The sequence below is a fragment of the Sarcophilus harrisii genome, chromosome 2, assembly GCF_902635505.1.
Source record: "Sarcophilus harrisii chromosome 2, mSarHar1.11, whole genome shotgun sequence".
Taxonomy (NCBI): Eukaryota; Metazoa; Chordata; class Mammalia; order Dasyuromorphia; family Dasyuridae; genus Sarcophilus; species Sarcophilus harrisii.
Window position 1 is genome coordinate 218,903,212 of NC_045427.1, and position 288,358 is coordinate 219,191,569.

General features: G+C 38.5%; 7 protein-coding genes across 16 annotated transcripts; 2 read left to right on the forward strand and 5 right to left on the reverse strand.

The window, feature by feature from the left end:
* Nucleotides 1-2,082: 2,082 nt before the first annotated feature.
* Nucleotides 2,083-27,594, forward strand: CNNM3 (cyclin and CBS domain divalent metal cation transport mediator 3). 2 transcript variants are annotated; one of them, XR_004231886.1, is made up of 9 exons: nt 2,083-3,444; nt 17,340-17,483; nt 18,616-18,768; nt 19,330-19,499; nt 19,982-20,078; nt 21,116-21,252; nt 21,669-21,807; nt 23,899-23,998; nt 24,604-27,594. XR_004231886.1 is itself a non-coding variant. In XM_003757776.4 (8 exons), the coding sequence occupies exons 1-8, from the start codon at nt 2,097-2,099 to the stop codon at nt 24,666-24,668; spliced, it is 2,253 nt and encodes a 750-aa protein (XP_003757824.3). In that variant the 5' UTR covers nt 2,083-2,096; the 3' UTR covers nt 24,669-27,594. The 2 variants fall into 2 exon arrangements, 1 of the variants encoding a protein (XP_003757824.3); XM_003757776.4 differs by lacking the exon at nt 23,899-23,998.
* ANKRD23 (ankyrin repeat domain 23) lies at nt 26,390-32,086 on the reverse strand. Its single transcript, XM_031951488.1, has 9 exons — nt 31,923-32,086; nt 30,209-30,355; nt 29,795-29,923; nt 29,535-29,660; nt 29,312-29,410; nt 29,081-29,179; nt 28,782-28,880; nt 28,478-28,576; nt 26,390-28,372 (listed from the first exon to the last, which is right to left on the reverse strand). The coding sequence occupies exons 1-9, from the start codon at nt 31,947-31,949 to the stop codon at nt 28,277-28,279; spliced, it is 921 nt and encodes a 306-aa protein (XP_031807348.1). The 5' UTR covers nt 31,950-32,086; the 3' UTR covers nt 26,390-28,276.
* On the reverse strand, nt 30,287-39,981 carry ANKRD39 (ankyrin repeat domain 39). Of its 2 annotated transcripts, XR_001120311.3 has the most exons (5): nt 39,481-39,981; nt 37,788-37,891; nt 34,614-34,817; nt 33,804-34,137; nt 30,287-30,355 (listed from the first exon to the last, which is right to left on the reverse strand). XR_001120311.3 is itself a non-coding variant. In XM_003757744.4 (4 exons), the coding sequence occupies exons 1-4, from the start codon at nt 39,578-39,580 to the stop codon at nt 33,994-33,996; spliced, it is 552 nt and encodes a 183-aa protein (XP_003757792.1). In that variant the 5' UTR covers nt 39,581-39,981; the 3' UTR covers nt 32,190-33,993. The 2 variants fall into 2 exon arrangements, 1 of the variants encoding a protein (XP_003757792.1); XM_003757744.4 differs by lacking the exon at nt 30,287-30,355 and having other exon boundaries at nt 32,190-34,137.
* Nucleotides 37,837-53,521, reverse strand: SEMA4C (semaphorin 4C). Of its 4 annotated transcripts, none has more exons than XR_004231885.1 (16): nt 52,643-53,359; nt 51,043-51,193; nt 48,897-49,045; nt 48,709-48,771; nt 48,386-48,484; nt 48,204-48,300; nt 47,978-48,094; nt 47,701-47,852; nt 47,327-47,502; nt 46,113-46,257; nt 45,734-45,956; nt 44,643-44,755; nt 44,194-44,351; nt 44,034-44,101; nt 42,690-43,855; nt 37,837-37,891 (listed from the first exon to the last, which is right to left on the reverse strand). XR_004231885.1 is itself a non-coding variant. In XM_031951487.1 (15 exons), the coding sequence occupies exons 2-15, from the start codon at nt 51,149-51,151 to the stop codon at nt 43,026-43,028; spliced, it is 2,499 nt and encodes an 832-aa protein (XP_031807347.1). In that variant the 5' UTR covers nt 51,152-51,193; nt 53,394-53,521; the 3' UTR covers nt 42,643-43,025. The 4 variants fall into 4 exon arrangements, 2 of the variants coding, with proteins under 2 accessions (XP_031807347.1, XP_031807345.1); XR_004231884.1 differs by lacking the exon at nt 37,837-37,891 and adding an exon at nt 41,805-42,567; XM_031951487.1 differs by lacking the exons at nt 37,837-37,891; nt 52,643-53,359 and adding an exon at nt 53,394-53,521 and having other exon boundaries at nt 42,643-43,855.
* Nucleotides 53,522-61,650: 8,129 nt separating this feature from the next.
* Nucleotides 61,651-232,676, reverse strand: FAM178B (family with sequence similarity 178 member B). 3 transcript variants are annotated; one of them, XM_031951489.1, is made up of 18 exons: nt 232,510-232,676; nt 203,143-203,286; nt 194,993-195,062; nt 193,708-194,408; nt 192,873-192,946; nt 192,178-192,300; nt 191,360-191,512; nt 182,088-182,193; nt 169,136-169,220; nt 129,543-129,675; nt 113,590-113,683; nt 113,119-113,295; nt 112,592-112,689; nt 101,424-101,511; nt 94,042-94,167; nt 64,126-64,203; nt 63,193-63,345; nt 61,651-62,133 (listed from the first exon to the last, which is right to left on the reverse strand). In XM_031951489.1, the coding sequence occupies exons 2-18, from the start codon at nt 203,143-203,145 to the stop codon at nt 62,113-62,115; spliced, it is 2,283 nt and encodes a 760-aa protein (XP_031807349.1). In that variant the 5' UTR covers nt 203,146-203,286; nt 232,510-232,676; the 3' UTR covers nt 61,651-62,112. The 3 variants fall into 3 exon arrangements, with proteins under 3 accessions (XP_031807349.1, XP_031807350.1, XP_031807351.1); XM_031951490.1 differs by lacking the exon at nt 232,510-232,676 and adding an exon at nt 215,671-215,988; XM_031951491.1 differs by having other exon boundaries at nt 61,652-62,133; nt 192,187-192,300; nt 232,510-232,675.
* A 32,861-nt stretch (nt 232,677-265,537) lies between these two features.
* On the forward strand, nt 265,538-267,411 carry LOC100919989 (cytochrome c oxidase subunit 5B, mitochondrial). The gene is made up of 4 exons (XM_003757773.4): nt 265,538-265,748; nt 266,291-266,361; nt 266,691-266,790; nt 267,207-267,411. The coding sequence occupies exons 1-4, from the start codon at nt 265,646-265,648 to the stop codon at nt 267,317-267,319; spliced, it is 387 nt and encodes a 128-aa protein (XP_003757821.2). The 5' UTR covers nt 265,538-265,645; the 3' UTR covers nt 267,320-267,411.
* Nucleotides 267,412-271,218: 3,807 nt separating this feature from the next.
* Nucleotides 271,219-280,560, reverse strand: ACTR1B (actin related protein 1B). Of its 3 annotated transcripts, XM_031951493.1 has the most exons (12): nt 280,393-280,560; nt 277,510-277,574; nt 276,439-276,514; nt 275,783-275,908; nt 275,327-275,451; nt 273,858-274,074; nt 273,585-273,677; nt 273,207-273,381; nt 272,779-272,840; nt 272,531-272,571; nt 272,226-272,343; nt 271,219-271,877 (listed from the first exon to the last, which is right to left on the reverse strand). In XM_031951493.1, the coding sequence occupies exons 1-11, from the start codon at nt 280,438-280,440 to the stop codon at nt 272,241-272,243; spliced, it is 1,131 nt and encodes a 376-aa protein (XP_031807353.1). In that variant the 5' UTR covers nt 280,441-280,560; the 3' UTR covers nt 271,219-271,877; nt 272,226-272,240. The 3 variants fall into 3 exon arrangements, with proteins under 3 accessions (XP_031807353.1, XP_031807352.1, XP_031807354.1); XM_031951492.1 differs by having other exon boundaries at nt 271,219-272,343; XM_031951494.1 differs by lacking the exon at nt 280,393-280,560 and adding an exon at nt 279,871-279,889 and having other exon boundaries at nt 271,219-272,343.
* Between the last annotated feature and the right edge of the window lie 7,798 nt (nt 280,561-288,358).

Sequence of the window (288,358 nt, forward strand, 5' to 3'; positions counted from 1 at the left end):
GAGGAAAGCACATATCCCTTCTCCACACAATATCTCATGGAGAGTTGAGAATAAGCTCACTAGTTGCCCTACAGCAGAGTCAAGGCAAGGAAAGCTGGCGGTTTCTTTGTGCTGATTCAGCATCCTTTCTCCTTGCTGTCATGACAAGAAGGACCAAAGGTCCATTCAGGATTTTCTAGGAGTCTCTTTGCTGGTCCTAGAGAATTAATTTGTTTGACCAGGATCCGAGAATATCCTGTGATATATACCTTGTTACATACATAGATGGCAGTGAGTAAAAACCAAGAGTGTCCAATCATAATGGTCATTCAGTTGTAGCAGATGAAATTTGTGGTTTGCAGGATTTTGCTGTCTTCTCCAGCTTGGTCATATCTTTTTTTTAAATGGATGTTTTAACAATTATTTTATTTATATTATTTTAACAATGAACAAACATTTCCCAACAAGACAGTTTTCTTCCCAAAGTACATTCCTGTAAAATAGTTATCCAGCTTATATTTCCTACTACACTCTTTTTGGAACCACAAAGACCCTTAAGATCCTTTCCAGCTCTTAACTTATAGCCTTATAATGACAGGGTTTATCAGTGGTAGAGTTGAATAGGAGCCAGAAGTACTTTTCTTCTTAATCTGTGCTTACTAACATTTTACACCGCATTGCCTTTAAAGGTTCAAGTGCTTTGACATGAAGACTGAGGGAAGTGTTAGGCTTCAGCTGATCAACTTGCTCCATATACTTCTAGGTTCTTAAAACTGTGGTTTAAGGGGTCTCCAATGGGATATGGACAGTGAGATGGGGGTGCTGGAATACCGCTCCTGACTTGGAGTTAGACCGACCTAAGTTCAAATCCATAAAACAACTTGGAGAAATGGCAAACCACTCCAGTATCTTTGCCATGCACACTCTAAATGGGGGTCCCAGAGTCAGACCAGACTAATAATTGGGGGAGTCAGGAAAAGTCTCCAATAGGAAGTGGTACTTGAATTAAGCCTTGAAAGGACCTTTACACAGAGATGAGAGAATTTCAGGCATAAGAGATGGATAGCCTATACAAAGGCATGGGGACAAAAGGTATAATGCTATGCTCCTGATGTTTTTTTAATTGCATTTTTCCAAATATATGTAAAGATGGTTTTCAACATTCCTTTTTTGTAAGCCTTTTGTGTTCCAAATTTTTCTCCCCCCCTCCCCAAGACGGCAAGCACTCTAACATAGGTTATACATATACAATATTTAAAAATATATTTCCATATTTGTCATATTGTGCAGGAAAAAATAGAACAAAAGGGGAAAAAAACACAAGGAAGGAAAAGCAAACAACAGAAAACAGTGAAAATACTTTGATTACACCCACATTCAGTCTCCACAATTCCTCCTCTGGATGTGGACGGCATTTTCCACCCCGAGTCTATTGGAGTGCTTTGCGCTGGGGCATGGCTGAGAAGAGTCTATCATAGTTAATCATTGCATAGTCTCGCTGTTGCTGTGTACAATCGCCTCCGGTTCTGCTCCCTTCATTCAGCATTGGTTCAGGCAAATCTCTCCAGGCCTCTCTGGAATCACCCTGCTGGTTGTTTCTTGGAGAGCAGGAATATCCCATAATATACTGAGCCATTCTCCCGCTGATGGGCACCCACTCACTTCCCAGCTCCTCCTCACCACAAGGAGGGCCGCCACATTTTTGCACACGTGGATCCTTTTCCCTTTTTTGCGAGTACTCTGGGGTACAGACCCAGGAGAGACCCTGCTGGACCAAAGGGCGTTGTGCTCGCTCGTGAAAAAGAACAACAAAACGGAAATAAAATAAGCAGAATGAACTAGCCCCCCTACCCTTCCTCACTACCCACCTCGCTTCCTAGAGGTCAGGGCCAGTCTGTCACCTCTTTAAAACCAAACTCCACCACGCGCCCCGCCCCCTCCGTGTCCCCCGCTCCCATCTTGTTTACAACGCGGCGCAGCCTAGTTCTACTCCTGATACTCCGCCTTCCTCCGTTTCCTATTGGCCGGAGGGGCGCGGATGGGCGCGTTGACTGGCCCCGGGGAGGCGGGGGCCCTGGAGTAGGTTGCGCGGGCGACCTAGAGGGGGGTGGCTGGTGATGGCGGCGGCGGCGGCGGCGGCTGGCGGCCTACGCTGGGTGCTCGCCGCGCTCTGTTTGGGCTGCGCTGCTGGGGGGGACACGTCAGGCCCGCGGGTACTGGGTTTCTGCTTGGAAGAGGACGGAGACGGGACAGAGGGTCCCGTGTGGGCCCGGGGCCGGGTGGTCCGGGCCGCGCCCGGAGCCGCCTTCCGCTTGCGGCTCTTCGGCTCCGGTTTCGCCAACCGCTCGTGGCCCTGGGTGGCCTTCGCTCCGGCGGGCGCGGACTGCCCGGAGGGGGGAGGGGACTCGGAATCGGGGGACGCTCGGGGGGGAGCGGGCGCGCCCCTGAGCGTGAACCCCGAGGCCGTGCGGCCTCACTCGGCGCTGCTCGCGGTGCGCGTGGAGCCCGGCGGGCCCGCGGGGGGCGCGCGCTATCGCTTGTGCAGCCGCGAGGGGCCCGAGGGGCGGTGGGCGCCCACGGCCGAGGGGGACTCGCTCGCCGTTGAGGAGGCGCCCCTGTTGCCCTGGGCGCTGGGTCTGCTGGTGGCCGCGCTGTTGGGGCTGGCGGCGCTGGCTCGCGGGCTGCAGCTGAGCGCCCTGGCCCTGGAGCCCGCCGAGGTGCAGGTGCTGCGCGAGAGCGGCTCGGAGGCGGAGCGGGCAGCCGCGCGGCGCTTGGAGCCCCTGCGGCGCTGGGGCAGCTTCGCCCTGTGCGCGCTACTGCTCCTGGCCAGTCTCGCCCAGGCCGCACTCGCCGTGCTTCTCTATCGCGCCGTGGGCCAAAGAGCCGTGCCCGCCGTGCTGGGCAGCGCGGGCCTCGTTTACCTGGTGGGCGAGGTGGCGCCTGCTGCCGTCAGCGGCCGCTGGGCCCTGACCCTCGCGCCGCGCGCGCTGGGGCTCACCCGCCTGGCGGTGCTGCTCACTTTCCCCGTGGCCTTGCCCGTGGGCAAGCTCTTGGAGCTGGCCCTGCGCCAGGAAGGCGGCCGGCTGCGGGAGCGGGTGGTGGATCTGGCCCGGGGCACCGACCCTTACAACGAGTTCGTGAGGGAGGAGTTCAGCAAGGGGGCTCTGCGGTGCAAAACGGTGGAGGACGTGCTCACCCCGCTGAAGGACTGCTTCATGCTGGACGCTTCGGCCGTCCTGGACTTCGGCGTCATGTCCACCATCATGCAGAGCGGCTACACGCGCATCCCCGTGTACGAGGAAGAGCGCTCCAATATAGTGGACATGCTCTACCTCAAGGACTTGGCCTTCGTGGACCCGGAGGACTGCACCCCGCTCAGCACCATTATCCGGTTCTACAACCACCCGCTCCACTTCGTCTTCAACGACACCAAGCTGGATGCCGTCCTGGAAGAATTCAAACGAGGTAATTGCCGCTGCTGTTCCTGGGACAGCTAATACCCCCACAGGGAATTAGCCCGGGGAGGTGGGAAAGCCGCTGCCGGGCCGGCGGCACTCGGCACCTTCTGGAGCTTTCCGGGTTCCGGAAGCAGAAAGGGCCGCGAAGCCTTCTAGTTGGGTCCCTCTCATTTGTGGGGGAGAAACTGCATCACCCGGCCTTTGGGCCCAAACCCTGCCTGCGGCGCTCGCGCCCTTCCCGCTGTCCGTGCTGCAGAAATGCAGCGCGCTCGCTCGGCTCGAAGCGCGGACCCGGGATGTGACTCGGGAGGGGTGTGGCGAGATCTGGGCCGAAACTCGGGGCGCTCTGCAGCACAGGACCTAGGCTTTAGAACCCGGCTTTAGTGACAAAAGAACCCTCTGAAGACAGAAGCAGGAGCTAATGATTTTAGAGCCCTGCTTGGCCATAGATTGGGGACTTTAGAGATCCAACGCTTCCAGTGTCAGTGTTTTAGCGAGAAGGAATCGGTCTCAGAAGAGGTGAAGAGTGACATGCATAGTGACAGTTATTGCGTGGCAGGGCTGGGATTTGAATTTGAGCCTTCCGACCTTAAATGCAGCATTTTCCTAGCCTCCCATCTTAATGCAGTTCACTTGGTGACATTCTTGGTTGTTGGATTCCATGTATTCTGTGCATGATTCCCCTTCCTCCCCGTTAATCAGTTTAGGGGATCTTGTTCTTTCCAGGATCCTTTGCAGAATTTCTGAGGATTTTTAAACTGTTACTGAGAGTGGGACAAATTTCCTACTTTGAATTTAAAGTTCTGTGGTTCTTTAAATTGGCTCTTTCAGATCCTAGAGGAATTTTGGTTACAGTTGAAGGCAATGTAGTAATAACAATAGTAAAGATTTATGTAACTTTTACAAAGTACTTAGATATGTTTTTTCTTCTGTTGGTTTCTACCACCTTGGAAGATTGGTGCTGTTATTATAATCCCCTCTTTACTAGGGAGAAAACTGTGCCCCAGAGAAGTGCTGCTAGCTCAGGTCCTAAAGTCCTCAGTCAGGTCTTCTTACTGTATAGTCCGGCCCTCTGTGCTCGCTTGGATGCCTCTGCTGCCTGGGCTGTCCTCTTTAAGGAGGATAGAGCAACAGCACTTAAGGTCTTCTAAAGAATAGCCCTTTTTTGTTTTTCTTTATCTAAAGTAGCTTTACTGATAGCATCATAGCTTTTGTCTTTAGAAGAAAGACAAAAGAATCTTAGGAGAATCTTTATCAGCCTTTAGTGCATCTTCCCTAATTTTCATATTACTGCTCTGAATTGCCTGTGTTTTTCTCTAAAATGGGATTTAATATTTTGTTTCCTCTTATGTTGATCTAAGTAGTTTATATGTTTGTAAATATTCATTCATATCAGTTAAATTGTCAAATTGATTGGCATACATATGGAAAAAATAGCTCCTAATTTTTGCTTCATTTTCCTCACATTGGTGATAAGTTTACCTTTTTTTTATTGCCTATGCTTTTCTTTGACGGTTAAGAATAAACTTGTCAGAATCCGTGGGAAATACAGGATCCATGATGCTCTATTTCCTCAGGTTGCCTAACTACATTGCAGGTTTTTAACAATTAATCACTTGGGGTTAAAAGAGTGACTCTGGATCTGAGGACCTGGGTTCAAAACCCACCTGAAACTATTTGAGTTTGTTGAGCAAGTAATTTTAACCTCTTTGGGCCCCGGTTTCTTCATCTTAGAAATGAGGGGGTGGATTATTTGGCCTCTATGACTCCTTTCGACTCTAGATCTAAAATCCTGACATCTGTTGATACATCATTAGGGTTTCTGCCTCATTTGGAGGTGTTTTTCTTACTTAAGAAAGATAACTGGTATTCAAGATCTAGAATGGGAATTAAGTCTCAGGCCACTGAATGGGTTTGTACCTTTAGGACTGATGTTAAGATCGAACCATAAACTGAGAGTGAGCAAAGACTTCAGGCTATGAGAATAAGAAAGGTGTTCTTATCCTGACACCTACAATAAAATTTTGATTTTCTTTATTGAGACAAAAGTCCAAAAATCACATTGCACTTACTCATCAAATATCTTGATATGTCACTTTGTGACAGAAAAATGTATAATTCTTTGGCCAATAGTAATTCTAATGTTCTCCAGTTTCTAAGGGATCTTTTGTTGGATAATTCTGATCAAATTGGTGAGAACCATAGGTTTGTCTAGAAAAATTCTTGATGCTTTCCTCCCTAAGCATACTATAGTTCTGCTGCAAAACAACAGGCTCTGAGGAACCTTTGAGGTAAGTAGATAGTCTAGTGTAAGCTTTCCTTCCAGCTTCATGCAAAATATTGTAGTTGGTGTGGAGCATAAATTGTCTGCCATCCTGGTAAGTGAAATTCCAACCAGTATAATGGCAGAAGTATTCTCTTGCTCATAAGCAAGATATAAGAATTCTTCATCCTCTGGCTCTCTTGAATGTTTTGTCTCTAGGATACATTCCTTCCCTTCAGATTACTGGTCACCCTACTACTTTTCAAAAAACCTGATTTAGCAGTAATAGTGTGAAGGATTTTTCTTTTCTTATGTTTGCAGTCTCATTCAAAAGTTAGACTGGCTTGGGGGTGTGGAGGAAGAAAATCTTATTTTAATAGATGATCCTAGGTTATTTCTATTATCACGTTAGTTAAACTTCTCTACCTGCTGTAACCAATGAACTTGGTTCTTAAAATCAAGCAGTGACTAGTTGTCTGCTGTGGTACATTGGAGTTTAGAATGTACAGAATAATAATAGGACAGCTCCAGGGAAGCCAACCCCATACTCAGAGTTGCAGTATCTTGGAAGTGAACTGAACTGAAGAACATGATTATTTCCAAAAGGGAGTCATAGCAGAATCAAAGAAGATGCAAATAGGAAAGTGAATAGGAAGATGGGGGGTTGTTATGCCCACCTGGCATTTCCTGCAGTTTTAGAGCTGGGATCATTTTTTTAAGTCAAGTTTTTATTAAAACTTTAATCCTTTGTTGTGGTGCACCTTCTTAAATCTTTGCAACAATTTTTTTTTTTTTTTTTTGGTCTCAACTGAAATCCTAATCTTATGCCTAATTGTAATGAGGAGGTGACCATGAATTCTCAGAGACTATTCCAATGAAATGTAAGTCATGGAAGGATCCCACCAAGTTGCTAAGGCTTTTGAGTATTTGTCCATTGCTGGATTCTTATTTTATCTGAGACAGTTACCAGAATGGCTGTAATGTGGTATTTTTTTGGCTATAGGATAGTAATCTCTGGCAGAAGAAATACTTGCACTCCTGAATTCAGTGATAGCTCTTTAAAGCTTTGAAAGATGTGGGGTTTTTTGGTTTTTTTCTTTGAGTTTTGGTTTTTGTTTCTGGTTGTTTTTGTTTTTGTTGTTTTTTAGTGATTAAGATAGCACAGAAGATGTAGCATGATGCTGTAGACTCCAGAATTGAGAAGATCTGATTTCAGATCCCACCTCTGACACAAATTTTTTATGATTAATAGAGGGAGTAGTAAGTACTCACATTGATGAATTACAGATTCTTAAAATTTTGAAAGAATTTTTTTAAAGACTAAATATAGCCCTACATAGGTATTTAATCTCTCAGTGCTCCAACCTATAAATTGCCTATAACTAAGCCTATAATTTGCAAAGCAGTTGCCACTCTGTACTGATAAAGGGAATTCTTCCCTAGGAAGTCCCTCTACTGGAGAAATTACAGGTCAGGTTAAAAAAAGCTATCATAATAGTTATTCAGTTATCAGTATTTATTTATTATCTACAAAGTATGGTTTTGATGGGATCCCTTCAGCCTCTTTCCAAGGGTAAACCAATAGCCTAGGAGGTATTTTGCCAGGTAGCAGATATTTTTCAAACTAAAAAAATTTCTCAAAGTCTAGTCTTGAAGAATGTAAGGAATCAGGAATTCAATGGGGCAGCTCTCCCCAAGGTACCAGTCAAGCTGACCTCTTAAGCTTCTGGAACAGCAGCTTATTAGAAACCTGAGAGATGAGATTCTTTAGTGATAACTGCAAAATGGTAAAATAAAAATGCAAAATTCAAGAGACTTAAAAGATTGTTTCTTTTCCATATAGAGGCAGGGGTGTGTGTGTGTGTTTTGTTTGTATACACATACATACACGTGTGTATACAGTACACAGACACTTGTTCCTTACTGAAGAGCTTCTCTCTTTATTTTTTTTTAATTGATGTACATGTGGTGGGTTGATTGCTCTCTTGCTGCCAGCACAGCATCCTGATGCTGGAATGCTCCCTTAGGAAAGCTGGTTTGTGTCTCCCACTTGGTATCCTGGAGCCTACACATCTCTACTGTCCCTTCCATCTTCTTTTTAGCCAGTATAATCCTCTGAATAGATGTCATTCTTAATTTTCATTCCCATCCCTCCTCTCCTCTCCCTTCTTCTTTTGATTTACTTAATCTTTTTTTTTTAATTTAATAGTATTTTATTTTTTCCAATTACATATAAAAATAATCTTGACCATTCAACTATGTAAGATTTTGAACTCCAGAATTATCTCCATCTCTTCCTTTCGTCCCCTCTCCCCAAGACAGCAGATAATCTGATATAGATTATATATGTATAATTGTGTTGAACATATTTCCACATTAATCATCTTGTGGGGGAAAAAAGTCATCTTTTGTCAGAACAAAAGATAATAGGCACAAGAAAGAAAGAAAAGTGAAAATAATATGCTTTTATCATTATTTAGACTATAATTCTTTCTCTGGATATGACCAGCATTTTCCATCATGAGTCCCTTGGAATTGTCTTAGACCATTGCTTTGCTATAGAAGAGCTTACTCTATCATAATTGATCATCATACAATAATGCTATTTCTTTGTACAATGTTTTCCTAATTCTGCTCACTTCTCCCTACATCAGTTTGTGTAAGTCTTTCCAGGTTTTTCTGAAATCTGCCACCTCATTATTTCTTATAGAACAACAGAATTCCGTTACGTTCATTTTTCACAACTTGTTCAGCCATTCCCCTCAATTTCCAATTCTTTGCCACCACAAAAAGTTGTGGTATAAATATTTTTGTACATGTAGGTCCTTTCCCCTTTTTGGTGATCTCTTTGGGATACAATCCTAGTTGTTGTATTGCTAGATCAAAGGGTATGCACAGTTTGATTGCCCTTTGGTTATAGTTCCAGATTGCTCTCTAGAATGGTTGGATCAGTTCACAAGTCCACCAGCATTGCATTAGTGCTCCAGTTTTTTCCACGTCATTTCCAGAATTTATCTTTTTTTTCTATCATATTAGCTAATCTGATAGGTGTGTGATGGTACTTTAGAGTTGTTTTAATTTGCATTTCTTTAATCAGTAGTGATTTATTTATTTATTTATTTTTTATTTTTTATTTAATAGCCTTTTATTTACAGGATATATACATGGGTAACTTTACAGCATTAACAATTGCCAAACCTCTTGTTCCAATTTTTCACCTTTTACCCCCCCACACCCCCTCCCCTAGATGGCAGGATGACCAGTAGATGTTAAATATATTAAAATATAAATTAGATACACAATAAGTATACCTGACCAAAACGTTATTTTGCTGTAGAAAAAGAATCAGACTCTGAAATATTGTACAATTAGCTTGTGAAGGAAATCAAAAATGCAGGTGGGCATAAATATAGGGATTGGGAATTCAATGTAATGGTTTTTAGTCAACTCCCAGAGTTCTTTTTCTGGGCATAGCTGGTTCAGTTCATTACTGCTCCATTAGAAATGATTTGGTTGATCTCGTTGCTGAGGATGGCCTGGTCCATCAGAACTGGTCATCATCTAGTATTGTTGTTGAAGTATATAATGATCTCCTGGTCCTGCTCATTTCACTCAGCATCAGTTCATGTAAGTCTCTCCAGGCCTTTCTGAAATTATCCTGTTGGTCATTTCTTTTTTTTCTTTTTTTTTTTTTAATTTAATAGCCTTTTATTTACAGGATATATACATGGGTAACTTTACAGGATTAACAATTGCCAAACCTCTTGTTCCAATTTTTCACCTCTTACCTCCCCCACACCCCCTCCCCTAGATGGCAGGATGACCAGTAGATGTTAAATATATTAAAATATAACTTAGATACACAATAAGTATACATGACCAAAACATTATTTTGCTGTACAAAAAGAATCAGACTCTGAATTATTGTACAATTAGCTTGTGAAGGAAATCAAAAATGCATGTGTGCATAAATATAGGGATTAGAATTCAATGTAATGGTTTTAGTCATCTCCCAGAGTTCTTTTTCTGGGCATAGCTAATTCAGTTCATTACTGCTCCATTAGAAATGATTTGGTTGATCTCGTTGCTGAGGATGGCCTGATCCATCAGAACTGGTCATCATATAGTATTGTTGTTGAAGTATATAATGATCTCCTGGTCCTGCTCATTTCACTCAGCATCAGTTCGTGTAAGTCTCTCCAGGCCTTTCTGAAATCATCCTGTTGGTCATTTCTTACAGAACAGTAATATTCCATAATTTTCATATACCACAATTTATTCAGCCATTCTCCAACTGATGGACATCCATTCAGTTTCCAGTTTCTAGCCACTACAAAAAGGGCTGCCACAAACATTCGTGCACATACAGGTCCCTTTCCCTTCTTTATAATCTCTTTGGGATATAATCCCAGTAGTAATACTGCTGGATCAAAGGGTATGCATAGTTTGATAACTTTTTGAGCATAGTTCCAAACAACTCTCCAAAATGGTTGGATTCGTTCACAACTCCACCAACAATGCATCAATGTCCCAGTTTTCCTGCATCCCCTCCAACAATCATCATTATTTTTTCCTGTCATCTTAGCCAATCTGACAGGTGTGTAGTGGTATCTTAGAGTTGTCTTAATTTGCATTTCTCTGTAATCAGTAGTGATTTAGAGCATTTTTTTCTCTTATAGCTTTAGTTTCTTTATCTGAAAACTGCCTGTTTATAACCTTTGACTACTTATCAATTGGGGAATGACTTGTCTTACAAAGTTAACTCAGTTCTCTACATTTTAGAAATGATGCTTTAATCAAAACATTGGCTGTAAAAATTGTTTCACAGTTTTCTGCTTTCCTTTTAATTTTGGTTGCATTGGTTTTGTTTGTATAAAACCTTATTAATTTATAATAATCAAAATTATCCATTTTGCATTTCATGTAATGTTCTCTATCTTTTATTTGGTTATAAATTCTTCCCTTCTCCATAGATCTTACAGGGAAACTATTCCTTGCTCTACTAACATGCTTATGGTATCACTCTTAATGACTAAAATCATGTACCTGGTTTGACTTTATCTTGATCTAGGGTGTGGCATGTAGAGCTGTGCCTAATTTCTGCCATACTGTTTTCTCATTTCCCTAGCAGTTTTTGTCAAATATTAAGTTCTTATCCTAGAAGCTGAAGTCTTTGGATTTATCAAAGAGTAGATTACTATAGTCACTTATTACTGTCTTGTGTACTTATATCTATTCTACTGATTCACCATTCTTTTGTTTCTCAGCCAGTAGCAAATAGTTTTGGTAATTGCTATTTTATAATGTAGTTTTGGATGTGGTACACTAAGCTATCTTCCTTTGCTTTTTTTCCCCCATAAATTCCTTTGATATTCTTGACCTTTTGTTTTTCCAGATGAATTTTTTATTTTTTCTAGCACTATAAAAGAATTTTTATTAGTTTGGTATGGTACTGAATAATTAGGTAGAATTGCCATTTTTATTATATTAGCTCAGCCTACCCATGAGCAGTTGATATTTTCCCAGTTGTTTTGATCTGATTTTATTTTTGTGAAAAGTGTTTTGTAATTGTGTTTGTATATGTACTGGGTTTGTCTTGGAAGGTAAACTTCCAAATAGTTTATATTGTCTACAGTTATTTTAAATGAAATTTCTTTTTCTATCTTGCTGGCCTTTGTTGGCAATATAAAGAAATGCTGATTATTTATGTGAGTTTATTTTGTATCCTAAAACTTTGCTAAAATTGTTAATTATTTCAAGTATTTTTTTAGTTGATTCTGTTGCTAATGTAATTTTAAATTTTAAACCTGTTTTTAAAATGTTTTTGATCAATGGGCATATTGTATTGCTCTTGCACAATTACATGAGGTTCTAAAAAATAACCTGTTCTATATTTGTCAATCATTTTGTAATTTGGGAGCATCTCTAAAAGTAATTTGCCCAAAAATACCAACCCAGACTTAATAGTTTCTTCTGAGCCTAGGGATCATGTGCTGTGCTAAATTCCTTCATAGAACATTACCTGTTTCTTTCAAACAGTTTCTAATCATCCTCACAATCTTTAGATTTTGGACTTACCACAGTTTTACTTTGTGTAAAGATCACCTGAAAGAATGAACATATTGTGGGGCTCTTTTACCAAGGACTCTTGCTTTCTTCAAAACAGTAGCCCTTGGCTTGTTGCCGTCAAGATGAAATTCATCAAGGGCAGCCAGATCTAGGAAACATTAGAGATGAGTGATCTGCCCTAAATTTCTATTTGAGAAACTGGATTTTGGCCTGATTTTTTGGGTGTTCTACCACTTAAATGGTTTTAAATGGTTAGTTGCTTGCAATGTAAAGTCAAAAAGTTTTGCTTATTGAAACTAGTCAGTTCTGCTTCAATAGCTATTAAGAATGTTAATAAGATCTTCCCTCCTTTACCCGCCAGGAAACACAGATGCTTGGTTCTTAGAGCATCTTAGAAATTATATATTACTTGAGGAACTTCTAGTCTCTTGAACATTAGGTTTCTTAAGTAGAATATTTTAATAATTTTGTCATTTTTTTTTTATTAATACAGGTTTTTTGTTTGTTTTAAAAAGCTCTTTATGCCTCATAGTTTACTCATAGTCATGTGAAATAGAAGGCTGACTGGAACTTTTGTTAAAGAAGTAACTTTGCACAAAGGACCTTATGTAGAAGTTGTCTTAACTTCTTATAGATGCTTGACCTGGAGTGGTTCTTTTTTCCTTTGGTAACGTTCTGGACAACCATCTTGTCATCCTTGAGCTTTGGCCTATTGAATTATTCTCAAAATCATGTGCTAGAGTTCTCTGTCATCCCAAATAGGTTTTGCTTTATGTGATAGGGCCACTTTAAAGCGCTGACTTGGGAATGGCATTACTACAAACATTTGGACCTTTCCCAGCACAAATATCATAGGGGCAGGAAAAATGTAAAAGCTACAAGTTTCATTCTGTGTCTCTGCCACTAGTAGAGACTTAATTAAACTTGGATTTAAAAGGGTTAAATTTCAAAGTGAATGCTCCTTTGTATCTCTGATCCCACTTGTCCATAAGAATATCAGAACATGTCACTTTTAATTCTTAAATAATAGCAAAGTGGCTGGAGAAGTACAAAATGACCAGGAATGATTCTCCAAGGCAAGTATTCAAGCATTGTGAACCACCTTTTTTCCTCTCCTCCCCACCTTCCCTTCCTCCCTGCCTCTTTCCCCCTCCCCCCCCCCATAATACTCCTTCCAGTTGCATGTAAAAATAGTTTCTATCGTTCTTTTTTTTTTTTTTTTTGAGTTCTAAATTTTTTCCTTCCTTCCCTGCTCCCTGAGATGACAAGCAATTTAACATAGGTTAAACATGTACAATGGTGCAAAATATATTTCCATATTAGTCATTGTTGTGAAAGAAAACACAAACCAAAAAATCCCCAAAAACTATGAAAAAAAGAAAGTGAAAAATATTATGCTTTGATCTGTAGTCATAGTTCCATCAGTTCCTTCTCAGGATAACATTTTTGATTCTTTCAGATTTGTCTTGTATCAGTTGTATTGCTGAGAATAGCTAAGTCATTCACAGTTGGTCCTTGTACAATATTATTGTTACTATGTGCCATATTTTCCTGGTTCTGCTTATTTCACTTTGCATTGATTTATGTAAGTCTTTCCAGGGTTTTTGAAAGTTTCCTGCTCATCATTTCTTAATAGTATGGTAATATTCCATTACAATCATATATCAAATAGTGTCCATTCGCTCCCTCAATGTCCTTTTTTTTTTTTTTTTTTTTGGCCACCACAAAAAGAGCTGCTAAAATATTTTTCAACAAATAGGTCCTTTTTCTTTTTAAAAATCTCTTTGGATTACTGACCTAGTCTTGATATCCCCGAGTCAAAAGTTAGGTGCATTTTTATAGCCCTTGGAGCATAGTTCCAAATTGCTCTAGGGAATGGTTGGATTTCAGAAGGGGAGGGGAAAAGATTAAAAATGTAAGAATAGGGAGAAAATCCCACTGTCTATTTTCAAGTTTTACCTTCTACCTTTCTGCTTTCTTCTATCAGGTAATAATTCAATGCAAATACACCTCATGTTAAGGAAAGTACAGCAATCTATATGTACACCAAAAATAAGTTAGAGAATAGTGATTTGCTTTTCAAAGAAAATGCAAATAACAATCCCATTACTCATTTACAGTGTTACTAATTGGAAAATTTGGCAGAGATGATGAAGATAAAAATTTTCTAAGGTAACTATTCTGTCAAATGTAATACATGTAAAATACAATTTAATATTTGTCCTCGACAAACCCATCCCTTTCTCCAACTTTCCCATTTCTATTCAGGGCACTGCCATCCTTCCAGTTACTTCGGTTCTCATTAGACTCACTGGACTGGATACCTTTTCTTCTCGAAGCCAATCTGTTGTCAAGTCTTATTTGTTGGCTCTATCTCTACTCATAAATGGAGTTCTTTCCATTCTTTTTGAATCAGGTCCTAAAAATCATAGATGTAAATCTGAAAAGGGGCTCAGAACCATCTAGTAACATCCTGTTACAAAAGAGGAAATTGAGTCCTAGGCTAATTAATTTGCCCAATTTAGTAAATGATTGAATCTAGATTCAAATTCAGGTCTTGTGACTGCAAGGTTAGTAGCATCTTTTCTACTGCCTCCCACAGGTACCCTCATTGTCTCTTGTCTAAACTGTTGCAGTAAACTCCTAATTGGTCTGTGTGCCTTGTTTCTCCACTTTCTCATCTGTCCTCAACACAGTTGCCAAGTGATATTCCTAAATTACCAGTCTGATCGTATCATTTAACTGCTTTAAAAGTTTCTGTGGCTCTGCTTCTTCTTTCTTTAAGATGAAACACAAATTCCTTGTTTTTTTACTTAAAACCATTTGAAATTTGGCTCTGGGCCAAGCTTCTTTAATTCACTCTGAGTTCTAGCCAAAGTAACCTATTTGCTGTTCCTCACAAGGAATATTCCATCTCCCAACTTTGTATGCCTTTGCTTCTAGTCTGCAGCAAGTTCTTTGCTCTGAAGGCTGAGAAATACCACAAAGGTGTTATTGCTTAAAAAAAAAAAATAAGTGCTTAGGACTAGGAGGGATTACAAAATGTATGACCAGTTACCACCCTCAGAGATCCTAGGATCATAGATTCGAATTGGCTTGGATCTTAGAGGTTATCTAATCATTATCTTTTTCCTTTTGGAATGTGCTGTCTCCTAGAAGTCTTGAATTCCTTCCAGGCTTAGCTCAAACTTGAGTTCTTTCCTGCTTTTTTCCACCAGCATGTTGCAAGCTTCTGGTGCCCCGGCTCCAAAATTACTTTTATTTTTACTATGTATATATATGTATACTATGTATACATTTATGTAGGTAAGTACATAGTGTACTTACACTATATATACTATTTCTTCAGAGAGAATGTTAACTTCTTTGATTTTTATTTTTTGTGTTCCCAGTACTCAGAAGAGTTCCTGGTACATAGCTGGTACTTATTGATAAATGTTGATTAATTGACACTTATTCAATACTTGTGATTATTTAAGTTCAACAGAAAATACTAATTTGAGGGAAAATTTCAAGAATTATTCCAACCCTCATTGGCATATCAGTTTGTACTACAAAATGAATTTGTGTTTGCTTGTGAAGCTTTGTTTTTGCTGCATTTTTTTTCAGCCTTCAATATTCTTTGCAAATCATACTTCAGGTTTCTGTTGGCTATATAGCATTTTGTCTAGTCCCAGCTTTTCAGTTTTCAGCCTACAAAAAGACAATAATATTGGATTCTTATACAATCTCAGATTGGGAGCAAATCAGTTACATCTGTCAATTTAATTCATATGATTTCCCTTGTCATTTTGTTAATTTAATATATTTTTTAAATTGATACAAATCACAGCTCTAGGTACTAAAGGGCTTACAAAATGTATGACAAAGTTCTTTCAAGTGAAAGATTTATAATTGGAGAGGATTCCAGAGGTCTGAATGTATCTTTGTTCAAGCCTTTCTTTCACTGGATATTAAAGTAGATTGATTAACTGAAAAGACTTACATGAATTGATACAGAGTGAAATGAGCAGAACCAAGAGAACATTTTACACAGTAATAGCATTTATTATAAAATGACCAATTGTAAGTGAGTTAGCTACTCTCAGCAATACAGTGATCCAAGACAATTCCAAAGGACTCATGATGAAAGAATCTGCATGAGAAAGAATTGATGTCTCAGTACAGATTGAACCATACTTTTTTCCATTTTATTTTTTTGGGGGAGGCTATTTTCTCTTTCAAAATATGATTAATATGGAACTATTTTGCATGATTTCATACATCAAGTTACCTATCTCAAATTGCTTGTCATCTTAGGGAAGAGGGAAGGTAAAGCATTTGAAAGAGCATTTTATTTTATTTTTTTTAATAATAGAGTTTTATTTTCAAAACATATGCAAAGATAGTTTTCAGCATTCACTCTTGCAAAAACTTTGTATTCCAAATGTTTCCCCTTCCTTCCCCCACTCTCACCCTCAGACAGCAAGTGATCCAATATATGTTAAACATGTGTAATTCTTCTATACATATTTTCACATTTATCATGCTGCACAAGAAAAATCCACTCAAAAAGGAAAAAAATGAGAAAGGAAAAAGAAGCAAGCAAACAACAAAAAAGGTGAAAATGCTGTTATAATCCACATTCAGTCCCCATAATCCTCTCTCTGGGTACAGATGGCTTTTTCCACAGGTCTATTAGAATTGGCCTGAATCACTTCATTGTTGAAAAGAGCCAAGTACATCACAGTTGATCATCACATAGTCTTGTTGTTACTACCAGGTATAATGTTCTCTTGATTCTACTCACTCACTTCATTCAGCATCAGTTCATGTGAGTCTCTCCAGACTTCTCTGAAATCATCCTGTTGGTCATTTCTTACCGAACAATAATATTGTATAACATTCATATACCATAACTTATTCAGCCATTCTCCAACTGATGGGCATTCAGTTTCCAGTTTCTTGACACTACAAAAAGGGCTGCCACAAATATTTTTGCACATGTAGGTGCTTTTCCCTTCTTTATGATCTCTGAGATATAGTCCCAGTAGATATACTACTGGATCAAAGGGATATGCACAGTTTGATAGCCCTTTGGACATAGTAACTCGGCATTTTAAAAAAAAAAAAAAGTTAAAAATTGAGGAAGGGGAATTTTTTTTTTTACTGAGGCAATTGGGGTTAAGTGACTTGCCCAGGGTCACACAAGGGGATTTTTTTTTTTTAAGCTTGCTAGATATCTATCTAAAGATATGTTCCTTTAATAAGTGATAGTTTAGAAAATAGAGCCTCAGAAAGTTCATATATTTATTTAGAGCTGGTAAGGTCCTAAATAATCTCTAGGTCATGAAGTTGAACCCCTTCATTTAGATAAGACATAACTAAGGCTACAAAAGTACAATGTCTTGCCATGGGTTACAGAGCTAGTGAGTGTCATGACTCAGGATTGTATGCTTTTGTGCTGTGTCCTTTTTATGAAAGACTTTTATGGCTATTAGATCCCATACTTGTAGCCCAGAACTTTGTGTGATCAGCATGTCTAGACTTCTTCCTGTTTGCCATCATGACAACAGTGTATTGTTCCACAGGGAAGTCACATCTGGCCATTGTACAGAAGGTGAACAATGAAGGTGAGGGAGACCCTTTCTATGAAGTTATGGGTCTTGTGACCCTGGAGGATGTCATTGAGGAGATAATTAAGTCCGAGATCCTAGATGAATCTGATGACTATGGTAAGTTAATGCCTTTCTGAATTTGTTTTGTTTTTTTCATACAATTTTCCCCAAGTTATTGGGGTATTCAAGCATCCCTATAAGCAAATGACCCTAAATAACTCTTGTTCTTGGCTGAGTTATTTTCCGATATCCTGGTAAACAGGTTCTTCAACTATATTTCTCTGTGATTATGACCAATATTTTCAAGTTCCCAAAATGGCACCATACCTGCTATCTTCATTTTGGGACCATTATTTTTCCCATTATTGACTGCAAAATCATTTTCTGTTCTGGATCCCATAGTAATTTTGGAGTGGTTTTTTTCCTAGTAATACATCAAGATATAGTAGGTAGAGATATCTTTTCTGAGTTTTGTTTGTTTGTTTTTCCCCATTTTGAGTTCTTACATTGTCGTCATACATTAGTTCTTTTGCAGCCCAACTCTAGATTTGTCTCTGCAAAGAACCAGTTTTCTTTGCTCATGTGAATTTTGGCCTGATTTCAGAAGATGGAATGTGCTACTGTATCACTAACCTGCCTGAGCAGTTTGATCTTAGAGCCCTTTATTATGTCCTGTAAAACTGTTTATTAGGGGTTAGGGCTGGTATTTATCTGACAGAGTTAAGAACTTGAAATCTCACCTTGGAACATTGGACCAATCACTGATGGTGATTATCTTGAAATAATATTTTGCTTCATGTCCCTTCTCATGCTTGCAGTGTCAGCCCAACATGGTCTCTGAACTACCAAAGCAAATGAAGTCATTGTTTTAAGTGTTAATGTTTACACTTTTGATAATTAAGTATTTCCCTCACTACAAGTACAGTTATAATTCCAGTGGTGATGCTCCAGGTTGCTTTGTTATATGTTATTGTCCTAGATCAGTTTCAAATAGGGGATTTCTAGCTTTTGGCCCCCTTTGTGAGTTTCTTCTCCTTACTTAATACTAGAATTATCAGATGATTAGAACAGTAGTTGACTCTAGCCCAAAGAGCAGCTATTTTGCAATGGTGAGTAAAACAGCTGTTTTCTTAATATCTGATACTGCCAGACCTCTGCACCATGTGCTTTGTGTGGGAAGGGAAACACAGTTAATGGAGTAATTTGATTATATTGGCAGAATTAATAGTGTCTAACTATCTTTTTTCAGGAGAAAATAAGGTGAAAAAGAAACCTACTTCTCTCAGCACTCCCATAGAGCGAAAGAAGGAGGAATTCTCCTTGTTCAAAGGGTCTGACAATGAGTATAAAGTGAAGATATCCCCCCAACTGCTCCTGGCCACTCAACGTTTCCTCTCCCGAGGTGAGGGGAAGAGGACCCTCGCCTCTTACTCACCATCCCTGGGCTCTCCCCCTGATCAAGGGCATGAAGAGGCACTGCCTTTTGGGGTAACTGACCAGATATGGAACCTCTTAACCTGTTTTCTGAGGCATAAAGACTTTAAAGCAGAGGTACTGGGACTCTCCCACTACAACCCCTTTCACAATTCACAGGGAAATCCTTGTGTTCTGAGCAAATAAACCATCAAGGCCTAGAAAGCCTCGAGGTAAAGACTTGTTTTCTTTTTCCTGTTATCTGCAATGGAACTTTGCTTTGTATCAGTTCAGAGCAGGGGCAGGCCAGCTGATGGGGAGGCCTGAGGCTGGTGACCAGCAAGGCAAGTGGAGTAAAAAGCAGATGACCCACTAAAAGCATTGCAGATTCTTTGGGCTTTGAGCCACTTTTCTCAAATTCTAAAGCACTTTCAGCTTGTTAGTCTAGTATGGGGGTGCCTCAGTTAGACCTGGGGGCATTTGGGAATAGAAACTTGAGTGGCTATGGCCCCTCATTGGACACTTGTCACTTTTTCCCACCATGGGGCAGAGGTGGACTTATTTAGCCCACTACGAATCTCAGAGAAGATCCTGCTACACCTGCTGAAGCATCCCAGTGTCAACCAGGAAGTGAAGTTTGATGAATGCAACCGACTGGCTGCAGACCATTACCTGTACCAGCGCAATCAGCCAGTTAACTATTTCATTCTCATCCTGCAGGTAAGTCAGTAGGTTCTACCTCATCGTATCAGGGCCTGGACCTGGATCCCTTTGCACAATAAAATAAGAGAAGGGTCAGGAGTTGGGAAATAAGGATACTTAAGAGGCTGGGCCTGGAGTCAGGAAGATGCAAGTTGAAATCTGACCTCTTATTTCCTAGTGGTTTGACTGTTAAGTAGCATGTATTTCACTTCATTTCTGTTGCCTCTGGTTCTTAAGTTTTAATGGAGGTAATAATGCACCTACCTCACAGGGTTGTTATGAGAATCAAATGAGGTAATTGGGAAGCATTTAGCACCATGCCCGGCACATGGTAGGTGTTTAACAAGTGTTTGTTCTCTTTACCTCCTATCCCCAAAGATATTTGTTTCGATTTTAATCTGGTTTCTTCGTATCTAGCTGAAATTAATAATTGCTTTTGGTGGCCCTTTTCTATAAAAAGGGTACTCTAAGACATTGCTGGTTTTTTCTTTTCCCTTCAGGGCAGGGTTGAGGTGGAGATTGGGAAGGAGGGCCTCAAGTTTGAAAATGGAGCCTTCACTTACTATGGTGTGTCTGCCCTGTCTGTACCATCCTCAGGTAAAAGCACTAGAACATGGCAATCTACAAGCTGGGACTCCTACTAGGTTCCAGTTAACAGTATAGAGGCCTTGCGTGTGTTACATTCATTGTCAGATATATCAGAAGCATTCTGGCCTAGTGAAATGTCTGCATGTTACCCAGTTATTTGGCCCTTTGAATTAAAATGCTGCCTTTAATAGGAATTCTTTCACTCTTCCCCAGCTGATAATCACTTTCTCTCCTCTGTATGTGGTATTTATTTACTTCACTCTTAGATTTGTAAACTTTTTGAAAGCAGGAGGAAACTTTTTTTTCCTTTTTTTCTTCATTCCCAGCACGTAGTAGGTGTGTAATAAATGGTTGTTGGTTGATATGTGCTGTGATTCCTGGGAAGTATGGTAAGAGGAAGAATATTTCTTTTCATGGGGTCATGTGATTTATGGCTCCTCAGGGACCTGAACACACTGTTGTGCTGGTATACTCCTTTTTCTCTCCCACTTTCTCTACAAACTGAATAGTCTAATTGTACAGAGAAAAAATGAAATTGGGGGGGGGGGGGGGGAGTAAGTAGCTCCTATCATTGTGATAATTCTAACAGAAGAAATTTTGGTGTGTAGATAGTAAATCAAAAGTGCTTGTAAGAATTGTGGTAGGCAGCATGTCACTTCTGGTCTTTATTGGCCGTGTGACCACAGGTAAGTCTCTTAAGCTCTTAGAACCTGAGTTATTTCCTCTATAAAATAAGGATCATAACATTGATAGTATCTATCTACCTCCCAAAAGAATTGTGAAGTTCATATGAAAAAAACATGATAAAACACAAGTGAGCTCAGAGCATTGAGAATACTGGTTTTCTTTCCTGTCTGTCCATTTCATCTTAACAGATTTCATCCCTAACATACCTCCCTGGGAAAACTTTATTCCTAATCAATCTTTTCAAAATTCTTGTCAGTCTTTTCTTTAGTATGGAGTAGTTTCTAAAAATTTCAGGGTAACCCCTTCCAATGTGGATGCAGTTTGCTGATTGTACACTACTGATTGTTGCCTTTCTGCAGTTCATCAGTCCCCAGTTTCTTCAATTCGGCCCAGCCGACGTGACCTGCAGTCCGAGCCAGCAGAGAGTACCCACTATTCCTCTACATATTGTCCAGACTACACCGTGAGGGCCCTTTCTGACCTGCAGTTCATTAAGGTGAAGGTCCTTATAACTCATCAGTGCTGGTTATGTGTTCCTAATGAGGCGCTAGGCTAAGCTGGTCATGTTTCTGCATAGGACCTCGTTAAAATTTTATCTATCTTTTGGACAATGACCTTTAGATCCAAATTGATTGTTCTTGCCCAAAGCATTCTAACTTTATCTTCTCTCCCTCACCCTGTCTTCCTCATCCAAGCCTGTAACCTGAATACCTAACATTTCTTTGAATAGTTCCTTTCTGTTTTTTAAGATCCCTCCAATCAGAGAGCTTCTTTAGGGTTTGTTTGTTTTTCTTTCCCTATCTAGGTTCTTTTCTTATTCCTCTCCAGTAGTTATGTTTTGTTTAAATAGGACAAAGGATGAATTAAGTAAGGAAGAGCTCTGAAGCTAAGTGTCCTTTTCTTTTTCCCTAGGTAACTCGACTGCAGTACCTCAATGCACTCATGGCATCACGTGCCCAGAATTCCCCACAGTCTCCTGAGAACCTGGACCTTCAAATTGTTCCCAACAGCCAGACCAAGCTACTCAATAACAAGATTGCTGCAGCAGCAGGTAACCATCCTGCAGCAGGCACTAGCAGTCACTAAGTGTCTGGCCTTTGACCAAACTCAGTTACTTCCTTCCTGTTGGTATTCTTTGTCCCAGTTTCTTCCCTTCCTTTCTCCTTCCCCCTTTCTTATCAGCTGGCCTTTAATTAGCTCTGCCCTTTATTGTTAAATGGATTTCTATTTGCTTCAACTAGTAGGATGTATGTAAAGTCTATGGCAGCTTTTTAGTTTGTGTTGATTCACTTGGTTAGGATTTAGCTGCTTAACTTCTGGATTCTATGTTTAATCACTCTCTAGTATATTTTAACTCTAATCCATCTCAAAAATACCTAGTCTCAAGTGAGACTAGATTGGGATGTGAATGGGTTACTACAACACCAATCACCATTATTAGGAAAGCAACTAAAGACAACAATTTTGTAGGATCTCATTTTTTGGTAAATTGTTAGAGGCTCTACTGTATGCAGACTAGTTGTGTAAAGGGGACACAAGCTTTTTATAAAAGGAAGAAATAGAGATATGATATAAATGTGTATGGCAAAAGTCATGAAAAATTATGCATTATCAGATCTAAGTTTCTTGGAAGAATAATCAAGGAAACTGAAAAATCATGTTGCTTTTTGTGAGCTTTGAAGTAGGAATTAAAAACATAACTTGGGGACTCACATAGATTCTCCTGGGGATGGTGTAGAGGGAAAGTAGGTGCTGCTTCAAATGCTGTCAGGTACTGTCTTTACTCATATACTCCCACACAATTATGAGAACTGTAACTTCTTTTGTATCTTTGCATCTTCACTCTGACTGGTGAAAGTATAAGTACATATAAACATCAGCGATGTCTTGACCAGTTATTGTGATATTCAGTCTTTTGATATTTCTCAAGAAGGGACATTCTGTGAGAGATGTCAATCCCACAGATTAGGCATGTAATCAAAATATACTAGCTGCTTTTTAATTCATTATGTATTATCTATGAACTGAACCAAAGATTAGTTATGTCTATTTTATACTTTGTATCTCTGGCATCCCTTGGGAGCTTTGTTGTATGAGTATTTTTTTTTCCCCTTAAAACTTTATGCTTTGAGTTTCAAGAGTATCGCTAATTGTACTACATTGGAATTACAATATATCTGAAATCACACTGAATGTACCCTTCAAGAACTTAAATTTATTTTCTCAATGTTTTGTTTGTTAGTTTCTGGACTGAAGAGTCCCCTAGGAAAAATTTCTCTTCATCTCCCTTAATTAAGTTCTCCTTTGATTCTGATCCATCTTCTTGGAGGGGTGACAACCAGAACCATTTATAAAATATTTTTCCAAGAACAGGCAAAAGTCTGGAAAATATTTTCATTTTTGTTTTAAACGTTATCCAGAATTTTGTGGGCTTTCTGTTTATAAGTGTATCTTTAGGACAGTTCTGATTTGAAAATAATATGGTCACTCTAAATTCCTTTCCCTCACCTTAAAGATTTTTCTTTTAAATAGTTCTTCCTGATCATCAAGAAATGACACACAGGGAAGCTCAGCTTTTGAGGCCTTTCTTTAGTGTTTCCTCATTAGCTTGCTATTTCACTATGCAGAATTTAGCTAATCACCTGCAAACTTGAAAATTACTATGTATGACTAGGTAATTTATAAGAAGTAAAAAACGCTAGTCTTAGAATCATTTCCAGTGAGAATTTGATGTTACTGCTTACTCAGATGAACATACTTTTTAACTACCTACTTCCTATCAAAGTGTCAATGTCAGTGACCATTTTAAAACTAAAAAGATTATCTGATATCTTATTTTTAAAGCTATCAATACAGAATCCTGTCATATTTTTTGAAAGTAAAAACAGTTAATCCACAGTTTACTACCAAGTGAATTCAGAGGTTTGTTTAAGAAATTTTATACTCCAGATTTCTAGAAGAAAATTTGCCTGTAAAATCTATCTCATTTGCCATAAATTGTGTGGGAATTGTGTGAGTAAATACAGTTATCTCCTGGTCTAGTCCTCAACAATATGTGCTGACTGACCTGCCGTTTTAGCTAAATATTTTGTATCTTCCTCTCTCCTTTCTCTCCTCTTCCCCATCTCCCCTTTCTCTCCAGCCTTCCCAGTAAACATTTCCCTCTTTGGCACAGTTGGAAACTGCAGTTGATAGATGACTGTGGACTAGTGAGAATTTTTGTTTTTTAGAAAACACCCAAGGTAAATATCTTCCATTTCCCCCCCTTCTTTGGCTTTAACAGGCTTTTGATGTTTGGAGGAGCACTGCCAGCATTTCTGTCCAGTGACAAAGTTCTGGTAGGAAGGCAGCCTGTTTCTATTGCCAAGAACTCCCCTCCTGCAAAGGCTGGTGGTGTGCAGAATTGTTTCCCTTTTGGGAAGGAGTGGTGTTTGAACTTTTCTGTCCTTAGTACCTACCACTTTTCATTCTTTTGAGAAGCAGAGTTCCTGCCAAATCTCCACTGAGTTGTGGAAAACCAAACCTTCTTAGTCAAAACTGATTCTTTGTCAAGGGCTAGGTTCTTTTTTCTCCAGATATACCTTCCTAGCCTACTCCAGATTCAACTTACTTCCACAGAAAGAACCACTCACTATTTCCACAGACCTAGATAAGTAATTCCTGACCCTGTGGATTGCTTTCTATGAAGAGAAAACTGTTTCCTAATCCCAGCCCTTCACTAGTTGAAATCTCCAAGGTACCTTGAGGCGACCCTCTGTTACCAAACAGTTTACTGTATTTGTTGCTGCCTCAGCTTGTTCATCTTCAGGAGATAGATGATGACCTTTGTTCTTCACATCTTTTTCAGGGACAACCAACAGCAGACCGAACTCCCCAACAGAAGAGAGTCTTGGGAAAAACACGAGAGTTTAATTTCTTGCCATGCAGCCCCAGAACTGGGGATGGACAAGCAAGTGGGGAACTTGAGTGAGCCCAGGAGTAGCTTCATGCCAACTTGTCCCTTTCCTTTCTGGCCACGTTTTAGGTGGCTTTTAGAGACATGGGCTCTGGGCCTAATGCCAGTGTTAGGAGCCTGGTGCAGATAAGAAACCTGCCTCTTTGGGGGGATGGGAATCAGCTGTAGCATCATTCTCCAGACCCTGCTCCTGGGACAGGAGTCAACAGGGGAATTAAAGACCATCATCTCGGAATCCCAAGGTGCCCTTTCCCCCATTTACCTCCCCCCTCCCCCCCCAATGGAGTACTTCACAGCCTAAGGCTGTGATAGTGGAGTATTATTACTTTTCGAATGCAGAAATTATACTCTTTTAACATGTGGCTGTGACCTGCATTCACCTCGTTTTTAATTTGCCAAGTACCTGCTGTTGGCAGCACTTTGAGAGTGAGCCAAGAACACTGCAGCCTCTGCCCAAAGCTTTGATCAGAGGCTTTGTCTGTGGCAGTATGCTCTGGCCTTTGAGGCTGTTCCCTTCTTCAGTGTCACATTTTTATCTTCCCCTTTTATGTCTTTCATGTGCCAAACCCAAGTACTATATAGTGGCAGGTGCACAGCCTGTCTATTCCCCAAAACTCCTCCTGTGGAGGCTGCTGTTTGCCCAAATAAAAAGAGCAAGCTTTTCCCACTCCCAGCTCTCTCTCTGAACTAAGGGTTCAGCCCAAATTGTACTTCCCTTCCTGACTTGGTCTTGCTGCTTTAAATTATTAGAGGTAGTCCCTCATGCTACACAGGTGAAGGACCCAGATTTCTCCCTTTTCCCAGGGCTAGTTGCTATTTACTAATAGTATTTTTTTTTTTTTTTGAGGTCACGTATGGAAGGAAGGTGTGCTATTTGAATCTATCCTTACTATGATCCCACGTCATGGTTTTCTAACAACCTCTTGGTTCTGTTGTACCCCAGTCTTACACCTTTTGCTCCTGATGGTCTTATATTCAGTATATAACCAACAATGTGATTGCCATCCTTGGGAAGCTGGCGTATAGAAGAGCATTTTGAATTTCTCTAGAGATTCAATCTTAATTCCTGATCTTAGGAATAGAATTTAAAAGAGGATTACTTCTCTTCTTCACACTGGAGCTTCCTTTAAACCAACTGCTTGCCATTATATGAGTAATGGAAGTCCCAAGACCAGAGATCACTGCCTAAAAGGCAAAGTTAGAGACCTAGTTTAGAAGAGATTGATCCCTTTCTGGGGTCAAGGTAATCTGAGGTTCTTTAACTGAGTTGCTTTTTTCCTTGGTAGTCTTTCCATCTGGAATGGGGAACCAGAATGGTAGGGCTGCCTGGGCAATTAGCTGAAGCAAGTAAAAGGGGGAACAGATTTAGCTCAATCTTTCTTAAGAGGGATTATTAACAAGTCACCTATGCACAATAAGTCCAAAATCCCAAACGTGGAGCAGGGGCACCCTGCACTATGAGTAACATCATCCTCTCCTTCCCCCCGCACTAAGTGCTACTGGTAAATGATAAATTTCTAAGCTTTAGTTGGCAGTTTTAGTGAAGCACTACATGGCTTTGCAATTCAGGACAAGGTAGTTATGATTGGAACATGTCACACTTAATAATAGTTATTTTTCAAAGCTTAGGTACCAAAAGTGGAAAATGGATTATTGCTGTGAACACTTTTTCTCCATCTTTTTTCTCTCCCTTTTCTTTTTCACACCAATATAGAGTATAACCAGGCTACAAAAAGAATCAGTTTTAATGAATAACAACAAAATGGATCCATATAAAAATGTTTCATTTGCTCTTATTGCACTTTTTCCATTTTCTCATTTTAATCACTGCCATAATCATGTGACAGAACTTATGTCCTCTGGCCCTAGCCTTGTAGACTACAAAGCCTAGAAGGCAAAGCCAGGCTGCTGGTGTGTGGAAGGTTTATGACTTCAACCCACACGAGTGGGTTTAGTCTATTGCTCTCATCCAACGTGGAGATCACTCAGCCCTTTAAGCTGAAGGGGAGTAGAAGCCTATGAACATTAGCAGCCACAGTGGCACTTGTCATGTTAAGAATATGTAATCCAGGCCTTTAGCCTAGGCCTGGCCCAGAGAACTTGCATAGCATGTAACAGGCTAAGGGAGAGGTCCTGTCCTTTTTTGGGTTTCCTCCTCCTCCTCTGTCAGTCAGCTAAAGCAAGGTTTTTGAAGAAGAGGTCTCTGGTGGATTTGAAGATCTCAGCCTGACCAGCAGTACTGGATCAGCAATACAATAGAAAGCAGAAAACTTAGTGGTAAGGACAATAGAAACTTGCCTTAGGATTCCATCTATCAGTATCCACTAAGAAAGGTAATATAAAAAGAGGATCTCAGTTAATCATTCAGTGTACAAAAATAAATGGAGAAAGTATCCAGAATGTATTCATACTCAGTTCCATTATCTTCTCTGCAGCCAAACTTTCCTGTGCTTTTAGCACAAGGGAGCCTGAAAATCCAAACCTTGCTGGATGTAGGACAGCAGGCATAGTTCCTTCTCTGACAAGCAGGAAAGAGAGGTGGCACCTCAACACCATGGCAATCTACCCCAGCACTGACTGCCATGTCAGGGAAGCCTCAATCCTTGCGAATTTGGGCCACCCCTCCATGTATTTCAGGAGGAGGGGGGGGGCTACAAATAACTGCAGAGCAAGAGACTGTCACACTGATACCTAGGCCTTGGTGAAAACAGAAAGTCATAGAAATTCTGACCAAAACCCTGGGGCAGAGAGAAATGACTGGGGACCAGAGTGGTCTAACCCCTAAACTGTCAGTCTTACAGGACCCTTTAGCAACCAGGTTGGTTGTGGATCTAGGGTTTGGTTTACTGCAAGTCACAACAACCAACTCAAGAGTCCTTAAGGCTGAAGCTTTCCAAAACTACATCATATCCCATCAGGGTTGCTGCTGATGGAAATGGGTCCTTAGATAAGTTGTAACAAAGTTTAGGTCAACCACAGGCTAAAAGAGCACAACTCTGGTTCTGATGCTTCTGAATAGCTTTTGTGGGCACCATGGTTGACACGCTGCCAGAGTTCTCATCTCAATCTTCAGTAGCCCTAACTTCATCTTTGTGAGTATCTTAAAACCTTACTTTCATTTCACTCCTACATTCTTTACAAATTTGTAATTTCTTTACTGACCTGAACAGTTTTCTCTGACCAACTCAAACCAAATAGGACACCCCTTAAGAGTTATAAGTGTACTTAATATAATTTCCATCCTGAATTCTGACCTTCTCATCACTGAGGTAGCTACCAGGATAGGTGAAAAGTTGAAGGACAAGGAAATCCTGGACCAATATGCTCTACTATATAGAATACTAGGAATTGAAGGGGGAAATGGACAAAAGGTCAGGGAGTCAACCACCTTGCCAAACATGGTAGAACACATAAATAGAAGGGGTTCAGGGAATAATAGACTTGGGGGGAAAAACCCAACTTGTGGCCTGACCACCTGTCTATACACTAGTCGTCTACTACACAAGAAGGGACAGAAGGGAAGGGGATGGAATGGTAGTAGCCTCTACAAGGTCTGTCATCTTCATCAGCAACGTGTTCGGGGATGCCCAACATAGGCCCGCAGTGTTTCCTGGATGCTTCTCTGCCAATCTCGGGCCAGCTGTACTGGTGTCATTGCCCCCTGAGAGCAAAGAATAGTCACAAATACATTTCATTTCCTCTCACCCACCCCCAAAGCAGCCCCCTACATCAAAATGAAAACTTTGGCCAACCCTGTTATACTCACAGCATTACGAACACCCAACTTGGCCCCATATAGTAGCAACATCTTCATGGCCTTGTAACGGCCATGCCGTACTGCCTCATGTAAAGCTGTATCTCCCTCCTATAGGAATGACACATTAAAAGAGTAGGGTCCTCCCTTTGTTCCATTCCCTTTTTACTTTGTCTTCCATGTGTTGCATAAGAAGAAATAGCTCCTGATTATTTAACTCCATGAAACCAGGTGCTGCCAATGAGCTCCTCGGGTAAATTTTCATCCATTTAAGATGCCCTCAGATCACTTTCCATTACTGAGACCACTTTCTTACCTTATCCTGTATATCAATTTGGGCCCCACAAGCAATAAGGTGTTCAAGACAGTCACAGTGTCCTGTTCGCACAGCCACATGCAAGGGTGAACTCCAAATCTAGACGGAGGCGAGTCCCAGGTTAGGAATTTGTTAATTCCAAACAATTTACCTCAATTTATCACCTTGGTATATTCAACCCAATGAGAGAAATTTCCCTTCCTACACACAATGAAATCTCACTGAAGGACTTGCAGCATTAGGTCTCCAGCACTGATGATGCACCTGAGTAATCCATACTCCCCGCCAGAACCTTTTACCTTGTCCTGGGCATTGACATTAGCTCCCTGGTTGAGCAGCTGTTTAAGGACGTCTAAATGCCCTCCACGACAGGCCCAGAACAAAGCTGTCCGATCCAACTGTAAAAGAAAGTCCTGTGTTTGGAGAAGGGCTTCAGAAGGTACATCTTGAGGGCAAATTTCCCCATTCAGCCCCACTGGGAAAAAAGGGATCCCAATCTCCAGCTCTCTTAGTTCTTCCTCCTAACTTACCATGTCTCGAGCATCCACTGTGGCACCTGCCTCCAACAGCTTGTCTACAATTTGGCTATGACCTTTCAGACTAGCCCAGTGCAAGGCTGTTCGGTGAAACTAAGTATGGAGAAAAGAAAGATGTGGATGGCTACCCTTCCAAGAGAATTAGAATTTAAGGAATTAATGATTCCTGTAACTAGGTTTGAAATGTCAGAAACTCTTTAATTTCTCTCTGTCCTACCATGTCATGGGCGTCTGGGTCACCACCATCTGCCAGGTACTTATCAATCAAGAGCTCTTGGTTTTCAACAGCTGCCTTCAGAAATGTCTCCAGGTCCACAGGTTGCAGCTGGGATGGGGGCTGCAACTGGGATAGGAAGAAGATAAAATCATGGACTATTCCAAACAGACCAACACCTTTTAATATTGTAGCCCAGGCTGAAATGCTCTTGGGCCTCCATTGGATGTTTTCCCCACCACTGTTTGGTCTTCTCCATTCACCTGAAGTGGGGGATCAGGTGCCCTGGGGGGGACCCTCCGTTTCAGGCGTTTTTCTTTCCTCTGCCGCACCAATTTCTCCAAGTCGGCTAGGCTCTCAAGCCTGAGCCTGGAATTGTTAAAAGTCTGGAGCTGAAATAGGAAAAGAAACAGGTCATACATATAGGATGAGGATGGTAGAAAACTACTGGCAATGGAGAATAGGCAACTATCAAAACTAATCCAGATCATTTGGCATAACTTTTTTCATTATCCTTTCACTAGAAAAGCCCAAGGTTACTCACAGGTATGGATTTCCTAAAGTTCCACGATATATATATATATCCCAACATTACCTTAGCAGCTCTCCAGACATATCTATCTATCTATCTATCTCTCTCACACACACACACACACAAACATACGAGATATACTCACTTTCTTCCTTTTTTCTTCAGCTAACTTTTGCTTCTCCAGGGCCACAGTCTCTTGGGGACCCAGTCCAGGGTCACCTCTCCAGCCTCCAGATTCAAGGATTCCATGTCCGATTCCCAGATTTTTGCCCTCAGTTCTCTCATCACTTATCTGTGAGGAAGAGGTTGTTGGGAAATTTCTAAAAACCCTCTGAAAACAATTGCTCAGTAACTGCTTGAACCTGGTGGACAAGGGAGCCCCTGGATTTGTAGCTAAGCTCAGCTGAGGGACATGTTTTTACCAACTGCAGTGCTTCCTAAGGATTTGGGGAGCGGCTGAATGCCATATGCATTTGCACCTGTCCTTGCAGGGGGTCATAATCCTAGCTATTTATACCACATTTGTCCCTGCAGTTGGATAGGGTCACATAAGGGAAGGAAAAAAACTTTTAATATGCTGAACAGATGACAGCCCATCACCAACCAATCTCCAGTTGCTATTAGGGGCAGACTGCCCCAGAGGCAGAAGTCCAGATTCCTAGACTATTCCAGAAGACAAAAGTCATTCCTGTTTACTCCTTGCTGAGGGGTTGGAAATGATGAGAAAGAAGGGATACAAAGATGAGACTTGGAGAAAGGGCAAAATAGAGCACTTTTAGACCAGAGGTTTTTAACCTTGCACTAGCAGTCTGATAAAACTTATAATAAAACCAGAATGCTTTAAAAAATATAAGGTAAAATGCAGAGGATTGCAAAGGAAACTGCAAAACAAGTTCATAGACTTCATAAACATGCAGGTCTAATTTCTGTAGAAATTACATTGACCTTCCAGTCACATTTCCTATACATCATCTCGGTTGTCTCAGCCAAGGAGTAACTTCACCCTGCTCCCAGGAAAGTCCACTGTGGCCCAGAAATGAGTACATGATCTTCGCTCTGTTCCCAGTGCACAATAGGCCTAAGAGCGGGATGGGCACTGCACTGACAGGAGAGCAGACAAATAACTACAATTATACATACAGTAACGGATAACTCATTTCATTTCCCAGGAGCTTAATTTGCCCATCTACAAAATAAAGTTAATTAGATGACCACTAAGGTCCCTTCCTATTCCAGAACACCTTTTCCTACAATATAGAGTAGAGCCTTTACCATTCCTATGGCAATAATTAGGAATCTAGCTCTACATAAGACATCACTTTGACTTTCCATATGTTTGTCAGAAGACCCAAGTCATCCCCAGTTCTCCCAATCCTAAGGTCCAAGACAGAACTCCCCAAAATTTCAAAGGGATCTGTACACGATACCCACCAACAAATCTCCACAAATGCCACATTCTATTTTCCAGACATTAGACCTAGTTTGGGAAAGGGAACAGACAATTCATGGCTCCTAAAATCCTCACTCCCCTAACCAACAAGGGAATAGGTTTCTCTAGAATTAAATACAGCTATTTTCAGGCTGTCAAGAGGGCTAACTGTAGGGCAATACACAGGGATATCTTTGAGGGCTTTGGAACATAAGATCAGGAAAATTGAGAAAGAACAAAGTAGGCACCAGCTTACTTGGCATTAGTATCTTGAAATACTTCATCTACTTACTGTCCTCATTTTATTGCTATATAAACTAGTTCAACAAAACTATTCTGAGACAAAAGTATTAACAGTAAATTCTGTGATTCCCTACCTGAAACTACCACTAAGATATAAAAAAAATTGAGAGCTTCCCCCTCAGCTTACCAATCGCTGAATGCTGATGAAATCCATGGTCCCCCCCTGCTCTTGATTCCCTCATTATGGCTAGCTGACTAGCACTTTGCTTTTTTATATCAGTACTACTGCCACAAAGATAGAGGGCACAGGAAGGACCCAGGGATGAAGCCAAGGCCTACAGGGTCAGATAGTTCAGAGCTTCTGCAACTAACCAAAATACCAGCCTTGAAATAGGACCCAGCTGAGGGCAAAATATGGTGGTGTTATCAGCTGAGTCAGTTATATCTCCACCTACCTCCCCCCCTTCTATTTGACCTCTTTATATACTGGCACATCAATCGTAGCAGAGATGACCCAGGGGAGTTTAACCCAAGTGTATGACTAAGTATAATTTGAACATTATCTCAAAATGATCATCCAGCAAGCCTGTATTTAAACAGGTCAGGAGGTCTAAGCTAATGATTCCAATGTTATTCTATAACCTAAATATCTAAAAGGGAGGAAAGTAACGTTGTATTTGCCAAGAAAAGGGCAGGCTTCCAAAGATATAAAAGGGTGTTTAGCAAAGGTAAACCCGGAAGTGTCACCTTAAGAGGAAAGACTAATTCCAACTGATGATTGAACAAGCTTCTCTATTCCCCACTGCTTGATACCTCCCCATATTTTTTTCCTCCCATAAATCATGCGTTTTTAATTTCTAAGCTAAGCGCATACAAGCCAAGCTTAACCTGTCACCAACAGTAATCATTCTAAAAAAGGTAATTCCACACATGAACTCTAGACACACGGTACCTTGTCAATCTTTAAATCAGTAGGTTATGAGCACGTTTTTTTCTTTATTAAAAATGTTAAAGCCTATATTCTTAGGAAAAGGTAAAAAGAATCAGAGCTCCACAACCAATGCAAAGTAAGTCTTTATATTGCCTCTGTTCAAAACCAGCAAACTTCTCCTAATCGAAGTGAAGCTGTAGCTTGTAGAGTCCTTTTCCAAGTCGAGCAAAGCCAAGTAAATAAACAGTCCTGTTTCCTCTTCCCAAACATAAAATCCAATTCCATGCTTTTTTTCCCTGATCTCCCGACAGGCTGTACCTATTTCCCATAAGGGTAGTCTGATTCTTTATCTAGCTGGTTAAAATCTTGACCTTCAATAAAAAAAAACAGATGCTAATGAAAAATGATTCCATAATCAGACCAAGAGGACAGCAAAGCAGTAGGGGAAAGAACCAGAATTTCTAAAGATTCAATAGTGGCACAAATTATTCTCCTGGCCTTGGATCAAGTTTGAAAGGGCTACATTCAATGAACAAGGATTTAAAAGCTGAAGTTAGAGTTGGAAGAGACTTTTGACATTATCTTGTCCAGCTCATTTACAATGACAAAAGTAGTAAGTAATGAGGCTGGGATTTAAATCCAGATTCTAACTCCAAATCCAGCACTCTCTCTACTACACCAATTGCTTCTTGAATTCTCAACTGAGGTAGTCCAAAATGAGTGACACTATCAGAGCTATTTTCCTTGTAAGTGCTTTAATACTTTGTGGGAATATCCAAGCAGCCCATGCCTTGGGATTTTCTTTAATCTAGTTAACACTTTGCTTCTGATATAGTTTTGACATATTCTAGATGATTTCTTGCCTCCAAGTTTTAAGGTCACTGAAGAGTTATGACTGTCAGCAAAATACTAAAATAAAAATAAGTCTGACTAGTTGCACTCTAACAATGAGGTTATCTGGGTATTGATTATTTTACTCCCAAGAAAAAGGATCGTTCTGGGATTTGGGAAAAGCTGTTTCCCCATAAGAATTATCTGGTCATTGGTACTGACTGAACTAGGGAAATAGCATAGATAGGCATCTCCACTAATTTAGAATACTAAATATACTAATGTGCTAATTTAGAATATGATCACCTGTCAGGCTGGATCGCCTGCACCAAGTTCCCTTCCTGGCCTGGGCATTGACCTCCCTCAAGACGGTCCTATCTCTTTTACTCAGTCTCACAAGCCCTGAGTTTCAGTTTTCCATTCTGTAGAATGCAGTAGAGGAAGGTGCTTGGGGATCCAGATTCCAGAACCCTTGCTGAGACAGAAATCTGGTTATTCAGCTAGCAAGCAAGTCTCGAAGGTCACTGTTGCAGGGCAGTAAATCACACGCTAGCCGAGCCTTTCGGTCCCGAACAGCTTTCAAAGCTGGGCTATGCTGCAGCAGAAGGCAACACAGATCCAAGTGACCTCTCTCAGCAGCCTATGAAGGAAAACAAAAATCAGGGGGGGAAAAGGAGGGAATCAAAGTTCTCTTAAGGCATACTATATCAACTCTGATATTTCTTTCCTGAAGTTTCTTCATTATGCCCTGAAACCCCAATAGAACTATCTTCTCTCCTAAAAAAAAGAGTCACTAGTCTAATGTGCTGGAAATAAAGTGACTTCCAGTTTGATTCTCATTATGGTTTAATTCTCCCATCAAAGAGCCAGAGATAAAAGGCAAATTCTAATAATATATAGATTTTTACTTATTTTGGATTCTAAAGCCATTTTTCCCCTATTACCTTGTCATTATTCCAAAGGGAAAACTGTTAAAAAAAAAAAAAAAAAAAAAAAAAAAAAGATAATTCTTACCTACTGGTTATCATTTCTACCTGATTTAACGAAGTCAAGACACAGATCCTTCCTTTCCTCATTCTAATTAATTAGCAAGGATGTTTGAAAATTGATATATACCTTGTGTAGGCTGGTCATTCCATCATCATCTGCCACACCTGGATTAGCTCCATGGGATAACAGTAGTCTAACCACTTCAGTATGACCACAATAGCTGGCTCGGTGCAAAGCTGTTGCACCCCCATGTGTTTGAGCATCACACTTGGCTCCACTTTCCAGGAGAAACTGGCACACAGCATAGTGCCCATTTCGACTGGCATAGTGCTGTAAGGAATCAAGTAAATGGAAATCAGAATTGGGAATTACCCTTATACCTAAGAGTCAGCTCTGAAAGAAGGCCAAATATTTGAATTTTCTTTTTTGGTTTTTATTTTATTTTCAGTTTCAAATTCTCCCCTCCTTCCCCACCAAATGAAAATAAAAACAAAATTCATTACAAATGTATATAATTATGCAAAACAAATTCTTGAATTACACATGTCCAGAAATGAAATAATGAAATGAAAGAAAAAAATATCCTTCATCACAAATCCTCTGAAACAGTAGTTGATCATTGTGTTGATCAGTTACAAAGTCTTTCAGAAATGACCATCTTTATGATGTTGTAATTGCACATGTTTCCCTGATTCTGCTCACTTTTCTTTGCATCAGTTCACACAAATCTTTCCGGCTTTTTCTGAAATTATGTCCACCATTATTTCCTACAGCACGAGTGTTCCATCACATTTTCATAGTTGTTTAGCCTGATGGCTAATCAATTAACTGATGGATATCAATTAACAATTCTTTGCTATCAAAAACAGGGCTGCTATAACATTTCTGTACACGAATCCTTTTCCTCTAATCTTTTTGGGGTATGCTTCTCTTGATTCCTGTTTGTAAGTTAGATTTTTTACTTGGCACTAATTTTTTCCTCAAAAATGCTTTAAAGTCCTCTATATTGTTAAAGGCTCATTTCCCCTTTCCTCCCATAAGATAATCAGTGTTGCTGACTAAGTTATTCTTGGTTGTGCCTAGATCTTTTTACCTTTTAGAATTTCATATTCCAAACTCTCTGTTCCTTTAATGTGTTGGCTGCTATATTTTGTGTGATCCTGACTGGCTCCTTAGGACTTGACTTCTTTCTAACTACTTGCAATATTTTCTTAACTTAGGAGCTCTGGATTTTTACTATAATTTTTATTTGGGAGTTTCTTTCAGGAGGTGATTAATGGATACTTTTCAATTTCTATTTTGCCCTCTGGTTCTAAGATATTTGAGTATTTTGATTTCGTGATTTCTTAAAGTATGAAGTTTAGATTCTTGTTTTATTCGTGGCTTTCAAAGAGTCTAATGATCTCGTCTCCTCTTCCTTCCTACCCCCCCCCCAACTTAATAGCATTTTATTTTTCATAATTACATGTAAATACAGTTTTCAACATTTCTAGATTTTGATTTCCGTTGTTTCTTCCTCCCTCTCTCCAAGATGAAAAGCAACTTGATATAGGTTATACATTATAATCATATTAAATAGATTCCACATTATATCATGTTGTGAAAGAAGACTCAGAACAAAAGGGAAAACCACAAGGAAGAAAAAACAAAAAAGTGAAAATAACATGCTTCCATCTGTATCCAGATTCCATAGTTCTTTCTCTGGATATGGATAGTATTTTCCATCATGAGTCTTTTGGAATTGTTTAGATCATTGTGTTGCTGAGAAGTGAAAAGTCTATCAAAGTTGAGCATCACATAATGTTCTCTTCATTCTGCTCATTTCATTCAGGATCAGTTCATGTAAGTTTTTTCAGGTTGTTCTGAAATCTGCCTGCTCATCATTTCTTGTAATCACATTTTCTTCTAATTTTTTAGACTTTTGACTGTTTTTTATCTTAATGTTACATGGTGTCATTAGCTTCCAATAAGCCAATTTTAATTTTCAAGGAGTTAATTTCTAGTTAATTTCTTTGGTAAGGTTTTTTTTTTTAACTTTCCCCCCCAAGCTGTTGAGTCTCTTTTGATATTTTTCTTCCATAGTTCTCATTTAACTTTTAAAAATCATTTTTAGCTCTTTAATTAAAAAAAAAAAAAAACTTTAATTCTAGGAATTGTGTGTGCAAGCTGCATTTTTCTTTGAAGTTTTGCTGAAAGTTTTCAAGTGATTCTCTTGTGTGTTTGTATCTTGAAATTCTGTTACAATTGCCATTCTTTATGATGGGGAGTTCTTTTTTTATTTATTCATTTTTCCAATCTACTTCTTGATTTCAGGTTTTATTTTAGTGCTAGGCTTCACACTACTGGGGATGTCTGGCTTATATTTCTATCCTTTTAAATGCTTTTGTTGCTTTCACAGCTCTGTCTGGGGATCTACAAGTTTTCAGTGCTCTCAAAGTAATGTAATTTGGGGAGAAATCTGTTCACTGGTCTGAGCTCTTCAATTTCCTGACCCACATTTAAGTCTGTTGACTTGTGTAGGGTTAAGAGTTTCAGCATACTGCCAGATTCAGTCGATATTAGCCCACTAGGACATTCTGCAGGTATGGAACAATTAATTTTCCAGTTCCCTTTACTTCTGGGAGTTCTGTCCTAGTTATTCCAGTACAGGCTTAGATGTTAGACTAGAGGCTAAATTGAGTTTCTTCTATGTTCTTGGGATCAGAGGTACACGATTAGGTTTCTAGAATTTGTTCCTTAGTATGCAAGTAGATTCCATGCTCTTAATAGATCTCCCCTATCCTGAATTTATGACCAGAACTCAGATAATGGTGATATAGCTGCCAAATAATACCCATTTCTGCACCTAGTAATAGTTCTGAGATCTCCTAGGATCTTTTTTTGTTCTGGTACTCTGTCTTATTCCACTGTGTTCTGGATCCCAGAATGCTCTCTGCCCCACCAAGCAAGCTTGTGGCCAGCTGCCAACCCCAGTGTACGAAGACTTCTCCAAAACTGTCCTGGGATGGAAAAATAATTGACCGTGACATTTTCTTGGCTTTCTCAATCAGAACATGAATTGGTGTTTATAGAGGAGGTTGTTATTGCTTCTTCTTACTCTACTATTCTGACTTTGCCTCCTTGAATTACTTTTTAACAATTCTCTTCTATCCAGTAAATCCTTTTATTCTGATTTAAAGTCCCTTCTCTAGGTTTGCTTTTTTTCCCTCAATTCAAGCTTTTTCTCTGGCTTTGTCCAGATCAAAGATCTAAAATCCAAAGGGATTATTTCTTCTCAAACTCTTAAGATCTCAAACTTACCAAGGCAGTATATCCAGAAGGATCAGGTTGACTAGGGTCTGTTTCCTTCTGAATAAAATGTTTCACCCGTCCTAGGTCTCCATCCAGTGCTGCTGACCAGATCCCTGTGAAGAGTTTTCAGAGCATGAGGCAAATGGATTTTATTCTTGCTATTCTGCAAGGATAGCATTCTTCTACCTTTCAACTTTCAAGTTACAGATTAAAATTATAAGTATAAGGACTTGATTTTGTTTATTATATCTTGGGGTGGGGAGGAGCCTGGAAGCAAGGAGGCAAGACCTGAGAGAAGTAGCTCCAATATTTTGCTTAGTGATTTAATTCCATTTTTTAATATCCAGATAGTCAAATTTAATATAAATCAATGAAATATAAGTTTTATTAGGTATAAGAGTTTAGATATGACAAGGCCCTTTTGAAATTTACAGTTTAGTATGGGAAAAACTCCAGGTGTACTTCTACCACCCAGCTTGCATAGCTCAATGAAACTGTGAGCTGTACAGTGCAGTTATCCAAAACAAAAGGTCATAGTGGAAGAGTTCTGACAAAAAGTGACCTACTGACAAAGAAAATGGCGAACTACTTCAGCATCTTTGCCAAGAATACCCCATGGGCAGTCTACAGGCCAAGGGATCTCGAAGGGTCAACCAGAACTGAATGACAATACTTTGAAACTGAAAGGCAAGTTCAGGGCATGGTCCACACAGCCTTCAGAGGTATCATGGCCGGTTAAAACTAGAAATGACCTAAACTTGTGTTGCCTTTCCTCTCCTACCCCCCAACTAGCCATCTCATTTTACAAAAGAGAAAACTTTAGTCCAGAAAATGACTTCACTCTCCTTGGCTGTCATGTCAAGTCTTCTCTCCGCCACACTAAGCTGCCTTTCCTCTTAGGCCCCACATAGGGAGTTAGTAAACAGACTACATGTACCCACATACACGTATATATGCAAACATGTAAGTGCCCTATATGTGTGTGCATGTGTATCTATGTATTTCTACACACACACAGAGATTTGGCGAGCCTATCTCTACATACACATGTAGAGAGAACGAATAAGCGGGCGACCCTTTCGCTGCTGATGGCCTGACTTAAGTCATTTTATCAAAGAGACAAAGCTGGAAGAAACCCTAAGTTGGTCTTATAGGCCAACTCCTCACCCGACAGACTCAAAACTGAAGGCCTTGCCTTTGCATCTCACCCTGCGCAACTTTTGGCTCTTCCCCGCTCCTCCGGTCCCTTCCCCCTCTCTCAGTTGCCAGAAAGCGGGAAAACGTGTTTTTGTATTTGCACGCCCAGAGCGGGGCACAGCACTTCCCACGGTTCCTGGCACCTCAGGCTGGTGCTCATTAAGTGTTTGATGAACTGAATGGCCTGGATTTAGGCCAACATAGGGCTGTCTAGGGGCAAACGCTGCTCAGAGCTCCGACTCCCACCCCTGCACGACCGTGGGGGGAAGGGAACCGGGGACAAGGCCCGAGGTCCCTCCGCCTCTCATTTCTATGCTTCCTCCTCCGCCGGGACAGAAGATAGTTTAAGGATCCCAGAGCTGGGGCCGGCCCCGCGGGCCGAACGGCAGAGAGGCGGAGGGACGGCGGGCTGGAGCTGTCCCTCCTTTCCAAACATCCGGGGCCTGCCTCAGAGCCCCGCGGCCTACCCGAGCGGGGCCGAGGCCCTCGCTCGTGCCCCGCCCACCTCTCTCGAAGTCCATCTCTTCCAGAGTCTGCTGCACGCTGGGCACAGCGCTCTGGTGAGAGCAACAGGCGGCGTCCCCGCACGTCCGGGGCGCCGCCATGTCCTCGGAGGCACTACGCGCCGAGGGAGCTCCCAAGCAGCGCTCGGGGACGAAAGAGAGGGGAAGACGGGAACGTCTCGCTTCACGCTGCGCCGCAACGCCTACGTCGCGACTGCGTCATCGCGCCCTACCGCCCCTGGCCCCCCGGGCCCGTGCTGCTGAGCGGCAGTCCCTGAGGTAGCTTCCCGGCAGTAGCCAGGCAAGGACAAGCGCGGGCGGCCGAAGCACCGGCCAGCTGGGGATTAAGGCAACGAGGCTCTTCTCTCCCAGACGGACCCCGTGCTTTCTGCAAGCTGTGCTGGGCGGTCTGCTGCCGGGTTACCGTCCAACGCCGGGCCCGGACGGCCAATCGGGAGACGAAGGTTTGGCCCCACGAGCCAATCAAGGTCACAGGGAGAGAAAGGGGCGGGACTTGGAGTCGCGAGGCGCGGCGTCCAGCGGAGGGCGCGCTAAGCCAGGCAGTAAGCGGGAGATGCGCGACCCGGCCGGGAGAGAAGGGGACCGGTCAAGGAGGGCAGGGGAGTGCCGGTCGGAACTGCGCCTGCGCACCTGCTTCAGTCAGCCCGCCGAGCTTGGAACGGCTTCTCCCTGGCTGTTTGAGGCCGGGTGGCCCGCTCACACTAATCCCTGCGGGCTCCTTACAGCTCCGCGAACGAGGCCACCCCAAGGACTGCGGCAGCCTTCGGTCCGGTCAGCGAGCATTTATTAAGCTCTGGCTGTGTGCAAGCGGGGGGCGGGGGGGGGAGCCTGCAGACCGACGGCTACGGATGCGCAGAACACAGAAACTCCTGCCTGTGTGTGTGCAGGGCAACTGGGAGGAAACCTGGGGGGCAGCGTTAGCACCAGAGAGGCCCAAGTCTATGGCGAAAGCAATGTTCCTGTTTTACATTAGATTGCATCCTTTCAGGGCTGCACACTCTGCATGCCTTGTCTCATTTTACAGGGTCGGGAGGCTGAGGATCATTCCCCCTGATCATTTTATGGAGGCACCTTACTTCTGAGGTCTGCCCCTGTGGGGCTTTGTCTTGGGGCCATTTCTACCTCTAAAACTATGATCTACAGTTTTGTAGATGGCTTTACATGGCTTACCTGTAAAATGAAAATCACTTTACTCTGGGTCGTGTTCATTCCCACCATATCTACTATATATATTATAGAATATATATTATATTCTATAGATATATATCTCTACATATACCACTATATATATATATATAAAATATATAAAATACACCCCTGTTCTATTAGGCCTGACTTGCTGCATCCAGCTTTTACTCATCACTTCTCAGATCTACTTTTAATTGACTACTGTTGGGTGTGTACGCATGATCTCCACAACTTCATTAAAAGGTTGGGAAGTCTCATTTCAACAATCTATATACCTTATGCATAATAGGAACTCAATAAATTAAGTTCCTATTGTTTGTTAAATTTAAGTTCTTATTGTTTATTAAATGAACATAGTGACTTGACTTTTTTTTACATCCACCCCCTTTAATAGGCCTCCCTCCCCCCCCCCCCCCCCCCCCCCCCCCCCCCCCCCCCCCCCCCCCCCCCCCCCCCCCCCCCCCCCCCCCCCCCCCCCCCCCCCCCCCCCCCCCCCCCCCCCCCCCCCCCCCCCCCCCCCCCCCCCCCCCCCCCCCCCCCCCCCCCCCCCCCCCCCCCCCCCCCCCCCCCCCCCCCCCCCCCCCCCCCCCCCCCCCCCCCCCCCCCCCCCCCCCCCCCCCCCCCCCCCCCCCCCCCCCCCCCTCCGAAGCAATTGGTATTAAAAGGTCTTAGGGTTTTTGGTCAGGAAGAAGTAGGCCAGAAGATAGGACTATACTCACACAGAGGTTATCATTCAAACCAAAGTTTATGGAGTTAAGCTAGGCAGGGGACTAGATATCACTCATTTTGGTGTCAAAAGGGTTAAAAGATAGCCCCATGTTCCCTCTGTCTCCTAAACTGCATTGAGCCCCAACCTTTCACACACCAATATATACAAACATGTGCTCAGCCTTACTCTGTTTCTAGGAAGTTACCCTCCTTTGGCTCTTTCTCCTTAATCCTCAACAATTTCTGGGAAATCTCGATCTCTCTCTCCATCCCCTCCCCCCCTTCTATTACCCTGACCTCTCCCACTGGCCCAGAGCCAAAGCTGGCTCCCAAGAGGCTGTGGCTGCCTGGTTCCCAGCTTCCTGGCCACCACTGTGGGAAACAACTGGAGCCAGAGCTGCCCCCCCCTCCCCACAAAGAGCACAGCAGAGCACAGGGCCGACAGTCCGATTCGCCACCCTATAATTCTGGAACAAGGAAGGGCTCCCCCCCCCTCCATCATCCACCCCTTGCTTAGCTTCTTAAAACTCCCAGCTCCTTTTCCCACCAAGCCTTCCCTTTCCAGTGCTTAGCCATCATCATCTTTGTCCTCCTTCAAACTCTAGGAGAGTCTGAATAGATCTCTGACCGGCATCCCAGGAACTGGCCTTAGGCTTATTTTCTCTTTTATTTTGCAATATAAAAATATTCAAATATTTACAACAAATAAATATGCAGGGACACAATAAATTACACTGTTAGGACCCCTACTCCTCCTGCTGGGAGAGGTTGTGTTGGATAAGCCACAACCCCCCTCCTTCCCCACCCCCCTCCCCACAAGTATAAAATACCACTGAGCCCCCTGAAGGCCAAGTAGGAACCCCTCCCCACTATCCCCCACAAAAGGGCCCCACCTCCCTCCCCTGACTCTTAAAACATTCACAGCCCTAAGAACAGGCCCAGGCCCTCCCCTGAGCAGTCACTTTCCAAAGGGGGTACAACCCTACCTCCCTCTCCCACCCCCATATGTACATCTCTGCCCCACTATTCCTCCTTCCCTTGAGAAGTGGTTATATACCATCACAGGCCTCTGGGCAGGCGGGGGCAAAGAAGGCAGAGTGGTACAACCCCGGGCCTCTTCCCCTTCATAGGTCCAGGAAGAAGCCCCTAGGAAGGCCCCAGGCCAGGGAAGACTAGACAGAAACAGGAGAGTCACATTACACACAAATGTACATGTGTACACATACACACACACACACACACGTGCACGTATGCACATGTATACATACATACATACACACATACACACACACACCTGGAATTTCTGTCTTGAAAAGATTTTGGCTGCTGGGGCCAAAGGTCTGTCTGCAGGATCCTTGGCCTCCTCTCTATGTAAAGAAGAGGCCATTTGTGGGGTTGATGCCCAGAAGGCAAAAGCCCAGAACAGAGCAAACCCACATGGCAGAGCCCATGGTGAGCAGGGCAGGTCTCCATGGCAGAGCAGGTTGCTGGATAGGAGCCAACCTAGACAGGGCAATTCCCTAGCTAGGGTCTATCCCGGGCAAAGCAGGTGCCTGCAGCCATGTCCCTGAGGTAGCTGGTGCCTGTGCAAAAGTCGGAGCTGCACCCCCCCATTGTGGGGGGGCTCCTCTCATACAGATGACTCTTCAGGGTTTGAGTCAGGCAACGGCTGGCGCTGCTGCAGTTTTCGCCTCAGTTCATCTGCCAACTCGGGCAAAGGATGCACAGGTCCCGCCCGGTCGTCTCCACCCAGCTGCAGCCGCACATAACCATTGGCATTGGAGCTGCGTCCACCCCCCAAGTGAAGTCGGGTCGGAGAAGGCAGGGGCTGGCCTGGGATTCCAGGAGGTGGAGAAGGGGGTCCTCCACCGGGCTGGCAGCGGGCATGACCAGGTACAATCTTTAGTGAACCATCTGAGTAGTAATAACCAACTGGGTCCCAAAGCTTCTCATCAGGGTCAGTCCCAGGCCGGAAGGGAGGGCTTGTGGGCTCCTTGGGCAACTCCAGCGGATATACCAGGGTTCTCTCAGCTGCTTTGGCCCCTTTCTCTAACTCTTCACGTAGTCTGCGTCGAAGTGATAACACCAGAAGCAACAGTACCAAGCACAAGGCCCCCAGGGCTACTACTGCAAGCCACACCAACCCCAGGTTCTCCAAGGGGGCCCGAGCTTCCAGCGTCACTGATGGACCGGCTACCACTGCCACCAGGTAGCCCTCAGCAGCCAGCCGTGCTCCCTGCTCCTCAGAGAAACAATGATAAGCACCAGCGTGGCGGGGCTGGGCCGCCAACACCACCAGCGCCTGCAGTCGGACATCGTAGAGCAGCGAGCCGGGCTGCTCAGCTGGGAGTTCCCGGCCCCCAAAAGTCCAACGAGCATGTGCTAGGTTAGAGGAAAGGCGACATGGCAGCACTAAATCTGTACCCGACACCACAGTGATGTTCTTGGGAGTGATTTTAACTGTAGGAAAAAGAAGAATGGGAGGATTTAGTGTAAAAATTCGGGGGGACAGTGGAGACATAGCTCTTCTTATCAACCCAATTCAGCAATTCTTCTATAGGATGAGAACAATCTCTGGCACCTCATATGGCCATTGTAAATGCCATCCCACCTACCTCTGAACAAAAAGGCAACTCACCTTTCTTGTTGGGTCGAAGGTTGCAAAGGCCTGTATTTGAGTTCACCACATCCTGGATAAATGGAGATCTAGTGGAGGAAGGGGGAGCCAGAGTTAGGAAGAGCACCTACCACCCCAAATCTCTACATCCTAGTCTCTTGGGACATGGAGTGCAACTCACTTAAGGTGACCACGAAGAGGTACGCATCGACTGGTGTTGGTGCTCCAAACACAATAGGGATCACGGGAGAGGATGCAGTCGGCACAGGATCTGTACTTGCTGCAGTCAGCTAAGGGAAGTTGAACCAGCTGTGACCGTGAACCAGCAAAGAGCAGCTTCTGTGGGGAAGGCAGGGAAAGAGGAAGGTCATCAGGAGCCCAGTGCCTGCAGAAATGCTGCCAGGACTAAATACAATGAAATATAGGAAGAGGAGACAAATCAGAACCTTGGGATACAGCGAGAGTAAGAGGAGAAAGGAAGTTCTTAAGACATTGGGGGTGACCTAGAGAATTTCAAAAGATAAGGTTTGGGAGAGGAGGAAAAGCAGATCAAAAATAGGAGATGAAAATATGGGAAGATAGAATTGGTCTAGGTATCAACAAACAGGCCATGGAGGGTGATTGTGCTACCTTATCATAGGACAGGACAAGGCTCTCTACTGGTTCCTTATCAAACACCTGTAGTTCCTCAATCACATGGACCCAAGCACCCAAGTTCACAGCCTTGTAGAGCCAGCCATCCCCTGATGGGAACAAAGTAGGGGAAAAGGGGGATAATAATCCCCAATAAATAAGTGGTCAAATAATAAGCATGTCAAAAGAATAAATACACACTATCAACAACCATATAAAAGAATGCTCCAAATCACTAATAATAAAATGCCAATAAAACAACTCTGAGGTTTCATCTTATACTCATCATACAGCAAAAATAAAATGATCATTGTTAAAAAGGTTCCTATACTTTAACATATTTAACATGTATTGGTCAACCTGCCACTGGGGGAGGGGATGGGGGAAGGAGGGAAAAGCTGGAACAAAAGGTTTTGCAATTGTCAATGTTGAAAAATTACCCATGCATATAACTTGTAAATAAAAAGCTATAATTAAAAAAATAATAAAATAAAATGAAAAAATAAAATAAAAAGAAAGGTTCCAAATAAAGAAATACTTTTAGGAAAACTTTTTGTATTAGCAAAGGAGGGAAGTGGTTACTCATTAAGTCAGGGAATAACTGAACTAAATGTGATATGTTAGTGTAATGATATTATTGTATTATAAGGAATGATAAATGTGAGGAATTCCAAGAAACTTGGGATAACCTAAATTAACTGATGCAAAGTGAACAGAATCAAACTTACACAATTCCCACAATAATGTAAAATAAAAAAGCATTAAAGGACTCAAGATCTCTGCTCATGATTTCAGAAGGCTGATGGTGATGCATGCTTCCCACCTCTCAAGAGAATAGTGGTGGAGATACAGAATAAGGATTATTTTTCAGAAACAGCCAATGTTTTAATTTGTTTTACTATGCTTTGACTTATTTGTTAGAAAGAGGAGATTGAGAATGGGATGGGAGATGGCACAGTGGTTTAGGAAAGAAATAATGATGTAAAAAGAGTAGCAATAAAAATTTTAAAAGAGAACAATAGGGATTCATATATCATCCGTAGAGAACACCTCAGATACCTTTAGTCCAACACCTCTTAAAGCCATACCTGTTCCAATGAACAGCACATCATAGGTCACATCATCAAGTCCCTTCACTTGATCAGCCACTAGGTGAGTGAAATTAGTATCCTTCTTCACCAGCAGGGGTCGACCCCACCGAGGTACCACCTGTCCCTCCATCAGTGGATGTTTCTTAGCAAAGTTAAGGGTGTTATCAGGCAACTCCAGAGAACTGGTATAACCATGTCGTCGGTGCCAATTGTTGATGCACTGGGGAAAGGGAGGGGGAAGATGGTCATCCCGTGGCCAAGACTAGTAGCCACTAGCAGGTTCCCCAGCCCAAGGAACAAACGTGGGCAACAAGTACTAGGGTCCCCTGCCATCAGCTTTTCTCCCACCATGAACTCAAGAACATCTAAGACTCACTGAGCCAGGCCGAGGACTAGGGACTGGATCAGTGTAAGGCCCCCATTTCTGTGCTTGTTGCTGATATTCTTTGTACGGCCCCTCAAACACTCGCTGAATGTCTTCTAATTGGTACTGGCATATGGCTGACAGATCCACATCTCCCCTAAGGAACAAGGAAAGAGATGAAGATTTTAAATTTGGCTCTTGAGAGTAATTTAGTGGAAAAAATAGTGGCATTACAGGTAGAAGCCCAATGACCTGGGTATGTACCTATGTGGTACAACCTCCTGAGCATACAAAATAGAGATGTTAGTAAGTATGCTATGCACCTCCCAGGACTGCTACAAGCAAAATATTTGTAAACATTTCCTGCTGCCCCAACTGCTTGGATCTTTCTTCTCCAAAGTACCTTGAATACGTTTTCTACTTATTCTGCATGTACTTTCATACAATGTAGAGAACAGGGATTGTCTCATTTCTGTATCTGCAGTGCTTAGCACCATAATATATTTTTGTAAATGATGGACAAAGCCTTAGATTGCTGTATAAATGTGAAATCTGGCTAAGCATTCTGTCGTAGTGAATAGAGAGCTGGCTTAGGAAATTAGGAAGCCCTGAATTCATGGACAACCTCTGCCACAAAACCAGTTCGTCACTCTGGGCAGACAGTTATCCAAACTCATGAGCCAGCAACTCCCCTACACCAATGAAATCACAGGTCTGGACCAAAAAAGCTGCTATTACTATAGCTACAAGAAGTTTAGAACTAACAACAATAACAAGACAATACCAGAGGTCAGAACTTAGAACACATTCTAGAATCAGAAGCCCAACATAATCCTTGGGACTACAGGAATTTAAAACAAGAAAGAGTCTTTAAAGATCATCTTCATTTTACAGTTGAGGAAACCGAGGCCCAAAGAGGTTAAATGGTCATAAGGGTGGTAGCAGCAGAGCTAGGGCCTAAACCCATGTCTTCTGATTCCAAAGCCAATGATCTTTTGCTGCTACCAAGTACTCAACTTGTCCTGAAATAATTCCAGGGCCAAGATCCTTATGCTTATATAGCAACAATATCTGATACTCAGCCCTTTATTGATTTTTAAATCACTGCAGCAATGTGAATTATTACTGCCCTGGCACCTGGGCGGAGAGCAGTTGACTACCTGGATGTTTCACTATTCCCCAACCTGCTGCTCTTTTCCAGCTTTCCATCCCTTTCTCTGACTCACCATCGGGCCCGAAAGACCCCAAAGAAGGTTGTGTTGAGCCAATTGTCTCCTTTCAGGGTGTGCAGGGCCTGAAGCTGATTGAAGTAGAGCTGCCGATCTGGAGCGGCACATACCAGCCGGGCCTTTAGGAACGTCGTCCACTTCTTCTGCAGGGTCCGTGCACCTCCCATATCTCCCTATGTCAGACAAAGAGCGATCCGTGAGGCAGCCCCATCCGCCACTTGCCCCTGGAAGCCCCAGGCTCCTACCATTCTGGGAGGGCCTGAGCATCCAGATGAAACCTGGTCTTTTTTTTGGCTTTCTCTCCTCACTTCGTCCTCCCCAGTGCTCTGTCCTGGCCCCAACCACCAGGGTTCCATCTCACTGCCTTATACCTTGCAAACTCGAGCCACTCGAGCCACCACCTGCTCAGCATAGCAATTGTACTCCACGGCTCGCTCACTAAAGAAGAAGTAGATCTTGTCGTCATCCCCTGTGGGGCTCCCCACACTTTCTGGAACATAGGCAGAGCCTACAAAATGGGGTTCTGTTGACAAAGGGAGAAAAGAGTTAGTGCAAGAAAACATCTGAACATTAGAACTCAGAGCTGAGGTCATCCTCGATCCTCCCGACACATCCCTCCACTGGCCAGGCCACCATCCCAGGGCTCACCATTGAGCCAAGAGTAAAGGTACTCATTCTTCATGGAGTAGTGAGGCCCCAGGTTGCGCAGAATTACTGGTTCTGTACCCAGAAAGTTGTTGAGTGTTGCTGAATACAATTCACCATCTATGGGAGACAAAGGATAGTCCAGTTATGGACTCCAGATGAGGCTTCACTCACAAGCAAGAGCTAGTTTCTTAAGGTCCCAACATCCCTCGAGGGAAAGGCCACTCACCCACAATGAGGCCAGTGTGGCCTTTGGCTGGGTCATAGGGACATTTGCCCTTCCCATCTTCAAGCTCCCCATGCTCCAGAGAGAAGGTGAGTATGTTCTAGGATGGAAAAGACCAAGAGTGAAAGGCAGCAGTCCCAGGGGCCCAGAGAAGGAAGGCAGCTTCTCAGGAGAGCAAGACTCACAATGTAGGTGCACTTTGGTTGGAAGGCGTAGGTTCCACAGGTATACAAATGTGAAGAGTTGTACGGCTGCAGGAAGCGGATGAAGTTGAAACACTCCGTCTAAGAAGAGAGAGACATTCTGTAAAGGGCAAATGACATGGGACAAAGTATAGCTAAAGAAAAGAAGGCATGGGGAAGCATGGTGGGAGAAAGAAAGAAACACAAGTTCTTCAAAATAATTTTTTACTCTTGGAAACGAGATCTAAGGCTTTCAACTTCCCCCTCCATATTTTTCCCATTTTTCACACCCACCAATGCCATAAGAATCCCCTAGAATCCCCTACCTGGTTGCTCTTCCCTTTCTGGATACATTCAGCCTTCTTCTCCACTGTAGCCTCCCATGAAATCTAGGAACAAGGAGAAGTGGGGGAGAGGGAGAGAGGGAAGAGCACTATTTAGCACTAGCTCAATATGCCTCATACCCATCCTGACCCCAGTCCCCTCCACTTGGAGTCACTATCACTTCTCTCACCACTGACTGCAGCTCCAGGGTCTCCAAGCTGAGGGCAAAAAGGGCTTCTCGGGCCCCCACATAGAGGACCTCATTGCTTTCAGCCAGCGTCAGCGTTAGAAAGTCTTGGATGCCCACTTGAGAGAACCGCCTTACCACAGCTGCCAACTCTGTGTGACAATGAAGGTGGTCAATGAAGAGGAAGGGAGTGGGGAGAAGACAGAGGCTTGGCTCTCCCCTGTACTCATCACCTACTAGCTTCCCCTGCAAAAAACAAAATTAATAATCTGCCCACCTTTCCCACTATTATTAGCTCCCACCTTACAATCAAAGCAGGCCATGGTGCTTTACCGGTCTGAAGCAGGAGGAGGCAGTGGTGGGAGCAGCCCTCAGCCCCCAGGAGCTCCATTTAGCTTTCTCACCCTTTCCCAGGCTTGGGAGGGAGTAAATCATAACGGGTAAGTAGGAAGGAAGGATATCCCGGCCACAGCCTCTAGCCAAAGGAAGCCATCAGACAGACGGCGCTCAGGGTCAGCAGCACCTCCGGTGGGGGGAGACCTTCCCCCTCCCAACTTCCTTTCTTCCACTCCCGTTTCCTCCTTTGTACACCCATCTGATGCTAGAATCCAGCCAAGCTCTGGCTTTGGGACATGACATCCTTCTGCCTTTCTCACCCAAGAGTGGGAACAAAACTGGCAGAATCAAGTCACAGTGTCAGAAGAAACCCAATCCAATCACTGAGCAATTCTCTTCCATGTTACATTGAATATATAGATAGAAAAGGGCGACTAAGCACCCACCATAGCCGAAATCATAGGGCTAACCAGCTAGCCTTGCAGCCAGTAAGATACAGGTCACGTAGGTCAAGCTTGGCAAGGATCTCTGACAGACTCCAGGTGATCCTAAGTAAGCCGGTCACTTAACATCTCAATGACAGCTTGCCTTCTTAAGGTTATAAGTTGCAGAAAAGGTGAGCATCTACATTGGTAATGGAGTTTTCTCACCTAGGAGTTTCCAAAACTAATGAAATCACAGATCCCCATCCCTATCCCTATAAGGGAGTAAACATAGAAGAAGAAAATCAAAGTGGCAAGAGACAGAGGGGAGAGGAAGCATTAGCAAAAGGAAGAGCAGGGCACCATAAATTTGGGAAGCATGAGACCCAAAAGTAGAACAGGAGTCTAGGCCAAGGGTTAAATGCTGAAGCCTGTTTAGCCCCCAGCCACTCATAAAGCGCAACAAGTAAAGCTGCTGTACAACGTTCACACATTTATATGACATCGGCCCTCAAAATAGCCACTAGCCTGTCCTCAGGGTCCTCCTCTCCCCATCCCCTTGGCCTCTGGAGCCAATGACGTAGCCGGACACCGGCTGACATGGGAGGGCTTCATTAGCATCCAGCATGGGGCCTGTGGGAGATGAGCTCATCCTGGGATCCCCAGGGCCTGCAGGTGACACAAACACCTGACATCACCTGGCTGCCACAGCCAGGTCGGGGGAAATAGGGAAGGAAGTCACCACAAGGGCCCCCTGCCAGTCTTATACTGTGTCTGGTGTACAGCTATAGAAAGGAAGTAAGGACTCTGATCAATAAGAAGTTGAAAAGGTAAGCAGGCTCCCCAGAGTAATGGGGGGGAGGGGAGACAGCGGAATGGCAACTCGGTACAGGATGGCTGCGTATTCCACCTCACTCCTTCCAACTGGCTCTTGGTTCTTTCCTTATTCCTATTACTAGCACCTGGTGCGATAGATCGTCGCCTTCAGAATTAGAATATACAAGTTCAAGGCCAACCGTGAGTGGCTTTGAAAGTCACCACCCCTCTTTTGAGGCCTTGGTTTCCTCATCTGTAAAATGGAGCTGGACTGGTCTGCAAGCCCTAAAGTGTTAGTACAAAAGGCAGGGAAGTGGTCTTGCTCTATAAACCCCACACTATAACAGTAACAGCTAAGACTGGGAGAGGAGCGCCGCTTCCAAGGGCCCAGGAAATGTCAGGAAGAGACCCCAAGAGCTCTGTTTTGCTCCGATCTCTATATCCCTTGGGCTATGCACAAAAATTTCTTAGAAAGCATCCAACACCAAGAGTCGGGGGAATCGGAGAACCAGCAAAGAAGCAGTCCCGGCTTATTCCTCCCACTCCCCATTTATCCCCAAGTTTGGGGCACTCACCCTCATAGGACACGGTCTTCCTAGGCACAGGGTTCCACCAGGCATCGTCCCCATAGCCCAGGCCCAGCAGTGCCGACGCCACCAGCCAGACGCCCAAGCATGGGTCCATGGTGCCTGCCCCCGGCCCTCGGCTCTGCGCCCGATGCCCTGCCTAAGGAAAGAGAAAGGGTCAGCGGCAGGGCCAGTGACCACAAATCAGAGCGGGAGAGTGGTCAAGTCAAAAGACCACACAAAGCACACTGCCAACCACCTGATGGGGACGTCTACCTAAAGCCCCACAGTGCGAGAGGGTGGTCCCGGGCTTCTCTCTTGCTTTTACTTCCCCTCCCCCCAAAGGTCTTCCTGCTCTTTATCTAGGAGGGGGGTGGGCAGCTGAGTCAGCCGGTGGGGGAGAACACTTCCTACCCTCCTAGACTCCAAGGAGTAGTCCCCTGGCTTTAACCTTCTCCTTCAGCCCCTCCTCCCTTCCCTCTACAGGAAGTTGTTTAAAAAATAAAAAGGGGGAAAAGCGGCCCCTCCTCCCACCCTCTCTCCACTACTGAATGGCTTGATTTTTAATACACTCTGGAAGTGGGACCTGCCTCTCCCACGATGCCCCGCTTTCTCAGAACTCGGGCAACTCCTGTCCACCCAGAACAGCCCGGGGCTGCTGCCGCCGCCGCCACTGAAGAGGAGGGGGCACCCAGGTTTCCCGGGGGTCTCACTCCAGCAGCTGTCTGTCCCCCTGGCCCGTCCCCCACAGGGCAGAAACAATAGCTCCAGCCCCCCGACCCGGCCGGCCGCACAGACGCGGAGCAGCAGTGCGGCCCGGAGGTGACAGGGCCCAGCCAACTAAGTCCCCCTTTGTTCCCCCCGAAGGAAGGCAGGAAGTGGGTGGGATGGGCGTGGAAATGACCAGGGCCTCATCCTGTCGGTCCCTCGGGCAGCCTCCCAGGAGACGCCAGCCACGGGGGTAGGGGGGAAATGGGGAGGTCGCAGCTCCCATCAGACAGCCCCCCGTCCGTACAAAGAGGCAGAGAGGGGCTTCCACCGGGGGCCGAGCTCGGAGGGGTGGGGCAGACGCGCGCTGGCAAGCGCAGAGCCGAGCCCAGGACCCCCAAGCTGCGGACTGTTCGCCCCGGGGACCCTCGCCTCTGGGCGCACCGGCAGGGTCGCGGTCCCAGGGCAGCCCCCCACGCCCGCGGCAAGGGGCGGGATGGGGAGGGGGAGGCGGGGGTAACGTTCCGGAGGAGCAGGGTGACGGCGGAGATGGGGCCCTCCCCCCCAAAGAAGGGTCCTTAGAGCGCGCACACCCTAACCCCCTCCCTCCCCTCAGCTCCGGGGATTTGAATCCAAACAAAGCCGCGGAGCCCGGAGCGTGGCGGAGGCATGGCCGGCGCACGCCCCCTGCCGGCGCAGACCCTCGCACACGGGGGGGGGGGGCACTTACTCCTCCCCATCCCAGGACCCCCATTACTCCTTCTGTGCCCCCCAGTGCCCCAGGGAGGGGCCGAGCCCAAGCAGCCAGCCCGCAGGGTCCGGCCGGACAGCGGCGCCCCCGCCCCCAGCTCCTCCTCTCCACTCAGACAGCGCCAGGACCCTCTGCCCCCCTCCCACCCACCGCAGGTCCCGGGGGAGGGGGGCGGTGGGTGCTCCGGGGACCCCCGGCCCCCGCCCGGCCGCTCCTGCCGGGGCGCTCACGGCTCCCCTGCCGCGGGCGACCTGCGCTCCCTCCGGAGCCGTGCGCAGCGAGCGAGAGCTCTTCTCTAGGAGCTGGGCTCGGGAGTCTGGGGGAGAGCCTGTCTCCTACCCGCCCCACTCGCTCGCGGGCTCGGCCCCCCGGGAAGCGCTGGGGGCGGGGGGAGGGGGGCGCCGCGGGGAAACCCGATCTCCCGGCACCGGCGCGGCCGGAGCCCGCCCCAAACTTTCCATCGCCGGTGGGGCGGGGGGAGCGAGGCGGGGGGCCCCAGGCCGAGGGGCCCAGGGGTCGGAGCCGGATGCTGCCTGCTTGGGTTCGCGGACGACCCCCGCCAGACCCCCCCAGGTGTCGGACCCTAGCGAGAAAGCAGGGTTCGGGAGCCCTCCCGCCCCTCAGCCCCCGGACCGGGAGGTCTCTCCGGAGCGCGGAGCTCCGGGCGCGCCGTGCCAGGGGGACGGGATCGGGGGAGAGCCCCCCGGGACCACTTGTGCCGGAGCTACGGGGGCGCCGCAGCATCCCCGGCCCCCCAAACGCAGCCCCTCCCCCGCGAGGGAGGTTCCAGAGCCGGGGCACAAAGCAGCCCCCGGCGACCAGCGCCTGCCCCGGCGCAGGGCGCGAGCAACAGCCCCCCAACAGCCCCCGCTCCGCCCCGCGCAGCTCCGCTCCCACTTACCTCTCAAGCTCGCTCGGCTGCTCTCGGCTCAAATCCCCGGGCGCCGCCCTCGCGTCCCTCCGGCTCTGGCGGCTCTCTCTCCTCCTCCTCCTCCCCGCCCGCCTTCCTCCCACTCTCCGTCCCTCCTTCCCTCCCTCCCTCCCTCCCTGGCCCGGGGCTCCTCTCCTTCTCCCGGCTCGGCTCCGGGTCGCGGGGTTCCCCGTGCCGCTGCTTCTCCCGCTCCCTCTCGGCAGCTCCTGTTCCCTCCGCCTCCCCCTCCTGACGTCAGGCCCCGACCCGAGCGGGGGGAGGAACGGAGGGAGGGACGGGAGAGCTAGCCCGCGACGGGGCCGCGCCGGCTGCCAGCCCGGCTGGGGGCCAGTGGCCCGCCGGGCCACCTCGCCCTAGAGTTCCCCAGGTGTCCTGCGGCCCGCAGCTCCGGGGCACCCCCCCCATCCCCCGCCCCCTTCCCAGCAGATGCTGCCCTCTCCCGGGGTTGCGGTCCCTTTACTTCGACTTCTTCCCCGCCGTCTTTTTTCCCGATCACCCCCTCCGGCTATAAGGCCTGCTGGGGGAGTGAACCAGCGTTAGCTGCAGGGGACTTGACTCGCCCAGTTCTCTCCAAACTACCCCCCTCCCAAATAAAGATGCTTTGCTGCTCTTGGCAGGCCGGAGGATTTAGGGCCGAGCTGGAGGCTCCCAGAAAGCTGTCAGGGGACTCGGAGACCCAGGTTGGGTGGGTCTGAGAATTTCAAAACGGGTCATAGGCCCCATGGCAAGAAGGATCTGGCAGAAGATGGAAATCGAGAGAGATTTATCTTCATTCTGAGAAGAACGGGGAGAGGTGATCCTTGCAAGCTGCAAAGGTTCCCACCAAAATCAGAATCCATTCCCTGAACCTTTCCCCCTAATCCAATTCTGTCTTCACTGAAAAAGAAAAATAAGTTGGGGCTTCGAGGGAGGGGGAAGAAAGCACGTTGGGAGGCTCCAGGATCCACAGCCGGAGAGGAACAAAGACTTTGTCCGCCCTAATCAACAAGTTCAGCCCAGCAATAAAAATACAGAACTCTCTCGAGCCGGAGCTCCTGACCACCAGGGCATAGCCCAAGGCATAAATTGAGCCCACTCTTTTTTAAATGTATTCTTTACCATCGGATACACCTGGAAGATTGGTTAAAAATCGGATACGCCAAGACTTTCAGATAAAAGAAATTGAACAGGAGTTTCTTGGAGGAAGGGGGAGGGGAATTCAAAGCCAGAAACCCACCCTAAAATAAATTTCTGGCCCAGCCTTACTGGGGAGGTGTCCTAGTGTTTCCTCCTTCCCACCAGTCAATTCCCCAAGGTCCAAGAACAGCTCTTCAAAGTCCTAGCACACAGTGGGAAGGTGGAAAAAAGGAAGAGCCTTCAATTTAGTAGTCCCTCCCATTCCCCACCCACACCTTCCTTCCCCTCCCCCTCAGGTTCCTCGGAGCTGGGTTCATCTGAGCCCCTAAGGAAGGACAAGAAGTAGCTCGGAGGTGTGGATTCTGGCCCTGGCTTCATCCTGCCCACTGCCACAGCCTGGGTGCATGCATGGTGCACCCAGGAGGGGCAGCCTAGTTTCAAGCCCGTCAGCAGATTTGGGTTATAAATCCCTATATTCATGAGATTATAAATCAGCTCCGACAGCAACTTTTGTTCTGGGTTAAAACTTGGCGTCTAAAGGCTGGAGACCAGAAGAGCAGTGGATATAATTGGAAAAAGCAGAGTTTAGTTTCTGTAACAATAATGTCTTTGCTGGTAAATAAAAAAAAGAGGGCTCCCTCCCCATACCAAAATGCCAGCCAAAGGCACATTTCCCAACTCCCAAGGAGGAAAAAAATATATACAGAACTACTAGGATTTAAATTGCTAGGGATTTAGATCCTGTTAACAATTTGCTAATTGTAAAAAGGGGGGTGGGGTAGATTTCTAAATTTTCAATTCTGGAGAGGAAGGAGAATGATCTCTTGATTGAAAAAGGAAATAGCCATTGACAACTGCTAAACTAGAGTGGGCACCCAGGTGTCCCAACCCTCAACAATGAGTCCACTAATTCCTTGGACTATTCAGTCACCCACTCTTCACCTTCATATGTTAACTGTATAGACAAACGATAGAATAGTCACTGAGACCCTTGGCTTCAAGTATACAAGAGCAGCACCCCACTGGAAATTGAGAGGATGATTTGGTTTCACAATGTCTGGGCCAGTTTCTACTGGACCTTGCTGGGGTTTCAGTTCCCTGAGGCTGGAGGTGAAGTCAGACATGAAAAACCTCTAGGAACCAGACTGTTTCCTCCACAACCCCTCCTCTAAGGGGGGGGAAGGAGGTTTCAGGCCCATAAGGCTCCTTGTTTTCCCAGGTTAGGGAAAGATTTCTTTTTCTACCTTAAAGCATTCACTTGGATTTCCTTCCTTCTCAGCAATGACGTCCCTTTTTGAGTGGGTGAGTGAAGAAAATTCCCAGTGACCCACTTGCTCAAGATCCAGCCCTTTTAAAGATCATGTAGCAGGAAGCTTAGATTCCAAAGATTGCTTCGGTTTAAAGCAACAACAACCACCAAAAAAAAAAAAAAAAAAAAAAAACTTATATTGTATAAAGAATAAGGCTTCTACATCTGCCTGGTCCCTTAGGATCAAAGCATTATTAGATTTAGAACTGGAGATCTCAGTGGTCACCTATCAAAACCCCTCATCTCACAGACAAGGGAATAGACCCAGAGAGCTACTTGCCTGAAATCACAGCAGTAGTAAAGCTGGGATCTGAAACCAGATTTTCTAATTCTAAATCCATCATAATTTACCATACTGGATATCATTTGTCCAGCCAATTGATGATTATTCAGTTTGTTTTCCAGTTTTTTTTTCTTGGATATTGGGTGGGGGGAGGTTGTTTTATTTTTCTCAAAGGAAAAATAAGTGCAGATAAGTCAATTTCTCAAATGCATGTTGACTTGTGTAGGGTCTTTTTTGAATGAAAATAGAAATCTTAAATATTCTAAATCACTCTTGGTTTCATAAATCCTTCTCCCACCAAAAATTTTAAAACCACCCTCTCTTCAGATTGTAATGGAAGGATACACAGGACCTATAGGAATATAATTACTCTCTGAAATCCTTCAAAGGATTTGGAGGATACATTGCCGATGAGCTTCATTTATTCCCTAGCCTATTCTAGCCTGCTGCCATTTATTATTAAATTCAAGCACTCACTGAATTTTTAGAATTAAAAGTACTCTCAATAGCCATTTAATCCAATCCATGTGTGGCAGAAAGTCCACTGACATAGCTGATAAGTGGTCATCAAACCTTTTTTTGGTTGAAGCTTCCAATCTGTTGAGTTTTTCCTGATTTGTGCCCTTTTTGGTAGCTTCTATTTATTGCTCCTGAATCTGATTCTGGCCAACATATTCTACACAACCAACTTTCAAATACTTGAAGGCAGACATATTAGAAGAAAATACTCAAGCTAGAAATTACCTCAGAAGACATCTAGTCCAACTCCCTAATTTTATAATTGAGGAACTAGAGGCTCCAGGATAATGTGACTTGCCCAGAGTCAAAGTGTCAAAGATAGGAATGGTCTCAGATTCTCCAAGGTCAGTGCTCCTTCCCCTTTCACCTCCATTGGGCAACACTGCCCGGTTCTGTCAACAAATCTTCACATGATATGGATTCTAGACCTTTCATCTTGGTTGCTCTCCTCTGGATACTCTTAATTCTTAAAATATCCTTCCAAAACTGTGGTTCCTGCACTTGGATACAATCAATATTCCAAACATGGTCTTACTGACCAGAGTACAAAGGGACCATCACTTCTTTATTCCTAAAAGCTGTACCTCTCTGATGCTCAGGATCAAATTAGCTTTTTTGGTTGTCATGTCAAACTGCTGACTCATACTAAGTTGTTTTGTTGTTGAATTGTTAATTATGTCCGACTCCTGTGACCCCTTTTGGAGTTTTCTTAGCAAAGATACTAGAGTGGTTTTGATATTTCTGCAGATGAGGAAACTGAGGCAAACAGGGTTAAATGACTTGGCAAGGATCACACAGCTAGTGTCTGAGGTGGGATTTGAACTCAGGCTTTCCTGACTCCAGACCAGGAGCTCTATTCACTGTGCCTTTCACCTAGTTGTCCTACTAAGTTTCCAGTTCATTCAAATCCCAGATCTTTTTCAGACAAACTGCTATTTAGCCACGTCTCCCCAATTTTGTACTTTTGAAGTTGGTTTTTTAATCCTAGTGATATTTTATGGTGTCTGACTCATATAAGCACTTAAATGTTGTATCAGTGACATTTATACCCAATGAATTTCATCTTACACCTAGTTTGGTAGTCCCCTAAAAATGGACTCATACACAGGTCAGTTCTCCCTAGTGGCTTGGGGGCTGAATTCTCTAACCAGTGAGGCTTCTGCTAGTCTCAGCCTTATTTGTAATGCTCTGCTTGGGTGATCCTCACACTCACCTCACTCCGGATATTAGTCCAGGGAGAGGGCACAGAGCTCATTCATGGGCTTCTAAAAAACACTACCTTGTAGAAAACCAAAACTAGAGAGTGCAAGGGCTAAATAATATAACTACATTGACAACCCCAAGGGATTGAGACCTAGGTTATAATGTCAGTTCTGTCACCTATTAGATTTCATACATCTAATCAAGTTGTTTCCCTTTACTGTATTTCCTAATCTAGGAATAACCTAGATCAATGATTAATTTTTTTTGCATGTTATGGATCTTTTTGGCAATCTGGTAAAGCCTATGGATCTCTAATTATTGTGGCTTACATTCATAATGAAAGGAAATGCTAGAAATCATTTAGAGGTGAGTGAAAATAAAAATGTAATTTTTTCCCCATCCAAGTTCATTGACTCCCCCTTGAAATTCATAGATCTCTGCATTAAAACTCCTGTAATAGAAAGGCCTGGAGAGACTTACACGAACTGATGCTGAGTGAAATGAGCAGGACCAGGAGATCATTATATACTTCAACAACAATACTAGATGATGACCAGTTCTGATGGATCAGGCCATCCTCAGCAACGAGATCAACCAAATCATTTCTAATGGAGCAGTAATGAACTGAACTAGCTATGCCCAGAAAAAGAACTCTGGGAGATGACTAAAAACCATTACATTAAATTCCCAATCCCTATATTTATGCACACATGCATTTTGATTTCCTTCACAAGCTAATTGTACAATAATTCAGAGTCTGATTCTTTTTGTACAGCAAAATAATGTTTTGGTCATGTATACTTATTGTGTATCTAAGTTATATTTTAATATATTTAACATCTACTGGTCATCCTGCCATCTAGGGGAGGGGGGGGGGGGGGTAAGAGGTGAAAAATTGGAACAAGAGGTTTGGCAATTGTTAATGCTGTAAAGTTACCCATGTATATATCCTGTAAATAAAAGGCTATTAAATTAAAAAAAAAAAAACTCCTGTAATATTTTGGGCTAGATAAATTCTAAGGTGCCTCCTTACTCTATTCCAAAGAAGGAAAAGAATTAAGAAAAACACTCCAGAGTCTGGGTTTCCCATGCCTTACATCAGCTAGGAGAGCTCCAACTTGACATCCTTGTTGAGTTGTTTCAATCATATCCTAATCTTTGTGACCCCATTTGGGGTTTTCTTGGCAAACATATTCCAGTGGTTTGACATTTCCTTCTCTAGCTCATTTGATAGATGAAAAATGGAGGTTAATAAGGTTAAGTGACTTGTCCAGGACTACACAGCTAGTAAAGATCTGAGACGAGGTTTGAACTCTTGGAGTCTTCCTGATTCTAAACCTAGTGCCAGATGCCATCGACTGCCTCCACTTTCCCTTTTTTTTTTTCCTTTCAGGACCTGGAGATAAGAGGTCAATACCTCTTATTAAAGCACCAAGGGCTTTCTTCCTTTCACTTCCTCCGGAAAAGGAACTTGTTTTAACTTTCCTTAAATCCTATTCCTACCCCCAAGAGTCCTGCCTAAGGGAAGAAGGAATAAATTATTCATTGACCTTCCCAGAGATACTCCCTTAACAAGTCTTTCCAGCAAAATGTCCCTAGATTTCATCTAGGGGCTCAGAAACTCGGATTTGTCAAAGATCTTCATGGAAATGTACTAAGGCTTGCCAAGCCAACCCTGGAATCTGATGTCCAAGATAATTCACCTGTTTTCTCAACATATCAAATCCATAAGATCTGGTTGTCTCCTTGGTCAACTTTGGAGAGAACCAGAAACATATTCCTTGGTATTTGGGTATTTGTTTCTTGTGTGTGTGTGTGTGACTGGGAGATAAGTGATCATGTCCACTGCCTGGGAAACAGAGGACTGAAAATGCCTACACCTGAGTCTTTCATCCCTTTTGAAAGTCTAACAGCAGTTCCAAGAACTGGAAATTCCCCAGCTCAGCTCAGTCTCCAGGGACTACCTGCTCCCAGTCTGCCCCTGGCTGCAGGAACAAAGACGGGGAAATTTCTAAGGTGATTTCCAGGTTTCCAGAGAAAACTGAACTGTTGAAGATTAACTGTCATTGAGTTCACCTGTCAGAAGACAAGAGGCAACCCTGAGGGAGGGTAAAGGCTGGCTCCAGTGAAGAGTCTTCTCAATTCGTTTATCTGAAATCGTAAGGAAAACTGATGCGCTGGACATTGAGGGGACTTGGCCAGAATGGTCTGTGACGGAGCCAGGAACAGAAACCAGACCTCTCAGACCAAAGAACCTGGGCACCCGAGTATCCTAACCATAGTATCCTCCCACCTATCACATGGCAAAGAATGAGGGATGGTGTGTCATTGTGTACAGCACCCAGCACAGTGCCACGGGCATCAGGGCACTTAATAATTAATGCCACTTGGATGCTGAGCATGCTGGGGTGCTTGAGGGGAGGAGGTTGTGTACAAATAAGGTGAGGAGGCTCCGGACGCCCCTGCAGGTCTACAGTCCAGGGCACGTACACTGAAGCAAGGTCCTTATTCTCTCTGCAGTGGCTCTGCAAGCCCAATCCTATGTATCCTACCTATGGAGGCAAAGGAGGGCCAAAGCATATGGGATTGAGGAGTTCCCCAGATATTATAAGTCCTTCCACAAACTTGTTATAGTAAATGACAAAGGAGGCAGCTGTGTCACCAGGGAAAATGAGGGAGAGGGCAATCACCAGTGGTTAAGTGATGAAGGGGCTTGGCAATACAGGCTGATTGGTGGGAATGAGATATTGTTGCCCTCCTGCCTGAAGCCAAGTACACAAGACACCCCCTGGAACCAGCATCCAACAGCAGTACCTGAACTTAGCAGGGATGTGTGGGAAGGGCAGAATGAATACCACTCAACCCCTCTGCCACTGAACTGCTGCTTATGAAGGAATAGAGCTCACCCCCTCCCAGCTTCACAGCGCTAATGGTGGAAGGAGGGCATCCTGTACAGAATTCAACATCTCCAGGCTCTCCATTAGGATCCAGAGTCCATGAAATGGAAAAGTCAAGCAGGGAAAGGGCAAAAGCCAGCTTCTGAAGGGAAGGAAGAGCCATACCCACAAGGAGACCCCCAAACCAGGTGCACTTAATAAAGTACCCCACTTAAAATGTAGTTAACCTAAGTGTTAAGCTTGGCTGGGCTGGCTCACTGGGTACACATATGCCCCTAACCCTTGAAGGGCAGTTACAAGATTGGCCCCAGGTGAGATAGGGAGTCAGGGGTAGGATTCCTATCTGGGCTTCTCCTGACCTCTCTGGGCTGCAGTTTTTCCTTCTACAAAATGGATTAAATGTTTTCTAACATCTTTTTCCAGTTCTAACTATCCACTAAATCTCATGATTTCTAGCATCTTGTCATAATATTGTCATTGACAATGGGCAATCTTTCTCAGTCTTGGATTGTTTCTCAGAAAGGTAGAACAACATGCCCTACACCTCCCTAGATCCACCAGATCATGCAGGAGGTGGCTAAAGATGCTTTGGGGTGGGGGTGGGGTGGGGAGGGTACGTTTGGATTCTGATCAGAGGAAGGAGGGATACAGCAAGGGGAGCGGGGCAATAGTAACTTAGAAAGGGATTGACCAAGTTCCAGGTTCCTCTCTATAGCCTACCAACCTCTACCAGGGGTCCTCAAACTACGGCCGGTGGGCCAGATGCAGCAGCTGAGGACGTTTATCCCCCTCACCCAGGGCTATGAAGTTTATTTAAAGACCCACAAAACAAAGTTTTTGTTTTTACTATAGTCTGGCCCTCCAACAGTCTGAGGGACAGTGAACTGGCCCCTATTTAAAAAGTTTGAGGACCCCTGCTCTACCCTCATCCCTTCCACTGAAATTCTAAGGAAGGACTGTAGAATAAAGAGCTTTTCTGACTCACTTGATGCTGAAATAAGACTTTAAAGTGCAAACAGGAACCTAATCTCAAACAGAACAGATTAAAAATTGGGATGGATATGAACAGGGTCCTGGGAGGGACTGAAAAGGGTAAACATGGACAAACAGGAGAAGACTGAGTTATAAGAGAAGCTGGGCCAGAGGAGTGAGAGGCAGAGTTCCTTGATGCATGTCAGAGACATGGTTATTAACTGAAGCTGCAGATGCTCACTCCATAGGGCTGGGATCCCCTTCCTCTTCTGGGTTCCCAATTTTCCCCTTGCCTCCTTTATTTTCCTTGAGTCAGTTCCTCTGTTAGTCTTCCTGCCTGTGCCAAAAAGCTCCAGTCAGCTCCATCCCAGCTCCCCTGTAGGTCTCTTTTCAAGGATTGTAGTATTGGTCCTGTGAGGGGAGGGTTTAAAAAAAATTAAAAAGCACATTATGTGATCTCACCTAGAGAATCAAGTAGGAGCTGACAATGAGTCTTCCTAGACTATTTTGTCCTGACATATGCAGTCTTCCCGCCTGGGTGGGGGAAGATACTTAGATGTGACTTTGATAAGGAAATGGCTCCAGATTTTTCCAAATCTGATTTCCCACCGGACTCAGGTCAATACAGGAGCACAAGGTGTAAACCACCTTTTCTTTACTGTCCCAGCAAATACCCTAATCTCTTTCATGGGAGATAAGCTTTGCATAGTTTCTCCCACATAGTTAGGAGGTGAGGAAGGACTCTTTCCATTTTATTCATGGGTCAAGTGGACTACATCCAGTGATATACTCCCTGTGTGCCCTACTTGGTGGTGCCCTATTATCACCAGAAAAAGATTTCTTTATTAAAAGGGTAAGAGAAGAAGGTCAGAAATGGTAAATAAAGAGGAATAGGACAAAGAGAAAAAAAAATGAATGAAAAAAAATGGTCTGTTCCTCAGTTCTCAAGCAAGGATTGAAGGCTCTGGTTGGGATTTCCTTGTCCTTCATAGGAAGAATTCAGAGACAAAGATTGGTGAGGGGAGCAGTCTTCAGCAGGACATAGTAAAGGGAGGAAAAGGATTCAGGAATCCCTTGTGAGAACTGGGAGTGGGTCCCAAAGGAGTTGTCCTCTCCCAGGCACCATGAGGATGCCAGGTCCAGCTTAGAAAAAAAGATGGTCGTTAAGGAAAAGGATGGATGTTAAGTTCCATTTTGGAAAGCCATTTTTCAGGTTCAGACTTTCCCCCTCCCCAAGACTTGGTCTCCCTTTAAATCAGAAAAGGCATATTCAATCACTCCCACAAAAACTGGGTGACCAACACATTTTAAAAATAATGATGGTGAGAGTGCCAGTCATTTTTTCCTCTCCACTGCCCTCCCAACTCTAGCAGCTGCAGTTAGGGTGGAGCAGGCTGTAGGCTCTGGTCAGTTGGGCCCCTCCCCTGCTTCCCACCCAGGCTCTGGGATGAGAGTTACAAAGGGTGTTACCTGGGGCCTGCACTGGGTCAGGAGCTCCTGCCAGCGGATGTACGTCTGGGCTGCCAGGTCCTTGAGTTTGGTCCGATACATGGCCTGCGGGCTCTCGTGGATGTGCGTGGTGACCTGTCTCTCCAACTGCACACACAGCTGTTGCAGCTCACCCTTTGAAGACAAGAAAATGAGGGGGGGTGGGGGTGGAGAGAAGGGATGTGGGAGACCCAGAACACCAGAGTGGATGCAAGAAGTCAGAATGTGGTCAGATAGAATGAGAGAAAATATCTCTAAAGAATCCTTTCTAATCAATCTTGGGAAGCCTTCAGGAATGGGGCACGGCTAGCAAGGACAGCTGTACCACAATCATTTGTCCAGAACAGAGAGGGGAAACAGGGAGGGGAAAATGGAATAAGGAGGTAAGTTAAGTCCCAGGTCAGAGGAGCAAGATTTAGAGGGAACTTAGAGCTCACTATGTCCAACTCTCTCATTTTACTTGTGAGGAAACTGAGGAACAAAGAAGGGAAATGATAATAGCTAAAATCTATAAAGCACTTTATAACATACTTTACATGTATTATCTTATTTGATCTTCACAAAAACCTGGGAAGTAAGTGCTATTATTATTTTTCCTCTACAAATAAGGAGCTTAAGTGGACTTGCCCAGGGTCATAGTTAGTAACTGTCTGAGGCTAGATTTGAATTCATCTTCTTGACTCCAAATCCAGTATTCCTTCACCTTCATGGCCACAGACTTTGTCATCTTCTTGTTAGGAAAACTTCATATAATGAATTGTAAAGGGTAAAAGGGCATAGCTATGACTGACTCAGTCACACAATTTTTATAGTTCCCTTACATTGAGCTTCCATCTAAGATCAGAGTCGCCCCAGGTCTACTAAACAGATGAAGAGAAGAGGAGCTCCCCTCCATCCTCATGGCTCCCCACTCACCCATTTATCTGTAGTGATGCTCTGACTGCCAACCACCATGCCAGCCATCGTCAGGAGGCTATGGCACAGATAGCAGACCTGTTAAGGAAGCACTGAATTAGAAGGGTAGATGAGTAGGGACTTTACAGGAAGGGATTTCCCCCTAACTTTTCCCCTCTTACAGCTTTTTCTTCCCTTTTTAGGATTCTCTTTTTTTTTTTTTTCTTAACTTTCTTTTTTTGAAATTCAATTTTATTTTATTTTCAGTTCTGAATTCTCTACCTCCCACCTAATCCTCTATCCATTGAGATAGGAATAAACAAAACAAAACCCATTACAAATATAGTCAAGCAAAACAAATTCCCAGATTAGTCACGTCCAAATTCACACACATACACGTGTTTTTATTGTTCATTGATTTAATTGTATTTGACCATTCATGATCCTATGAATTTTGACCATGGAGTTTTCTTGGCAAAGATAATAAGAGTGGTTTGTCATTTCCTTCTCCAATGTGTTACCATATTACAGATGAGGAACTGAGGAAAATAGGGATTAAGTGACTAACCTTGAATCACTAACCTAGCAAGTAAGTGTCTGAAGTCAAATTTTAACTCAGGTCTTAGTAACTCCAGACCTGGTACTCTACCCACTGCATTACCTAGTTACTAGATATAGATAGATAGGCAGGAGATATATATATATATATATATATATATATATATATATATAATATAAACAGACAAATATATAGATATATATAGACACATGTAAATATAGACACAGACATATAAAGATGTATGTATATACACATGTGTATATCTATAAATGTGTGTACACACACACACACACACAGAGCAGCACGCTTTAATTTATACCTTCAAGATCTAGGAGTCTTGTTTTAAGGCCCAAGCTCTATCACACACTGAGCTCCAAACAGCAGCTCCCAAGGTAGGAAAACTCCAATAAGACTCAGATAAGTAAGACTGGAAGCCTGCTTCTACCCAAGTTTGCAAGGAACCTGAAGGATTGACCCAGACATCCCCAAACCCAAATTCTACCAGCTTTTTTTCCATTGAGTAATTTTTTTCCTTCCCATCTTCCAAAGATTCAAATCTTTTCTTTTATGAGTAGAGATATAATGGCTCTATAGTCTTCTAAATATACGCCATAAACCATCTCTATACTCTTAACTCCAAGAAAATAAAACCGAATTTAAAAATCTATTACAAAAGAAAATAGAGGAACTCATCTGCCTTGTCTCCCCTGACTATAAATTTTTGGAGGGCAGATATGGACTGCTTTCCAATAAGTTCTGTAGACCCCTTTTTAAGGAATAGATAGTGAAGCCAATTTAAAAGCCTGCTGGGTGCTAGATATTGAACAAAGACAAAATAGCCCCTTCCTCAAGGCATTATATAGTCTACTGGGCAAGAGGAGATGGACACTGATACATAAGGTAAGAGCAGCAGAGGAAGGACATGAGTCAATGAGCAGTACCAATATTTAGATATATTTATACTTCAGTTTCCATATTTATTGAAGAGTACTTTGCAGGATGGCTTTTAAGGTCCCTTCCAGCTGGTACAAGGCAGCTAGGTGGCACAGTGGACAGGGCACCAGGCCTAAATCTGACCTCAGGCACATACTAGCTGTGGGACTGTTGGCGAGTCATTTAACTTCAATTGCCTCAGTTTCTTCATCTGTAAAATGGAGAGTTAGACTAAGAAGTATCTAAGATCCCTTCCAGTTCTAAATCTGTAATCTTCTAAAGTAGGGGTGGGGAACAGACAGGGAAATAATTTGTTAAGGCAATGTCAGGCAAGTTTGGAGCTGAAAACTAGTTGTAACAATCTCCCTCAGCTTGTGTTCTATACATTTGACAATTTTGTACGAACTCTTGAATGATTTTATAAATATTCAAATGACTCTTGGCAGGAAAAAGGTTCCCTACCCCTGCTCTAAAGGATTCAGCTATGAGCTCTCAGCTTTGCTGATAGAAGTCAATTCTTTTTACTATCCTGTCCTGATATATTATCCTGAGACTATGTACTGTATACTGATATATGTGATACACTATACTATATACATATATACTACATATATAAATGTGTGCTATAATACTATAATTAATGAAAGTAAACTATCTTAGACTGCTGACTCTCACATGATTTTATAAATATTCAAATGGCCCTTGGCAGAAAAAAAGTTCCCTACCCCTGCTCCAAAGGATTCAGCTATGGGCTCTTAACTTTGCTAATAGAAGTCAATTCTCTATACTATACTATCCTGATATACTATACTGATACTATATACTGTATACTGAGATATACTATACTATATACATATATACTACACGTATGTATATATATATATATACATATACATATATACTATAACTGAATCAAGGAAACGATCTTAGACTTCAGCCTTCCACTGATGTCTCAACTCCAATCCAAAGCACTAACCCTTCTGGACTCTTCTGTTCTCTGGGTTTGGAGATCTACTACATCCAGTTCCTAATTTACTTTCCTCCTTCTCTTGTCACAGATGCCCTAATGCCTCATTCTGGTATCCACTTCCTTTCTCCCCTTTCCCTCATTATTTTTCATGTAATTATGAAGACAATCTTTTTTTGAATTTACAAAGAAAATGAGATTCTCCAAATTCAGAAATAATATGACTGGGTAAGCTCAATAGAGGGAGAATTTTAAAAACAATACAAAACTCTGCCCAGTCCTGGACTAGGTGGGTCTTAAATCTAGCTAAGCTATTCAATCCAGTCACAGTTTCTTCCAGGCTTAACTTGACCCATGGTCCTCTCTAGATCAGAAGGCCAGGACTATTGTGGATTTTGTACACCTGGGCAATGTGGCTTAAACTCATTCACTAATTTTATAATCCCAGGCTTAGTCTCAGGCAATCATGATTATGCAGCAACTGTTGGGGTATTCTGCTCATATTCCTACCTAATCAGTCAACTAACTTTGCTTCTCTTTGATCAAAGAAAAAAATTTAAAACCCCAAATAGATATAATTCTATCACCTCAAAAATCAAAATAACTCAACTTATCAGATAAACTGCCTCCAAAGCTTGGAAAAATCCATGCTCTTATGTATTTAAAGTATAGGGAGTGAGACAGATAGAAGACCATGAAAGATAAAAATAAGTCAGAAAAAAAAACCCTGAAATAATTTTGCCCCTACTCCTTCACCCACCAGTGGGCTCTTCCCTAGATCTATTCCCTTCACTTCTCTTCACTCCAGCACTTCCAGCTGCCCAAGGATATCCGAAATTAAAGAAGAAAATAATCCTGAATTTGACGGGTGGGAGAGAAACTGACTCTGCCCAACAGGAGAGCTAAGATGGTTACTATAGTTTGCTGATGATCACACTAGAACAAAATTGTCAATCTAGTAGGCCCCCAAAGTCTCCCTTCTACCTATCACCAACATGGTCACCTTGTACAAAGAGCACAAGGAGACCTCAAAGGCCATCCACTTCAACAGACGCGTGTATCCAGCTCATAACGCCTTCAACAAATGAGGTTCCAGTGATGAGGACCCCAATACCCTCAGAAACAGCCCATTTCATTTTTGGACAGCTCTGTTTTGCTTGGAAACAATCAGGATTAAATGACTTGCCTAGGGTCACACAATGAGTAAGTATCTGAGGCTGGATTTGAACTCAGGTGGTCCTGACTCCCGGACCAGTGCCTATCCACTGTTCCCCTAGCTCAATAAACAATTTTTTTCCCCCATATTGACCAGAAGCCTACCTCTCCATAGTTCCCACCAAGCAAAACAAGCCCAATCTCTTTTTTCCCCAGCATAGTCCTTTAGCTAGTTAAAAACTACTCTCTTGTCCCCCCACACCCACCAAGTTCCATCAACATATGGAATTCCAATTCATATACAGCCTGGTTTCGAGCTTCTCCTCTTCCTGGTTGCCCTCCTGTGTATATACTCCAAGCTGTAGATGTACTTTCTAAAAAGTAGTGCCCAGAATTGAACAATTCTCCAGATGTGGTCTGACTAGGAGAGAGAACAAGGGGACCAGCACCTTCCTCACCCTGGGTACTGAATTTACTTCCATTAATGCAGCTGAAGATCACATTGGTTTTTTTGGCTGCCACATCACAACTTCTTCACATGGATTTCTAGACACTCTCATCTCCCCCATTCTATATATGTGCAGTTTATTTTTGCAAGTGCAAGACTTTACATTTGTCCCTATTAAATTTTATCATCATCACATTACTTTTTCTAAAGAAGTGGGTGAATCCAGTCTCTGAAAGAGATAAAGCCCTCTGATGGGTTAAAAGCCCAAACTTATTGTTACAGTGTCAAGTATAGTTTTAAATCTTCCTTACCTTAAGCTCCAAAGACAGACTCATTATTTTCCCTGGAGGCAGAATCTAAATTTTTTAAACTTGGGGTCTTGTATATTTGGTTTTAAATAATTATGTGTATATATATACACATAATTATTTAAAACCAAATATATATATATATATATATATATATATATATACATATACACACATATATTTACATATGTAAATGTGTATAATGTATATTTAAACTTGGGGACTTGTATATTTGGTTTTAAATAATTATATGTATATATATATATACACATAATTATTTAAAACCAAATATATATATATATACATACACACATATATTTACATATGTAAATGTGTATAATGTATATTACTTTATATATTCTATACATATATATTTTAAATATATAGATAACTGAATTTCAATATTAGTTTCCTTTAGAATACTGATATTATGCATTTTAGAGTGTACATTTAATGCCATTCTGAGAAGAGTTTCACAGGCTTCACTAGGTCTATTATACAGAAAAAGTTAAGAAACCTTGTGTGACAGGAACACTATATTAATACACCACTGTCCCATCCTTCCCCATGTCCATCCCTCATTAAAGACATCAGAGGTAAGTTAGGCTACTTTTTTTTAAGGTATTAAGACTTTCTTCAAGATGTCTTTGGCTTAGGGAGTTAAAGGCTCAGGCTCTTGATATTACTTCATCATGAGAGACCAAGGCAGCCATGAGGAGTTCCAGGGGCCATCTGATACCTGGCTGGAGAATCATGACTGTAACCCTGGCAAGGGAGCCTCATTCCACCAAACCAACTCAAGGCATTCTCCGTGCCTATCCTTGTCCAATATCCTTCTGCTATAGCTAAATAAAGCTCTTTTTGTTAACTACCACATGATCTTACAAACACCACATTTTGGCTGGCCTAACTCAGATCTAAACCTCCTGAAGATCACCTGTTGCTTCTTTTTGGAGACTTCTCATGATCACTACAGCATGACAGCTTGAGGAAAAAAGACAAGACTAGTTGATTCCATGGTATGGTTTTATCCTATTCTGAAGCAGTCTCTTACTAAATAAAACCTCTCTTCTATTTGTATCCCACAAACACCCAGAAAGTGCCTGAATTCACTGTGCTGGCTGGTCTGGTTAAAGCAGAGAGAAAATGAAGTAGGACTCCAGACTGCTGCAGGTTCAGGTGAGCTGTCTTTCCTGCAGAAGAGCCTGCTCCCAGGAGTTTTTAATTCCTGGAAAGGGGCAATCTTTTGTTTTTATAAAAGGATTTCTCTCTCTCCCAGCTATAACAGGTTTGCTGCTGGCAAACTGTATGACACAGCAAAATGACTTGCACCCAGTAGGTGCTTGGCAAATGTTTGTTGAATTGAATTCAGTTGTCTGTGTCTAACTCCAAGGCCCTGGCACAATTTCATCAGAGCCAGGCCTGATTATTCCAAAAAAGTATCTGGCTTTCCAAATGTTCCTTGTTCTGATGTATTTCTTATTTTTTTTTTTCCTGAGGCTGAAGGCTATAAGAGAAAAAAGAGAGGGGTCTGCTCTGTTCTTGTTCTTGTTCCTGCCTCTAATTTATTAGCAAACATCCTGCCCCTCCTCCTCTTCAGAAAACAACCTCTGAGCCTGTTTTGGGTTTGTCCCCCACTGGGATGTGAGGGGGCCAGGGCTGGGGCAGGAGGGGAGATCTTTGGTATTTCCAACTCCACAGCTGTCTTTCTGAGGTGAGATTTCTGATGCTCTCTTTTCCTTGCAAAAGTCGATGCTACTCAGTTCGTCATGGGTGAGATCTAGTCATTTCACCAAACATGAATGAACATTTAACATTTTGGGAAGAACAGCAATCCTCTTATATCCAAGGGCCTCTCAGTTCCCATACCTCCAAACATTAAAGTAAGTAAGGAGGGCACTCTAATATCAAGTCAAATATTATTCAATAAGATTTAACTAATGTTAATTAAAAATCCATTATATTCAAAGCAGAGAGTTAGGTATTGGGGAAAAAAACAATCTAAGACACAGTGTACTACCCCAGGAATTAAGAGGCCCTGCCATTAACAAACTGTCTGACTATAGGCCCAATTTAGTTCCAATTGTCTCCACCACTCCAAAAAAATATACAGCCTCTGTCCTAAAATGAGACACAAATAACTATTACACAAAATAGAATAAAAATACAGAAAACAGAATATAGACCCATGAGTCTATCTCCCCATTACTTCCTGAGCCCAATCCCAAAATGGAAACATAATTTAATTTGTATACTTCTTGGTAAGTCAATTCTTTGTCAGTATTTTATCATAAGCAAGGTTTTATGTCTGTTAAGTGTTCAGACCTGACTTTAGACACTTACTAGCTTTGTGACTCTGGACTTAACCCTGTTTTCCTCAGTTTCTGCATCTGTAAAATGAGCTGGAGAAGGAAATGGCAAAACCACTCTAGTATCTTTGCCAAGAAACCCCAATTGGAGCCACAGAGTTGGAAATGAGTAATCAACAAAGCAACATTACCTCATCTGATGCTCAAAACAGCCCTATGAGGTAGATACTCTAGATATTCTTATCTCCCTTTTACAGATCAGGAAACTGAGGCTCAGAAAGATGAACTTGCTCATAACCACAAACAGACGTGCTCTTGGAAGGGTTTACCATCTTATTCCTATGTCCTATTCACATATTCATATCTGGAAAGAAAAGCCCGGCACGATTTTTAGTTCTGCTTGGGGAAGGAGTGGGAGGAAATCATTAGCAAATGCCCTATTCATGCTTTCCTGTGTGCGGCTATTCTCTGGAAAAAAAATCTATGTGCTGACCAGGAGGGCGTTCGTGGAGGCTTGGAGCAACTCTGCAAGATTCCAAGGTTTTTCTGAGGGGGAAAGGCGCCTTCGCCACCCTGCTCCCAAGCAATGTGGCAAAACACAATTAATTAGAACTTAAAACTAAACTCAAAAATCAGGACTGGGGCCTCTTCCCTGAGGCTTCGGTGATAGGTTAAGACTTCAGGGGAGTAAACATAGACAGACAAAAATTAGCCTTATCATTTATAGAGAGCCCTGGCAAAGAACTTCTGGGCCCCTGTGAGATTCGGAGCATGATTTCTCCCTCTTGTAACATCCAGGGCTGTTGGGGTATAGCAGGCAGGCTTCCAAGAGCCAGGAAAAACATCTCAGAGGGGTGTGTATGTGCATGTGTTTGGGGGGGAGTAGGAAGGGGGAGAGGGAGGGTCCCTTAAGACAAGTAAACAACCAGGTGCAAGTCCCATTTCCTGCTGCAGGCTTGTGGTGACCGTCTGGTGAACTCCAGCAAGCCTGTTCCTGTCCCACCTTCTCCAGGAAGCCTTCCTCAATCCCTCTAAATTCTACTCTTCCCTCTGTTGATTATTTCCCAGTTATCTTGCTGTGCATGCATTTGTTTGCATGCTGTCTCCCCTATTAGATTGTAAGCTACCTGAGGACAGACTGTCATTTGGGATCCCAGTGCTTAGCACAGTACCTGGCACACAGTAGGCACTTAATACATGTGGCTGCAGACTGCTTGCACATCCCACTATTCTGCGCCCCTTTATAACTGCATGTGAGAGAGGTACCCCAGAGGAGAAATAAGAGTGGAGGCCCCCGGTTTTGTTTTTTGTTTTGTTTTTTACTCCAGAGAGACTTAGAAAAGGAATCTCTTACTTTTGTTCCTTCTCTTGCTGCAAAATAATGAGATTACGAGCAGAGACGGCTCAGCTTACTCTCAAGAAATATAAGTATTCCAACAACTAAGATTAAAAGATAGGACTAGAGCCTGCAAGTTCCAAGGAATAGACAAAGTAAATGAAGAACCTCACTGAGCACCTGGGGGAGTCCCAGAATCTGGATGAAAGGAAAAGGACATGTCTAAACCCAATACGGACAAGACTGTAACATTCCCAAAGTCAGGAATCTTATCTTACTTTGTGGGGTTCCTACCCTCCCTGCTGCCCTAATATCTCATAAAAAAAAAAAAAATCCCTAGCACAGTGGTCTATTCACAGTGGGAGTTCAAAAGACCCACTGAAATCTAGTCAAATCTATCTGAGGGAGTGAGATTGGGGAAGGAGTCCGAGAGTGATTCATGTGCCAGATGGGAAAAGTGGATGGACAGACATTTCCCAAGATGCTTTTCCATCTGCAAAATTTCCCTCCAGATGATGCCAAGGGGAAAAGCCAGCTTGCCATGGGTGCTCAAGGCAGGAATAAAAAGAAAAGAGAAAGTAATTTTTATGTGAAAATCACTTTAAATGAATCTAACCAAAACGATGCTAGTTTCCATAGTAGAAGCATTTTTTTCCCCTGGCCCTGTGAGAGACAAGTATTTAATCTTCACACAATCCTATGAAAAACAAACAAACCCCCAAACCTCCGTTTTACTACCAGATCCCCCCTGCTAACTAGCTCAAGGCTGTTCCATCTTGTTCTGGCCAGAAGGGTACAAGGATTGCTGCTCTCTCCATGTTGGGGGTGGGTGGATCGATTCCAGAAAAGCTCTAGGACAGCTGCTAAGCTAGTGGGAGAGAGGGACTTGGCTACAAGGAAAACCCCAGCTCACAGACTGTCATGGAAGATGCTACTCAACAGTGCTGTATTTTTTCCAGCAGAGCTGCCTTTGCCACTGGCTGAGTCAGCCCCTGGTCCAAGAACAGCTCACAGGGCTCCCACCAGCTGGCCCCTGCCACCCTGGTAAAAGAGAAGGAATACAGACACTGATTAAGGATTCTTCCCAGTAGGAAAGAAGAACTAGATTTAGACGCAGAGGACTGAGATCTGATTCCCAGTTCTGTACCATCTTTGTGGCAGATGGACAAAGCTTAGGGGGCCCAAACACGGGAGCCAAGAATGCCCTGGGGGAAAGGGGATGTACTGGGGTGCTGACTGCTGAAGATAACTTTGTTTTTGTTTTGTTTTGTGGAGGCAATGGGGTTAGGTGACTTGCCCAGGGTCATACGCTAGTAACTATCTGAGGTTAGATTTGAACTCAGGTCCTCTTGATTCTAAGACTCTATCCACCAGACCACCAGTTCCCCTCCCAAGATGACTTTGTACTAGAGAACAAACCAGAAGTGTGCTGGAGTTTATTCTGGCCCTTGAGAGCCAATTTTTAAATTTACACCTTGGAAATTAACAAACACTACGAACAAGCGTTTGATTTATCGTTTTGTTGACTATCTAGACTGAAGAAAATGACAGAGAAAATATTAATAATTCAGATTAAACTTAAAAAGCATGTCATCCAGCACACCCTTGATACAGTGTGTCCCAACCCTATTACCTGAGGCAAACAGGACTCAACATGATCTTCATTATTTTTGATTATCCTAATGCAAGGGAACTTTAGGTAGATAATTGCATAATGGGATGAATGCTAGGCAACATAAAGTCTCGATTATTGGCTTTTTGCTTAGAACTGAAGACCTGGAGGTCAAGCTTGGCCCAAGCCCTCCTCAGATATATCTCAAATATATCAAAAGCCAGCTGAGGGATTGTCTACTTATGAGGGATTTTCACTAGATGCTTAAGAGTGGACCCAAAACTTCACATTAGCTCTAAAACTAATCCATGCTTTCCACACCGGCTGTGACCTATTAGAGTATACTTCCTTGGGCCATTTTGGTCCAGAATCTGGATCTGGACTGAAACCAGACGGGCTTGTTTGGATAATGATCACTCCTCCTCCTCCTGTATTCTAGGCCCGGCAGAGGAAGGGTTCACATGCCATCTTGAGGAAGAAGAGGGAGAGATCTGAGCATCTTCTTCCCAGGGGCCATGGAGAAATGTCATTTTCTACCTTCAGGCCCTAAGGGCAAGACCTAAGCACAGCATCACACACTAGGCAAATAACAACAGCAGCAATTAATAATGAGTAATCTAAGAGGCCGGACAGCTTAAAGGCCACAAGCCAAGGCTCAGCCTGGAGAAGGAAGCTGGCCTGGCAGGTCCTTCCAGGAAGGAAGAAAAAGGGGTGGTGCTTGCTTAGGGTAAATCCCCATCTTTATTCTTCCACTTACTATCGCTGGGATTTCTCCCTCTATTTTTTTCCCTCCTTACTGTCTCTGATTGCTTCTTGTCATCATTCTAATGAACAAATTATACTGTGCATCCCCAACTCATCCAGCTCATTTTAGCTCTGGCCAGAAAAATTATTTCCATAAATGAGATTCTTCTTCTCCATCTTTCAGTATCAGTAGGAGATAAAGAAGTAGATGGAAGACACTCAGGCAGTATTTCCAGTGAAAAGGAGAAACTTGAGAACATTTTTTTTAGTATATGTTTTTATAACTGTATTCCTATATAAGTGTTTTCTTTTATAATCATATATATTTTATTTTATGCATTTAAAAAATACTATTCTGGGAAGAGGTCTGTGGGTTTTACCAGACTGCCCAAGGGGAAGGTCTGTGATTTAAAAAAGAAAAAAAAAAGAATAAAAAGTCCTTTCATAGAGGATTTGACTTTGGAAATGACTAATTGAAAACTGTTATCAGATACAAATCCCAGAGTGAGGTGGGGGAGGGAGATAAAGTGAGAGTAACCCAGGGCCACCAGGAAATGAGGCAGGATGACACACTGTTCCTTCCTATTCAAATGATTGAAGACCCAGCAGCGAGGGGGGTAGGGGTTAGGGGAGTAGGAAGGGGGGAAACTGTGAATGGGAAAACCCCGGGGGAAGGTCTGACAAGGCAATGGGACAAGCTGAGGGAGCCAGCCCCCCACCGCAGCTCAATCCCAGAAGGCTTAATCCGTGGCCCATTCAAGGGATAGGAGAGGGTCGATTTTTTTGATACAGAGTAGGATGAGGCGGCCCTAGGGTGATGGGAAACAGCCTGGCAGCATCTGGCCTGGAACACAGCTTCCGGAACATCTGCTGGGAATGTCCGCTTAATGGCAGCAACACCCTGTGGCCTTCCTCGTGCTGGCAAGGCTCACCAATGATGCATGAGTCTCCTCTGACACTGGTGGGAGCCCTCCTAGAGATACCCACGCCTGTCACCAGGTCTGACACAGCACATCAGCTGGGAACGCAGAGGGCCTTCCAGGGGAACCTGCGCCGCTGGGTCCATCCAGGTCTTATTATGGACTCGGGATTTGAGACTGAACAAGTAACTGTCTCTTGCTAAGATTCAATTTTTTCTTCTTAAACCTGAAGCTTACTCTCTCAGAAAGGGGGAAACTTAAACAGGTGGGAAGAATTTGGAATCAATAGGCCTGGATTCAAATCCTGATCTGCATGATTTGGGGAAAGTAACCTAAAAGTTTGTAAAACATTGGGATTGGATTAGAAGCTCTTTAAAATCCCTTTCAGGTCTGAATATGTGGTCCTATGAACCTAAACTGTTGAATTCTCTTGCCTTTTTTTTTTTTTTTTTTTTTGCTGTCGAATTTGAACTCAGGTCCTCCCAACTTCAGGGCTGGTGCTAATTGCTGAATTCTCTAACAAAAACTGGCCTGCCAAACCCTGCTTCTGCCCTTTGCTCAGCTGCTGCAGAAGATCCTGCTGGGCTGAGAGAATCTGAGTTTGTGTTCTTGGGACTTGCCACAAAGCTCCCACCCAGGCCATCCTTCCTCTCTCCCTTCCTGTCCCCCCCTCCCCCCCAGCCTGTAGGGACGAGGGGCTAGCCGGCTCTTCCTGCTACTTTGGCTAAATGTAGAGACCCTGACCCTTTAGTGGGGCTGAGCAGGAAAACGCTGCTCTACTAACTTCCAGGCTAAAGACTGGATTCTACTTGTGTCTAAGAACAAAATAAGGGTGTGTGTGTTTGTGTGTGTGTGTGTGTGTGTGTGTGCAAATGTGTCTCTCTTGGATTATTCTCCCTCCCAAATGTTTCCCTCATCTCTCCCTCCCTTTCTATTCGCACTGAAACCACCGTAATATAGGTCCTCCTTCACACTTGTCTCAACTACTTCAGTGGAGGTTATGTTGTAGTGGAAAGAATGACAGAGGCAGAAGATGTATGTGAGCCCCAGGCTGACGCCGATATTTGCTCCCTGTGGGATTCAGGGTAAATCACTAAATCTTTCCCAGTCTCGGTTTCCTCAGTTTAAACCATTGAAATGTTAAAGTCATTTAAATAATCAGTTTTTAGAATAGTGATAATTATATAATTACTTATTTCATATAGTTGTTGTAAGCATCTTGTAAACATTAAGTGCTATATAAATGTGAAGATGATTCAAGTAAAAGAAATGAGAGGGACCAAGACATAGATTATGCAGAAGCTTCCCCTTTTTATTGCTAGGAGTGATGGAGCCAAGGTGGCAGAGAGAAGAAGGGACTCTTTTGAGTTCTTCCTTAAAGACCTTTAAATAATGTCCTAAAACACATCCTGGAGGGACAGAATCCACAAAAGGGCAGGAGATTGTCTAGCTTAAGACAAGTTAAAAGTTTGGTGTGTAAGGTCTGTTGCTCTGGAGTAAGAGTGGAACACAGTGCAACCATAGATTAGGCCCCAGCAAACCAAAGTAAATGAATCAGCAGCTGTAGGGGCTGCTCTCAGCACACAGAGGGTCAAATATCTGGACAAAAGGAGATTACAGGGGTCTCTTTATTGTACCAGGGCAGGACTCTTGCTTTGCCCATACTTGCATCCAGGTCAGAGTCCTGAGTGGCAGTCCCAGGACAAGGAGGAGCACTAGCACATCAGAGCTTGCAGTCACAGGGAAACAGGGACTGTCCTCACAATTTCAGAGCAGACCAGAGGACAAGGCTGCTGCAAAGCAGTAAAGCACATCTCTATTTAAATCATACTACCCTGGAAAAACTGGAAACTTACAGGTCCCTAGAAGTGTCACTGGATAGAACCTGAAGCTTGGGACAGTGTGCCTGCCCTCTTTCCCAGAAGCATAGCCCCATTTAGCAGAGTTTAAAATCAAGAAATAGTCTGGGAGAATGAGCAAACAACAGAAAAAAATTCTGACTATAGAAAGTTACTAAGTGACAAAGAAGACAGTAAAGTCAGCATCCCTAAGTCCAAAGGCTCCAAGAAAAATACAAACCAGGCTCAGACCATAGAAGAGCCTTACTTTAGAATCCTTACTTTTTAAAGGATTTTAAAAATCTAGTAAGAGAGGTAGAAAAAAATGGTAAGAGAAATGAGAACAAAGCAAGAAAATCATGAAAAGAGAGTCAACAACTTTGTAAAGGAGACACCAAAAAAAAAAAAAAAAAAATTACTGAAAAAAATAGCACTTTAAAACCCAAAAAAGGGAAAAATGAAAAAGAAGTAAAAAATTAAAACCAGGAAAAGTCTGGAAAACAAAAATTAAATTTAAATGGGAAAAGATAACCCATTTCAAGAAACTTTAAAGAAAATGCCCAAAGAAAGAGGGGAATAAAATTAAAGAAAAACATTCCTAAAAGATTAAAAAATAAAAAATGGAATTTATAAAATTCCAGAAAGCTAAAAAAAACAAAACCAAAAGAAAAATTGAAGAACCAATAAATTAAAATTTTCTTAATTAAAAATTGGAAAAAGATCTGGAGAAAATTTAAAATAAATTAAAATTTCCGAAAAACAAGATAAAGGAGAAAAGAATGGATATTCAAGAAATAAGAAAACTTCCTGAAAAAAGAAGGGAATAAATAGAAAATTTAAAAATACAAAGCCGGAAAGAAAAAAAATAAAAAAAATTCCTTTAAAATTTTATTTCCATTTCCGAAAACCCCACGGGCAAAAGGGGAGAAATATTGTAGTACAAAAGAATCTTATTACTTAACAATCAGATATACAGTTTGGTAGGCCTTCCCCAACAAATAAAAAATTTTAATAAAATGAATAATTCCCCTTGGGAAGCAAAATTAAGAATTCACCCAACATCCAAAATTTTACCTTCAAAAAACTTAAGTTATTCTTTTCAAAAAAAGTTTTGGATTATTTTAATTTGAAATTAAAATTTTAAACATTCCCTGATTAAAAAGAAAAATTAAAAGAAAACTGAAATACCCATTAAACCTTAAAAAAGGCAAAAAAAAAAAAAAAAAAAAACGTTTATTTCCACTTAAGATGATATTGCAACTCATAAGAACTTTATTCCCATTATTGGGGCCCAAAGTAATATATATAGACAAATGACACAGGCATGAGTTGAATATGATGGAATGATATCTTTAAAAATAAAAATTAAGGGGGGAGAAAGAGGAATGAACTGGTTGAAAGAGAGAGTGAAAGATAGAATGGGGTGATTTATCTCACAAAAAGGAGGGAAGCAATGCTTTATAAACTATTTGAAAAAATAGGGAATGAAGGAGTCCTACCAAATTTCTTTTATGACACAGACATGGTACTGATACCTAAACCAGGTAGGTTGAAAACAGAGAAAGAAAATTATAGACCAACCAATGAAATTGATGCTAAAACTTAAATAAAATATTAGCAAAAAATCAAAAATCATCCCCAGGATAAACACATGATCAATAGGATTTATACCAGGAATGGGGTTCTAATATTAGGAAAACTATCAGTATAATTGGCCAATTAATAACCAAATTAAAAAAACCATAAGGATCATCTCAATAGATGCAGAAAAAGATTTGATAAACCAACATCCATTCCTATTAAAAAATTTGAGAGTATAGGAAAAAATGATTTTTCCTTAAAATAATCAGTAGATCTATTTAAACCAGCAGTAAGCATCATATGGGGGGACAAACCAACCATTCCCAATAAGATTAGGGAGAAACAAGGTGCCCCTCATCACGTACTATTTAATATTGATTAGAAATGCTATTTGGCAATAAGAGTGAGAAAAGAAAAGGAAAAGAAAGGCAATGAGGAAACCAGATTATACCTTTTGCTGATGATAGGATGGTACATTTAGAGAACCCCAGAGATTCTTACTAAAAAAGTTATTAGAAATAATACAACTTAGCAAAGTTGTGGTTATAAAATAAACCCACATAATATCAAAATTTTATATATCACAACAAAAATCCAACAGAGTTACAAAGAAAATTCCATTTAAAAGTAATACGATAGTATAAAAATTTAGGAATCATTCCAAGAGAAAATCAGAAACTTTATGAGAAACACAAAACACTTTCAACAAATTAAGTCTGATCTAATCAATGAAAAAAAGCTCTTGGATTTCAAGCAAATAAATAAAGATAAATACTACCAACAATTTATTTATTTAGTGCTTACCAATCAGACCCCAAAACATTTTGATGACCTAGAAAAATAAAACAAAGTTCATATGGAAAACAAAAGGTCAAGAATTTCAAGGAATTAATGAAAAAAAATCAAATGAAGGTGGCCTATGTACCAGATCTAAAAAATTTTATTATAAGGCAGCGGTTACAAAACCATCTGGTATTAGCTAAGAAAAGAATTGATCAATGGAATAGGTTAAGTTAAAGGACAAAACAGCCAAAACTTTAATTATCTATATTTGATAAACCCAAAGACCCCAGTTTTTGGATAAGAAGCATTATTTGACAAAATTTCTGGAAAATTGGAAATCAGTATGGAGAAACAGGCATTGACCCACACTTAACACCGAACCAAGATAAGGTCAAAATGGGTTCAGATCTAGGCATAAAGAAGAGATTATAAATAAATTGAAGAGAAGATAGTTTACCTCTCAGACCTGTGGAAGAGGAAGGAATTTATGACCAAAGAAGAACTAGAGATCACTATTGACTACAAAATAGAAAATTTTGATTATATCAAACAAAAAGGAGGGAAGAAAAAACTATTACATTGAGGGAAAGATGGAGGAAGTATTGGGGAATGCTTGAATTCATCAGGATTGGCTCAGGGAGGGAACAACAGACACATCAAGTGGGTAGAGAACTCTATCATACCCTACAAGAAAATAGTAGGGAAAAGGTGTAAGAGAAGGAGGAGTATGTGTACTCATAGAAGGGAAGGTGGATTGAAGAGGCATTCTTTTTTTTTTTTTTTTAATTTAGGTGAAAGAGGAGATACTTTTACCTCAATTTCTACCTTGTCTTAATCATTGAGTGGATGAGACCTCAGTCAAACTGAGGTCTCTAATTTCATCTAGGGCCACCTCTAGTTTTCTTGATTTACATCTGGCCACTGAACTCAGATGGCTGTGGAGAGGCAGGAGACCTTGCCCAGCCTCCTTCACTTCAATCCAATTCACTTGCATGTCATGGCATCCCCTCCCTGATGTCATGGTCATCTTCAAAAACAAAGGACAAACAAACAAGTCAAAAGCAGAGCACTTTAAGAAGGGACAGAAAGAAAGGAGAGAGAAAATAGAATATATGGGGGGTAGGGAAGAATGGACAGAAATAGTTAGCAATTATTAATTGTGAAAAAGTTTTTGAAGCAAATTTCTTTGATAAACATGTAAAGAAATGAGTTGAATTTAAACAAATTCCCCAAATGTCAAATGATCAGAAAACATGAACAGTTGATTTTCAGATAAAGTAATCAAAGCTATTGCCATATGAAAAAATGCTCTAAATCACTATTGATTGGAGAAATGCAAATTTAAGCAATACTGAGGTATTACCTCATACTTACCTCATACTTATTGGAATGGCTAATAGAACAGCAAAGGAGAATGATAAATATTGAATGAGATGTGGGAAAATTAAGACACTAATACACTGTTGGTGGAGTTGTGAATTGATTAAGCATTATTTAGAGCAATTTGGAACTATGACCAAATATTTATAGTGATGTTTTTCTAAAGGCAAAGAATTGGAACTTGAGGAGATGCTCATCAATTGGGAAATGGCTGAACAATTTGTGGCATAGGATTGTGATGAAATACTATTATGATGTAAGAAATGATAAAAAATCTGGAGAAACTTAGATGAACATATTATATAAAGTGAAATGAGTAGAACCAGGAGAACACTGCACATCAAAACAACAATATTGTAAGATAATCAGCTGTGAATGACTTAGCTATTGTCAGCAGTATAATGGTTCAAGACAACTCTGAAAGATTTATTGTGAAAAATTTTGTCCATTCCCAGAGAAAGAACAGATTGAGTCTAAATACAGACAGAAGCATACTTTTTTTTAAACTTTATTTTCTTTGGGTTTTTATTTTAGTCTATGTTTTCTTTTATAATATGACTAATACAGAGATTTTTTGCATAATTACACATGTATAACCAATATCAAATTGTTTGTCTTCTCAATGAGAGGGGTAGGAAGCGAGAGAAAGAATTTGTAACTCAATTTTAAAAATAAATGTTGAAATTTTTTTTACACATAATTAGGGGAAAATAAAATATTAAATGAAAAATAAATTTAAAAATTGCTAGATGTTAGACATGATCAACACAAAAAAATAGAAAGAGTGAAATTAACTGTAATTTTAAGACAGAAGATTTTTTTTTAATGGACATGAGAATTATCCCTGAGTCAGATCAGAACAGCAAGTCATTATAGCTACAATCAGAATTTATAATGAACAAGAAGAAAGAATATTAATAAGGAAAAATATATAATTGTACGGTATACAATTGAAAAGTTTAACCATGAATAATTTAAATAATATATTGAAAAATAAAAATGGGAAAGACTCAACAGAGATGACATTAATATCAACTATAATTTCATCCAATAGTAAAAAGCAATGTAAATTAATTGTTACAAGACCACAAAAAAAGAAAGAAAGAATTGCCTGAAAAAAAAATTGCCTCAGCAAACACTTAACTTGCTAAACCAGGGGAGATGGCTGCCAAAGGAAACACCAGGTTTGAATATAAATTATTTTGTAAAATCTTACTAAGAAAGATGACAGATGATTATGAGCAGTATTGTCTCATAAAACAAAGAGAAACAATAGAAGGTAAAACCAATCTAAAGAAAGTTTGGCAAGCTATCTGTATAAGCAGAGTCATCCTAAGTGTACTTAAGGATGAAAACAAAAAGAAAACTACAAACAGAAGGAAAATGGAAAAGATTTGCAAAAATTATTACGACAAACTGTTTTCTCTATCAAGGATAATGGAATCACCACACTTGGACTCTAACATCATAATCCCTGAGGTGCTTACAGAAGTATAAACAACACTAAAAAGTACAAAGATGAGAAAAACAGTAGAATTGGAGCAAGTATATGTAGCAGGGATCAGCATTAGACTTGATACAATTTTAAGGTTAACAAAAAACAATTTATAAAAATTCTCTATAGTGAGGGAAAATACTATAAGAGGGGGAGGGGGGAGGTCAGGGAATCTCAGACCTTACTGATTCAAAATTTTAAAAAAAGGTGACTGAGAAAATATCAACAACTATTACAGAGTAAACTTTCCCATCTATACAAAACCTTTATGTGGGTCACCTATACACAAATAGAGGGAATCCGCAATAAGAGTGGTAGGAGGGAATAAACAGACTTTCACAAAAATATTCGAAAGTGGACCATGTCTTTATCATCCCACAAGTGACTGAAAGATTTTGAGAACATAAGATTTCATGACATTTACTATTTGTTGATTTAAAAAAAAGAAAAAAAATATGACTCAGTAGAACAAAATACCACTTTAAAAGCTATCTTATGACAAAGTAACTTCCATTCACATATCAAGATCATTCAAGATTCCATGATAATTGTAATAACAGAAATAGCCTTTATTCAATGACCCCCTTCATGATCAACATAAAGTGAGGGAATGTATATTTACTCAAAATATATACTTTGAAATGAAAGAACTCCAGTACAGAGTACTGGTCAAGGAAGGATCCCTTATGGATAGATGCATTTTTTTTTTTTATGGATAACACTAGTATTGATTATGTCAGACCCCAAGAAAATTACAGAGCCTCCAGAAAGGCATTCATTTCATTTCAATGTTGATTCATTTCAGTTGTGTCCAACTATTTGTGATTCCACTTAGGATTTTCTTGGCAAAGATACTGCAGTGGTTTTGCCATTTCTTTCTCCAGCTCAATTTTACAGTTGAGGAAATTGAAGCAAACAGTGTTAAGTGACTTGCCCAGGGTCACACAGCTAGTATGTGTCTGTAGCCAGATTTGAACTCACTAAGACTACAGCCGCTGAATTCCATCTACTGCATCACCTAATTCCTTTAGAAAGACATCCGCTATCACTTAAAGAAGTTTGGAATGTCTATTCATTCAGGAAAAACCAAATAGATGCTGACCATTTTTCACATGTATCTAAATGAGCCCACTATAGAGGTTATACAACAATATTTATATCAGGGATAATACAGATGGACAATGAGCTGGGCTCAAAGTTGAAAAGGAGAATAAAGGACTGGATTGTCTTTGAAAAATGGCAATTTTACTTTTACTGACCCCAAATTTTTCATAACAGCAAATACCCCTTTTTTCTCCTGTTCTCTTCTCTCCTCCCTTTTCCTCTCCTCTTTTTCTCTCTTCTCCCTCTTCCTCCTTCTCTTCATCTTCATTTTTCTGAGAAGCCTCCCATATAGTTTCTTTCCTTACATTTACTTGAATTCAGAAGGAGCAACATGGAATCTAAGTATGCTCTAATTTGCAAAGGAATTCTGAAATTTTCTAGTTTGGGGATTCAAAAACAACTTCTCCCAAAGCCAACCTGTCCACTTTCACTGGAGGTAACAAAATAAAGGACACTGCCTTCACACCAGAAGAGATTTTAAAGCAAAGAATGTGCCCTCCTTTCAAACGCTATTTATGTCAAGCCATGTTTTCTCTCTTCACGTTTCTGCTGCCCCGTTTGAGAAACCCTGGAAACAGAGCAGTATCTGAATTACTAATATAAAAGGAGTTAACCCTCCTCAAGTTATGTCCTAATGACTAATAGATTATTGGACTCAGAGGAGCCCCTGATAATATTCTTATTCTACATTATTGTATTGTATTATATTATATTATATCATATCATATTATATTCTTAAAGAGGATGTCTACTGAGGAACCTATTAGTAAAATAAGTAATACTGGGTCCAAAGTGACTTATATGTCCTATTCATTATAGTTTCTGAGAATTCCAGTCAAGAGTTACTTGGAACCCTTGTCCCACCCAATAGTGCTTCTTGTCAGTGTTTACATTATTAGTAACATAGGAATATCGTGCTAATGACAATGGGCACAAATCGGTGGCTAGAGAAGACCTTTCAAATTGGGAAGATTCTAAGAAATCTTGTTTCTTTTTTCTGATGACAGTTTCTCATGGAAGGTCTCCCCTTGGGCATCAATCTTACTACTTCTATCATAGGTTTCTCCAGTCCCAGAGAAAACTTATTTATTTTATGGTGACCTAGAGGCTTACAAGCCACACAGAAATTTCACTTCCCATTCAATCATTGGCAACAGCTTTTTTGACTTGTCCAGACTCCTCAACAGCCAAATCCAAGTTGGCATAATAGTCTAGTCCCTCTGCCGGAGCAGGCTTGATGGACCGGGAATTTCAATCATTTTCCTGTCTTAGGCCTGGGGATGGGCCTGGAATTGGGGCAGCGTCACGGCTCAGCTGGCGGAAGGGCTTGGGAAATCTCAGGTCAGTTCTTCCTGGCTCCCTATCCATTCTACACCCTGTGCCAAAGAAGTCTTTTCAACACAGGTATTTTATTCGTCTTATTGAAACACCACTCCCTCTATAGAAAACCAAAGAGGAGCCCCATCCCACAGATGACAATGGGAAGGGATGCGTGGCAGACAGAAAAGGCTGCAATATATAACTACGAAGAAACTCTGAATAACGGGGATAAAGGATAGCATCAAAGAATTATATGACAGAAAGAGAAGAGGAGTTGGTCACATGGCAAAGACAAAGATGAAAGGCAGACAATGGCTCCATTGGTATTCTTGTGAATATATCATGCTTCTCACTAGGCTACAAAGGCAGGAATTGTATCTTATCTAAACTCTCTATTATTTTTTCCAGTGCCCAGTATAATGCTCTGCACACAGCAGGCACTTAATACATACATGATAAAATGAATTTATTCTCTAGCTGTCATGGAAACCCTGTAATTGCCCTTCAATCTAGAAAACTGTCTTCCTTTTCCTTTGCCACTTATTAATTCCTATTCTACCTTTAGTATACCGAGTACTTCTACTTATTTTTGCACTTATCCTGTGCCTGAAAAATGCTGAGATTTTATGTCACAAAGTGCTTCTAGGACTTCAAAATCAAGAAGTCCCATGAAACTGGGAACAGCACTTAAGAATACACTTACAGGGAATCCCTGTATTAAGGGAGGGGGGATTGGGGAGACATGGACTGCTACACTAGAAAACAATACAAGGCAGTATATAACCAAGTTTTAGAGAATGCAATATACATAATAAGATGTATAGAAATTCAAAGCAAGGAATGATAGTCAAAGGTTTTGAAGAGAAAGATATTGAGCTGAGCTCCTATCTATAAGATAGAGCAGGAAATAGGTTCCAGCAGAGGCTACACCTTGAGGGATAGGAGATAAGATGATAAGGTGACTAGTGTGAAAAATCTGTAACCAGAAATAGTATGAGATAAAGTTGGGTAGAGGATGTAGAACTAGTTGATATGTATATTGGAGGGTCTCGAATGCCAGACAAAGGAGTTCATTTTTGAGCAAATATTTTCAGAAGTCATTTTTCTTAAGCAAAGGAATTATGAAAAACAAAGCAAATGTATTCAGGATGGATTAAAGGAAAGAAGAAACTAGTGGGGGAAGGGGAAAGTTAAGAAGCAGTTAATGCAGTTATGGGAACCTGGACCCAAATAGTGATAATAGGAATGGAGAGGAAGGGAGGAATTTGAAAGATTTTTCAAAGGAAGAATAAAGAAGAGCTGCTGATTGATGTGAAAGATCAAGAAGCCAAAGATAGCGCTTACAGTTTTAAGCCTATTAGGCATAACTGGACTGGATTTTGCAGTACTTGCCCTCAATTATCTTAGCAGTATTAATTCTGCAAACCTAGGTAAAGTTAAATAATTGCTAATGTTTGGTGTACAAATCAATTAGTAATCTAATTAAAAACTTTTCAATATCAATTTCTCAGAGACCTCCTTCCTAAAGATTATAATGAAGCAGACTGTAAAGGAAACCTAATCATTCTCAATTTACAAAGAAAGGAAACTGAGGCATAAAAAGGGAAGGTACATAGACATTCTGGGATAGAACTTGCCTCATATATATATATATTAAATTACTTTCTCCTGAATCTCTCTTTCAGAAATCAAGATTCACAAAATGAATGGAGCTATCATTATCTTCAACATACACATGTCTTACAGTAGGAAAGATGTGTGAAGTCAAAAGGGAAGTGTTATTTCATGGTGAGAGAAGAGTAGGAAAAAGGAACTCTGAGGTTCCACTTGTCTTATTCTATGAGACAGAGAGTGTGACTTCTCCCTTTCCTTCTCACGAAGCCTGGAGTGTTTATCCTTCTATAGTCAGGATGAAAATTATGTTGTAGAGCTAATAATAATGATACATTGTGCTTATATAGCTTTTTGTGATGTGGTGTCATTATATAATTTTATCTCTATAACATCTTTGTGAGGTAGGGAGAACAGATATTGTAATCAATGACTTGGATGAAGACATATATATATATATATATATATATGTTATATTACATGTTTATCAACTTTATAGATTTCACAAAGCTGGTACAATAGCCAACATATTAGATGACAATCAGAATAACAGGCCAAAATTAGTAAGATAGAATTAATTAGGGATAAATTTAAAAATCACCATTTGGAATCAACAGATCAACTATACAAGTTCAGAATTGGAAAAAAAAAGCCTAGCTAAACAATATCTTTGGGTTTTTTTTTTTAAATTAAAAAGCTTTTGATTTTTTAATTTTTTTTAAAATTAAAAGCAAGGATGAATGTTGAAAACATCTTTGCATGTATTTTGAAAAATAAAAGGCTATTATATAAAATGTTTTAATTAAAGCTTTTTATTTTCAAAACATATACATGGATAATTTTCAACATTCACCATTATAAAATCCTGTTAAACAATATTTTTGAAAGATATTAGAATTTAAGTGGATAACAGAATGAAGATGGTGGAAGTTCCAATGCTCTCTGCTCTTGTCTGACCACATCCAGGGTACTAGATTTAATTTTGGGTACCAAGCTTTAAGGACACTGACAAATTTAAGTATATCCAGATAGTATCTAGGACAATGATAAGAAATGGCAAATGAGGATCTATTAAAGGAAGGAGGGATAATTGGCTTGAAGAAGCTAAGCCTTAGGAGGAAAATGATAGCTGTCTTCGAATCTGTCAAGGGTTATCATGTAGAAAAAGAACCAAACTCTTAGCCCCTAAGGATAGAATGTGTGGGTGCAGAAAATCAGACTTTTGCTAAATATAAGGAAAAACTTCCTAAACAATTAGAGTTATCCATCACATTCGAAATCTTTAGAGATAAAACTAGAAAGTGGTGGAATAAAGGTAGAAACTTGCTCAACCTCTCCCCTAAACTGCTCCAAATTCCCTTAAATGATGACTCTAAGAAATTTTAGAGCATCAGAAAACACAAAAAGACAAGATGGGACTTCAAAAGTAAGAGCTCCAGTAGGGATAGGATCTCTTAGAGACCTCTGCTTCTTTGATCCTTATTGGGTCCCGGAGCAGAGGAGCAATCAAATAGATCTGGGATGCACATTGCAGCTTGCTCTCAGAAAAAGAAAAAAAGAGGGGTGATGATTTCCAAAATCAGCAGAGACCAGCTTTCCTATCAGGATATGGCAACGTCTTTAATTCCTCACTTAGAAGAGAGAGAAAAAAAGTGCCTCTCCCTGTCATGACCTAGCCAAACCTCACCCAGACAGACCTACCTCCCTGGCTACCTGACGCAGCAGTGAAAGCAGTAAAACTTGTTTATCTCCTCTATTAAGATATCACACAGAACACAATGCACACAGAAATACACTATATACACAAACACAAAGGAGCTCCACACGCTTGACCAGCTGCCCACAGACAATATCAGTAGACATACACAACATGGGCAGAGACATACACAGCAACATTACAAAAGCACATGCATTCGTGAAATAAAATGAAAACAAACACACAGCCCATATTAACTAACACACTGTGATCCACATTTACCACCCAAGCCCAGAGGAACTGGAGTGTGCACACTTAGGAGGGGAACCTGGGGGAGCAGGAGTATCCAGACACAGATGTCCTTAAGGGGGTTGGGGTTCAGGCAGTTCTGTCACTCAGGCCTGGGTGGAACTGAATTAACATAGATGAAGAAACCCCCAGAGACACAAAGCCTGTTTTTCTGCCTCATCAGGATATTCTAGACCATGGCAAACAGAAGACATGTTACTGAACAGAAGGTAGAAAATCAAATGTGTGTCTTGATAGTGGCTGCCACCAAGGGAACTGAGAGTCAAGAGTATCTTCAAGAATGTCTATTCCTGAAGGTATCAGTTCTGCTCCAAATCTCTTTTCCCCTTCCCCAGTGTCAGCATCACTTTCAGTTCCATGTGACAAAGAAGAACACCTGGACCCTTTAAAATTTTCTGGCTCTTGTTGATAATTTTGAGATGGTAATGTTATTAAATTGGACCTGGCTATTCAATATCAACAGAGAATAATGTGACAAGAGACTCTTGCAATACAGAGCCTACATAAGATTCCCACTTTAAGGGACAAGGAGGGTTACTTCACAGGTCAAATCCAGATACCTAGAGGCAATCTTTTCTTTTTCTTTTTTTTTTTTTTGCCTTTTTAAAAAAATGGTTTATGTATTATTAGGATTAACTGATTTTTAAATGGTTGGCAGAATACATCTATGTTAATTCTGAAAAAAAATTTTTTTTATGAAATTCATTTGTGGGTTTTTTTTATATTAATAGCCTTTTATTTTTCAAAATACATGCAAAGACAGTTTTCAACATTCATTCTTACAAAACCTTGTGTTCCATATTTTTGTCCCTCCCTTCTCACCTTCCCTCTCCCCTAGACCAAGTAACTCAGTATAGCTTAAACATGTGCAATTCTTCTAAACATATTTCCACACCTACCATGCTGCACAAAAAAATCAGATCAAAAAGGAAAAAAAGATAGGAAAAAAATACCAACTAAGCAAACAACAACAACCAAAATGAGAACACTATGTTGTGATCCACATTTAGTGCTCATAGTTCTCTATCTGGATGTGAATGTCTTTCTCCATCACAAGTCTATTTGAATTGGTCTGGATCACTTCATTGTTGAAAAAAGCCACATCCATCACAGTTGATCTTTTACTAGGATATTTTCTCTTTCCTACTTTCAACCTGACAGATTACTTCCTTCCTACTTTTAATCTGACAAATAACTTCTCTTCAAACTATATCATAACTGTCACCATCATCATTATGACCAGTAAAACATTTTTTTTAAACTTTGATCTCTTTTGACCAATTTTTTTATTTCTCATATAGAAATGTGATTCAAAACCTAGTGACTATAATGTGTCAGGGAATATCAAAACCACTGTGAGGTATTCATCAAATTCTTTTTTCCCAGGTCTTCAAAAGGATTCAAAAGAATCTTTAAAAGTTTATAAAATCATGGGATTTAAAGATCATCTCACTGAACCCCCTCATTTTACAAATGAGCAAACTGAGGCTCAGAGATACCAAGTGGCTCTTCCAAGGTCACAGAGTTAAATAGTAGAACTAATTACTCACAGCCTAAGTCACTGAATTTCCACTCCAGGACTGACAAAAACACTCTGGGAGGGAATGTTCCTGAGCTCTGCTACTGCTTTGCTGGTTGGTCCTGACTGAGCTGGGACAAGAATTCTCAGGATGGGCTTATGTCCACAGCACAGGATGTCTTCTTTGTTTAATGGGTGGTTACCTTTCCAAGGCAAGAATCTTGGTAGCTAATAATTACCAACAATACATTATGATTGTTATTGTCATAACTACATGGCATTTCTATAGCCAAGAGCATCTAATAGGAAAAGCTGAGCCTTCATCCTCATATAGGACTCTCTTTATAGTGTGAACCCCAAAGAAGGTGGCTGTAAATTCTAAGATTATAGTCCTCCTACTCTGTAGCTATTGTTCGGGTACCTATTTACATATTTTCTTCCCAATTAGTGTGTAAGCTCCTAGAAGACAGGTGCTGTTTTTACATTTATGACTTTCTTTGCATCACCAGCATTTAACAGAAGATCAGACACTAGTATGCATAATAAATGCTTGCTGATTGCTTGAGGATATGGCATGGGGCTCAGAATCACAAAGACTTGAGTTCAAATTTACTAGCTATGTGATCCTGGACAAATCACCTAACCTCTGTCTGCCTCAATTTTTCAGCTGCAAAATGGGGATAATAACAGCATCTACCTCACAGAGGTATTGCAAAGATCAAATGAGATAATATTTATAAAGAGATTAGCACAGTGTCTGACATATAATATGTAATAATAATATATAATGTAATATTACTAAATATCTGCTCTCTTCCTGATTGAAAAGAATATGCAGTGAAGGGATAGCTGACTTGACTAAAGCCACATAATCATCAGAAAGAAATAACTGAATCAAGAAACATTTAGTAAGAAATCACTACGTGCCCAGTTTTAAATGCTAGGGATACAAGAAACATGGTCTCTGCCCTCAAGGAGTTTACTTTCTAACAGATGAGACAATAATCAAATAACTACGTACGTGCAAGATATATAAAAAGTAGATGAAAGATGGGAGAAGGCATTCATAGTAGAGGGAAGCAGGAAAGGTTTTCTGCAGAAGGAAAGATTTTAATTGCGTCTTGAAGGGGGCTAGGGAAACCAGGAGAAAGAGGTGAGGCAAAAAAAAATTCCAGGCTTGGGGGACAGCTATTGAAAAGTTACAATCTGGAGATGGAGTGTCTCATGAAATGAACAAGCAGCCCGCCAGCAGATTATCAAGTGTTGAAGGGGAATAAAGTGTAAGAAATCTGCAAAGGCAGAAAATGTTATTTTTTAAAAATTAAAAAAAAAATTGTTTGTCACTCTTAAAAGTTCCCATTTCCCTTCCTCTCTCTGCACCTTCCACCAAGGAAGACAGCCATTCAACACAAATCTATGGCACAAGTAGGTGCCTGTTGAAGTACATGGTGGAGGTACTTTATGAATCTCTGGAGGTGGATAGCACTTTTCTTCATAGGTCTTTCATAATTAATTTGAGTATTTATAATATTCAGAATAACTTGGTTGTTCACAACTATTCTTTGAACAATACGGGTATTACTGTATTCTTAGTTCTGTTGGTTCTCTTCACTTTTCGTTCTTTTATACTATGAAAAGCTTTAAATGCCAAAGAGAACATTATATTTGCTCATGGAGATAGTAATAGGAAGCCACTGGAGGGTGAGTGGGGAAATGACAGACGAGAAGTATTTGAAAGAGAGGGAAGAAGTAGAAGTTTCAATTTCCATGGAAGGTAGAACTAGGAACAAGACTCTGGTTGGTTTTCTCACAAGTGAATATAGCCAAAGTAAATCTAAGTGAGAACAGAGCCTCAAGAGTGGGGGAAAGCTGCCATTTTTTACCCAGCAGGGTCACGTTAGGTGATACTATGACTACCCTGGCCTCAGTTTCCCCATCTGCACCATGGGGAAAAGCCAAAACCTTTGAGCTCTCAGGATGAAAGGCTCTTTAGTGGTGGAGAACATGGCTACCTGTAAAATTGGGCTAATGACGCCACTCGCTCTCTGGCTAGTGAGGAGTCTGGTCTTCTTTGAAGATGAAACATGCTCGACCCTAATGAGGAGTCAGTTGTAGCAGAATTAAGACTGGGCGCCAGCTTCCAGCGAGTTCTCTCATAGACCACTAATCAGGCCCCACCCTGTGAGTAGCATAGGGATGAGGGTTTCTTAAATAGTGCAACTTGAACTTTTCAGTTCACACAATATTTAAGCAAAACAAAATAGCTCCTGTTTGCTTTTATGGGGCAGTGCTCTTTTCCCCACCTGATTCTTGAGTACTTTAACTCAATAGTCATCCCTTCAGGTAAAGGAAAGGAAAATGTGGAACAAGAGAGAGAGATAAAAAAAGTCTCCTGAGTAAGTTTCTACCAGTAAAGTCACACAGAATCCCCTCTGATTCTCTATAGAAGCTTCTCTATCCCACTGTGTGCACCATTTCAAGTTTGTAAATCCACTCTGATTCATTCATTTTCTAAAATGGCGGTCATCCAACATGAGAACCTTTTATAGCATCCTCTCTATGCTCAGAAATGGTACCTAAAGTAACCAGGGGTCCTTCTTATTTCTTTAGCCTTTTAAATGAATATTTATTCTGTTATCAGAAAGGCAATGACAGGCAATAAAGCTAAAAATGACAATTTACCGAGTTGGAGATGGTTTTAGCTAAGATGGGGAAAACAATTTTATGGCACCTATGGGTGGCTATTGAACGTGGAAGTGGGACTTGATGAATTTTATTATGTACTTTTCCTTTTTTTCTCTCCCCCTACCTTCTTTCTTTTACTATTTTCATTTTTTTATTGTTCAGGCCTACTTCCCTATGCTCGTGGCATCCAGGATTAAAGAGGCTGCTTATACAGGAACTAAAAGCTTACTTCATTCATTTTGGGGTGAAGGGCTACCTTTGTTCTTAAGTGGTCAATTACTGGTCCTGCTTTTTTACAAACTCAAACATAAGCCTGGAGTTATAATAAACAAGTGGGTCTGGTTTATAGATAATACTTGGCAAAGCAGAATAGGAATGGAGGAAGCTATGACTCCTGGGAAGCGGCAGTTTCAGAAATGTGCTGAATATCAGGAAGAACTGAAAAATAATCTTCTCCTAGTTTTCCCAGAGGAGAAGCACAGTCCAGGAATTATCATATCTTCATAATAGTCCAACATTCATTAAGTCATTAATTCCTTTATCTGATTTGCAAAAAGATGCCTAAAGGCTGTACCTTTGGATGAATTGACATTAACCTCAGAGAAGATTCATTGCCTACCTAAATTTCCAAGAAGTAAAAGGACCAGGACCTTCAAGTCTCTGTGTTAGGAAGCCAAATGGCCCAATCTAGATTCACTCTAACCCATGAAACTATCTTGGCTCTTTAGGAATGAAAAAGATGGGGACCAGAGACCCTGGGGTTTGATTCCTTCAGACTTAAGGAAAAACAAATATCTACATCCCCTTACATCACTTTGATGTAAGTCAAAATCACTTTGACAAGTGATTTATCTTATTATTCCACCCCTGATCAGAGCTTCAATAACTATGTGAATGAGCAACTTGATTTCACCCAAGTCCCTAGGCCTTAGCTTAAGAGTAACCTGGAAGTCACTATGGAAAACAAAGCCATGTCAAGCTGTGAAAGACACAGTAAATCACATGTGCAGTGTCAGGGACACATTCAAAACCTGAGTCTCCATACCTCATACACACTATATTGCCTGTCAGTGTCTCTGTGAGGGGGTGTGTACAAAGGTACTAATTACAGGCTATAGAGCAGATAATTAGCACCTCCTCTTAATAGGGGAGGCAACCTGTTGGTATCTGCCCTGGTATTGCCTCAGGGATTTTGTTTTTAATTTAATTTTTTTTTTTTTTTTTGGTGAGGGGCAAAGGAAGGAAAGTAATGGAAACACATCATATCACTGAGCCTTCCTACAGGCCTTAGCACTGGATGAAAGGAGGACATGCAAAAGGCTCACCTCTTGATCTAGCTCCGTGTTGACTTCTAGCTGTTGCTTCTGGTTTTGCAAGGAGGAGCAGGTGGTCAAGTGCTGCCCTAAGGAAGATGGTTTCATGAGACCCAGGAGGTAGCAGAGCTGGGAGAGCTGTGAAGAAGAGGAGGAAGAGGATGCATCATTGAGGTGGTGCTTAGAGATATATGCACTGAGGAATTCAGTAGAAGCCCACAACCAAGCAGCTTTTTTTTTTTTTTTTTATCTAGAAATTGAAAATTGCTTTCTTTAAGCTCTACATTAGTGCATTATCAGGAACAGGCAGCATGGGCTTGGAATCAAAATCTGGACCCTGAAGTTTAATAGCTGCCTGACCATAGATGATAAATCACAACCTCTCCCAATCTCAGTTCCTTCAAATACAAACAAGAGCTAAGAATACTTGTGTTCTTAGGGGATGCTGCAAATCACTCAAATGTTCCTGGATCTTGATTTTCTCATCTATAAAATGGATTTTTAAAAAACCCAAAGTAAATAAATTAAATGGGAATGATAATACCTAGTAACAAAGAATACCGTAAAGTGCTATACAAACGTAAGGTATCAAAGAAATAATGGGGCATAATGGAGGGGACCTAGTCAGTCAGTCAGAGACCCTACCTTTGAATTCCAACTCTGCCTGTCTTTTCTTGGACAGGCTGCTTAACCCCTTTAGGTCTCTGTTCACTCTCAGTTTACTCTAAGACTCTAAGGACGCATCCATGAAGGTTTTCTTGAACTCAGGGGGTCCTAATGCTACATAAATTAAGGCAGAGAGTCTGGAACAACAAGCTCTAGACCTGGGTCTCTGCCTCTGGGTAAATGCCTTCTCCTTTCTGTGCTCTCTACCTCTAAATTCTACATTAAAAAAAAAAAAAAGGGCCAGTCATAAGAACAAATGAGAGAACACACTCTATCTTAGTACTTGGGTAGAAGGTGTCAGACTGCGTCTAAGTTTATAATCTAACCATCAGGATAAACGCCTAGGGGGATGCAGCCTGGAGCTTAATAACTGACAGGTGATAAGTTCACTTGGGCAGCCTCTACTAGTGGGAACCCTTGATCTTCTCCGGCTGAAAACTGGAAGGGGCTGACTAATTTCTCGGAAGTTAGCTTCTTAGTGTCTGTAAAAGCAGACAATGAGGCTCTTGCTTCTCAGACGTTATAGGAGATGGAGAAAGGGAGGAGCAAATGGGCACATGGGAAAGGAGGGTTTGTCAAACTCACAAATGGAGCTCTTGCAGGGGGATGCACGGTGTGGCTAGTCACATATTTGCCAGTCTCCTCCACCTCAGAAACTTAACCCCGAGCTCCCTATTTACGCCATATCCTCATGGTTGCTCACGATTTAGAGTAACACCTTTCCTCAGGTCCAGCTCCCTGGCTTACCCCGAAGCCCCTCTTCTCAAGTAAGTGCACCTGGCTGCTTCATCATGACTCAACATGACTCACTTGCCAGACACTCAACTCAGCACCTATCTACCAGATTGCAGGTTTAGACAGTCAAAAGTCTCAAGGCTGCTGAAAGGATGAAATTGTGGCTAGGAGCCAGGATCATCTCCCTCTTCCTCCCCCTCTCCCCCAAGTCTGTGGCCCTAGGCTTATAGAAAGGGTGCAAACCATCTATCTTTAGTCACAGAGAGAAAGAGAAGTGGGAGCAAGAAAGAGCTGACTGGTCATAGAAGCTCGGACAAAAACTTGACCTGGCTCTGCACCCAAACCACTGAGGTCTCAGTCCTTTGGCAGGCTCCTCCTAGAAACCAAAGAGTTGTTTCTAAAATACCCCCTGTCCATTCATTCCTTACAATTGCACAAGCATTAGATTCTGCTTTTTAAGACAAAAGAGATTTAAAATTTATTGCACATGCAATCCATACAAATAAAACATATTCCTTCGACCTCATGGTCATCAAGCTTTTGGCTTTGCCCTGTACAAGCTCACTTTTGTTCTCTAAACACTCCTAAGCTCCATGAGCCCACGAGACAGGGGATAGAAGATGGTACATATTCACAGGCACCTCACTTACTCCCATTTTCTTCTTGCTTAGTTAAAATAGCTTCAGTCAGATCATCTCACCAAGCTGCTTCTCTCTGTTATTTGCTATTGTACTTGCTGATTGCTTATTCTTTTTACATTTCCGGGCTGTGGGTATGGCACTAGAAAGCTGAATTAAAGGGATGAATCACTTAAGAAATAACTTTACACACACACACACACACACACACACACACACCTGCAATAAGCTTGGGATAAGAGCTTATTTTGGTTGTGATGGGTACTGGTAGGATATAGATTGTAAATTGCCTGAAGTTATGAGATATCATGCCAAATATTCAGCCATGAAGAGAAAACTCACATCAGGATTCAAATCATTACTTAAGGAAAGAGGCCTTAATTGGTTGGGCTATTTTTTTTTTTTCTATTCTGGAATAAAAAAGATGAGTTTGTTTATCATATCTCCCATGATGATGCCAATGGTGGAATAATCCTAAAACAGCATTTATATTGATGCTGGATTTTTCCAAGATAGAATGATTGTTCACATTCTCATATCCCATCAGTCACCCAACAGCATGGCCACCTGGACACCACATAATACTTAATATCTGAGACTGATTTGGCTTTCTAATTCTTTTTTAAATTTAATTTTGTTTTATTTTTAATTTTGAATTCCCTCCCTCTCTGATTCCCTTTCCCACTCACTGAAAAGTCAAGAAAAACAAAATTCATTACATATATGTATGTGTGTGTATAAATATAATCATGCAAAATGAATTCCTATCTTAGCCATGTCGAGAGAGAGACAGAGAGACAGAGAGAGACAGAGACAGAGAAAAGAAAAAAAGAAACAAAATATGTTTTATTTTGTACTCTGTGTCCACCCAGCCTCTCTTTGGAGGCAGATAGCATGCTTCATTATGAATCACCTGAAATTGTGATTGATAGTGACAAATATGGGACTATGTTTAAAAGGATTGTATATGTATGACCTACATCAGACTTCCTGCTGTCTTGGGGAGGGAGAAGGTAAGGAAAGGAGGGAAAAAAATTTGGAACTCAAAATCTTACAAAAATGAAGGTTGAAAACTATCTTTACATATAATTGGAAAAATATTTACATATAATTGGAAAATTATTCCAACAATCCACAATTTACTAAGTCTTTCAAAGTTCATTATCTTTACAACATTCCTATTCCTGTATAAAGTGTTTCCCTACTACTATTCATTTCACTTTATATCAGTTCTTACAACTCTCTCTAGGCTTTTTTTTTGAAACTGTCCTCTTCAGCATTTTTTATATTATATTAAATGTAGTTTATTCAGTCATTCTCTAATTGATTAACTCTTTTTCTATATCTCTCCCTTTACCACAAACAAAACTTGCTGTTACTTAACTCCTTTTCTGTTTCACTCAATTCATCAGTAACTTCCTGTTTACTGGATTCTCTTCTCATGCTAAACTATATGGAGTCAACCACTTCTCTAACTCCAGACTTTCCCTGCTATTGTTGATTGGAATCATAGCATATCAACATTGGAATCAACTTCAGAGTAAGTCAATGTCCACTGGAGCCAAAATCATTTTACAACGTACCTGACAAGTAGTCAGTCTTTGCTTGGAAAGCTGAGAAAGAACTGACTGAAAACATAAAACTTCCTATTCCATCTTTAAATAGCTCTAGTTGCTTGGAAATTTATTCTTATATCAAATCTAAATCATCATCTCTTCTACTTCAAGCCATTGCTCCTTTTTGTTTTCTAGGGCCAAGCAAAACAAATTGAATCTCTCTTCCATGGAATAGCCCTTAAAATAACTGAAGACAATTATCATGTTCTATTTCTACCCCTATGCCCAAGACTTTTTTCCTGGCTAAGTATTCCCATTTCCTTCAACTGAGAATCCTTGGTTTAGTCCTCATATTTAATCTTAATATGCTTGACCATTCTAGCTGTCCTTTTCAAGTCACTCTCCAGCTTAACAATAATCTTCCTAAAAGATTAAAAAATTAAAAAAAAAATCTTCCCATGGCTAAATGTGATGTTGTAGACTCGGTCTAGCCAATAGACTCTTCACTAGACACAATGAATCCCTTAACATAGAAGAGAATAGATTAAATTTTTTGGTTGCCACATAACACTACTGATTCAACTTCTAGTCTACTAAAATCTCACAAAGAAATGGAGACCGACAGGTCTGCTGAGAAGTTAAGTTTAGTTCATCTTTAAAAAAAAAAAAAAAAAAAAAGGAAAGGATAGAAATGGCAAGCTCTTGTGTGCTAAACCTTGATTTCTGGCAAAATTCTAAACATATCATTAACGGATAGTTAACAAGCACATGGAAAAGTCAGTAGGGATGACAAATAACCAACAAAAACAATTTATACCAAACTAAGCTGATTTCCCTTTTTTGAGTGAGTTTATCAGGCTGGTAGTTCAAAGAAATTCTATATGTATGCTTTTACTAAAATTTATCCGAACATTTGACCAATTCCTCCATGCTATTTTTATGGACAAGGTACAAAGCTGAGAACTAGAAAAACAATTAGTGAGAAGATCCAGAAAAGTTTGAAGAACTGAACTCATAGAATAGTCTGTAATGGTTCAACATGAGCTTGGGAAGAAGAGATAAATCCTTAAATTCAAGGATCTTTAAAAATCTTTAAAAAGTTTTGCTTTTTTTTTTTTTTTTAAATCAATGACATGGATAAAGGATGCAATGTTCATCAATTCTGAAGATGACAGAGAAAACTAAAAGGGATATTTGGCAGGATGACACAGTAGAAAGACCATTCTCTCTAGACTCAAAGATGCTGTTGTTTAATAACTAAAGGATCTTTGGCAAGTACCTTCAAGTGTCTCAGTGTCAGTTTCCCCATGAGATCCCTTCCAATTCTTGATCTATTATCCCATGATCCTATAATCCTCCACTGAGTAAGGATTTGAATATATTCTAACAAGTTCAGATATTGAGTCAAACTAAATAAGATGAAATTTAATAAGAATAAACATGATACTTTATTTTATACTTGAGCTGTTCAGCTAAAAAAGTAAGGTCTGGTAGTGTTGATGGTCTGCATGCTCCACAATGAGTCAATGCTGGGATGTGGCATTCAAAAAAAAAAAGTTAATGCAAACAAACTGCTTTAGGAGAGACAATGTCTAGGACTCAGAAGGTGATAGTTCTTGTTCACTCTTCCAGCTCAGTTTCCCAGAAGGCTCAGTCCCAAGCATCCTGACTACATAAGGCATTTTCTTATCAGCTCTCCTGCATTTTCTCACTAGCCCCAAATTACATTGTACTTATTCGGTACATATTATGTATCTTTGTATATACCATAGTATGGGAACTATTATTTTTCCTCAGAACAAGATAAGCTATTGTAGAGAAAGGATCATTTTTTTAGTTTTGGCCAGGTGTGTGGAGCCTATTGTTAAGTTTTTAATAGACTTGTGGGTCTCCATTTCTTTGTGAGATTTTAGTAGACTAGAAGTTGAATCAATAGTGTTGTTTGGCAAACAGAAAAGTTAATCTATTCTTAGTCTATGTTAAGGGATTCCTTGTGTCTGGTGAAAGGCTTGCTGGCTAGACCATGTCTACAACATCACATTAGTCTTGGGCTCCACAATTTAGGAAGGTTGTTGTTAAGCTGGAGAATGACTTGAGGAGGACAGCTAGAGTGTTTATCCCTCCCAAGATCATGTTGAACTATTAAAGATTAGCCTTTGAGTTCAACTCTTCAATGTTTTCTAGATCTCCTTCCTAATTATTTGTTTTTCCTAGTTTTCAGCTTTCTACCATGTTCATAAGAATAGCATGGAAGATTTGGTCAAACGTTCTGATAAAATTTAATGAATTGCTGCAAATCAAAGTCTTAATTTATTGCTTTGTTGATTACCTAGATTTAAGGAAGTAATGGATAAAATGTTAATAATGCAGTTTAAACTTAAAAGTGTGTCATGCATACATTTTTTTCTTCTGGAGAGCTAGTGCTTAAACAGCTACCAGTACATTTCTGTTTAAAACTCTTCTCCCCCACTTCTACTCCAAAGTATTATATAGCATATATATAATGGCTATTTAATAGCATCTATTTGATGATGATTCAGACAGACCCAAATTTTCTGCCTACTTCTATTTGTATGTACTGTCACTAAACTCAATTTATGCAAAACAAAATTGATCACAGAACATTAAGGCTGATGGAGACCTGAAAGATTTAACTCCCTTAGCTCACTAATGAAGAAACAACAGCCTAGAACTTAAATGATCTGCTAAGAGTCACACAGCTAGTGAAAGGGTAAGACTTACTAAGATATATGTTTTCTGATCATCCACTGTTCTACTTGATACACCAAGCTGTGTCTCTCTTCATCTTCACACCAGCTCCTTTTTCAGTACTTCCTATTTCTATCCGTGGCATGACTTATTCTTCTAAGTTGTTCAGCTGATAAACTTTAAAGCTATTTTTGGTTTCTCATTCTTCCAAGGTTTCTCCTTCTCCCGGTTTCTTCTTCTTCAACCCTTTTATTCTATTTGCCACTAAGTCCGACATTTCTTCCTTTGAAGTGTTTCTTGGAAACCACTTCTTCTTTTCCATTTCCATTGCCTCCAACTAGGCTAGGTTCTCATCATCTCATCTCATAACAAGATCCTCTAACAACAGTCTCCTATCTAGTTTCTAAAACTCTTGCTTTTTTCTCTACTACTAACCATCTTCTATACTATTTTCTGTGAGTCTTCTTAAAATCAGGGGTTCATCATGTCTCCTTTTAATTAAAGACTTATATTAACCTCAAACTCTTCTGTTTGACTTTGGTTTAAAGTCAAATAGTATTTATTGAAGAGAGCAAACCCAATTACCTAATTTTCTTTTTAAAAAATTCATTTCTTAAATTTTGAGTTTCAAATTTTCTTCCTCCCTTTCCCTCTCTCCTGCCCATTGAGAAGATATTCTGCTCAACTTTCAAGCTCCCCTATAATTTGACTATATTCTACTTATTCCCACTTTCTTGAGAACACATATAACACAATATTCTTCATTTGTATGACACTAATACAGAGTTGGATCCATGATAATTACTCTCTCTCTCTCTCTCTCTCTCTCTCTCTCTCTATATATATATATATATATATATATATACACATATACACATATATATGTATACATATATATATATATATTGATTAGTTTATAGGACACTAATAAGTTGTGTTTACTATGGCTACTCCAATGCTTACCTCTTTCCCGCCCCCCACACCTCCACTGTAGAATTCTTTTGTTCTCTATATTTGTTATACCTGGCACATGAGTAGGGCATGTTGATATAGCATCAAATTTCCACACTATTTTAATCCTAAAACTTACCTGGGTCTTCTCCTTCCAGAGGGAGAGAACTTCTGTCTGTCCCAATAGCCGGGCAATGATTACAAGGCTGAGTTGACCTCGAAGCTGCCTGTGGGGAAAGAAAAGAAACCTTAGCTATGTTTAGGGGCCAGAGAGAGGCAAGAATATCTGGGAAGAAAAAGAGAATTCAATATATGGGAGAATGCAATATATGGGAAATTTCAATGCCTAAGGATTTTCTGCAGTCAGCAATACAGATAAACCAGACACCCATTTAACATTCTTCCATTCATTCTTTCACCCATATCTCCCTCCCAGGACTGTGCCAAACGCCTGCTGATCCTTTCTTTTTTGACCCCATTCCTCTCATTTTCATCTCTAGCTATAACACAGCACCCCTAGCAGAACAGCTAATCCTGTGGTCACAGAGTCATGATCCCCCAGAACAGAATTCAAAGATGCCAGAATAGAGAAGGGAGGGAAGAAAAAGGCAAAATCTCCTTCTTTCTGCCTCCAGCTGCTCCATAATTAACAATTCTTTAACCTTCTCCCCACACTTGTTGCTTTCCCATGAAGTACCAGATGGTAAGATCTGGCAGTCACTGAAGACGTGGTAAATCCATCATTCTCTCAGGACATGACTTCTCACTTAACTTCTCAAAGCCAGAAGTTCAAGGATTACATTGGAATGACCTAAACTAGCACTGAGCTTCTCCTTTGGAGATCTGTTGAGCTTAGGTATCATTCATTTAATGCACACCAAAGGAATCCACTAGTGGATTAACCGTATAGGGAGAAAGCATTACTTACTACATGTTAGTGAAGATATTTTCCTTTTACTCCTGCCTTAGTCTCACTTATGTGTCCTGACTGCTCTTTATCATGGGTATTACAGGCTCTATGAGTTCTCCTGCAGGCCTTATGGCAATTGAAAGGGCCTCAGGTAATGGAAGGACCAGATGTAATATTCTTCCTATAACAGCAAAAGTCCTTGCCCAGTGTCCAGGAAGCCAGAGTAGCCATAGCCATAATGATAGTAACACACTGAACCTCCGTGGAACCCTTCCAGCTCTCCACACCTATTTTCAGTCTTTAACTCTTTCTCACCAAGTGACTAAAGGGTAATGGGGCAGAGAAGATGGAAGTTGCACCTCATCCAGTCCAGTGCTCCTGTTTGATGGATGCCAAACATCTCTCCCACTTGGGACTCTTTTTCCTAATATTCTTCTATATAATCCCTTAGTCTTCATGCTCTCTAAAATTCTGTGATGTCTGTTTGTTTTTAGAATGGGCTGTGGTAGGGAATCTTTACATCTGTACAGCTGGGAGGGAATAGTACAAACAAACAGAACAATCTTGGGAAAGGGGATAAACAGCAGCAAAAGAGGATGAGTTAATAAGATCAGTTCCAGCTCATTTCTGACTGGGAAAAGTCAGAAAGTGAGTTGTTTAACAAAGTAGGGCTTTTGAAATTTAAAGGGAAAAAAAAGAAAAAGCTCAGACAAGAGGACTATTCTGATACCATCCAAATTTACAAGCATGTTTTATTGTTACACTTTATATTTATACAGGACCCTCCAAAGTGCTATGAGATCTAGGGAAGGGTCACTATGTCCATCTTACTAGTTAATTAAGATATCCGGAAATTCAGAAAACCCAGAGACCCGTTGCACAATTGTCAGACAATATGTGCACAATCTGGAAAATGCTCCACAGTTACAAATTTCTTCTTCTTCCCTCCAATGACCAACCCTACTAGACCTCCCATTTCTGTCCCATGGTAGTTAGGAGCCTCAGCTGTTCTCCGGGGTGCACAGAACAGCTGGATTCAGAGCTGTGGTGGGAGGTAAATCCAGTCCCTGGGCACTACTTCTCCACAGCCAAATTCAGAGCCAGAAGAGTGCTGGCATCTGGGAGCCATTAATCTGAAACCCCAGGCCTGCACTGAGTTAATTAACCCGAGTGTGGGTAGGAAGGGGTGGGGGTGGGGAAGGGTGGGAGAAGGGAGGGGTAAAACTGGGAGGAGAACAGGCCAGAAAAGAAGTACTGGGGTTGGGGGGGGGGAGGGAGGGTAGGAAGTGATTCCAAAATAAAGCAGAGAGAAGAGCGAACCCAGGGCGGGTCAGGACAGGGCTGTCTTCCAGAAATGAAGAAAAGGGATTGGAAAAAAAAGAAGGATGAAAAGAAACCCACATCTGAGTGAACAGAACTTCCCCCCTGCATTGTATTCTACTGCCCACCGTCTTTCATGCTATTGACTTTTAAACAGTCTCCTTCATTCTCATGTCCCCGCTGGGACAAAGAAAATGGGGGCAGGGATAATTTTCCTATTTAACAGATGGGGAAAACTACAACACAGAGGAAAAAGGCTTCCTCAAAGAAAAACATAAAATGTGTCAGTTGGCAAAAAGGGAGGACAGATCTATGTAGGTATTCTAAGTCCCAATCCAATCTTTTGGTTGCTGGTGCCTTTTCTCTCCAATCAGGAAGACCGTCCCCAGCAGATAAATGCAAGCTGGGGACAACTTTGGAAAGAGCAAGGAGCAAGAAATTCTGCTCACAGCTTTGGTTGGTCCAACAGCTGCGGGTTCTCTCCCTCCAAAGCTTCCCTGAAGGCTCCACCCAGCGGTGGTGGGGGCTGGGTCTCAGAGGAACTCTGGAGAGAGCAAGAGGATTCAGAAGCAATTCAAACAACTTTCATATAAGGCAACAGGATGCAGCAGACCTCCGAACGCATGCACCAGATCCGGCCCAGCCTCTGCCTTCCCCCCCGTCACAGGGAGGCCAGAGCTCCACAGAGCTCGTTCCCTGTACACCCCATCTCCCAGAGACTAGCACAGATTCAGTCGGCACTTTCATGCCGCGATGGGGAGACTGAGGCAGGAGAGAAGCAGCTTTGTCCCATCCAGAAGGAAGAATGGGGAGGGAGGCCCCCACAGCTGGCAGTCAGAGAAGCTTTTTATTCAGCTCCTGTTCCCTTTCCACACGTTTGGTCCCCGGCCAGGGGAGAAAGCGGCCAAAATCTCCAGCTGGGGCAGACCACCTCCAAGGCCTTCAGGCACATCCCCTTGACTGGAGAGCCTGGGAGGGACACGAACCAGGGAACCTGCCCAGAGTCCACTCCATCTCAGTCTGATAACCTGAGTCTCAGGAGAGGGAGGGGGAAGGAGGGGAGGCTAATTCCAGACAACAGTCAGCTACTGTCCACATCCCCTCTTTCGCTGTGAGTGGTGCTCTAACACTGAATGGGTCACTGAGATTTCTAGGGGCTTGGAAGTTATGCAAATCTCCATATAGATCCTTAGCCAAGTCTTTGGCCTTTTACAGTCAAATGCAAAGAGAGTCCAGCTTTACTTCCTCCGTGAAATCCTCCTTTGCTCATTAACTGATTCCCCACCCCACCCCCAACTCTGGCCTTCAACTCGGGCCAAGACCTTTTGTATGTCTGGCTCCAATCAGAGTGTAATCCTACACCACACATACATCCTGTATACATATCTATCAATCAGCCAGCCAACAGACAATTATTAATTGCTCACTATATACCAGGCGCTGGGCTGATACTGGTGCGGGAGATACAGTCCCCATATCTTACAACCCCTTAAGTTCCTGGAATTTACAAATCCTTTAGGGCAGGACTATTTAAACTTTTTCCACTCCATCCCCCTTTTTTTTCCAGAGAATTTTTTCTGTGGCCCCAGGTATTTAGTTATGTAAAATAGGTATACAAATCAAACATTTATTGGTAATAAATCATAATTTTATGACACCCACATTCAGTTATGTGAGTGACCCCATATGGGATGTTAAACCACAATTTAAGAAGCTTTGCTTTAGGGGATACCATATGGACACATGGAAGTAACAAGGTGGTTCAGTGTACTGGGCGTGAGTTCAAATTCTGACACTGACACTAGCCCTGTGATCCTAGGAGTCACTTAACCTTGTTTGTCTCAGTTTCTTTATCTGTAAAATGAGCTGGAGAAGGAAATGGCAAACCACTCCAGTATCATTGCCAAGAAAATTGTAAATAGGGTCATGAAAAGTCAGATGTGACTGAACAATAACAACAATTTCAGCTTATTGCTTATAATCTAAAGGAGCAGGTGAGACTAATAAACATAAAAGTTCTAAACAAAAAGAAAGCAGAGATAAAAGTGTAGATGATATGGACTTTATTGAGAGTAGCCTTGGGATTAAATTTGAACTCGGGTCCTCCTGACTCCAAGGTCAGTGTTCCAGCCACTGCACCATCTAGCTGTCCTGGTGGTAGCCTTCTAAATGGTCTAGCTGTCTCAGATTTCTCCACATTTTTTCCAATGCACGTTCCACATAAATGCTAAGGTGATATTCTTAAAGCACAAATCCAGCAAAGTCACTCCTCTGCTTAATATGCTTTCAATCAGTTTTATGTGTCATAGATCTCTCCAGTAGCATTCTGGGGAAGCCTATGGGCTCCGTTTATTGTTGCCTACATTCATAATTGAAAGAAGTGCTAAACTTTACATAGAAGGTAGGGAAAATAAAGATATAATATTTTTCTCATTCAAGTTCAGGGATCCTGTGAAATCTATGAACCCTTTCAAGTTAAGAATCCATGCTCCAGTGACTGACTCATTTTGTTTCTAAAATGAAATATATTTCTGGCATTTTTAGTCTTTATAACCAAGCTCCAGTTTCATCTCCTGACCTATTATTTATCAGTCCTTATCACATACCCTACAATGCCCAAATTGGCTTTCTTGATGTTCTTCACACAAGATAAAATTATCTCATGACTTTGCTTATCAATGGGATGTTCCCCATGCCTGCAATGTAAAATTGCCTCATCTCTGCTTTTTTGAACCCCCAGCTTCTTTCAAGACTGTCAGTTAACTGGTCATCCTGCCATCTAGGGGAGGGGGGTGGGTGAGTAAGAGGTGAAAAATTGGAACAAGAGGTTTGGCAATTGTTAATGCTGTAAAGTTACCCATGTATATATCCTGTAAATAAAAGGCTATTAAATTAAAAAAAAAAAAAAAAAGACTGTCAGTTAGTTGAAAGATGCCTACTATGTGAAAGCATAGTGCTAAGTGCTAAAGATACAAAAAAAGCCCCTCCCCCCAAAAAAATAGTGCTGTCAAGGAATTCACAGTTTAATGGGGGAGAGAACCTGCAAATAACTTTGTAAAAACAAGATATATGCAGGATAAATTGGGAGTAATCTCAGAGAGAAGGCAGAAGAGAGTAAGGAGGACTGGAAAAGGCTTCTTACAAAAGATAAACCTTTAGCTGAGACTTGTAGGAAGCCAGGAGAGGCAAGAAGGGAAGAAGCAGAGATGAGAAGGTAAAGTGTTCCCAGGATGGAGATCAACTCGTGAAAATGCCCAGATTTTAAGGGGATTCAGGGTCTCAGGACTTGACCACTGATTAGATGCGGTGGCGGGTAGTTAAGAGTGAGGAGCTGAGGATCACTGTAGGATGATGGCCCTCTCACAGTAACAGAGAAATCAGGAAGAAGGAAAGGCTTGGAAGATAACTTCACCCTAATTGCCATTTAAAGAAAAAGACAGTCTCTTACAGAAAAATAATCCTCATAACTCTTATCTTTCTTATTAGCTTCCCTCAAGTCTGTGGAACTTTTTTCACTATTAACTCTAATTTACCAGAGACCATTATAGGGTCCCTTCAGAAGAACACAAGCCAAACCCTCCTCTTCCTTGATCCAATGCTACGAGAGAATTTTCCAGTATCAGGCTTGGAGGATCCAACACTTTCATTAATGAATCAGTGGCTACAGTAGACCCAAAGATGGCTGGAAATTCTTGCTTTGTGCTTGAGCACCTAAGCAGAATAAGATGGTACACTTACAATAAAGCAATCGTGTTCATGGGTCACTGTGGGCACAAAACCCATTGAGACCGCCACTAGCTAAGCTGGAAACAAACAATAAAATGGGGCTGTTCCATTTCCAGCAACACAATCAATGAACAAGTACGTATTATGAACCCCACTGTGTGCCTAGGACCATACTGGGCAGTGAGTATGTAAAGACAAAAAAAAGGTAGTCCTAGCCCTCCAGGAGTTTTTTAAAATCCAGGCAGAGGAAAATGAGAGCGAGAGAGACAGGCAGACACACATAACATATATAAACCACATATATATATATATATATATATATATATATACATACAAATGCTATATACACACATAACTCACACACGTATACATATATAAACCATATATGTGGTTTATATACAATTTATATCTATATAAAAACCATAGTATATACACATGTAAATCATATAGAACCATATATAAACCACACATATGTGTGTGCATGTGTTTACACACACACACACACACACACACACTTCAAGGTAATTTGGGGGAAAGACACGAATAGCTCAAGGGATCAGGAAAGCCCCATGAAGAAAGTAACATTTGAAGTGAGCTTTTAAGGATACCTAGGATCCTGAAAGATAGACAGCAAGGAGGAGGGAGTGCCTTCCAGGGAGAGGACAAGAGTGTTATCTATGGAGCTCAGCCAGTGGGCTAGCTGGAAGGCCAGCAAGGTAGTGGAACTAGATTGTGAAAAGTTCTAAATATTATAGGGGAGTTTATATTTGGTGCTCGAGATAGATGGAAGCCACCAGAGTTTACTGAGAAGGAGAGTGATGTGATAAGATAGGCCTGTTAGTAAAAATCAATTTGGCAGTTGGGTGAAGGAGGGATAGGAGAGGGGAGGGAACAATTTTGGAGGCTGTTGGGGAGAAGGGAAGGAAGTGAGCATTTATATAGTGTCTACTATGTGCTGGAGATATTAATTCAGTTGATTTTCTCAGTAACCTCAGGAGGTAGGTGCTGCTATTGTCCATTTTATAGTTGGAAAATAAAAAAACACAGACGTATACAAAGATTAGGTGACTTTGTCAGGATCACATAGCTAGTGAGTACCTGAGGCTGCATCTGAACTCAGGAGACCCTGATTCCAAGCCCTGCATCTCTGTTGTTATAGCCCAGGTGAAAGGGGATGCGGGGACAAGCTAGGATGGTGGCTGTTTGAGTGGTGAGAAGGAGACATAGATGAGAGTTGTAGAGGATGTGGTGAATATCTCAGAATCTGCTAATTAAAAGAATAGCAGCTCACTTGGTCATTTAAAAACCCATCCTAGGGATTAGCCCTCTCTGACTCTGTCTCTCTCTACCACCCCATCTCCCTTTGTCTCTTGTCTTTCTCTTTGCTACTATAACAGTTCTCATCATCTTTACAGGTCTAAAAAGTGTTATTCTTTTTCCCTGTTTCTAAGAGGAAAGCTCATATAGCATATAGCACATGGCTAGAGGTCACACAATAATAGTGGAACTGGACATAAATCCCTGGAGTGTTCAAGAGGCTCTCAAACAGAATATATGATTGAAGCTGGCTGGAAGCACATATTCAAAGATCCCTAAAAAAGGCAAAGTAATACTTTTTTGTGCTCTAAGAATATATTATGTTTTAGGATGACAATGAAAGAAAAACAAAGTCTTCCTATCCTACAGAAGATTTTAAGTTGAGGAAACACTATAGACACATGAAACAGTAACAATGAAATACAGTATAGAATTGTGCCAAAATAACGCTACAAAAAAATAGCACAAAGATGGGGGAAGTCAATTTAAGGTTGGAATAGTCAGAAAAGTCTTAGTGAGGTAGGATTGGAGCCCTAAAAATATGCTGTCGACAAGCATTATTAACCAGGCAGACACTGTGTTAAGTGCTGGAGATATATAAAGAGGCAAAAAAAGCCCCTACTTTCAAGAAGCTTATAGTCTAATGGAGAGGACAATTTGCAAAAACGTTTGTACAAATAAGATACAACCAGGATAAACTGAAATAGGATAGTTAGATGTTATTCAATCTTATCTAACTCTTTGTGTCCCCATTTAGAATTTTCTTGGCAAAGATACTAGGGTATCTTTTCTGCTTATTTTATAGATGCTTTGCTGCTTTATAGAAGCTTTTCTGCTTATTTTATAGATGAGGAAATTGGGGCAAATGGGCTTACGTGACTTTCCCAGGATCCCACAGCTAGCAAGAATCTGAGGATGGATTTGAACTCAAGTCTTCCTGAGTCCAGGTCCAGTGGTTGGTACCATTTAACTACCATAAACAGGTAGATAGAAAGGGAAAAAAAACATTGCAAATGAGGGAAATGCATGTTCAAAGTCTCAAAATCCATAATGATAGCATGGCATATTTGGGTGATGGTGATTAGTCTGGTTAGGCTAAAACACAGGAAATAAGAGGAAATGAGATTAAATAGGTAGACTGGAGCTTTGGATGGCAGGTTTCTCTCTGCTGGCAAATAGGGACTTCCTAGAGATTTTTGTGTAGAAGGGGAGCATCACAAATAATAGTAAACACTTATATAGGACTTTAAAGTTTACAAATCACTTTATATACGTTTTGTCATTTGAGCCTCACATAACAATCTTGTAAAGTAGGTATTAGAAATATCATTCTCATTTTATAGGCAAGAAAACTAATGCTCAGAAGTCTTAAATAACTTGCCCATTCTTGTAGGTATTTTTTTTTTAATTAAAGCTTTTTATTTTCAAAACATATGGGCTGATTTTTCAACATTGATCCTTGTATAGCCTTATATTCCAAATTTTCCACTCCTTCTTCCCATCCTCTCCCCTAGATGGCAAGCAATCCAATATATGTTATACATGTTAAAATATACATTAAATCCAACATATGTAAACATATTTATACAGTAATCTTGCTGCATAAGAAAAATCAGATCAAAAAGGAAATGAGCAAGAAAATTAAATCCAAACAAACAACAACAAAAAGAGTGAGGATGTTATGTTGTGATCCACACTCAGCTCCTACAGGACAGTCCTCTCTCTCGGTGTAGATGGCTCTATTCATCACAACATCATTGGAACTGGCTTCAATCATCTCATTGTTTAAGAGAGCCACGTCCATCAGAATTGATCATCTCATGTACAATGATCTCCTGGTTCTGCTCATTTCATTCAGCACCCATTCTTGTAATCTCTCCAGACCTCTCTAAAATCATCTTGCTGATCGTTTCTTATAGAACAATAATATTCCATAACATTCATCATTCTCATAGTTAATATATATCAGAGGGGACATTTGAATCCAATTTTTCTTGACTACAAGACCAATATTGAATCTCCTGAGTTACACTGTTTCTACCAAGACAAAGATGAATAGAGGCAACAGGTAGTAAACTGATATCCCATGAGCATCCGAAATGTAGCATGTCAAGAGATATTCATAATTTTCCTCCCTAAAGCCACCACTGCTCACAACTTCTCTATTTCTGCTGATAGCACTACTATTCTCCTACTCAGGTTCAAAGCATCAGAAGCATCCTTGACTCTTCTCTTTCTTCCACCTCCTACATAGAAACAGTTTTGTTAAATTCCATTAACTCTACCTCTAAAATGTCTTGCACATCCCCTTCTTTATATTCCCATGACCTCTACAAAGTTCAGTTCCTTAACATTTCCCACCTGGACACCAAAATACCATCTTGAATGACTTCTCTATCTTCCTCTTCGCATTTTCCACATTTGAATAACAAAAGTTTTCCTAAACCATAGGTCTGAGCACATGCTACCTTCTAGCTTCAGCAGCTCTCTTTGGTCTTGAAAATACAAGGCTAATTCCTTAACCCTCCACAATCTGACTCTAACCTATCTTTCCAGCTTAATTTACATATAACTTTCTTTTTACACATTTCTACAATCCAGTCAAACTAGACTGCTGGATGTTCCCAAACTCAATGTTAAATCTCTTTGCTCTGATACGCTTATTCTATCTATTCTATCATATTTAGATTGTAGTGTGTGACAAAGTGGAAAACAGATTGAATATAGAATAAGAGGGTTCAAAATTTGAATTATGATTCAGTTCTTAGTTTCTGTATAATCCTATTTAAAAAGTCACTTGACCATTCAGGGTCTCAGTTTCTTCCTCTCTAAAATAAAAGGTTTGAACTAAATGACTTCCTAAATTCCAGCTAAGGCTTAGTTCTAAAATCTCTGATCTCTTAATTCATTCTCCATTCAATTCCACATACTTGAATCCTTATCTTCCTTCAACTTGAATGTTACTTCCTCTGTAGAAGCTTCCAGGATCCAGCCTCCTCTTCCCTTCCTCCTTCACTTTGTTATCTCTCTCTCTATCCAAATTTTCTCCTCTTTACTTATCTGAATACATAGTGTTATCACTCCAGTAGAAAATATGTTCCATAAGGACACAGACTTTTTCATTTTTGTCCTTTATCCCCATTATTGCCCACAACTATGGCTTAGTATTTAAGCTAGTATCTAATATGGCTATTGAATTGAATTAAATTTAATTATTTCAGCCATTAAATGTGTATTGATGCCACACCCTTTGCAATTGTACAAATGTGGACCCTGCTAGCAGCCAGGTGCTGAGCAGGCAGCTCAAAAGTCTAGACTTGTCTAATACTGTCTTTGCTTCAACAGGAAATCTGGTTCCTTTCACTCCTTGGGGACAGAGCTTCTTGGAGCCCAGCTCCTTCAAATGGAGAGTAGGTATTTATTTTCCTTTGCAGAGAATGTAGGAAAGTTGGTTTTTTTTTTGTTGTTGTTTGTTTGTTTTTTTTTTTTTTTTTTTTTTTCCCCTCTTGCTTTTGACCTAAATTTGTAGGACTAGAATAGGCTTCTTTCACCTTAGGAACAACATTGTCTAGCAGCTCAGGGCAACTGCATCTGGTGACTTGTTCTGTTCATTTTTTGGCACCTCTTGATGACAAGTTAATTGCATTAGGCAATTGTTTACTAATAGACTCAAGTTAAGCAGTTTAGGTTTATTTATGGGCTCACCAGCTCATCCTCTTTGGGGTAACTCCTTTGTTTCTAGAATATATCCCCTTAATTTCTTAGGGACTTGGGGAATAAAGAGTAACCTCTTTCATGGGTATTCCTTCCATCTTTAAGGGAAGAAGAACATAGGCCAGTAGGTATGCTAGACTTAATCTTGTCCACACACACTCCTCTTCCCCAGATGTACTCAAGCACACAACAATGTTGACACAACCAAGGATACATATTCCAGCACGCTCTTGAGGCTTTGGCCCCAATCTTAAGAGCTTCACACAGACCCTACAGAGATGAAGTGTCTCACTGTGGAAACAGAGATGGAAAAAATGTACCTGCCACGGGTAGTAACGTCCAGGACAAGCTGCACTGCAGCCAGCAGGTTGTGATGGTGATCAGACACCAAGCTCAACATGCAGCAGAGTTCTGGGAGCTGCCAAAAAAGGAGACGGGGATCAGCAAGGCTGGGGTGGGACACAGAAGTGACGCTGCTCCCTCCACTTCATAAGGGCCCCCACTGAGAAACAAGCCAGCTACTTTGGAAAGAACCTACAGAGTCTAAAGACTATAGCACGTGGGAGCAGGCTCATGAAGGCAGGATTACTGAGGTGGAAAATGAGATAAAAGCTTTGGACAGAGAGCCCAATTTCTTTTTAAAACCCTAAGTTCATTCACCTAAGAGATGCCCTCCTTGGACTTACAAAAGTACTAAGTCAAGAAATTCTAGAACAAAAAAAGTACTAACAGAGTTTAGAGGGTTTTGAAGAGCAGGGGCAAGAATGAAAGAACTGGAAGAATGAAATGAAAGGAGCAGCACTGAGCCCTCCAAGACAGGGTAGCAGGAGAGGCTTGTTGTTCCCACCTTCTCTGACCAGTCTTTAACGTCCTCCAGTAACATGAGCAAGAGCTGCTGAAGGTCAGCACTGGGCAGCAGCCGCAACTGTCTATCCAGACTGGCTCGGCATAATAGGTACATCAGGCTGAGCAGTTCCCCATCCGTGTAAGCACTCCGCCGGGTCATGATACACAATGTCAGGAACTAGAGAGACAAAATCAGCGGCAAGGGGGATGGCGGGAACGCCCAAGGGCAAGGACAGTGCCCCTCTTAGGAGACTTGGTGGCAAAGTTTTGGCTCCCGATTCCTTTTAGCAATACTGAATGTGATTCAGGTGAAAGGAAGACTGAAAGAAGCCTGAGCCCCAAGCCACTTGATGGGGAAAGGCACTGGCTCAAAGATTAAAAAAAAATTGGTTACCATGTGGCATTTGTATATCCAGGCAGGGAGAGGAGGAACTGTGTGGAAGAACAGGTAAAATAGACCCACCCAACTAACCTTACAGATGTAGCTAAGGCTAGTTTCCAGCTCAGTATCTGGTGTGGAGGCCTTTTGTTCTCTTGAACTCGTATCATCATCAATCTCAAATATCCTAAAATGAGGCAAAAACAACAAATTTGATCACAGAAAAACGCAATGAGGAAAAGGCAATAGGAACCTAACAGAGAGAGGGAAGAGTCTACAGGCTTAATTTAGAGACACTTGAAAAGCTAAAACCCAACTACCCTGCCATATGAGGGTCTTTTTTTTTTTTCCATAAAAAATTGTTGCTTCTAGCTTTTGTTTTCTACAGAATCCCATTTATTAAGCACACGACTATTTTCCCACCCACCCCTATCGCCTTCCAATGAGAAAAAAAAAAAAATTTCCCTACATTTTGTGAAGATCTGAATATTATTTATCTCATCCTCTTAGAAGGTAAAGATGATTGATTTGAGCTAAAAGGGACCTTTAGAATCTCCTGGTACCACCTCCTTATTTTACAACAGGGGAAAATTAAACTCAGAATGGATAATCAACTTGTTCAAACACAGAGACAGTAAATGCCTGAGCCTGGATTTGGCTCCAGATGCCAAGACTCCAAATCCAACGATCTCTCCTCCCACCTTGTAAAGACAAGGGTAGAGGGCATTCTCTCTATAGGAAATACATCTTGATAATGACATGTAGGAGAATTATAAAAACCTAGGTGTGCTGGCCACAATGCATGAGAGAAATACAACTAGTTAAAGTCCTCTTTTCATATTTATTTTGAGAGACTAAGTTGCTTTGGTCTTTTGAGGCAGACAAGCAGACAGGCTTTGACACTAGTGTTTGATCTTGAGCAAATCACTGTTTCCATGCCTCAGTTTTCTCATTTGTAGAATGACAACAATATACTGCCTGCCTTACCAACTTGTTTTAAGTAAAGTACCTTGAAAACCCTAATATGTTAAATATTATGATTTTTGAGAGGCAGTCTGGGAGCCAGCAAAACCTGAATTCAGATCCTACTTCTGACTCCCACTGAATAGTTATGTGACCACAAGGACATCACCTAACATCTCAGAGCCACAGGAAACTCTCTGAGACCCCAAGTAAGAGACGAGCTGCTGATCATGTGCATCAGTGGAGAGGATTCCATCCCTGGAGTTCCCCACAACAATAAACCACATACTTCTCAGAGGAGCTTTTTAGGACCCATGGGAGTTGGTACCAGTGGCCTAATGTGGAGGAGCTGGGAGTGGGCCCAGCCACCCATTCCTGATGTTAGTATTTATTAGGAACAGAAGAAGGGCAAGGGTGGGACCTCAGAGAGGGAACTGCTGGGACTGGGTGGTACATCTGGCTGAGTTGGGCTTATGCCCACATACAAGTATGGTACTGGGGGCATGTGCCTGTGTGGATCTTAGCTCGTCACTGGAGATGGTTTGATATTTCTTGGTGTTTTTCAGAATTTGAACTTGTATTATTATGCACATTTGTTGTAAATGTGCCCTTTCCACAGGAATGTTGATAATGGGGGCTGATGAATATGCCTTTTCTGTGTTTTGTGGGGGTAGCATAAAGAGGGTAGGCTACAAATATGACTAAATCTTTATGTAAGGGTGGGATAAAATGACAACACTTTTCTTCAGGAAAAGAAATGCTGATCTTGATGACTACATGAGAGCAAGGAGCCCTCCCCAGCACTCTCACCAAAGCTATAAAATGAAACATTCATTAGGGTTCAATACGCTGGTTTTCTTTGGGAGCAGCATGCAGAGGGTTGTAGTCTAACTGACGACAATGGGTTTCTCTATTCCCTGCACTTCTGAGGAATCACTTGACTGAAACTTTGGCGTCTGTGGCTGCTATTCTGAGAATAAGAATCATCTGCTCCCACGAGTCTCCTCCATAGTTTCCAGTGAGAAAGCATGGAGAACGGGGATTTCACAGTCAAACAACCCTCATTTCTCCACCTGGATTCAATGGCTATTAGTGACATTTCCATTGTTTCCCTTCACAAACAAGATGATTTCATTTATTTTATTTCATTTCATACCTGGCTAAAGCTTTTAACATAGTGGGACAGAAAGGAATGTGTTTTGGTGGTCAAACACTAGAATTAGGCATCTGCCCTGAACAAATCACATCACTGCTCTGTGCCTCAGTTTCCACATATGTTCTTCCCAACAGAGAAAAAAAAGAGTTCTCCCTATAAAATTATCTGAGCTATTTTAATGGAAGGGGGCTGTTGTTCTTGTTCAGTTGTGTCTGGTTCTTTATGACCCCATCTGGGGTTCTCTTGGAAAAGATCCTAGAGTAGTTTACCGTTATTACCTTCTCCAGTTCATGTTACAGATGAGGAAGATGAGGAAAATAGGGTTAAGAGCCTAGAATCACAGAGCTGGTAAATAATGTCTGAAACTAGATTTGAACTCAGGAAAATGAGCCTTCCTGATTCCAAGCTCAGTGCTCTAACCATTAGCATTCCGCAATGGAAATTGATAAATAAAATAAACTAAATTCTAGCCCTCAATACAGATTAGTTTTTAATTCAATAAGCATTTAAGTGGCTGGTGTGCAAAGCAAACAAAGCACTGAGAAAGGCAGCATGTTTAGATATGGTTTGGTCACTGCTTTTCTGAGGGCTTACAAGGTGAGCAGACAGATAAGGAATAATCACTAATAATGATAAATACAATATAACAGGAGAAGTAGGTTGGAAAGCTAAGATAGGCAGGGAAGGAACTAGCTCATTCCTAATAAGCTTCACTTAGAGTTTTGAAGGACTCAACAGGTAAGAAGAGACACAGAGAAAATTATGGGTAGAGGGAATGGCATAAGCAAAGACATGGAGGTAAAAAATTGTACTTTGTCGCTTGTAGGGACAGAGAACAGTCTAGTCTGGCTCTTTTAAAATCTAAATTTAACTTCTCCAGTACAACATAGTAGAAAGACTGCTAGACTAGGTGTTGGGAAGAGATCCAGAATCAAATCCTGCCTCTGGCTCTTACTAGCTTTGTGACAATCCATTAAATACTTATCTTCCTTAAGCTTCAGTTTTCTCCTAAGAAAAATAATAATTTTTAGCTTTACCCTAATTTAACATCAAGAAATTAATACAACACTATTTCTGAAGGCCCTCCCTAAAAAACACCCAGTGGCTCAAGGTGGAAGTAGCTCTCCTTTTGGCTTTGTTCAATTAGTGATCCACTTTGCCAGGAGCCAGGCTGATCTGGGCTGTCACTAGAAAGGCAGGAACAAAGCTCTCCTGGCAGGAAGCAGGACCGCACATCCCACAGGCAGGTGCTGCTAAATAAAACCAGGCCTGTCGATTTCAGCTCTGCACAACACATGGCAAAAGCCACTGCAAGGGAGAAGAATCAATGCTGAGCTAATGGAAAAGGGGAAACAAACCTTACATGGATCAAATTACGCTGTCCCCAAAACAGCCAGTTAGAAACAACTCCTCATGCTTGACAGAATACTCCTTTGATGTATTAATTGCCATTTATTTATCCATTTAGCCTGTTCAGCCTGGCTGCCCTTTCCAAGAGCTGAATGGCTGAAAGTGTCTGACACCATGAGTATAGTTCTATGAACTGATGGTCAGAGTAGAGAAGAGCCCTTCACTGGGACTCAGACCAGTGCTCTGCATCAGCCTGGAGGTGCTCGGCTCCATCTTTAATTCAGGGTAAGCACTTGGGGACTCAAGTTATTGACTATGAACCATGGTGAGTTAATTCAACCCTCACTCTCACAATCTGATTATGTACAAATGGCTTTCAGACTTGTTTCAGCGAAGTTCCTGTAGGTATCTGGTTCAATGTAAAAGCATCTAGGACTGGTTGTTCAGTATTTTTCAGTCGGATATGATTTTTGGTGACCTCATTTGGGGCTTTCTTGGCAGAAAAATTGCAATGGTTTGCCATTCCCTTCTCTGGATCATTTTTACAGATGAAGAAACTGACAAGTGATTTGCCAGAGTCACCCAGTGTCTGATGCCAAATTTGAACTCAGGAAGATGAGTGTTCCTGATTCTAAGCCCAATGCACTATCCATTGCATACCTAGCTATCATATATGACAGTACATATAGACATAAATACATAATGAGATAGTTCTCTCAGTTTCTACACTTCTCTCTACTTTTACTCAAGTGTTTATCTGCTAAGTCTCTGTTCTTCTCTTCCTTTCCATGCTCCAAATCTTTTAATTTCTATTTGTTTCCTTCAAAATATACAATTCCATTTCTACTTTTAATTTTCACCCTGACTTTTCTCTTTACAACAGCATCCCCAGTCTTAAGGACTCATATGTACCACAAACCAGCAATAAACATCAATAATTAAGAGATCTGAACATTCTCATACAGGAAGTACTTTGTCTTCCTGATTGGGGAAAATCCCTTATTTCTGGATGTTAAGTGCTATTCTCCCTCATTTTGAAGTGGAAAATGAATCAAAGAGAGGAAAGGGGTTGTCTGCTCAGAGTAATCTAGCAAAACTGTAATGCTATCATCCAGACAACTTCAGCATTCTGGTTTTCAAACTCCAAATTATTGCAAGCATTAACTGTGCTTAAAAGGGGCTAAGAGTTAGTAAATGCAGGAAGCAAACTAGAGAGTCCTGAAGATAGCTCTCATTGAGAAATGACAGAATAAAAAAAAAAAAAGTCCTTGAAAGAAAACTGTTCTGAGCACTGGCTCTGAAGCCTACAATTAACAAAGCCATTTAAAGCCGCCTCGATTGGTTAGGAAGAGATACTAGTTTAGGGTAAAGACCTAGGGTAACACACCTGCAGAGTGTGTTAGGCTGCTGAGGGCCCCGATGTTAAAATGGATAAGGTGACAGGAGGGCTCCTGCAAGCTGAAAGGATTCCATGCTTTTGTTCCTTATTTGCTTTCAATATATTTCTTAATTCCTTAGTAAAACCTCGTCTCAGTTGAATTAAGGGAAGGGTGCTCAGTCTAGGGAGTTACGGGGAAAGTTGGGATTCCATTGGAGATCCAATTCAGGTTTATAGCAGCAAAAATTAGGGAAGGAAGGATCTTTCTGGGGAGGGGATTTTTGGTATCAGTTATCAAAGCTGCTCTGAGCCTTCCAAGGACACTTGCCCATTAAATCAAAGATAGCTTTTAACCTAGAGTTTTTCCACAGCTCCTCATATATTCACTGATGATGTCTTACATCTCTATAGGGGAGATACTTTAATCAGTCCTTGTCCCCCTCATATCACTAGCCTTTTCCACAATAACCAACCAGGGGAAGAGTGCCCCCTGCTGAGCCTCAGTCTCAATGGGGGTTTCCACCAAGGTCTCCCATTCAGTAGGGCCCCTGGGAGCACTGGGTATCTGTCTCTAAGCCCAACTGCCTGCCAACAACTCACTTAAATAAGACAGAACAGGGAAACCTTCATCGAGTCCAAAACCCACTGGGACTGTTAATCTCTCTCTTTCCATAAGACTCAAGGGAGGTACCAAATTATTCTAATGATTCTTAAAATACCTATTTTTTTTTTTCTGATTCCAAAGAGACGATGTGTTAAATTTCCAAAACTTTGGTAACAAAAGTTGTCTGCGATGAAGTTAATGCCCACCAGTCTCTACAGAACCCGGTAGAAAGATGATTTCTGGGGGTTGTATTAAATCTGAAATCATACCTTTTTTCCCCACCCTATTTCAATAGACTTAATCTTAAAACATGACTCAAGGTTTCAAGTCCAGAAAAACAAAGAGAAAGAAAGTAAAAAATTATCAGTCCCCTGCAAGTCTGACAATGCTTCTGATTCTAAGATAACAGGCTTCCAACTGCTTTCTTCTATGGAGAGAAGCTAAGCATAATCCAGATTAAGAAATAATACTAGAAGGACCTATGATGAAGCATACCTCCTAAAAGAAAAGTGATGGACTCAAGAAACAGAAAGAGGCACACTTTTGGTTATGGTAACTGTATGTATTCATTTTGCTTGACAACATTTATTTATTACAAGTTTTTTTTTTTTTAATTTCAGCTTTAAAATTGGGTAGAAAGGTAAAAGATGGTTAGCAATACTAATGTTTCCTCAAATGAGGGCCATCAAAACTCTTTTTTAGAATGCATAGAAGACATCAAAATGAAGTTCAGAAAGAAACTTAAGAAGGATAGTTTTGAAAAGTAATATGTGGAATTTATTGTATACCTTAAAAGTACTTTGAAATAGAGATTCATAGTTTCATAAACAATCTTTTTGACCTGATATGTATATAAAAATGCCCTTTTTTTGGGGGGGGGGAGGTCTAAGTTCTAAATAAAATACATGTAAAAAATTTTTTTAATACTAGAACTTATATTCTAAAATAGTCATCCCATTCATCCCAAAATATGAAAGGAGACTTTTGGAGGGGTATATCTTTGACATTCAGAATATAGGTATCAATCAGACCTAGTCCTCTGCTCGCTGCAAAGACAGGGAATTTGTAATAGGCATGAAGCTAGTAAGCATTAAAGTTACCTAAAAGGGAAAAAAATTAGTGGTCTTTATAGAAAGGAAAGCAAAATTGCCTGTCAACACCTCCTTCCACTTCTCTACTTATCATTTGACACTCATCACAAAAGCTAAAAGCAGCCCATCTGATAGTTGCTGGCTCCACTGCTTGTCCCAATGCCATCTTCCACCTTGCATTTGTTTTGGTTTTTGGTTTTTGGTTTTTTTTGTATGTGATTCTCTTCCCCACCCAACCCAGACAGTGATGAAAGTTCTAAGTTGGGGAAATGGAAAGAAGCTTATTACACTAGATCTGGAACTTAAAAGGAAAGAAAAAGGGATAGGATCTTGGCAGATTGGCACAAGTATAAGTTATTTATAGCTACAGCAGAATGTGGCAAAGTTTAGTTTGGCACCAAATTACTCAATATAACTTTGGAGCAGATAGTGGGAGTTCATATTCGTGTTCTTAGTATAATTCTATCTTTCTGTTGGTGCTCATTCATCTATTATATGACAAAGTTCTGATGTACCAATGACCTTGACCTTATTTAATCATGATCAGTGTAAACCCTTACCTATAGGGTTTAGTTAGGTATTCACTGTCCACTATGACTTTACAAAACCTACTTGCATTTCCCACTGACCCAAAGGATGCTAAGACATTTTTCTAATCATTTTCAAAACTTAAAAAAAAATTAACAATAGAGTGAAAACTATAGAGAATTTTTAGGAAGGAATGGGCCAAAAATCCAAACAAAATAAGGCATTACCACTCCAATAAATTTGGGAATCATGCTGTAGCAAATGTGAAGATCCTGGGTACTAATACACCAAAGCTAATTTTGAGAAATGATTCTATATTCTGTAAAAGAACTCTGGAGGAGGCTCCAGCAGCCCTGAAGAGAAGTCCTAGGCACTATGAAGTTGGCAGCATCATGGCTCTCTATCATTTTGAGGGATAACTTCCACTTCAAGCTACCATGCCCTCCACAAAATGACAGGATGGCATTACTTTATCATTGAGATTCCAGATGGCTAAAATTTCTTCAGAAATTAAAGGAAATCTGTAGAGGGATCCTAAAGGGTAAAAGCCCCAAAGTAGAAGAAAAGCCTGGGATACTTTAACAATATGGGGTTTTTGTTAATCAATACTGTTTTAGGTTTATCTATTGCATAAGTGCCTTCCCTTTGAGAGCTCTGATTTGATGGGAAAGCAGAGGTGTCCCATGCTTTAATAATATAGTTTAATGGTCATTGAAATTATTCTTATTGAAAGGTGACCGGAACCAGAAAGATCAGCAATAATTCTTGTTTTGGATTCATTGTCAATATGTGTTTTATGATATTTACCATTGTTTCCTAAAGTTAAAAGCGCCAAATAAACATCTATATGTGTGTGAAAATAAAATAAAATAAAATACTGTTTTAGGCTATTTAAAATTTCAACCACCTAAATAGTACAAGATTAGAATATTGCTTTGGTATAGGAAATGATGAGTTTTGGGATTTAAAAAAAAATGGAAAGACTTGAACTTGGAAAGGATGGTATCCACCTTTAGAGAAACAGAATATATGTTAAATATGTTACAGTATATGTTAAATACATCTATTTAAGTTTTAAATAAATTAATTTAATTTTTAAAAATGAGAGGGAAAAAAACAATATGAGGTTTTATGAGTAAGAACTCCGGTAATACACAACTACAATTCCATCAAATACTATATGATTCGATCCTCCAAATGAGCATTGTTGAATTGAACCCATGATGATAAAACCTATTGTCATCTTAAACTATCTCCTGTCTTCCTGCCTATACTAATTTATAGGCCTGCTAATATCATAGGGCTAAATTCCTCAATTCAATCCTAAAGACCAGAAATAGACATAGAAGATCTTAACACCTATCTTGGGTTACACAGAACATTAATAGGATCTAAGTATTAATTTAAACACAAAATAAGAGGATTTAAGGGATGAATGTCACTCCTTTCCTGTCTGCCCTTTTGCTGGCCATCCCTTCCTCTGCTTCCTTACATCACCCTTTTGGTTTCCAAAGCTTCCTTTAAAGAATCAGATCAAATCTCACCTTTTGAAGGACTTTCCTGGTCTCCTTAGCTCCCAATGCCAGTTATCTTATCTGCACAGTACATACTTCTGCATGTTCTCTCTTCCATTAAAATGCACACTCCTTGGGGGCAAGTTTTTGCTTTGTTTTAGGACTGTGGTTGTGTTGTTAATGCTATTTTGCAAGGAGGGCCTTTCTTAGCACTGTGTCTGGCACATGGTAATGCTTAATCCTTATTGACTGACTGATACCTGACCACATATCTTTGTTGGGGTGGAATAGATAAAAGTGAGACAATCAGATCAATTGTCCTGAGATTCTACTTAGATTTAGAACTGAAAAGGCTCTTATAGATCCTTTAGTCCAACTCTTTTATTTTGGTAAGGCCCAGGAAGGTAAAGTAACTTGATCAATGTCACACAGATCCAAATCCAGTTCTTTTCTTATTAAAGTACTTACCTCTTCTCCTTGTTTCTGTTTATGTGTTCTTCCCCTTTCCCCTCTGGCTGGATGTCCCAAGTCCAAAATTTTAAAAATGAAAGTTAACTCTTCAGCAGGAAGCTGGGATTAGAAATCTCTTCTCAGACCATAAATACTGCCCTCCCTGCAATCTTACAATAATTTGTAGCTCTTCCCACAAGATAGAAGAAGGGAGCTGAGCCTACACTACTTCTTGGGGAGTTATTAAGAAAGAAGAAGCCATTTTGAACATTTACTGTATAGTCCACAGACGGACATCCAAGTTTAGTCATATACACAAAAATAGGTCACATATGTATAGCCAGTGCTTCTACATCACTTTTTCATCTCTATGGAGAACAGAAGACCCAGAATATTTGTAAAGATAGAGACAAAACAAACCTGGAAACATACCATCAGAAATGAGATGTTTTTGATCCTCCTTTCTGGGAACCAGAGGGTACTACTGAAACTGTACAACTCTGAGTTCACTATCAGAAAACATGTGATAAAATAGAGGCGAAAAACCTCTTACACTTTCTAGTATCTGGTGTTGACTTCTGTTTCTTCCACTGATCTTGAAGAGGGATTTTCTGACCACCACAGGGGAAAATGGGGATGAGCAGCTACAACTAATGGATTCAGGCAACTGAGTTGGCATGAGAAAGAGAAGATAAGTGCTATTGTAGTGATAGAGGCTCCAGCTGCCACTCTTCCTGCAGACAAAAACTCAAATAGCTCCTGTGTGAGATAATCAGAGTCTAGTATTGAGGGAGATTCAAACCCTAGAGTTTTTCTCTCTGAAATTATTTCCAATTTATCCAATCTATATTTTGTTTGTTCATAATTGTTTGCTTGCCATGAACTTCCTTTAAAGTAGGGATGGTTTTTAACTTCCTTAGCAGTCAACACCATGTCTAACACATAGGAGGTGCTTAATATATGTTTGTTGACTTGAGATGGTTTGATTTGATATAGGGATTAGTTGTTTTCCTTCTTTCTCAAAGAAAACCAAAAGGACATCACTATGTTGAAGAAGAGGTACAGTGTGTCCAATTGTGGCTGATCAGACCAATGAGAACTTCAAAGGTTCTACCACAAGTCAGGCACAAATAATCTAGTGAACATGTGGATTGGAGATGGTTTAAAATGTGCATATCTCACGTTTCTGGCCAGCAATTGTAATTCTGCTTTGCCCACAGAGCACTATGCCTTCTTTGATGCAGGGAAACCATACCGGGCAGTTCTGTGTCATGAGACCATGACAGTGTCCTCGTATCACTTGTTCTGACCATGATGTGAGTGCTTGCCTTGCTTGAGTGCTCTGTAAAAAATTCTTTTAGGTAGATATACATTTAGCAGTCGAACAATATGGCCAGCCCATTGGAGTTGCATTCTCTGCAGTAGAATTTGAATTTTTGGCAGCCGAATTCAAGAAAGGACTTCAGTGTCCAGGACTTTATCCTGACAGGTGATTTTCCAATCTTCCTAAGACTATACAAATCAAAGTGATTCATCTTCTTGCCATGGGACTGTACACTGTCTAGTTTTCACAGTTTTACAACAGTGAGGTCAGCACAACAGTTCTGTAGATCTTCAGTTTGGTAGTCTAATACCTCTTTTTCCCCACATTTTCCCTAAAAGCGTCCCAAACACTGAGCTAGCTCTGGCAGTGAGTGAGTATGCTGCCAAGGTAAGTGATTTAAATACAATATTCAAAATTTCTTCATTTATTGTAACCAGTGGTTCCATGTATATATGGTGAATTTCTGGCTGGGGGAGAATTTCTGTTTTGAATTTTTTTTTTTCATAGTTGCTAGCCAAAATTAGCACAAGTAGCAGAGAACCAATCTATACTTTGTGGTGGTACCTTTGCTTCAGAGATTGCATTGAGTGTACAACCATCTACAAACAAAAAATTATGTACCAACTCTCTCTCTTCATCTTAGGCTTATAGACTTTTCAAGTTAAAAATAATTTACCATCAGTGTACTAGTTTACCTTAATGCCATTTTCATTCTTGTTGAAGGCATCTGACAATACTGCTTAAAAACATCATGGGAGCAAGCACACAGCTTTGCTTTGCTCCATTGCTGACTGGGAAAATGCAAGAGCATCATCCATTATTCAGAACTTGGGTAAGCATGTCATCATGGAACTAGAGAACAATACTGATGAACTTCTCTGGGTAAGCAAATTCTGACATAATTTTCCATAAGCCCTCATGATTGACAGTACCAAAGAACTTGGTCAGATTGACAAATGTACACAGACCTCTGTTCTGCTCCTAGCATTTATCCTGGAATTGTTGGGCAACAAACAGCATATCAATCATTTCTCAGCCCTTTCTGAAGTCACATTGTCTCTCAAATAGATGACCATCTTCCAGGTTAAAAATCAACTTATTAAGGAGAACTCTAGCAAGAATCTTGCCAGCAATTTTAAGAGAGATATCTTCCTCCCAGCTATCCTGTGAATATTATAGGACAATCTATTTCCTTTTCTTTTATAGAAACATACAATGGAGACATTTTTGAACTCCTGGGGGATAACCTCCTCTTGCCATAAAACCCCAAAAAATTTCAGTCAGCTCTTCTATAAGCAGTAGTAGCTCCCTTGACTTGTAAATATCAGCTGGAATAGAATCAGCGCCAGGTGCTTTGGCACATGACAGGAGCCTAATAGCATTCAAACATTTTCTTCAATTAGAAGTTTGACTAGAGAAGGATAGACTTCAATCTAAGGTATATGATCGATGGCTTCAGCATTAATAATAGTCTGTTGAGGATGCTATGGAAGTGTTCAGCCCATCTCCCCAGAATCATGCCCTTTATTTCTAATCAATATGGTTTCATCAGCTTTGAGTAGTTGAGGTATATTTCATAGGTCCTTTGACCCATAAAATAGTCTTCAGGGCATCATCAAAGTGCTTTGGATTGTTACTATTAGCATAAAACTGGATTTCATCTGCCTTCTTACTGAGCCAATAATTTTACATCTTTCTCTAAGCTTTGCTTGCCCTTTAGTTTTAATGGAATTAAACACTGTTTTCTTAGAGATAGATGAACTATCCTGCTGATAAATGCTGTGGAGTTCTCATTTTTCACTTAGCAGTTTCTGAATTTTTCCATTATTTTCACAGAACCAATATTGATGTTTGCCAGTGCTCTGGCTCAGATGATTAAATGCAGCACCATACACCAAACTTTTGAAAGCTGCCCACTGTTTTTCTACTCCACTGTTGCCAACCATGTGTTGGCTCAGCTTTCCTGCCAAGTTAGCAACAAAATGTTCCCATTTGGAGAAGCACATTAATCTGTTCGCAGTAAATCTTCTGGTAGTCATCTTGCCTTGGGGCTGATGCTTTTGTCAAGTGTGAATATTTAGCTTGTGATGTGGGAAAACTGGGACACTGATACATTGTTGGTGGAGTTGTGAACTAATCCAACCATTCTGGAGAGCAATCTGGAATTATGCCCAAAAAGTTATCAAACTGTGCATACCCTTCGACCCAGCAGTGCTACTACTGGGCTTATACCTCAAGGAGATACTAAAGAAGGGAAAGGGACCTGTATGTGCCAAAACGTTTGTGGCAAGTCTCTTTGTAATGGCTAGAAACTGGAAAATGAATGGATGCCCCTCAATTGGAGAATGGCTGAATAAGTTATGGTATATGAATGTTATGGAATATTATTGTTCTGTAAGAAATGACCAGCAGGATAATACAGAGAGGCTTGGAGAGACTTACATGAACTGATGCTGAGTGAAATGAGCAGAACCAGGAGATCATTATATACTTCAACAACAGTACTGTATGAAGATGTATTCTGATGGAAGTAGATTTCTTCGACAAAGAGAAGATCTAACTCAGTTTCAATTGATCAGTGATGGACAGAAGCAGCTACACGCAGAGAAGGAACACTGGGAAATGAGTGTAAACTGTTTGCATTTTTGTTTTTCTTCCCAGGTTATTTTTACTTCCTGAATCCAATTCTCTCTATGCAACAAGAGAACTGTTCGGTTCTACACATATATTGTATCTAGGATATACTGTGACATATTTAACATGTATAGGACTGCTTGCCATCTGGGGGAGAGGGTGGAGGGAGGGAGAGGAAAAGTCGGAACAGAAGTGAGTGCAAGGGATAATGTAAAAAATTACCCAGGCATATGTTCTGTCAATAAAAAGTTATAATTATAAATAATAATAATTAAAAAAGAATATTTAGTTTGTAAAGAATAAGTCTGTGATCAGTTCAGCACTCTGAACTACATATCCACCTTTTTGTTAATCCTGTCTTTTCTCACAATGACATAGTTTATTAAATGCCAATATTTGTTGAGAAGGTATATCATGAAGTTTTATTGTATTTAGGTAAATAGGAGAGTGTTGGTAATTAGAAGGTCATAAGATGTGCAATTCTTCAATATAAATGACCAATGATGCTGCTGTTTCCAATACCTTTCTTCCCCAGGACTCCCTGTCACACCTGGTAGTCTGTATCTGTTCTTGTATTAAAGTCATCCTGAATTGTAAGCTTGTCCCCTTTTGACACATGAATAATCAGAGTTTCAGGCATGAAACTTCCCTGCAAGTAGCAATTGTGTTGTCATGAGCCTGCCATTCATTCATTTGGGAATGCATACAAATTTGTTTTGATTACAAAACCTACGCCAACTTCATGGTATTCCCCTTCACTATAGCCACTCTAGAAAAATGTGTCTCCAGCTCCAACTTTGGCAAGCTAGCCTTCATTTGCCAGCTTTTTTTCACTCAGGGATGCTATTTGCATGCAACCCCTTCTAAGTTCTCTCACAACAAGAGCTGTTTATCTTTTGGGTCTACTGGATTTCATAAGTCTATAAGTGTTGTCCAAAAATGTGAGCACATTCCATGTACTGAGGGTGAATGGAATGACCTTTGCAAAAATTTATATATATATATATTTTTTTTGTTTCAACCACAGGGTGGGATCTCTTCCAGCCAGGGTAAGCTGGTCAGGGTTGAGAAAAGCAGATCATTTTTAGAGCATCCTTTCTAGACCCTTCCTCACACCAGGAAGTGAGCCATGTGGTCCTGATAAAAGGCTGCTCAGACAGCCAGGGGCTATTGAACCCACTGCTGCTTTCAGTGAGAAGATAATTCTATGGCTTGAGCCAACTGTACACAGGGTTGTGACTATAATTGTTAGTGTATCCACACAAGCTGCTTCATCACTTGCATGTTATCACAGGATTTTGAGATAAGTAAAAATGGTAGAATGGTATGAATAATGTCTTTTGATTCATGCATAAATTGGTTTTAAGTGAATCAAGAGTTGCAAAAAGTCATTGGCTTTACTTTCTCTTTCAGAGTTATTTATCAAAGTCCAGTGTCAAGATAACGTCAAGATGACTGGTGATGGTTCAGGATGCAGTGGGTGACCTTGACGTCTTTGGTGTCAGACCAAGCTCTGAGCTCTTCACAATGCCTACTTCAACCTTCTTCATACCCACTGAAACAAACTGTTCTCATCCTCTCATTCTGCTGGGGGGAACGAGGGGAATTTTCATCTGCTTGGCCACCCACCTCACTGAAAGGTTTGTGACACCTTGGCTATCCCAACCTGGTTTAGCCCATCTCCACAAGGAGAGAGAAATCCCCATCTTCAGAGATTGACAGCAATTAGTGAATTTCATTGGCTTGGATAGTTGGAGGAGGGGATGGAGTCCTGCCACTCCTTTTCCCACTTTCTCTTATTTCTAGTGTGTGTCTGAGATGAGGGCAGAAAGTTCCTTTCCTTATTTATTATTTTTTTTTTTTACAAGTTTTGGGTTTAGGTCATTCAGAAATACTCCTACCCATTCCCGAAGAAAGGGAAGGAAAATGGGAGAATGTTTGACTCTAACTAGAGACTTCTGCTTTCATTTATGTCCATTTGATCTATTTTCTTTCACTTCATATCATATATAAAAAAAACTATTTTAACAAATAATAATAACAACTAACCTTTATATACTTTTACTATGTGCCAAGCACTATGCTAAGTGCTTTACAATTCTTTCATTTGATCCTCACTATCCTGTAAGGTAGGTGCTATTATTAATGCCATTTTATCCCTAATGCCAGGATTGAATCTGTGAATGTGAGGAAATGGGATCTAAGAAAGGAAAGTTCAGAGAGATAGGACTGAGGCTCATGAGCTGTGTACAAAGCATAGATTTTATATTTCATATTCTGCGTAATAGTTCACTTTATCCCCTGAATTAATTCTGGACATGGCTAAGAGGAATAGAATGAAACTTCTTGGCACTACTGCTAAAGCCAGGAACTTAACAGCAGAAAAATCAGTGTAGATGCCTGCAAACCGAGCCAGTTGCAGGCAGATAGTTGTTGTTTTCAGAAAACAAATTTAAAAAAACTTTTCCACACAAGTCACAGAGACAATGACAGAACAATTAGGCTAATGGCTCATGTAAGAAAATCGTTCAGTAGGCAACTCTGACATTACCCTCCCCTAGCTGGATAATATTACCCTCCCCTAGCTGGATAATATAGTGACATGCTGCCTTCCTGTAGACTTACTGAAGGCAGCTCTCCAGTCACAAGTAGACTTGGACTGTTGTTCTATAGGTGCCAAATATAATTTCTGCACTGTTACAAGAATCTTGGACATAACAGCCAAATTTAACTTTCTTTAGTATTATTTTGAACATGCTTCTATACCTAGTTATAGTTAAATTAAACACATTACTGTTAATCACAACACTTAAATATATGAACTATGTTTATAGATTTCTGCATATACTCATATTCTAATTGTTAGACTTAGTCCCTCAGGTGGGTGCTGTCTTCTCTAGCTTTTGTATTTCAGTATTGATATTATTATAATACTGTGCCAATTTTGTGTTCAAAAAAGGCTGAATGACACAAATTGGGAAAACTTTTTAATAGGAAATAACTTTCTACCAAGGATCAAGATTTCCTAAAAATTCACAAAGAGGAAACCCTTACCTTTTATCAAGGACAGAAAGTTTAGCCTGAAGAGATGCTTTGGGATATAAATTAGGGCCTCTTGCTCCCAGGCTCTGAAAGGCCATGATAATCTCCTGTAGTTTCGGGTACCATACATAGGTACTATCTCCACCTGTTAGGTCAAAGTCAAAGGTTATCAGGTTAAGTAAATAAGAAAAGATCCTTGGGGGGGCGGGGGGAGGGGAGGAATTAAAGAATGTTATCTCTAGCACTTGCAGATGTTTTTTAATGAACTCAGGACTCCTTTATTCCTTATGAGACATATATTTCAAGAAGAGCAAAGACAGAAAGAAAGGCCCCATACACACCAAAATAGGGATAACACCACTTTTTATGGGGGGAAAAAACTAGAAACAAAATAGATTCCCATTGTTTGGGTAGTGGATGGAAAAAATTGAATGTCATAGAATATTATTGTGACATAAGAAATGAAAAATATGACAAAATTAGAGAAACATGAGATAAGTTACTAGAAATCATGAAGAACAATATAATAATGTTACAATACATAAGAATGGAAATGAAAATACTAAAAGAGTCAGATTAAGATTATCTGGAGTGGTAAGTCTTACTCCTGGAAAATATTTAATGAAATAAATAGGTGAAACTGCCAGTCTTAATTATTTTTCTTTGTTATAAGGGAATATTTTATGTATATATTGAGGGATGGGGGGATACATCAGGAAAAGATTATATAAATAACAAAGGCATCACTAAAACTTTTTTTTAAAGAACCCAAGAGTTTCCTTACATCACAGATATCTAGGTAAAGAAATGACCTACATGGGATTCAGGTCAGTTAGAATGAGAGAAGAAAAGCACCATTTTCAAAGGCAGGTCAATGTCTACAAGGATGGTAGTGTATTGCTGAGAATTTGTTTAAAAAAAAAAAACATTGTTGGCATTGTACTAAACAACTTGAATAAACAAAATGATACTAAAGATTTTGATATACCTTGTGGGCTATTTACTCACAAGCAGCTTCATTTTTTCTTTGGAACTATTCCCAGAACTACATGTATCTCATTTAGCAAGGAAAGATATAGCACCCATTAGGTTATTGCCCTATAGATAAAATTTTAGAATTGCTTTCATTTTTCATAAGGTAAAACAATGAGCATTGAGGCAATAGTATAAACAAGTTACAAAAACAGAAAAGATAATTTTCAAAGCTATAGATGGGAAAGAGTTCTTGGTCAAAGAACAGATAGAAAGGATCACAAAATATAAAGTAGATACTTCTGATTGTAAGACTTCTGAACAAACAAAATCAATGCAGGCAAAATTAAAATGGAAATAGTTTACTTGGAAAAAGTAATCTTTCTAGCAGCTTTCTCGGAAAAAGTCAGGTGTCCAAGATACAAACTGAATTGACTTGAATTATATATGAACAACTCACTTTCAAAGGATGAAATACAAGTTTTCAGTAGCTACGTGGAAAAAATGTTCGAAATCACTAATAACAAGAGAAATAAAAAACACAATTCAGATTGACCTCACACAAGGGATGTTCTGATAAATATTTAGCAAATGACTATCCAAGAAAAAAGATGTGTCCATAATACACTTACATGTAATCTACTCATTAAGATTTTTGCCATCACTTTTTATATTACCAACACTATACAACCAACAAAAAGATGGATCACTGATTTATATCATTTGCCAATTTCCAATGTGTAAATTCTCACATCGATAATTTAAGAATTCTCTCTCCAGAGCTGGCGTAAGCTGGCTCCAGCACATTTGTACCTTACCCCGATCAGATTGGCAGGGATGACCAGGAAAATGAGAATTGTCCAAGATTGTGTAGAAAGGCAGGTACACACACACACACACTCATGGAGCTGGAAGTCAGTGAAGCCTTTCTAGTAGACAGTTTGGAGGAGTTATATCTTTTGAACTAGTATAGGAAACCACTACTAGACTTATACCTCAAAGAGAGTGAAAAAAAAGGATCCACACATACAAAAATAGAGAGTAAGAAACTAAAGGGGTGCCCACTAATTATGGAATGGCTGGACAGATTCCATTTATAAGGTTTTGAATAATAACAAATAATTACAGTATAATATTGCCATTTGGAAAGAATTCTGATTCTGTGACACTATTACTCAGAGGGGAAAGTAAGCTAAACTTTTGACACAAAAGGAAACTAAGGATCTGAAACCAAAACTCTCAAAAAAGAAGCAAGATATAACCCTATCGATCATGTGTGATACAGAGTTGAGGTTACCACTAGTTTAAATGATGACCTGTCATAATTACCATCTAAAATATTTGGTTCTCATTTCTAGTCATATGAAAAGATGTTCTAAATCACTACTGATCAGAGAAATGCAAATTAAGACTACTCTGAGATACCACTACACATCTCTCAGATTGGGTAAAATGACAGAAAAAGATAATGACAAATGTTGGAGGGGATAAACTAGGACATTGATGCATTGTTGGTGAAGTTGTGAACAGATCCAGACATTCTGGAGAGCAATTTGGAACCATGCTCAAAAAGTTATCAAACTGTGCATACCCTTTGACCCAGCAATGTTTCTACTGGGCTTATATCCCAGAGAGATCTTAAAGGAGGGAAAGGGACCTCTATGTGCAAAAATGTTTGTGGCAGCCCTTTTTGCAGTGGCAAAAAAACTGGAAACTGAATGGATGCCCATCAATTGGAGAATATCTGAATAAATTGTGGTATATAAATGTTATGGAATATTATTGTTCTATAAGAAACAATCATCAGGATGATTTTAGAGAGGCCTGGAGAGACTTACACGAACTGATGCTAAGTAAAATGAGCAGAACCAGGGAGCGTTGTACACAGCAACAAGATTATATGATGATCAATTTTTTAATAGCTTTTTATTTACAAGATATATATGCACAGGTAATTTTTCAGCATTGACAACTGCAAAACCTTTTGTTCCAACTTTTCCCCTCCTTCCCCCCACCCCTTCCCCGAGATGGCAGGTTGACCAATACATGTTAAATATGTTAGAGTATAAGTTAAATACAATATATGTATACATGTCCATACAGTTATTTTGCTGTACAAAAAGAATCGGACTTTGAAATAGTGTACAATTAATCTGTGAAGGAAATACAAAATGCAGGCAGAAAAAAATAGAGGGATTGGGAATTCTATGTAGTGGTTCATAGTCATCTCCAGAGTTCTTTCACTGGGTGTAGCTGGTTCAATTCATTACTGCTCTATTGGAACTGATTTGGTTCATATCATTTTTGAAGAGGACCATGCCCATCGGAATTGCTATGATGATCAATTCTGATGGATGTGACTCTTTCCAACAATGAGATGACTGAGGCCAGTTTCAATGATCTCATGATGAAGAGAGCCATCTACACCCAGAGAGAGAACTGTGGGAACTGAGTGTGAATAATAAGATAACATTCTCACTCTTTTTGTTGTTCATTTGCATTTTGTTTTGTTTTGTTCTTTCCTTTTCAATCTTATCTTTCTTGTGCAGCAAGATAATTGTACAAATATGGATTTAACATATATTTTAACATGTATAACATATATTGGATTACTTGCCATGTAGGGAAGGGGATCGGGGGAAGGGGGGGAAAATTTGGAAAGCAAGGCTATACAAGGATCAATGTTAAAAAATTATCTGTGGTTATACTTTAAGAACTCTAGGAAATGAGTATGAACCACTTCATAGAATTCCCAATCCCTCTATTCTTGTCCACCTGCATTTTTTATTTCCTTCACAGGTTAATTGCACACTATTTCAAAGTCCGATTCTTTTTGTACAGCAAAATAACTGTATGGACATGTATACATATATTGTATTTAACTTATACTTTAACATATTTAACATGTATTGGTCAACCTACCATCTCGGGGAGAGAGAGGGGGGAAGGAGGGAAAAATTGGAACAAAAGGTTTTACAATTGTCAGTGCTGAAAAATTACCCATGCATATATCTTGTAAATAAAAAGCTATAATAAAAAAAAAAAAAAGAAAAATTATCCGTGGTTATGTTTTGAAAATAAAAAGCTTTAATAATAATAAAAAATAAAATAAAATAGAAAGCATCTCAAATATCATAAACCAGCACTTTTCTTCTCTTTCTAACTTTGATCCTGTAGGATGATGTTCCATAAAACAGAATTCTAATAATGATTCTTGGTTTAATTCTTTGTGGCTTAATAAAAAGAATTTTTAAAAACCCTCTTTGTTCATGAAAAAAAAATTTTAGTTCTTCCATCTGTGTATTAATCATACAAGTTTAGCAAAATATATACCCAGCAGGAATAGATAGGCCAGTGGATATGAATTTTGCTGAACTAATTTAACAAAATAAGTAAAACATAAATATTACTCTTTAAATAAAGGGAAAAATATTCATAGCCTTTTTCTTGAGAAAATTTATGGCCAGATGAGCAGAAAAATAAAATACAGTGTACTAGACATTTTCCCAAATGGCAGGCACCAACATGTACAAAAAAGCGCCCCGCCTCAACCTGCCAACCTTGCAAATAACAAAGTATATGACTTCTAAAAAGATTCTATGTGCCACTCATGGAATTAGTGCCCCAAGATCTTTTCGTTTTTACTAAATGATCTTATCCAAATTTCCTATCCTTGGATGACCCTTTGTTTCCCTCTCTGGGAGAAAGACAAGTATTTCCTTTCTAGAAAAATACACAAATATCTAAGAGCCAGAAATAAACTCGACCAACAGGTACTTGCACAGCAGAGAAACTGAAAAGAAGTCACAACTAATGAAACTAGAGTAATCGTGCCAAGAACGCAAATGTTTAACTTGGAAATGAGTAGGCTGCCACAGCACGATAATCAGACCCTAGTGCTCAGACACCACAGAATAATACACATCTTGTCATAAGCAATCTCTACTGATTTCCAAAGTGAAGACTCAGCAGTCCTCCAATATTACTTCCTCATCTCTACAGCTAATCTATAAGCAATGAAGCCTGACTCTTCAACAAGGTACAACTATAAAGGCAAACTACCTTGAAGCAACGGGATTACTCACATTTAATTTCCCCTTTTGCTAGAGGCAACAAAGCAGGAAGATGACTAGTTTGGGAATGGTGAATTCAGGGAAAGGGACAACTCCTAAAACTCAGTAAAGAGATGTGACAGCCTACTGATGGTAGGGTCAGAGAATATGGAATGGCAAGCAGAAGCACATTAAATCAAAGGGATTCCATCAGCTGGCTACTGCCATGTTTATTACTTTGAATAGAAATATAAGGTTAGACAAGCTACACCAGAATTTAATTGGCTCCCAAAGAAGAAAACACTTTCATGGATTTTCTTCACTCACTCTACCAGCTTGAGAGAGGCAATAACATTGTTGCCCACTCCTTAGAAATGTTACAGTCGAATGGTTCTTATAAAGCATGATGGGATTTAAGCCACAAATTTGGGATGTTTGCACAGTCATAGAAATTTCGAGTTTGAGTAGACTTCAGTAGCCATCTAGTCCAACCCACACACAAAAGGAATACCCACCATAACAACTACTGATTGTCCAACCTCTACTTGGGAACCTCCAAGGAGGGTGAATCTGCCATCTATTGAGGCAGCTCATTCCACTTATGTACAGTGGTTACATGTATGGTAACCATGTATGTATGGTCAGGAAGGTTTTCTTGACATTGAATCTAAATTTGTTACTTTGCAACTATCATCCACTGTTCCTGATTCTGGTCCTTCTTCTTGGACCAAATAAAACATCTAATCTTTTCTTAGCATGAGAGCCTTTCATATACTTGAAACTGCTATCATGTCCTCCCTGACTCTTCTCCTTTCCAAGCTAAATATGTTCATTTCCTTCAACCAGTCCTCAGGCAAGATGAATTTAAGACCCGTCACTATCCTAGCAGCCCTCCTTTAGATGCTCTCCAGATTATCAATATCCTTCTTAAACTTTGTCACCAAGTTTACCAGTACATGAAGTCACATCATAGGGGGAGCAATGACATGCATGTGATGGGAGAATAAGATGATACATACATACATGGAGGATGTGTATATATACATATCATATATGTACCGTATACATATATTTATATATAGACATATAAATTTCTGGCTATCTATAGATATCTAACAAACTTTTAATATATAATATCTGTGTAACATCTAACACATTTATGTGTAGATATGTATATGAAAAAACATACATATAGGAGGGGGTGTGTGTATGTTTGTAAAGTGGAAAGGCATTTGGCAGAAAGAATGTTGCATTTGAAATCAGGAGATCTAAGATCAAAACCCAGTTCTAACACTTAGTACTGTGTGACCATGAGCAAAGTTATTCAGTCTCTCTGAGTCTGTATCCTTATTTGTAAAAGAGAGATAATAATCTTATACAGGCTTATTGTCGGGGAAACATTCCAATTTAAGGAAGTTTGTAAGTAGAGAAATGATCAAACCAAGTGAAATGAGACTTATGATCAGGTAACCAATAAGATGAGAGGACTAGCCATTTTATTTGATCTTCAAGACCTCTCACAATTCTCCAAAATAGAAATTATAGTGCAGAGATAAAATAATTTCAACTATCTCAATGATCTAGGAAATCAAAAATCTAATTAAAAAAAACTCCATGAACTATCACCTAATTGTAGTTTATTTATCCATTCCCCAGTGTTTGCCACACTTATGACAGCAAGGCTATACAAGTGATTCATGGACCTACAACAGAATGCAGTTTCACATGCTGATCTCCTAGGCAAAAATTTGCCCAGCTGTGATAGTAGCAGCATTGAAATGCTCTGTAACTCTGGGACAAAGTGCTGAGATAGAGAGGAAACAAGTTAGGATATTGTTTATGATTAAGGGGGAGTAGAGAGGGACTGACCTGCAGGTGACTAGATAGTAAAGTGGTAGAAGGGAGGGATTAAAACAACATGATACTTCATTAAAGTTTGAAGGAAAAAGTACAGCTTCAGCTAGGGTCCCAAAAGTCACTTGGGACAGAGACATAGCCTAGAGAAATATGAATTCTCAGCATGGGAGGAGGTTTTGATGTTTTCAGATTCAGACATTAGGGAAAGTACTATAAAAGGGGAGGGAGTCAGAAAGTGAGCAGTAGAGGAAAATAAGAGAAAAAGAATGAAAATTAATAAAGGTTTCAGAAGGAAGAAAAGTCAAAGACTTTGATTATAAACAGATAAACCAACAGGAAAGACATTAACAGCAGAAAAAAATATGACCTCAGATCTAGTAAACAAAATCATGCATCTATGAATAAATACTACAAAACAAAGCGAAATGATTCAACATTTGATGAGGTAGAAGTCCTTGTGGATTATGAGGAGAACATAGAACCATAACACACTGTTCCTACATGGTTCAAAAAATAAATGAGAATTGTGAGAATAGAATTTATGGTCTGCACAGGAGAAAATTCATTAGCTAAACAGCAAAACCTGATTCCCAAGGTGGCAAGTCTCACTAGAGAAACAAAAGAAATGGCAAAAGATTGAGAATACAAATACAAAGAACAATCTGGAAAAGAAGAAAAAAGCATGTTTTATATTAATAATTATTAAATTTTATTAATATATTAAATATTTTAAGTAATATGTTTTCCATACAAGTAAAACACATTGTTTTTGACAATAGGATGCATGGATTAAAGATTATAGGTTTCGCAGAAGAAAAGTTAAAAAAAAACCCAACCTGAACACTATAATGCAATAAATAATATAAGAAAACTGTCCAGAATGTCTGAATACAGAAAACAAAGTGCCAATTTAAAAAATCCATAGATCTCCTTCAGAAAAACAACAATAAAACAAAAAAAACCCAAGACTGCAAACTCTAAGACAATGGTTTAATTTGAAAATTACACTGAGAAACAAGGAGAAAGGCCTTCAATATAAAGGAAAGGAAGACTATCTGTTACACCAACAGAAAACATAGGAAGGAATGGAATAAGATGTTCTAAAGAGCAATAGAGCTCAAGATGCAGCTCAAAGAGATCTAGCCTGAAAATCTGAGTTTAACCATAAATAAAAAAGAGATGTTCATTAATAAAGAGGTGTTCAAAATACTATTAAAAAGAAAATCAGAACTGAAGAGTTTATTTACTTTTCAGTCATCTTAGACAACAGAAATACAGGAAGGATTAATAAATGCAACTGCCAAGGACATCAACAGCAACAGTGACAGCTGAATGATTAGTAAGAGACTTCATTCTAAGTGTACACAAAGCAGAATTCAAATAGAAATATGATGGAGAGGTAGATCTGTGCTATTATGGACTGAATCTCATAAATTTGAATGAATTTTTTTTGTTATTGTTGTTTTGTTGTTGTATAAGACTCAATTATAAAATGGGAGAATGCATGAAAGGAGTGAAGGGAAAAAAGAGGATAGATGAGAATGTATGATGTGCCCTCATCAAGTCAAGGGCTAATAACAAAGGAAATATGACTTCAGTGGTCTCTCAGGAAGAGAAGCGCCTGTAGGGGAGTGAGTAGGAAGGTGGTAAGAGGGATTGAAAAGGGGGGAAAAAAGGAGGAAGCCTGGTTTTAGTAGTAAGAGGGACTGCCATTGATAATTGTTTTTATGAAGAGAAATATTCTGAAAAGGGATGAGAACCTTGTGCTGGGTAATATCTCGGGGGATTTGGTACTTGGAGATACCATTTGTTCAGCCTCAAAAAGAGAGGAGTTGAAATTATTCAGGGGCAAATCTGAAAGGCAATGGTAGAATTTGCATAGAGGGAAGAGCCCATAATGGGAACCTAGGAAGTTTTGATTCTTCAAGGAATACAGAGAATAGAGAGGTCATGACCTAGAGAATGAAAAGTCTAGAATAGACAGAAAGGAAAGATGGATAGTGAAGAAAGTAAGGGAGAGAATCCTCACTGGAAAACAGAAAAATTTAAAACTAATGTACAGTTCAAATTGAGGGGAAAGAAAAGAAAGGTGATTCTACTTGAATGTTTTAAAAAAGAGGAAAATTAAATAACCAGATGAAAGCAAGAAAAAGAAAGGAGATAGTAAAAAAAAAAAATTCAAAAGGAAAAGGGTAACAAACAGGCAAAGGGTCTGGTACTATGAAGAGGCTAAGGAAAAAGAGCTGGCAGGAAAAGGTCCACATTAAAAAAAAAAAAAAAAAAGATTAAGCTAAATTGAAGAGACATAATGCTGTATTTACAGTAGATGAGCTAGAAAAAAAATCTTAACTTGAAAAAAACATGTTAGAGATAAATGAAGAAAAATATATATCTTTTACAACTTTAAATGTGAATGGATTAAACAGTCTAATAAAATTTTTAAAAGAAACAATTAGATAAGAAAACAAAATCTCACAATCTGACAGAAGAAATGCATTTTAAAATATATATACAGAATAAAACTGAGGGATTAGAAAAATCTGTTTGCTACATGTAGTGTGAATAAAAAAATACAGGCATTGTAATTATGTTATCTAACAAAATAAATACAGCTATTCCAAAAATAAAATGGAATTAACAAGGAAACTACATTATGCTAAAAGGAACCATAGACAATAAACTTATATTTGTATTAAACTAGTTTGTTCAGTCATTTTCAGTTATGATTGACCCTTTGGAGTTTTCTTGGCAAAGATACTGGAGTAGTTTGCCATTTCCTTCTTTAGCTTATTTTATAGATGAGGAACCTGAGAAAAATGGGGTTAAGTGACTTGCCTAATGTCACGAGTATAGCCACATAGCTAGTATGTGTCTAAGGTCACATTTGAACTCATGAAAATAAATCTCTGTGACTCCAGAACTGGTGCTCTATCCATTGCACCACCCAGTTGCTCTAGTATTAAGCTTATTTGTTCTAAATGTTTTTAGCATCCAAATTTATATAGGAAACATTAACTGAAACATAAACCATAGCCAATAATATAAGTGACAAGAGATTTCAAACTACATAGAATAAAAAGGAAAATAAAGAGATTAAGCAAAAAGAAATTAAAACTATGTGGAAACAGCATGAAGTTCATTTCACTTGTATCATCATATCTATATTGTCTCAAAGATGTTGCTGATTAATCTATAGAAAATGAGCTCAAATAGAATCACAAGAATTGAAAAGGACTTCAGAGGTCACCAACCCCTCTTATTTTACAGATGAGGAAACTGAGGCACAGAGAATTTAAGTGATTTGCCCAAGTTCACATAGAAAATAAATGACTGAGACAGAATTTGAACTTAGGTCTTCCTATTTCCAATTCCATTGCTCTCACCTCTATATCACCTAGCTGCCTTAATACTCTTATTCACTCACAAAAAAGGAATTATTTTGTCTAATTCTACAACAATCAACACAACATTAAATATGAAAAGAATAGTGCAGGATATTTAAATATCACATATAAATGATATATAAATATGAAGAGTATAAGATATTAATTTGATTTTGGAACACTTCTTTTTTATGGTTTTTTTAAAAGTTTTTTTCCAATTATATGTAAAGACAATTTTTAATATTCATTTTTAAAAATTTGAGTTCCAAATTTTTTCTCTTCCTTCCTCTTTCTATTCCCTTCCCTCTCCCTAAGATAGCAAGCAATTTGATATAGGTTATATATGTGCAATTATATGAAACATATTTCCATATTAGTCATGTTGTAAAAGACCACAAAAAATAATAAAGTAAAAATAGTATGTTTTGATCTGCATTCAGACTTTTATCAATTCTTTCTTTGGATGTGGATGGCATTTTCCATCATGAGTCCTTTGGAATTGTCTTGAATCATTGTATTTCTGAGAAGAGCTATGTCAATCATAGTTGATCCTTGTACAATGTTGCTGTTACTGTTAATAATATTCTCTTGGTTCCACTGTCTTCACTTTGCGTCAGTTCATGTAAGCCCAGGTTTTTCTGAAATTTGATTGTTCTTTATTTCTTATAGCACAATAGTATTCCATGATACTCATATACCACAATTTGTACAGTCACTGATGGACAATCCTCTCAATTTCAATTTTTTTTCCACCACAAAAAAAGTTGCTATAAACATTTTTGTACTTGTAAGTAGTTTCTTTTTCTCTTTGTTTCTTTGTTTCTTCCTTCCTTCCTTTCTTTTTTCTTTCTTTCTCTCTTTCTTTCTTCTTTTCTTCCTTTCTTTCTTTTTTTTAATGATTTCTTTGGGATATAGACCTAGTTGTGGTATTCCTGGATCTAAGGGTATGCACAGTTTGACTGCTCTTAGGTATATTTTAAAAATGCTCTCCAGAATGGTTGGATCAGTTCACAACTCCACCAACAATGCATTAGGGTCCCAATTTTCCACATGCTCTTTTAGAACATCTCTAATAATTTTGAAAAATAACAGCTTGCATGTATATAGTTCTTTAATATTTGTAAAATATATATCATCTTATATTTGAAATAGGGACTGACTGCTTAGTAAGGCAGAGTAGGTACTGGGGAACTTGTCTGTATTTTCGGATCTTGTTAAGTCTTCTATCCAGTCACAGTCCTAGTCTTCCCTCATCTCCTGCCACCATTATATCATCTGCCACCCAAAACACCCCAAATTATACTGCTGTAGTAATATCACCAGCTTCTGGTGTAGGGCCTAATATTTTTCTTTCCCTCTCTCCCCCTTTTAATGGAAAATTACACATCACAACATATCTGAATTGATCCGGAGAAATTCAGAAGGTATGATCTTGAGTTCTCATTGACTGGGTCACTCTCTATCATTTCCAAACATTTAAAAGATGAAAGGGAGAAAGCACTATTGAAACTTGATGACTAAAACACTGACTACATTCAAGTAAACTTTATGTTCTAGTTTCCCAAGCCCTACTTATTCAGAGTAAGTCTTCTAGAGAACAGGGACAAGAGATGGAATGCAGAATGGGTGCCAGCACTCATGTCACTGACCTTCAGTAGCCTTGAGATATCCTGCCCCCTTTTCACTACTTAGTTTCACAACTGACTTCCCAGAGTTGTGTGATGAAAGTGAAACAGAAGAGAAAGGCTTGAAGGAGTCTTCTGGTAACTCCTAGAGAAGTACTTTAACTTTTAAACACTGAAGCCAGAAAATAAGGATATTGGGCCTCAAACATCTGGGTAACAGTTCATCTCCAACCTTTCCTATTGCATTGCTCTAATAGCTGTTTTGTCTGGAAACTATTCCTTTAAGCAACATTCTCAAGATTTCTTGAACATTACAGGACTTCGGGGGGACAAGCTGTGAAAGAAGGATCATATCTAATATAAAATTGGTTTTTCCATCTGTGCCATAGAAACAGTCATGATTTTACATAAGTCAACAGCTATTGAACTCACACAGAAGCTGCCCACACAACTCAGCTGGAAGAAGGAAAACAGCAGAAAGCAAAAGAATGATCCCACCTGAGAGTACCACCCCCAGGAACTCTCCTGACTGCCAGCTACTCTCCTCCCTCTGTCTCCATCCTTTCCTCATACAAACTCCTTATGATCTTGACCATAGGGAATATAGCTCATTGCTGATTTCACCTGAAATAAATTGTGTGCCTTATGGGTAACACAACAGGGAGCTAGAACCCACATGGCTGCTGTCTGCTCCCTCCTGGAGTGAGTTGCTAGGGAGTGTTTCCTTATATTACTGCCTTAGGGAGGCCAGATGTAATACCCGTGTCTTGTTGGGTCCTGCTTCCATACAGGTTAGAGTAGACTCTGACCAAGGGTTCTTCCTCCTGACGATCAGGCTTATTAACCAATGTGAAAAGGAAATTAAGAGTATTAAAGATCAGTTTCAGGAGTATAAGTGATCCAGCCATCTGGATCTATCATTCTGTGCTTCTCCCATTCACAGCTAAACTCCTGAAGAAAACTACTTGAAACTGCTTTCTCCTAAATTACCAATTATTTCTTAACTGCCAAATCTAATGGTCTTTTCCCAGTGCAGATTTTGATAATGCCAATTATGCTCTTTTATTCTATTCATACTCTTTCCATGAAACTGCTCCATTCTGATTCTCTTCCTATTTTGACTATTGTCTCATTTGCATGCCCAAAGTGGAACTCATTACTTCCTCCAACTCCTTCCAAACTCTTCCTTGTTCCTAGATTTTCTATTTACTGTTGATGACACCACCATTCTTCCAGTCAGAAAAATCAGTGTCAGAATAAGTTCCTCACTCTCACTCACCCCACAATCTTTGATATTGGTCAAATCTCTTCACAACATCTCTCATATATTTCCCTTCTCTAGATTCATACAGTTAGAATTCTGGAAAAAATCCTCATTAATTCTTTTTTTTCAATATATATATATGTATATGTACATATACATATATATTTTTTAGATTATACATGTCTATTCATTTTTTATATGTACATTCATTTTTTAGGTCCCCATTACTTCTTGTCCAAACTATTGCAATAATCTTCTAATTGATAACACTCTCCCTACTCCAAATTTTTCTCCATTCAACTGCCAGTGACTTTTAAAAAATTTATGTTAAAATATATGTTAAATGCATTATACACACACACACACACACGCATATATATTTATACAATTATCTTGCTGCACAAGAAAAATGGGGTCTAGAAAAAAAAAACTTGAGAAGGAAAAGAAAAATGCAAGGAAACAATAACAAAGAGTGAAAATGCTATGTTGTGGTCCACCCTCATTTCCCATAGTTCTCTCTCTGGGTGTAACTGACTCTCTTCATTACTAACTATTAGAATTAGTTTGAAACATCTCATTGTTGAAGAGAGCCACGTCCATCAGAACTGATCATCACATAGTTTTGTTGTTGCTGTGTATAATGATCTCCTGATTCTGCTCATTTCACTCAGCATCTGTTCATGTAAGTCTCTCCAGGACTCTCTGAAATCATCCTGTTGATCATTTCTTACAGAATAATAATTTTCCATAATATTCATATACCATAATTTATTCAGCCATTCTCCAATTGATGGGCATCCACTCAGTTTCCAGTTTCTAGCCATTACAAAAAGCGCTGCCACAAATATTTTTGCAAATGTGGGTCCCTTTCCTTCCTTCAAAATCTCTTTGGGATATAAGCCCAGTAGTAACATTGCTGGGTCAAAGGGTGTGCACAGTTGATAACTTTTTGAGCATAGTTCCAAATTCTGGAGACCAATTTGGAACTATGCTCAAAAAGTTATCAAACTGTGCATATACTTTGAAAAATTATATATTGGTTAAATGTTGGAAGAGATGTGGGAAAACTGATACATTGTTGATGGAGTTGTGAAATGATTCAACCATTCTGGAGAGCAATTTGGAACTCTGCCTAAAGGGCTATGAAATTGGTCATACCCTTTGACTAAGCAGTGCCATTACTAGGTCTATAATCCAAGGAAATCATAAAGGAGGGAAAAGGACCCACATGTGCAAAAATGTTTGTAGCAGCTCTTTTTGTAGTGGAAAAGTGTTATGGGCCAGAACTTGAAACAGGGTGCTAGGTCACTGGAATTGATAGAAACAATGCTTATGTATTTGGTTCACACCTTTGGAGTTCACACAATAAAGGACTGGACTTTAACTCCTGGCTGCATTTGAGGTGATTATTACTTTGAACTGAAACTAAGGCTGCCTCCAGAAGTCTCCCAAGAAACCTGCTCTCAGGGAATGATTATATTCTAGAGAAGAGAACATAACATTTTGGCGCCCAAACGTGGGACAGGCACGATCCTGATTTCAGTGGAAAAGCCTCTGATCCTGATCCAGTGGAAAAGTCTTCTCAACTCAGAAATTAGGGTGAGTACAACAAGGAAACTATTAAAGAGCTAAAGTAGAATTTCAGCTGAAATGGGACAGATGTTTTGAAAACAGCCTTCTGTTCAAGAAAAATGTGCAGAGAGTATTGTCAGGGTTATGAAAAGCCAAGGTTTGATTATAATTTGGGAGGAGATCACTGAACTTTTAGAAACTGTACAGTACATATCTCCTTGGTTCTCTATGGAAAAATAATTGGATCTAGAGGAGTGGAAATTAGTAGGAGAGCAACTTTGTCAATCCTATAATGATAATGGACCTGACTCAATTTCCAAAGACACATTTAATATATATAATTTAGTACAACTGGCTTTAGGAAATTATATAAGTGTTAGAATAAGGAAAAAGAAGAAAGAGCAGGAGGGGGAGGTGCCAACTAAACTAGGTGAAAAGGATGAAGAATCAGATAAGAATTCACAGCAGGAGAAAATAGATCATTCCCAATCCCCTGACCTACTTCCTTCAATTAACCCTTCATGGGTGGAGGGAGAAGAAGGAGGGGGAGAAACAGAAACACATTCAGCACCACCTATGAAGCAGCCTATGACAAGATTAGAAAAAGCATTAGTTAATACAAAAAGTGAAGGACAGGATGTATCTGATTTTATAAATGTGATTGAAGAGCTTGACTCTTCAGGTCAAAAAAGGAGAAGATATATTCCTTTTAATTTGGAAAAAATTAAGGATTTGAAAAAGGGTTGCATTCTTTATGGAGCTACATTATCTTATGTTAAGATGTTACTAGATAGTTTGGCTTATGAAATCTTAACCCCGAGTGATTGGAAATCCATAGCAAGGACATGTTTAGAACCTGGACAAAACTTGTTGTGGCTTTCAGAGTATCATGAATTATGTAGGATTCAAGTCAAATGCAATAGGCAATCAGGAGTTAATGTACAAATCACTTTTGACCAACTAGCTAGTGAAGGTCAGTATAGAGAGAATTCAGAACAGATTAATTACTCCACAACAGCTTATGAACAAATCACAGCTGTGGCTATAAAAGCTTGGGCCTCCCTTCCAGGAAAAGCTCAGGGGGAAGCCTTCACAAAAATAGAGCAAGGTCCCAATGAACCCTTTGCTTATTTTGTGGGACGTTTGCAAACACCTGTAACAAGAACCATTGGAAAAAATGCAGCTACAGAAATAATGACCAGACATCTGGCTAAGGAAAATGCTAATGAGATTTGCAAAAGAATTATATGGGGACTACACAAAGATGCTCCTTTAGAGGAGATAATAAGATGCTGTGCCACAGTGGGCACAAATGCTTATTATACCCAGACTATGATGAACATGTGAAGACAGGGTCCCTCTTGGCAAGGGACTTCTAGAGAAACTTGTTGATGCTTTCAATGTGGAAAAGTTGGACATCTAAGAGCTCAGTGTAAATATAGAGATAGAGTGAGAGGACAGAGTGAGAAAATAAAACTCCAAATCCCATGTCCAAAATGCCATAAGACTTCCACTGGGCCTCAGGATGTAGATTGACCCAGGGAAATGAGAGGCAGGTCCTGGCCACAAGATATCATACAAAAGATAGACGGGGCATGATGGCAGCTGAGTTTACACCCAGAGAGTCTTTAGAAGGTCAGGATTCTGATGTGATCAATCAGCCTAAAAGTAATCACATGGCAGAAAGGGATTACATTTTTGAACCAACAGAAAAGCAATCAGGTAGTAGAAAGGGAATACAATTGGGGAGAATATAGGCTTTTTAAACCAACAGAAGGGCAGTGTCCAGTGCAAACAGCTCTAATGTAATTGCCAGTTGATGAGGAAAAATCCCAAAAGTGGTAAATAAAAGGGACTAGATAGATTAACTGCCTGGGAGAGAGGGTTTGCTTGTGTTCCTACAGACAGAGAAGGAAACAGATAGAGAAGGAAACATATGGGTGGCAATGCACCTAGAGTGAGACAGAAAAAGAGAAAAACCTCAAAACAAAAGAGAAGTCCTAAAAAGCATCTGACACTGAAGAAGCATGGCTGATAATGAGACTGCTAAAGAACTTTAAAGCCAGCAGGAATCATTGGATTCCCTAACACAAAATAAGACTGTTGCAGAACTTGAAAACTAGCAGGAATCATTGTATTCCTTGAGATGAAAAATTGTTGATGAGACTATTGCAGAACTTCAAAGCTTGCAGGAATTATTGGATTCCTAGCACATGAATAATGGACAATAGATTCCTTTTGGACTATTTCTAAGACTTAAGGACATGTATAAATTCTCATGTTGATTCATGTTATTTGTTACATTAGCCTGTGTTATATTGCTATGTCCTTATGTAATTTATGTAATTATGTGTAATACCTCCCATATTGATGAATTTATGTATACCTGTTTTAAGAGTGAGCCCCTTCAGAAACCCGCTAATCTGATTTGATTTCCCATTTTCTTTGATGTTTTCATCTCCCTTCCTGAGAAGTCAGGGATGGTGTGATCACTCCTTTTTATGGTGTTTTCACTTTTTTTTTTGAGCAATCAGGGAAAGCATGATCACCTTTTTGGGGTTCTTACCTCTTTGAGAAGTCAGAAAAGTCATGACCACCTATGTTTTAAATCAAAAGAAAATGGGAGATGTTATGGGCCAGAACTTGAAACAGGGTGCTAGGTCACTGGAACTGATAGAAACAATGCTTATATACTTGGTTCACACCTTTGGAGTTCACACCTAAGGGAGAGTTTTCACACATTAGCTCATACATTAGAGTTCACACCTCTCACACCTTTAGAGTTCACACCTTTAAGAGATCATAAGGAGCTCCCACAAGCCAACTAGAGAATTTTGGGAGATTCACAAGTCAGGATTCAGTCCAGGAGATTCACAAGTCAGAAGCCCACAATTCCACTCTCAGAGGAGGAATCAGATTCATTCCAATTTTCACCTTTGTGCAGGCTGGAGACATTCAGAAGAAGAAAGGCTGAAGCTGGAAGAGGCAAAGGACTTGCAATAGGAACTCTTGGAACCAAGGAGAGAGATAGGTCTCTAAGAAAGCTAACCGGGCTATTTTGGAAGAGATAATAAAGGACTGGACTTTAACTCCTGGTTGCATTTGAGGTGATTATTACTCTGAATTGAAACTAAGGCTGCCTCCAGAAGCCCCCCAACAAATCTGCTCTCAGAGAAGGATTATATTCTAGAGAAGAGAACATTACAGCAAAGAACTGAAAAAATGAGAAGATGCCCATCAGTTGGGGAATGGCTGAATAAATTATGGTTTATGAATATTATGGAATATTATTGTTCTATAAGAAATGATAAACAAGCCAATTTTAGAAAAGGCTTGTAAAGATTTATATGAACTGATGCTGAAAGAAACAAGCAGAACCAGGAATATATTGTACACAATAACAGCAAGAATGTGCTATGATCAACTATGAAAGATTTGGTTCTTCTCAGAGATTTAGTGATCCAAGGCAATCCCAACAAACTTTGGATAGAAAACACCATCTGCATCCAGAGAGGGAACTATAGAGACTGAATGTAAAGCAATACATGCTATATTCACTTTTTTTCTTTTTCTTTTGTTTTTTTTGTTTTTTTTTTTATTCTCATGGTTTCTCCTGTTAACTCTGGTTTTTCACTCCCAACATGATTCATAAAGAAATTTATATTTAAAAAAATTAATGTACATGTATAACCTGAAAAAAATAAAGCAATTAAAAATATATATATACATCAGTACATGTCAAACCTCACTTACCCCCCGCCCCACAGTGAACTCCAGTATCTCCTACTACATCAGATCAAATATACAATGTTGTGTTTGACATTTAAAGCTCTGTACACCTTGTTCCTCTTCCTATCTTCCTAGTCTTATACTTTACTCTCTGCCACGGATTCTATGATTCAGCTACATTGGCCTATTTGCTGTTCTTTTCAAAGGACTCTCAACTCCATGCCTTTTCACTGGCTATCCCCTACCCAGGGACTCTCTCTCATCTTGAATACCTTGGGGTAGAATTTTAGGGCAAGGCAGAATCATCAGCCCTAGGCTGTGTACTGAATGAGAAGTAAATTCAGAAGCAAATGGCAAATGTGTGGCTCTGACTCCAGAAGTGTTACAGGGTCTCAGTTCCACCTTCAGCACAGTCTGAAGTCTGCTGTAGAATAATCACAGTATGAACCCCAGATTAAAAGAGAGTCTGCAGTTCTTGTCATTCTGAATAAGCAGAGTTCTCCAGCTGGCTGATAAAAAGCTGAGTCCAATAGAAGTTTACTGGAAGACTGATCAGGACATAACCATGTTGCTCAGACTCCAAATCAGATCAACAATTTGCACAACTCAAACTGATAGATACAATCAGACTTTGCCTTAGAGCAATCAGATCACTCTGGAAGCACTGAAAAACTTCAAGTTCCCAGACTGAACCATCCTTGAGATCTCACAATAAAGAGTTATTATGATGACAGGGATACTCATGACACAAATCCAGAAAAAGATCAATAAAATATCTATAAGCAAAACCTCAAAGAGAAACAGCTTGGGCACAACTTCAACTAGAAGAAGAAAGAGTTGAAAAAATTTAAGAATATTTTCATAATTGAAATGAAAACACTAGGGAAAAAGATTGGGAAAAAAATGAGAGTTACGGAAGGAAAAATTGGAAAGGGAATTAACAACTTGGCACAAGAAGTACAAAACCTTACTAAAACAACAAACTCCCTGAAAATAAGAATGGTTCAAAAAAAAGCTAATGACTACTGAGACAAGAAGAAATTTTTTTTAAAATCAAAAGACTAAAAAAAAAAAAAATTGGTGAAAATGGGTGGATATCTCATGGTAAAAAGCAGTTGACCTAAGAAACAAATTTAGAAGAGAAAATTTAAGAATAATTGGATAACATAAAGGCCATGACCAAAAAAGAGCTTAAACATCTTATTTCTAGGAATCACAAAAGAAAACTGTCCAAATCTTAGAACCAAATCTCTTAGAAGGTAGAATCTTTTTTTGAAAAATATTCAGTTACCTCCTTAAAGAGACCCCAAAAATATTCAGTTACCTCCTTAAAGAGACCCCCAAAGGAAAATACTCAGGAATATTATATTCAGAGTGTACTACTAAATATTTAATAACTGATTGGGTGGGGGGGGGGTAAAGAGAGAAGTGTATTAATAGACTTTTTAAGTTAAATCAGCATTATTAACCATTTTCTACTTTCTTAAATTTAGACAACCAACAAAACAGTAAATCAGATCCTAATTTGCAGCATTTGCCAAGTTCTGAGGTTTAAATGCTCACGTTGAAAATTTAACAATCTGTTCTTACAAGCCAGTTTGAGCTGCCTTTAGCACAATGCTGTTTATAGACAAAATCCAGAATTTACAATCAAAGAAAAAAATATTTCAAGAATTTATCAAGAAAGAACTAAAGAACCAATAAGCCAGTCAGGATTATACTTGATTTAGTAGTCATCACTGTAGAGGAACAAAGAGGTTGTAATTACAATATCCCATAAACAAAGGATATAGACTTATAATTAAGGATAATTTACTCAGAAAAACTGAGTGTAATCCTACAGGGAAAAAAAAAGATTTTTAATGAAATAGAGGACTTTGAAGCATTCCTAATGAAAAGACTGGAGCTGCAAAGAAACTTTGCAATGTTTGCAAAGAAACAGGCATATGGAAAAACATTAAAAAATAAGTATGAACAACTAATCATAATCATAAATGTTTACATTCTGATATGGGGAGATGATACACAAATCTCCTCAGAAATTTATTATCATCACAAGTCATAGAGAGAATTTAACTAAACAGAAAGCCTGGGAATGGATCTGTTATATTTTGATGATCTTAAAAGAAGAATGAAAAGAGAGAAGAATATACTAGAAGAGGGAAAAGAAGAGGAAGGAGAAGTCTCTCACATAATCTGAATGGGCAACTAAAAGTCTATAAATAGAAAGAAAAATATGGGTAACATTTGAACTTCACTTTCATCTGAAATGTCAAAAAAGGGAAGAACACACACACACACACACACACACACACAGATACAGAAATATATTTCACTCAAAAGAAAAACTGGAAGGAAAGGCAGAAAGAACAAGAAAGGTAGACTAAAAAGGGATTAATCTTTAAGTAAAACAAACTATTTGGCAAGTTGACTAAAAATGGGAAAATGCTAGAGAAGTTATGGGAAAACAAGTTTGTTAATGCTCTTTTGGTAGAGCTATGAATGTTCATCCATTCTAGAAAGCAATTTGGTACTATCCCAAAAAGGCTCTGCTTACCCTTTGGCCTAGGATATCACTACTAGGTCTAACCCAAAGAAACTTTTTTTTAAAAGAGTAAGAAAAGAATGTGTATCATATACCATATATACAAGAATATTCACAGCGGCTCTTTTTATGCTCAATAAAATAAAACAAAGGAGGAGCCTTTGTTGTTGTCTGGGTTTTATATTCCTGATTCTCTAGCCTTTTTCTACTATGTCACAGAAACCTCCCCGGCCTGGAAATTCAGTCTACCCCTGGATTTCTTACACTGGAAGTCCTTTCCATCCTCTAAGCCCTTTTGGCCTGAATAGTTGGTTTGTCTCAAGACTTTAAGAAAAAACCTAGGCTAGTTATGGCCTTCATTCCGCTCCAGGTTTCTTAACTCTGGACTTTTTCTACCATGATCCTATTTGGGTACCTTCACTTTCCCACTCATCAACTTTTTAGTTTCTTTTTATATGTTGCCTTCCCCCTTAGAGTATTAGCTCCTTCTAATGTGAAAACATGTTTTACATTATTGCACATGTATAAAACATCAGTTTGCTTGCCATTTGGAGGAAGAGAGTGGAGAAGGAAAAAACTTTTAAACTCAAAATCTTTCAAAAAATAAATGTTGAAAATTGTCTTTACATGTAATTGGAAAAAATAAAATACTACTAAAAGGAAAAAAAAATGTAAGTTTCTTAAGGGCAGGGATTATCTTTCTTTCTATTGTATTTGTATTCCCAGCTCTTAGCAGAGTGCCTGGCACAGTATAATCACTTAATTGTTGATTTTACTTGATTTGATAAAGAATTGGAAATTGAGGGGCAAACAAGTGGAGCAGTGGATAGAGCACCATTCCTGAAGTTAGGAGAACCTTAGTTCAAATCTGGCCTCAGACACTTAACACTTAACACTTTCTAGTTGTGTGACCCTGGGCAAGTCACTTAACCCCAAATGGAAATGGAGAGGTTTCCTCCACTTCCAAGTTCTACCCAGGGCTTTCCCTCTAAGAATGACTTCCATTTACACTACATATATGTGTAAAATGTACAGTTATTGTTGGCATGTTTTCCCATCCCACACACCCTTTAGAATGTAAACTCCTTGAGGGCAGGAACTATATTTTTTTAAACCTTTCTTTGTATCCCCAGAGCTTGGCACAGTGTCAGGTATATAAAAAGGTACTTAATAAATGTTTGTTGACTGACTAAATAACAAGTCATAGAAAAGAGAGTTTTTCTTATTCTTTTTTTGGACCATTGACCCTTTTTGGAAATCTAATGAAGCCTATAAGATCCTTCTCAGAATTTAAATAATTGAGAGAAATGCTAAGTTTCAATTAGAGATCATTGAAAATAAAAAGGTAATTTTTTTCCCATCCAAATTCATGAACCATTGAAATCTATCCACAGATCTCCTATTATGTAGTTTCAAATTTGACCCAGATCCTAACAGAGATATACTTGAAGAAAACATAGTGTTTAAACTCTCATCATTTCTTCTCATTGGACATCCTCCTTAACTCTCACGTTATTTTATATTATTTTTTCCTTCTTTGTTTCCATATTGTTCTATTGGTATTCTTTTATTTTCAAACTTCTGCCTTGTTGCCATAGGTAGCAGAGCCTTTTTCTCTTGCAGGAAACTCTCGATCTTATCTTTTACCCAGTCTATGACCAGCCTCCCCCTTTCATACCTTCTTCTCTACATGTTACAGGATTGTTGTTTTTTTATACTGTAATGTATTCTCCAGGTCACCTCTCCTCTCCCCTGTCCTCTGTAATTCACACCACTGTCTGGTGTCACTTAACACCAAACAGCTTTTCAGGGCCCCCAGTGTGTAGAATAAAGTTGCATTGTACAATCTACTGGAACCACTCCTTCCTTTCCACTTGCAAACTCCCCCTAAGGGGATTTGCAGGCTATTCTCTAAGCCCCTCTTTGCTGCCTTGTTTTCTAATAAGAACATATCTAATTCCTTTAGACAACACCCACTCTGACCCTGACTACATTTCAGTTGCTTTTCTTGGGGCTGTCTTTGGAGAAATCAATGAGTTCTCTGTAAAGTCAGAATTTTGTCTGGGGGAGGGAAGAGTGAACCATCCCTTCCAGGTTTATAAAGAATCAAAAATGCTTGAGAGATATTAGACTAAAGAACTTTCCAGTGCTAACCTAAAATAGTGGGCTCAAGTTCTCATCAAGATATGAATTTTAAAAAAAAGCTTTCCTGAATAGTATCTTATTTTTTCCAAATACATGTAAAGAGAGTTTTCAACATTCATTTTTTTTATTATAGCTTTTTATTTACAAGATATATGCATGGGTAATTTTTCAGCATTGACAACTGCAAAACCTTTTGTTCCAACTTTTCCCCTTCATCCCCCTAGCCTCTCCCCCATATGTTAGGTTGACCAATACATGTCAAACACAACATTCATTTTTGTAAGACTTAGTATTTCAAATTTTTCTGTCTCTCGAAGACAGCAAACAATCTTATATAAGCTAAATATGTGCAGTTCTTTAAAATATATTTTCATATTTGTCATATTGTGCAAGAAAAATCAGACCAAGATGGAAAAAAAAAAACTACAAAAAAGAAAAAGTAAACAAACAAACAAAAAGGTGAAAATATTATGCTTCCATCCACATTCAGTATCCATAGTTCTCTTCCTGGATATGAAATTCATGGATTTTCAGGTAGGTCACAAGGTAAATTTCTAATCCCTGGAATAATTCTGCAGTTGAAATTTCAATGACTGTTGCAATTTCCTCCATTTTTGCAATGTACTGCCTGTCTGCAATTTATAATCTATCTAATTCAATGGAGCAGCGTTCAGAGAGGTTGTGTCCAGAGTTTCATAGCTAGAAATAGAATCTAAATTCATATCTTTCTTACTCCAAATCCAAAATTCTACTACTATGCCACACTGACCCAACTGATTTCTGAAATATTTCCTAACAAATAACAGATAGATCTTTAAGACATATTCTTTTTTTTTTTATTTATTTTTTTTTAATTTAATAGCCTTTAATTTACAGGATATATACATGGGTAACTTTACAGCATCAACAATTGCCAAACCTCTTGTTCCAATTTTTCACCTCTTACCCCCCCCCACCCCCTCCCCTAAATGGCAGGATGACCAGTAGATGTTAAATACATTAAAATATAACTTAGATACACAATAAGTATACATGACCAAAACATTATTTTGCTGTACAAAAAGAATCAGACTCTGAATTATTGTACAATTAGCTTGTGAAGGAAATCAAAGATGCAGGTGTGCATAAATATAGGGACTGGGAATTCAATGTAATGGTTTTTAGTCATCTCCCAGAGTTCTTTTTCTGGGTATAGTTAGTTCAGTTAAGACATATTCTGAACTACAAGTCTGAACTTTAAAAAAATGGTTCATGAAAGAAAAAGGATAAGAACTCCAATTCTAGGGTGTCTCTTCCTTCATCATGGACTTCAATGTACAACCCCAACAATGGAGCAGAGGCAACAAATATTCTTAAAACCAGCAGAAAAGCAATTCTGTAGGGAAAATCATTTCTGCTCTCCAATTCAATTTAAAGTCTTGAAAATTGTTATTGATGTATAGATCTCTAGTTGTGCTATTGTTCACAAATACCTGTCAAACAAATATCGATGATCTGTCTTTAAAAAGAGATAAGACAGAGATCTGCTAGTTTCCTTTTTTTAAAGAATTTTGAGTTCCTTGAGGTAAATGTGGCCATGATATTCCTGCTGCTTCCCATTCTACATAAAAACTGAATATACAGGATAAAGGAACATTCTGAATTAGTAGAACAAAAGTTTCTCCAATGCACACTGTGATCTGAACACTAGGTAATCCTCCAATTAAAGGCATCATCATACTTTCCAGGTCTGGAGTCAGGAAAGAGGTAGTAAATACTGTCAATCCCATTAGCCAAAAAGGGATATGATAGCACTCAAAGAATCTGGTTGATCTGGGAATAAAAACACCCCTGCTAACCTTCCTCTAACTAGCAGGCACTATCTCCTTTCCCTGAGGTATTAGTTAGACAATGTTTCTGAAAACATTCTTAGACGTTCCTTTGAAACACTCTGCTCTAGAAATTATTTTGTTTCCAAATATGGGGTTGTTTGGGCTTGGTTAGAGTGCATTTATACTTCACTTTGGACAATAGATACATTCCTAAAATGTGCATGAAACAGGTTGGCCCAACTGTGCCCCATGCCAACCCTATAACCACTGCTCAAACCACTGTTTCCAAAGCCTGCAGCTACCACCGCTGGAACTATTCAGCAATTATAACCAAAACTACTCCCTTCTGCCTGAAGCTCCTGTTGAAACACCAAAACCAACCTTCCAGAAAGTAGTGGCTCTTATAATTTATATAATAAATTGCCTCTGGCAATTTGGTAAGCAATGGTTAACAGCTCTAAGTAATGCAGCTGTTGGTTTGGCAATTGTAGTGCCTTCAAATAAAAAAACCTAACCATAAAAACTCTGGCATTTCAGAGCATCCTTCACAGGAAAAACAAACCCATGAACCACTTTCTCTACCTGGGAGGAGGGATCTACCCACACAAGCTTTTTGGTTTCTTTTCCACCATGTTGCAGAACATGGTGAAGGTAAAGGAAATGGTCCATTTAATCCATGATACTACACTACAGGGTTGAATGACAGCAAGCTTAGGGTATGTTACAATTATCCCTAAAAGCACTGAGGGAGGCAAAAGCAAACAGTCTGTCATGGATAAAATGATCAATTAAACTCACATTATCCAAATGAGTTCATGGCAGGAGTGTTTAATGCCTCTTGAAAGAGCCTGCCCCTATGTTTTTTTCCCCTTTTTCATTTCCCCTCTACATGAAGAGTTCCTTGCAACTCCCCACGTTCACCTCCCATCCTCCTTTCCCCCCTATCCTCGTAAAGCTGTTTATTAGCTGGGTACGGAGCATTAAGAGATTTTTTATATTTTATTTTCAAATCTATTATTCCATTGCAGATCCACAGAACTCCAGAATATCTCAACCTATCTCCAGATTTTTATCATTCTTGCTCTAACATCAGTCAATAAATCACAAAGCACTTATTAAGCAACTACTGTGTGTTCATCACTACAGATATGATTAGAACACTTAAGAGAAGTAACAGAACTGGTCAATCTACTGTTTTGAAACCCCCTCAGAGGCCATCTGAGTTTCTGCTTAAATCAATTGCCCACATTCACCTTCCATCCCACTTTCTCCCCATCTTTAAAAAGCTGTTTATTAGCTGGGTAAGGAGCATTAAGAGATTTTTTAAATTTTATTTTCAAATCTGTTGCTGTCCATTATCATTCCATTGCAGATCCACAGAACTCCAGAATATCTCAACCTATCTCCAGATTTTTATCATTCTTGCTCTAACATCAGTCAATAAATCACAAAGCACTTATTAAGCAACTACTGTGTGTTCACGCTACAGATATGAGTAGAACACTTAAGTAACAGAACTGGTCAATCTACTGTTTTGAAACCCCCTCAGAGGCCATCTGAGTTTCTGCTTAAATCAATTGCCTGCTTTAGGAAGGAAAATCATTAAGTCTTATCTCACACAAAAGAAATGTAGCTACTACCAAAGAGTAGCATATGATAAAAACTCTTAACATAATCTTATTGACCTGATTGGAGCAAAAATCAGAACAGAGAGTAAAGTTTCAAGATCCTTCCATCTGAGGCTGAACCACTTTTCTTAAGCAATACAATTTTCTGTCACTCAAGGGTTTTTAGATATATCTCTCTCTCTTTTATTTTTATTTTTTTTGATGCTATCATCAAGGATATATATATATATATATAATTTTTTTTTTGGAAGCAAAAGGCACTTTCTCCAATAATTTAGTTATTTTTGCACCTTTTCTTCACCTCCCACCAAAATCTCACCTTCTGGCATCATAAAGAGCTCCTCTAGAGATGACTACAAATGCTTTTAAAAAAAAGTGGTAGGGGATAAGCCTTCAGATGGGAAAGAAACAGTTCGGCAGGTGAATTCCCTGGAGAGGTGTTTTTTTTTTAAACCAATACTGATAAAGTCAGAAGAATTCCTTCAGCACAAGGTTCCCTATTGCCCTTCAGCTATAAAAATAGGGCCATTCTACCTTCTGAGAAATTAGGAGTATTAATTCAAAAAAGGCAAGCAAACCAAACCAAGCAAGACCAGACAAAACCAAAATCTAAAGATAAGATATCCATATTTAAAAATTTTGTCTTTCTGTCTTGGTATTTAGCACAATTAGAAACATATCGTGAACAATGAATGTTTATTAACTGAATTATTTGGGTAGTAAGAATTTATATATATGAATTATTAATTAAATTAGCCATATATTAGGTGATATTACCTTCCATCTACTCTGTATAATAATAACTATATATCTTGTATGTTTTTAGGTATTTATATGCTGTCTTCTTCTTTAGATTATAAACTATTGGAAGACAGAGACTATTTTTTGCCTTTCTTTATATTCTAAGACAAACAAGTACTAGGACTAGCAAGTACTTAATAAGCATTAAAAATACAACTTAAAAAGTTCCCTAAGAAAAGCAGAGAAAGAGGCAGCTAGATGATAGATAGTAGATAGTAGTAGAGCACTGGCCCTGCAGTCAGGAAAACTTGACTGCAAATTCAGTCTTAGGCACTAACTGTATGATCCTTGGCTAGTTATTTAACACCAATTGCCTCCAAAGAACAACAATAAGAAAAGAAACAGCAGCAAAAAATCTAGGTCTAGGGAAGCAAAAAGTCCTACTATATTTCCCAATACCTCATCCCAACAATATTTAAAGTACTGTGATCAGCTCTGGGCTCTCTATTTTGGGAACGACATTAATAAGCTGAAGAGAATCCAGAAGATGGGGGAAAGTCTTGCAACCAAAGCTTATGTGAAGAGCTAAAGGAACAGAAAATGTTTAACATGGAAAAGAAAAGAATTAAGGAACAAAATGTAGGTAGATTTAGGGTTAATATTAAAAAAATCTTGCTAACAATTTTTGATTTTGTTCAGTTGTTATCAGTTGTATCCTACTCTTCATGAGTATATTTGGTATTTTCTTGGCAGATGGTGTGGTTTACCATTTCCTTCTCTAGTTCCTTTTACAGATAAGGAAACTGAGGCAAACAGGATTCAGTGAGTTGCTCAGAGTTACACAGCTAGTAAATGTCTGAGGTTACATTTGAACCCAGCAAAAGGAATCTTCTTGAGTCCACGGCTGACCCTCTATCCACTGTTACCTAGTGCAATTCATGTTTCTCATATGATATTCCATTTCCAATCTCCATACTTCTGTAAATGGTTGTCCCATGGGCTTTGGACATGCTTCTTTTGCCTCAAAGAATCTTTAGTTTTCTTCAAGAATCAGCTTAGATATCAGTATCTGCATGATGCCTTTCCTAATTCTTCATAGCTGCTAGTTTCTTGGAAATACAGGGAGAAGACATTGACCAGGTAACATTAATTAAATGTTCCCAATCATCTTGATAAAAGTATAGAGCATGGAATTTTAAATTAAATCTAAATTAAATTAAAATAAATAAATTAAAAAGAAGCACCTCCTTGATTCAGGAAAGCCAGTTTCAAAGGGTTTGTGATGAAGAGGATCATTTACATCCAGAGAAAGGACTGTGGGGACTGAGTGTGCATCACAATAGAGTGTTTTCACTTTTGTTGCTGTTTGCTTGCTTTTGGTTTTTTCATTTTTTCCTTTTTGATCTGATTTTTTTCATGCAGCATGATAACTATGGAAATATGTATAGAAGAAGAATTACACAAGTTCAACATATATTGGATTACCTGCTGTCTAGGGGAGGGAGTGGTAGGAAAGGAGGGAAAAACATTTTGGAACACAACGTTTTACAAGAGTGAATGTTGAAAATTATCTATATATATATATTCTGAAAATTTAAAAAAATTAATAAAAAAATAAAGAAAGAAGTACCTCCCATGGAACTACACATTTACTTTGGCTCCTAGCTAAGTGTAAAAACTGGTGGGTAGGGATTGAGCTTCACGGGGAACATATTTTTTAAATAAGAACTTCCCCTCCTTAGTGCTCTTTAAGAAGAGTAGAACTGACTCTACCTCTCTCTTTCCTGGCTCTTCTCTTTTGGGTTTGTTTTCCTAGGCTTTGTCTCCTTTGGACTTCTTGTCAACCTCTTTCTTCCTACTCTTCAGGAAATGGCAACTTGCTTGAGATACACATGTCAATCTTGATCTTGATCAACTTGGAGCTTGTCTAAATGGACTTGGAATCCCTGATTGCCTTCTGTGTTGTTTCCTTTCCTGAATGCAAGTCAGCAACCAGCAATTCAGAGAAATTTAATCCTAACTTTATTGACTCGGGTGCCAGTTGTCCAAATCCAATGGGGGATTTCTATAAGAAATCTATAAGATTTCAAAAAGAAGAGTTGCCTTACCAAGAGGATCCTTCAACTGAAGGACTGAAGAAAGTCATATCCTGTTTTATCATTAGAAATGAACTTATTAGATGCTTGGACAGTGCAAGTATAAAATGAATATAAATGTAAAATATTAATTTAGAAACCCCACAATGCTGTTGGGGTTTTTTTTTTTTTTTTTACTCTTACAGGGAGTAAATAAATGTTTTATTCTTTTCCGTATATGTTTATGAATGCTTCTGAGTTTTCTGGATCTTTAGCATTTCCTCTGATGGGAAATAGATTTATTTCACTTCCTGGCTGTGTGACCCTAGGCAAGTCACTTAACCCCAATTGCCTCAGCAAAAAAAAACAAAACAAAACTTATTTTATATCTGATCCTTACATTGCATACTGAATATTTTTTTTGTTTTGTTTTTTAATTTAATAGCCTTTTATTTACAGGATATATACATGGGTAACTTTACAGCATTAACAATTGCCAAACCTCTTGTTCCAATTTTTCACCTCTTACCCCCACCCCTCCCTAGATGGCAGGATGACCAGTAGATGTTAAATATATTAAAATATAACTTAGATACACAATAAGTATACATGACCAAAACGTTATTTTGCTGTACAAAAAGAATCAGACTTTGAAATATTGTACAATTAGCTTGTGAAGGAAATCAAAAATGCAGGTGTGCATAAATATAGGGATTGGGAATTCAATGTAATGGTTTTTAGGCATCTCCCAGAGTTCTTTTTCTGGGCATAGCTAGTTCAGTTCATTACTGCTCCATTAGAAATGATTTGGTTGATCTCGTTGCTGAGGATGGCCTGGTCCATCAGAACTGGTCATCATATAGTATTGTTGTTGAAGTATATAATGATCTCCTGGTCCTGCTCATTTCACTCAGCATCAGTTCGTGTAAGTCTCTCCAGGCCTTTTTGAAATCATCCTGTTGGTCATTTCTTACAGAACAGTAATATTCCATAATATTCATATACCACAATTTATTCAGCCATTCTCCAACTGATGGACATCCATTCAGTTTCCAGTTTTAGCCACTACAAAGGGCTGCCACAAACATTCGTGCACATACAGGTCCCTTTCCTTCTTTATAATCTCTTTGGGATATAATCCCAGTAGTAACACTGCTGGATCAAAGGGTATGCATAGTTTGATAACTTTTGAGCATAGTTCCAAACTACTCTCCAAAATGGTTGGATTCGATTCTCAACTCCACCAACAATGCATCAATGTCCCAGTTTTCCCACATCCCTCCAACAATCATCATTATTTTTCCTGTCATCTTAGCCAATCTGACAGGTGTGTAGTGGTATCTTAGAGTTGTCTTAATTTGCATTTCTCTGATTAATAATGACTTGGAGCATCTTTTCATATGACTAGAAATAGTTTCAATTTCTTCATCTGAGAATTGTCTGTTCATATCCTTTGACCATTTTTCAATTGGAGAATGGCTTGATTTTTTATAAATTAGAGTTAATTCTCTATATATTTTGGAAATGAGGCCTTTATCAGAACCTTTGACTGTAAAAATATTTTCCCAATTTATTGCTTCCCTTCTAATCTTGTCTGCATTAGTTTTGTTTGTACAAAAACTTTTCAGTTTGGTATAATCGAAATTTTCTATTTTGTGATCAGTAATGATCTCTAGTTCTGCTTTTGGTCATAAAGACCTTCCCCTTCCATAGGTCTGAGAGGTAAACTATCCTGTGTTCCTCTAATTTATTAATAATTTCATTCTTTATGCCTAGGTCATGAACCCATTTTGACCTTATCTTGGTGTACAGCATTAAGTATGGATCAATGCCTAGTTTCTGCCATATTAGTTTCCAATTTTCCCAGCAATTTTTATCAAACAGTAAGTTCTTATCCCAAAAGCTGGGGTCTTTGGGTTTGTCAAAGACTAGGTTGCTATATTTGTTGACTGTTTTATCCCTTGAACGTAATCTATTCCACTGATCAACTAATCTATTCCTTAGCCAATACCAAATAGTTTTGGTAACTGCTGCTCTGTAATATAATTTTAGATCTGGTACAGCTAAGCCACCTTCATTTGATTTTTTTTCATTAATTCCTTGAAATTCTTGACCTTTTGTTTTTCCATATGAACTTTGTTGTTATTTTTTCTAGGTCATTAAAATAGTTTTTTGGGGGAGTCTGATTGGTATAGCACTAAATAAATAAATTAGTTTAGGTAATATTGTCATCTTTATTATATTTGCTACCCCTATCCAAGAGCATTTAATATTTTCCAATTGGTTAGATCAGACTTAATTTGTGTGAAAAGTGGTCTGTAATTTTGCTCATATAGTTTCTGATTTTCCCTTGGCAGATAGATTCCTAAATATTTTATACAATCAGTTACTTTAAATGGAATTTCTCTTTGTAACTCTGTTGGATTTTGTTAGTGATATATAAGAATGCTGATGACTTATGTGGGTTTATTTTATAACCAGCAACTTTGCTAAAGTTGTGGATTATTTCTAATAACTTTTTGGCAGAATCTCTGGGGTTCTCTAAGTATACCATCATGTCATCGGCAAGAGTGATAATTTGTTTCCTCATTGCCTATTCTTATTCCTTTAATCTCTTTCTCAGCTCTTATTGCTATAGCTAGCGTTTCTAATACAATATTAAATAGTAACGGTGATAGTGGGCAACCTTGTTCCACTCCAGATCTTATTGGGAATGGTTGCAGTTTGTCTCCATTACATATGATGCTTACTGATGGTTTTAAATAGATGCTGCTGATTATTTTAAGGAAAAGTCCATTTATTCCTATACTCTCAAGTGTTTTTAATAGGAATGGATGTTGGATTTTATCAAATGCTTTTTCTGCATCTATTAAGATGATCATATGGTTTTTGTTAATTTGGTTATTAACATGGCCAATTATATTGATAGTTTTCCTAATATTGAACCAGCCCTGCATTCCTGGTATAAGTCCTACTTGATCATAGTGTATTATCTTGGAGATGATTTTCTGTAGTCTTTTTGCTTGAATATTTTTTTTTAAAGGACCCTGTTACTCACATTTTTCTAAAACTGTAGTTATGAACCACATCTAAATTTTGTCTTATAGGTTTCCCCAGTGTTGATCCCTAGATTTAGTAGGTCAAAGACCTGAAGACAGAGAAACCCAATTCCCTTCTTTAAGTCAGTAACCATATGAATACAAGTCCATGTGAGGCCAAATCTAGAACTCCTAGTGGGGAGACTGTCCTAGGTTGTAAATCTCTGTCTCTGTTTCTGTCTCTCTCCCTCTTTCCTTCTCTGTCTGTCTGTCTGTCTCTCTCTGTCTTTGTTTCTCTCTGTCTCAGTCTGTTTCTGTCTCTTTCCCTCTTTCCTTCTCTGTCTCTGTCTCTCTCCCTCTTTCCTTCTCTGTCTGTCTGTCTGTCTGTCTCTCTCTCTCTCTGTCTTTGTTTCTCTCTGTTTCAGTCTGTCTCTGTCTCTCTCCCTCTTTCCTTCTCTGTCTCTGTCTCTGTCTCTGTCTCTTCCTCTCTCTGTCTCTGTCTCTCTTCCTCTCTCTGTCTCTCTCCCTCTTTCCTTCTCTCTCTCTCCCTCTCTCTGTCTTGCACTGTCTCTGTCTCTCTCTTCCTCTCTCTCTGTGTCTCTGTGTCTGTCTCTCTCTCTCTGTCTCTGTTTCTCTCACATACATACTCACACACTCACACACACACGCACATGTATATATATATATATATATATTTTTTTTTTTTCTATATATATGTGCATGTTATCTCCTAAATTCCTTGAGGGCAGGGATTGTTGCACTTTTGTCTCTGTATCCCCTGAATCTTGCATAGGTACACCTAAGTGTTTGATAAATGATTGATTCATCCTGTGTGAATTATTTAGGTCTCTGTACCTCAATTTTTCCAATTGTAAAATGGGGATAATGATAGTATCAATTTCACAGGTTTTCCTAATGCTCAAATGAGATCATGTATATAAAATGCTTTGCAAGCTTTAAAGCAGTATATAAAAGCAAGTTCTTGTTATAATTAAATCCCAGAAAATGGCCTTTTACAATCCTCTAAAACTATGGAGCCAGTCTTCTAATAACATAAAAGGCTTTCACTTTCTTCCCTGCTAAGAGAAGAGACCAGTAACAACTGTGTCACTGATGGAAAAGGCAAAGAAAGGCAAGATGCTGCTTCTAATCCTGCTGGAGGAAAGTCATAAGATAATGCAAATGAGCAAAGAAGAAAAGCAACTTCTATGTTCTTTAAAAGGGCAGGCATGCTGCAAAGGAGACTTCAGCCAGACAGAAAAGGGCAGTATGGGCTGTGAGGGCAAGGGTTATGAACAGAGAGAATGCAGGGATTGTTGCTAGTCAGAAGTGAACAGAACAGAGTAATGGGGGAGGGAATAATGAGAAAACGGGAATATTTTAGCTTGTCAGGCCATTGCCCCAACACAGTCACCTTACCAAAAGAAGAAAGACAAGAGAGACAGAAAAATAATTTATGGTCCTGAAAAGTAATTCTACACTCACTGACTTCTTACCTCTTTCTGCTCAGAGATAGTCCCAAACACTCCCTCAATTCCCCAACATCACTCCCCCCACTCACATTTGCAATAAATAACTTAGCCTGTCAATTTACTGAGAAGACTTCAAGCCATCCAACAGATACTTTGACTCTTCTCGTCAAATCATTCCCTGTCTACCTCTCTACTGACCACTTCTCACTGATGCTAACCATGCTTGCTTCCTATTCACAAGACTTTATTGCCTCCATACACAGTCCTGCAACCATCCCATCTCTTTGACAAATCATCAAACATGACTGGGATATATAAAGTGCTTTAAATTTTACAAATGTTTTCCTTACTGCCACGTAAAGTAAATAGCTCAGGGAGGATTACCGAGTCAGAGATTTAGCAGAAGGGATCTCAGAGGGCATCTAGTTCAACTCCCTCATTTTTAGAGATAAGCAAAGTAAAGCTAAGAAAAGACCATGATTTGCTTAAAGTTACACAATTAGGAATCATCAGGGTGGGTATCTGAGCCTGAGTCCCATGACACCAAATCCATACTTTTTCCACTTCACTACACAGCTAATACAACTTGCTAAGGTTATAAGCATCAGAAAGGACCTGGGTTCACATCTTGCCTTTGACCTTGGTGATTTTGTGAACATGGGACAAGCTATTTGATCTCCCTAGATGCTAGTTTTCTTGTCCATCCATAAAATGAAGCGGGAAGAGCAGGGAAGGAGGATTTAAACTTTTTATTTCTGATTCCCTAATGACACCAAGTTCAGAGCTCTTCTTACCATAACCTGTTATTTCTATCCTGTGAGCAAAAGCAAAAAAAAAAAAAAAAAAAAAAAAAGTTAACCAACTTATAATAGGCAAATTCTTCAGTACAGTTCAATAGTCACTAAGCATGGACTTGCATAGAATACTGGCAAGCAGTTAAGGTAGATAACAAAATTTAGGTAAAGTCCCTGTCCTTAACTGCTACACTCTTTTTTCTTTCTTCTGATCTTATTCTCTTCAATTTCACTGTTTCACAGCTTCAAATATTATTATTATGTTTATTTATTTATTTTTGGATGAGGCAATTGGGTTAAGTGACTTGCCCAGAGTCACACAGCTAGGAAGTGTTAAGTATCTGAGGTCACATTTGAACTCAGGTTCTCCTGACTTCAGGGCTGGTGCTCTATCCATTGCACTACCTAGCTGCCCCCAGAGCTTCAAATATTAAACAAAGAGATACTAAATCAATAACTTCGACCCTGGCTCATGCTTCAGGATCCAAACCTTCTAAAACTGACAGGGGGTTTCTATCTAAATTCTCCACTAGCAATGGAAACACATTTGTCTAAAAACCAAACTTACCTATTATCTTTTTCCTAAAACTTGATTTTCCTTCTCAACATTATTTCTGTTTACAATTGACAACCAATCACCCAGTCTCTGGTGTTCAAAACCTTAATGATATATGCTCTCTCTTTCCTTTAACATTCATTCAGTTGCAAAGTTTTGTGAATTCTAAACTAATGCTACACAGAAGGCCCTGAATACTCTCTGTTCAGACCATTTCCAAAGCTTTTTTAAAAGCCTTCTTGCCTATATCCTCTCCCTTGTCTCTTTCCAATCAACCTTCATACTACTACCAAGTTTATCTTCTTGAATGAGCCTGAACATATCATTCCTCACCTCAAAATGCCACCCCATTGTCTCCTGAGCAAAATGTAAATCTTTTAATATAGGATGCTGCCCATGCTCAGAATTATTTCCTACTCACATCAATTTCTTAGACACTCTAGTCATTCAAAGCCCTTCACAATTAGCTCTACCCTAATATAGCAACATTTTCTCAGACTACTTCTCTTCAATAATCTCTGTTATAGTCAAAGTGGATGATCCCCCAGCAATGATCTTTGCTTTATTGTTTCCTTGACTCTGTTCACATTATTCCCAATATCTTATCGTGCTCTTTGCTGTTAAATTTCTACTCATTCTTTAAAAATCAACTAAAACACCCATTAAAGGAAGCCTTTCAAAATTTTCCAAATAAGTAATAACTTTCCCCCTTGACTTCACAGAGTGCTTTATTTGCACTTCATTTCAGCATCAATCCATAATTTGTTTTATAATTATTTTCCTATGTGTAACAACTTCCTCTGTATGACTAAAAGGACTAAAAAGGACATCAATTTTCATATTTTCCCTTTGGAAAGGTAGTAAACTTAGCAATAAAAGGCCAATGATAAATGATCCATGGGAGTCAGATGGATGTCTGTGAATCCTCAACTAAACCTCATTAGCAAAATGCTTTAACTACATGATAGACTAGGGAGGCAAGAACTATGAACAAAAGTAGTTACTATGACTTCCTAACAAGGAAATACAGGAAGGAAAGGGAACAAAAGGCCTAGGTGCTTCCTCTTGTCTCTACCAATTCCCTTGTACCTTATGGAATTCAATTATTAGTTATGGGGCCAAGTTCCCCAAACATGGCTGATTCTTATTATATTGAAGTGGATGGAGATCCTGATTCTGGACTTAAGTGATGGTTTACTAGATAGAAGGTAAGATTCAAACCTTAAGTGGCCAGTACAGAGGAAATCAAGTATTCATTATTTCTAGGGACTAGAGGTAGATTAGACATGGAACTCTCTGGAGATGAGAGGTTTGGGGGTAACCATAAATGGGAGATAAAAGTCTAATATCTGGATGGATGTGGAAATACAACCTGTAGAGTATTTATTCCTATTACAGCCATAAATTAGCCTGAATATATAATGGTGATGAATTTGTAGGATTCATGGAGAGTGAATAACCCAGTTTGGGCTATTGTTTGATCAACTATTGGTCTATTGGTCTATGGTCTATTAAAGAGGAAAAGTTCAGTGGAAGCTTCTCACTTTACACAAACTATCCCAAATCTTTAACATCAATCAGTATCACATTCCTACAAACATTGCAAAAATTGCTATATTCACAGAAGATATGGCAGATTTTGGAGTTCTCTTTGCTGTACAAATCCCCTTACAATAATTCAATGTGACTGACGTGGTAGGCAGATAGAAAATCATAATTTACAATGGACTACCAAGAACTGAATAAAATGATCCTTTCCATGGCCTCCCAGTCTCTGATATGGAGCAGTAGTTAAGACCAGTGATGCCCTGAGGGGCAAGAGGTCTAAGCTCTCAGTTAATTGAGCTTTGGGCTGCCTGGATTCTATAACTTTGCCTTGTGGGAGGAGAAGGAGCAAATTATCATTTACATAGTCTCTTTCTAGGTTTTTTATCAAGTGGTTAGAAGTCTAAAAAAATCAATGGCTAAACAATCAAAGGAGATCTTATCAAGGCAAAATTAATGGCAGAATTTTGTCGATGCAATCACTTGCTTGCACATTAAAGGGGGACATCCCAGCAGTCACCAACACTTGGATAATTCTCTAGCAGAATCAAAAAAATCCCATGGAAAGCCTTACCTGTGCCACTACCATTCCTAATTAATTGCCTCTCTAGTTCAGTCACTGTGGCAGAGCAACCCTGCTCTCATGGACACGGGATTGTCTCCTTCCTTTATCTAAGGATGAGTGTCAGTCATCATTTGGGACCATCTAAGCTTCCAGCCTTCTCTCCACCACCAGAATGGTTCTATGTCCCTTAGGACTGGGTGGCCCAGGACAAGCAAATGACTTTTACCAGATAGCTGTAGTTTACTCTTTGGCCACTGACCTCAGGAAAAACATTGCCACATCTACCTGGCATGGCTTTAGCCACCCTTACATCTGTTCCATTTCTGTTTTCTCTGCTCAGGAAAACCATTTCAGATCCAGGGCTGCACAGGACTGAGCCAACTCTCAGGGTTCTTTCTTTTGCTTTCGCCCCAGACTTTACTAAGCCCCAGAGTGGAATTCTCAAAGACCAGCTTTATTTGATGGTTCCTAGCTTTGTCAAACAGACTTAGGTCCTTGCGGAACTGGTGGTCATCCTCAATGACAACCACAAAGGGTTGGCTCTCTAGGCTAGCACCTCCTCAATGCTGGCCTGAGGTATGGAGGAGTGGATGGTTTTGGGGCCTGATGGAATTCTGTGTATCCTTATTAGGTGTCTACAACATGTTTTCTTACTGTTATAATCTAGTTAAAAAAAAAAAAAAAGCTCTTTTGGTTTTGCCATTTGCCTTTTTGAATCAATCTCCACAAATCCTGTGCTTGGGATCAACGGGCATCTGGCCCAGAATGCTTCCCCAGTGCCAGTGCCAGCCTGGCAGCCTCCAAGATTTTTAAGTGCTCAGTCTCTGCTATGTCCAAGAGTAGGCTGAAAAAAAGAGGAAAAGCCTATAATCTCGGCCCAAAGTCAGCTAAGTTTTGTAAGTCTTTCATAGGTAATTCCATTCTACAGAGGCACACCCTTGCAACTAGCAAATTCTACCATTCAGAATCTGAAAAGAGTAAGCCCTTACATTTCATAGTCTCTTTTATAGACCCTAATTAACATACATAATTTCAACTTGTAGATGGGGGTGAGGAGGGAGGGGGGTAAGGACTTATTTGAACAAGGGTCCTCTGCTGCCCCATACTACAAGTAGGGAAGAACTTGAAAGCATGTGCAGTAATCCAACTGTAAATTTCTCTCCACCCGGAGATTAATTCAAAACCCTAAAGGTTCATTCCAATCTATATTCAAGCTTCAGAAGAAAAAAAAATGGGGGAAATTTAGAAGGCTATGGGATCCTGCCTAAAGTTACTCATTAGCATTCACATTGAGCTGCAATGCTACCAAACCAGATTTTCAGAACCAAAAATGCAATAGTCAAAAATAGTTTATCTCTAAACCTCTCTCTCTTATCAGTTCCTTCTGGTATATCTTTACTCATCCAGCCACCACCTAAATTTAGGCCTTACCCCTTGGCTGGATTATTGCAGTAGCCTCTTAATAGTCTCCCTGCCTTAGTAATAATACCAGCATTTATGTAGTCCCTACTACTTGCTGGTCACTGTTCTGAGTAAGCACTTTATCTGACTTGATAATCCAAACAACTCTAGGGAGTCTGTGTTGTTTTTATACAAAGCAATATGTTTCTCAAGTGGATTTGAACATAAATTCTCCAGGTCTCCAGACCCAGTACTCTTATCCATTTTGCCACCGAGCTGTCATTGAGTCTCTCAGCTCTTTCATACATCCTCCCAACATCTGCCAAAATAATAGTCCTAAAACAAAAGTCTGTCACTTCTTATAAATGGTGACTCTCTACTGCCCCTAGGATCAACACAAACTCTCCTATTCAGAGCTTGAAGCCCTTCAGAACATGCTCCAGTCTTATACATCTATTTTCTATCCAAATTTTGCCCATGCCTTCTGCCCAGGATTTTCCCCATGTTAGGAATGCATTCCCTCCTCAAGTCTTAAAATCCCAAGTAGGTGCTTGCTTCAAGGCTTAGCTAAACTGCCACCTCCTCCAGGAGGCCCCTCCTGACCCCTTAGCTATTTTAGGACCTTCCTGTATCTGAAATCACCTTGCCTTTCCTTTAAATGTATTTTGTATGTACTTAAATGGATTTGTGCTGTTTCTTCCAATGAAAAGCTCCAAGGCAAGAACTGCCACTTTTGTCTTTGTATCCCTAATCCTAAACAGTGAACAGCGAATAGCAGACCTTTTGTTAAAGTGAACTGATACATCCGAAATAAATATCCGTATCCAATACTAACCAGCTTGTCGGAAGATTCCATACATGTAGAGATCCCACAGGACTCGAAAGGCTCCTGCTGACGTCTCTATCGGCCATGTCAGTAGCTTAAGAGGGGAGAAATAGGTTAGTAGGAACATTCCTCTATGATAGCATAGGGTTCTCACTACTTCAGGCCCCTAATCTATGGACTTTCTACCCAAAAGCAAGTATATGTTCATTGCAAGTAGTGAGAACTCCAAATTATGCTAACAATTAAATAGCAATAGTATGTCCCTATATGCCCTTCTGGCTTCCTTTAGTCTTCCCTTATTAGACTGTAAGCTCCTTAGGCACAAGGGACTGTCTTTTTCTTTTATGTATCCCTAATCCTTAGTGCAATACTTAGCACATAGTATACATTTGGTAAATTGTTATTGAATTGAATTGAATTATTTTCAGGTCAGTCTTTTCCACTGCCTTGGGAGACCAAATGTCTCTGAGCAGTCTTCCCAGTGCTATGTAAATACAGTGGAATAAACACATGCCATTCAGGTGCCACTCATCTGAGGTAAAGAACCCTAAACAACAAGCCACCCGAGCCTATTGGAATACAAAGATGGTTTTATAAACTGGCACAAAATCAAGAATGTCGAGATTATCTTTGATTAAGCTATGGGAATCTAAGAATGATCTTGCATTCAAGAAGGATCAAACTCTATTATTTCACTACAGATAGTTCACTATTGAATTCTATTATTTTAAAATTTTATTTAAATTCTATTTTTACTTTCAAATCTAATATCATTTTTCAAAAAACTTATTAACTTAAGAGATACCCAACAAAAAATAATATATGTGAAACAAGAAATAAGATCATACCAAAAACTTTTACTATTGAATAACACATTTTAACAAGTAAAACAAAACAAATAAGCAAATAAAAATGTATTTACTCTAGGTGTTCGTCCAAGTTCATTTGAAGTTCCTCTTTCAAATGTTTATGCCAGAATATGTGAAAATAAAGCCAAACTTTTGAATAGTCTTGTATTATACACTTGTATGCTATTCAAGTCTGTGGACATCACTTTATATCACTTTGTCTACATATTCCCTTGTTTTCTTGTATTCTTCATTTTTTTTTATGTTAATGTTGTAGTATTCAACTAAATATCACACTTTATTTCATTGGACATGTAGGACATATAGTCTTTTGACTATAATAAATAAGAGGGTTATGAATTGTTTTAATATATTGAATATGAATGTATTTCTCTTTTTTTCCCCCTTTTATTTGTATTTTTAGGATAACGTCCTAGCAGTTGGAGGACTAGGGAATATAATGACTTCTGTTTTGGACATGATGAATTTGAGATCTCTCTGGTCAGTTGCATATATATAATAGGTAAATTGGTGATAATGGCTTGAAGCTCAATAATAAGCCCAAAAGACAGAAGAGTAGGAATTTTAAGTTGGAGCCTTGGTGAATACTCACACATAAAGGGAAGGAACTAGGTAAACAACTTTAGTCAGGTAGGACTTCAGAACAGAGTAGTAGGATGAAAGATGAAGAAGGAGAGAGTATGCAAGAGAAGTTTGGTCAATGTATCAAATCCAGCAGATAGGTTTGGTAGTGTAAGAGAAAAAAACAAAACACCCATCAGATTTGGTAATTGATTATTGGTACATTTGTAAAAGATCATTTTCAGTTGAGTAATAAGGCTGGAAGCCAGACTGCAAAAGAGTAAGGAGGAAGGGGACTAGAAACAATGAATGTAAACAAGCAAACAAGCTTTTGAGGAATATAGCTGAAAAAGGAGGAATACAGGGCAGCTACTTTAGGGATAGGGGAGAATTTGACATGCCTGAAGGCCACTACTGTAATTTACCTAGTGTGATGATGGTTAAGATCTGATTTTTAGGAAATTCATTTTGGTGGTCACTTGGAGGATGGATGAGAAAAGATGCTTTGAAGCAAAGAGACCAATTAGGATCCTATTACAACAGTTCAGGTGAGAGGATGAATTTAGTGTGGTCCCTGCATTCATCCTACTTTCTGTCATTGTTGTTTGACCTTCATTCTTGAACAAGATCATGACATCAGGGAGGAGATGGATTTAGGATTTAGGTAAGGGTGGGCTGTGCAGTCACCAGCCTCACTTTCTCCTCCAGAGCCATCTGGGTCCAGTGGCAAGATATAGATCGGGACAACTGGAGATGACTCTAGATTTTAATAAGCCTAAAAGACAGAAGACTATTTGGAAGGAGAAAGGTCAGGGTCCTCTAATTGGGAAAAAGAAGGGAAAATTAGAATTAATTAATTAATTAACAAGTTTTTGAAAGAAATGAATTGTAAGTACTAGAATAGTAAGATCCTGGAAGACAGGAACTATTTTGTATATTGTTTTATTCCTCATAGAAAAGGAATAAACTGTGGGGCATGTTCCTATTGATCCTTTGAGGAGGGAACACAAAGCAATTGACAAAATTATTAGTTAGTAGATCTCATATCTACTTTTTTCAACAAAAACAAAGTTCAAATAAAAGTCAACTTTTCCATTGACCTAGCAGAATTATCAAAATCCCACCTTCTATAGCCTTTCTTAATCTTTTTTAATGCTAGTGTCTTCCCTCTATTGCTTATTTTCTATTTATTCTGTATATATCTTATTCACATGTAACTATTTTCATGTTCGTGAAGTAGGTAAAACTGTAGGAAGGAACCACAACCTGAATAGTCCCAAACTCTTCAACTGTTCTCTACCCACTGTAGTTTCTAGATCCTTGCCATTCTCATCACCTTCCTCTGGACTGGTTGACAATATCCTTCCTCAAGTGCTTTGCTCCAAACTTACTACAAGACACCAGTTGAAGACTCCATGGCACAAAACAGTAAAAACCAACTCAAATGGCACTGGCTTTTGAGTCAGAAGCCTACATTTTGAATGCTAACTCTTCAAACCACTGTGTGACCCTGGGCAAGTTGATTAAGCTCTCTGGGCCTCAGTTTCCCTCAAGAGTAAAATTTGAATCTTGGATTAGAAAGCTATTAGGGACAGCTAGGTGGCCAAATGGATAGAGCACTGAGCCTAAAGTCAGGAAGATTCATCTTCTTGAGTTCAAATTCTAGCCTCAGACACTTAATTGTGTACCCCTAGCAAAGTGACTCAATCCTGTCTGCCTCGGTTTCCTCAATTGTAAAATAAGCTGGAGAAGAAAATGGCAAACAACTCCAGCAACTTTGCCAAGAAAACTGAAAACAAGTGAACTACTGTCTCCAGTATCACCTATTCAATTAATTGGCTGGTTTTTCCCAGAACTTCTATTTTAAGGAGGATGTTCCCACACCAGGTTTTATTCTCCTTGAGGGCAGGGACATTTTTCCTGCTTATATCTGTATTCTAAACATTTGACTAAACTCTCCATTTTTAACAAGATAAAATTTGATTCAGATTTTAATTCACTTAGTCTAACATTCAAGACCTTTTGTAATCTGGCACTAGTCTAAATTTCCAGCATTATCTCAGACTATTGGCAAACTTTACCTTCTAGGAAATCTATAGACTATTTGTCACTCCCTAAACAAGTATAGTATTTCCCCATCTCAGGGGTTTTGTTCCTACTATTCCCTCTTTCTGGAATATCTATCTTTCCCATATATACTTATTAATAACACTATTGTTATTGTTTATTCTTCATAACCCCATTTGAGGTTTTCTTGGCAAAGATATTGGAATGATTTGCCTTTTCCTTCTCCAGCTCATTTTACAGATAAGGAAGCTAAGACAAACAGGATTAGCTGACTTGCCTAAGGTCACACAGCTAATTAAGTGTCTGAGGCAAGAATTCAGATCTTCCTGACTCCAAGTCCTCTGCACTCAGCTATCCAACCACTATACCATCTAGCTGCACCAATTGAGCATAGGATCATAGATTTAGAGATAGAAGGGACCTTGTAGTCGTTCAGTTATTTCACTCATATTTTTCATGACCCCATTTGGGGTTTTCTTGGCAAAGAGGCTGGAGTGGTTTGTCATTTCCTTCTCCAGTTTATTTTATAGATGAGGAAACTGATGCAAATAGGGTTAAGTGACTTGGACGAGGTCACATAGCTAGTAAGTGTCTGAGGTATCTTTCTGATTTCATTTTGTCCACTGGGCCACCTAGCTGTTTTGGATGAGTTCTTAGAAGCTTTTATCTCCCTAGAACTTTAAGATCCTAGAAGGCAGGAACTATTTTTTATATTGTTTTATTCCTCATAGAAGAGTTCTACAAATTGTGGGGCATGTTCCTATTGATCATCTGTGGAGGGAACACAAAGGAATTGACAAAATTATTAGTTAATAACTCTTATATAGCTACTTTTTCAATGAAAACAAGGTTCAAATAAAAGTCATCAAAAAGAAAAACACTGTGAATTCACTCCAAGTTATAATGAATACAGGACATTATTATTTAATATGGAATATAAAAACGAAGATCAATTTGAGTTGGACTTGTGTCAAGTAGGATTGAATATAAAGTGTGTACTTTTTAAATTAAATAATCTTTGCATGAAAGTACCAAAAGATCTATCTTTGAGTGTCATTCATTTCAACAAATATAACCTAATTTCTATTCTCCCATACTCAAAATGGCAGCTTTTTTTAAAGATGAAATTATTGAAGAACTGTTGGAGTTATTATTTGAAATATTCACCAACTAAATTTAACTGGTCCAAAATTTTTAATTGTCTCTAATTTTTAAGGTAAAATTAATATAAAGATTTTTTTTTTTATTTTTGCTGAGGCAATTGGGGTTAAGTGACTTGCCCAGGGTCACACAGCTAAAAAGTGTTAAGTATCTGAGGTGCCACCTACTGCCCCTAAAAATAATACATTTTTGATGGCTAGATACATAAAAAAAAACCCAGCTAAAACCAATATGGCAATTATAGAAATAAGGAGCAGAAATACAGAAATACTAAGTAAAAGCCCCAAATTCTACCTAGTCAGGTAACTAGATAAAATGAAATCTAATTACCTGATAGATATTGAAAGTGTTTATACAGAATAAACTGGCAACACAGGAGAATGTGTACACAGAAAACTAAATGTTTCTTTTAAGAAAAAAACAATTTTTTGGAAAAACTTGTAATGTCAAAAAGATTTATTTGCATTATAGAATTTTCTTATAGAATTACTGAGCATAAAAATAAAAATTTTTTAGTACAGGAAGTGGTGATGTCTACAACTACTGATATGATAGAAATGATGTTTGGTTCATCACATGCAAAGTCGCTTCAAGTAGTATTATTTGGAGAAAGCAAATATTTGAAAATTCTCAGATCAATAAGAACCTAAATCTTCCTGTTTTGCATAGAAAACGAAATAACAGATGTAGTTAAGGATGTTCATTTGATTGACTACATTTGTAAAAATATATAGTTGAAACTGATGCCAAATAAGACTTGTTACTTTGAAAAGCTATTGACTGTGCTGTATTAAAAAAAAAAAAAAAAAAAAACCTGATGATTTTATATCTATATCTATAATTTATAATATAACTGACAATTTTTTTAAAAAAAGAAATGGACTCTATATTGAAGGATATCAACGATATCAGGTCTACAAGCAAGCCCAAAATTTGGTCACTGCAATTTAGAAATATTTTGAGTTTAATGGGGAGATTGGTCAGTGATAGCCCAGTCCTTAGAATGTGCTTTGTTTTGCCTTTCTCGGTAGCTAATATGGAACATGTTCAATATTTCCTGCCTGGTTCCAATCCAACACTTGGAGGCTTGGTGAGTTCATGTCTGGCCCGGAGTGACTGAGGGTCTAGTACTACAAGGAATGAAGAGTCTTCTGATTGGCTAACCCTAGAAGGACCAATGATTCAGAAGGCAATAAGCCAGAACTGAGTTTGAATACAAAAGGTGATCTACTCCTCCCCCTGTCTTTTTTCAGGTTTCCTTCTTGGCAGTTAGGGAGCAAAGTGTTGTAAACTGACTGGTAGGGGAGTGGCCAGCTGTATTCCTCCACCTGGCTACAATGTGTCTGTGAACACGTCGCCTGTGTTTCCTTTTATACCTCATCTTTCCTCATCTTAGGTAAATGAGTATCCTAAGAGTGAAGTGTCCAGGAAAGTTGAGAGAGGTTCATAAAATTAATCAAAAGTCCCCCAGGCAAATGGAATTGGTAACAAGAGTTTCCTGGAGCTGGGAGCACTAGCGGTAGCAGCAGAATCGGATGAGGACCTAGTATAGCTGAGCTAGGAAGAAACTTGCCTATCACCTACAGGACACTCAAAACTGATGAACTGATGGTGATTCCAGAAAAAGAGAAAAGGACTTGATGGATAAGAAGTTGCCAGGTACCCTTTATGTTCCTCATACATTCCCCACGTGTTCCCGACATGTCTCACTATGTTACATATTGTTACATATCTTTTTTTTTCTTTTTCTCAGGCAATTGGGGTTAAGTGACTTGCCCAGGGTCATACAGCCAGGAAGTGTTAAGTGTCTGAGATCAGATTGAACTCCGGTCCTCCTGACTTCAGGGCTGGTGCTCAATCCACCTACATATCTATCTTACTCATGGGAGTTGAGGTCACCAAACAAGGGAATACAGAATACAGAAGAGGGAGACAAGACATGCATTGAATAGAACCAAGTATGAAGAAAACCAATAGAAGGTACCATGACAAAAGCCCACAGAAGACAGATTATACAGGAGAAGTGTGGTCAGTGTCAATTCTAGCAGTTAAGTTGAGAAGGATGAAAAGGGGCCATTAAATATGACAATGCAGAGCTCATTGGTAACTGGAAGAGAGCAGTTTCAGTTGAGTAGTGAGGCTGGAAACCAGACTGCAAAATGTTGAGCAGAATGTAAGAGAAAAGCAGAAGAAACAAGTTCTAGATAGTTTTTTCAAGGATCTTGGCAGAGAAAGAAAGAGAAACCAGAGAAGCAATACTTCAGGGAAAAGGCTTGGTCCTTCCTCACCCCTTACAATAATCACTTCTAGCCACCTCCAGCGCTGCATTGGAGTCCTGCCAACCAGAAGCTATCTCTTGTCCTAGCAGATAAGGCAGCTTGTCCTCCCACTACAATCATGTGGCAGGGGAATGAGTGAACACATGGCCAAAAGTAGTCCCAAAGACCCCATTTGGTCCAATGGCACCAGGTAAAAATATTTGCACATATTCTCTACAATCAACCATGCCATTTACCAGAAAGGACAAATCTGAACATGCTCTATGACTGTTACATATAGTTTTTAAAACTGTCACAAGCGAGGTCAACTTTACAAAGAAACAATTCATTAGAATTAAGGATTCTTTGCAAAATTGTGTGATAATATAGGAAGAGAGCACATAGTATTTACTTTTTCATGACAAAGTACTCTGAAAGTTATTTCAGCTAAAAGAAGACATGTGAGTGAATATAAAAAAGATGACAATACTACCTAAACTAATCTATTTATTTAGTGCTATACCAATCAGACTCCCCAAAAACTATTTTAATGACCTAGAAAAATAACAAAATATATCTGGAAGAACAAAAGGTAAAAAATTTCAAGGGAACTAATTAAAAAAAAAAATCAAATGAAGATGCCCTAGCTGTACCTGATCTAAAACTATATTGTAAAGTAGTGGTCACCAAAGCCATTTGATATTGGCTAAGAAATAGACTAGGTTATCAATGGAATGGGTTAGGGTCACAGGACAAAACAGTCAATAACTATAGCAATCTAGTGTTGACTAACCCAAAGACACCAATTTTGGGGATAAGAATTCACTATTTGACAAAAACTTCTGGGAAAATTGGAAATTAGTATGGCAGAAACTAGGCATTGACCCACACAACACCGTACACCAAGAGAAGATCAAAATGGGTTCATGACTTTGGCATAAAGAATGAGATTATAAATAAATTAGAGGAACATAGGATAATTTACCTCTCAGACCTGTGGAGGAGGAAGGAATTTGTGACCAAAGAAGAACTAGAGCTCATTGTTAATCACAATAGAAATTTTGATTATATCAAGTTAAAAAGCTTTTGTATAAACAAAACTAATGCAGACAAGATTAGAAAGGAAGCAATAAATTGTACAATATTTCAGAGTCTGATTCTTTTTGTACAGCAAAATAACGTTTTGGTCAGGTATACTTATTGTGTATCTAATTTATATTTTAATATATTTAACATCTACTGGTCATCCTGCCATCTAGGGGAGGGGGTGGGGGGGTAAGAGGTGAAAAATTGGAACAAGAGGTTTGGCAATTGTTAATGCTGTAAAGTTACCCATGCATATATCCTGTAAATAAAAGGCTATTAAAAAAAAAAAAAAAAAAAAAAGAAAGGAAGCAATAAACTGGGAAAACATTTTTACAGTTAAAGGTTCTGATAAAGGCCTCATTTCCAAAATATATAGAAAATGGACTCTAAGTTATAAGAAATCAAGCCATTCTCTAATTGTTAAATGGTCTGAGGATATGAACAGACAATTTTCAGATGATGAAATTGAAACTATTTTTATAGATTTCTCAATAAAAATATACATGCAATGCAAATGAAATGGAAGTAAAGATCTTCCTGTTCATCATTTAACCAACTTATTGAAGCAATTCCTACTTTATTTTAAAACCTAGATATTTCTAAGTATGAAAGGTTAAGGAAACCAAATTGCCAAGAACAAATATGATACATTTGATTTTGTTCTAGTCTGAATAAGAAGGGTTTATAAATTTATTTTATAATAGTATATTGAATCAAGTATTTGATCCTGAAAAATCATGTCTCCCTTTGGCTACAAGTAGACAAATTATTTTTTGATTAAACAAAACAACAAAGTTTACTATCCTCCAAATTAGTTTATTCATGTAAATCACTGTTTTCTGCTATAGCTTTTAACTATATAACAAGCTGACTTTATTAATTTAATTAATTAATAGTTGGAAAAGAATTGTGAGTAATAACATTATCAATAACCCCATGTCAATTAAACCTCATAACCATGTATTTTACAAAAAATAACCCCTTCTCTCAAATTAATAATATTATTATGGCTCTTACTTTGTAACTGGTAGAAATAAAAACTGCTTAGGAATATATCAAATGATAAAAATGATATATTCTATTTATGACTGATATTTGTGTGGAGTTATAAAAATATAATTATTAATTTTTATTTGAATAAATATGAGCTAAGAATTTAGCTTCATAGATTATTTTATGAAAAGTATAGCACAGAGTTGTCAAATATAGGGTATTAGAGTGATGGTAGGCTGAATATTTCAACCACATTAAAATGAAATCAAGAAATTTTTATCAAAATAAATAAAAATACAATAAAACATAGCTATGTTTGCTTAAATCAGTTTAGCTACAAGGATGCTTATATGTAAGATTTAATGGCCCATTTCTGTTTGTGTTTGATACTACTTGTGTAAGGCACAATATTTTTTTGTTTTAATAAAAAAGTAGGAGCACTTTTTCTACTGGGAATTGGGAAGCTACAGAGCACAATGCCTTGCACACAGTATATGCTAGATAAACATTTGTTGAATTATTAAATGAATGAGTTCCAGATTATTTTCCCCTCACACTTTCTCTCTTCTTTATTGCAGTTCTTTGAGTAAGAAGCATTACATCAATTTCTTTGTGACTGAAAATATATATATATATTGATTAGAATTTATCCAGCATCAGCAAATTACCATATTAATCCTGTATGAATAGGAGAAGGGGTTCAATCCTTTTTTTGTTCTCTTTAGTCAGTGTTAAGGAGGAAAGGAACTGAGAAAAGAATTAGAAACAAGATAGTCTCATCCCCAGTTTGAATCATTTAATATTTCTGAAATACCAAGAAAACTATTCTGCCCTCCTCAGAACTGAGAATGACCCAGAATCCCTGTCCACAAAGTTCCCAAGATCAATCAAACTTCTTTGGCTAATGATAAAACTTTTTTAACTTCTACCAGGTTAGAAGGAATTTCTACCAGGTTAGAGGAAGAGGGATGTTATAGGTACATATATATGCTATATATGTATGTGTATATATGTGTGTGTGTATGTGTATGTATGTATACATGTACTATATATACATAAACATATAGTCAACACTATAGACAGTTTGAAGAAGGAGAGACCATTTGGTGGGTGGGATGGCTTAATGAAAATTTCACTGGAGGAGGTAATGAGACTAAAGAGTATGTGAGTATTTCCCAGCTAATATTATTCTTTCCAGATTATAAACATCAAAACAAACAAACAAACAAACAAACCAGAAAATGACCACATTACAACCAGCCTCTAAGAGGAGTTCCAGTAGTGACTATCAATACAAATTAAGAAGGTAAACAGAGTCAGTCAGTCAATACACAGGTACGTGGACACCTTCCTTAATGAATCTGTAAGGTCTCATCTCATCAGGACCACAGTGACCAACTAAAGGAAAACCATAAAGCATCTAGACCAGTGGAACCAATACAGCCTAGCTGTTGTCATGGAGATGCCAAAAGACCCTATATGAGTGATTTGCAAGATGGATCTTTTTGTGTGTGCTTTCCAAAGCCTGATTGTACATTTTGTTGTTATACTCAAGGAAAGAAGAAAATTCCTTAAGTGGGGACAAAATGCCAACACCATTTCCTGCCTTATATTCCTTCAGTTTCAATTATCTCATCTGCAAAATGGGTCTAATAACAGGATCTACCTCACTGGCCTGTTGTGAAAATCATATTCATATTCATAGATATATATGTATATATATGTATATATATATATATATATATGTTTGTAGTGATTTGCAAATCTGAACTTACTGTTAATATTGTTGTTATTTCCACTTCATGATAATAAGGAGTCTAGAAGACTAAATATTATTTAATCTAGTATATCTTTCTAACTTTATTTCAAATGACCCTCCTCTAACATACTCAAAGTTCTAGCCAAACAGGACTGATATTAGGTGTTTCCAAAACTCAATATTCCATTTCCTATCTCAAGTTTATACCAGATCTACTCCCTCCTTATCTCTGCTCTCCAAAATTCTTATCTTCCTTCCAAACTCAGTTTAAGAATTACCTCCTCCAGTGAAATTTTCATTAAGCCATCCCACCCACCAAATGTTCTCTCCTTCTTCAAACTGTCTAGTGTTTACTATATGTTTATGTATATATAGTACATGTATACATACATACACATACACACACACATATATACACATACATATATAGCATATATATGTACCTATAACATCATTCCCTTTTCCTCTAGCAGAATTTAAATTCCTCAAAGGCAGGAATATTTCTTTTTTGTCCCTTGGCAGAATCTAACAGAATCTTATCTGCAGTTGAGATGTTTGTTAAACTGAATGGAAGGATGACTTTCTGACATAAAGGCCACAAACAGAAATGGCATTTCTTGACTTCACAATATGGATGTGGCAGATATAGAGGCGGGAGAAAAAGATGAAAAAACTAATGGAGCTAACAGCCAGAGACAGAAGGAGACCAAGAAGTTAAGAAAATTGAAGATCAGTTTGAACAATCCACACAGAAAGGTACACATAGTTTACAGCTGGAATTTGGGTCTAACTGACAAAAATTAAAGCATTAAACATTAGATCAGGAGGAACCTGGTCTGAGGGAATATAAGACCTCCTTACCCCAAAGTAAACAGTAACTCTGTACCATTAGCCAAACCTGATACCCCTCATATCTTGCATTTAAATCCCAGTGGTAGATCAGGACTCTGCTTACTAACTTCTTCTAGCTTCCTTAATTCCTTGAGTATAAATCTAAGGGTAGAATATTTGTTTCCCCTCAAACAGATAATGGATCAATCTTGTTTGTGTCATGGATGTCAATTTGGCAATCTGATTACATCTACATGACCCTTCTCATAATATTTTTAAAATCAAATACATAAGATTAAAAAGGAGACCAATTATTTTGAAGTATGACTATTAGGGAAACCTAGATGGAACAGTGGATAGAGCCAATATCCCTGAAATCATAAGAACCTGAATACAAATCTGGATTGGGACACTTAATACTTCCTTGTAATCCACAGATTCTGGACAAAGCAATTAACCCCAATTACCTCAGTAAAAAGAAAAGAAAAAGGAAATTTGGCTATCAAAATGCATATTTTAAAAACAAGCTCATGGATATCCCAGGTTAAGAATCCCTATAGATACTGAATAAATGGTTATTTTTTTTCCCCCCTGAGGCAATTGGGGTTAAGTGACTTGCCCAGAGTCCCACAGCTAGGAAGTGTTAAGTGTCTGAGATCAAATTTGAACTCAGATCTTCCTGACTTCAGAGCTGGTGCTCTACCCATTGGGCCACCCAGCTGCCCATAAATGGCTATTTTAACAGTAGTAGTAGTAGTAGTAAAATGAGATTAATTTGGCTCCACATAACTGAATATCAGTATGTACAGTCCAATGGTCATGATGAACCTTATTAAAATACAAGTTCATATACTTTATCATTCATGAGTATTTTTATAACACATATACTGTGTCATGAGCAGCCTTATAGCAGTTTACAGAAGTGTGGAATAGACTGGCTAAGGAGGCAGTTCCAATTACACAGAAACTCTGCAATTCATATTCAAACTAAGGAACATATGTAAATTCATAGGAACTATGAGTATCAGTAATGGAGAAAAACACTTTTTAAAATAATGAAAACAATTGTTAGGCAACATTAAAAATTGTTAAATATTTACATTTAGAGAGAACAAAGGCTCCCAAAGGATTAGGCATGGTCCCTGGGAGGTTACACTTTGTCCAGGATAATCTCTCTATTCTTACTCTTTAAGGAAAACAAAAAGAAACCAAAGGCATTTTAGGACACTAACTAAGAGCCTGTTGCAATTCACTGGGCTTAACTGAAGAGCAACAAAGGTTAAGAGTGAACTGAGACAAGTTTTTTGCCTAATGCACAGTTGGAGTACTCTTGCCACCTAGTGGCCAGTGTATGATCTTACTCTCCTCATTCTTACCTGAAATAGCCACTGGAGAACTGGGACAGGGCAGCTGGGAGTTTGGAAATAGAGATAACCAAGGAGCCCTCTTTGTAGGAAGGATACCTGCTGTGCAAATGTGAAGCTGGAGAGGCAGAAAACAAGGAATTAGACTCAGTGCCTGGATGACAATTCTTTTGATACTACCATCCAAACTTCCTGCATTCAAAATATCTCAAAACCTACCTCTATCAAGAGGGTCAGTCAGCAAGAAAGAAAAAGCTAATGGTTATGAAATAATAATGCTGATGGCTGGGTGAACAATGTTTTGTTCTTGGAGCCTTTTCTCTTCAATAGTGCACATCTAAGCAAATATTCCTTCAGTGTGAGCCTCTATTCTCTCCGTAACACTGGAAACATTTTTTTCTCCTATCACTAGGTTTTGTGAGGATTACTAATTTCAAAGATCTATTAATTTACCAAGAAAGAGAAGTCAGAAACCCTTTATGAGAAGATAGTTTTAAAGAGTCACAGTGCTCAAAGAATTCATTGCTTTGTGGCCAGATTCCTGATGAGCTTCTCCAAACTTTATTTGACTAGTTCTTGAGCCTTCACTGCTTGTCATGGACCCTTTGCTGGAAGATTTTCCAGTTTTGTAGGATCTAAGTTTGTGCTCTGTGGAGATGACCAAAGTACCCAAATTCATCTCCCTGCCACACCAAGGTAGCAAAGTAGGGTTTTAATAGAAGTTTCTAAGTTACATACGTTTTGTTTTTTATCTAAACTTATGATTTCATTGGTGAGGGATCTCTAGGTAAGGAAGCTCACTTTATCAATGCAGAAATTCAATTGTTTCCTGACTTAACTATCTTAAGAGAGCAGTCTAGAGCATTGAGAGATTAAGTGATTTTTCTCAGTGTCGTGGAGCTAGTATGTATCAAACTAGAGACCTCAAATTCAAGTCTTCTTGACTCTGAGACCTGACTCCACTACACTAGTCCACAACTCTTATGAGGATTATTAATAATTAATAGTAGCAGAATGCGTTGAGAGCTTCTAATATAGGGGAAACACAGGAGAACAGAGTCCTTTATTATAAAAAAGAACTTGCTTTTTATTTAGACATTTTACTATAATTTACACACAATATTGAGTGATGAGCATTATTCTCTCCATTTTGCAGATGAGAAAAATTGAGGTATCTTGGGAAGTTTGGAAAAAAAAAAAGAGAGTGAAGTAAAAATCTAGAAGTCACATAATTCTCAATCCTAGGCTTTATGCCATGGATACTTTTAACGGACAGAATTAGCAAATGAGAGGATGTGGTGAACATAAGCAGCATATCTGGATCTAGTTTCACACAGTATTTATGTAGCATTTATATTTGTCCAAAGCAAAGGCGATACCTAACAAGATGAGAAAATTGACACAAAAGATGCCTAGAGAGAGGGGGAATTTTGAGCAAGAAATAACAAAACAGGATTCAATATGGAATGTTCTCAAAGTAGTTGGCTCAAAGCCAATTCAGAATGATATTCTGAGTCTCCTTATAAAAAGCTATAAGCATAAGCCTCTTCTTCCATCTGACCCATTTCTCCCTTTCAATACATGCCCTCAAAAATAAAATGATTACTACAGGAAGAAAACCTCTTTGATTACATGTTTAGTAATTTCTACAAATAGGCGGGCTAGCCAGAAGGAAGTTAGGAAAACTAAGGAATTAACAATTATGAATTCTAGTACTCGGAGTTGCTGACTTGAAAGGATTCCAGATGCCTTTCTATAAAACAAAGAGGTAGATGAATCTTTATCAGTAATATAAAATTTCAAAGTTTAAGTTGTATGAGGCAGCATGATATAGCAGCTCATATGTTAGATCTGAAATTATTAAGATTTGGCTTCAAATTTTGGTTTTGGCACTTACTATGTGACCACAGGCGACCCATTTAACCTTTCCAAACCTACATACATAATCTTTTTACTTCCCCCAAACTGCACAATAGCAGATGCTTTAAATATATATATGTGTCTATCCATATATATTTAAATACATATTATGTGTATTATGTGTGTGTTTTTGGTTTAATTTAATACAGGGTATCCCCAAAATCTTAAAACCATTAAAGCTTATAAATACAGAAAGACTCATGGGATGCCCTGTATAGTTTAACAGGTAAATCATTGCAATACAATATCAGTTATTTTAGAACCTTCTGATAAAAATCATTTAATATTCACTATTACTAAGATTTCTCATTGGTTGAGAACTTCTTCCACTTAAGCAGATTGAAATCCATCTAGCATTTATAGTGAAGGTCAGAGTGAGTGAGTGAATTGTCTATCAATCTGCAGTTGTGAAATGTCAAAAGTTGAAGTTCAACCCAAGTCTTTCAGATTCCAAGTTTAACACTTTATTCACTATGCCAGACTCTCTTCTCTTTTGGCAGTAATACATATTATAACCCATTTTGCATAAAACACCAGGTTATAACATAGATTTTAGACCTGGAAGATACCCAAGTTCTTATCTGTTCCAATTCCCTTCTTCTACAGATGAGGAAACAGAGGCTCAGAAAAGTTAGACTTGTCCAAAGACTTGTCCAAGATCACATAGGGAGCAAGCACATAATAATATATTTCCATCTTTGATAACATATTTCTCTCTGAAGATCATATGGGTTTTGAGTAAGTTTCATATTCTATACATGTATATATGTTATATAATACTAGTACCATTCATTTTGTCTTGAGACAATTTAATATGAATTTTGCAAAGGCTAAGTTATGATGCTTCTAGCTTCTTATTATGGCCAAAAAGAATTCAAGGAAAGTTTCAAATAGCCTTTAAAATCATGACCCTAATGAAAAAGAGCTTCACAAAAATTCTCTTTATCTCTCTCTCTTTTTTTTAATCAAGGTATTTTAAGTGTCTGGGAACAGAATGCTCCAAAGTGAGCATTCTTTCAGCCAAGCTGCTTTCTCTCTAAATATGTTCAAACAATTTTACAAAAACTATTCTCTTAAATCATTTTAAAATTCCAAAGAGGGGAAAAAAGCTTTTCTTCTGTTACAATGAAGATTACTCCTTAAAAACTCACCAATATTCCTGCTCACAACTTAACCATGAAGATACCATGTGCAAATATGTATATAGGCAAACACTGTGATGCAAAGAGATATAGTTAAGGATACTCACAAGCCCAGATGTATAGATATGATTATACAAAAGGCAACCACATCTGCAGGACTATGCAAATTGGCAATGACCCTGCTAGAGGGCATATGGTCAGGAAAGGAAATAAACACAGTGATTCTGAGACTATTTAGTTCAGCTCAAAGAGCTCAGCACTATGGCATTCTGGCTAAAGGGCACCCTGCCAGCTTCTCAATGGGGGAATTGACTGGATGAACCCCTGTTGGCTCAGATCAACACATTTCCAACTGATGCTGTAAGAAAGAAAGCCCATTTCCAGTCACATTTCTCTCCTGCTGCAACAGCCTTAGAGGGCAATTTTTGCAAGAAGAGTCTCTCCCCTCAGGTTCAGAGCTGCTGAATTCAACTACAATCTTTGAGGCCAGAAACAATAGAGGGTAAGAAGATGGTATTTCTGTTGCCCTGATTGACAGGAAATGGTTTTCAAGGAATTCTTTGTTTAGAGCTGAAGGAGATAGAAAGGATTTCCATTGCAGGTGAAAGTTAAGCCAAGTCCACTTAATTGGTCTCCACCTTGGATTTCATTCACCTCAATTGAACTATGAACTATTTAACTTTATTCTGAAGAAAACAAAAGGACTGAGGAATAGACAAAGTTAAGAGCAGAAGACTAGAATCCAAGAATCCCATCTGACTATAACATCAGAAAGAAAAAAACCTGACAAAATTATGGATAACCCAACCTTGGAGGAACAGGTAGAGTGCCGAGTACACGTAGAGAAAGCCACAATAAAAGTAGCAAAATGCATATCATGTCCAAGAATATGAAGTGACTCTAAAATTGTAAAACTTATGTTGGATTAAAATACTGTGATCATTTCTTTGTGAGAACCCTCCTTGCCCCAAAATCCCACTCCAGAAAGAAAGCTTAAATAAGACCCAGAAGCTGCTCCAAGGATGTCTGGAGAAGGAATAGGAATAGAAAGGATAGTGCCTCCCAATAAAAGCAGATAACAGAGGCAATCTCCAGTGCTTCCTGAAGTTTTCCAAGTGCTTAAAACAGCTGTCAAACTCTGGTCACTCTTTTCAAGAGAGGCTTTTATCTCAGGCACTCAGAAATGAGGACAAACTGTTTGTGGCAATACAAGCTACCACTGGGGGTGGGGGTGGAAATGGAGAAAGGAATTAACCACAGGCTAAAAAATGCTAGAGAACTGATATGAGTCCACTCATAAACTCTAAAGATCATGGGATTCAGCTGATTGGCAGCTGAAAACCATCCATATGTATGTTCCCCACATCAAAACGTGAGTTCTTGAGAGGAGAGACTCTTTTTTTTACTTATAGTCCTGGTTCTTAGTATAAGCTTTGCATAGAAATAAATGTTCCTATTCACTCATTCATTCACTTTAATAAAGGTGATACAGATTCTTGCTATCTATTTTTGACATGGCTTGAGAAAAATTGATTCTCCTCCCTATCTCTTCTCCTTTGTAAGCAGACAGTTGTCCCAAAGAGTAACAACTCCAGCGTGCTTTGGGAATCTCAAATAATAAGGTCTGGATAAGCACTGAGTGCAGTTGTTAATATAGCACCTGTTTCTGTTCATCTGTAAAGTTTGTCAGGTGCAAATTTAAATAAAAAACAAAGAAAAGAAATAAATGCAGACCAAAGTTTTTCCATCAGGTAGTGGGCTCCTCTTCAGTAGAGGTCTTCAAGCTGGGTGTTTATTTGTTGAAAATACTTTCATGTATAACTTGGTAGGTCCTTCCAGTTCTGAGATTCTATAATTATGTAATATCTGCTTCTCTCTCTCTCTCTCCCTCCTTCTTCTCTCTCTCTTTCTCTCTCTTTCTGTCTCTCTCTGTCTCTGTCTCTCTCATGACAAAGAAATAGTACCACAGAGTCAGACCCTAATGATCCTGAAGAACATTCCCTTGACTAATGCCTTCATTATTCTGTAAAATAAGCCTACTCATCCTCCAGGCCTTCCTTCTCTTTGGGGCTGTTTGATTATTTTTAAAGGTAACTGCAGCAAGTGAGAAAGCTCAATGCTGTTCATGCTCTATAATTGAATTTATTTCAAACCTGTTTCTAGGAAGCCATGGAAAGGATAAGTTTATTGTTATGCAGAAACTGGGGCTGCTGTGGTCTCAGAGGGATATGGTTCTCAATCACCGTTTAACATTAATGATGTTTTATACAAGGGGACTATCTACTTTCTCATGCCTGCTGAAATATTCATGAGAATACCCCAGGTGGCCACAGGTGCTGACATGACAGGCTCCCAACCCTGCATATATGCAAACACTGAGCAATTCAGATAGAGTGGCTTAAGCACGCAAATATTTGATAGAACAAATATACTTACTCATACTCCCCCCATTTATGCAGAGAGGTACTGCTACTGTCATGCACACAGTGTGTGTGAATGGGAAGTTCTATAAATAATGTAGCAAGCAATCTCCGCTCTTATTACCCAGCCCCCAGAGCAGGTTCTCTTGCTCCAGTTGAGTAAAATAAATGCACAATGAATTTGGGCCTAAACCTTCTATTCTACTAGACAGAATGAAACTCTGCCAAGTACAACAGAGATTTGTATAGCAAGCCCTTAAATCTTATTGAATCATTTCCTCTCTCTTCCCTCTTTCCTCTCTCATTTCTCTTCTTCTTCATCCCTTCCTCCTCTTTCCTGTTTCTTTCTGTTACACTTGTCAATCACATATACCCTCCAAAGGCCAACTTTACCCAAACTTAACCAACCACTGGAATTCTTCCATTCCAAGTATATTTTGTTCCAGATCTAGTCCCTTCCCATGATGGCCCAAGGGTAAAAAAAGATTTAGATATCTAGAAGTCTTTATTAAGGTAACAGGAAATGCTGATGAGATAACAGAGCTCATGAGTTCTATTCTTGTTTTGGCTTGAAGTAAAAGTAGAACTTTCCATCTTTATTCTATTTCCTCCCAAATGTAAGCCTTAAACTACTCTTCACAGTGTTAAGACTTGGATTCTTCAGTCATCCTCATGAATAGGTGTTGTGGTCAAATCCTGCCTCCAACAACTACTAGATATATTATTATGGGCAAATCATTTAACTTCTGTGAGCCTCGGCCTCCTCTTAATATCATGATTTCAATCATGATACCTATAATGCTTACCTCATATATGCATAACTTCTGCCTAAAGTAGCTTCTATATTAAGAAGTGCTTATTGTTTTCCCCTTACAATTTCCTAAGATTTTTAGGAGCCAGAAACAAACAAACAAACAAAAAAACAAGGCAATTTGGTTTGGGGATAGCTTCTGGGCATTTAAAGTAACTAGAGTTGTCCTAAAGTCTCACTATAAATGGAATATTTAAATGCTTTGCAAGAGGCAGGAAACAACAGAAGCAAGGGAGAGAAAGCACAGACAGTGTACAATTGTGTGTTGAGCTGAGGACAGGGACTCCTGGGGGGGGGGTGGGGGAAGGGGGGAGGGAACAAGGAGTTTCCTGAAGGTTTTAGGACAACAGTTGGAGGAGACACTGTGAGGACCTGATAGTAGGCTCTCTGGTGACCATTTTATGAAGGTATCTTACAATAGTTGATTGGGGTGGCCTGTAACACTCAAGGTCACTCCTGAGGGGCAGCCAAGATGGTGAGAAGATGTCTCCTTCCACTGGAACTTTGATATAGAGATGATGCACTAAAGTGCTTCTCTATAAATATCTTTGAAAAGCAGGTGTAGAAGATTGGGTGGGAAGAGTTGGACAATTTAAGTCTTAATACAAGCAAGTGGCTATGGATCATTCTGTTGCAAGCTCTAACCCTGTTACCTTTTATTTTTTTATTTCACTTCAGGAAATTCAATTTAATCTATATGTAATATATTGGTCTACTTGCCATCTAGGGTGGGGGAAAAGGGGGGGAAATTGGAACACAAGGTTTTGCAAAAGTTAATGTTGAAGAATTATCCATGCATAGGTTTCGAAACATAAAAAGCTTTAATTTAAAAAAAAAGACTTTTAAAAAATCTATAGGTTGAATAATCCTATGGTCATGATAATATGGGGGAAAGATTAAGATCTTTAAAGAAAAGGGAAGAACTAAATTGATAAATTATGAATTATTGTTGGGAATTAATCATACCCTTAAATTATAGAGTGGAAAAGGCACTAGCAAGGAAAAGTTAGGGCATAAAGAAATGTCAGTCCTGATTTTGTACACACCCAGTGAGAAGTTGGTACAGAACTGAAAATGTTAGGGATGGTCACCCAGGTCCAGCTGTTCCAACTGTTAGTTCGGAACTTGTGGTGACACCTGGTGGCTTGTTCTACTAAAGCATCCCATGTAGTTATTCTAGCCATTCTCTCCTAGTACCAATGTAAAGGAGTTGGGTCTGTACAGGGAGGAGACCTGATTTACATGTAGGAATTCCTAGCCCCCCCCCCTTTTTTTGGGCAAAGTACTTCTTTTAATGGGATACATAAATGTCAATCAATGAATAAGCTGTTTGTAAAAGATAAGCAAAAGGAAGAAAACAAATCAAGTGCCAAATTTATATTTTTATTCACATTGTTTTTCCCATCTAGAATGTATTTCCCATCTTTTCTATTTAAGCAAATCACACTTATCTCAAGTGCCATCTCCTCCATAAAATCTTCCTGGAAAACTCTAGCCCACATGGATCTCTCATCTTCCTAATATCCTATAGCACTTGTCTGTCCAACACCTTAATTAGATTTGTAGAATTATTCTTTAAATGTTCACATATGCATCAAGAGGTGTTTCTTCCTACAGAAGCACCTGTTTTACATAAGCACAAGAGAGGAAAAGGCAAGTAGGTAAAAGGAAGGGTACATACATGTAGGTATCTCTTAGGGAAGGAGACAGAAAAGAACTACCAGAATTCAGTCTCTGTCTTGAGTCACCAGATGGTACTTCAAACCCTAAATCACCGGCCAGAGTTCCTTTCAGTCCTTACATGTGAAAATGCCTGTATTCCTTAGTTTCTAGTTTGCCTTTAATGTCGTATACAGTACAAGTTCTTTCTCAATAATTTATCAAATAGCTCATTCGTGCTCTTATTCCTATATTTTTCGTAGCTTCCCCACAACTTCTTATAAACCAAAAAAGTATTACTAACACACATAGGTCAATTAAACTCTTTACTAAATGAATTTGAAGATAGCAACGTATAACTTTAAGTGGGGCTCTGATGCCATAGCTGTCCATAGTACTTTTTCCACCCTCTTCTACATTTCCTGGCTCTGCTAAATGAAAGGAAGTTAAGCCCACATAGTTTGATTGAAAAATACTCATGAACTCAAAAGTCACAAAATGGGAAAATGGAATCATATCATCACCTGAAAAGTGGTAAGTAAGGTGACTTCTGACAGTGATGACCCTCACTTTGGGGCCAATTGCTAAGAAAAATGTGCAGCCTGATGAGTGGCAAGATGGTTCCCAGAGGGTCTGACCTCACAAGAAACGCTCTTCCAGAAGCCACCAACACTCAAAAGCTCATTGTCCATGCTTTCTCTGGTGCATCCAACATGTTTCTGTGTCTTCTGCCTTGTTTTCCAAAAAGCAAGTCACTGTCTTCATTTTAAGATATCTAGGTGAAACTCTATTATTAAAAGCTTTAGGCAACTCTAGTTAGATCAATCCCACGAGGCTACACAGGCCAAAACACCGTCCAACCTTTTTTTTTTTTTTTTTTTTTGTCTCCAGAATGGAAGCAGTGCAGGAGAATGCAATAGCAACAAAAGCTTAAATACATCCAAGTAGGTAATACATATGTAAGTCATGACTTCTCAGTAGGATTGTAAATAGCTGGAGGGAGAAGTATTATGCCCAACACTTCTTTTCAATCACGGCAATGCTTAGCACAATGCTATGTACACAGAAGATTATTCAGTAAATAATTATTTTAATGGAAAGAGCTCAAAATGAAGTCACAAGGGGGAAAAGGAAGGGAAAGAAAGCATTTATTTGACCTTTGAAATCCTTATGTTTGCTTTTGGATGTAGTTGATTCCCTAATCCTGCATATTCTCAAAAGTCAAATAATGTCCCCCACTAGTTACTGTATAAAGTGGCACGGAAATGCAACCCTACTCCCACCTCAGTTCTCAAATGAGGATTTACTTCCAACTCCATTCCTTACACTTACCTGAAGAAGAGTTCTTCCAGTCTGTTCTGAGGTACCAGATTGGTACAGTCCAGGGTACAGGACAGGAAGTGGTTCTGTGATAAAAACACAACCTCACCTGGATGAAGATTTGGGATCATATATAGCTTCACACAGAATTTCTCCACTAGCAGTCTGGGAAACCAGTGAAACAGAAAAACAAGAAAGAAACTATCATTAAAAACAAATAAACTGAGGCAGTGAGGTGGTACAGTGAATAGAATACCAGCCCTGGAGTCAGGAGGATCTGAATTCAAATCCCGCCTCAGATATTTGACATTTACTAGCTGTGTGATCCTGAGCAAGTCACTTAACCCCTTTATCTGGAAAACAAACAAAAGAAACAAAATGCAACAACCACCCTTACCATTCACAGGATGGTTTTCATCAATTGTTACAGCATGAGTAATGAACTGAACCAGCAACACCCAGGGAAAGAACTCTGGGAGATGAGTATGAACCACTACATAGAATTCCCAATCCCTCTATTTTTGTCTGCCTGCATTTTTTATTTCCTTCATAGGCTAATTGTACACTATTTCAAAGTCCAACTCTTTTTGTACAACAAAATAACTGTATGGACATGTATACATATATTGTACTTAACTTATACTTTAGCATATTTAACATGTATTAGTCATCCTGCCATGTAGGGGAGGGGATGGGGGGGAAGGAAGGGAAAAATCGGAACGAAAGGTTTGGCAATTGTCAATGCTGTAAAATTACCCATGCATATAACTTGTAAATAAAAAGCTATAATAAAATTTTTTAAAAAAGAAAAAAATTGTTATAGCATGCACCTCTCCCACCTATGCTCATGTGTAAGCATTCCAAAATCATCTCCAGCGTTTTCCAGAGAATCAAGGCTATGGTCATCTCCAGGAAGTGGCTTTTCCCATTCTTCTCTTCCCAGGGTTTGATTCCTACACAGTAGACAAAAATCATGCAATAATTATTAGAGATTGCTCCTGGGCACCAGGAGCACCAGGTAGGCAGAAGCCATAGTAGAACCCATAGATATTCCTATTTGTTGTAGATACAACTAATATTTTAGAAGTTATCGCAAAATTAACCCCTAAAGTAACTTTCTGAGAGGGTAGAGCTCACTGGAATTTACCAAAGCACAATCACATAAGATTAAACATCATAGCCTCCAAGATTTATTCATTCATTCTATAAACACTCATTTTGTGTATGTCTATATCATTTTGGGAACATCTAACTCCATGAATTAGCACCAATGATTGTCAGATACATATCCACTAAATATGTGAGAATTGTATTTCATCAGTGATATTTTAAAAAATATTCTAATGTGACCATCAAAGGAAAAGTCCTATCCAGGAGCTTCTTGATAGTTCCCATTACATATACAAAGAGCTTTATAAACCACAATGTGTATATATACATGTGTGTATACACAGATCTACATATGTATAAACCCAGGTATACATATGTATATATGGCTTTTTAAAAAATTCTTTTTATTACTTACTTCTTCTCCTGTAGCAAGTAATCTAAGCTATTGACATATTCATCTGGAGTTCTGGGGTCAAGCTGGAGAAAAAACTAACAAGAAAGAAAAAAGAGAGAGAGAGAAAAGTAATGTAAGATGTCATTCCAAGTGAATGGCTCTCAAATTAAAAGGGACATTTTCCAGAGTTAGTGGATCCTGAAGAGAATGATGAAAATTCTAACAAGCAGCTTTCCCAAAAGAAACAACTGATTCTAAGACTTTTAGCTTTTGCATGTGTGTTTGTGGGGAAGGTTGTTTTTATTTTTTATTCATTAAGACTAATTTGGTTGACATAAATTTTCAGATTAGTTGCATAATCAATTAATCAGGGTTAGTCTGGATTCTTGGGACCTAATTTGGTGCCAAAGTTTATTTCTCATATTCTGTGTCCTACAATAAGGTTTCCTGCTATGAATATCTCTTCTTGCTTCATTTCCCTGTTTCCCTAAAATTATTCTTCCAATTCACAGACTCCAATTTTAAAGTCTAAAAATTCAGAAACAGGGACCTCTTAAAACCAGACTTTCAAAGAATCAAAGCACAAAGAGTCTCTTTGGGGATCTATAAAATCCATTCAGGGCACCATATACCTGGTGTATGGCTATTAAAAGACATCAAGCTGAAAATGAATTTTTATTTCTACAAGAGGCCCTTGAATCACAGCCAAACCAAGGAATTACAGGATAAAGCCAAGAAAGGAATTTCACTAAACATATGAATGTGCAATGCTTTGCCATGGGATCTAGGAATATATTAAAACTGACCCATGCAGATAACCCTGGAGGCTGGAAAGAGGACTCCCCTCTATGCTTACTGAGTTATGGGGCTCCTGTGCTGGTGTTGCCATCTGCTGACCAGGGCCTGTCATGTTTTGGAACAGCTCCTCCAATGTCACCAAAGCTTCCTCAGGGTCTGAGTCCAGCTGCAGAGCCTCCTCACTCAGATCATCTGATGATTCTGAAAGGTGGCTGCTGGAACAGGTTTGGAATGGGTTTTCCTGAGAGTATGATATAGCCTCGGAGTTCTCAGGCTCTTCCATTTTTATCTTTGGAGAAAGACTCAATTCTGTGAATTCTACCTCCTTATCAAGTTCTTTGTCCTGCCCCAAAGTTGCCTCTGGATCTTCCATAGCAAGGGCTATATCATCCTCAGTGTTATTTTCTAAGGTTTGGGGGAGGTTTGGGGGAGATGAGGGGGTCTTTTGGTATAGGAATTCAATTGGTGAAGGGCTCCAGTATTTAGGAAATAAATCACTAAACCTCTCATCAGTCAAGTAAAGGTTATTGGTATTCCTTGAGATGCTGAGCCAGCTGGGTTGTGAGACCTGCTGGGAATGTTCATCTAAGGTAGTAGGAGTGTCCATCTTCAATTTCTTGTGGTGATCCTGGCTCCCATCAGAAAGTGGATTGTCCTGGCTCCAAGAATGTTGGAAAGGGCACTGTGTCAGTGAGCCATCATAGAATTCATGCTCATCAGGCAATTGACTAAATGGAATTCTGAGATTTGATTGGGAAGCTTTAAGAGAAGAGATAATAATTTATATGGAAGTTTATATGGAAGCCATGGCACAGTGAACACTTATGATTATATACAAAAACATTTTTGCTGTTCTCTAACAAATAAAAATTCAACATTTCAATTCAACAAATTTTTTTAAGCTTCTAGCTTTTGGCACACTGAAGAAACTAAAAGGGAAGAAATCATCTAAAGCAATTAATATGTGAAGCAAAAAAAATCTACTCTAATTACTAAGTAATTAGTGAGTTACTAGGTAATTAGCAATTTAGTAAATTAGTAACTTACCATTTTATTTTACTTTTTAGTATTTACTATTTAGTAAATTAGTAAAAAGTACTAAGTAATTAGTAAGTTACTAAGTAATTACCCTTCAGTGAATCTATTAACACTTTACAGTGATGAGAACTGAATACCTCAATTTCAGTACTTAGGTGTCTTTAAATCCACAATAAGCACTGTTGCCTCAGTTCCAAATTCATTCTAAAACACTATTCATTCCCTTAATGCCTATCAGGCAAAACCTATCAGGGATTGAATCTAATCCCATAGAGCAAATAAAAGAAATAAAGAAATGACATTACCTTCATGGTGAGGAGTAGCCATCCTGATCTTCCTACATTTAAGTGTCCTTGAACCCCTACTGGTTTTATCCTGAAAGAAATTTACTTTTAAGTGAAATTTAGGAAAGTAGAATACCTTAATGAACCCATTATTTTTCTGTGGAGAGGAATCTGTTTCCTTTGTCCCCAGTCAAGGAATTTTCTCTCTAGTGTTTTAATTCAAGTTAATTAAATATCCAACCACTACAAAGACTGGGTCAAGTTAATAAAGAAAATCAATATTAGTGCCTCCAGGGGAAAAAAAAAGATAAAGGCACCCTTGTCATTCAATAAGACTATGATAGCACAAGGAATAAATACAGAAATCTTCATTCTCAGCTCCAATATAAATGTTTACACACTCTTTACTACCTCATGATGTTCCTTAAAGAGAAAAGTAACAGAGAAATGCTTATTCCCTTCACTGATCTTTGCCCAGTCATCATCTTGAAATTTTTTCTGGATAATTTCTGGATAGTTGGAGGGACAGAGAAACACAGAATGGCTGCCAACCTTCATCATAGGTTGCTGATATTCCATTAGACTTGATTTAAATAAATAATTCTGAGATAGAATTCTGGTGGGAAGAGAGTGGGATTTGATACCAGCATCTCTTTTCTACCATTTCTGAAGAATGAGTTAGCCCTTCGCTTGATGGCCTCTTTGGATATGACCAAGTTTTTGATGACTAGAACCCAAACATTTTACTACTTGGGACTCTTGATAACCTGCAATTTCTTTCTTGAGGTGGGTTGGGTGGCTTCCAAAGTCCCTGATGACCTCTCTGATGGATCAGTAATCTTCTTCAAGGATATGGACATGGGGTATGCCTTCAATGAGGAAACTGAAGTATCTCCTTACTCCAAGGAAGAAGTCAACTCTAATTCCCTAGTTGAGGTCAGAGACTAATATCCAAGCAGACATCCAAGAATTTATTTAGTTGTAAGAATCAAACAAACCACCTTCTGTTCAAAAGCCAGTGCCTTTATTTTATGGGTTCTCTCATTAAAGGATAAAAAACATCATCTTTGCCACTTACAAGAATGGAGAACACAGCATTTGCCCAGTCCTTTTCAACTAAGAGATTCAGTCCCTTTCAAACTGAAGGGCCTGTGACTTTGAAATTATGTCCTTTTTTGATCTGAGAGATCAGGATCATCCAGGCTCCAAGTAATCTAGAGAGGGCCCATTCTCCCAGGATGAGACAAGAAACATTATTTAAGGGCAAATCAACTCCCATTAATCTTTTGGAAAGTCACCTCCTTATTCAGGAAATTCTAAATTCTCATTCAATTGACAAATCCTGGTTTGATCAGCTCAGGCTGCCCCAGCCCCCCACCAAGAGCTGCTCATAAAATAGGTTTCCTTTTATTCATTTCTTTGCAGAAAGTCCAAAGTAGGACCCCGCCCACTGAGAAGACATTCTCTTCTCAGTGCCAGCCTCCATTTCCCTAATAGGACTTTGCCACTAAAGAAGTAAGTTTTTCTAGCAAAGCTGACTTCTTATCCAACCATAAACTTCCATTTTTGCCACCTAAAACTTTTGGGGTTCATGTATTCTTTCACAAAGAGCCTGCATCAACCAAAAGGGGATTTCCACAATTCTCTGCATTCCACTAACCTCATCAATACTGTACTAGAAAAATAATGTAGAACATTACAAAAGAATGTAGAATATTCACCATAGATGATGCAAATCACTATAAAAAGGAAAAAAGTATGTCTTGCCTAAATAAATTAGATTTATAACAAACTTGTGAATAGTATCCTAAAACCTTGATTCCTCACCACAGAAATTCAAAGATGGTAGGTACCTCAGAAATCATCTGGTTGCACCTATATCTAACCAATAATTCACTCTGCAACATCTGGAACCTCAAATGAAAGGGGAATTGTTGTAAACAATAAACAAACAAGCAAACTTCAACCTACTGTTTTAGTCTTACCCTTTGGGTTCAAGCAAAATTAGTGTGTACCATTGGAGAGAGACTCTACTTAGAGATTGAGGTAAAGTAAGAAGTCTGAGCACTATTCACTTCTTTGCCTCAATTACTACCTAGTCTTAATCACTGAATGGATACACCATCAGCCAAACTGAAACCTGTTGAAAACCTTAGCTTAAAAAGGCCAAAGTTTCCCATTTAATCCAAGGTCATCTCTGTCTCCATTGTATCTGACCACTGGACCCAGACAGCCTAAAGGGGAAAGTGAGGCAGGGACTCTGTCCAGCCCTCCTTCACTTAAATCCAATTCACTTGTATGCCATACCATCACTTTCCTGACATCATAGTCCTCTTTGAGAATGAAGGAAAAACATCAATTCACTTCAAGTAGAAAGATTCCCTCCTAAAGATACCCAAATAAATCATTCAAACACAGTGAGAATCAATGTCCAGGGTACTTAATTAATGCTTCTCAGTATTTTGGGGTGAGCTAATATTCCTGCAAATCAGAAGAACAGGTTGTAGTAACTTAGTACAAAAGAAATTAATCCATTTACCCTGAGGCTCAGGCAAGTGTACCACCCATTTAGCCTTTTGGGACTGAAGTTTTTTATTATAGGATTAACCCTGCTGGGAAACCTGGTAATATGCTTGTGTTTAGAAATGCTTCAATGTAATGAGAACTATGGAAAAAATTTGTATACAAGGTTGATTAGAACAATGGTGGGATTTGGATACCTGGATGGTAACAGCTGAACAGCTGCCTTTCTTTGATACAGGTTGTTAAAGATTTTAGTTCCATACATTGAAAGAAAATAGCTGCTGCTCTCAGTAAGAGACCTTCTGGGTTGGAGTCACTTAGCATCAATAAGCCAAACTAGACCTTATTATGAATCTAATCCCCTTTCCACATGACCTTCAAATATTTGAACACAGTGATCACATTTTGATTTTCTTCCTAAGGTCTTCTCTTCTTCAGACTAGTTTCTTCAACCAGTCTTCTTGTGACATGATTTTAAGGCTCACTGCTCTCCTGTTTGTCTTCCTGTGGATGCTCTCCAGCTTATCAGTGTCTTTCCTTAAAATGTGGAAACTGTAACTGAACAAAATATTCCACATTTGGACTGATCAGGGCCTGATACTATGGAACCATCACCTTCTTTGGTCTGGACATTATGTCTCTCAATGCAGCCTAAGACTATTTTGTATGCTCCATCATACTATTGATTCATATTGAACTTGCAAAGCACTAAAACTCCCATATCTTTTCCAAATTAACTGTTGGCTATGTCTTCCTCAAGTTGAACATATGAAAATTATTTTTTGAACTCGTGTAGGATTTTAAATTTCATTTTAGATTCAGAATAATGTTTTAGACTGCTGATGATAACTTTCTGAGGTCCTGATTCTGTCATCCATTCTACTGTGCCTGAATCCAAATTACTGATAAAAATGTGAGATTGGCAGAGAGTCAAAAAAAAGATCACTAAAGCATTACAGTACGTCTTCCAAAATGAACATATATTAGACCTTTCCCTGGATCACACACTTTAGGAGTACTGGAAGCTTGAGAGTCCCCAGCTGAAGCTTAAAACCCACAGAAGGTTATAATAGGATAGTACCTCAAACCAGACATTTCTTCCCCCACACACATGACAGAAGTGGAGTGCAACATTAAGTCCAAAACCAAGAAGTAGGCTAGAAGATTGAACAAACTAACTAAAAAAAAAATTTTTTTAATCCAATAACAAAAAGCTATTATAGTGAAAGGGAAGCTCAAGATTCAAACACAAAAGAAGAGAATAACTCAAAAACAGTTGTAAGCAAAGCCTCAAATTAAAATGGAATTGGCACACAAGCTCGACAAGAATTCACTGAAGAATTAAAGCAAGCATTAAAGAAGGAAATGAAAAACTGTTTAAAAAACTAATTGAGAATCAGAGGAAAGAATGGGAAAAAAGCTAGGGGGAAAAAATTAGAAAAAGAGATACAAAAATTTACTGAAGCCAATAATGTCTTGAAAATTAGAACTGACCAAATAAAAGTTAATGACTCCACAAGGCATCAAAAAATAATAAAATGAAGCTCAAAGATAGAAAAAAAGAATAAAATGTAAAACAGCTCATCAGAAAAACAAATGATCTGTAAAACTGATCAAAGGAAATAATTTAAGAATCATTGAACATTCTGAAAGCCATGGAAAAAAAAAGGAACTCAGATACCCCATTTCAAGAAACTATAAATGAAAACTGCACAGATACCTCAGAACCAGGAGGCAAAATAGAAATTAAAATAATCTATCAGTCACACTGTGGAGAAAACCCCAAAATGAATATTCTCAGGAATGCTGCAGTTAAGATCAAAGAAAAAAAAAATACTACAGGTAGTGAGAAAAAAAACAAAAACAAAACAATTTAAGTACCAAGGAGCTACAATCAGGATCATACATTATTTAGCAGCTACCACTATAAAGAAGTGGAGAGTTTAGAATATGACATTCCTGAAGACAAAAGATCTAGGCTTAAAACCAAGAATAACAGAAAACTGAGTATAATCCTACAAGGAGGAATATGTATTTTTAACTAAGTAGAAAATTTTCAAGATTCCTGATGGTAAGACCAGAGATGAATAAAAAATCTGACACATATAGAAGTCAAGAGAAGGCCTAAAAAGATAAACATTAATGAAAAAATCAAAGGGAACTAAATAATGTTCAATTATTTACATGTTTATATGAGGAGATGATACATGTAGCTTCCTGAAACTTTATAAGTACTAGAAGTAAAAGAGGAAGTCTATTATAGACTCTATAAGAAGGCTTAGGTATGATTCTGTTATGTTTACATAATCGCAAAAGAATAATGGAATAGGTTGGGAAGAAGAATGAAATGGGAGATGGTGAGAGGGAGAAAAAGAATGGGAGAAATTATCTCATATAAATGAAGTACACAAAGAGAAGTTCATACAAGAAGGAGGGCATGGGGGAGGGGTCAGATAACACTTAAATCTTACTGTCATCTGAACTGGTTAAAAAGGGAAAGAATATATAGGAATAAGAGGAAGGGTAGTTTAAGGTAAGCATTAATCAGAAGTAAAACAGACTCTTAAAGAGGAGGTAGAGGAAAAAGAGAAGAATAAGTATGAGAATTAGAGTAGAAGAAAATACAGTTCACAATCATAATTATGAATGTGAATTCATCCATAATTCATCCATAAAATAGAATAGAAAAGCAGAATGGATTAGAAACCACAATCCAACAATATATCAGATTTTCTTATTTTATCTTATTAAAAAAGTTTATTTTGAATGTTCTTTTAAAAAATTTTGAGTTCCAAATTCTTTTCTTCCTTCCCTATTCATTTAGAAGGCAAGCAATATATTAATAATACACATGAAATCATGCAGAGAAATATTTCTATGTGAGTCATGTTGAAAAAAAATAAAGTGAAAAAATTATACTTCAATTTACACTGAGTTCATCAGTTTTCTCTTTAGAGGTAGATAACATTTTTCATCATGAATTATCTGGAATTGTCTTGGATCATTGCATTGATCAGACTAGCTAAGTCATTTACAATTGATCATTATTTCAATATTGCTGTTACTGTGTACCATGATCTCCTAACAACAATATATTTTTTACAAGGAACACTCAGAAACAAAAAGACTCACACAGAGTTAAAATAAAGAGCTGGAGCAGAATCTATTATGCTTCAGCTGAAATAAACAGAGAGAGGAAGCAATTATGATCTCAGAAAAATCAAAAGCAAAAATAGACTCAATTAAAAGAGATAAGTAGGAAAATTACATTTTGCTAAAAGATATCATAGAAAATGAATTAATGTCAATGAAAATTATAAGTACACCTAATGACATAGCATCTAAATTTTTAAAAGAAAAGTTAAAGGAATGGCAAGAATTAGGTAGCAAAACTATGATAGTGAGGGATATCAGCTTTCATGCTTAGATAAATGAAAATTTTAAAAATAAGCAATAAAATAGTTAAAAGAGATGAATAGAATTCTAGAAAAGTTAGATATAATAAATAATTATAGAATACTATTAAATGGGAATAGAAAAGAGTATACTTATTTCTTAGCAGAACATGGCAGTCACCAACTTTGACCATGTATTAGGGAATTTAAAAATCTTACAAACAGGGTCAGCCAGATAGTGCAGTCCCTGAAGTCAGGAGGACCTGAATTCAAATATGGCCTCAGACACTTAACATTTCCTAGTTATGTGACCCTGAGCAAGTCACTTAATCCCAATTGCTTCATAAAAACAAAAGAAAGAGAAAAACTCTTACAAAGAAATGGAAAAAAGCAGGAATTTTAAATACATCTTTTACTGACCATAATGTAATAAAATTACATTCAATAAAAAATATTTGAAGCAAAGCTTAAAAATAAATTGGAAACTAAATAACTCAGTCCTGAAAAATATGTTGGTCAGAGACAAATTATGAAAACAATCAGTAATTTCACTAAAAATAATAATGATGATGAGACAACATAGCAAAATTTGTGGGATTCAGTCAAAGCAGTAAAAAGAGGAAATTTTATACCCTTAAATTAATTTATCACTCTCTTTTTGAGCCCTTAAAATCTGGTTTCTGATGTTATCATTCCAATGAAACTTCTCTCTCCAAAGTTAGCAATGATCTCTTAGTTGACAAATCCTATAGTTTTTTCTTAGTGTTTCTTGACCTCACTATAGTCTTTGACGTTGTGGACCATTCTCTCCTCCTTGTACTCTTTTCTCTAAATGTTTGATTTACCATTCTTTTCTTGGGTTTTGTGTGTGTGTGTGTGTGTGTGTGTGTGCGCGTGTGTGTGTACTATTTAACTATATTTTCTCCATTCTCTTTTGCTGGATCCTTATCCAAATCATGCCTTATAAGCACAGGTGTCTCAAAGAATTCTGTCCTGAGGCCTCTATACCTTTATACTGGAGAACTCTATACTTCACTTGATAATCTCATCTGTTCCCAAGGAATTAATTATCATCTCTACACTGAGGATTCTCTAATCTACCTAATCTATCTCAACTTTTCTGCTGATTTTTATTCAGATATCTCAAACTGGATGCCCAGTAGACATTTTAAACTCATCATGTCCAAAAATGAAACTCATTATCCCACCCCTACCACCAATCTTCTCTATTACTAAAGAAAGGAATATCATCCTCATAGTCCCTCAAATTCATAATCTAGGATTCATACTTGACTCTTCACTCCTCATATCCACTTTGTTGTCAAGGCTTGTTAATTTTGCCTTTGCAAAAATCACTGGAATATGTTCCCTTCTCTCCTCTGAAAGTGCTGCGACTCTGACGCAGGTTTTTGTCATTTTACTCCTGGAATACTGCAATAATCTACTGAGGGGTGGGGCAGTCTACCTGCATGAAGAAAGGACAGAAGGAAGGAAGGAAGGAAAGAAAGGAGGAAAGAAAAAAACATTTATATCAAGTTTATTCCAAATAGTTTGGTGACCAAGAAACATAGAAAACTAATAAAAATTTATACGATCAAAAATTATTCACCAGAGAGAAGTGATCAAACAATACAAACAGTTCTTGAAATAAGAATTGTAAACTGTTAAAGACCATAAGAAGGCTCCAAATCACAAGAAAATCAATTTAAAACAACCTTGAGGTTTCATCTTAACTAGCAAATTGACAAAAATGAAGAAAGATGATAGTCATTATTGTAGGTGGTTGCAAAAAAAATAGGCAAACTAATAAATTGTTAGTGTAGCTGTAAATTAGAACAACCATTTTAAAAAGCAATTTGATATTCTATAAATAAGGTGATTAAAATGTCTATACCCTTTGAAAGATTCCATTTCTAAGCATGGTCATTGATAAAAAGAAAAGCCCTACATACACCAAAATATTATTGCAACATTTTTTTTTGGTAGCCAAAGAACTCAAAATAAAGAAGATTACCATCAATAGGGAAATGGCCAACCAAATTACAAGAATAAATTGAACTATATATATATATATATATATATATATAAAGCTCAGGTCTCATCCAGGTTGGCAATATAGGAGGCTACTTACAGGCCAATCCCAGTACTGATGAGCACATGGGCTTTGACCCATTCTATTTCCAACCTAGATCAGTTCACCCTTCCCTATACAACTTGGAACCTCTGCCCACTCCCTACCTTTCCCAAACTCACCATATTGATGGACTCAGTGTAGACATCCAATTAGGCTTAGCCTATTGTACCTCAGAACTTTCTGAACTCAAGATATCTTGCCAGCCTCAGATGCATGGATAGCAGGGCAGGTATGGATCATCAATATAAGAGAATATAAACGTGCTGTAAGAAATGATGAATAATAAACAAGATGATTTTAGAATGGCCTGGAAAGATTTACATGAACTGATGCTGAGAGAAACAAGTAGAATCAGGAATACATTGTACACACTAACAGCAAGATTATGTCATAATCAACTATGAAAGACTTGGTTCTTTTCAGTGGTTTAGTGATCCAAAACAATTTCAAAAACCTCTGGATAGAAAATGCCATCTGCATCCAGAGAAAGAACTATGGAGACTGAATATAAATCAACCATGCTATGTTCACTTTCCCCACTCACCTTTTTCTGGTTTTTTCCTCTCATGATTTTCACCTTTTGTTCTGATTTTTCTCTCCCAACATGATTCATAAAGAAATTTATATTTTTAAAAAATTAATTACTGTACATGCATAATCAGAAAAAATAAAACAATAAAAAAGGGAAAAAAAGAAATGATGAATATGATGAATACATAGAAACATGAAAATACCTATGTGAACTAACACAAAGTGAATCAAAAAACCCCAAGAAAACAATAAAAATGACTCCAACAATATAAGTGGAAATAACCACCATCACAAAATAATCAAAGAATGTTGCAAAATTACAAAAAGCAAGCATAAGAGAGAGGAAGAGGTACACCAAGAAGCACAGGTAAAAAGAACTACTTTCCAGGCATGGAAGACAACATCTACAAAGGAATGCTAATGAAAGATAGAATGTCAAGCAAGAAGAAAGGCCAGAAAATGAGCTTGTATGGAACAAAGAGTATGTGAAAGTGAATAATCAGTCTAAAAAGGGAAGTTGGAGCCAGATTGTGGCTGACCTATATCAACCCCATTCTCACTAAGTAAGCTTCTCTCTCCTTCTCTGTGTTACCATCCACCCTAGTTTGGCTTCTCTGAGCTCCCTCCTCAGGAAATCCACATGTGTATTTGTGCATGTATATATGTGCACATACATATAACTAACTATAAATATACATGTTTGCATAAATGCATATACATGCAGAGAACAGTCATTATTATTATTATTCATTTAATATTCATTGACAACTTGGTAAAGTTGAAGAAAAGGGAAAATGACATTGTTGGGGCAATTGTTGGAAAATAGATATATTGATGTAGTGCTCCTGGAGCTGCAAGTTGGTCCAGCCACTCTGGAAAGCAATTTGGAACTATGTCTCCAAAACTGCAAAACTATGCATACCTACTGACTCAGTGATCCCACTAGTAAGCCAACACCTCCAAAGAGATCAAAGGTCTTATATGTTCCACAATAGGTGTAGCTGTTTTTTTTTAAGGTAGCAAGGAATTGGAAACTAAGAGAGCATACAACAATTGGGGAATGACTGAACAAATTATGGAATATAAATTATGGTATATATCACATATAAATAGGATGGAATATCATAATGCTGTAATAAATGATGAAAAGGATACTTTCAGAAAACCTGAGAAGACTTGCATGCAAAATAAGACAAGCAGAACCAGGAAAACTAGTAATACTCTAATAAAACATTACTGTTATTAGACTGATTGACACCTCCTAACAAAAAGGTTATGGACTATATTTACAGAATGAAACACATATTTTTAATCATGGACAACACAGGAATTTGTTTTGCTTGACAATGGATATTTGTTTTAAGAATTTCTTTTTTTGCAGGAGAAAGGTGCAAGAGGATAGAAGGGAAAGAAAATAAATGCCTATTAATTGGAAAAATTAAGGAAAAACAAAGAAAAGCTGCTATGTATACTGCCAATATGTATGCATGTGTGTGTATATCAGTGCCTACAACAGTAAGAACTTAGTAAATGCTTGTTGATTAACAGACTGCTCCTACTTAGTCTGATAGATACAATGGGAGATAAAGAAGTATGAATACTCTTCCAGCCTTAGGAACTTACAACCTGTTTGGAAAATCAGTATATACACATCTGTGAGCTTGGATTTGAATCATGGTTCTGCCACTTATTACCTATGCAACTACGGGTAAGTCATTTAATCTCTTTGGAGCCTAAAAGTTTTTATTTCATCTGTAAAATTAATGTGTTGGTGTAGATGGTCCTTTCCAGTATTGTAAGAGAAATATTTCCACTTTGAGTTCATATAGTAGCTTCCTGCTGCCAAATAAATCTACTACAATGCAGAAATTGCAAAGGTAAAAGACCTAGGTTTTATTATGTTTAAGCACAGGTTCAAGATTCAGAAAAATAATTCCGAACCAAGACTGAAGTTTATAGAGAAAAATTATATTAAATAGGCCAAGAAATTTTTAAGAATATTTATTTCCACTTCCAAACTCCCTTCCTCCATCCACTTTTCCCCATCATTCAGAAGGCAAGAAATATGATTCCCACCATACAAAATCACGTAAACCATATTTCTACATTAGCCATGTTGCAAAAAACAAAAACAAAAAGAAAGGCAAAAAAAAAATATGGTTTAATCTGTTCTTCATCAGTTTTTTCTTGGAGGCAGACAGCATTTTTATTCATGAGTCCTTTAGTACTGTTGTGGATCATAAAAAATAATTATTTCACATATAAGAACAATTTTTACGGCCTCCTAAGCCATAAAGGTCACAAAGGCCTAGTCAAACAGATTCATTATCTCAAATTTTCTTCAATAAGGTTGAATAAGCTAAGAACAAATTGGAAAACAGACTAAGCTATAGGTTTAAACACTGCATTTACAAAATATTACATTTACAAAACTACAAGGCTTTTTTAAAGAAGTCACAATGAGCTAATGAAGAGGGAAAGATTTACATGTCACAAAGATAACCAAAAGCTAGGTCAGAGGTTTGGGAAAGGTTTTAAAGATGTATCCCCATCTCCCTCTCATTTGGTTTCTTATCTTAGGAATGTTAGAAATCTTCCCTTAAGTTTTTTAGTTTTGTTTTTTAGGTGTGTGAGGTTAATATTAATGGCAAACAAGCATTAGTTAACCAAAATATTCCAGGAGAAATGGCATAATAAAATAGAATGAAAGGAAAATGAAAGATTGCCATTACAGTTTCCCTCATTTTGATCATAGAGAAATGTAATATTTCCAACTTATAAATTGGTATATCTACATTAGAATTGGGCATATATTCCTGCCTCTGTAGACAAATATAAACACTTGGTTGTTGTTGTTGTTTCAAGGCAATTGGGGTTAAGTGACTTGCTCAGGGTCACACAGTAAGTGTTAAGTATCAGAGGCCAGATTTGAACTCAGATTCTTTCTGACTTCAAGATAGGTGCTCTATCTACTGCACAGTAAAACAAGAATAATATAAAAACAATCAACAACATTAAATAACATAAGATTTCCTTGATATGACCTGTTCCTGGTAACACATTCCAAATATACAAGTAATCATCATATTTAATCTTTTTAAAAATTTTCAATAGCATTTTATTTTTCCAAATATATGAAAAGATAATATTCAATATTCATTTTTGTAAGATTTTATGTCCAGATTTTTCTTCCTCTCTCCCTCACCTCCTCCCTCTCCAAGATAGCAAGTAATCTGATACAGGTTAAACACATGCAATCCTTTTTAACATATTTCCATATTTGTTATGTTGTACAAGAAAAATCAGATCAAAAAGGAAAAACCATGAGAAAACAAACAAACAAACAAAAAGATGAAAATACTATCCTTCAATCCATATTCAGTCTCCTTAGTTCCCTTTTTGGATATGGATGGCATTTTCCATCCCAAATTTAATGGAATTGTTTGAATTATCATATTGTTGAGAAGAGTCAAGTCCATCACAGTTGGATCATCATATAATGTTGCTATTAGTGTAAAGTTCTTTTAGTTCTGCTTGCTTCACTCAGCATTAGTTCATGTAAGTCTTTCCAGGCTTTTCTGAAATCAGCCTGCTGATCATTTCTTATGGAATAATATAATTCCATTACATTCATAGACCATAACTTATTCAGCCATTCCCCAAATGAAGGGTATTTGCTCAATTTCCAGTTTCTTGCCACTACAAAAAATGGCTGCTACAAACATTTTTGCACATGTGGGTTCTTTTCCCTCTTTTATGATCTCTTTGGGATATAGACTCAGTAGTTACAGTGCTAGATCAAAGGATATGCACAGTTTTATAGCCCTTTGGGCATAGTTCCAAATTGTTCTTCAAAATGGTTGGATCCTTGCACTTCATCCACAATGCATTAGCATCCCAGTTTTCCCATCCTTTCCAACATTTATCATTATCATTCCTATCATCTTAGCCAATCTGAGAGGTATGAAGAGGTATCTCAGAGTTGCTTAATTTGTATTCCTCTATTCAATAGAGATTTAGAGCATTTTTTATATGAATAGAAATGGCTTTAATTTCTTCATCTGAAAATTGTCTGTTCATATCCTTTGACCATTTATCAATTGGGGAATGACATATATTTTTATAATATATATTAGAAATGAGGCCTTTTTCAGAAACACTGGTTGTAATTTTCATCTCTACCTTTCTGCTTCTCTTCTAATCTTGGCTGCATTGATTTTGTTTATGCAAAAACTTTTTAATTTAATGTACTCAAAATTCTTCATTTTGATTTCATAATGTTCTCTAGTGCTTCTTTGGTCATAAACTCCTTCCTTCTCCACATATCTGATAGGTAAACTATCCCTTGCTCTTCTAATTTGCTTGTGTTATCACCCTTTATGTCTTAATCACAACATATAATCTTGAGACACTTGGCGGAATTGTGAATTATGCAACCAGTCCCTGTAAAGCAATTTGGCATTATGCCCAAAGGGCTATCTCTAAACATCGGATCTTCGGAAACATTTTCCATCAAAAATTCTGGTAGTCTAATTCCCATAGCAGTTCTGGAGAGATGTTCCTTCCAGTAGATCTATCTTCCTAGTTCCAAGTCAATTGTATTACTTTAGGTAATGTTGCTAAAAGTAGCTAATTAATACAATTCAGTGAGGCCTAATATAACTTCTTAAATTTGGTTCTTCCAGTAACAAGTTTGTCAAGTGAAAAAACAGTTTAAATCTTATGGAGATAATCTTAAAAACAATAAAGCTCTAAGAAATCCATCAAAATAGGAACTCATAATTCACCTGAAAGTTCAGAGAATTTAAGTCTACATATTTCTTGCTCTTGTCTTTACCTGAATTTTGTACACAATATGTATAATTCAACTGACAAACTGGCTCAGGAAGATATCCCTTTCTGCGTTCAAATATGGCCTTAAACACTTACTAGCTGTGTGACCCTGGGCAAGTCACTTAACCCTGTTTTCCTCAATTTTCTCATCTGTAAAATGAGCTAGAGATAGAAATGGCAGGTCACTTTAGTATCTTTGCCAAGAAAACCCCAAATGGGATCACAAAGAGTTGGATATGACTGAACATACAACAGTAGGCTAAAAATAAAACAAAACCCCCAACCAATAGGCTGAAGGTAGAATCTTTAAATGTCTATGAGGACTTAACTAATAAAATGAATCCTTTTGCCTCAATATTATCAGAGAGAGACTACAAAGCAGAAAATTAAGAAAACAATCAAATTTTGTAATAACAATTTTGTAATTGTATATACAATGAATAATAGTTCACTAAAATTCAGAAAAATGTTTACTACTGTAGCCATGCAGACAACTATCCATATTTTAAGATATTGCATTTTTGTTACCTTTAAGGCAAATATAAAAATCTTTAAATCTCAGGTCTGTTAAGATAAAGTTGGCTTAAAGGTATAACTTCATTACATACTATTCCAGGTATAATTCTATAATTTTCATAATCAGTGAGCAAATAATTAGATAAAAATCACTTCTATTGAAACAAACTTTTAAGTCCCCTCACTTTAGCTGTGAGACTTCTTAGTTTCTTATTAAACCACCACAGTGCTTTAGAATTTCACAATGTGCCATCAGCAAATAAGAAATGATGAGCAGGAGGATTTCAGAAAAACCTGGAAAGATTTACAATCAACCGATACAAAGTGAAACAAGCAGACCCAGGAGAATATTGAATATAGTAAGAATAACATTGTATTATGATTGATTATGCATGATTTCACTCTTCTCAGCAATACAATAATTCCAAGACAATTCCCAAAGACTCAACGATGGAAAATGTTATCCATATCCAAAGAAAGAACTGATGGGATCTAGATGCATATTATATTATCTTCAGTTTATTTTTTTTTCATTTTATTCCCTTTGGGTCTGTTTCTGTTTTCACAACATGAGTAATATGGAAGTATGTTTTACAGAATTACACATATTTAATCTACATCAAATTGCTTACCATCTTAGAAAAGGGAGAGAGAGGTGTGAAAGGAGGGAAAAAATTTAGAACTCAAAAAATTTTTAAATGAATATTTAAAATTGTCTTTACATATAATTGGAAAGCAATTAAAATACTATTTAAAAATAAGATGCTATGAGCAAAGGTTTTATGACCTCCCCCAAAAAGAAGGTCCCAAGAAACCTGGTAAGTCCCCAACGAACTTCACAAATAAAGAGAATTCACAAAAGGTCTATTGTACTTTTCCCAAACAGCAAGTTATGATTATTCATTTTAAAGTAAAATATGCCCAATTGAATATTCAACAGTTTCTAAACGTTGTGACCACATTTTCTAACAGCTCAATTCATAATTTAACAACATCCAGATTAAAAGAGGAATTCATTTTCTAGGTTATGGGAGAAATATATTTTCTTTGAGCCCATGTGGTATGTTACTACTTCTGAATAAATCTACCACAATACAAAAATTATAGAAATAAAAACCTAGATTTTATGATACTTAAGAATAGGTTAGACGTAGAAAATCAACCCTAAACCAGTTTTGGAATTTCTTTATTTTTGTTTGTTTGTATTTTATTTTTAACACACATTGCTTTATGAATTATGTTGGAAGAGAAAAATCAGAGCAAAAGGGAAAAACCATGGGAAAGATTAAAAACAACAACAACAACAGAAAAAAAGAAGTGAACATAGCATGTGTTGATTTACATTCAGTCTCCTTAAAAATTTTTTTTTTTCTGGATGCAGATGGCATTTTCTGTCCAAAGTCTATTGAGATTGCCTTAAATCACTGAACCACTGAGAAGAACCAAGTCTTTCATAGTTGATCATCGCACATTATTGCTGTTACTGTGTACAATATATTCCTGGTTCTGCCTGCTTAGCTCAGCATCAGTTCATGTAAATCTTTCCAGACCTTTCTAAAATCAGCTTGTTCATGATTTTTTATAGAACAATAATATTCTATTACCTCCATATACCATAACTTGTTCAGACATTCCCTAATTGATGGGCATCTACTCATTCTCCAATTCTTTGCTATCACAAAAAAAAACTGCTACAAACATTTTTGCACATGTGGTTCCTTTTCCCCCCTTTATGATTTCCTTATAGACCCAGTAATGGCATTTCTGGGTCAAAGAATATGCATAGTTTTATAGTGCTTTGGGCATAGTCCTAAATTGTTCTCCAGAATAGTGGGATCATTTCACAACTCCACCAACAATGCATTAGTATCCCAGTTTTCCCACATCCCCTCCAATATTTATCATTATCTTTCCTGTCATCTTAGCCAATCTGAGAGGCATGAAGTGGTATCCTAGAGTTATTTTAATTTGCATTTCTCTCATCAATAGTGATTTAGACAAGCCATTCTCCAATTGAAAAAGGGTCAAAGGATATGAACAGACAATTCTCAGATGAAGAAATTGAAACTATTTCTAGTCATATGAAAAGATGCTCCAAGTCATTATTAATCAGAGAAATGCAAATTAAGACAACTCTAAGATACCACTACACACCTGTCAGATTGGCTAAGATGACAGGAAAAAATAATGATGATTGTTGGAGGATGCGGGAAAACTGGGACATTGATGCATTGTTGGTGGAGTTGTGAACGAATCCAACCATTTTGGAGAGTAGTTTGGAACTATGCTCAAAAAGTTATCAAACTGTGCATACCCTTTGATCCAGCAGTGTTACTACTGGGATTATATCCCAAAGAGATTATAAAGAAGGGAAAGGGACCTGTATGTGCACGAATGTTTGTGGCAGCCCTTTTTGTAGTGGCTAGAAACTGGAAACTGAATGGATGTCCATCAGTTGGAGAATGGCTGAATAAATTGTGGTATATGAAAATTATGGAATATTACTGTTCTGTAAGAAATGACCAACAGGATGATTTCAGAAAGGCCTGGAGAGACTTACACGAACTGATGCTGAGTGAAATGAGCAGGACCAGGAGATCATTATATACTTCAACAACAATACTATATGATGACCAGTTCTGATGGACCAGGCCATCCTCAGCAACGAGATCAACCAAATCATTTCCAATGGAACAGTAATGAACTGAACCAGCTATGCCCAGAAAAAGAACTCTGGGAGATGACTAAAAACCATTACATTGAATTCTCAATCCCTATATTTATGCACACATGCATTTTTGATTTCCTTCACAAGCTAATTGTACAATATTTCAGGGTCTGATTCTTTTTGTACAGCAAAATAACGTTTTGGTCATGTATACTTATTGTGTATCTAATTTATATTTTAATGTATTTAACATCTACTGGTCATCCTGCCATCTGGGGGCGGGGGTTGGGGGGGTAAGAGGTAAAAAATTAGAACAAGAGGTTTGGCAATTGTTAATGCTGTAAAGTTACCCATGCATATATCCTGTAAATAAAAGGCTATTAAATTTAAAAAAAAATAGTGATTTAGAACATTTTTTTCATATAACCATAGATGGCTTTAATTTTGTCATCTGAAAATTGTCTGTTTATATCCTTTGACCATTTATCAACTGGGGAATGACTTGTAGTCTTATAAATTTGATACAGTTCTTTATATATTTTAGAAATAAGACTTGTTATCAAAAATACAGGCTGTAAAGATTTTCCCCCCAGCTTTGTACTTCCCTTTTAATCTTGTTTCTGTTAGTTTTGTTTGAGCAAAAAAAATTTAATTTAATGTGATCAAAGTTGTCCATTTTATTTTTCATTATGTTCTCTAGCTCTTCTTTGGTCATAAATTCCTCTCTTCTTCAAAGATCTGATAGGCAAATTATCCCTTGTTCTCTTAATTTGTTTATGGTATCATCCTCTACGCACAAATCATGTACCCATTTTGACCTTATTTTGGTATGGGATGTGAGATGTAGATCTATGCCAAGTTTCTGACATTATTTTCCAGTTTTCCCAGCAATTTTTGTCAAATAGTGAGTTCTAATTCCAGGAACTGGAGTTTGGGGATTACTCAAATACTTGATTACTATAGACCCTGATTATTGTGTTGTGGATATCTAATCTATTTTACTTATCCACTATTTCTTAGTCAGTACTAAGTGGTTTTGATGACTGTTGCTTTATAATACAATTTTAGGTTTGGTACTGCTAAACCACCATCCTTTGTACTTTTTTTCTCATTAATTCTCTTGATATTCTTGACCTTTTGTTCTTCTAGATGAATTTTTAAATTATTTTTTTCTAGTTCTGTAAAATAATGTTTTGGCAGTTTGATTGGTATGGCACTGAACAGGTAAATTAATTTAGAAAGAATTGTTCTTTGTATTATATTACCCCGGCCATGAACAACTAACATTTTTTCAATCTGACTTTATTTGTTTAAGAACTGTTTTTAATTGTGTTCATATAGTTCTTGGATTTGTCTTGGCAGAAAGATCTCCAAGTATTTTATTTTGTCTACAGCAATTTTAAATGGAATTTCTCTTTCTATCTCTTGCTGATGGGTTTTGATAATAAAATATAGAAATGCTGATTTGTGTGGATTTATTTTATATCCTGCAACTTTGCTAAAGCTGTGAATTGTTTCCAAGAAGTTTTTGGATGATTTTCTAGGATTCTCTAAGTATATCATCACATCATCTGCAAAGAGTGATAGTGTTATTTCCTCATTGCCTATTCTAATTCCTTTAATTTCTTTTTATTTTCTCATTGCTAAAGCCAACATTTCTAATACAATGCTGAATAAAAGTGGTGATAATGGGCATCTTCATTTCCACTCTGATCTTATTGGGAATGTCTACCTACTCTCCATTACAATTACTGTTCACTATAGGTTTTAGATAGATGCTATTTATTATTTTAAGAAAAGCTCCCCTTTTCCTTTGCTCTCTACTGTTTTTAATAGGAATGGGTGCAGTATTTGTCAAAAAAATTTTTCTGCATCTATTGAAATTATCATATGATTTCTATTGGTTTTGTTATTGATATGGTTGATTATGGTAATAGTTTTCCTAATACTGAACCAGCCCTGCATTCCTAGTATAAATGCCAGTTAGTCATGGTGTATTAAACAGGAACTTCTGACAAATTTTTAGAGAGGAAATTACATCAGCCTTAGAAATAAATTCTGTTACAGATTGCAATCTTGTATATTCATTTGGACTATAAGAGTTAAAAAAGACAAATTCACCTTCCCATCCTTCAATATCATTAAGACCAAAGTTAGAACAAGTAGTTCGCAGATTGAGTTACAAATTTAAACACTAAACTTGCAAAATTCTAACAGCTACATAACTACATTTCAAAAATGTCTCAATGTGCTATTTGGGGATGAGAGAGTGAAGAGGAAGGGGTTTATTTACATGTCACATAGACAACTAAAAGCTTAGAATCAAATAGTTAATTAACTAAGTGAATCTTTCCACAAATAACTAAATCACTTTGGGAAATGCAAACTCTCCTTTGGCTTCTTATCTGAAGAAGATCAAAAAACCTTCCTTTATTATTATTATTATGTTAGTCAAGTTTTAGCCAGGTGAGATTTATATTAACAGAAAACAGACTTCAGTTAACCAAACATTCCAGGAGAAATGACCATAAGTACCAAATAAAAAGATCCAATAAATGAGATTTTGAAAACAATCCTAATAGTTTACAAAACTTTAATAACAAAGGATAAAATTATAACACTTTCTAGGAATCATTTTTCCAAATATACAGCATTTCTTACATAACAAATCAATATAAAAATCAATACAAGGAAAATCCTAAGCTCAACAATAATAGAAACATTATTATGAATTTTAAATTAAAACAAACTTATTGCCAGTAAAATAAAATCAATTCAGTTATATGCATTTCCAAATCATCTTACACAGAAAATCACTTCATCTATTTATCAATTTGGCATTTTATACTAAATACATTTAGATACCAATATAGAATAATGAAGCAATTGTACTTTTTAATTCTTATCCAATTGTATTTTAATACTTTACATGTAATTTCTAAATATATCTCATTAATGTCAAATATTAAGTGTATTTTTATACTAATGCTTAATCTACCTATAGAAGATCAAACATCACAATTGTCTTAACAGCAGAATATATCTTACTTTATATAATTCAATTTTAGGACAAACTATTCAAATGGAATAGATAATTAAAAAAAACCCAAATACCAAACATACAAAAAAGAGAGATTACCTCATTTTGTAACTTTTATACTAGCAGGAAAGCAGTCTTTATAGCTTGACTGGTCTTTCTTTTCAAAGCCTCCAAAGTAAATAAGACTGTGCATAGAAGAGTTCAGGAAATGGAAGTCCCAAACTCTTCAATCTTACTGCCTATCCCATCATGCTTTATCAAATTTATTAGGTGAGAAATATCTCTTCTTTGAATTCACATAATAGGTTATTACTGCCAAACACATCTACTATAACACAGAAGCCATAGAGGTAAAAAACTAAAAATTTTACCCCAAGCACAGGTTTAGGATTCAGAAAAATCTCTGAACCAACACTGCAGTTTATGATATGACATTGTAAAAGAAAATTATACCAGAGAGACAGAGAAATATTTTTTTAATATATAGTAAATCTTTCCCCACTCCAATCCATTCTCCTATCAGCTATTAAAATAATTTATTTAAAATGAGGATCTGGTCTTATCAGAGCTCCCACTCATTCAGTGGCTTTCAATTATTGCCAGGATTAAATACAAAATGCTGTTTTTTTAAATACAAAATTCAAAGCCCTAGACAACCTAGCCCGGCCCTTCCTACCTTTCCAGTTTTTTTATGCTGTTCTTCAGCACTCTTCAATCCAGTGACTCTGGATTTCTGGCTATTCTACAAGACACTCCATCTCTCAGATTTGAACATTTTTTCTGGTTGTCTCCCATGCCTGGAATGCTCTCCCTTCCTCCTCTGCTCTTCTCTTTCCTTTAAGTCCCAACTAAAATTCCATCTTCTAGAGGAAGCCTGCCCTAACTCCTCTTCATTCCAGTAGTTTCTATTTTTAAATTATTTATTTCATTTTTATTCTGTATATAACTTATTTTTATACATTTGTTTACATAGTTTTCCCCATCCTACCTACTGTAAGCTCCTTGAAGTCAGGGACTGTCTTCTATCTCTTTTTGTACCCCCAACACTTAGCACAGTACCTGGCACATAGGTTGTTGAATTGACCATCTTTAAGGCTTCATTGGTCAGACTGATCTAGTTAAACAGATTCATCATCTCAGCTTCCATCACTTATATTTGAACAAACTAAGTTAAAAGAACAGATTAAGTTAAAAGAAATGAGTAAACAGACTAAATTGCAGATTTAAACATTGAGTTTACAAAATACTACATTTACAAAACTCCAATGGTTATATTGTAAAGAAGACTAGTGGGTTAATTGAAAGAAGATACATGTCACATAAAAAGCCAAAAGCATAGTCAAGGAAATTCTTTCACAATTAAAATATTTTGGAAGGATTTTAAAGATGTTCTCTTCTATTCTTCCTCTTATTTAATTTCTTATCTCAGCAATGTCAAAAGTGTTCCCTTTATACTATCATTCCATGAGTAAAGGTTTTTGTTTTGTTTTGTTTTGTTTATTCATGTGAGGTTAATATTAACAGAAAACAGGCTTCAGTTAACCAACTTGTTTCAAGAAGAATGACATAATAAAACTGAATAAAAGAAAAATGAAAGATTCCCATCACACTATCCCTGAGTATATGATTCAATGTGACTCAAAAGTTTTTAAGATACATATTTTTACTTAAAGTATTTTAATTAATTTTTTAAAAAAAACTATATATTTTTGTTATTTATACCTTCTTTTAAAAAAAGGTAAATATAGAAAACATCAAAAGGAACATCATAAGGCAGCTAGTTGCCTGTTATCCAGGTCACACAAGTCAGGAACTAAGAGTCATTATCCAAGACTTTTATCTAGCTGCATATTACTGCTGGAAAACACTACCATCTGACAACTAAGATTAAAGATATTTTATCTTTCTGCTATCTTTTACCCCGTCACCCACTTTAAACTTCCAGTTTCTATGAGTTTTACCTCTTCCCTTTATTAAGATAGGAGAGAATTTAAATACCATTTACACTTAAACAAACTGATTCACACTAATGTACTAACTCACACTGAATATTAGTATTTTCATTTCTTTTATGTCCAATTGTAGAATGAAAATTCAGTGTTCACTTAAAGGAATTTTTGGAAATAACAAGCAGGTGGGTGAAGATTTGAGGAGAGTAAAACAGAGGACAAAAGGAAGTAGAGTCTTTTCTTTTGCTTCTGCTATGACTAGGGGCAGGAAGAAAACATAACATCGGGAAGGTGATGCAATGACATGCAAGTGAATTGGATTTAAGTGAGGGAAGGCTGTGAGTCACTTGCCTCACTTTTCCTTCTAGAGCCATCTGGGTCCAGAGGCCAGATAGAGATCAGAATGACTGGAGATGGCTCTGGGAGACCGTGGCCTTTTTAAGCTAAGGTCTTCAACAGGTCTCTTTGGCTAAGACTGCCCCCATTCAGTGATTAAGACTGAGTGGCCCTCTATTCTCTCACCTAGTCAAAGAAAAAAAATCTAAATAAATAAATCTGGGAGGGGAAGACCCTCAGGGTTTCTGGCCAAAGGAGAAATAATTGCTACTTATATTAGAAAACCAGGTCAAAAAAACCCAAGTTCAAATTCATCCTCAGACATATAATAGCTGTACAGCTCACTTAACCCTGTTAGCCTCCATTTACTCAGTGGAAAAATGAGCTGGAGAAGGAAATGATAAACTACTCCATCATCTTTGCCAAGAAAACCCTAAATGGGGTCATGAAAAGTCAGACATGATTGAAATGACTGAACAAACACAAAGGTTGCTCTTGCCAAGTGGGCATAGACTATGCTGAACACACACGTTTAGGGGAACAAGATTTCTGAAATGTGTGATGCTACATACATGCATTTGTAAAAGAGAGAAAGGAAGCAGAGGAAAGAGACTGGGCATGAACTTTAAATGGCAGACAGAATTTCCTGGAGGCACAAACATGCAGGGAAATCAGGCTCTCCTAGTATATCCCTTGATTCCTAATACATATACCCTTAGAAATTGCTAAGAGCACTTCTCAAGTAAGATTATTCACTAAGATTTAATCTTGTTCCTAAATCAAAAAATCCTTTAACTCTTGTGTATTCTATCATCTAAACCAGGGGTTCTAGGCCTACAATCCATGAAAGTTTAAAAATATTTTGATAATTACATTAATATAATTGTTTTCTTTTATAATCCTTTGAGTTTTGTTTTATACATGTAAAAAGAATCATTTGAAAAGGGTCTGTATGCTCCCTCAGACTGTTAAAGGGACACATAATACCCAAAAATTCCTAGTCTAAATTAATCTTTATTATCTCCCTGATTTCTGTTTTATTGTTTGATTGGATTCAAATGCTCGCTTACTATCTGTGAGCAGATAGATACATTTGGGAGGAAGGTAATAAATGTTTGTTGAAAGATATCTAAGCTGGTAGAAATTAAGTTATTATCTTTCCATTTTGAGGTAGGACTACTTTCTGCACAATAAATCGAGAGCATGACTTTTATCCTGAATACTCAAAAAGTACATCATATATCCAGAATACAAAGAGATGATGTGGAAAAAACTAATATAATTCTAGCCCAACACTTCTTTTGGATAGGAAAGTGGAGGAGTGAACACCCAGCCACAGGCCGCCTCCTGCACCACCTAAAGATGGAAATTTCTATCTCCCTTGGAGACAAGAGTAGGATGGATGTTCCAGATCTTATTTATCTAAATATATTCCTGAAACTCAGGCTATCCTAAATCCCAGGGGCTGAAATTAAACTCTTCCACATACAATAAGTAATATGAGCTCACTTACTATTCATAGCATCTGGATACAGATTATCTAATAAAATCAGAACTCTGCAGACTTGGCCCACCACAAATTTATGCTAAATAAAAAAAAATTTTATTGAACAAATATATCAAAAAGTAGTTACTATTAGAACACAAGAAACCCTTAATACTACCTAAAACATACCATACCATAAAGTCATCACCACTATAAAGTCTGCTAATTCCTATCATAATTTTCTAAGAATATTCACACTGTTGAAATGAATTCAACTATCTGTACTTTTTTTTAAGATGGGAAAATTTAACATCTTTAATCTTAATTTCCTTCAATTATTTTTTTAAGAAATTATTCTGAGAAAGGGTTTATAGACATCTCTAGAATGAAAAAGAAGATGAAGATAAAGATGATGGTGAAGATGAATAAGAAGAAAAAGACAAAAAAGAAAAAGCTCTGCCCTAACTCTTTGACTGCATACATATAGTATCCCTCCTGTAGAATGTAAGCTCCTTAAGCACAAAAATTATTTTCTAATTAAGTCTTTGTAGTCCCAGAATCTAGTACACATTACTTCATGCATCATAGGCACTTAATAAATGCTCATTGAATTGAAAAATACATATTTTGTGACTGATATTGAAAAGGCCTGTCTTTTGTTTCACAGAACTCAAATTTTGGACTGATCAAAGACATCAACAGATTTTTGCTATCCCTTGTGGAAGAGTAGAATTAAAGAAATCCATGCCTTCTATCCAGTGAGCTCATAATACAAAATGACAAATTATCACAGTTTTGCAGATGTAAAAATGGAAACATGGTGAGGCTAAGTGACTTCCCTGCAGAGCAAGTTAATGGAAGAGTAAGGAACAAAATACTAGTCTCTTCACTTATCAGATTTTTTTTCTCTGTTTCTCAGAATTGCTTCAGAATTACTTTTGCTTTTGGTACATATAGGATATTCACCATCCAGAGAACTCAGTGATGGCTGTATCTCTGTACACAGTTTCAGGGATGCCAAAAGATCCTTTTCCTGCCTTCAAGTCTTTATTCTCCAAATCCCCATTGGACTTCTCAAATAAAATAACCTACAGAACATATTAAATTCAATATGTCCAAGACTAAACCATTATTTTTACTTCCCAAAACTCTCCTTTTTCTTGAGGGTACCATCATCTTCTCAGTCACCAAGACTCAAAATTTAGATGTCATCCTCAACTCTTCATTCTTTTCACTCTCACATTTGTTTTAAAGTTCTATTGCTCCTACCCTCACAAAATTCCATCTCTTTTATGGCCCCTTCTCTCCTCTGACATTGCCGTAAGACTTCATCACCACAGCTTATTTATTAGTCTCTTAGTCTAAAATCCCTTTTCCTTTCCCCACCTTCTCCATCCATCTTCCATTTGGCTATTCAACTGATCTTCCATAAGCACAGATCTAACCATATCACACACATACACACAATTGAGTAAATTCTAATGATTCCCTATTACTTCCATGATCAAATATAAAAACCCTTTCTTTGACTTTTACATCAGGCTTTTTTTTTTTTTTTCCTGAGGCAATTGGGGTTAAGTGATTTGCCCAGGATCACACAGCCAGGAAGTGTTAAGTGTCTGAGGTCACATTTGAACTTAGGTTCTTCTGATTTCAGGGTTGGTGCTCTATCCTAGCTGCATATGCCACAGATATTACTAAGGTAATCCTAAAATTCTCTTTCCTTTTCTCTTCCCTCTTCTCTTCCTATTTGGACCCTGATCATCCTTCAGTTCTTAAGTTAATTGTATCCTAGTATAGATCAGAAGTTGATCAGTTTCTGATCTAAAACATTTCAGGAATACTAGAAATCTGCACATGTTAGGCTAGACTTGAGGGTTTCCAACGAACTAAAATTATGATAATAAAATTATCAGATTGATTCTGTATCATTTTTATTGATCCTATTTATAGTTAATTGATTTTGTCCTGTAACTGCCTAAGTCATGGTTCTATATTGAGTTAAAATTTAGAAATCCACTTCTCTTATGAATCACTATTCTATTGTTGCCTCAAAAAAATCTCTTATCCTTTAGGGAGGAAGGTGTATATCAAGGATCTACTCCAAGTATCTTTATATCACCAAGCTATCTTTTAAGGATATCTGGTTTGCTATTCAAAGAAATCTAATCCACTATTTCTAACCTTACAAGTGGAGCAAACTATGAACATTTCTTAATTACAGGAGGGAAAGAGGATTATTGCTAGCACCATATTCCCAATTTTCAATCAATCATATTGTCCTCCACATCTCAGCTCTATAACCAAGCACACTGATTCTTGTCATTCATGATGTTTAGCTCTTTTAACCAATCATATCTTGTTCTATGCTTATGAAGTCCTGTTCCTTGTTTTGCACTTCCAAAACTACAAAACAAAGTTGTCCCCTTCATTTGGGGGTCTTAGCTTGGCTGAAAAAGCTGAGATTCTATGTATCAGTAAATTCATGCTTTACTAATAAACTGATAATACTAGGAACTTTGTGCCTCAGTTTACCTTAATTTAACTGTTACAATAACCAATGGCATCTATCACGTAACATGTGAAATATTTCCCCATATAAGCACCAAAGGACCATCTTACTAGTAGCATTATAATTTACAATTCTTAGCCCCAAGCAAAAGTTTCAGAAAGGGGTTATTTTACAGATGCACTCAACTCAGTGAGAGAGTATCACAATTTACTTCATCAGGAGACCACCCCTGGGTTTGAGTCCCAGTTCTGTCACTTATTAGCTACATGGCTTTAAGCAAATCATTTAACCTCTCTAAACTGTTAAGCTCCAAAATAAGAAAGCTGTTGACTAATGTAGAAATGTGTTTTACATGATTGCACACATAAAAGCTATCCCAAATTACTTATCATCTTAGGGAGGGGGAAGAAAGGGGAATAGGGAGAAAAATTTGGAACTCAAAACACTTTTAAAATGAATGTTAAAAATTGTCTTTACATGTAATTGAAAAAAATAATTTTTTTTTTAAATAAAAGAGAAAACTGGTGACAATTCCAAATTCCTTTCCACCCGAACACTTGAATGATTCTAGGAGTGGGGTCTGAAAATTTCTGCCTTTCCCTGTATTGTTTTGAACTTCATGCATGGGTGGGGAAAAGAGTAAAATATGTTTAATCATCTGAGAGCACTTTAAATGTGTTTTAAAGTAAAATAAAATGGCCCCTAGATTGAAGGTAAATTAAGACCATAAATAAATCACTAATTTAATGTTCATATCCTTGCCTTATGAAAATTCTTTTATTTTTGCTGTATATTGTTATTTAGCCCTTTAAATATTTGTGTCTTCTTTCCAATTAGATCTCAAATTCTTTGACGACAGGAGTTAAGTCATATTTCTTTGTATCACAGAAGTACTTTGAATATATTTAATGTCTATTAACTGATTTACTAAAGAGCTAAGGAAAAAACATTAATCATTAAGTTTCCAAAGGTTGTTCCTTAATCTCATCCTTCACTCTCTCATCATATTTATGCAAGCTATCTACTATGCCTAGAACACATCCCTCCTGCAACTCTACTTAGAATTCTTTCTCTTCCTTCAAGGCTATTCTCAGATGATAATTCATGAAGCATTCCCTGGATTCTCAGCTAAATGTTACCTTTAATTAATTCCTCAAATTTTCTGAGAACAGTTTTTCTGAATCTCTCATTTGCCCTTATCCCATTCTATCTATCCCCTATCAAACATATTTATGTACTTGCTTTAGGTCTCCCTATCCAATTGTAAACTCTTTTGAGGACTGAGACTTAGTATTGTTCTCTGAATTGTTAGTGCCTATTATAGTGCCATGCATATAGAAGTCACTTAGTAAATGTTTATTTAAGTAATTTTTCTCACTTTACAACTTTGAGGGGCAAGGCTAGATGAAAATGGAATTTTAAAGTAATTTGTTTTTAAAATCTCATCACCAAACTGTTAAGCAAAGAACCTGATTCTGTCAGTCAACAAGCATTTATTAAGCATATACTATATGACAAGTACTCTTCTGAGCATGGAAAATAAAAAAGGGGGGGGGAGAATTTTCAGCCCTAACAAATTTTTTTTCCTACTTCTGTTAAATAAGGACTTCATGTTTCTAGGTCACATCAACATTTCTATTGTTGACAGACTTGAAATTCAGCCTAAGTTATTTTGGGCTTTAACTTAATGTTCCAGGTCTTAACTTTTTGGGAGTGAATTAGTTTTTTGCCAAACTTGAAGTAAAGGGGATACTCTTCAAACCCTCTTATCTGTTTGAAATCAAGAAGAGTGTCCATAAATTCCCAATGTTGAAATTTTTCTAGAATATTTTCTCTGTTTCTTTCTTTTGTCCCCATTACACTTTATTTTATATCATACTTAACTCTGTACGGTGTTGGATTCTCCCTACTGAAAGGTAAATGCTTTAAAGGTAGGAATAGTTTGTTTTGTTGCTTTGTTTTGTTTTGTTTTTAATTCTTTTTACCTCTAGGGCCTTCACAGTATCTTGCCTTTAATAAGTGAATGAAAGGCTATACAGAAAAAGTTTTGTCAAGGACACAAGAATGGTAATAAAACACCCAATAAACTTTACTAAGAGGCAAATATTTTTGATCCCCAGAAAAGTGATATTTCAAATACCCATAAATAAATATCAAATAAGATAATGGCATGTTTTGAAAAATCTTAAAGTACTATATACTATATGCCCACTATTCTTTTTTTTTTTAATATATAAATGCCTTTATTCGCATTTAATTCCATGCTATATTCCAGTCTCTCCATTTTGTTTCTTTTCTACACAAGCAGGTTAGTTGTTGTTCAAAGAATTATTTATTAGAAAGAACTATCTTAATTATGCCCACTATTCTTAATCTTATTATTGTTTTATGTGAACTCTCCTCAAAAATGAACATTTTTGTCTATTTGTCCTTGGAATACAAAATTCTATCAAATTATCCTCCAGCAATACATGCCATATATAATTTTTTAAACTTATGGTTAAAGTTGCAATTGGCTGTCAAGTAACCTGTTAAAAATAGTTTTTCTATCCTCAGGGGGAAACTTTGTTATGTCTTGGAAAATAATTTTCCAAGACATAGTGAAGTTTAATAAAAGAATACTAGCTTGGGAAAAAAAGATTTGAGTTCTAAAGCTATCATTGCTTTGTCCTGAGACTTAATCAATTAATTTTTGGTGCCTTAATTTCCCTAATTCAATGGTCAAATAGATCTGTGAGCTAATAAATTCAGAAGCTCCCTCCAGTGTTGTATATCACATCCCATCTAGGTCTGTCAATTCTGTAAAAATCATATATCAGTGTTTTACACTAGGAAGAAAACTGGCTCAGCAGAACTGGTCCAAATTGTGCCTCTGACACTATCTGTATGCCTTTGGTCATACAGTCACCAACTCATTGAGGGTCAGGGTCCTCATCTGCAAAATGAGGGGCTGCTGGGCGTGCAGTAGGTAGAGCAATAGGAAGATCTGACTCTTGTTAGCTGTGACCCTGAGCAAATCAATTAACTCATTTGTCTCAATTCCTCAACTATAAAACAGGGATTCCCTGTAAAAGGAAATGGCAAACCATTCCAATACCTTTGCCAAGAAAACTTCAGGTCCATGGCATCAGGAAGATAACTGAGCAACAACAACAAAAATGAGTTTAAGCTCATGATTTTTGAGGCCCTTACAATTCTCTACAAACTCTGGTTCTGTGACATGGATTCAAACGACATGGATTTGTCATTCTGTTTTTGTTCAGTCTTTTCTTTTAAATCATGTCTGACCCTTCATGACCCCATTTGGGTTTTCTCGCCTAAGATACTGGAATGATTTGCCATTTCCTTTTCCAGCTTATTTTACAGATGAGGAAACTGAGGCAAACATGGTTAAGTGACTTGCCCAGGGTCACATAGCTAATAAGTATCTGAGGCTAGATTTGAATTCAAGAAAATGAGTCTTTTTGATTCTGAGCCCAGTTTATCCACCAAGCCATCTGGCTGCCACTAAAGTGTTTTTATGAGGATTACCAAAAAATTATAGAATGTGAGTAGTGTGGTATATGGAAAATAACACTCAATTGTTAATGAGAAGTGAATGTTTGTCCTTTGACTTAATGGAAAATCAAGCATTAAGTCTTTCAGTTTTCTTATCTATAGAATATGAGGATTGAACTAGATCAGAAATTCTTAGCTTAGGATCAATGAAATTGTAAGGTTTCAAAAATATGAATTTTGATAACTATATTCCAACATATTTGGTTTGTAGTCCTATGTATTTTATTTGTTCTAAACCTATATATATTATATAAGATAAGAACATCATTCTAAGAAGAAATCCACAGGCCTCACAGAATGCCAGGGGGATCCATGACACTTTAAAAAGTTAAGCATGTCTGGACTAGATAATCATTAAGGTCTCTTTCAGCTCTAAAATTCCAGTTCTGTGAAATTTTTTTGGCAGCTCTGGGGGAAAAAGTGGAGGAAGATGCATGATATTTTGCTGCTTTCATTCAATTAAATTCAATAAGCATTTCATTAGACATCTAGTGATTATGTTAGGCGCTGGCAATACAAATACATATGGGGCATAGAGAGACTTCCCAAGGAAATTAACATTTGGGATTCCAAGAATGAGGAAGAAATGTATTCCAGACAAAGGGAATGGGTAAGTGAGAGATGGAATGCCAGCTGTAGTGTCAACAGACAGAAAAAAGTGTTATAAAAATGTAAAGTTAGGGCAAAAGTACTATTTGGATAAGGAAATGCCATATTCAGACCACAGCAAGTCCCTCCCATACTTTTCAAAACTGTCAAATTGTTATCCCTAAAACAGAGATCTGACCAAGTCACAGACCTACTCAAGAAGCTTCCATGGTTCCCTATTGCCACTAAGATAAAATATACACTTTTCTGTTTGACATTTAAAGTCCTTTACAATCTAATTCCAGTCTTTCATGTTATTCTCCTTCATGAACTCTAAATTTAAACCAAACTGCCCTACTTGCTGTTTTCCAATATAACATTCCATTCCCTGGCCTCCGTACTTCTCTTTATACAAGCTGTCTATCCTTACCATCCCTGTAATGATTTGCTTCTTCATCTCTTCCCAAGACTCTCACTTCAGATACTACCTCCTCCTCCAAAAGGCCTTTCCTGATCTATTTGTTGTTGTTCTTATTGTTCAGTTATATACCTGACTCTTTGTGATCCCATTTGGAATTTTCTTGGCACAGATACTGGAGTAATTTGCCATTTCCTTCTCCAGCTCATTTTGCAGATGAGGAAACTGAGGCAAACAGGGTTAAATGACTTGTGCAGGTTCATACCGCTATTAGGTTTCTGAGACCACTGGAATTTAAAAAGAGGAGTCTTCCTGACTCTGGAGCTGACACTCTATCCACTGTCCTATTTGTTTTAGCTTTCCACAGATGTAACTTCGCATGTATTTTGTATATATGCATTCCCACCTGGAATACCAGCTCTTTGAGAACAGAGGCAGTTTTATTTTGCCTTTGTATTCCCACTCTTTAGCACAGTATCTTAAAATAGTAAATACTGAATGAAGGCTCATTGAAGTGACTTGAATTGAGCAGATAGTGCTTAAAGGGGACTAGTGTCAAATAAATATTGGAAGGCAGGCTGGAACCAGACTTTGGAAGGCTTAAATGACAACCACAGTAGCTTGTGTTTCGTCCTAGAGGAAATAGTTAGATATAGGGGATTCCTGAGATAAGTAGTAATATAGATGGACCTGTGGCTTAGGAACACTATTTTACCAGAGTTTGTGGAGCATGGATTAGAGAAGAAAAGACACTAGAAGATAGGGGACAAATTAGGAAGCTACACATAGGGAATAGATGAGGGTCATAACATAAAAGAAAATCAGCACCAGCCCTGAAGTCAGGAAGACTTGAGTTCAAATTTGATCTCAGACACTTAAACTTCCTAGCTGTGTGACCCTTGGCAAGCCACTTAACCCCAATTGCCTCAGCAAAAATAAATAAAAAAATTTTTAAATGGAGATTTGCTATAATCCTGGAAATTCAATTCATAAAACTTATAGTAAGGATAAGGATGGGAAGGAATTTTCACCCGTGAAAATGAAGACAAATAATATAGAATTATTTTTCTAAAGATCATTTATGGGACTTAACAGTTAACATTATTAGTATGGGTAGCAAGATCAATAATATTAAAAAAAAATAGGAGTTTATCTACTCCTATGTGCAAAGTATTTAAAAAGGCTCAGATAGAAGTTTTAGGAATTTATATTTCAGAAGAACAAGATAAATATCATAAGCAGTAATAAAAAATGGGACAGGAAAGTGAAAAAACTGGCAGATTTGAAAGCATAGTTTGGAATCAAAAATTAGCTTTGCTACTTACTATCTGTCATCTCAAATAAGTTGCTTTACTTGAATTTGGCTCTTTTCAGCAATGTAGTGATTCAAGGCAATTCCAACGGAAAGTGTTATCCATATCCAGAGAGAACTATGGAGACTGAATGTGGACCAAAGCATAGTATTTTCACTTTTTTTTGTGGTGGTTTGCTTGTTTGTTCTTTCTTTCTCGAATTTTTTTCCCCTTTAGATCTGATTTTTCTTGAGCAGCATAACGAATATGGAAATGTATTTAGAAGAATTGCACCTATCTAATTTACATAGGATTGCTTGTTATCTTGGGAAGGGGGAAAGAGGGAGAAAAATTTGGAACATAAGGTTTTGCAAGGCTAAATGTTGAAGACTATATTTGCCTGTATTTGGGAGAAAAAAATTTTTTTTTCATTACTTCACTTTTGTGGGTCTCAGTATTTCATTTTTTTAAAAATGAGGGAGTTGAATTGGCGACCTCTAAGTCTGAAGTCCATTGCCATCCTAAATCTATGATCTTTTGTATAGTAGGAGGAGTAGCCATTGATAATTCAGGCCTTAAAACCTATGCAATATGCTCAATCTAGTGCCAACTAATTTGGAGGCTTGATGAGCTTGCTTTTAGGCATACAAAATGGCCCAGTGAGCCTAGACTTCAAAGCAAGTACCAATATCCTCTGATATTTCCTGTCTGCTCACTGCAGGGTGATAAAAAGCCTTTTTGTCTACTGAGCAGGAACTGAGTGTGTATATAAAAGGTTAGAAAGGACAATCTCTTACTCTTTCTTTCCAGAAGATTTCAAGTGACAAGGAAAAATAGTTGTTGGCCTAGGGAGTAGAGTAAGGGATTGATTGGGCCTCCCCTCCCACTTTTCTACCAGGTATCCTAAAATATTTTGTGCTTGCTTTTGTCTCTTTTATTTTTCCTTTACTAATGTTTGGTGAATAAATATCCAGATAAATTAGACCACTTTACAAACTTGGGAATTTTGAAAGGAACTCACAAGGCAGAGTTATTGTATTAATGAATGACAGACATTTCTGGCCCAGAATTGAAAAGGACAGTAAATTGGATTACTTTTGGGAAATTGCAGAGTTATTTTACCAATTCTAAGTTTCCCATGAAAGCAAAGCTTCCTCTTTTACGGTTAAAAATATTCAAGTATTCAACTATTCAATCAATATTGAAAGATTATTGAAGAATCTATCAGAAATCCAGCAACTACAGTCCCAACTCACAGCAGTTAAGTCTAGTGAGAATTCTGGTAGAGACCTCTAAGCAGCTGAGCAATTTGTCTGCCCCAGCAAGGAGCCAGTCCAGCCTAGCAAGGGAGTGATTAATTCATCAGTTATACCATATTCAAATAGTGAGAATTCCTTCTAGAGAGATAAATGACTTACTACTTAGATGGGGAGAGGGAAAAGTTATGTTATAGAGCCTCAACTTTAAAACTGAATATACTCTTCCTCAAGACTAAATGGTTATATAGAGAAAACTCAGGTTTGGAGTTTGTAGGAGAGGGAAAATGTATTTTTTACATCATGGCCCTTTTTACCTTCTCAGTACATATCCCTTTGTAAAAATGAATTGATATCAATCAGTTTAGAGGTTTTAGGAAGATTTCACCTGATTAAATGCCATTGGGGAACACATCAGATGGGGGTCTGTGAGGAATAGTTTTAGATATACTTATCCCCTCAGGGTTGCCCTTAGAACAATGAAGGGAGAAGTAATTAGTCACTATTTGAGAACCAACCATGCCAGTGCTAGTTGGAAAGAGGGAAGCTTTGAAAATGGTTAAAAATATTCAAGTATTCGACTAGACTTATGGACTTGTGATCTCTTTGATTCAGGAATTCTCTCTAAAATGTAGACTGCACTCAGCCATGTCTGTGCAGCATCATATGTAGCTCTAATCTATATTCTCCCCAAAGTTCACCACTTGGGTACCACCAAAGTGTTTTCTTCCAACATCTCAAGGATACTTGTAGAAGTCTCCAACTGTCTGTCATCCATTGCTCTTGCCATATGATCAATCTTCCCTTCTTGTTATATAATTCCTTTGATAACATATTTTCCTCCTATTCTTCTTTGAAGATCTTTATTAGATATATGTGGCAGTCTTCTTACATCTACCACGCTTCTTTTCCATTGCCTTACTCTCATTTTCACTTCTTCAGACACAATGGCATTCCAGGTCTCACTTACATATAGCAAGACTGGTAAAATATTTGTTTAAAAAAGAGGAAGCTTTGCTTTCATGGGAAACTTAGAATTGGTAAAATAACTCTGCAATTTTCCAAAAGTAATCCAACTTACTGTCCTTTTCAACCCTGGGCCAGAAATGTCTGTCATTCATTAAATACACATGTGAAGGATCATACTTCCACAGAGAACCCCTCTTCAACTTTGACTCTATACTGGATCTTCTCCATCACGGAGATGAATAATTTTGGGAAGCATATATTTGCTTCTCTTTTATGCCTTTCCTGATATTAGCATCAGAAGGTCATTACTTCTGTTATTTCTGCTTTTACATCTTTTAAGGAATTTTTAACAATCTGGATGTAACAGAAACATTTTGTTGTAAAAGATTCTGTAAGGTAGTGTCCTGTCAATGTTTCTTCATAATCAATAAACAATAAGCCCAACTGAATTTTATATTCTCTATATCCTTTGGTCTATTATGGGTTGGTCAAGATGGGCTGTTATTTAATATTCCTCATGGAAGTGTTCAATTTCTATTAATACCCTCATCAAAGATAACCTCAATTCATGTATAAAGGATTTTTACCAAGATTTGGCATAGATAAGAAAGTAGACATATAGTATGATAGTTATTGATCAGTTTGGCCAATTTGGTTGGTTTGTTCTTTGTTTTGGGTTTGGGTTTTTTTGGTTTGTTTGTTTTTTTCTTAACTATTAATGAAGTTTGAGATTATCTTCATGCATGTCCTTCAGATACCTTGTATCTAAATGTTCTCATCTCTTAATGCCTTCACAATTTTATGGTCTCTATCACAGATCTTCTATAGCTTGGTCCAATGCAGCTGCTTTTCCTGCTTTTGTTCTCTTTAATGCATTTCTACCTCCTCTGAAGTACCTTGCGAAATATGATACTAAGTCTGGTGGTTCTGTTATCCTTGACTAAGAAATGGTTGTAGAAATGTTTTTTTTTTGGCAAATCATTTCCATTTGCCTTTTATTTCTAATCCTCTTTCCATTTTCATCTTTGAATGCTCTTGGGATAACTTTGCTTAGTTGAATAGCTCACCAGGTTTTCTTTAGACTGATTTTACCTTGTGATGCCTCCCTCTGCTTTATGAGATAATATTGCTCATAATTGTCCATCAGTCTTCTAAGATTGTAAAAAAGGAGTTTATATTCTATCCTAGTACTGCCTTTGGAAGCCAATTTTTTTCCTTCCAATTTAGCAAATAAGTCAAATGTTACCTAAGGTATTTTCTGGGCCCTTCTGGTCTCCTTGTTGTAGCAATTAATTTACATTGTTTTAACTTTTGGATAGAATCATTATAGTCAGTGTCAATTTCATTCCTGTTGTCCATTTTCCATTTCTTATTTTCAAAAGCTTGCTTAAATAAGTGTTAGATTTTTAAAAAATTTATACCACATATTTTTCTAATTGTTATTCTTTCTTTTTATTATAAATTCTGTTCTTTGCTCTGACAAGTCAATGGCCTGATTGTACACAGACAGCTGACTCCAGTTAAAGTCACCTGTTAATAAAATTTTCCTATGACTAAAATGTAGTCTCTCTCATTCTTCATGATATTATTTACTGTTCTCCATGGCCAGCAACTACAAATTCTTTCATAGAAGGTATCCATGAAACAGAAGTATTTTTGTTATTCAGTTGTCTTATCAAGTTCTTCCAAGAGTTTCTTTACCACTTATTCTTGAGCAGGTAATGTTGGTGCATAAGAAGCCATTATTTTTGTGGTGGATTTTTCTAAGTACTTATAATTAGAACTTAGATATGTAAAACCATGTGTCCCACAAAATAAAAGCTTTTAGACTTATGAAACCCCCTTCACCAAATTCTTATTTGTCCTCCAAAGCCTATTTAATGATTCATAAATAGGTAAAAAGCAGCAACTTTCTTCTCCTAATTTCATTTATAGAAAGAATATCAAGATTGTTGTGATTCAGTAATTTCAGCAATACGTTCACTTATTGATTACTGGACAAGAATCTCCCACTTAAAATACAATTAAACTGAAGTTTTGTGACAGTTTAAAAACCATTTATCTTTTTAATTGCACAAGCATAAGAGGGCCTGTACAAGACTGAAGGTCTTTTTAAATTTTTCTTTATTTCATGACTTGTCATGGCAAAAAAAAAAAAAAAAAAAAAAATTCATTATGAGGTAGTCAAACTTAAAAAACCACTCTGATTATTCACTAGGATCATACTGGAAGCCTTTTCAAAATGGTGGAACTTCGAACCCAGGAAATAGGACTTTAGAGGATAAACCTTAAAGCTCTATATAAATGTTAGATATAATTATTGTTATTCTATGACTATAAACTCCCTGAAATTAGGAACTATATTTCTTTATATCTTTGCCTTCATAACTCTCTTGGCCTGCTTCTGACCTGTAGTATGAGAGAATTGGACTAAGTAAATCTTAAGTCTGTATAGTTCAAATTTCTGATCCTATTTGCATTAATGTCACAAAATAATGTTCATGATGAAATTCAAATGGGGAGACTTTCTAAAGCATCACTTAGCCTTTTATTTAATGTCATGAACCATTTTGCCCATCTGGGGAAGCCTACAGATATCTTTTTCAAAATGTTTTTAAATGTATAAAATACATAAGACTAAAAAGGAAGTCAATTATATTGAAATACAGTTATCACAATACTTATTTTTAAAGTTCTTTGATCTCAGGTTGTCAAAATCATTTGAACTGAGCTTTAAATAATTCAAGATTAAGTGGAAATTAAACTAATTAGTGAAACCTCTTGAGGGCAGGGCTGTTTTTAGAGGTATCATTTTCTCAGTCTTTATCCTCAGTACCTAGCATAATATTTTATACATAATGTCTAATAAGTGTTCCTAAATTGAAAAGATATTTTAAAAGGTAAGGATGCAGGGGAAGAATTGATTGAAGAAGGCAAATAGGGCAAGAGGGAAAGGGAGAGAAGGGGGCAAAGGAGAAAGGATGGGAATACAAAGGAGAAGCTAAAAAGGGAAGAGGAAAGGAAGCTAGAATATTGAGCTGGATGAAAGGAGATTGAGGGGAGGAGTGGAAAAGGGGAAAGGAGAATGAAGGAAAGGGTAGGAAGGAAGGAGTGGAGATAGAGAGGGCCAAATTAAAAGGGAGAGGAAATAGAAGGGGCAGGATGGTAAAGAGAAGGAGAGGGAAAGAAGCTGTTAAAGAAAAGTGGGAAAGTAGAGTTAGAGACAGGGTGGGCCTGACATAAAGGGAGGGAGGTAAAGGGGGCAGGATAGGAATGGGGTAGGGAGGAAGCTAAGGAGACTGAAGGAGAAGAATGGGAAGAAAGGGAGGGAGAGAGGGAGACGGGGCAGAATAGGAAGGAAGAGGAAGTAACTGAGACAGGATGGAACTAGTAGAAAGATAAAGAAGGAGGCTGGGAGGGTGAGGTGGGGTAAAGGTGAGATCACTGGATATGGGAGAAGAGAAAGAAGATACAAGTGGAGGGGCGGACTAGGTGACCCGAGGGAAGAGGATCATATAAAAGAGACAGACTTACGTCCTTCTTTACTTTCAGAGGCACAGCTCTGGCCTGACGGGCGGGTCAGAGGGTAGCTCAGGGGCCGGGCCCGCCCCACCTCCGGCTCTAAGACCGCTGCCCCCAACCCCAGATCCCACGGCTCGCTCCCCTGCCTGGTACCACGCGCAAATTCCCCACCTCCCACCCCAGAAAATAGTGCCTTTTAGATTCCAGAGCTCGGGCCTCCGACGCCTTCCCTCCCACCCCCTCCCTCTTGGCCCAGCCGTCGCAGCCCGCGGAGGTCGCCGCGTGCAGGGGCTGGTAGGACTTCTTGCTTTGCTGGAACCTGGAGAAGTGCCCTGATTCGAGACAATCAGGAAAGTAATTAAGGGTGGTGTATGTTAGAGAAGCTTTGCGGTACTTTGTACTAAAGGCTAGATGTGGAGTCAAGCAGGCGGAGGGGGTGGGGAAGTCAAGATACTAGCTCTATAACCCAGCACAAGTCTCATCATTATCCGGACCAGTCTCAGGTTCCTCACCTGTAAAACGGGGATAATAATACCAGTAGGACCCATCTCACCGGATTATTGTGGAGGCTCAAATGAGATCATATACTGGAAGGTCCATAAATGTCAGTTGTAATTCTCATACTTGGCCCTTTCTACCGCCCACTCTAGTACAGATTGGACGACTGCCATTTCTGCTTTTCCACTGAGACAGCAGTGTTGAGGGGGGGAAGACTAGCTTTGGCCCTGGGTCAGAATCTTTGCTTTCCAATTACTATTTGTATGAGCTGGCAGCCTTGGCCTTATCCTCTATTCCTCATGCTTCCTCACTCCACAGATCCACTCAGAAGCCTGAAATTGTCATTTGTACATGAGTAAGCCCAGCCTTTTCTGTATTATTGCAACAACCTCATAATTGGTCTCCTGACCTGCTTCTACCTTAATCTAACATAGTGCTAAAATGATTTTCCTAAAACAGATCTGATTCCACTCAATAAACTTCAGTGGCACTTTAATTAATAATGCCTTTCAGACCAAATATAAACAAATTCCTCATTTCACAACCTGATCCCAGCCTACCTTTCCAATCATAGAATTTTGTTCCCTTCTGACACTCATATCTAGCCAGAATAGTCTTCTAATTGTTTTCTTTTTTTTTTTAAGCACTTTCTCCATTAAGAAGGCAAAAGAAATAATTATTAGCCAATTATTAACATGGGGGAGAGAGAAATCCAGATTTTTTTTCCCCTTAGTTCCTCATTTGTATGACTTGGTAAAGCAATGGCTGAAAGACAGGGCTTATGATGAGATTAGGTTCACTTTTGGGTGGAAAAGCTGGAAAAGCTTAGTTCTTATTAAAGGGTATTATCTAAATGAATTCTGCCCTTTGTTCAAGAAGATTGGATGGAGGATAAATCCTTTTGTATACATTGCAAAATTGATGATTGGGAAGAGAGGTGTCTTGGACAAAAAGTCCAGGGTTATAATCATAGTCAAATCTGAAGTCCTCCCTTAGAATAAAATCACTTATTATAATATTAATTCTCTCATCAATTATTAACCAATCAGAATTGATTTCTACTTTTCCAAGGATATTTAACTCTGAGAGAAAAGTTTATTTCCTAGAGGACCTTATGTTATTGATTATATGCTAGCCATAATTAATAAATTGATTATTAGCTATCCAAAAATTATCTCTCTCAGACTTTTCATTCATCAATTATTCTTTACATAGGACTTCCTTCTTCAATTTCCTTCCAATGCCTGGAATGCACTTACTCTTAACTTATGAATCTTTTGTTTCCTTCAAAACTCAGCCCAAGTTCCACTTTCTCCAAGAAGCCCTGCTTGAGCACTGTTTCCTTGTTAATGATATCCTTTCATATCACATATTTATTTATATTTATTTTGTATGGAGGGAGTGATTAGTCACTCAGTTGTGATACCAAAAATAGCAATGGACAGTGTGAATACAAAAGCAAAAGTGAAAACTAGCTCCTTCTCTCAAAGAACTTGGATATAGTCCATTAGCAGGGGTAGGAAGGGGGAGTGAGGAAACATATAAATATATAAGTACAGAGTGCCTTATGAATACAGGTACTGTCCCAACGTAGACTATAAATTCTTTGAAGGCAGAGACTATATGAACCTGCTAGACACTTAATAAATGCTTATGATGATGTCCAAAGTCCTTTACAATTTTAAATCCTATGGCCACTAATATTAAGTATTAAATGCAGGTTATATTACATTTAAGAACCACTTGATTTTTCTCACACAGAGGGCATTCCTTTGCCAAGTTATCTTTCCAAACAATTACGTAGAAACCAGGTTCACAATCAGTTCATGGACTCAGTATTTCAGTACCGAGAGCTGTTCTTATGGACAGAACCTCCTTCTGTTTTTTCTTTGTACCCTGAGGACAAGATAGATTTATGTACCACATGAAATTTATTGGATTCTAATCCAATGTAAGAATTTTTAATACTGTATTAATATGTAGAGGCTAGAGAGACAGGCTGTGCACCTGTGATTTCATCGATACAGGGAATTCTAGGACAAGGAAATCTTTCTACCAATTCAGGTTGACACTTTCTTTATAATTTGCAGTCTCAGAGAGTTGTCAGGAACACTGAGAGGTTAAGAGATTTGGTGAGGGCCACACAGCCAGTCTGTGTCAGAGAGAGGACTTGCAGCTCGTGTCTTCCAAATTTTGAAGTGGAATCTCTATTACCCTACTCTTGCCTCATTAATATGGATAATGAAAATAAAAGCTCTCGAGTACAGCAAGTCGTCAAAAACAACCAATCTACAACAGAAATGCAGGATAAAGTAACACTTAAAAAATAATACAAAAGATCACACCTTAGCAGAGGTGTCAAACTCACCTCACCAGCAAAACTCTCTAATAAGGCCTGAACCAGATTAAAATGCAATTAAGAAATGTTTAACAAAATAAATATCATTACAGCATAATATAGATCTTGTTGAATTATTTTAAGGCAATAGTGTCAAACTCAAAACCTCCACCAAGATGTGGCAGCAGGAATCTGTATTTGAGTTTAACACTACTGCCTTAAAATAAATTGGGATTCCAGAGGTTATCTATTCCACCCCTACCAAAAAAAAATCCTAAATGTAATATTTGAAAATGTGATTGGAGAAAATTTCCTACCTTGAGCAAGAAGAAAACACTGGAAAGAATGCAGAGGACTTCACTTTTCTTTCCATTACAGAAATTCAAAAATTCAAGTAAGACATCATCAAACTACGAAAACAAGGAAAGAATTCTTTAAGCATTTAAAAGGAAGAAAGGAATTACTTATCTCAGAGCAGTGGTCAGAATACCATCAGGAGAGTGAGCAGAGCAGGAACCAAGAACTATAACTCCCTGGAGATGTTCTGGCAGCAGCACAGAGCAGAAAGGAAACCGTCTTTGGAGCCTGGTTTGAATCCTGATTTATTCTTCGGAATTCCTGGATCTTTTTATCCCTGTGTGACTGAGTAACTAGTAACCAGCAGCCAGCAACAGTGTAGCAAACCAACTAAACCCAACACTCTTAACAGCTCTCCCAAGGACATTGGGAGGACACTGTGTTTTCCTCCCCCTTACAATAAATTTTAGTTGGGGATCACGAGTTTGCATCAAAATAAAACTGTTTTATTTTGGATACAGTTGGGATACAAATTGTTTCCCCACAGTCACAGCCTGGCAATACCATCATTCCTTTACATCAGGAGAAGCCTTGGGGCATCCTGTGATCTTTAAGGGAAAATCTTGGGTGATTAGTTACAAAAGTCACACTCAAGAGAGGGTTAGAAGAGTGGGAATGGGGGAATGGGGAGGAGGAAGGATCAGGCACGAGCAGTGCTCAGAAGACCTGGGGAAGACTAAGCAACTGTTCAGTAAAAGGAGGCAGCCTGATGTCTGTGAGGAGAGAAAAGATTGCTCTGAAGCCTAAGCTAGAGGAATAGGGAAATTATTAACTCATTACATCTAACTGAGAAGCAGAGGTTCAGCATGACAGTACAAGTCATTCAGCTGGCCTAAGGGAAGCAAAAGTGAGCTCAGCAGGCCAAGGTGAAGTAGGTGATGAGTGCAAAGAATATGGTTAAAGGCAGGCATTCATTTTCCAGGCAAGAGGGCCAATTGAGTGGTTTGAAGTAATTTGAAGCAATCCACACTCTTGCTGCTAAAGAAAAAAAAATACACCTAAAAAAATCACAGAGAAAAACAAGCTTAAAAAAAAAAAAACCTACAAACAAACAGAAATCAGCTGAAACAGAAAAGGAATAAAGCAAAGTGCTGATGCAATTTTGAGGCAGGGGAAATGCTATAGAGCAAATGAAACAGCTGAAGTACTCAGAGTAACACTGATGGAAAAAGGGAAATATGCTCAAATGGATAAATTAAACATTTAAAGAAATAAAGCAAGAAATAACATTGATAAGAAAAATCACAAAAACCAAAGAAAAGATGAGCTTGTAAAAACATTGGGTTTCTTTTTTATCTCAGAAGAAACTAGAGAAGTAAAAATAAAGAAAACGATGATATAAGAAATATTCTAGAAAACCTGAAATCATCAGAACTAATACAGAAAACAGGATTGCAGGCAATGCTGGCCAACTAGATAAACAGTTTTAGAAAATATACCAGTTTTTATTTCTAGCCATATGAAAAGATGCTCCAAATCATTATTAATCATTATTATTATTAATCAGAGAAATGCAAATTAAGACAACTTTGAAATACCACTATACACCTCTCAGATTGGTTAGAATGACAGGAAAAGATAATGCTGAATGTTGGAGGGAATGTGGGAAACCTAGGACACCGATACATTGTTGGTGGAGTTGTGAATGCATCCTTCTGGAGAGCAATTTGGAATTATGCTCAAAAAGTTATCAAACTGTACATACCTTTTGATCCAGCAGTGCTACTTATATATTTGGCTTATATCCCAAAGAGATCTTAAAGAAGGGAAAGAGACCCACATGTGCAAAAATGTTTGTGGTAGCCTTTTTGTAGTGGCTAGAAATTGGAAATAATTGAATGGATGCCCATCAGTTGGAGAATGGCTGAGTAAGTTGTGGTATAGGAATGTTATGGAATATTATTGTTCTGTAAGAAATGACCAGCAGGATGATTTCAGAGAGACCTGGAGAGACTTACATGAACTGATGCTAAGTGAAATGAGCAGAACCAGGAGATCATTATATACTTCAACAATGATACTATATGATGATCAATTCTGATGGATGTGGCTCTCTTCAACAATGAGATGAACCAAATCAGTTCCATTTGTTCAATAATGAATAGAACTATGGGAAATGAATTTGGACCACAACATAGCATTTCCACTCCTGTTTTTGTCTGCTTGCATTTTTGATTCCCTTCTCAGGTTATTTTTACATTATTTCTAAGTCCGATTTTTCTTGTGCAGCAAGATAAATGTATATATATATATGTGTATGTATATATAAGTATATATATATGTATATATATATATATATATATATATATATATATATATATATATAGTATTTAACATATACTTTAACATATTTAACATGTATTGGTCTACCTGCCATCTGGGGAAGGGGGTGAGGGGAAGGAGGGGAAAAGTTGGAACAGAAGGTTTTGCAAGGGTCAATGCTGAAAAATTACCCATGCATATATCTTGTAAATAAAAAACTATAATAAAAAAAACTTTAAAAATATATACCAGTTTCATTATCACTGACATCCCAGAATTCCCTAGAAAAACAAAGGGACCTTAGCAATATATTCCAGTATGTGGTCAAAGACAGTTTCACAAATTTATCTAAAACAAGCAATAACTAGAAAAAATTCACAGGACAATCATTGGATCATAGACCAATAATAATAATAATAATATCTAGCTATATACTTCCCACTATGTGTCAGTCACTGTGCTTTACTATGTGCTTTACAAGTATTATCATGTTTGATATTCACAGCAACCTAAAAGGTAGATACTACTATTATCCCCATTTTACAAATGAGAAATGTGTCCAGGGGCATACAACTAGTAAGTGTCTGAGATATGAACTCAGGTCTTTCTGACTTCAGGCCTAACCACCAGGCAATCCAGATGATCTTTCAAAGTTATTTGTTCTTACAATTTAATTTCAATACCTCATTTTTAAAAATAGTATTTAATTTTTCCATATCATGTAAAGATAGCTTTCAACATCCATTTTTATAAAACTTTTGTGTTCTAAATTTCTCTCCCTCCCTTCCTTACCTCCCTCCTCCCCAAGATAGCAAGCAATTTGATATAGGTTAAATATATGCAATTCATTTAAATATATTTCTATATTTATCATGTGCAAGAAAAATCAAGGGGAAAAAAAACACAAGAAAGAAAAAAACAAGCAAACAAACCACCAAAAAAAGATTAAAATACTATGATTTGATTCACATTCAGTCTTCATAGTTCTCTCTCTACATGCAGATGGCATTTTTCACTGGGTTGTATCTTTTTTTTTTTAAACTTTTTATTTTCAAAACATATGCATGGATAATTTTCAACATTCACCCTTGCAAAACCTTGTGTTGCAAATTTTTTCCCTTCCTTCTCCTCATCGTCTCCCCTAGATGGCAAGTAACCCAATATATGTTAAACATGTGCAACCCTTTTATATATATATATATTTCCACAAATACATGTTGCACAAGAAAAATCAGATCAAAAAGGGGGAAAAAGAGAGAAATAAAATAAAATGCAAGAAACTACAACAAAAAGAGTGAAAAAACTATGTTGTGATCCACATTCAGTTCCCACAGTCTGGTTGCAAATGGCTCTCTTCATCACAAGACCATTGGAACTGACCTGAATCATCTCACTGTAAAAAAGACTAATGTCCATTAGAATTGATCATTACATAATCTTGCTGTTGCAATATAGAGTGATCTCCTGTTATGCTCATTTCACTTAGAATCAGTTCATGTAAGTCTCTCCAGGCATTTCTGAAATCATCCTGCTAATCATTTCTTATAGAACAATAATATTCCATAATATTCATATACCATAACTTATTTAGTCATTCTCCAATTTTTGGGCATCCACTCAGTTTCCAGTTTCTAGCCACTACAAAGAGGGCTGCCACAAACATTTTTGCACATGTGGGTCCTTTTCCCTCATTTATGATCTCTTTGGGATACAAACCTAGTAGAAACACTGCTGGATCAAAGGGTATGCACAGTTTGATAACTCTTTGGACATAGTCCCAAATTGCTCTCCAGAGTGGTTGAATCAGTTCACAACTCAATTAACAATGTATTATTGTCCCAGTTTTCCCACATCCTCTCCAACATTTTTCATTATCTTTTCCTGTAATCTTAACCAATCTGAGAGATATGTAGTGGTATCTCAGAGTTGTCTTAATTTGCATTTCTCTGATCAATAGTGATTTAGTCCCTCATTTTTTACAGAGAATGGAAACCCAGAGAAAGCAAAATGACCTGCCCAAGATCATACTTAGTAAGTGGCAGATGTGACATTTGACCCAAGGTCTATGATTTCAAATTCAGCATCCTTTCCACTATAATTGCCATATTCCTGAATCACAGAGTATCAAGATTCGTTACACAATACTGTCATCTCCAAAATCAACTGTAAAACTTGCTACAAAAAGCTCCACTAAATCAGCAGCTTCCTGTTTCCTCTGAATTTTTCAGGATTTTTGGCACCAAAAAGACACAGAAATGTGAAGCTAATACATTCCAACAGAAACAGCTCTTAAGGGCTACTTAAGAGATCCCACTGGTTGCTTTTCTTCATGGGATTTTTCAAAAAAGTCTCAGTGTTTTGTGGTATTTGCTTTGGACATTCATTCTTCTGGCATTTGCTTGTCCTTACTGACAGTCCTTGGGAAAGACTGTGACAGCAAGAGAAAATTCAGGCATCTGACCACATGGACAACCTCAGAGGGACCATGGAACCAGCCCATGAACCTAGCCTTAGCTTCTGACTTTGAGGAGAAGATAGAGAAAAAGAAGCTGACTATGTAAGAACAGTACCAGGTGACCATGCTTCGGTTTCCCAAGGCCAACCTGCTAAAGTATTAAACAACTTGCCAGGGCACCTAGCCAAGTTGGTGTTTGCTGGTTAGCTAAGCACCTGGTTAGCTAGCAACTGGTTAGAAGTTGAATTCAGTTTCTACAAGGGCAATTTCTTCTTTCCCACTCCTTTGACTTTGAGAATCAGAATACTTTGGTAAAACAGTTTCTGAGTATATCTGGATCATTGTGAGAATACTGATGCACAGCTTCAAAGACAGAGTGGGAGGAATTAAAAAATCAGGCTCTTCTACAGCATCTATAGATACTGATACCTTCATGCTTTGCTTTTGTGTATTTAAGTGTATTAGCCCACATTAAATGAATTGAGGGAATTCTCTGAGAATTCATGAGAAAGGAAGAAGAAATCGATATTAAGTAACACATGAACCTAAGGGAGATGTGATGTTTAAAAAAACTATTCTATAGCACTAGAAAAGAAAACCTGTAAATTGCATGAAGACCTTAAGTGAGCCAGCTTAGCAAGCTTCAGTCGCCATCTGGTGGCAAATATAGGGAAAACACCCTAAGATAATACTCTTCATGCAAAATTGTGCCAAATAATCCTAAGAAAGACAGAAATTGAACCCCACCCCAACCTCTGCCCAAAAATAAAATTCATGTTGGTAGGATGGGGCAAGGTTGCTAATAAAGTGCCTTGCAGTAGCACTATAAATTGGGACAAATATCTTGATGTGTACTTGCCTGGTGACATTTAGATCTATGACTGCATTTTTCACAGTTAGTACAAAATTTGCAGAATACCTCAAGACAAGCAGTATGAATGTGTCTTCAGATCAACTTTTTTTCAATAATAATAGCTTTTTATTTTCCAAAATACATGCTGAGATAATTTTCAGCATTCATCCTTGCAAAACTTTGCATTTCAAATTTTTCTCTTCTCCCCCTTAGACAGCAAGTTATAGGTTAAACACATGCAATCTTTATAAACGTATTTCCACATTTATCCTGCTGCCCAAAAAAATCAGATCAAAAGGGGAAAAAACGAAGAAGAAAAAACAAGTAAACAAAGAACCACAAAAAGAAAAGGTAAAAATACTATGTTGTGGTCCACATTCTGTCCTGATAGACATATCTCTGGATGCAGATGGCTTGTTTCATTACAAGTTAATTGGAATTGGCCTGAATCACCACATTGTTGAAAAGAACCGGCAAGATTTCAGAAAGACCTAGCCAGGGGTCCTCAAACTACAGCTCGAGGGCCAGATGCAGCAGCTGAGGACGATTATCCCCCTCACCCAGGGCTATGAAGTTTCTTTATTTAAAGGCCCACAAAACAAAGTTTTTATTTTTACTATAGTCCGACTCTCCAACAGTCTGAGGGACAGTGAACTGGCCCCCTATTTAAAAAGTTTAAGGACCCCTGACAGTTGTCCTAGAGAATCTTACATGAACTGATGCTAAGTGAAGTGAGTAGAACTGAGAGAACATTGTACACGGCAACAACAAGATATATAATGATCAATTCTGATGGATGTGGCTCTTTTCAACAGCGAGGTGATTCAGACCAATTCCAGTGGACTTGTGATAGAGAGAGCCATCTGCACCCAGATAGAGGCCTGTGGAGACTATGTGTAGATTATAACATGGTATTTTCACTTTTTTGTTGTTTGCTTGCTTTTTGTTTTCTTTCTCATTTTTCCTTTTTGATCTGATTTTTCTTGTGCAGCATAATTGTGTAAATATGTATAGAAGAATTGCACATATTTATTTTATATTGGATTACTTGCCTCTGGGGGAGAGAGTGGAGGGATGGGAGGGAGAAAAAAAATTTAGAACACAAGGTTTTGCAAGAGTAAATGTTGAAAGTTATCTATTTTGAAAATAAAAAGCTTTAAAAAAGAAATTCTAAAAAAAGAACCATCAACTTCTTAAGTCATTGTTTTGGGGGCTTGTATGTAGAGAGACTCCAAAACACAGAAAGAACTGAGGAAGGGTCATCTCCTCAGGGGGAAAAACCATCTGGTAGCTTCCCATTTAAATTAATTTTGTTGTTAATTAGGTACTCTGTTGTTTCTACCTGCTGAATATTGTAATATTGTTCTCTATTTTAGCATCCTACATGATTTAAATATAAAGTTGATATCAACAGCAAATTAGGGGAATATGGAAAAATTTAACTGTCAGATCTATGGATAAGTAAGGAGTTTATAACCAAATAATAGAGAGGATCCTGGGAAGTAAAATGGATAATTGATAACATTAAATTAAAGCTTTTGCACAAAGTCAACACAGCCAAAGTTAGAAGGAAAGCAAAAAACTAAGGGAAAACTTTTTTAAAGCAAATTTATCTTATAAAAACCTTATTTCTCAAATATTTAGGGAACTGAGACAAATTTATAAAAATAAGAGCCATTCTCCAACTGATAAATGATCAAAGGATATGAACTGGTAATTTTCAGAAGAAATTAAAGCTATCAATAGTTATATAAAAATGTTCTAAGTCACTACTGATTAGAGAGATACAAATTAAAATATCTCTGAGATACTACCTCATATCTATTAGATTGACTGCCATGACAGAAAAGGAAATTAAGAACAATTTGGAACTATACCCAAAACATTGTAAAACTGCATATTCTTTGATACAGAAAAAATCATTTTTATGTTTGTATTCCAAAGAAAGCAAAGGAAATTTCCTAATTTAAAAAAAATTACAGTAGCTCTTTTTGTGGTGGTAAAGATCTGGTCATTGAGGAGATGCCCATCAATCAGAAAATGGCTCAACAATAGCATATGGTTATGATGGAATACAATTGTGCTAAAAGAAATGATGAGGGGGATAGTTTCAGAAAAATCTGGAAAGATTTATGTAAACCAAAGCAAAGTGAACTGAGCAGGACCAGGAGAACATTATGTACATTAACAACAACATTGTAAAAAAAGAAAAAAAAAAAGGTTAATTATAAAAGACTTAGTTACTTTGATCAAAGAGTAATTTAAGACAAATCTAAAGGATTCATGATGAAAAATGCTGTTCACTGAGAGAGAACTGATGGACTCTGAGTGAAAATTGCAGCATATTGTTTTTTTCACTTTATTTTTCTTGCTATTTTTTTTTGGGGGGGGGAACACGACACACATGGCTAATATGGAAATATTTTTAGATGACTTCACATGTATAATTAGTATCATGTTGCTTACCTTCTCAATGGGCAAGGGTGGGGCTGGAGGGAGTAAGAGAATTTGTTTAATGTTTAAAAATGTATGTTAAAAATAAATCTAAAAATAAATAATATATGCATGTATGAATGAATAGATGGTATCACCCTAAAGCAAAACCTGAGCATCCCCACACTAGTTATAGCTCTATATTTAATGTATCCACAGATATGTTTTAAAATAAATTTTTATTGATAATTTCTATTTCTCATATCACCATAATATTCTTTATATCCCTCCTCCTCCCCTTTCCTGGGAACATCAGATGGCAGATATTTTTTATAGAAGAAAAAATTGTCAGCACAACTGATCGATAAAGTTGGAAAAGTTGTATCCATAGATACTTGTATGTGAGTTCTTGTTTCAATCATTTGATGATCACAGTAACAGTCAATGATTTATGACCAGAAGAGTCTTATCATATTTGCTGACACTAATTTAGTGCAAATCAAGCAAAGAACTTTTGCGAGGATTTTTGCTTTAACAGATTTGCAATGGGGAATTTTTTAAACGTTAATAGTACTTTATTTTTTCTTCCAATTAAATGTAAATATAGTTTTCAATATTTATCTTTGTAAGATTTTGAGTTAATGAGGCTTTTTTTCCCCATTCTGGACCCTATACATTTACATGAATTGGAAAGGGGTTCAAACAATTCTTTGACTATCTTTCTGAATAGAATAACAGAGGATGTCTTCTTTAGACAGAGTTAGTGCCATGGAGCCAAGGATCATCTCCATGAAATTTATGGATTTCTCTTACCTGCACAATAAGTATGGATGACTGAGACTTTGAGCACGGCAAGCTACTAGCTCAATGAAATCACTGTTTGCTTGCCTCACTTTTATTTTAAATAAATGATTATACAGACTAACCATCTGTTGCCTAAAAGTAAATTTTGTGAAAAGTCCTATGCATGAATCTTTAGTTCATTTCCATAAATACTTTTTAAGTATTTACAATGGGAAAGACTTTAAGAGGAAAGCATTAATGTTCAGGATGTAGACTAGGGTTAAGATTGCTTTTTTGTGTGTGACCTTGGGGACCTTTCTTTTTTCATTGAATTCAAGAATTATTTTGGCATATTCAGAAAGCCCCCTTTTCTAGGCACTATGCAATAGAGGATTCAATTCAGCTTAACAATGCATTAAAATATTTATTAAAGCTGTACTAAAAATTCAGACTACTATGTCAAACAGAGGGAAAAGATCATGGGGTGCTATAAAATTTATGTAAGAATGTTGAGTAGAAAGAGTTTTGTTTTTACTTTAAAAAAAAAAAAAAAAGCACATTTCACTGATATCTTTTGTCTTTACATAGTAGTCCTTTCCCTCCTACCTCCCTGAAGAATGAACCATCTTTTGGGGGGGGGGAAATAAATTAAGTAAAAACATCTAATATAGAAAACCTTTTCTAAAAAAAAATATATATATATATATATACACATATATATATATATATATATATATATATAATACTCTGCCTAGTAGGATCATAAAGGAGGAGGGAATATATTTCACTATCTTTTTTCACTAGGAAATTTGATTCTTCCATTACTGAGTGAGTTTAGCTTCTTTGGGGGAATTTTAAAGTTTTACGTTATTTTAATGTCACCCATAGTCTGGGAGCAAAATTTCCTCTCCACCAAAAGGCCCAAGCTCTAGACTCATGTAAAGCTGAGATTTGGCCTTGAAAAACCTGGCTTCTAAAAAAAGAACAAACCATATTCCCTTTCCTTTCTCCTATCTTTCCCCTCGTTATTCTCTAGCTGATTGCATTTCTTAATCTGGAGTCTTAGTGAAAATCTCAACAGAATTTAGGTATCTCTCTTTTCTAGAATCTCTTCTGAAAAAAAAATATTAACTGATATTTTCTTAAAAAAAAAAAAAAGTATTCATTGTCCGTTTCTAAGTCTGTATCCCAAACAGATAAAAGAAAAGAGGAAAAAAATTTCTTTTTTTTTTTTTTTTTTTTTAATTTATTTAATAGCCTTTAATTTACAGGATATATACATGGGTAACTTTACAGCATTAACAATTGCCAAACCTCTTGTTCCAATTTTTCACCTCTTACCCCCCCCACCCCCTCCCCTAAATGGCAGGATGACCAGTAGATGTTAAATATATTAAAATATAACTTAGATACACAATAAGTATACATGACCAAAACATTATTTTGCTGTACAAAAAGAATCAGACTCTGAATTATTGTACAATTAGCTTGTGAAGGAAATCAAAGATGCAGGTGTGCATAAATATAGGGACTGGGAATTCAATGTAATGGTTTTTAGTCATCTCCCAGAGTTCTTTTTCTGGGTATAGTTAGTTCAGTTCATTACTGCTCCATTAGAAATGATTTGGTTGATCTTGTTGCTGAGGATGGCCTGATCCATCAGGACTAGTCATCATCTAGTATTGTTGTTGAAGTATATAATGATCTCCTGGTCCTGCTCATTTCACTTAGCATCAGTTCGTGTAAGTCTCTCCAGGCCTTTCTGAAATCATCCTGTTGGTCATTTCTTACAGAACAGTAATATTCCATAATTTTCATATACCACAATTTATTCAGCCATTCTCCAACTGATGGACATCCATTCAGTTTCCAGTTTCTAGCCACTACAAAAAGGGCTGCCACAAACATTCGTGCACATACAGGTCCCTTTCCCTTCTTTATAATCTCTTTGGGATATAATCCCAGTAGTAACACTGCTGGATCAAAGGGTATGCACAGTTTGATAACTTTTTGAGCATAGTTCCAAACTACTCTCCAAAATGGTTGGATTCGTTCACAACTCCACCAACAATGAATCAATGTCCCAGTGGAAAAAAATTTCTTTATGCAAAAAATATTTGTAGCAGTTCTTTTATGGTGACAAACAATTGAAAATTGAGGGGATGCCCATCAACTGAGGAATGACTGAACAAGTTATAGTATATGATTAGATGGAATATTATTGTGCTATAAGAAAATATGAGCAAGATGATTTCAGAAAAACCTGGGAAGACAAAAATGAACTTATACAAAGTGAAGTGAGCAAAACCAGGAAAACGTTACATTATAACAGCAATATTTTAAGGATGATCAATTGTGAGACAGCCACTCTGATAAAAAAAAAAAAATGATCCAAGACAATTCCAAAGGATCTGTGATGAAAATTGCTATCTATCTCCAGAGAGGGAATTGAAGAATTCTCCCCCCCCCCCCACTCCTCAGGCAACTGGGGTTAAATGACTTGCCCAGGATCACACAGCTAGGGAATGTTAAGTATCTGACATCACATTTGAACTCGAGTCTTCCTGACTTCAGGGTTGGTGCTCTATCCACTGCACTATCTAGCTGCCACAAAATGATGAATTCTAAGTGCAGATTGAAGCATATTTTCTTAAATTTTATTTTTTTGATTTGTATATGTATATATGTATTTGTATATGTGCATACATGTACTTTCTTTTATAGCATGGCTAATATGGAAATATGTTTTACATGACTTTACATGTATAATTGATTAAAAATATTGTTTTGTCTTCTCAAAGGATGGGTGAGGAAGAAAACAAAACTCAAAATTAAAAATATTTTAATGTTTTTAAAAATTGCATGTAATTAGAACGTTTAACAAAAAATTCACTGTACAAAGTAGATTTCAATTATTAGGATAGCTATTTATTCCCTTTACTAGAAAATAAAAATTGCTCAAAAACACAAGCCCATAGGCACACATTTTGTGGTTATTGAATTGTTTCATTGTGTTCAACTTTCTATAACCTGTGTTTTTTTTTGTTAAAGATCCTTAAAAAGCACTTCAGCTTTGCCATTTACTCTTCTAGTTCATTTTACAGATGAGGAAACTGAGATAAACAGAGGTAAGTGACTTTCCAAGGGTTAACATGCATTTATAAATGTTTTAAAAATGAAACTCATCCTCTCCTAGATAATTAAGATTCCCAGGAAACTTGTGAGTTTGCTTAACATTCATATCATAGGATCATAGATTTAGAATCAGAAGAGACTTTAGAAACCATTCATCCCAACCCTCTCATTTTATAGATGAGTAAATTAGTTAAGTGAACTGTCTGAGATTGTACAGGCAGTTCAAGGCAGGATTTGCACAAAGATCTTCTGAGCAACTAACTCAAACTCTATATCTTCTGGCTGGCCAGGTATGCATAAATTATCCTCCTGAAAATGCTTAGGTTCTCCTCTAAGAAGCTCGAAGAGATAGAAGTCAATGATTTTTTAACTTTTTAAAATTACAAAGTAATTGTGAAGGCTGGAAACATCCATCTCTCAGGACTTGTGTTCAGTTCCATATGCTTGGGAAAAGAAATACAAAATGTAATGTACAGGGACTTGAGGTCCAGTCTCAGACTAATCTAAGCTGGTACAGGTTCTTTCTACCATGTGCTTATGTCATCACAGTAGCCTCTGGGAAAAAACAGATTGGGGGAAATGACCCCCCAATTTCTGCCTCTCTCCCTTGCTGGAGAATGCCACTTATTTTGTCTCAACAAAGAAATTGCATCAAGAGGCATAAACATCATTTAGTTAAGAGGGTGACACAAAAGGTCATAGAGAAGCCCAGTTCTTACACAGCAAACCTCAAAAAAAATCTAAAAATAGTCCAGAAGGACCAACAATATAAAAATCTAAAAAAGGAATAGAAATAATCTCCTCCACCCAGTCCAAAAAAACACAAAAAGATGGCCAGTGGAGAGTGGATACTGTCAGAGGGATCAAAATAGGGAAGCCACAACTAGCTCAGGGGAAGGGGAGAGGGCCATGCTTGGGAAACCAGGAGAAACTCTAGGAAACTGGCCTAAAGTAATTGGAGAAGGGGAGAGAACCCAAACTCCTGCAAATAGATCTGAAGCTAAATGAGCACTAATTCAAATAATTTGGGCTTTTAAAGCCAGATCATGTCCTTGATCAACCAGAACAGAAGTGGGGGAACAGGATCAGTCTAGTAGGCCTCTGTAACAGGATATAGGGCCTGGTAGTGACTTGCCCACATCACACATTAGTAACTGTCTGATGCTAGATTTGAACTAGGAAGAGGAGTCTTCCTGACTCCAGACTGGGCACTCTCTCCATTGCTTGTTGTGGTTCTTGCTTCATTCTCAAAGAGGGCAAATGGCATCATGAGGGTGATGTCTTGACTTGAAAGTGAATTAAAGTGAGGCAGAGCTGTGCAAAGTCATCACCCTTACTCTCTCTACCAGAGTCATCCAAATTCAAGGACAAGCCATAAATCAAGAGAAATGGAGATGGCCTAGGAAGCCATGAGAGACCTTGGCCTTTAGCTTAAGCTAAGGTCTTTCCCAGGGATATTTTTCTGAGGCAACAACCATTCAGTGATTATGGCCTAGTTTGCCATCACAAAAAAAAAAAAAAATCAATTTAGGAAGGTAAGACTCTCAGAGTTTCTGGATAAAATTGAAAACAGTTACTATTTTCACGCTCTCTGTACTATCTGTAGAATCAGGGTTTTTTCTTGGATGTAAGGAAGAAATTCTAATTCTATCTACTGTATCACCTAACTGCCCAACCAGGAGATTGGGACAAAAGCCAGGGATTCAGACATAGGATGGAGTCTGATACTAGCTATTACACAGAGAGTAGTAATAGAACCAAATAAAGCCTACCTGATTCATCTAAGAGAACACCCAGAGAGCTTCACTGCCTCCTCCAGAGTCAAGTCCAGTGGCAAGACATAGGTCAAGATGACTGGTAAAGGCTCAGGATGCAGTGGATATCTGGTCAGAATAAAGAATCTCAATCTAAAAGTGCAAACACTGATGCCAAACAAAAAAAGATACTAATATTGTGGATTAAGAGAAATCCAAGAGATAAATCCAGAAATAAAGAATAACTCCACAGCAACTACAAACAGAACCTCTATGACTTGGCCACAAGGATAAGAGTGGTTGGAAGAAATTCAGCTCCATTCAATTTAAGAAGTACATTCTAGACACTGTGTTAAGTGCTAAGGATATAAAAACAGATAAATAAATAAAAAGCAAAGGACAATTTCTGCCCTCAGATAACTTAAAATCTAATGGAAGAATGAAGTCGGAGATAAAAAAAAAAAAAAGACATTGAGTAAAATAGATTAGAAGACTGAACATTTTATGCAAGTGTGCTTTTTGAAAAACAGAATGGAAAAAAACAGAAATCAGTGACACGATGATACCTTGAGCAATAAATATTAGAGCAAAATCAAAATATTGTTTTAAAAAGACAATTTAAATTATCTACATTAACAAAAAGCTGATTTAAGGGGGGGAAGGGATGAGACTAGATCATTGAAAACTTATCAGATTTCCTGAAAAAACATGACCAAACAAAAAAACATGGACATCATATTTCAAAAAAATTATATAACAAAATTATCCAGATGGTTTAAATCAGAATTCAATATTAGAACAATTGTTAAAAATAAAAAACAAGTGGTGTCAGGACTCAGTCTTAGACAAACACTTCTGGGAAAACAAAAAGCAGGGTGACGGAAAATAGGTATAGAAAATATTCAAACTCATGAGGTTGTTGTGAGGATAAATGAGTTAACATGTAAATTGTTTTGCAAAGCAATCACCTCAAAAGTTCTCCCTGAGTTGCCAAAGAGTACATACTGGCCTCCAAAGAAAGTGTTCCACCCCAACTGCCAGATACAGTAATCATTGGATGTGTTGTTCCCTTAATTCAGAAAGTATTTCATTTCCTAGGCAGGAAGCATGGGTTGGAGAACACTGTTCTCAGGAAAGGAACAATTGATATACTGTTGGTGAAAAGCAAATGAGTCTTTGAGTTGCCTTTCCCCAAAACCCATCTGCAATCTAAGGCTAATTTTAATGTCTGAAAAAATTTCACTGTTAGAGTGTCTTACTTTTTTAAAAATTAAGTTTGATATTATTTTCAGCTCCATATTTTCTCACTCTACTCCCCTACTAATTAAGAAAGAAAAACAAAATCCCAGTTACAAACATAGGTCAATCAACATACTGCCCACGTCCAAAAAAACCAGGTCTCATTCTATACTTTGAGTCCATCACCTCTGAATCAGGAGATTCAGAAACATATTTCATATTGAGTTTTCTTAAATTGTGATTGTTGTATTGATAGGGGTCCCTAAGTCTTTCAAAGTTGTTTGTCTTTACAACATTGCTGCTATTGTATAAATTACTCTCTTGGTTCTGTTCACTTTAATTCATACAATTCTTCCTACATTTGAAACCATGTGTTTCATCCTTTATTACAACCTGACAGCATTCCATACATATATCATAATTTATTCAGCCATTCTTCAATATTTCTTCAGTTTCCAATTCTTTGCCACCACAAAAAAGAACTGCTGTAAAAATGTTTTCTTTTCCTATATTAAAAAAAAAATCTCTTTGGGATATAAAAAGTCTTTACTTCTTAAAACGTGGATACTTTAAAAAATGACTCATTTTCCTTCTTCCTTCATTCTGTCTTATCCTTCTCTTTGATTTCTGAGATAATAAGAAAAAAACATGTGGATATTGCTAACCTCAGAGCAGTTCATAGGCAGAAATTCTGAATATTTCACTAGTTCTTTGTCTAGTTTGGGAAACATTATGATAGGATCTTCTGAAGACATATTTTCTCCTGTACACTCACTATATAACTATGGTTAAATCAGTGAATCTATTTGAGCCTTGGTTTCATCATCAACAAAATGATAATCTTAACCACCTTACAAAGCTGTTGTTGAAATGAAATGAAATTTTACAGGTAAAAGCATTTTGACAAAAGGAGCTCTATGTAAATGTTATATATTATAAAATTATTATTATGGTGCTCAAATATACCATTTGTCATTTTAGCAAATAGCATTTACCCTTTTATCACTTTTTCCTGATTCGTATTGGGCATATGTAGGCAGTCAAGGAGCATCTGTCTGGCCCTTTTATATCTTTGAATTTTTCTTCTTTTGGTCTCTAGGGAAGTGTTTCACAGAAAGAGAGAAGCTGGCAGAGCAAATTCTGGGATTCTAACACAGAAAGATTGCGTTCCCCTCCCCCCTTCCATCTGGGATCTTGCTTATTCTCTTTTTCCATTAAGAACAAAAAAGACTAAAAAGACAGTATCTGTTCTGTGTCTTCTTTTTTCCTCTCTCCTCTCCTTTTTTCTCTGAGATGGCAGCACCAGTCACTGAGATGGATAGTAAAAGTATGAGCAGTGAGCATGACCAGGACAAAGGAATAGTTGATACTGAACCAAATGAGTGCACAACTAGTACCTCCCACCCACCTAGTGATGAGGACTGTGAACTATTTCCAATCCTGTTTTCAAACAGATGGTGAGCCAAGGCAAAATTTCATTTCCCTTGAATCCCTTTAATAGGTGAGATTGAAACAGGGAGTGATCAGGTCTTAAACTCATTTTTTTTTCATGGATTTCAGATGTTTATTCTTTTTTTTTTTTTTTTAAATTTAATAGCCTTTTATTTACAGGTTATATGCATGGATAACTTTACAGCGTTAACAATTGCCAAACCTCTTGTTCCAATTTTTCACCTCTTACCCCCCACCCCCTCCCCCAGATGGCAGGATGACCAGTAGATGTTAAATACATTAAAATATAAATTAGATACACAATAAGTTCAGATGTTTATTCTTAGAGTTTTCCATCAGCACCAAAGATCTGAGAAAACTGTACAGTTGAAAGAATTTGTATTTTTCTTTTCTATTTAATTTCATGATACTAAGAAGTGTATGATCCTATTGAATTGTTAACTAGTTTTGATGAATTGCTTTTTTGCTCTTTTTTAAAATTACAAGGCATATCTTGCTAGGGGGTGGGGGGACAGAAACATATCCAGAAAGGATGATGATGTAAAAACAAAAGATTTCAATAAAAATAAGATTTAGAAAACTATTTCCTAGAAGATACAGCAACAGTTAAAAAAAAAACAAACCTCTTAATCTCAACATATTAAGTGATTAAATCTGAGAGTGTTATAGGAAGTGACTTGAGACAGTGAAGTATTTCAAAAGGGTGGAGGCTACAAGACAAATGTAGATAGTAGGTTTAATATTGGATCAACATCCTTAGACTAAATGGAATTCAGACAGCGAGGTGTTCAAAAAGAAATTCCACTAGGCCAGGACTAGTAAGAGTTTTTCGGTAGTGCTCACTCAAATGTCCAAAGATACTGAAGTCTTTTTTTTTCTTTTTCTTTTTCTTTTTTTTTTTTTGTTTTGTTTTGTTTTTCAAGTGGCTATAAGCCAAGGTTCACATGGTAGCTTACATCTGAAATTCCAGCTACCAAGAAGGCTAGAAGATCTTTTAAGCTCAGAGATTCTGAGCCTACAATGGGCTAAACCAATCAATCTTATGTCCACACTAAGTCTAGCATTAATATGGTTAGCTTGTAGGAGCTGGGGGGTGCCAAGTTGACTAAAAGAGAGATGGATCAGCCCAGGTCTGAAAAATGGAGCAGGTCAGCATCTGTGTTAAGTGGTAAGATCATCCATGAGCAGCCCCTGTTCTTACAACCTAGATGAAATAGGGAGACTTAGTCCTTTTTGGTTTGTTTGTTTTTAAATGACTATTTTGTGATCTTTTGTGGCTGAAAAAGGTTGGGTTGATAGTTTAAGCAGTGTGTCTCCTAGTAGCTCTGTTATTGTTTTTTAAGTTAAACTCCCTCAAATGCCATATATAGAAATGTGAATGTTTTATGGGTTTATTTTATACTTTGTGTTGTTGTTCAGCTACTTTTGTCATGTCTGACTCTTGGTTTCCCCATTTGGGCTTTTCTTGACAAAAATATTGGAATGGTTTGTCATTTCCTTCTCCAGCTCATTTTACAGATGAAGAAATTGAGGCAAACAGGGATAAGTGCTCAAGATTATACAGCTAGGATTTGATTTGATAGGAGTTTATATTTGAGTTCTGACTCCAGGGCTATTGCTCTATTCACTGCACTACCTACTTACCCTTTATTTTATAAACCCAGACACAAAATACCTAATATCCCCACTCAAAAGTACTTTGCATTTATTTTGTATTTATTTATCTATATACATATTAATTCCTATCTCTGTACTAGGTAAAGGAAGTTCCTTGAGGGCAGAGATTATTTTCTTCCTTCTTCCTTACTTTCCCTTCCTTCCTTCCTATCTCTTTTTTCCTTCCTTCCTTCCTTCCTTCCTTCCTTCCTTCCTTCCTTCCTTCCTTCCTTCCTTCCTTCCTTCCTTCTTTCCTTCCTTCCTTTCCTTCTTCCTTCCCTCCTTCATCTCTGTCTAATGCTTCTCATATGGTCTACCTTGTAATAGTTGCTTAGTAATGTTGAGCGAATAGAATTGAATCTCACTCCCTTGCTATTATTACCTAATAGAATCATAGATTTTAAAGCTGTTCGTCTAGTTCATACCCTCTTACATGATGAAACTGAGGCAAAGAAAGGTGAAGGGACCTAGCCAAAAGCACTCAGCTGAAATTTGAAACAAACCCAGCCCACTTCAGTTCCCTCCTTTAGTTTTGTGAGCCGCTCAGATTTTCTAGCTGCATTATCAAGTTATCTGCACATAGATGGTTGAAATATTTTTATTTGCAATGACTTTTTCCTCTAATTTTTTATCATTCCTTGTCATTATGCCTATTCCTCCTTTACATCTATTTTTTAAATGAATGACTGATAATGTTCCTTCAGTGCAAATCCAGCAAGTGCTGGATTTATAATAGACTCATTTTTCCTATGAAGACAAAATTCTCTTTCTCTATTTTTAAATATTTTTGACAGAAATTATTCCTATATTTTTACCCAAGGTAATTTTTTCACCTTTTATGTTGTTTCATTATATGATTTTCCTTATTGATATTAATTAATGTATTTTACTTTTTAGTTTCTTAATATTAAACCCACCTTGTACTCCAAATATAAATTCTACTGGGTCATAAGCGATATCTTAAATTGCTAGATATTGCTGTGTTAAATTAATATTTAATTAAATATTTTGAATTTATATTCACATGTAGGTTATATTTTCCTTTTTCAGACTCATCTGTCATAATTGGCTATCAAACCTGTAATTGGCTCATTGAAAGAATTGAGCAGCATGCCTTTGCCTTCTATAATTATTGAGAGAATTTCAATAGATAAGGATTACTTGTTCTTTAAAAGTTTGGAAGAATTTATTTATAAATCAGTGGAGCCATAGTGTCTTTTATGTAGGAAGTCGATAATGACTTGTCTGTCTTCTTTTTCAGAGATTGATCTATTTTTGTTCTCTATATCCTGTTTTACCAGGAAATAGATATTTTTGTAGATAGTCATCCTTTTCTTTTAGGTTTTCAAGAATATTAGCTATTAAGCCCTGTGTAATTATCTGACAATTTCCTTAATTTCTTTCACATTTCTTGTGATCTTCTCTTTTCTAATCTGTGATTTTAATGACCAGACTTTTTCCCTCTCTTTATTTTTGAAAATTACATTTGCCCATTATTTGTCAATTTTGGTCTTAAAAAATAGCTCTTAGTTTTATTATTTATTATTATATTAATTTTAAAAATAGCTCTTAACTTATTCATTTTAAGCTTCATCTTTATGATCTTTCCTTTTCTGCTTTTCTCTTTTACCACCCCTTCTGGAAATATCTCCCCAACTTAGCAATTGCACTCATGAATTTGCAGGTTGGGTCCTCAGAGGGGAAAAACTGCTCACTAGATTCAAGCCCATGATGTCTCCATCTGTTGTTAATGGCAATCTGCCACTGTCTAGGTGAATCTCTAGACAGGAGATATTCATCTGGGGCCTGTGACTATATATATATATATATATATATTATATATATATATATATATATAAACTGCCTGTTGAAAACAATCTTTGCATGTATTTGGAAAAAACAAAATACTATTAAAGCAAAACAAATCAACTGTCTATACATACACACACATATATACATCTATGTATATATTTATATACATTTATACAAAACAATTTTAACATAATTGCTTTACTTGGTAATCCTATATATTTTATTTTATGCATTATAGTCCATGAGATACTAGAGAGCAAAGACTATCATTTACTTTTCTCTGTATGTTCAATGCTTAACACAGTGAGAATATAAGTAAGACCTTAAGTTTATTAACTGACTACTTGGAGAAAAGGTCCAGATTTAGCAAACTCCAAAAAGGTTTGTGACAAAGAAAAGTTTGACAACAATAAGCATTTTTAAGCACCTACTGTGTGCCAGGAATTATGCTAAGCACTGGAACCCCTTAGCTAGGTTTTGTACCTCTGCAGGCTGGCTTCATGAGGCAAAGCCTACTGCTCTGACATAACACAATCTCATTTTCAAGGTCCTTTCTGGGTAGGAGGCAGAAGCTGGGAATGCAGATAATGTATCCACTCAAGGACTGGGTATCTCTTTTAAAAAATCTGAACAGAGCAGGAGATCTGATTATAGCTATCTTTCCTGACTGCAGACCTAAGGCTATTCAGCTCCATTTTTTGTTTCCCTCCTTTGGCACTGATTTAGTGGGCTATTCTTTCAATCAAATAAGGATTTTGAGAGTTCAGTGGTAAATAATTAAAAATAGAAATTTATGTTATTCTCCAATCGGTACTACTCCGTACACTTGGCTACAATTGTCCTCAAAATGTGAGATTTGTTATGAATTAAGGGAGCACCACACCCTGGGAGGGAAGAAATTTACTGAAATATGGTCTTTGTGACCCACAAATGGCTAGGAGGGCTGGAGACAGGATGGGAGTGATGAGGGGCTCAATCAATCCGTCTGTATGGTGAAGAGAGGCTTGTGGTCTCAGATCAGCTTGTGAGGGAGGTAGCAATTCCCCAGATGGGTAAGATGGAGTTTGCAATACTAAAGATAAGAGTGTTGGAACTTGTGCTACAGAGTCTTCAGCAGAGTAGACTAACTAGATTTTATTTTTTAATACATGCAGCCTCCTTTACCCAAAGAATTCAAACATAGCTGAAATGGGTCCCTGCTCTGATGAGGAGAGAGCTGGAATCCTTTCTCTATGTCAGGAGCCTCCCACCTTCCTTCTCAATTGTCTCAAAGGTTCCTTTGGATGGGGGAAAAGGGACATGCAGGGAACTAACTAAGGAAAAGTCATATATACTGGACTCCAGAAGGAAGGAGCTGAGAAAGTGTCTCATCTCATCCATCACTGTCACATACAGAAAAAGTGTCATTTCTGATGCTCTTCAGTAATGTTTGAATTTCCTAGTTCTTAGGAATTCTGGAGTAGTGAGTGGTTAAATGATCTGGGGAAGGTTGAGATCTAACTTTTTTTTTTAATCTGCCCCAGGGATGCAAGAATCTGTTAATCTCTAAATCCCTGGAATTTTTATGCTTTTTTATTTGGCCTAAGATGAGCATTATCACAATTTTAGTAACATGGAAAGATTTTCCCAGCAGTTTAGGATATAGAGGCAAAATAAGGAAATTGCAAGAAATTTCAAAGCTAAGTAGGAACACAATCAAAGTATCCTTGGTATGGCTTTTTGTTTTGTTTTATTTTTGTCTTAATCTAAATAGCTTTTTCCTTGGCCAAGGTTAATGGCCTTGAGCTCTCTTATGGAAAGAACAATAGAGCCTCTGCTGGAAAGTTTACAACATATAAATGCTGCTTGTGTTAGGGGAGAACTTCAGGATCTTAAAAAAGTTATGGAAAAAAAGTCCTCAGTTCAGCAATTTCTATTACTCTATTTACAGAGGCAGGATGGTACTTGCAGTTATAAAAATACTAAGTAGTAAACTGTATCCTTATATAGATTATGAAAAGGGGAATTACAAACCAGACCTTATTGAATGTATTATAGTAGTTGCCATTTTATTGACATCCAGACTGGGTCTGAAGATCTAAAAAATTCATAATCTCATCATATTTCTAACTCTACAGGTTCTGAAGCAGAAAGATGCCTCAATAGGAGTTACAAAGTTGAGCCAAGACAATGCCATATTTGAAAATCAAATCGCAAAACAAATACATTAGAAGATATTTATTTGCATTACAAAAGAATGAAAAAGTATTGAAATAACAAAATCTCTTAGCAAACTCCCAAAACATTTATATATAAAAAAATCTAATCTATACAACTTTTCAGGGATATATATATATTGAATAAGTCAAGTTATATTTGTACATCATGTCAATATTTCTTCATAGCACCCAGGGCACCCCCATCTTGCCTATGAGGCTCATCGAAAATGTCAAGGTATTATTTGGGACTTCAAGTCCTAATAGAAAACCTTAGCTTACAAGTAACTTATTAACTTTTGTTTGTCAGCCAAATAACACAATTATTTAGGGGAAAAAAGTAAGAAAAGTAGCAGTACAATAGGATATTTGCCCCAAAACTGGGGTGTACTTTCTCATAAATACAATGGAATAGTGGACTCAAGGAATGTATGGAGAGAGGCAGGAACTTTGAACAAAAAACATTTGAAAAATGAACAAAACATATCTTTTTCCATATGTACCTTAATCCAATCACGAGGACTTTTCTAAGATTGTCCAACTATGCAAAGTATCCTCTGAGATCATCTGACTTCCCTGCTCTGCCCGGTTCTGTTTTTTTCTTACTTTTTCCTTCTCTATATAAAACCTCACCCATCTACCCTATCTTCCCCCCCACCATCACTCCCTTTTTCTTTCTTCTCTCTGTGTTTCTCTGTCTCTCTGTGTCTGTGTCTCTTTTTCTCTCTCTGTCTCTGTGTGTGGCGATATACAACACAGAGTCTCTGTGTTGTATATCTGTTTTTCTGTCTCTGCTTCTTTCTGTTTTTGTCTCTCTCTCTCTCTCTCTCTCTCTGTCTCTCTCTTTCTCTCTCTCTCTCTGTGTATGTGTCTCTCTCTAATTTTCTGTCTCTATCTCTCTTTGTCTCTCTGTGTGTCTCTCTGTCTCTCACAACATGAGTCACTCTTCATTCCAAGTAAATATCTCAAATAAATGCTCATGCTTGATTTGGAGATGGTTTGAGCTTGGATTCTTTCAGAAACACCACAACCCATGCCCTGGTATCCCAAATTCTTTGGCATACCCCAACAAAAGAACAGAAGGAAAAAAAAAAAGAGAGATTAATTGATGTATGCCTAAAGTATGTTCATAAAATTTTCCATGTGGAAGAGGTCAGGGAGCCTGCTTCCTGGAGAGTTGTGATGACAGGTAATGGAAGTGCCTTTGGAGCAAGTGAAGACCTTCTGTAACTAATTCCATTCTGCTAATTATGTGGTGACAAAAAGCCTTTTCAACCAACTGCACAGCTAGAATAGAGGGTGCCTTCCAAAAGCATTAGTCAAATTAAATGCAAATTAAAACAACCTTGAGATGCCATTTTACACCTCTCATATTGGTTAAAATGATTAAAGGGGAAAGTGACAAATGTTGGAAGGGATGTAGAAAAATTGGAACACTAATTCATCGTTAGTGGAATTGTGAACTAATCCAACTATTTTGGAAAGCAATCAAATTGTGCCCAAAGAGTTATTAAACTGCTTATACCCTTTGGCCCAGCAATATCACTACTAGGTCTATTTCCAGAGATGATTAGGGAAAAAGGAAAAAATCATATATGCTCTAAAATATTTATAACAATCCTTTTTGTGCTGGCAAAGACCTGGAAATTTCAGAGATGTCCATCATCTGAGGAATAAAGTGAACAAGTTGTGGTATATGATTATGATGGAATACTATTACGCTATAAAAAATGATGAATTCGATGATCATAGAAAAACATAGACTTGCATAAAATGAAGAACAAAATGAACAGAACTAAGAGAATATTGTATGTAGAAACAGCAATATTGTTTTAAGAATAACTTTGAGTGATTCACTATTATAAATACCCAAATTAACCACAAAGGGCATATGAAGGAAGATGCTATCTGCATCCAGAGAAAGAACTGATAAATAAAAGTATGTACAGAATGATTTTACAAATACATGCATATTTGTGTCTGATATAGACATTTCTAGGGTAGGGGGAAGGAAGAAAAAAAGAAAAAATTGCATAATTATATATTTAAAAGGAATAGCAAGTTGCACAAAATAGATCTGCAGTTTCTTGTGCAATCGTATAGAAATACTTGTTTTATTCTATAAGTTAAAAAATTAAATAAAAATGAAAACCAAAAACCTTCCAAAGCAATAGTCAAACAGAGCAGCTACCTTTCTCTTCAACTCTTCCTTCTTGGATCTCTGCTCTGAGTTTGACTCCTTGGCTTATGGTATCCAGTGAGAGACAATGCAGAACTTCTCTCACTGAAGAGACAATGCAGAACTTCCCAGGCTTTTTCACTTCATGTCATCATTAATGTCTAATAAAACTTTTCCTTGTATCCCTAGAATATAAGAAATACTTCACAGTTCTATTTATTTAATAAGTAGTTAGGTAACAAATGTCTCCTAACAGTTTTGTAGCTTTGGGAAAAAATGCATATAAATTGAAAGAAAAACATTATTTCATTCCTAAATCACAACTACCTAGTTGGAATGAATGTGCCTGATGGACACTGTACAATATCTCAAACTTTGGTATCAAATTAGACACCAAATCCTCATTTCCTTTTCTGCAATCATATTTGCTTTTTAATCCTAACATTAAAAATCCAGTTTCTCGAAGATATTATATTGTAAATGAGAAAAGATACTGAAATGGCTGAAGAAACAAATAAACAAAAACATCTCAAACATTTGAGAACATGGACAAAGGGAATGTAGCATGATTTAATGTTCTAACTGTGAATTACCTTGATTGATTGATGTCTGACAAAGATGACCATTGCTGTGTTTTCCTCGATGGTGCTCTGGGGCTCAGTTTGAGAACTGCGATGGTTCCAAGGCTGACAAGTGGCCCAGTGAAAATAGGCTTCTATCCTTTGTCTCAATACTTTACTTTACCTATTTATTTATTGGGGAAGGAGATTAATGTAAAGGCCCTGAACTTGTCACTTTCTGAAGTTAAGGAAATTAAGCTTCAGGAGTCTGGGACGTATGAAGCCCAGGATTCCAGAAATACAAGTCCATGATTTTGTAGCCAGCCCAGCACTGATGCTTCAAGAAGCAAGGAATAACCTTCAGGGTTGACTTTGGGGATCTATTTCATTAATAGCTGAAATAAGGGCTCATCCAGCAGTTATGCCACATCTGGATTTGAACATAGTTATGTATTATGCTAAGTCTGAGGTTATTCTCTCCAGAGACCAATGTATTATTGGGGGAAATTTTTACACCTTTGTTATTGCTATATTTTCAACTTAAAGATTCATTTGTGAAAGATAATTGATATTAAATGATTAAGAGGGGACAGCTAAATGGTGAAATGGATATAGTGCTGGGAATCAGGAGGAAATGATTTCAAAGCCAACCTCAAACACTTATTTAAGCAAGTCATTTAACTCTGTTTGCCTCATATGTAAAAGAAACTGGAGAAGGAAATGGCAAATCCCTCCAGTATCTCTGACAAAGAAAACACCAAGTGAGGTCATAAAGAATTAGGTACAACAAAAGCCAGTTAAATAGAAGGGAGCACCAATCCTAGTACATAACAGTGAATGCCAGCTGGATAGGGCTTTAACCTATAGCATAGAGAAGAGACACTTACCACCACTCAGGGATGTCTAGTATTTGGAAGGGAATATTTGGAAGGGAAGCATAAGTTTTTGGAAGGGAATAGCCTGTTTCTGGGATAGTGAGCCAGAAGTAAAGTGATTACTTGGAACGTGGGTGCTAACTTACTGGTAGCTAAAAGTAGGGAAAACAAAAGATGTGACCTTGAAGTAAGGATGATAGAAAAAAACACCCCACCCATGCTATCCCTATAATCCTGAGGGGGAGATCCAATTCACCCTGGGAAAGTAAGTCTAGAACAGAAAGATAGTTGCCCTTGACAAAGAAAAAAAATCAGTTCAGCCAAACAAATAAGTCAACCAAGTCTGGCATTATATGCAATATTAACCAATCAATCATAGTCTCTCCACTTCTGCAAAGAAGGAAGAAATGTGAATTTTAAAATCTAATCTTTGTGGTCAAATTTAACCAATATATAACAAAATAAAGCCATTCCTCCATAAGCATATGATCAAAGAATATAAACAAACAGTTCTTAAAAGACTTTTGGCTCAGTGATTATATCATACTAGGTCTATACTCCAAAGAAAGAGGAAAAAGATTAATATGTTTTTTTTTCTATGCAGTTTTTTGTGTGTGGTAACACCTGAAAAATAAGGAGGGGTATCCATCAGTTAGGTAGTGGCTGAACAAATTATGACATATTAATTTGATGAAATACTATTGGGTTATTTAAAAAATGATTTTAAAATACCATTTAATAGAAACCTGGAAAGACTTGAATGATTTCATACAGGTAAAGAGAGCAGAAACGGGAGAATAATTCATACAACAAGAACATTATAAAGACAAATTATTTTGTCAGACTTGAGAACTCAACTAATGCAATGACCAACCATCATTCCAAAAGACCAAAGAAGATGTATTTTACCCATTTCCAGACAAATAGACTCAGGTATTGGTATAGTTTTTAGATAAGGCCAATGTGAAAATGTCTAATGCTTAGCGTGCATATTTGTTACAAGGGTTTTATTTTTCTATCTTTTTCCCAATGGAAGGGGTGGTAAGCATACAAAATTTTTTTTTGAATTTTAACTTAATTTTAAAATTTATACTTAAATTAAAAAAAAACAAAAACCCTTTCCCTAGCCCATGCTTGTGAAAGATACTTAATCTGGTTCTCTCCTGTTTTTTTTTTTAATGGCATGATATTTAATATTCAAGTCCTTTATTCATTTTGAGCTTATTGTGGCATATGGTGAAAGGTGTTGGTCTAAAAAAATCTTACTTCTGCCAAACTACTTTTCCATTTTTGCAGCATTTCATGTCAAATAGGGAATTTTTCTCCATGTAATTTTTGTTCTTGAATTTATTAAATACTAGGTTATTAAATCTAGTTATTCATGAGTCTTCCTTATATAATTTGTTCTTCTGAACGTGTTTTTTAACCAGTGCCCCCTCTAACTTTCCCCATTATTTCCCTTGAGATTTTAGATTTTTTTTCCCCTCCAAATTAATTTTATTTTGTCTAGCTCTATAACTTTCCCTTTGGTAGTGTGATTACCATAGTATTAAACTTGTATATTAATTTAGGTAGTACCATGATGTTAGGTATGATCAATGTTATGTATGATTAGCAGAGGAATTGATAAAAAAAAAAAAATCCCTGAAGCAGCCAGGATAAAGATCAGTTTAGCTCCATAGTCCCATCCTCTGGGGAGATGGTCCAGCCTGAAATCCAAGTTATGTCAAAATCCTGAGATTCCCTTTCTATAAAAATTACCTTGCTGTGTCCCGTCAGAAATCCTAGTCATGTTCCTGAGGTTAAATTTTCCCTGTAAAATCTACTTATGGGCTATCCCATGGCTGCTGTTTTCCTTTGCTTCAGTTCATCATGGCATCCTGCCTTCCCCTTCCCCCATGTCATGTAGTATCTCTATTATGCTTCCCCACCTCTGTTCTCTTCCTTACAGCTAACTAACCCTTTTAAGGTGCTAAGTCCCTTTCAGGATTTAGTCTGCCAGCTAAGGGCATGCCCCAACCTTATAGGGTGCTCCCTTTCTACTGGCTAATTGTGAGTTCCACTGAGAAACTTGTCTTTCATATGCTTTCCCAACTCTATTTCATATTTATCATTCCTAGTGTCTATTGTATTCCTTTATTCTGTCTGTAACCTCTTCCCTACCTTTTGCCAAAGAGAATGGCCATTGTGAAATCTTCCCATGACTGAGCCCTAGCTTTTGGTGTCTAACATCATTTTGGTCCTTGAACCCCATCATTTAGTGCTGAATCCCACATCACAAATCATATCACCAACATTTGATCATTTGTAGAATTACAAATTCTAATCTTGTTTGCAGCCATGATTGCTAAAGACAGAATTTTAGAGTACTCCCCAAGGGGAGAGAATCTAGTATAGCTGACATATATGAAGCTCCTCAACAAGAGCTAACATTTAATAATCACATGTGGTGCTTCAGTATATTATCGACTACAGCATAGCATTTGCACTCTTTCTGTTGTTCTTTGCTTGCATTTTTGTTTTTCTTCCCAGGTTATTTTTACCTTCTTTCTAAATCTGATTTTTCTTGTGCAACAAGATAACTGTATAAATATACATACATATATTGTGTTAAATATATACTTTAACATGTTTAACATGTATGGGACTGCCTGCCATCTACGGGAGGAAGCGGAGGGAAGGAGGAGAAAAGTTGGAACAGAAGTGAGTGCAAGGGTCAATGATGAAAAATTACCCATGTTTTGTCAATAAAAAGCTATAGCAATTTTTAAGTGTATTATCCTTTTTGATCCTTAACAATAACCTAACCAGTAGGTGCCATTGCTACCTGCATTTTACAAAAGTGGAACCTGAGTCTGTGAAAGGTTCAGATTTCCTCCCAGGTAGTGATCAAGCGCCTGAGGCAGGATTTGAACACCTGTTCAAATTTAGATACACGATCTAATACAGTACCGACACTGCCATCTAGAGGCCTTTTATGATAATGCTTATATCCACCTCAAAACCTTAAGGGATTATTAACACAAATGTGTGCTAATCTTGTGTCTACAATTATTTTTAAACGTTCTTTGCATATGCGTCCTATTGCTATTTTTATATTACCTATTTCCAGGCAAATGGACTCTGAAGATTGGAATATATAGTTTTTTATTTTAATTTTTCAAAAATTGAATAGGTTCTTTTAAAATATTTTAAACTCTATATAAAAAGTCAGCTGTTCTGTCAATAAAAAGTTATTATAAAAAAAAAAAAGTCAGCTGCTCTCCGGAGTTCTCAATTCCCTTAAAAAGTGGTCACCCATCATCCGACTGAACACGTCTAGCAGCATTTCATTTTCAGGCAGCTGCATTTGCTAAAATAACAACAGCAACAAAAATAATTTCCTGAATGTAACTTACTTTTTCATGACTTTTACCTGCAAGTTTCTCTCAGGTACCTCACCAAAGTGCAAGAATCTTGACCAAAGTCATTACTTAGAAGGTGAATTTTGACAGTAGCTTAGGTTAGGATATTAGTCATTACATATAGGTAGCCCGGGTGAATGCGACAGATTAGTTCAAAGTCTATGTAAATTCTACAGTTTCTAAAATTAGCTGTTTTAAAAATGGCTCGGGCTTGATGCTTCCTCCCGGAATCACCCTTGGAGCCTTGCTCCAATCCGGATTGTTAGTTTTAAACGGCAAAAAGTGACTGGGAGAGTGTGCTTGCTCTACGGCGTCATGGAAGAGTCGAACCCGGCCCCACTACAGATAGGACAAGGGCTCTGGCAGGGCTTTACCAGCCACCCCGAGAAGCAGGCATTATTATCGTCCTCCTCCCCACTTTACTGCACAGCGCTTCAGAAGCGTCACACAATAGGCTCTGAGGCTGGATCTGAACCGAGCTCTTCCTCACGCCAAGCCCAGAGCTTGCATCACGACCATGCAGCTGCCTGTGGCAGAGAGCGATCTTTGACTGAGTTAAAGCGCCTTATTTAGCGACCAGCACAGCGCTCCCCGCGGGGGTGGCGTAAGCGCACGTGGGCAAACCGCCAACAAGGACCTAGAAACTGCGCGAGCTTATGCCCGAGAGCGGCCACCGAGGCCTCCAAAGACCTCTTCCCCTCGCCTGCGACGGCGAGAGCTCCTCCCCGCTCCCCCTGCAAAGGCAGGCTCCTCTTTCCCATAACTCCGAGCTCGGACGCAGATGGGAGGGAGGAAGAGCCGGGATAGGCGGGTCGCTATCACGTGGCCCAGGAGAGCGGAAGCTCCGCCTTTGCGGAGACCTCATTCCGGAACCGTCGCTGCTACAATCGGTCGTAGTTTCAGTCGCAATGGCTTCAAGGTTACTGCGGGGTGCCGGGGCTCTGGCCGTGCAGACTTTGAGGGCCTCTGGGCCGGCTCGGATGGCCGTCCGCTCCATGGCGAAGGGAGGCGGTACGTGAAACATTGGGCTCCGGGTGGCGGCGACCTCTGCGGGGAGGCCCTGTCAGGGACCGAAGGGAGGCGGCGGAGGGGCTTCCTTGCCGTTCCTCGGAGAAAGCGAGGCTCGAGTGATAGCGTCGGCCGCCGGCAAGGAATGTAACTAAGCGAAAGACAGGAAATTTTTTTTGTCCTTTTGACCCCGACACCTAAAGCAGTTCCTAGCGCGGAGTGGTCTCCTGAAAAATGTTTAGCGGACTGGGCTTTTTCCTGAGGCATCGTAGTGGCGATACTGGGTGACCTTGCCGCGGGCCGCGGCACCTCGGCACCGCCGGGCTGGCTCAGAAGCCCTCCTGCCCTCCCCCTCTCGCTGGCTGCCAGTGGCCGAGCCTCGTGCCTGGCTTTAGGAAGTCCCTTCGAGTGTGACCTCGAGCTTAAAGCAGTCTCAGTAGGGAGGCGTCCCGAACATAGAGATGATGCACAGAGCGCCTCTCACTTGCACTCGGAGCTGGAGAGCATCTGTGTAGATAATCTTCATTTATTGCCTCTTCCTGTAGGTATCCCTTCTGATGAGGAGCAGGCAACTGGCTTGGAGAGAGAGATTATGATGGCTGCAAGGAATGATTTGGTGAGTTTAATATTACGCCAGAGTCTGCTGTTCCCCTTGCTTGGAAACATTAGTTAGTTTCACAGCAGACTCTCTTTTAGTAAAGAGATAGCTTCTCTGAACACTTTGAAGACCATAAATTTGGGAGTAGAAGGGATCTTAGATTCTAGCTAGTCAGATCCCATTTTGCAAATGAGGAAATTTGAGAGTTGAAATGATGATAAAGGGTCTTCCTCAAAGTCACACACGTAGTGATGAGGCAGACACAGGTCTTATTTCAAATGCAGCATTTTTCTTGAAACATTATATGAAATGGTCTCCTCAACTGTTGAATGTTGTTGTCCCTTCAGGATCCCTACAATATGTATGCCCCAAAGGCAGCTCCAGGGACTCAAGAGGAGCCCAATCTGGTTCCTTCCATCACTGACAAGCGAATTGTGGGCTGTATCTGTGAGTATTCCTAAAAGCCAAATTTAATCATAAAGTACAAATATTCTTGAAAAGAGGTCATCCTTCCTATTAGGAGATGTCATTCAAATAAAATTAAAGTCATCCCAACACTGCTTTATCGTAAGACCAAAGGGAAAGATTTTTAAAGCAAAGTAGAACTTTGATTTTAGTCTGTGGCTTAGAAGGCAAAAGTAGCAGGTTGTATATATTGGGGGTGTTGAGAAGGCACTTACTGATTCCTTGCATCTTTGAATATGTAGTAGTTTTAAGATTTTGAGGTGGTCTCAACCTCAAGGGACATATAAATATTAAATCACTCTTGCTCCAAGATGAGATGCTGCAGGGAGAAAAGAGATTTTCAGTTTTTCAGGTATAGTGTTTACACATCTAGAGGATTCATCTTTTATTCCCTGCAGGTGAAGAGGACAACAGTGCAGTCATCTGGTTCTGGCTTCACAAAGGCGAGACACAGCGTTGTCCTAATTGTGGGACTCATTACAAGTTGATACCCCACCAGTTGGGCCACTGAGCCTCTGGATTGGTTTACTTGAAATGAGTTGTTGTAACGTTTTCTTCCCAATAATAAAAGACTAGCCATTTCCCTGGCTGTCCCATAGTATATGTGACTGGTTTTGTATTTTTGTTGGTTTTTCAGGAAAATGCTTTCATTTCCATAGAGTAAGACTTGTAAACCAATAATCCCATAAATTTTATTATCCTTTAATATAATCTGGAATTAATATGTAAGAGTTAGATGAGATATTCTAGCCACCTTATTAAATAAGAACACAATTTCTTGATATTTTCTATGCTTTGCAGTTAATTTTTCTCCTCATATAAGCTCTACTTTGTAATTGGGAAGAAATTATTTCGTTTAGCTAAATGTTAAAATTAAGAAAATGTGGTTTTTAAAAACTCATTAGCAAACTCAAAAAAGCCATAATAAAAAGCATTTTTTTTTTTTTTTTTGCGGGCTATAATGTAAGCACATGATGAATTCTGACAGCAAAATAGAAGGAAAACAGCTGATGGTGGAGGCTATGAACAATCACCATATGACTTAGAACTAGAAGTTCTAAAATAATCTAGATAAAGATAATTTAGTCCACTTATCTCATTTTATACATAAATGAGTACAGGCTGGAATTGACTTGGCTAAGAATACACAAGTAGTAATAGCTGAAATTCAAATCCTTAACACATTCTCCAAAACAGTGTTCCTTCCAGCATACTATAGTTCTCTTCCAAACGTTTGATTTTTTTCCAGCATTGGATACATTTGCCTTATCAGCTTGGAAGGAATAATCTATAGAGTTGGTCTCAGACCTGAAACATGGCTTTAGGCCTGAGTTTTCGGTCATGAAAACCTCATTAGTATGTCACAAGCAATGGAGCTTCCTTATTTCAATTGTCACCACTAGTATGAATTTTCTAGAACAGAGGTTATTTAAGTATTTCAATAGTTTTATTTTGTATATTGTTATGAAGTTTTATTTATTTCATCTGAGAAGTGGTACATGTGTCTTCAGACTGTCAAAGAGGTCTCACAATAAAGTCAATAATACCTGTTATAGAAATTGCTTTCCAGTAAACTATTAGTGAGTGGTTTACTTAAATCCCATAGATCTTTTAGCTCTAAAAGAGCTAATCAGTGCTTCTCTCCCTTCATTTCTTGGATATTTAGTAGTTTCAAAATGTATTCTTTTGAAAGGCCTACTTATCTAAATCCTTATTAAACATTTCCCTTCTATATGGACACTACAAATGGCAATTTCAAGTGAATTATAATAAAGGGTCCAAAGTACTCTTTTGAAACCATTGAGCTCCTTTTATTCTTATAGCTTCCCATTCCACCTATAATTGCAATCAAATTCATGAAATCATGTTTTGTCTCAGACCCTAGAAATAGTGAGCATCAATACCTGTTTTTAAGCAAAAGGGAAATGAGTAAAATCTCCACCTTTCCTCAGAAGCCTTAAACTAATGTTAAGTGTTACAACTAAACCCCATTTGAAGCACCTTGTTCATCAACTAAGTGATGTTCCAGCTTCATTTTGAAAGATGTGAGGACTAGTCTCACCTCTTATGGTATCCATTTAGTGGGGAAAATAAGTTTACAGATAACTGGTAAGATGTCATATGTGCCACAATAGTAGTAGAAAGGTTTGTAGGACTTCCTGAAGGAAGGATCACTGCTAATTGATGTGATTCTCATAAGTTTCACATGCTACCCTTTGATCCAGCAGTGTTAGTACTGGGCTTATATCCCAGAAATCTTAAAAAAGGGAAAGGGACCCACATGTACAAAAAATGTTTGTGGCAGCCCTTTTTTGTAGTAGCTAGAAACTGGAAACTGAATGAATGCTCATCAATTGGAGAATGGCTGAGTAAGTTGTATATGAATGTTATGGAATATTATTGTTCTGTAAGAAATGACCAGCAGGATGAATGACCAGCAGGATGATTTCAGAGAAACCTGGAGAGACTTGCGTGAACTGATGCTAAGTGAAATGAGCAGAACCAGGGGGTCATTATACACACGGCAACAAGATGACTAAATGAAGATAGACTGGCTCTCTTCAACAATGAGATGATTCAAACCAGTTCCACTTGTTCAGTAATGAAGAGCTACATCCAGAGAGAACTATGGGAAATGAGAGTGGACCACAACATAGCATTTCCAATTTTTCTGTTACTGTTTGCTTGCATTTTTGTTTTCCTTCTCAGGTTTTTTTTTCTTTGTTTCTAGATCTGATTTTTCTTGTGCAGCAAGATAACTATAAATATGTATTCATATATTGGATTTAACATATACTTTAACATATTTAACATGTATTGGATTACTGCCATCCAGGGAAGGGGGTGGAGGGAAGGAGGAGAAAATTTGGAACAAGGTTTTGCAAGGGAAAATTTTGAAATATTACCCATGCATATGTTTTGTAAATAAAAAGCTATAATAAGTTTCACATGTTAGTAGTTCAGCTAGGCTTTTGAGGACAGGTAAGGAAAGGGATGCTAGGTGGCGCCCTGAAGCTACCTAGGAAGCGTCCTTGGGTCAGGAAGACCCAAGTTCAAATCTCATCTCGGACACAACGTGTTAGCTGTGTGACCCTAGGCAAGTCACTTAACCCCAATTGCCCAAGAAAAAAAGGACATGTAAGGGGTAGGAGATGGAAACTAAGAATTACAAGGAATGAAATTATAAACAGGGAGGAGAGAACATGAACAAAAGGTCAAATGGTAAGTATCCAATTTGATCAGTGTAGCAAATACATGGGGAGGAAAGAAAGCAGGAAAGGTAGGCTAGGTGCTAATTATAGAGAATTTTAAAAAATAAATGAAAGTAACATGCAAAGGTAATGTATCAGACTTAATGAGTTAGGCCTGTATTGAGTAGACAAGGAGGATCAACTGAATGTTTCCAAGCAGGGGTGTGTTTTGGAGATTACTAGTAGTCAAGGACCTCAAGGCAGTGAGTGGCAAAGGAAGAAAAGTATAGAAATAAAATGCAATTTAAAAAAAGAATCAATGTCCTGACTTAGTATTATTCCCTATACATTCTGGTTCATCTCCTATCTCTGAACTGGCTGTCCAACATTCCTCAAATGCAGTCCCTTCTCACCTTAACCTCTTAGAACCCCTAGCTTTCTTCAAAGTTTAGCTCAGATACCCACATGAGATCTTTCCTGGATTCCTGTAGTTACTAATGTTTCTCCTTCCCACTCTTCAAATTACCTAGTGTTTATTTTAAATGTTTTGTATGTAAATATATGTATATCTATAATCTCTGAGGGCAGTCACTTTGAATTGCTGGCATAGTCATTTAATGCTTTTTGATTGGGTAACAGGAAAAATGCAAAAATGATGCATTTCAGTCATAGATGAATGGGAGTGTGGATATGTCAAGAGAAATTAAGTCTGGAAGTTTCAAGATGTCATCTTTTGGACTACGCTACTAAGCTTCTCAAAGACAAACTATCAATGCCTTTGTGCAAGTGCTTTATACATAAAAGATGCCCAGCAATTAGAAGTAATGATCATTTTAAGAGTCACAACACAACCCAAGGTTATTTCCAGGAATAAATTCTGTTAAGTGATGGTAAGGCTTGTTAATTCTTTGTATTTCTCTGAGGATTTTAACTAGGGGATAATAGAGCTGAGAAATTTTGCCACAGGGAAAAGGGACCCAATCTCTTGGGCCTCCATGTTGTCCTGACAATCCTAGATACTCTACCTGTTTTGGAGATAGAGTCCAAGCACTACTGCTCTACCTCAGAGACCTATCTCTGAAAGACCCTGGGGACAAAGGAGGAGAAAATAAAACTGGTATGCACAATATCTGCTCAGCCTATAGCAGCTGGCTGCAGAACAGATCTACCCTGTGAAGGAGAATAGGATGCTTTCTACAAAAATCAACAAAATGGAAAGTAGAGTCACACGACACACCTTGTTTATAATTATTACTATAATGAATTTACAAAAAAAATACAGGCAACTGTGTTAAATTATTGTACATGTCTGGGGGGCAGGGCTGGCTGTGGAGGATGGGGACCTGGCCATGGGCCCCTTGTTTAGGAGATTAAGGGAGAGGAAGAAAATGCCCTACCAACCAGGCACAGCCCTAGCTCCTCATTAAGTGGCTTTCATTGAGCAAATGAAAAGTATCAACCCTTTCCAATCCAGGGTAAGCAGAGAAGTAAGAGGATGGGGGCAGCAGTTCATTTAAGTGCTTTGCAGGGGGAGATAAAGGAACCTCCATCATCCTAATCCTGTTTAACCCTTTGCTCTGAGACTAAAGGACTTAACCCTGGACCAAGGGCACCTTAGTACCAGGATGACAGACCTCCCTATTAACCCTGCACTAGGGAATCCCAGCCCTAGGCAGAGAGTATGGTGAAGGAAAGGAGCCAGAAGTGCCTTAGCCAAGACTCGCTGCTATTCAGTTCAATGAAAAAAAAGGTGAATGGCTTAAATCTGACCAAGGGAGACAAGAAGCAAAAATATGCTCACACACTTTGGCCTCTCTTGCTTCCTTCCCTAGAAGTTAGTCATGCAGTCTTCCAGGTACCCTTGTTCTAAGCTGGGCCCTGCAATGTGAAGGGAAATGGGAATAGAGGGGATAGGGGGATATATGGACTTTAAGGGAAAGCAGTCCCCACAACTGTCCACAAGTAGATGACCACAGGCTACCTTGATCCTAGCTAAGGGTGGCAACCCAGAACAAACCAAATCCTTCCCTAATTCCTATTTTCCAACTCAAGGACCCCCATCTACCCAGCTGAAAAGTGGAAACAGGTATAGGAGAAGAGGGAAATAGGGAATTAGCTACACCACCCACCTGGGGGGTGCTGGGCATGCAGGGGGGCCCTAAGCCTGGACCAGAAAGGGTTAAACACAACAGTCCCCCTTTTCCTTCCACCCCCTCCCATACACACCACCCTTTCTCGGCACTAGAAGGTTTTTCGATGGATTGCCCGGGCTCCATCTTCCTCGTACTCCTTTTTGGATACCCACATCTTCTTAAAGGTGTCCAGTGAAGCCAATATAGAGCCACTGTGGAGGAGAGAATGCTGTCACTAGAGATTTAGAGTGATCTAACTCTACTAGTCTTTCAGAATTCCCTTCCCCTCATCCTATAAGGTGGAGATCACTCCATCTCCATCTGAAGGTGGCTTGGTTGATTATTCACCTCTTGTTAAATCTGAATCCCAGGTTCCTTCACTCAGCCCTTGAATCTTACCCTATCCATGTGGAGTACAGCCGTTCCTGAGGTGCTGAAATCTAGAAGGAACAAAAACTGTCAAGACAACAATCATCATCCCATATCTGTCCATTCCCCTCCTACAGCACTATTTGCCAGATGTAGAAACTATCACTCATTTCATATTATAATGGGTAGTGTGTGTAGATGTATAAGGAAGACAGGCAAGTTCAGAAACCATAACACTTTCTTTGCCAAAAAAGACAAGTAATTACCCACAATCTTACCTTAATTTTTACATCTTTTGGGGCAAGTTTCTTTACTTCACTCAGTAACCGATCACCAAAGCCTGAAAACATCAAAAACCTATTACTAGGAACCAATTTCTTTCCTCATCCACCCTGTCATGATCCTTCTGGTTCTGTTCCCTCTTCACTGTGTACTAAGGTGCAAGGGTAAAAATTAGGTGTTTTAGAGGGAAGGCAAAGGTCAGTTAATGCCTAGCCTGATGAGAGACAGAATAAAACCCAATACTAAGTGACATTCTGCATCAATTCCTGGCCCTTGCTAATTTATCACAGTTATACAGAGAACCTTGAAGGCACCTTCAGGAAATGGGACTCAATTACAGCTTTAATAAGTGGAACAACTCAGAACCTTGGTTTTCCAGCTACCAATGTGCTTAGAGACTGATCCTCTAGGCTACATAGAGTACCTTTGAAGAGTGTTGAACCTCCTGAGAGAACAATGTTGGCAAAAAGTGTGCGGCGAAGGTCCATGTCTGACTTGTGGATGGCGAAGGCTAGTACCTCGTGGAGACCTTCACTCTCATCCCCCACCAGATCGGGTTGGAACAGCAGCTCAGGGGCCCGGAACCGTGCTGGCCCAACCTTCATGACAGGTAAATGAGGTAGGTAGGAGGACCCTCAACCTTGAGGTAGGAAGGACCCCAAAAGATCCCTCAGCTTTTCCCCTGAGCCTCAGGGTACCTTCCATTCACAAGGCACAGCATTCACAACCCCAAGCAATGCCTTTCCAAACCCCAGAGACAGTATTTGCTTTTCCAACCCCACCTTCAAAACTTATGACTTACATCAAGTGTGCTACCATCAGGCAGGGTGTACTGCACCTTCTCTGTCTCCAGAGCCTCATCCTTCTGTGGGTTGATAGACAAGTAGCAGGCTCTCTGTGGGTAAGCATAAACACAAGGGTCTCATGAAGGATGCTATAAAAACATCACCAACAGCTCTTCTTTCCCATTTCCAGCTCCTCCAAGTCTCAGGGAAAGCCCCACCTCAAACCCTCCTGGTGTCACCTCATCCCTCGTTTCTGCTTTCTGCTACATTTACCTTTACCACTCAGTTACCTCTTTGATAGTTCGGACAACCTCAAACTCAGCTGAGGTATGAAAGTCAGCTCCTTCCTTTCTCAGAAGCAGTCGAAGGTAACGGGAGACATCACGACCAGCAATGTCCACCCGCATGATGGAATGTGGCATGGCGAAACCCTCATAGATAGGCACAGCATGTGTTACCCCATCCCCTGAATCCAAAACCACGCCAGTTGTTCTTCCTGTTGCATACCTGTAGCCAAAACAAATCCCTACCCAATCTCAGCTACCCAGGGCCTCCCTAGTAGAAAATTTCTAGCAGCAAGTTTCTATATAGTCATAGTAGTAATAACAATGGCCAACATTTATAGAAAACTGTACACCTTACAAAATACTTTACATATATAATTTCATTTGATCCTTGTAACAATCTGTAATACAGGTGCTATTATAATTCTCATTTTACAGATGAGGAGACTGAGGCAGAGGTTAAGTGACTTAGCTTTGGTCACTCAGCTAAGTGACTAAGGTAGGACTTATACTCCAGCTTTCTTTTTTTTTTTTTTTTTTTTTTTTTTTTTTTTTAATTTAATAGCCTTTTATTTACAGGATATATACATGGGTAACTTTACAGCATTAACAATTGCCAAACCTCTTGTTCCAATTTTTCACCTCTTACCCCCCCACCCCCTCCCCTAAATGTCAGGATGACTAGTAGATGTTAAAATATATTAAAATATAACTTAGATACACAAAAAGTATACATGACCAAAACATTATTTTGCTGTACAAAAAGAATCAGACTCTGAATTATTGTACAATTAGCTTGTGAAGGAAATCAAAAATGCAGGTTACTCCAGCTTTCTTGACTCCATGCCTAGCAATCTATCCATTAAGCCACCAGCTGCCTCTAGGCACTTAATAAATATTTGTTTAATTGGCAATGCATATAGGTTGAAGAGGCACATAACCAATTTTTTCAAGTTATATTTTACTTTTTAAAAATCTAAATTTAATGTCAAAACAAAAAAAATACACAAAGTAAAACAGAAAAAAGGATTATATATGAAATCAAATCTATGATTTATGATTTTTTTTACAAGTACATAATAAATTCAATGTTAATATTAAGGCTGTCCTGTTTGGTTCCTTTGGTTCTCTTCCATGCATTAAAATTTTTTTTTCAACGCTCCTCTCTTACTTTATACATTAATTCTTTCCTACAAATCTCCCTCCTACTGAAAATAATATGCAAATCAAAAAGAAAAGTTTTGATACCAATAAGCATAGACAAGCCAAACAAATCCATTCATTGGAAATATCTAAAAATGTATGGTTTATTCTATAATAAACTTATTCTTCAAAGAATAATTAAAATGTGGCTGATTCGGAGAGAAGTCCAATAATTGAATACCACATAATTAGTGGGTCATAATACAGGACTCCAATCTTAAGAAAAACAAAGAACTAAGCCTATATATTAGGATTCAGGAAGATATACTTACAAGCTAAGGACAGCTTGCATAGAAATGAACAAGGCTGGCACATTGAAGGTCTCAAAGAACACTTCAGCTGCCTTCTCTCGGTTCTTACTTGGATTGAGTGGAGCCTCCGTTAGAAGAACAGGATGCTGGAACCAGTGAAAAGTTAGGGTCACTCACAAGACACTAAATTACCTAGTATACAATCATTTTAGACAGCTATGTCTCTTGCTAACCTCCTCAAAAGTCGCTGAATAGTAGCAGCCCAGCCTGCCCCCTTCCCAATATTATGATCCAGTAATTTAAAGTAGCTAACACTTCCAAAGACACCGTCTTCTGCATCTCTAGACACCTGACTTAGAAAATATTGGTCTGTATATAGTTGAGAAGGGGAAAAGATGACAAGTTTCATCAAAGCAACTTGAAGAAGTTGGGAAAAAACAGCTCAAGGATGAAACAAAATGAAGGATGGTGTTACACCTCCTCAGAGAAGGTCTGCAGCTGGTCCTTGGAGTACACATACTGCCAGATTCGTTCCATATCATTCCAGTCCTTTACCACACCATGCTCCATAGGGTAGCGTATGGCAAGTAATCCCCGGTGCTCCTAGGGAAGAAATGCAAGAAAAGCAAGACCCATGAGAATAAAACCTGAATGGTCTTAAATGATCTTTCCAAAAAATACAAGGATTCTTGCTTTCTCCCTAAATTGTATCCTTCTCTCAATAAAATCATTATCAAACCATGGCTTATTTAATGTCTCAATGCACTCTGGTCTAGCATGATGCTTTGCATCTATTATGTACTTAATAAATAATATATCTGCTGTATGGAGGAAAGTTAGCAGATAGAGAATGGTATGGTACTATGCTGAGTGACATGAAAAGTAATTTCTAAAAGACAGAAAATCTATATTCTCCAGGATGAGATCCATCACTCTTATTTCATGGATGATACTATATAATGAGTGAAGTGATGAAGCAAGGAAGAAAATTCAGGAATCCACTGTTCTACCTATAAAATAATGGTTAATGTCTGCATATAATCTAGTGCTCTGAATCTCCAGCCATTGCTACTTAGATGTGATGATCCCAAATCATGGAAAAAAACAAGGTGGGGGGGGTCAAAGGATTTTACCTCTGCTTTAGGGCCAATGAAGAGATCCCCTTCCAGGGCCCCTGCCATTACACGTATATGCTTTGGACGCCCAACACTGCAAGAACAAATATATTAAATGGGACTTCAGAAGTGCAAGGTAAGGAATATACAACTTTATTATTAAAGGAAGGCAGTCCCTTCCCAGGGGAATCAAAAGATCTAAAGCAGGGGTTCTTAATCTTTTTTTATGTCGGAGGCACCTTTGGCAGTCTGTTGAAGGTTATGGATCCTTACATTTATCATTTGGGGAAATGATAAATTTCAGTTAGAGGTTAGTGAAAATAAATATGTAATTTTTTTTAACCAAGCAGATTTACTCCCCTGAAATCTATCCAGTCTCTTTGAGGGTGCTTGGGCTCCAAATAAAGAAACTCTATTCTAGATAATGACAATCCCACATGGGTATAAAGCAGAGGTTAGAACACTGCTCAATAAGAGTTCAGATCTGTTATGGAAAAATTGAAAGTTCAAGGAAAGAGAAGGCCATTCACAGTTAATTTCAGACCCTTTTTGTGCTCTTTCTTTTCCATCTCTTCCCAAATTATACAGACACTCAGTTCACAGGAATTCCAACTCTTTAACTCTAGCCTGGGCCCTGGCATCAAATCAGCCTTCTGCAGGCACAATGACTCAGCCCATGCAGTATATACCAGAGGCATGGGCAGCTGTAAATTGAAGGAGTATAGAGTGCCAGGAAGTTGAGTCTAAAAATTACAGGACATGCTCATCTCATGAACCCTTCCCTCATGGAGTCATCTTTGTTACATCCCACTGCCACACCCTGGAATAAAAACTTAACACCCTGAAAAAAGATTCAGGTTCTCCTATATCAATAACAGTGAGGGCCTAAAAAGAATTAGAAATTCATTAGATCTCCTATATTGGCCTTAAAACAGAAAACAGACCTAAATGCTGTTTATGATTCTTATAGAAATAAGTTACTTTAACACCCCAGAGCTCTTGTGAAAGAATAATGGCACAGACATGCAAGAAAACAGCAAACAAAAGAACATGAAAAAGGGTCTGGGGGATATGCTGAATGACACTTACTAGTTTGGAAAACAGTATTTAGGAATCTGATCTCCAGCAAAACCAGCCTTGATTGCCCCAGAACCCTGTAAAGAAAAACAATGCTCAGCTCCATATAATCACAGCAGCATGAAATACAAGAGGGATTTAAACATAGGAAATCTAGATTAAAAAGTCAGGGAAAACAGAACAAAAAAGAGAGAGAAAGAGAGAGACACACACAGAGACAGACAGACAGACACAACCTCACTGCTAGCCTGTAAAAACCAAACTCCTAACCCTGTTCCAGGAACAAGTAAGCCACAGCACAAATTCTCACTGTGTCCCCCTCCTCCAAATAGAAAAAAGAAACACTCATCATGCAATCCTAGATCCAGAGCTGGAAGAAATGACAGATCAGTTACTCCAATCCCCCTCGTTTTACTAATGAAAAAACTCCAAGGAGAGGAAATGATTTGTTCAAAGTCATAAAGTTGGCATTTAAAATGGGATCTGACTCCCTGATTCCAGCACTCTTCCCAAGAGACCACACTTCTGCAACGGATCACAGGTGGGAGAGAGGGTCTCCCAGGGCAGGTGATTAGATGCACTAGGAGAACAGGCCTCATTCCTCAAGTGATTTCCATCCAGGAGAGCATAATGAAGAGGATAAAATAATAGTTTGCTTTTTAACTAGACCAATTACTTCCCTAGTATGGGGAACTGCCAGCTAGGAACTGTCTTCTATCAATATAGGGTACTTGCTCTGCAAAGTCTCAGTGAGTTGCCTGGAGATCACGAAGTTAAATGATTTGATCAACATGTATGAGATAGAACTTGAACTTGGCTCTTGGTCTCCCACACCACACAGCCCCTCATCTCATAATCATAAAGTACTTAGGTCTACAAAACAATCTTAAAACAACCTCATCTGTACACACTAGCCAGATGGTCTACTGGGCCCTCTAATTCTTCCAATTCTAAATCTATGATGCTATGAATTCTGTGAAGTCATAAATTTAGTTCAGGTTAAAGCCTGGCCTAAAGAGTCATCTTTTTTCAAGAAATGAATTGATCCTCCTTATCCCCTGAACAAAGGCTTAACAAGAGCCATGATACTTAACTTCAAATCTCTTATTAATCAATGTCAACTCTGTTCATGCTAGGCCACATCCATCAAATCAATCACCATACATTTATTAAATGCCTACTGTATGCCAGATACTGTGCTAGAGACATGAATAAAGTGCTAGAAAAGCCAGGTTCAGGTCTTCATCTGACCCCAACAGAAATCCAATTCAGTGGTCACTTGGGGAAAAGGGTTTCAGTTCAGAGGAATGAGTCTCTAAAAAGAATAACCTAAATTCTTAATCAGAGTACAGAGACTGAGGACTGTCAAGGTAGAGTTAAAATATACAGTAACAGAAATCACAAATTTAAAGCTAGAAGAGTCCTTAGATATCATCAAGTCTAACCTATCCTTTTACAGACATGGAAACAGGCCTACACAAATTAAGTAACACACAGGTAGTATGCAGTAAAGGGAAATCAAAACCAAGTTGTCTGATTTCAAATGTAGTACTCTCTAAGCCACAAGGCCACCAGTTCTGTAAATGAAATTCAACCTTTATTTTGGTTCAAAAATGGAGAACCTCATTCTGAGAAGTTAAGCCAGGGGACTATGCCAGGCCAAGATCCTTGCTTTCTGGGGTTTCACATAAAATTACACTCTAATTACCCCAGGCACGAAGCTTGGGGTAGATGACACCGAACATACTTCCGTGATTATTGCATCCATGGCTTTCTTGTGCAACATTGCAAAGACATAAGGATTCAAAAATTTGATCACTAGCTCAAGGAGGGATAAACTTGCATCTTCTCAAAGGGAGCGCAACTGTGGCCTGCTGCCCTCCTGGAAGACTACTCTATTAGCATCCTAGTTCTTGGTTTGGTCTGCTTTTAGAAGTTATTTCAACTCTGTATCACCAACATCCATAATCAGTATGGTTACTGATAGGACTACATCCATAAGACACCCTTTGGCTTGTTACACATGCTAAACTAACAGTAAAACCGGATCATTTAGTGCAACTTCCTCACTTTCCCAAGGACAGAGGCCAAAAGAGGCAAAGCATCTTGTCTTAAGTTACACGAGGGGCAAGCCCGAGCCAGGGTTCCATCCAGCCCAGTTCTTTGTGCCTTTGCTGTACTCTGTGCTCTACGATCGGACCGATGGGTGATGGCTCTGGAGCCCAAAGGCCTTAGAAGTCAGCTGGTTCGATACCTTCCCTTTCCACATGAGGACGGGGATCCGAGGGGGGCGGGGGCGAGGACAATGACATAACCGAGGTCACGCTGTAAAAGGTGTACCGACAAACCCAAGAGCCCCAGCCGGTACTCCACCTGGTTTCCTAATTTTTAGCTCTGGGGATAACGCTTAGCCTCCACTGCCGCCCCCACCTCCACCTCCACCTCCACCTCCACACGCATGCAATGCATTTCGCAGACGCAGATTAGCCGCTGCTCCAGGAGAAGGCAGGGAGGCATGATGCCGCCGGGAGCTGGGCAGGGTCCCTGGAGGAGGGGGAGGCCGGAGCGCCAGCTCGGGGGGGGGGGGGGGGGGGACATTGGAGGAGAATCCCGGGCGTGGGTTCTGCGCGTGCGCCCCGTCAGAGCTGTCACATCGCCCCGGCCAGGGGGGACAGGGGAGAGCGCACTGGGGAGGGGGCCAAGTAGGGGTAGGGACTGGGGCGCAGCAGGGTGGGGCGGGGCGGGGCGCGCCAGGAGTCAAGACTCTCTCTCCTGCGCCGGCCCCGCCCGCGGGCCGCCTGCCCCTGGGGGGGCGGGGCGCGCGCCCCCGGCCGCCCGCCCGTCCTCGCGTCCCCGCGCCCGCCAGCCCGTCCTCGCGCCCGCCCCAGGTCTCACATTGTCGATCACAACGGGCTGGTTGGCGATGATGTCGTAGGACTCCATGGCCAGGCCGGCCCAGGCTGGCTGGCTGGAGGGCGAAACCGATGGCCCGACGAGCGGGATGGGCAGCAGCGGAGGAGGCAGCGGCGGCAGCGGCTTCCAGACAGGGCGCCGCCCCCCCCCTCCCCGCTTCGCCTCCCACAGGCTCAGCCTACCCTGAGTGCCTGGCCTAGGGCCCCCGGTTCGGGTCGTCTAGCCAATCATTGTGCTGACCTGGCTGAATGACGGGTTAGAGTCCCTTAGCTGGAAGGGGAAAGGGGAGGGACCAATCGGTGACAGCAAACCAATCAAATTGGGTTCTCGAGAGAGGGCGTTGCTCTTTCATGGTAGATTGCGCGGCGCCGGGGATGATGTCATGGCTCAGATCTTAAAGCGAACCAAAGCTAGCAGAACCTTTCGTAGACGGGGCAAGCTTCTTGGGATGCCCAGAATGGGACTGTGTTCCTAGCTAGCCTCAAGGGCCGTGCTCCGCCTCCAATAAAGGGAGAGACTAAACAAGAAAAAAAATTAAGGAAGGTGAGCCGCACTCCTCTCCAATCTCTGCCATCCTCCGGCTCCCTGCCTGCTGTGCCGGCGTGATGTAAGTGAGGGGTGAGAGTCACTGGTATGGGAGCCAGAAGTCCTTCGCCTGAGCCCCAGACTCGCTAGTTAGACTCTCTTGTGACCTCGAGCAAGCAACGGACAGGCACTTTTCTCATAAAAAGAAAGGACGGGCTAAGATGACGCCGAACCCTCTTCCTGCTCCGGTCTCCAGAGGAATATTCCAGCTCCTTTTGCCCTCCAAACTCTTTCCTTCCTCCGTGACCTTTGACAGGACTTTGGTCTCTCAAAGGCGAAGACCACTGAAAGGAAATTCCGCACTCTAGGACAACCCCCGTGACTTGGGAAATCTTGAGTTGTTAGAACGATCTAGCAGAACCTGGACACAAACTCATGGTCTACAACATGTACCAGCATAAATGGGTAATAGTAAATATCAGTTATTGTTTATATTCGGTCAATATAAGTTTAATATTAGCAAAGCGCTTTACAATGATCTCCTTTCATCTTCACAACAATCCTGTGAGGTAGGTGCTGTTATTAACGCCGTTTTACAGATGAGGAAACTGAGGCAGGCAGAGATTAAGTGACTTGCCCAGAGTCATGAAGATAATAAGTGTCTGAAGCTGGATTTGAATTCCATTCTTGTTGACTGAAGTTCAGTGTTCTATCCACTGTGGTACCCAGCTGCCTGTTGAAATAGATGTACACACACACACACACAAACACACACACACACACATATATACAGGAACATACTGATGTTTATGACATCATAAGCAAATGAGAACAAGGAAACAATTGCCTTTATAGATAGAAGAATTCATGACCAAAATTTAGAGAGGAAGGCACAAAATGAAATGGACAGTCTCGATTTCATAAAATTTAGAAGTTTTTGCATAAACATAACCAATATAGCTAAAATTAGAAGGGAAGCAGGAGGAAAATCTTCGTGGAAAGCTTCTCTTGATAAATTCTTATTTCCAAGATATATAAAGAATGGATTCACATTTCTATATTAAGAGCCATTCCTCAATTGATAAAAAATAAAAAATAAATATATAGACAGGTATTTCTTAAGGAAAGGAATCCTAGCTATCAATAGCCATGTGAAAAAAAAATGCTCCAAATCACTGAAATTATAGAAACTCTTAGGTTCTATCTTATACCCTCATATTGTCAAAGTCGACAAGAAATGACAAATTGTGAAGAAAAGTAGGCACATTGATTCATGGTTCTTAGAGTTGCGAATTGTTCTAACTATGCGCAAAGGCAATTTGGAATTATGCCAGAGTCACTAAATGATAGCACTAAACACTAAATTACCAATGTGTTATCACTAGGCCTAAATTCCCAAAGAGATCATATAAATAGTAGAATGGTCCACATGTTTATAGGTTCTTTTTGAAGTAGGAAAGAACTGGAAATTATTAATTGGAGGATAGTTGAATAAACTATGATATGTGAATATAATAGAATGCAATTGTGCCATAAGAAAAGATGAATAGTTTCAGTGAAATTTGGGATAATTTAAGTGAAGCAAACACAATACAGAGAACAATTTATACAGAAAATGTCACTATGAAAACAAACAACTTGAAAAGATTAAAGAACTCTGATTAGCTTGGTGACTAACCACAATTTCATTTTACTCATGATGAAGCCCTCTTGAGGGAGAGATGATATACTCAGCTTACAGAATGAGACATAGAATTTTTAGACATGGCCACTGTGGGACATTGTTTGTTACGAGCATTTTTTTTTTTTTTTTTTGATACTGAGGAGCAAGAAGAGAAAGTTGAATTTTCTTCATTGAAAAAAATTAATTTTAAAAGAATTCATTATTATTATTATTTAGAGGTAGCTTAGCATAGTATCTGACACATTATAGGCATTATTATATAAATGTTTATTTCCTCCCTCTTTCCCTAACTGTTATACTCTCCCAGAATATGGACACTTAAACTTATGTTAACCAAATTTTTTTTGAGTAAGTACTGTTATACTTTACTTTAGTTCTTCATTGTTCCCTCAAAGTCCATGTCTACTCATAAACTAGGGCAGGGATTGAGCTTCTGATCTTCTTGGTAATCATCTTCTTCAATGTAGAAACATCCCCTTGCCATGAGACATCCCTATCTGATGGAGCCAAGACTTCTAGAACTCAAGAAAGTTATCCCCAACTTTGGATACATGCATGTTGACATTGATGTTTGTCACCTACTCAGGAAAAGCACCAAAGGCAACCTGGGTTCTATGACCAAGGGATACCTAGTGCTCCTGTTTTAGCTGCTATATGTGAACAATTGCATATACCTTGGATGGAAGAATAGGCACTATGGATTCATGAGAAGTCTGTGAAAAGAGATCTGTTTTGTTACTTTGAAGAGTAAAAGAAAGTACCAGGGGCCAGTTAATTCTTTTTTTTTAAAGTTCACTGAATTATTGACTCTTCCTGCTCAGTAGCCAAAAAGGACAGTGTCATCATCTCCAAAATGTTGAACTCTACATGGCCAGTAGGAAGCACTCATGAAGTTTGTCATCCTTTCAAAGTACCTAAGTGCTGAGCTGTACACATGGTCAGCCAGAATTAGGAAGGGAATCTTTGCTACATTACGCTTATTCCCCACAATCCTGCTCCTATTCAACTAAATTCATAATTTCTCTTGGTGGTACCACAACTTTAGTAGCATTTTAACTCTTCCTCCCTCCTTGTATCTATCAATTATATCACCACAATAATAATAGCTAACATGTAGATGGAATCCAGTGTGCCAGGCATTGTGCTAAGGGAACTACAATTTTTCTTCTCTGAATATCCTTTCCTTTGCTCCAGCTAATTCATCCTCCTTTTCTCAGCTACTGAATAACCTGTAAGTCATTGCATTCCAGTCTTGAACCTAAGCTACCAACCCTGTACGAGTCAGATCTGGCCTATTACAATATTCTTGGCTGATCAATTTTCCATATATATGAATCTTATATCATTTTTCCACTAAAATTTAAATTCCTTAGTCTGGTATTCAGGACCCTTCATATCACACTGTCATTTTCCCTTTCCAGGTCTCTCTCTGCCTTCCACATTCTCTCTTGTCTAGGGTCCCTTTTTCATTAGAGAATGGAATAACAATAAATCACCTAATCTTTTTAGACTTCAGTTTCCTCATCTGTAAAATGATGGGAGTTGGACTGTATGATCTCCAAGGTTCCTTCCAGTTCTATTTCTCACCCCCCCACACTTTTTTTTTTTACTGTTTTTTTTCTGGTTACATATTTTTAAATTTTAAATTTTTATTTTTAATTTTTAAATATACATTTTAATTTAAAATACACATTTTTAATTTTTAAATACTCATTTCTTTATAAATCATATTGGGAGAGAAAAATTAGAAGAAAAGGGAAAAACCATGACAGAAAAAAAAAAAAAACAGAAGAAAAAGAAAAAAAGTGAACATAGCATATGTTGATATGTTGATCAGTCTCCATCCAGTTCTATTTCTATGATCTTATAAGTTGGGCCCAGGACTGAATAAGAAGGTTGGCTTGGATTTTCTTTTGGAAGTTGAATAATACTTTTTAAAAAACTCAAGCTTCTTCTTAAAACAAAGTCCCATCTTTTTAAACAAGATTCTTCAGGTGATCCATATGTTTATGAGTCATAGAATACCAAGGAGTCTCAGCGAACACCAGTCTCCATAAGAATACCATAGTTTCCAAAGAATTAAAATTGAGGGTTACTAGAAAGTTTAATGGAGAAGAATGGAGAGCTGCCAAATGTTACTGAGAAAAAATTGCACAGGAGGAACAACATAGAGCGTATCATTAGAGAGTTTTAGGACCAGAAAGATCAAGGGATTACAAATAGACAGTTTATACTTCATTTGTATTCACACAACATCCAAATACATAACCCCCCCTCCCCAACACAATTTTTAGATTTTTCTATGGATTATCTATTTACAGGTAAGAAACACTCAGGATTAGAAGATTTACAAAACTATTTGTGGGGGTGGGGTTAAAACTATCTCATCCAATTTTAGCTTTGATTGCTATCAGGCTTAATCAATTACTCAAAAGACCTTAGTACAAAAAAGACCTTCAAGTTATAATGATTTTGCACAAGTATATATAAGCTGAAGAACCTTGACCACACTCTGGGATAATCTATAAATTAAATTGATAAGTTGATAAGTGAGGAAATGTCAGAAACTGCTGGAGTGTAAAGCTCTACTTGAACCCCCTGAGAAGAAACAACTTGAGTGAGGGTGAAAACTTGGCTTTGGTCTTGGCCAAGTCTTTTTTTTCCTGCTTCCCCTTTGGTCAGAGGAGGACTTTGCCAGCCTAGTAGGGCCCCAAAAGAGCTTAGCCTTTCTGTCTTCTCATTGGTATCCTATCCTCATATTCTTGGGATAGCAATAGCTGTTCCCATCTTCCCACTAAAGTCTTAAACTGTGGTCCTGGATCAGCTGGGACAATGTCTGCCTCATCAAATACCAAGAGTACACCTTGCCTAAGGCGAATTCCTTAAGCACCCACAAATAGGAGAAAAAGTCTTTTAGCCACTAATTGCTATTAGTTATCCCTTTGTCATAAGTGCTCTCCAGGCTTGAGCTTACTGTCTCTGGGAGTTTGTATGTACTGGAGGGAGATTGTCAGACTTTGGGGAGGTGTTTTGTATCAAATGTTCTTATTGTACCAACCTAGTAAATGTCTCTTTCTTTAAAAGCTACTTGAGGTGGACCAATTCAATGGTTATCAATTGATATTCTTGAGGGAAAGATATTGGTCCTCTGAATTTCATGAGAGCAAGGACTTGGATTTCTTAAACCTCTTTTTGTATCCCCAGTGCTTAGCACAGTGCCTGCTACCTAGTAGACTCTTAATGGTTATTGACTTACTGGGGAGGGAAGGGCATGAGCCAATGACATTAGTGAAAATTAGCCCTAACCTCTCAAGGATATATCTAGGCTGCTGAAGATGCTTAGCTCTGTGATGATTATAATTACCCAAAATGAAAGAAAAACCACTAAGGCAGAGCTGTTAGACAATGACATTGTATTAAAGGATCCATGGTCCCATATAATAAAATGACTTCACATCTTCCTCATGATCTGAGATGCCACCTTTTTTCAGGGCTTTATTTTATAAGGCTTGATACCAGATTTGAACACTCTAGGGGGGCTACACACACACACACACACACACACACACACACACACACACACACAAATCCTATTGGTTGATATACCTTGCTTTCAGGGCTAAAAATGATATATCAGCCAAAAAACCAGTATATCAGCAAGAGGATCTTAGGTTGAGTAAAGCATGGGGAAACCTCCACTAAGTGGTCATTAGATGGTCAAAAGATGGTCACCTGCTCATGAAGGGCAAGAAAGAGTTGTCCAGAGCTACCAAAATAAGTTGGGGGACTTTCCATGTAATTGAGTCACCTCTGCTCTGACTTTTGTCTCCATAACAAGGAAAAACAAGTGAAGAAGTTCTCTGAAACTTACAATCTGTGTTTCATAGCTCTAGGACCTAATATTCAAAACTTATAATCACTTTCCCTATGGAATCATAGCAAACTGATTAATACTGATTGGAATAGAGTAGGGGTCCAAATGAATCATTTCTCACAGCTCTGAGAAAGGTGGATAGATAGCAATTTGTTTGAAAAAAAGACTAGTGAGAGGGTGCAGATAGTAGATTGCAAATTCAAAATAAGTGTCAAACATCTTAATATAAATTTAGAGTGCCTTAAGAGAGGTATAGTGGCCACTAGGCATGGGGTTATATGCTCTTAATCTGTTCTGTGGGGGAGGTTGAAGCAGTGATTACTTAAGTTTGGGATTTCTGAGTATTGACACTAAGTTTGACGCCAGTTTGGTGGGGTCCTAACAGCAGTACGCCACTGAGTTGCCTAAGGAAGGGCAAATCTAAGTCAAATTTGGATCAGGTCAGAAAAGTATCTCTGCTGACCATGAGTCTGGACCCATGAATGACTGTACTTCCCAGCCAAGGTGAGAGAGGGAGACCTAGTCAAGAGACAGGACTGGGGCACTCCCATGTTAAGTGTCCAGGACTAAAGAGATAATGTTCTGCTGCACTCTGACCTGGTTGGACAGAATCTGAAATATCATATTCAATTATGAGTGCCACACTTGTAAGATGATGAGTATTTAGAGGAGGACAGATTGGCAAGGGGCCTCAGCTTCATGTTATAGGAGGACTTTTTGAAAGAGCTGGAGAGGCTTGGCCTGAAAAAAAGAGAAAATATAAGTTGGACATGCTAATCATTTTCAAGTATTTAAAGGATTGTTACAACAAAGAGGAGGGACTATACTCATTCTATTTGGCTCCAGAAGGCTGATATATGAGTACTAAGAGGAAATTTCTTTTTTTTTTAATTTGTTATTAAAGCTTTTAATTTACAAAACACATGCATGGGTCATTTTTCAACATTGACTCTTGCAAAACTTTCTATTCCAAATTTTTCCCTCCTTCCCCCCACCCCACCCCCAGATGGCAGGTAGTCCAATACATATTAAATATGTTAAAATATATCCTAAAGCCAATTTATGTATACATATTTATATAGTTACTTTGCTGCACAAGAAAAATTGGATCCAAAAAGAAAAAAAAACCTGAGAAGGAAAACAAAATTCAAGCAAACATCAATAGAAAGCATGAAAATGCTATGTTTTGGTCCACACTCAGTTTCCACTGAGGCCTCTCTCTGGATGTATATGGCTTTCTTCATCATTGAACAATTAGAACTGGTTTGAATGAGGAAATTCCAAAGAGATAATTTTAGCCTTAATGTAAGGAAAATCTTCCTAACTACTTTAACTATTCATAGATGGTGGGTTTTTCCTTATTAGAAGTCTTCAAGCAAAAGCTAGGTTCTTCTAAGGATTTGGGGGGCCAAAGAGTGAAGTCAATAAGATCAATACAGAATTCTTTTTTCCTTATCAACTCAGTCCAATCATCTGTCCAGAGCCCAGGATCTCTGCTTCCTAATGATTATGGGCCTTAGACCAAATTCCTGGTTGAAAGCTAGAAATGGCCATTCACACCTTTTTGATGAGCAGAATCACCAACTATATCCTTTTGATATAGTTGTATAGTATAGTTATATAGTATATATAGTTGATATATATATATATATCTATATATATATAGCTGATATAGTTGTATAGTATAGGCCCAAAGAACCACTGAACTATTTTCCCAGTCATTGTACTGTAGGAACTTCTGGGTATGCCCTCAGTGCTCTTGCTGAACTCTAAGGTCTATCAAGTTTTCTATCCATCCTACATCTGACTTTTCCTCTATTTGCTGTTTCCCCTCATTACAATGTGAGCTCTTTGAGGACAGGAGG

Excerpts from the sequence above, each read along its gene's own strand:
- CNNM3 (XM_003757776.4), top strand. The coding sequence starts at position 2,097 with ATGGCGGCGGCGGCGGCGGCGGCTGGCGGCCTACGCTGGGTGCTCGCC. Across the intron at positions 17,484-18,615 it reads AGATGAATCTGATGACTATG|GAGAAAATAAGGTGAAAAAG; the intron begins GTAAGTTAATGC and ends ATCTTTTTTCAG. Across the intron at positions 21,253-21,668 it reads CTGACCTGCAGTTCATTAAG|GTAACTCGACTGCAGTACCT; the intron begins GTGAAGGTCCTT and ends CTTTTTCCCTAG.
- ANKRD23 (XM_031951488.1), bottom strand. The coding sequence starts at position 31,949 with ATGGATTTCATCAGCATTCAGCGATTG. Across the intron at positions 29,661-29,794 it reads CACCTGATCCCCCACTTCAG|TTGCAGCCCCCATCCCAGCT; the intron begins GTGAATGGAGAA and ends TTCCTATCCCAG. Across the intron at positions 28,577-28,781 it reads AAATTGATATACAGGATAAG|GAGGGAGATACAGCTTTACA; the intron begins GTAAGAAAGTGG and ends TCATTCCTATAG.
- ANKRD39 (XM_003757744.4), bottom strand. The coding sequence starts at position 39,580 with ATGGCGGCGCCCCGGACGTGCGGGGACGCCGCCTGTTGCTCTCACCAG. Across the intron at positions 37,892-39,480 it reads AGAGATGGACTTCGAGAGAG|GGATCTGGTCAGCAGCACTG; the intron begins GTGGGCGGGGCA and ends AACTCTTCACAG. Across the intron at positions 34,818-37,787 it reads CTTCTGGATATACTGCCTTG|CACTATGCCAGTCGAAATGG; the intron begins GTAAGTTTGAGA and ends GATTCCTTACAG.
- SEMA4C (XM_031951485.1), bottom strand. The coding sequence starts at position 53,236 with ATGCTGCGGCGCCCCCGTAGCTCCGGCACAAGTGGTCCCGGGGGGCTC. Across the intron at positions 48,485-48,708 it reads AGAAAGGGAAGAGCAACCAG|ACGGAGTGTTTCAACTTCAT; the intron begins GTAGGGGATTCT and ends CTCTCTTCTTAG. Across the intron at positions 46,258-47,326 it reads GGGGTCTTTCGGGCCCGATG|GGGAGATGTGGATCTGTCAG; the intron begins GTGAGTCAGAGA and ends CTTGTTCCTTAG.
- FAM178B (XM_031951489.1), bottom strand. Across the intron at positions 192,947-193,707 it reads CACAGGAGCCCCATAACTCA|TTTTTTCTCCAGCTTGACCC; the intron begins GTAAGCATAGAG and ends CTTTCTTGTTAG. Across the intron at positions 191,513-192,177 it reads CATGAGCATAGGTGGGAGAG|ACTGCTAGTGGAGAAATTCT; the intron begins GTGCATGCTATA and ends CTGGTTTCCCAG.
- LOC100919989 (XM_003757773.4), top strand. The coding sequence starts at position 265,646 with ATGGCTTCAAGGTTACTGCGGGGTGCCGGGGCTCTGGCCGTGCAGACT. Across the intron at positions 266,362-266,690 it reads TGGCTGCAAGGAATGATTTG|GATCCCTACAATATGTATGC; the intron begins GTGAGTTTAATA and ends TTGTCCCTTCAG. Across the intron at positions 266,791-267,206 it reads GCGAATTGTGGGCTGTATCT|GTGAAGAGGACAACAGTGCA; the intron begins GTGAGTATTCCT and ends TATTCCCTGCAG.
- ACTR1B (XM_031951493.1), bottom strand. The coding sequence starts at position 280,440 with ATGGAGTCCTACGACATCATCGCCAACCAGCCCGTTGTGATCGACAAT. Across the intron at positions 272,841-273,206 it reads AGGTTCAACACTCTTCAAAG|GCTTTGGTGATCGGTTACTG; the intron begins GTACTCTATGTA and ends TGATGTTTTCAG. Across the intron at positions 272,344-272,530 it reads CTGTACTCCACATGGATAGG|TGGCTCTATATTGGCTTCAC; the intron begins GTAAGATTCAAG and ends TCTCCTCCACAG.